General features: G+C 37.7%; 5 protein-coding genes across 15 annotated transcripts; 3 read left to right on the top strand and 2 right to left on the bottom strand.

The window, feature by feature from the left end:
* Positions 1 to 1263: 1263 nt before the first annotated feature.
* nab1b (NGFI-A binding protein 1b (EGR1 binding protein 1)) lies at positions 1264 to 29679 on the bottom strand. The gene is made up of 8 exons (XM_067444350.1): positions 29215 to 29679; positions 23516 to 24321; positions 23071 to 23204; positions 21442 to 21493; positions 15541 to 15660; positions 11298 to 11466; positions 5894 to 6034; positions 1264 to 4208 (listed from the first exon to the last, which is right to left on the bottom strand). Exons 2-8 carry the CDS (start codon positions 24317 to 24319, stop codon positions 4126 to 4128), a joined length of 1503 nt encoding a protein of 500 aa, XP_067300451.1. The 5' UTR covers positions 24320 to 24321; positions 29215 to 29679; the 3' UTR covers positions 1264 to 4125.
* A 41922-nt stretch (positions 29680 to 71601) lies between these two features.
* nemp2 (nuclear envelope integral membrane protein 2) lies at positions 71602 to 84523 on the top strand. Of its 2 annotated transcripts, none has more exons than XM_067444353.1 (9): positions 71602 to 71832; positions 73967 to 74076; positions 74223 to 74454; positions 74528 to 74600; positions 75866 to 75959; positions 76332 to 76446; positions 78976 to 79201; positions 82243 to 82431; positions 82647 to 84523. In XM_067444353.1, the coding sequence occupies exons 1-9, from the start codon at positions 71742 to 71744 to the stop codon at positions 82951 to 82953; spliced, it is 1437 nt and encodes a 478-aa protein (XP_067300454.1). In that variant the 5' UTR covers positions 71602 to 71741; the 3' UTR covers positions 82954 to 84523. The 2 variants fall into 2 exon arrangements, with proteins under 2 accessions (XP_067300454.1, XP_067300455.1); XM_067444354.1 differs by having other exon boundaries at positions 71605 to 71832; positions 82264 to 82431.
* Positions 84524 to 84672: 149 nt separating this feature from the next.
* mfsd6b (major facilitator superfamily domain containing 6b) lies at positions 84673 to 100983 on the bottom strand. Of its 2 annotated transcripts, none has more exons than XM_067444351.1 (7): positions 100720 to 100983; positions 98316 to 99864; positions 93412 to 93509; positions 92112 to 92273; positions 88397 to 88495; positions 88027 to 88298; positions 84673 to 85357 (listed from the first exon to the last, which is right to left on the bottom strand). In XM_067444351.1, the coding sequence occupies exons 2-7, from the start codon at positions 99860 to 99862 to the stop codon at positions 85097 to 85099; spliced, it is 2439 nt and encodes an 812-aa protein (XP_067300452.1). In that variant the 5' UTR covers positions 99863 to 99864; positions 100720 to 100983; the 3' UTR covers positions 84673 to 85096. The 2 variants fall into 2 exon arrangements, 1 of the variants encoding a protein (XP_067300452.1); XR_010905065.1 differs by having other exon boundaries at positions 85220 to 85357; positions 86293 to 88298.
* A 791-nt stretch (positions 100984 to 101774) lies between these two features.
* spegb (striated muscle enriched protein kinase b) lies at positions 101775 to 210549 on the top strand. Of its 8 annotated transcripts, XM_067444356.1 has the most exons (44): positions 139895 to 140311; positions 141476 to 141568; positions 147868 to 147910; positions 151082 to 151111; positions 151374 to 151475; positions 161730 to 161850; positions 165592 to 167156; positions 167274 to 167417; positions 167755 to 167937; positions 171601 to 171776; positions 173313 to 173401; positions 173820 to 173995; positions 175340 to 175600; positions 176420 to 176578; positions 176672 to 176861; positions 177241 to 177470; positions 177615 to 177734; positions 179120 to 179224; positions 180098 to 180304; positions 180399 to 180522; positions 184807 to 184979; positions 185060 to 185172; positions 186300 to 186468; positions 187712 to 187811; positions 189885 to 190085; positions 191016 to 191073; positions 191321 to 191398; positions 191505 to 191677; positions 191792 to 191818; positions 191944 to 192096; positions 192228 to 192270; positions 193274 to 193342; positions 193437 to 196062; positions 196160 to 196309; positions 196516 to 196632; positions 197254 to 197421; positions 198745 to 198867; positions 199231 to 199395; positions 200556 to 201318; positions 203739 to 203978; positions 205621 to 205844; positions 206143 to 206218; positions 206497 to 206646; positions 207955 to 210549. In XM_067444356.1, the coding sequence occupies exons 1-44, from the start codon at positions 140279 to 140281 to the stop codon at positions 208199 to 208201; spliced, it is 10557 nt and encodes a 3518-aa protein (XP_067300457.1). In that variant the 5' UTR covers positions 139895 to 140278; the 3' UTR covers positions 208202 to 210549. The 8 variants fall into 8 exon arrangements, with proteins under 8 accessions (XP_067300461.1, XP_067300460.1, XP_067300464.1 ...); XM_067444360.1 differs by lacking the exons at positions 139895 to 140311; positions 141476 to 141568; positions 147868 to 147910 and adding exons at positions 101775 to 101942; positions 103779 to 103875; XM_067444363.1 differs by lacking the exons at positions 139895 to 140311; positions 141476 to 141568 and adding an exon at positions 103815 to 103875.
* A 6788-nt stretch (positions 210550 to 217337) lies between these two features.
* Positions 217338 to 258346, top strand: ctdsp1 (CTD (carboxy-terminal domain, RNA polymerase II, polypeptide A) small phosphatase 1). Of its 2 annotated transcripts, XM_067444365.1 has the most exons (7): positions 217338 to 217718; positions 239613 to 239767; positions 245542 to 245643; positions 248794 to 248850; positions 253810 to 253902; positions 256047 to 256232; positions 256385 to 258346. In XM_067444365.1, exons 1-7 carry the CDS (start codon positions 217643 to 217645, stop codon positions 256511 to 256513), a joined length of 798 nt encoding a protein of 265 aa, XP_067300466.1. In that variant the 5' UTR covers positions 217338 to 217642; the 3' UTR covers positions 256514 to 258346. The 2 variants fall into 2 exon arrangements, with proteins under 2 accessions (XP_067300466.1, XP_067300465.1); XM_067444364.1 differs by lacking the exons at positions 217338 to 217718; positions 239613 to 239767 and adding an exon at positions 240367 to 243603.
* The last annotated feature ends 873 nt before the right edge of the window (positions 258347 to 259219 follow it).

Genomic DNA, 259219 nt, shown 5'->3' on the forward strand with positions numbered 1-259219 from the left:
TACAAAAGATCACTTCCGATGCTTGCATAAACTACGCCATATCGTGTACAGACCTCACTTACCGGAAGTGATAGCGCGTTGAAGGCTGTTGGACATATGGACGTTAAACGTAATAAGTGGTGTATTTGAGGTAAAAAATTATGTAAATACTGTTCGGTTTCTCACACAAACCGATCATTTCGTGTCTTAAGACATCAATGTGTCGTCACAAGGCGCAGGGTTTAATATGGAATGTCTGTGCATATTTTTTTTAAATGTTTTTTTACTATCATAGATGCATGTTGCCATTTACATGCATTATATGACTGACAGACTGCAATGGTTGGAGTTAAAAATCTTCATTTGTGCATACTGAAGAATGCCCTGGGGGTAAGCTGATGCAAATCTAATTTTCACTATCCTTTTAATTTGTTTTTCCTCATTTGAGGATTATTCTTAAATTATTTAAGTTTTGGAAATATAAACGTATAGAATGTTAAAATATATATATTTCTGTTTCAATGGATGCATTGGACTAGATAGTGAAAGAAAAGTTTTAAAGTTTTTACTAATTTAAATAAAATAGATAGAAATGGGGAAAAATATGTATAATAAAAATGGCAAAAGCACAAAACTAACCTTACTAAAAGTTATGAATTAAAATGAAAATCTGAAAAAAAAAAAAATATATATATATATATATATATATATATATATATATATATCAAAGAGCATTCTAGAAGTTAAAGTTAAGAAAATTCACTGAGTTGACAGTGAAGGCTTTGAAGAAGATACATTTAAAATGATTTTGATGTATTGTAAAAAATGTTTTTGGTCATACTTTCATTATTCTAAAATGTGGAGAAGAGTCATAAAGGCCAGGAATTCCTTGGTATGCATATCACAAATTCTTACTAACAAAGTTCAAAGCACAAGTGTATTCAGAACATCACAGCTGTGGTCAGTCGTGCAATGAATCCGACTGAAGCTAATAAAAAATAAGAAAGTCCATTAGCATCTGTTCAATGAGTCACAGGTCTCAGGAAATTACAATATATAATACAATAGATAATGAATGGATTAATACATTTCATTCATTACATTTACTTATATTTATTGAAATGAATCATTCTGTCTGATTTTAAAGATATTTTATGTTAAATTTACGTTAATCCACTTGATGCACAGTATAAAATCTGGGATCTAAAAATCATGAGAGACACTTCAAATGGACTTGAGAATAAAAAGTACTTCACAATCAGTTGTCAAAAAAATAGAGTTTAATGTTCATGTGCTGTATAACAAATTAAATATATTAGTGTTTACAAAACAATATGTGCAGGACTACCGTATGCATATCCTAATGTACTCTCTACTCAAAAGTGATGAGAACAAGTTCTACTGACAACACAGTTTCATCCCACAGTCCAAGATGCATAAGTCTATTATACAAAGCAAGTACAAAGATTAGAGAAAGACTGATCATTTCTGTGAGTGGTTAAAGACAGTAACAAGCAAGGAACAAAGGTAGGCGTCTAGATATGTCTTGCTATATAGGTCATTGGTAACGATGTAATCAGTGAGAGCCAATCAGATTTTTTCCAAAGCAAATTTTGTTCCAGTGCTCTTAGAGAGCATGATATTGCCAATGCTTTAAATCTCAGATTTTCATACAACTTCCCAAATCTCATTTTCAGTTCCACCTAAAACGAACATCCAAAATAAACTACCACCGGCAAAGAACTGTAACATGGAATGCTTTTAAACTAAGGCAAAAATGTCAATAAATATTCACATAACGCTTGTCTCGTAACCCACCGACTTGTCACATGCTCTCAAAAATATGTCTAAAATGGCACTTAAATTAAGATTTTGCATACTCGAGATCTCTTTAGTCTCTGAAAGTAATCTTAAAAAAATAAAAGCACACACAATATTCCCTCAAAATACTGAAGTGTATGATCAGGACGTTAAAAATCGGTCTCTTTGTACCGATATCGAGAGGTATTTGTCATCGACACAAATACAGATTATATAACAGCTTGACCGGTACGTTACAGACATGTAATTGTGGAAAACCTGATTATCTTGTGCCTACTTCACCTTACGTGATACTCTAAAACTACATAAAGAGTGCGACTCGAAGCCGAACCGATGATTTCACGGGTACAAGTCTTACAAAAAAACACGCATCACCATTGAGAAACACGAGAAATGTTGAGCAGTAGGATGCAGATTTGAGAATCAAACACTAGTGCATATCAGTTTCACATACATTTGCACGTTAGCTGAATCTAAGACTATTATGTCTACACTACGAAACAGAGTAGAAATACTGTACAGTGAATGTCCTCTGAGGTTGGGACACCTAGACACGTTCACTGAGTTAAGTGACAACAGCTACCCGGTATTGCTCTACGACTAAATATTCAGATATACAAATACGTTACGTGATTATGATAAAGACCAGAATGGTGCAGTAATGACGCCCTGTTTTCAAGTCCAGTCGGTTGTGAATGTTTTTAAACTATTTACATGACTATTTCGCTAACGTTCAGGACGGGAGACATGCTCGTCTTTATTAGCATTTTGTTGGTATGTGTAGAGTACGATGAAATATATTAATTGTGCTTAGTATCGGAACAAATCAGGCATTACTAATCGTTCAAGAAAGCTTGATTTCAGTGTTTAAATAGCAAGGTGTACTGCAGTTTTCCTCGGTTACGCAAGTAAATTCAACCATAGCACCATAGTAGAGACTTTTAAATTCTGATTCGCTAGCATTGTCGACTCCCCTAAAGACCCCATGAGATCAAAATTAGAGTATTCATATGTATCGGCTTTGAGGTTATCTGTATGCTAGTTTACTGCTAAACACTGACAAAATTCAATTCTACGCATTGAAAAAGCGCTCTAGGGTAAAAAAAACCTAAAATATTCATTAGGGCTGCACGGTCATTTTTCACCAGAGATGGGGGGAAAAAAGTGAGAAAATATTTTTTTTCTTGAGCTTTAGGGTTGGGCAATTTGGAAAAATAAAAAAAAGTTTGATGTTGGGTGATCTTTACAAAAATCAACTCAAACCTCATTCACATTCCTCCTGTTTTTGACTCAAATATGTCTATAAAATATGATTTTTTTGTGTGTGATTGTTATTAAATAAAAATATTAAAAAGAAATGTTGCAATAAGCGTATTAATTAAAATAATTAACATTTACAACTGTAAAAATACAGTATTTATATGCTAATATTTAAATATACATTTTTTTAAATGTTAAAAAGATCCAGCTTTTATTTTGGCAGTTTGCTGCCAAATAAATATATGCACGGTTAGAGTAAAATTGCTGAAACAGTGTGTCATGAGCTGCAATGCAGTATATCTATTGCATTCAAATTATGTTTCAATATAATTTTGATATATCGTGCAGCCCTAATATCGATGCATCAGATTTTTGTCCAATCAAAAGCTCTCCATGATATCATCACCCCTGCTAATAATACCACCTGCAGCAACCTGCAACTATCAAATCATGGTTAATGGTGTAAATATAGCCTACTGGACATTTAAAAAAGGAACAAACCCTTTGATTTGTCCTACCAACTTCCTGTTATAATAGGAAATAGTCAACACAGGAAATGAAAGTGACTGCATAGGGTCTTTAAAGAGAAACGCAATCCAAGAGGCTCACTTAAATAGGCGACAACAACAGCTGCGTACTGACAACTTTAAAAACACTGCGTCCCTCTGTTTCAGTGAAATTTTACATGCATTCATATATACATACAACACATACTGTATTTAAATAACATTTAACTGTTTTCAAACAGACATCTATGTATGTACAAATAGCGGACTTCGTGGTCCACACCGATAGAATAGCATGAAGAGATAAAAACAGATGATTAGAGCTAGTGAGAATTGAACGAGTACAGTCAGTGACAGCACAAACAGTGTGGATCTACTCAGGAGAATGGAAATAAGGACTCTAGGTGCTTTGGCAGAAACAAAAATGGCGAGAAAATAAAATAAATTCTATTTTGAGGCAACATTGGTTGTTAAGGCTCTACTGTAGTTGTGCTTGTTTAGTATTCACTGACAGACGACGTGTATTGTTGTAGGTTTGAAACGAAAGCATTCCGGGCTGCTATCTGGAATCCTCCGGCTCTGATTTGATGGTCTTCTTCTCAGAGAGGTTGAGGGCACGTGAAGATGCGTCTCCTCCGTTTTCTGGAAAAAAAGAAATGTTAAGAGAAATCCTCTGGATTACTGAAACATTTGTGAGTTACGAGTTGCTTTGGATTAAAGCGTCTGCTAATTGAATTAATGTATATGTTAGCAATGGCAAATATAATATGGATCATTCTTGTTATCATATGAGACAATATTGGATAAAATTACACAATTTTAAAGACCACATCATATTAGTTAGCTTTTCACAATTAACATGGGGCATAAAGAATGTCATTAAAATCATTTAAATATATATATTTTTTTTTCATTTTTGCAATGTGTGCTTCTATGGAAAAACTGGCAATTTATTAAAAAATAAAATAAATAAATAATAACAATAATAATAATAATAATAATTAATATTGTATTTTTGCCATGTCCCCATGTGCTTCTAGAATTTCTAGAAAAACTAAAATAAATTATAATAATTAGTAGTAGTAGTATTGCCATGTCTCCATGTGTTAAATTTATTATGAAAAAAAAAAACTAATCAAACTAACTACTAATAATGTTGTTATTTCTGTTATTATTACAGGTGTTTCTTATTAAATGACATTACAAAATTCAAAAGAATTTAAGTGAACTATGCTAAACTAAATTTATTTTAATTTAATGTTCAATTTAAATTTTTTGCCACTGTAAATATTCAAATTATAATTAACAGTTTAAGTGTCCCATCTTCATTCCTTATATTATAAAACTAGCAAATTCATATTTTTAAAATTACAGAGCTTAAAAGTTACGCAGGAATGACTCGGGTCTGAATAACATTTATCTAAGGGTGTGTTCACAAAAAAAAAAACATTTAGTCCTGGTCTGCTTAGTTTTCACATTGGCATTTTAACACCAAACCTAAAGATATCGAACCTAATGGCATAATGATACCTGATTGGTCGACTTACTACGTATATCTGGTGACTTACCGAACATCCAAAATAATGCTGAGCTGGCCTAAATGCGTTCGTTGTACTTGTGTAGCCCACATATGATGGTACACTGACCAGCTGAGAACTCATGAGTAGCTTACAAAATGTGTTAAGGAGTCAAAAAGCGGCAGGAATCCCTCCGTCACACACACAAATGATAATCTGCTGTGAGGAGACGCTGTTCTGATGCCTGAACCGTACTGTGATTGGCAACATCGCGACTATGATGGGAAAAAAAAGTATGCTTGAGCATCCTTTTCGCTTTGTTTACATGTCGTTGGTCCGTGTTGCGTTCATATTTTACTCGAACCGCACCAGAGTTCGTTTGGAAGCGGACCGAGACCCATTTTTTCAGCGTTTTCGGTCCGCTTGTTTGGTGCATACCAGGGTTCAGATGGCAGAGTTCACAATTATTCAAATTAACCGCACTAACAGAGCAATCGCACCAGGGTTCATTTTAATCGAACCAAAACATGCCAAGTGTGAACACACCCTAAGTCAGCCATGGAGCACAAATGTGTTTATGGTTCTAAGTGTGTAAGATAATGTGCAATAAAAGCATGTAGGCTACTGTAAGACACAGAGCGTGTGTGGCTCTGTTAAAAACTCTAATGTGCTGTTTTGCTGGGATTGCCTCCTCTCTATAAGATGCATATGATGCTGACTTGAAACTTTTTAGGTGTCTTAGCCTACATATAGCCTTAAGTCGCATTCTTATGATGCCTCAAATGTTTTCGCTTTTCATTGAGCACACACCTGTGGTTGCTGACGTCTTGCTCTCGACATTAGCGTGATGATGCCTCTTCAACTCATTTGCCAGCTGCTTTCCGAGAGGCGTGTCTCCGTCTGATGCGCTCGCCCGCTGGCTGGTCACCCTCAGATTCAGCGGTCTCTCACCTGCAGAGACACAATAAAACAAATCATTCATTTTAACTCATGTTCACGTCCCTTTTCACCTCGCAAGTGTATTCATGATCGGCGTTTAACAAAACGCAAGGCTGCATCATTTTGTCCATTACCAAGTCCAAGCTAATGCTATGAGACAAGCATTCCGCCTACTAGAAACACTCAGCACAATACTCTCTCTCATGCACGCAACTGAGCTTCATTTGATACAAATGCACCTTTTCTTCGACTACAGCCTGCCAACGCACACGCCGTAATAGCCTGAGGACAACGAATGCGGCTTGAAGCACGTTGATAGCGAGTTGCATTGAGCAAATACACCTCTGTGCTCGCTTGCCTCCTTCAACACGGCACATTAACCTCCTCTGTCCCTGGCTGGCTGATCTCATTTATGTCTATTGACAACATCAGTGCAGCATCATGACTAATGTCTGTCATTTTTAACTTAACACAATGCCCTTTAATTACCAGCAGCATTCATTTGAACATTGAGGGGACTCTTCCACCCACTCCTCACAATACCTCATTTTAAACCATAGAAGGTAATGACCACTGTGCACATCAAAGTTGTACAAAACTCTTGGATTGTATTTTAATTGACCACGTCCCACAGGAAGTTGCATTGGATGTTGAATTTGAATGACAGCATGAGGAATTTAATGATCTGCAAATTAAAGAAATTGAAGACAGGTAATAAGAGAAGACAGGTAATCTTTCACCCTTGTCGACAAATATCTATCTATATTGTGTATATACACAGATCAGGTATAACATTATGACCACTGACAGATGAAGTGAAAAACTGATTCTCTCTTTAACACAGCATATATTTAGCCTGGATGCCAGCCGAACTTAGCCCCGCCCACAACATTTTTAGGTCGGGCGGTTCGGTCTGGCCTTGATCCATAGAGGAGTAATTATCTCCGAACAGAAACTGTTCGGACCAATGAAATCATCAGGGCGGGCTTTAGATGATGACGGACAGATGAGCAACAGTAACATAATCATGCACGTCATCAAAGGGGCTTGGATTATATTTGTTCAATTAAACGGAGAGCTTGTTTGTGTATGCATTCACCTTCACTTTTTCTCTCAAAAATGATGATCATGTTGGGTAAGTACTCTGTGTATCATTAAATTCTTTAATTTTTTTACAACAATGGAAAAGATCGTTTATTCCAGCATGCGTGCAGACAGGGTTGCCAAGTTTTTACAACAAAAACTACTAGCCCAAAACAATAGCTTGTCATGGTTGCCTGCTAAAATTCGCACTCATGGGTCTATATATCACATAATAGTCGCTTCAACCCGCAGACATAGAAAAAACGCGGACTTGGCAACACAGTGCAGTTGAGCTCTGTTGACATTTAACAAATAGCGTAATCCGTCGCTTCGTTGCTCTGATTGGTTGTAGGTCTATCCAATTGATGTCTTTCCTGGTTCGGTTGAAACACGCCCCATAATCACAGCCCAATGGAGCAGTTTCAGACTCATATTCTGACTAGAATTGAGTATGACCATGTCAGGCTAGCATATATTAGGCAGCAAGTGAATATTTTGTGAAAAGTGAAAAGCGTAAGGATTTGAGCGAGTTTGAAAAGGGCCGAATTGTGGTGGCTAGACGACCTGGAGCATCTCCAAAATTGCAGCTCTTAAACAGTGTTCCTAGTCTGCAGTGGTCAGTATCTATCAAAAGTGCGCCAAGGAAGGAACAGTGGTGAATCGGCGACAGGGTCATGGACGGCCAAGGCTCTTTGATGGATGGGGAGCGAAGGCAAATTTTGTTAAGAAGTTAATGCTGGTTCTGATAGAAAGTCAGTGTCAGAATACACAGTACATCACAGTTTGTTGCGTATGGGGCTGCATAGCCGCAGACCAGCCAGGGAGCTCATGCTGACCCCCTGTCCACCGCTGAAAGTTTAAGGTGTTGGTGTGAGGCATTGACCTCCAAATTCCCCAGATCTCAATCCAATTGAGATGCTAACATCAAAAGGGGGACCAGAATAATATTAGGTCATAATGTTATGCCTGATCGGTGTATGTATATGTGTACAAACACCAGTCAAAATCAAGCATTAAATTCCTGCTAAGTGTTGAGATGGTATTACCATTGATACCCAACAGCACAGACTCGTTTCATTAAAGCCCTACCTGCAGAGGGAGAGTCAAGGCTAAAGAAGGACATATTTAGGTCTCATCTAATTCTCACTTTCTACCACTGATTCTACCTCTTTCTCTCTCACTCATTCTTTCTCTGCAGATCCCATACGCCCACTCTGGAGTTCTGAGAACACATGGGATATTAGGGAGCTGAGAGGGATCATGTACTCAGAGAGTTCATGAAGGAGTTATTCTCAGAGCTGGGAAGGGAGAGAGCTCTGTTGTGCTTAGCGCAGTGTAAAACAACAACAAATAATTATCCTGAATAATGAGAAGAGTGTCATATTAAAGCAAAGGAGAAATATGTGCTGCTGTTTTGCCCACTAGAACAATTGGTATGTCACTTCTATCAGCTTTGGATATGGGTAATATATTTAATACATACAAAAATAAATGTATGCAACATATGGGTTTCTTTATGTCTTATTTGCTATTATTACATTAAATAATTCCTATAAAGCAGGGTGACCAATATATATCCACACAAAACAAATCCATGATGGTGGTTGCAAACTACTTTGCAATGCAAAAGCCTTTGTAAACATGTTAACATTTGTACCTGTGCTATGATGCAGGTAATCAGTGCTTAGATTCGGCATATGTGCAGTAATTATCATCATGTACCAACACGAGGGTCAAAATGTACTCCAGAACGGGTGGCATTCTAAGGCACAAGATTAGCAGCAGAACGCAGAGCTGTGTTCATATTTCCACCCAGCACCCCCCCTCCCCTCTCTGACACCCACCACCCCGCCTCCGCCTGCAGCTGCCAGATGAGCCCCAGAAATGAGAGTGCCAACAAGAAACGAGAAATAAAGAGTCTGGAACAGGTGATGCAAGCTACTGAATTATATGAGAAACAAATGCTGAAACACATCACTGGTTTTCGATACAGTCTAATGTGTACAAAAATAACCTGGATGGTCAATCAAGAGTAAACGACAGTTTGTCTGCTTTTCTAATAACAAGAATAATAATAATAGCTGTTATGCGTGAAAATGAATTTTTTTGACTTCTACATAATGTGCAATGTGGTTCTCAACTGGTTTCACTTTAGGATGCAGACACTCAGGGGTTTTTCCAAACTTTTTGATGCAAAGTACCCCCAAATATGATGATACAATATAATATGAAACAAAGCAATACATTTTCATTCAAGACCCTATATAAAAACTAAATATTTTTAAAGAAACTGAAAAGACACCACGTCATTTTTTCCAAAATTAAATAACATTTAGTATCATATTTATTACAATTATTATTATTGAATTTTATTCACCCTCAAGTTGTTAAAAACCTATAATAATTAATTTATTCTGCTGAACACAAAAGGCAATATTTTGAAGAATGTCAAACAGCTAATGGGCCCTATTGACTTCCATAGTGTTTTCCCCCATATTATGGAAGTCAATGAGGTCCATCAACTGTTTGGTTAACCACATTCTTCAAAATATCTTAATTTGTGTTCAGCAGAAGAAATTAATTCATACAGATTTGGAACAACTAGAGGGTGAATAGATGATGGCAGAATTATCATTTTTGGGTGAACTATCCCTTTAAAATGTTTTTCTCTACTAATTTATGCACAATGTTTTTTTTTGTTACTATTAAAATCCAGTGCTTTCAAAGCAACAACAAAAAAAATATTACTGATGCCTTGGTATATGACTCTAGAAAATGATAATGAAGTAGTAATACTATCAAATTTGGCCAATGTCAAAAATAATTTACACTGTTAAAGACTTGGATTCCCATCCTAAACATAGAATGTTGGACGTTTGATAGAGTATTTCTGTGTCAAAAATACTCCTTCTGGTTTCTCACAAGTTTTGGAGAGTTTTTTTCGAGTATGGGTCAGCTTGGCGTTAATAAGAGCGGAAGGTCCTTGTATGGGCCGTACGGGCTCTTCTCCCGGTAGGGTGCGCGCGTGTGTGACTAGAGCGAGAGAGGAAATGCACGCCCATAAACACTCCACGCCGCGCTCCACTTTATTCCTATGGGTGATATCAAGCGACTTCAACGCTTCAGCACAGCCTTCCGGGAAGGCAGCGCTGCATTTGAACTGATTTGAACGCAGAAATGACGGGAAGCTTCACAACATCGCTTCAGTCGCGTCGCAAAGTGGATCTCCACAGTCACTGCTGTCACAGGACTTCACCAAATCATACCAAAGAAGTGTGTTTTTGACGGAGCGGTCCCAGCGATAAAGGTTCGGTCCTGCTATGGAAGCAGCCGGTGAGTAAAACTGCTTCAAATGTCTATGCTGTTGGTTATCGTCGCGTGAGTAAACATCAGTAAACGACACGATTGCGTGCTTCGTCATTCAAATGCGCTAACGGACTCCATTGTTGTTCTATGTATAACGTTACACTAGTCTGACGTGCAAAACCCTTTTTGCTTGCTACTGCTAAGGTTTAGTCGCATACAATAGTCCATAAACCGAATCATGTCCTCATAAGCTGCGAGTAAAGACACACAAATGTTGACAGGCCTCTAAATACAGTACATACCACAGAGACGGACGTCCTGCTGTTGCTGTTTCTCCTGTTCAATTTATTTCAGCCTCCGAATTTGATTCTGGATCATATCTGTATTAGCTGAGATTGTATGAGATTATATGAGTTTCTCCACGCTTGAGGACGTCACCGCTTTGTGCGCATTCGTCATTCTTTAGCTCCGCCCACACGATACGCCTCCAGGCGCTCGTTTTTTTCCGGAAAGAATCGGTACAGCCTATATTTCTTTTATAAATATAATAAAACTAAAGACTTTTCGGAGATATGAAGGATGCAATACTACTCTATAGGTACTCAAGATTGAAATGAGATTGACTGAAACTGAGTGTTTCCCCCCCCCCCCCCCCCCTTTAATAAAATAATAATGGAATAGTAATACTTTAAAGTTTTTATTTTATTTTTTATGTTTATGGGCCCCCTGGTTGAACCCCAGTTGAAAAACCCTGATTTTGCTGACAAAGTCAATAACTATATAATAATGCTCTAAAGATAAATGCACAGCAAGTTGCTTTAGATAAAAAGCATCCACTATATGACAAATAACCCATCATCTCTAATTTTATTAAGCACAAACTCACCCTGCTGGTCAGCGTTTTTGTCAGCTGAGAGCCCATTGCTGTTCTGCCTGTCTGAGTTGTGTTTGTAGGGCCCTGGTGGAACCCTCCACTCCAGAGCCTGCAGTCTGTCCTGCGCCGCGGCATCATGCAGTATCTCCATCTGCTTGGCTAACAGACGCTCCAGTTGAACCTATAATATGCACAGACAGCATGGAGTCAGACAGGCGGATGTGTATAGCATCATACATACAGTGTGACACAAATGATTTCCAATATTTATCATTCACATCAAACCGCAACTGTAGTGATACATAACAAAACTAACCACAAACAAACCCCTACAGTCCAAATATCCAATGATAATTTGAATGCTCCTCAAATCATATTTGCACATGAAACGGGTTTACAATTACTATAAATATTTAGTTGTGATCATATTAATGTTTTCTCCATGTACAGTATATCTCTGTAAATCTGTCTTGATTATTAATAAAAACCACACTACGTGTGGAGCTTGATTCATTCCAATAGCACCCCTCCCACATGTGCAATAGCATGCTACCTAAAAAGGCAAGCAAAAAACTTTTACTGCTTGTTTTTCTTTTACACAGGAAGATGCTATTCACAGTTACAAAAGGACATGTTTCTGCTTCTAAACACAAAAGCATCATAAGGTAAACTTAAATTAAACAAATTAGTTAAATTAAATGAACCTTAATGAGTAACTTTTTTATTTTGAATTGACAAAACTGATGCATTTTAAGTAATCTGAATTGTTTCATTGTTTTGCGTTTTATGAAATTGTTTCTTTTAATTGAGACAAACTTAAATTTAACTGAAACTGGGCTGACATTTTTATTTCCCAGCCTGCTTTGCCATGCCACACAAAAGCAAGAGTAAATGCTTACGTGTAAAGATTGCCCGATCAATATAAAGTTGTGCAAGATTAATGTTAAGTGGGATATTTAGTAGTGATAATGTAACCAACTGTTATGTTGGTATTTTTGGGGGGTTGTAGGGGTCATACCATCATGGTCACGAGTGGAGTATGAGCTTGGTTTGAGAACAGATATATTAAAAATGTTTTATATTGTGTTACCAAAAAGCACGTTTGCTTAAACGTTGAATTTCTTAACTAATTAGCTCCATCTTTTTTTGTTTTTTCAACTTATTCAGGTTTACAGTGTGATGTTTCCGAGACAATGCATTGTGTCAATTTATCATATTTGACAACAGAACAAATAAAGAGAAAAGACGGCCCAAAATATGTTATAAATGTTCAGAGGTTGCTCTTATAGCTCTAAAGAAAATGGAGAGTTGTATCAACTTTGTATGATGCAAAAGACAAAGAGAGGCAATTGTTGACAATAGGAAAATACATGAAAGTGAACAATTCTTACTATGTAAGCATCATTGGATTAGCCAAGAAATCTAGACGCACCCTAGCGGCAGCAAATTTAATCTGCCCGCAAGTGTCGTCTTGCAACTCTCAATACCCTTCTGAGCTGTATTCCCCTAACTCTTGCCGGGCCAATCACATCGTGTATAGAGTCGGTGGGCGGGGCCATAATGATGACGGCCGAGTTGCTTTTGCGTGCTTCTAGTAAACACAGAAACTGGCGAACGGCGGTCTTTCGAATCAGCTCTGACCGCGACTCTGGAAGACTTGGAGTTAAGCTTTTCTCTGAGAAAAGAACAAAGAACGGCACTGAAGTCATTCTTAAAAAGGGAAGATGTGTTCGGAGTTTTGCTGACCGGATACGGCGAATGTTTAATCTATCAACAAGCTCTGTTTTACCTTCGTTGCTCTGGTTGGTGCAGCGCTATCCTATCGCGTGCAGAGGGAGTTTGAAAGACAACCGTTTATCCCGCCCCTCGGATTGAGCCCTATCTATGGTGAGTTTCCAGACCAAACATCTTGATGTGGGTCTGGCTTGTCAGGCTATCATTGCATGCCAAAGTGTGTTAAAATTCAATAAATAATACACCACAAGTATGCAATGCATTCTGTGTTATCACTAGGGGTGCTATAGTAGATATTAGCCAGTGATGCGCGGGTCAATGTATAAATAACCTGCACCCGACTGACGTTTTCAACCCGCCCGCAACTTAGACCGCAAAAAAGAAAAAATTGTAACGTTACCGGACCCGCTTCCTGACCCGCATTTGTTAAAAGTAGTAAATGCTCCCTGGCCTAATATCCATTAAATCCAGCCTGTGAAGGAGAAATGTTTCAGGCCCTGACATGCGCTTAGAGGTGCGGGCGGCGAGAGCAGGCAGTTCTTGAGGCGGCCCATCATTGTCCATTTCAGCGGCCTAGATGCATATTATTGATGAATGCGATGTTAATGTTCATATTATTGATGAACGTAATGTTTATGTTCATATTATTGATGAACGCGATGTTTATGTTTCGACCCAGCTTGGAGAATTCATCAGCAGGTCAACTAAAAGAAAGCCCATTTTTGAAAAAGTGTCAAAGATCTCGAGAGCACAAAGTCGCAAACTGTTCTTTTTCTGAATGCTGTATGATATAGCCTAGTGTTAATAAAGGCTTGAATTATTAATTAATTTAGTTTCGTTTTCTTAACAATTAAGATGCTGCATGTGTTTATCCAGCTTATCAAAGTCTACGTCTCTTCCCCGACTTTCCCAACAAAAATCCGGCCGTGGAATGTATACGCCAAAATTAGTTTTATGCATGGTTTTTTGCGTGCATATGATACGCAATTTATGGCGTATTATATGCACAAACCACCCATCTCACCACCCCCCAACCTACCTAAGAGCATGTCATATAGCCTACACGCCAAAAAGTCTGTATCATATGCATGCGAAAAACTGAGTAGAATATGCATGCCAAAACTCCTTTTAGCGTATACTTTCCATGAGATTGCACACTAGTACTATTGATACGCATTACCATGTGATCGTGTTGGTTATCACTGAGTTTAAAAAAGGGTAGCCTATTAAAATGGTACAATAGCATTGCTCAGTTCAGCGTGTTAGGAAATTTTGTCCTGCATCATTTTTATTTCAAACGACCTGAACCACCGCAACCCAAATATCATTAAAAATATTTTTGGATGACTCGTAACCACGGATAGCCTACCCGCGGTTACGAGTCATCCAAAAATATTTGTAATGATATTCGGGTTGCGGTGGTTCGAAAATAATGACCGCAGGCACCCGCTCATTTTGGATCATCATTGATATTAGCATAAACTCTCTCCTTTTACAATCATTATTCTCACTAAAATCAAGTAGAGTCAAAAATATTAATAATAAATAGTATTAATAATAGTAATAATAAATAGATAAAAAATAATAAATAGTTTTTGGCCTTACAACTTTGGCTATACAATTAATAATAGACAGCAAAGCGAATAGGATTTTATCTTCAAATAACTAGCACATTTTAAGTTAACATTGAAATCTCAGATCTTTATTTGCAGACACCATACACAGATAGCTTAGCAGTTTGAGCACATTTTTAAAATGTCTTAAAGGGTTAGTTCTCTCAAAAATGAAAATTCTGTCATCACTTACCTACCCTTATCTTGTTCCAAAACTGTATAAGTTTCGTTCTTCTGTTGAACATAAAAAAAATATTTAAAAAATGTTGGTCAGCAGATAGTTGAAAGTAGCCATTGCCTTCCATAGTAGAAAAAAAAATATTAATGAACTCAATGGCTACTGTCAGCTGTCTGGTGACCAACATTCTATAAATATCTTCTTTTTGTTCAACAGAACAAGGAAGTCTCCATTTGTTATAGTTATACAGTTACTTATGTATAGTAAATACCAGATGTTACATATTTGCTTTCTAAGAAGGGCCTTCAAATATCTTGTTGAACAATAAGGGAACTTGGTGTAAAACATGTTAAGAACTTCTGGTCTATGAGAAACAACCAAGATATTCTGTCACTTTTCTTCCCTATTGAAAAACAATCAGCAAAAAGCACAGAAAATAACAGTACTTGCTAACAGAAGTCTTTTCATTAGTTTGGATATCTTATACACTTCCTTAAAAAAATCCAACCAATGATAGCTTATATTAGACCAATCGACCAAAAGTAGGTCATGGTCATGAGGACAGGTGAAGCTCTTGCAGTTACTGATCCGAAAACCTGCATGATAGGATACCAGAGCGAGACGTGTGGTGGTAGACACTAGACAGACATGAAGACGGAGTCAGTGAGGCGCCTGAGGACATTCCTCTCCCACACACAAATAAATACACTGTCATAATGCAGTCAGTCACCTGGATATTCCGCCCAACCGTCTCCTCTCCTTTAGATCTGGCGTGGGCTAGCTGCTCCTTAAGGGTCTCCTGCCGCATGTGAATAGCCTGCAGCGCCTCCTGGAGGTCAAAACAGCCCTCCTGCAGATCGATACACATTCCATTGATATTTCCTTTTGATCAAAGTTTTAGAGTCAGTCAAACAAAAAATGATGACCAGCAAACCATCAGTCCTACCCAAACCATTGTTGCTTAAAGGGATATTTCAGCCCAAAATACAAATCCTGTCATAAATTACTCACCCTCAAGTCATTCCAAACCCATAAGATTTTCGTCCATCTTCAGAACACAAATGAAGATATTGTTGATGAAATCTGAGAACTTTCTGTACTCTTCATTGACAGCTACACAATGTAGAGTTCATAAAGAGATTGTAAAACTAATCAACATTTTCTGAAGAGACTCAATCGCTTTATATGATGAATAGATTTAATTTAGGCTTTTTTCACATTTAAAAATTAAAACATTGAACCTGCTTGACACGTGAGAACAAACTTCATTGGCTCTTGCAGAAGCTCAAACCGTGTAACACGCGAGAACTAACCTCATTGGTTTAAAAGTGCTGCGTAACACGCGAGAACTAACCTCATTGGTTTAAAAGTGCTGCGTAACACGCGAGAATGAACCTCATTGGTTTAAAAGTGCTGCGTAACACGCGAGAACTAACCTCATTGGATTAAAAGTGCTGCGTCACACGCGAGAATTAACCTTATTGGTTTAAAAGCGCTGAGGAACACGCGAGAACTAACCTCATTGGATTAAAAGTGCTGCGTAACGCGAGAACTAACCTCATTGGTTTAAAAGTGCTGCGTAACGCGAGAACTAACCTCATTGGTTTAAAAGTGCTGCGTAACGCGAGAACTAACCTCATTGGATTAAAAGTGCTGCGTAACACGCGAGAACTAACCTCATTGGATTAAAAGTGCTGCGTAACACGCGAGAACTAACCTCATTGGTTTAAAAGTGCTGCGTAACGCGAGAACTAACCTCATTGGTTTAAAAGTGCTGCGTAACGCGAGAACTAACCTCATTGGTTTAAAAGTGCTGCGTAACGCGAGAACTAACCTCATTGGTTTAAAAGTGCTGCGTAACACGCGAGAACTAACCTCATTGGATTAAAAGTGCTGCGTAACACGCGAGAACTAACCTCATTGGTTTAAAAGTGCTGCGTAACACGCGAGAATGAACCTCATTGGTTCAAACGTGCTGCGTAACACACAAGAACAAACCTCATTGGTTCTTGCGGAAGCTCAAACGTGCTGCATAACACGAGAATGAACCTCGTTGGTTCAAACGTGCTGAGTAACACACGAGAATGAACCTCATTGGTTCAAACGTGCTGAGTAACACACAAGAATGAACCTTGTTGCTTCAAACATGCTGCGTAACACACGAGCATGAACCTCATTGGTTCAAACGTGCTGCATAACACACGAGAATGAACCTTGTTGCTGCTTCAAATGTACTGCGTAACACAATAATGAACCTCATTGGTTCAAATGTGTTGCGTAACATACGAGAATGAACCTCGTTGGTTCAAACGTGCTGCGTAACACACAATAATGAACCTCATTGGTTCAAATGTGCTGTGTAACACACAATAATGAACCTCATTAGTTCAAATGTGCTGTGTAACACACAAGAATGAACCTCATTGGTTCAAACGTGCTGCGTAACACAATAATGAACCTCATTGGTTCAAATGTGCTGTGTAACACACGAGAATGAACCTCATTGGTTCAAACGTGCTGCGTAAAACACGAGAATGAACCTTGTTGCTTCAAACAAGCTGCGTAACACACGAGAATGAACCTCATTGGTTCAAACGTGCTGCATAGCACACGAGAATGAACCTCGTTGGTTCAAAAGTGCTGCGTAACACACAATAATGAATCTCATTGGTTCAAACGCGCTGCATAACACACAATAATGAACCTCATTGGTTCAAACGTGCTGCGTAACACACAATAATGAACCTCGTTGGTTCAAACAAGCCGCGTAACACACAATGAACCTCATTGGTTCAAACGTGCTGCATAACACACAAGAATGAACCTCGTTGGTTCAAACATGCTGCGTAACACAATGGAGGGTCAGAAAGCTCTCAAATTTCATCAAAAATATCCTCATTCCGCAGATAAACGAAAGTCTTATGAGTTTGGAATGGCATGACGATAAGTAATTAATGACAGAATTTACCATTTTGGATGAACTATCCCTTTAATATGGCTCATAAACAGAATATGGTTATGACAGGGCCACAAAGACTTTTTTGAAAAATCAACTTAATTACTCATAGTTGTGTCTACATGATAACCAGAGAAACAAGTATTTTAACACCAAATATTCAACACATTAACTTAAAAGACAATATGTGTCATAGTTGAATTTGACCACCCCCAGTAAGTCCACAAACTACAAGAGCAATGGCCAAAGAACTGGACACCAAAGTGATAGCAATATGAATCAACCTCTTACTGGAGGTCCACGAGGTTAGTGTGACATTTGAAGAATATCTGAACATTTTGAGGACAAATTGTTCATCCCAACCACTTCACAGAGCGCAGCTAGTTTTTACCAAACCAGAGTGAAAAAAGCTTCAATCTTCTGAACCGAAAAGGTCAGATACTTAATAAAATGTCATCCCACTTAAAAATCCCCTCAGGATGAGTTTCAGGATGAAAAAAAACTGAACATTTAGAAAAAACAGACTGCTCCGTCTAAATTATTACATGAAGGATGAGCTTGAAAACTCCAAATGTTTACATAGGTTACCATGGCTGCAAACTACCAAAGACATTCCAGTTCTTTTCACTACTAGTTGGGTGTTTGAGGCAAAGAGGTATCTGTTAATAACAGCTCTGACGCAAATTTGCCAACACTCACGCAGCAATAATGAAGTCATCGAGCCACTCCTGTGAGTTAAGGCTTTTCTCTTTCTTGACACGGAGACTGGTCTTCTTGAGCGCACAGACAAAGGTGCATGCGTACGCCTGCATGTATACGCATGTGTCTTCAGACTCGGCCCCTTTTCACTTTGTGGTATCTGGGCAAATGCATGGGTGTGGGTGATTCCGAGTGCACCCACGTAATGATGTCACATCTACCTCAAGAATACGGGTGGGTGCACAACTGATCTCATTTGGACCTTGTCTGGGTGCACGTGGGTGTGCGGCTTATTCTCACTGGTGTGGATGGGAGTGTAATGTGGGCAGAGTTGAGGCCAGACAAGGACAGCGAAGGGGGGAGGGGGAGGGGAACTTTATGTTTTTATTCCTGCAGTTTAGACACAACACTATTAACTGTAAAACACTTTGAAATGGTTAAACGTGGAAAATCCATTCTAAAGTTGAGTACAGCTTGACTGCAACAAAAGATGCAAAAACTACTTACTGTAAGACACTACAAACTTAAAGTACCCCCTGTGGTGAAAATCATGTTTTAATGTTGTTTCTATGTATATGTGGTGTTTGAATATGCTTTAAGACACACCATTGAGTTTGTTCCTTAAAACTGCAGTTAAAAAAAGACAAGATTTTCAAAAATGCGGTTTGAAATCGCTGGTGTTTCTAACGTCACAAACTACCTTGTAACCGAGAAGGGGAGTCTCAAGAGAGGCCAAGTTCTCCCAGTATATGTTTCTGTTGATACGAAAAATCTGGTAGATTTAGCAATATAGCGGGTGAATTATAAATGATGCATATTATGATGTTATGATGAACTATATTAGCCTAGAAATCTAGACGCACCCTAGCGGCAGCAAATTTAATTTGTCCGCAAGTGTCGTCTAGGAACTCTCAATACCCTTCTGAGCTGTATTCAGCTCTGACCGCGACTCTGGAAGACTTGGAGTTAAGCTTTTCTCTGAGAAAAGAACTAAGAACGGCACTGAAGTCATTCTTAAAAAAGGAAGATGTGTTCGGAGTTTAGCCGACCGGATACGGCGAATGTTTAATCAGTCAGCGAGCTCTGCTTCACCTTTGTTGCTCTGGTTGTTTGTAGCTCTATCCTATCGCGTGCAGAGGGAGTTTGAAAGACAACCGTTTATCCCGCCCCTCGGATTGAGCCCTGTCTATGGTGAGTTTCCAGACCAAACATCTTGATGTGGGTCTGGCTTGTCAGGCTAGAACTATATGCCTTTTACCACTGATATTCTAAGTTGTTCAAAGTGTTTCTGAGGATGCTGATTTTCAGAAGACAGTTGTGTTGGCAAACGGGAACACGGTACATGTAACACAAGACATTATTAGCTGTTTGATAATGTAGCCAAAAGCTGATCATATTCATTACCATTATGTGTCCAATATTGTAAAGAGTGATGCATAAAAATGCATTACCATTCCGATCATGTATTCTAGAGCAGTGGTTCTCAACCCTGTGCAGGGGTTTTCAGCCCTTGCAGTCTCTACTAATGAGCTGATGAGTTGGATCAGGTGTGTCTGATGACAGAAAAATGTTAAATGTGCAGTGTTGGGGGGGTCCCCATGACAGGATTGAGAACCACTGTTCTAGAGGTCACATGTGTTTGTGGGCGGTTTTGACATGTGACCAATCTGCAGCTCTAAAAATTCTAATAATTATTTCATAAAGGTCAAAAATATAGTTATCATTAATTTGCCAATGAAAATAATTACAACTTGAATTAGCATGAAATCTAAATCTACGTTTATATGGAACAAAATTCCAAAGTGTAACAATAACCTGCTTAAATCATCTCGAGTCGCTGAAGAGAAAGTGCAGTTTGAGTGCCTGTCATTGCTTGTTGAACTTTTTTTTTCAGACAATGGGTGAGTAATTCACTCCACTGCTGTGTGTTGCGTCGCACAAAAGTCTACTGCAAAATATCTTTTATGTTGATAAATATGTTTATAGCACATTCTCAACATGATTTGTGAAGAGTTCAGTGTGCGCTTGTGCTGTACAATAGTAAATATGGCCACCAAATTAAATATACATTGACACTGTTGAAACTGTCGAAACTATAACTTGCTCGTAATTTAAAGTAGCTTCCCCAATGCTGCTGTTCATTCACATCACTAGTGTGGGAACATGACGTAAAAGTGAGGTAAATCTGATTATTAAGTGAGTAACAATGCAAATTAGGGGGAAAAGAAAGGCACTTGGTAATTTGCCACTGTCTGATAATGATACAGTACTCATTTCTCCTTGAGTTAGAGTGGGTAGAAACCACTGATTTTCCGAAGTGGTCACATGTCTTTGCCCGTATGAGGAGTGAAACCAGGTCAGAGGTGAAGTGGGCAAGCACCTGCTCTTCTTGAGACACCAGCCCAGCCCATAAGCATTGATGTGGGATGTTAGAAGTTTCCAGAAGATCTAACGACTGGACAATGATCAAATGTGTCACCAGAGAGCCATGAATGGACAGCTGCCATATAGCACAAAGGCCTCTTTAGCAGACCACATCAATAAGATCACTATGTGTGCAGCTAAGTATAGGGTAGACTGATCACAGATATGTAGGTTATGGAAAAATAATGACCGTGGGCTGGCTAAATAAGGATTTAAGGTGTGATCGAGGGAGTGGGTTTGCACACATTAGTCCTTTGTAACTTCTTCAGGCTGAACTTTGACCTTTCCCCTACACCATGACATGCAATCCTGATGGAGCTACCCCGCATGCTCCTGCAAAGCCCTCCCACACAGTTCAGTATGCTGCTGACAGGCAGCTATGCAAACAAAAAGCCACTGGACCCACCCAGTGTCAATCCTCCCTCCTACAACTGTTTCCTCGCATATTGGTGTTAGCGGCGCAGCGCACATTAATAACAAAATGACTTGAGAAATTGCGTTGGAAGAAAAGATGAAGCAAGGTCGAAGAAATCATGAAGCAATTTTACTCACCTCAGTTTTAATTCTCTTGGGCGAGGGCTCATCTCTGTCGCCACATCGAGATCTGTAGGAAAGAAAATGAAATGTTCAGCCCTGAACAAGCAATTCAATACTCTTTCACAATAATGCATCCTATACATCCTAAGTGTCCTGAAAATATAATATATAATAAAAAAAAGAATAAATCAGAATTTTTTTATTTATATACATTATTGTACCAAAGGTTGGGGAAAAATAACAGTGACAAGATATTTCAAATAAATGCTATTCTGTTGATCTTTCTATACATCAAAGAATCCAAAGAAAATATTCAACATAAGAAATGTTTCTTGAGCTCCAGATCAGCATATCAGAATGATTTCTGAAGGATAATTTCGCTAGGAGGGCATTATGTGTCATCATTAAGTTATTAGAATTAATTTACCCAAAACTATGGGATGTCTATTTTTATTTTATATAAATAAATAAATGAAAGCAAGGACTTTCAACCCTGAGAACCAGCCACACAATATACACATTAACTAGCATTGTTATATAATACAATTCTTCTCAGTTCATTAGTTAATGCTTATTAAAATAACATCTCTAAAATACCATTTCTATGTTTTATTTATCTTCTACATAGACCCCCTGCAGTAGTTTCATGGATCCCTCAGCCTTAAAGTACTAATACTGGATTTACGCTTCACCTGCAACCTAATTTAGGAGTGCTCTTGGCAAATTTCATTGTGACGCAAGAAGCATTGTAAGAAAACTTGGCCTAGATAACTTTCGCAATATCCAGTCTATGACTGTGATGCAATCTTTCAAGTTTTGAATGAGTGACTGCAATTATGTAACGCCAGAAGGAATGTTCCATCCATTGACACGCAAGCCTGGAAATCCAGGAAACACCTGCATGGTTTCTTTGGATGGCAGGTTTTGAGTGTCTGATAAGGGTTGAGTTCCTTTAGATGCAAAGGAGTGGGAGTGCTCTCATTTCTCCACAGACCTCAGTGCAGCACTTCACACCTCAACACAAAAGCCACGTACAAAGCCGACTTTTGATATCTTGGCTTGGCTCTAAGCAGACTACCAGAGAGCAGATCCTGAGCTGCTCGCAATGCATTAGCATTAGCTATCTCTCTCTTGGCTTAAAGGCTAAACATCACGAATGATTACTCCAGTCACTAACGGGGTGTAAAAGTGATGCATGCAGAGAATTTAAATCCATTAAAGCAAACACACATCTCCCCAAAATTGTGCTTTTTCATGGTAACCAGGTGAAATATTCAGGACTTTGGGGGGTACTTATACATTTTGATTTAAATATGGTAAAATGTTTTACACAAATTATGACACTCATATCTCAGCACAAACTCTGTTGGTTAGGCAAACTCTTCAAAAAGAGCAAAGTCGGACAAACAGGTTGTCCTGTCCCAAACTTGTGATGTTGCTTACCCGATCTACTCAAACAGAGCAATGTTTTAACAGTCCCACAAAACACTTCTTAAGGAAAATATTATACTGTTTGTACATAATAAGCTGGGATGGTAGAAACTATTTAAAAACTGAAAAGAACTGCACACTTCAGTTTTAACCAAAAGTTGAAAAATAGCCGACCAAGGTGTTTCGTGTTTGGGAAATGACTAAAGTTCTTACTTGCTAGTTCTGTAGGTGTATTTGTAGGTGACCTCTCGGGAGACCTGACGTGCCAGTCCGAAAAGCTCATCTCTGCGAGTCAGCAATGCCACCTCTTTCATACAAAGCTGTGCCGCAGCCTCATTCACCGTCAGCTATGTAAAAACGAAGGATATTTTTAATATTAAATATACAATAAATAATAGATATTACCATGCGCAAATAATTAAATCAGTCCCACATGCAAGCAACCCTCCTGCTAAAACCGACTAGAATGATATTTCTGTTGCAGCTAATTAATGAAGAAAGCACATCAGCATCCCAAATACTGATGCCCAGCTATGCTGACTTTATTTTAGCAGGGACACAACATCATTGCTTACTGAAAGTTCCGCCATGCTTTGAAGCGCATGATTTATTTAATCCCCAAAAGCACCAAAAGAGGCGAGAGCCCCGAAAAACATACCTCATGCAGAGTCAGATGCTTCCCATCCTTCCTTTTAGAGTCGAATCTGCCATATATGGCACTATACTTGCGGATTTCCTCTTCCCGGTGTGGATCCTCGTCGCTCATATCAAAGATGTGGCTGATCATTTTGCCAAGCTTCTTATTTCCCTTCAACTGTTCTTTAACCTCTCCATGGTCACTTTTGGGCAAAGTCTGAGAGATTCTTTCCACGCACTCTGCCACGGATTGAACGGCAGCCGCGTCAAGCGCCTCTAGGCCATCCCGAGGGGAAGACGGAGAGCCCAGTTCTGCCGGGGAAAGGCTGTGCTCGCTCTCTGTGCCATGACTGGCCCAAAAACGTGGCTCGCTACCACTCTGGAGGGGCGAAACGGTGGCCGAAGAGTTGCCGTTGCCCGATTCTCCTTTTCCAGGATCTACACAAGCAGCTGCCAAACACTTGGGCACTTTGACTTGGGTGTCTCCGCGGGCACCATTACCAGCCAACAATGTGGGTGACCCTTCGGGCAACTTGTAGACGGGAATGCTGCAGACGGGCAGGGACGTGAGGGGCTGATTGAACAGGGCAGGGTTTGTGACCCAATCGCGCAGAGCTTTCTGTAGTCGTCTGACGTGCAACGGCTTGCTGGCCATGCCCACGAGCGCCATGATCTCGAGAAACTCGTCCTCGCCGGCCTCGCAGAGCTGCTGAACATCGTCGCCACCCTGCTGGATGAAGGCATCGTAGTAGCACAGCAGGTTGGCCCTTTGAAGGATGCGGTAGAGCTGCAACTCCCCAAGGGTTCTGGGTAAAGTCGCTGCCATACCTGAACAAAGGAAGGAACAAAGTAAGCAATTAGAGGAAACAAAGCAAAACCGCTAGGAGAGGACACTCGCTGCCACAGCAGGGGGAGGAAGAGAAATGTGTGGCTGGATCCAAGAGTGGCGACTATAAGAGAGCGCCTGTCAGGCTCCTGGGCTGCTGGGAGAGTCACATACCACACTCCACCTCTGCAACACGCGTAGGTGGGCTCTCTCAGCACAGGCCTCATTTGTTTCTGCCGGGATCTTGCTTCTACAGCTGCCACTGTCAGGATCTGGATCCGCAGCAGCACCGATAAAAGCGAGATTGGCTGCAGGGAAGGGAGGTGGGGTAATGGAGTCGTGTGGGAGTGGGACGGTAGGTGTGCGTGCTAAGAAGATAGCTTTCTGCATTTCACTTTAATTCACCCACTTCTTCCTCAAAAGGATCCAGGGATTATGAATGTACGACAAACACACACACACACACACACACACACATAATGCTCTCTGCAAACTTTGTCAGAGACTGCAACGCATACTAATGTGGTAACCAAGCTCATTTGCTTATTTTTCTGTTGAGGGAGATACGTTTTAGAAACGACATGCAAACCACAACAATGGGAAAAAGATTGGGAGATATATTTTGTTGATATCTCATGGGGTCAGAATTGAATCAGAATAAACATATTCACAATAAATGGTTCACAGATGTGCAACAAACACATTCCCTAATTACAATTAATATGGATATAATCATCCCCATAAGCAAAGAACCCTGTGGAGAACCTCAAGGCAATTGTTGAACTTTCAAATGCATCCCATAAGTTCCTACACCTACTCTAGAGACAGTCAACAGTTTCTTGAGTCACCCTATCACAAGGGAATGGCATTGGGACACTTATATTTTATATTGAATTTTCTTGAGTACACAATAGAAATGAGGCACGTTCAAAAGATGGCTAGAGGTTCTCTGGAGGGTTCCTCCAGGGAAGCAGTCTGAGGGCTTCCAAATACCCTCTCTCAAGCCTTTTCTGTTTTATAGTGGTGAATCATATTTTGTGAATAAGAATTTAGGTTATGCATTTGTAAATCATATTTTGTGACTGCTCTGTTCTGACCCCTAGAGATATCTCAAGAGATTCTGAGTTTTTCCAGAAAATCAGCAACTACTGCTCATCAATGAAATATTTTCTTAATTTTAAAAACGAACTTGCACAGACATACACAAAAGTAAAATCTGGGAAGTAAAATCTTCAGACAGCCACTGCTTTTGGTAACTACTAGTAGTTACTAAATAGTAACTACTTTTAAAGACCAATAACATTGCCAATGTTTGGCCTTGATTATCGTTATTTCAGTGGTGGTAAAAGATGACAGATGCTGCCAAATCATCATGACTGTTAGTGTACTAGAGGTGAGTAAGAACAGTAACACAGCGAGGCTGATTGTGAGTACTGATGAGTGAGTGTATGGAGTCTAATGAGGACGCCCCACTGCACAGCAGAGTGATCCGCCACTCTAATGGATGACTGAGGCCTAGACCCAAGTGAAGGGTGCCTTGTTGAAACCAATTCAGTATCAGCATGGATGGCACTTAGGCAGCAATTTATCCAAAGCTCCCTCTCCCCACAGCATGCTGGGTTCCTAATGCTGGAGATCTAAGGCCAGGGCTTCACGCAACATGCTGAGAGCACTCACAGCACATACTCGTGTTGCCCAACAGCGGCCTCTTATCAATCTAAATGAATAATGGATTCACATCGAGACCTGTCCTAAATAGTTGCATGAAGCTTATGAAAAGAAGCTTCTTAGGAAAGGCGACCTATCAGTCCTGAGCATCAGACTCAATGTTTGTGGAACAGCTGCTCTCCATATGAAAGCTGTAAGGGTTTGTTTTTGTGAAAGGAGCATAAGGCATTATGAAGGAACACAATCGATTCACTTATAAGTGGAGGACCAAGAACAAGCTAAGGAAACATTTGTGCATACATAATCAATTGGGCATCTCCTAATGGGACAGTTCACTCAAAAATGTAAATTCTAGTCACTGCAAACCTGTATGACTTCTCCTTCTTCTGTGGAAAAACGAAGGGCTAGATTTACTAAATGAGGTAAAGGGGGTAAAAAGTGCAAGCGTAAACGTTTTCCTCAAAGGATACACTAAAGACACAGTAAAAAATAAATTTTTTATAAAATAAGTTTTTACTGTGTCTTTAGTATATCCTGACAGTCATTTTTGTTTGAAAATCTGGCTCTAAAGAGATGTTTAGGAGAATGTCCATTCTGCTTTTGTCCATAAAATGAAACTAAATAGTGAGAAGGGGCTGTCAAACTTCAGAAATGACAAAAAAAGTAAACATTTTTATCTGTTCCTCACACAAAGCCATTAAAGGATTAGTTCAAATTTCCTGATCATTTATTCACCCTTATCTCATCCATGATGTACATGTCTTTCTTTCTTCAGTCGAAAAGAAATTAAGTTTTTTTGAGGAAAATATTCCAGGATTTTTCTCCATATAAATGTAATTCAATGGCAACCAACTGGTTGAAGGTCCAAATCAATGCGGTTTCAATGGGCTTAAGAGGCTCTGCATGATCCCAGCTGAGGAATAAGGTCTAGCACAAAAAAAATTATATACTTTTTAAACTCAAATACGCAAGTTCGGTGTTGTACTTCTTTGCGACGTATGACGCCATCACGTTGGAAAGGTCACGGGTGTGACGTACGTGAAAGTACCGACCCAGTGCCGAAAAACTTCTCCTCCAAGTTTAACATTGTCAGACATCATTGTTTTACTTTATTTTGGTAAAGATTGGTCTGATTTAGTCTTTGCATGTTTTTTTTACACTGGGTCGGTACTTTTACTACGTAAAGAAGAAAAACAAAGAAGTCACACATTCGATGTTAAAAAGTATATAAATGTTTATTTTTTTAGAAAATGACAGATGGTTTCGCTAGATAAGACCCTATTCCTCAGCTGGGATCATTTAATGGCCTTTGAAACTGCTTCGATTTGTACCTTCAACCAGTTGGTTGCAATTGAATTTTTTCAACACTGGAATGTTTTCTCAGAAATCGTAATTTCTTTTCGACTGAAGAAAGCAAGACATGAACAACTTGGATGAGATGGGGGTGAGTAAATGATTGACAAATGTTCTTTTTGAAGTGAACTAATCCTTTAAACAACTTGATTTGGAATAGTATATTGGTCAGACTCTTGTTACCATTCACTTTCACTTGATGGAAAGCAGTAGTGACATTCTGCTACACTTCTCATTTTAGGTTCCAAGGCAGAGAGAACATGATGCTTAGAATGAAATGAGGATGAGCATTTCAATTTTCGAGTCAGGTGTTTCTTGTAGTTATGTAGTTAATAACAAATATCATAAGCTGTAAAATAATTTGCCAGTGTACCTTCACAATATACATCACAAATGTATCATCACCTTTCAACTGCAACTCACTGCACTTTGATACTCTTTACAGTTCAAAGCTGTTCAAAAGATGGATGCAAAACACTCATTTAGGTGGCAGTGCCTTTCACCCAAATACGAATCATCAAAGGTTTTTTTTTTTTTAAGATAACGGTGGAAAATATTGGTAAGGAGAGTAGGAAAATAGGCATGACAAAAGTTCACCTCTTTGCATTTAATATTAGTAACATCGAAGTTGTTTTTTGGGGGCCCCAGTGTGTACAATGAGGCGGTAAACAATGAGTCATATATTCACAGGACAGAAAACAATTCAAAACAAAAATTCCTGTCACCTCATTTCAATTATTACTCAAATAATAAACTCAACATGAGGCATCTGCTATTACTAATATTTATGGGGAAAATAATAAACCATTTCTGGCAAAGACAGCATCATGTTATTTTCCGGAGCCAAGCATCAAAGTTAGTTAAATTATAGGAACTTTTTGTAATAATATTATTATTTATTATTCTGACATTGCAGATTATGGAAATCTATTGAACCGCTAAGAGTAAAATTGTTTATTTTATAAATAAATGAAATAAATAAATTAATGAAAAAAAAAAAAAATTATATATATATATATATATATATATATATATATATATATATATATATATATATATATATATATATATAGGTCAGCCATACAATGAATCTGTAATTTTGAATTTAATTGGAAAATGCTTGCATGGTCAGCCATACTGTGTCATCCATTTAAAATGTAATAGAAAACTTTTTTTGTTTCTTTTTTAAATCTGCCTATACCATTTGTCACATTAAAATTAGATCATCTTTTTTGGTACATTAACAAATTTGGTGATAACGTGCCAAATAGACTTTTTCTTGGCAACATTTTGGCATATTAACGCAAAACATATATCATTGGCACAACCCCTTGACAAAACCCTATCAATTAGGCTATCTGGCAGCTATTGGTTAAAGATGCTAAGCAATTGCTTTACAAGTCATTCAGTGCGCTTGGCCTCGTAATATCTTCATGAAACTATATTTAGTGTTCTTATCCTAAATAAAATAGTATTTATATTTTCTAAATAAAAACATATCTATAAATATAAATGACTTCATGTTTTAAATGATAATCAATATTATACACTGTAGTATATAGCTAACTCTTGAAATTTCTCTGGGGAAAAACACATCAGCCTCTGAAATTCACACATTTAAAAGCTATTGCACACTGGAAAGCACTGGGAAAACTACCCTAGGAAGTGAAGAATCGCTAAGGATGCTGTACACACAGCTGCCGACGACCAGACGCCCACGGGGGCGCGTTCACACACGGTACCGAGAGCTGCCCGGTCTGCACGGCGCGCACATGGATCACAAAAACACGCAGGAAAGTTGCACATAATGCACGAATTCAGCGCTCAACTACATTTGCAAGCGGCATTGGGAAAAAGTATTGGCATAAACGTACCTTTTATTTTCTTTCTTTGTCTTTTCCCACAAAAACTCTTCCAAAGGCTGCGTCTGGTTGTATGATTATTAAAGTTCTGAATTATGACGGTCTGTTGTGTTACGCGACGCTTCACCTGACGTCCAGTTACGTGCCGCGCGTTCGGCGGATCAGCGACGCGTCCTTCGGCTCTCTGTTATTGAATTAACTCTCACACACTCTGTAGTTTGAACTACGGAGGGACTCTCAAACTAGTTGGTTTCCGCTCTCTCCCCTACTGCCAGAATTGGGATATTCCGCGCTTGCTACATTGCTCTCTCACTCCCACGCGCCCGCGTGACGCAGATCCTGGCGTGGGCGGTAGCGGCGCGTGGGAGGCTGCTGCATGGAATACCAAACCTCATATCAGCCGCATGCACCGCCTCACATATATATACATGGACATTTATCATGTTTGTTGACCTTACTGAAAATACGCCAGCATACAGCATAACGGTTCGGTGGCCGCCTGTACGCCCACACCGGTGCTATTCTTGCCCCCTCCTCCTCCAGTGCAAATTCACCTGCTGCCTACAGCCTGTCACATACTGAGTCCTTGTGCATTCCAGTGGGCCCAGTTTCACATCTTATTAGCTCTACCTGTTCCATTTATAGAGTTCTGCGCTGATGGCCAACAACAAGATATGCAGGCAATCTCATAAACAACATAATTACTTCTTACTTTTAAAAATACATTTTCTAAAGATGAGTTAATTAGCTAGTGCAAGTTTTCTTCAATGCTGGGTCTCCAGATTGTAATTTTAAACGCACACACACACACACACACACACACACACACACACACACACACACACACACACACACACACACACACACACACACACACACACACACACACACACACACAAACAATTAAAACATTTGGAAATACTGCAAAGGAGCAGTGTTCAGGTTTTAAAGTTTAGGTTTAAAGTTTTTTTTGGTTTTTGTCTCGTTTAAGAAAAAATTGTTAAACGTTAGCTAAAGAAAAAATCAGCTGAAGGATTTTTTTTTCAAACTATTTATAAAAAATATATGTATTTATATATAAGATTAATTATATATATACAGTATATACATGCAAATATTTCTTAAATATATACATGCAAATGTGTGTATTTATATATAGGCTACATAATAATACACAGTACACACGTAAGCACAAACTTTTATTTTCGATGATTAATCAAGATTCATTTTCCCCCAGCACTATAACTATTACACACACACACACACACACACACACACACACACACACACACACACACACACACACACACACACACACACACACACACACACACACACACACACACACACACACACACACACACACACACTATAAAACTATAAAAAACATAATTACACTAAATAAAATTTACACACTGAATAATGCATAATATGTGATAATATAATGTGTCCACGTTCTGATTCACTTTACTAACTGGATTTGAATTATATGACTTTGAACCAAATGGAAACGTCAAGGCATTTATATGACACATTGGGCTATATATCATATTCAGATATAATAAATTCATATGTTCTGATTCATGAACAAATTATTCGGTTACACTTTATTTTAATAATAGTTAACTACCTGTACTTACTTTAGAGTTAAGTTTTGATTTAGGCAAGTTGCATGCAATTAAGAGCAATTTATAGCAATAATAGTATATATAGTATATTAACTAGGAACTAAATGTAACGTGTGTAACAAAGATACTGTAAAATAAAGTGTTACCATTCTTTTGAGTCGATTTCGATTTATATGATTTTTACACAATTTCGAATGAATTGGACTGAACCAGTAAAAAAAACTGATTTGTTCTGAGAATATTTCCAAAATAGAGCACTGTAAAAAAATAAGTCCGTAAAATAACAGGAAAAGGCAGCTTATTACCCAGACATTATGGACATTTCTGTTGACCCTAACATGGACGCAATGAAGTGCAAAATTCAAAATAAAGGTATAACACCTGTAAAAAATCAATACAGAAAGTTATGTTAAATTATTACATATTTTTTTGGAGTGAGGGTTTATCTAAATAGACGCAGAAAAGGAAGAGAGTAATGCAAAATAGAGATAAGATGCAAATAGAGAGAAGTAAAAAGACCTGTCAGTATGGAAATACGATGACATTGCTGGTTGTCAAATTTTAAACTTTACATTTTATTAATGAAAAAGACATTTTTCAAATCATACATTTCTTTAAAAAGTTTTCAAAACCTCAAAAAAACTGATAAAACACCTAAGGCTGGAATTACAAGTAGTTTGTGCTAAATTGCTTGCTTTTTAAGGTAGAGGTTAGAGACCGAAGCAGAATGTTTAATCAATATCAATACAGTCATTCTTACTTTTGAATGTGCACAGATGTGCGTGCTTTCTTTGAGTGTGGTCCTTGTGTAGTGAATACCCACTGGGAACTATACCCGTCTAAGGGGTTTGTGACTGAGACTTTCTTTGTTACAGTGACTCAACCAAAACAAACCTCTCCCCTCAGCACATCTCTCTTATTGCTCCTAAGCGTCAGAAGCGGAGATTCATTGAGAGATGTGCTCACAGACATGTTTTGGGGGTCTGCAGCAGGAAGAGGAGTGAAAAGGGAGATGCTGGGAGGGGCTGTGGTCCTGTATGCAGCCACTACTCGCTCCTCTTTCAGGATATTTACACTCCCACACACAGTGATTCAGCTGGCTCTAATCCTTTCCTCCCTCCCTCTCTCTCTCTCTCTCTTTCACACACACACACACCACACGCACGCACACACGCACGCACATACGCACACACACTGGATTAGGCTGCAGACACCCATGGCCAAAAGACTACGGCTGAGATTCTTCTTCAGAAAATAAAAAAGCATGTGCTTTAGATAAACCGAGGAAGCAAGCTGGCTGACAAAACAATTTGTGATTTTGGAGTATTTTGTATTATGTGGGCAGCTAACATGATATGTAATTCTTCTGTTCTCAAAGCACAAGGTTGTTCATTTGTTCTTTTACATGTTTGTCATTTGACTGGACAGCAAAGGACACTGATTTTATCCATTAACATAAAGATATCCACTCAAAGTAAAATCATCTTTTTCATGAACTGTGAAATATAGAAATTATATCTTAATTTCCTGAGACTCACATTTCTTAAAAAAGCTAATCAGTAACAACAGGAAGTGCATTTGACTCAAAATACCATACAACTCTTATTTCTGGCATTCACAAAAATAGTCAGACTATGGTATTCTAAATTCAGCCATTTTGAAGATTTAGGTTAGGAAGAGGGTATATCACGTGGTAAACCCTACTTATACCAATAAGTTCCTCAAAGAAAAAGCAATGTCAGTTTTCTTAGTTGTTCTTCACAAGTGCTTTTTGCAACTGCTCGACCTTATAAACATGACTGTTTCAAGGCAGACTGATAAATAGTTCCCTTGCTGCAATTTGCTCGCCACGTTTCTCTGATTGGTGGAGATTTCTTTTTTCAGAATCATAGGTAACAGAGGCTTTTTACAAAGTATTGATTTTGTCTTTAGGGACTACAAGAATAGTGTTTTTTATCCTTGAATGTTTAAAAAAAACATTATCTTTCACATATTTCATGTTGTTGCGGGCTTGCAGCACCTCTCTTCCCAGTCTGCCAGTAACGCTCTGTTTAGTTCTTTAGCTGGTTGCATAAACTGCTTATACGATTTAGCCGTCTCAGTTTTTTTCTTCAATACTGCTCCTAACTTTTTTAATTCAGTATCATAAAAAAGGTAGCATGGTCAAATTTGAATAAAGTTACCTCTGATTACCTCTTGTCTATAACTGCTAGTTGGACAAACTAATTCTGAAGACACGGTGAGTTGATGCAAGCGGAGATTGGTCTCGATTGTGTTGGATTGGTCGGCTGGATCAGTGTTTTGTGATTGGTCAACTGCTTCGAGCACATTTTGTAAATGCTGTGCACCTTACCACAACGGTGGAACTCTATGGGTGGAACCCACTTAGGACATGGCGACAAAAAATGACTAACGCAACTCAACCAGGACTCGCCCTCTTTATTTGTGTGTATGCCTTGGGTGAAAATTATTTAAATGAGGGATTTAAGAAAACTTAAGACTACAATTGGGGCATTTCTGTGCGTTCAGAAACAGTGCTGATATAAAGAATAACTCCATTTGGAGTGGACTTTGTGCTTTGTAATTTTGCTGATATTTTTTATGCACAAACATTACACAGTAGAAAAGAAAATTGAAAATGTAAACAAAAAACATAGTACATTGAAATAATGCAGACTTCAACAAAAGCAAATATACTGAAATAATTTTCCATGTAGACCCAGAAATGGAAGCTCCAGCTTAAGTTCTGCCAGGAAGATAATGCTGCGTTCAAACCGCACGCGAAAGACGCGATTCGCGCGAGTGATTTACATGTTAAGTCAATGCAGAGACACGAATCGCGTCATTCGCGTGCGGTGTGAACGCAGCATAAATCACTTCGTCACTTATTAACCTAATCTCTATCAAATCACGTCTTCACATTTTTCTGTATAAAGGTCGTACTTACACATGTTTGAGTTCGCAGATGCCGATGCGACAATAACCTCCATCCTCCCCACCACCACCAGGATGGTTCCGTCCATACCTCCAAAGGGGGGTCGGCTGCGCCCCTGCCTTCACCTTCAGGCAGGAATATGCTGATCCGCTACCCTCGGATTATAAACTATGGACGGGGCCTATGCCAAAACTTTATTATGCTTGCTGGGCTGTCAATAAATGTATGCTTCATTCATTATTGTATCTTCTGAGTCTTTCTGGTAGAACTAGCATTAATAATCTATTGTTCAAAAATAATCTAGGTGTATTTTTTAATTCAGATTTGTCCTTCAATGCTCAGGTGACTAAAGTGGTGCTTGCTTTGCACAACTGAGACAGCTAAAGAAGATCAAATCATTCATTTCTTTTGCAGATTTAGAAAAGGTCATTCATGTTTTTATCTCCTCCAGGCTTGACTACTTTAATGCACTCTATTCTGGTATCAGCAGGCGAAACATCCAAAGACTGCAGCTGATTCAAAAAGCTGCTGCCAGGCTTTTAACACGCACTAAGAGAAGTGACTATTACACCGATCCTTGGTGCCCTTCACTGGTTACCGGTGAGTTTTAGAACTGATTTTACTGCTTGTTTTTAAAGCCTTAGTCAGGCTCCTGCCTAGATCTGTGATCTGGTAAGTCTCTATGAGCTCACTGGATCTCCCTGCCTGGGGATCTCAGGCAAGCAAGCACAGTATCCTCTTTTAAATCTCTTCTTAAGACTCACTTTGATTATATGGTTTTTCTTAAATCTGACGGTATTTGTATTATTATATGTTCTAATTGGAAAACACTTTGTAACTTTGTTTCGAAGGGTGCTATACAAAAACAACAACAACAAGAAAAAAGTACAAAATTGTACCTTTAAGGTAAGTGGCCATCACTGGGGTGATACCTTTTTGTACTTTAAAGGGTTAGTTCACCCAAACATGAAATTGATGTCATTAATGACTCACCCTAATGTCGTTCCTCACTCGTAAGACCTCCGTTCATCTTCAGAACACAGTTTAAGATATTTTAGATTTAGAGCATATATGCAGTCTATGCACACTATACTGTCCATGTCCAGAAAGGGAATAAAAACATCATCAAAGTAGTCCATATGTGACATTAGTTGGTTAATTAGAATCTCTTGAAGCATCGAAAATACATATTGGTCCAAAAATAACAAAAACTATGACTTTATTCAGCATTGTCTTCTCTTCTGCGTTTGTTTTCAATCCTCAAATAAAGATTAAAGCGGTTATGAATCCACGTGTCAAACTGCTGAAATCACGTGACATTGGCGATTACCTTTCTGGACATGTACAGTATAGTGTGCATACACTTTCATACGCTCTCGGACTAAATAAAATATCTTAAACTGTGTTCCGAAGATGAACGGAGGTCTTATGGGTGAGGAACGACACATTAGAGTGAGTCATTAATGACATCAATTTCATTTTTGGGTGAACTAACCCTTTAAGTGTAGAAAAAGAATGGTATAATTGTACCCCTGTTAATAAAGGTACCAATTGTGTACCTTTAAAGCTACAGTTCTATGTTTTGTTCCCTGAGTGTATAAATTAATACAAATAAATAATAGAGAAAAATGAATAGGATTTTCTACTTACGGAATGAGACTGCTGCACTCAGACTGTTGCAATCAGATAAGAACTTACTAGAACAAAAAAGTGCATTCCATTTTAATGTGCAATATGCATCAGAAGGTCACTGAACAGGCAGTGGGTGCTCAGTAAATACTGTCTGACCCTGAGACTATAGGGATAGGGAGAGTTTTACCTGCTGCTGCTGCTTCCATGTTCGTTTATTAGTCCTGCGGTTTGACGTCTCCACATAAGAAATAAAAATGAATGAGCATAAAATTCTGTAAGTGGAGGGTTTATTTATTTATGTGAAAGCAGCATATGCGAGTCAAACTGTAAACAATGTGTAAAAATAGCGTAATACCCTGAAATGGGCTTTAAACAGCATTTTTCACATTTAATTGTTTAATGATTGTACGCGTTTTGTGTCACTTGAAAAATCGCATTTCAATTCACACTTAAGTAATAAATATGTGAATACTCTACAGAATGTGTTTAATAAACCTACATGTCACAGTTAATGATATAAATAGCTAAACAACACTTTCAGTGTGCCCACTAATAAAGGAGGGAGGGAAGGAGGAGAGAGAGAAAGTGAAGGTTGGGTGGGGGTGGGGGGGGGGCAGAAAGGGTGAGAGAGAAAAAGAAAGTGAGGGAGAGCAGTACAGTAAAAGTCTTCGAATCTGCCTTGGTATTAGATGCTATTTTTAGGAAGTAGGCCAGCAACAGCTAGCAGCCCGGCGAAGGTGCCATGCGTGCTTGATTATTTTTTTCCTTCTTATTTTCTCTGACAGATAGAGACGAACTGATCTCGGGAACTGATAAATGTAACAATAGAGCGCCAAAATTCGAAAGAAAGATGCCAGGAAAAAATATTAGACATTTCTGTTTTGACAGCTGATTGACAGATGGCTACCACATTTATCCTAAAAATGACAACTGTGCAGTTGACAATGAGTTTAGAAAAGCTTGAAATCACACCAAAAGGAATACAACTGATTCACAGCAGGGCCGTAAACACTATAGAAATTGAGCAATGAGTTCACTGTACTAAAATGGCCCCCACACTCACCAAATCTCAACCCAATAGAGCATCTTTGGGATGTGGTGGAATGGGAGCTTTGTGCCCTGGATGTGCATCGCACAAATCTCCATCAACTGCAACGGGTGATATGGGCCAACATTTCTAAAGAATGCTTTCAGCACCTTGTTGAATCAATGCCACGCAGAATTAAGGCAGTTCAGAAGGTGAAAGGGGTCAAACACAGTATTAGTATGGTGTTCCATACATTAGGGGAAGTTTAAATAAAAAGACCCCCCCACCCACCCCAAAGAAAGAAAGAAAGAAAGAAAGAAAGAAAGAAAGAAAGAAAGAAAGAAAGAAAGAAAGAAAGAAAGAAAGAAAGTTAATTCTGAATGCTATGAAATATTTTAATATGTGATGGCTAAATTGAATTTTCAGCAGAAATTACTCCAGTCTTCAGTCACACAATCCTTTAGAAATCATTTTGATATGCACGCTTGGTCCTCAAAACATATATATTTTTATTATAATCAAAATATATGATTTCTTGTAACAATATAAATGTCTTTACTGTTACTATCTTTGCTGAATAAAAGTATAAAATCTCACTAACCCTATAAACATTTGAACAGTAGTGCACAAATAGGTAAATTCTGTTGTAATAAAAAAGTCCCATCTTTCATTATAGATGGATGACTTGATTATGATCAACGTGATTTCTCTGCTTTTTCATTTCGACTAGTGAAAATGAATTTGTGCACATGCAGTGCTTAAATTGTGGTTCTGGGTGTCAGCATTACATTAAAATGAAAGTGAATGACACTTGTTGAAACAGGGTATGTCAGAAAGGGCTCCAACATGGTAAATTACATTCAGAAGCAGGTGAGTGGGAACACCGTCAAGTGTTTCCCCTCAGCTGCCGTCTCAATTAATATAATTTACTCTCTGCACAAAGGGTCTTATAATTGTTTCACCTCATATATAGAAGCAATAGAAACATTTGATTTGATCCGGTTACACTTGTTTAGTTTCCAAGGAGCAGCTGTATAATCTATCAAAATCAGCAATGGGCAGATAGGGATCCCATCATCTGATTTGTGCATCATTCCTCCTAGCTTGTTTTTACTCTGTGAACAGAACATACAGGTCCTTTTCAAAAAAATTGCATATTGTGATAAAGATCATTATTTTCCATAATGTAATGATAAAATTAAACTTTCATATACTTTAGATTCATTGCACAAAAACTGAAATATTTCAGGTCTTTTATTGTTTTAATACTGATGATTTTGGCATACAGCTCATGAAAACCCAAAATTCCTATCTCAAAAAATTAGCATTTCATGAAAAGGTTCTCTAAACGAGCTATTAACCTAATCATCTAAATCAACTAATTAACTCTAAACACCTGCAAAAGATTCCTGAGGCTTTTAAAAACTCCCAGCCTGGTTTATTACTCAAAACCGCAATCATGGGTAAGACTGCTGACCCGACCCTGACTGCTGTCCAGAAGGCCATCATTGACACCCTCAAGTGAGAGGGTAAGACACAGAAAGAAATTTCTGAACGAATAGACTGTTCCCAGAGTGCTGTATCAAGGCCACTCAGTGGGAAGTCTGTGGGAAGGAAAAAGTGTGGCAAAAAACGCTGCACAACGAGAAGAGGTGACCGGACCCTGAGGAAGATTGTGGAGAAGGACCGATTCCAGACCTTGGGGGACCTGCGGAAGCAGTGGACTGAGTCTGGAGTAGAAACATCCAGAGCCACCGTGCACAGGCGTGTGCAGGAAATGGGCTACAGGTGCCGGGTCAAGCCACTTTTGGGCTACAGAGAAGCAGCACTGGACTGTTGCTCAGTGGTCCAAAGTACTTTTTTCAGATGAAAGCAAATTTTGCATGTCATTCGGAAATCACGGTGCCAGAGTCTGGAGGAAGACTGGGGAGAAGGAAATGCCAAAATGCCTGAAGTCCAGTGTCAAGTACCCACAGTCAGTGATGGTCTGGGGTGCCATGTCAGCTGCTGGTGTTGGTCCACTGTGTTTTATCAAGGGCAGGGTCAATGCAGCTAGCTATCAGGAGATTTTGGAGCACTTCATGCTTCCATCTGCTAAAAAAAGCTTTATGGAGATGAAGATTTCGTTCTTCAGCATGACCTGCTCACAGTGCCAAAACCACTGGTAAATGGTTTACTGACCATGGTATTACTGTGCTCAGTTGGCCTGCCAACTCTCCTGACCTGAACCCCATAGAGAATCTGTGGGATATTGTGAAGAGAAAGTTGAGAGACGCAAGACCCAACACTCTGGATGAGCTTAAGGCCGCTATCGAAGCATCCTGGGCCTCCATAACACCTCAGCAGTGCCACAGGCTGATCGCCTCCATGCCACGCCGCATTGAAGCAGTCATTTCTGCAACAGGATTCCCGACCAAGTATTGAGTGCATAACTGAACATAATTATTTGAAGGTTGACTTTTTTTGTATTAAAAACACTTTTCTTTTTTGAGCCTTGTTAGCTGGCGATTTAATTTCACTTACCCTTTGCCCCATAGACAAGATTATAAACTTATCTGTTTTTAGAGATAAAACTCTTTACATTCGATTTTCATGAAAACGCATCCTAGAGAACGATCTACTCGGTAACCATCTGTTAATTACCCCTAGGGTCATTTCTCACTGGAGTTGTCCTTTAATAGGTCATGGGTGTGTTTTGGGCACAATGTAAAATAAGTCAGAGTCAGAGTCTCATTCCCTTTTGCACTTGCACCATGGTTGATTCCCTATTTTTAATATTTAAAAATGTTTGTGTGCTGCTTGTGCGTCCTGTTTGTGTAATAAGCTGTTTGTGTAATTATCAATGTAATAATTGAGTGTGCGTACGCTGTGCAGCCACCTAACAGTGCTCTTTAAATAACAAAAATACTGTGCTATTGTGACTTTAGGCCCGGACCTAGGTTTTTCATTGGTCAGTGGCACAGTCGCTTTCAGTTGCCTCAAAAAAACAAAACAAAAACACGCCAACAATGAGCCTGAACACACCTTGTTCTCAGACCGGCATGCCCATTGGCGAACAGATGGGTGCTACTGCATTTGCTATTTAAACAGTGTGGTGCTGGAAGTGAAAATGATAACTGCGTCAGGCTGAAACTAGCAAAAAATACTTGCGTCCCATTGCACCGGGTGTATGATAGGGTCCTGTCTTACACCTGTTGCAATGCGACCCAAGTGTTTTTTTTAATGTGTCAGTCCTACGTTAAACAACTATACAGTATATAATGTTGAAAATAATGTATACAAATGAAATAAGGGAATGTTCGTGGGTCCTGATAATGCCAAATGTCTTATGTTAGTAAAAAGTGGCCTGAATTATTTGAAATATATCTAGTCAGTGACAGAGTACAAGCATATTCATCTAAAATAATTCCGTATTTTCAGCTTTAGATTCACAAATATTTTTATTCTGATGTCACCATTGTCTTGTGCTTTTGGTTACCACTATAGGTACAAGGATTCTCATTTACACACCCAATGTAATACCAAATTTAGCATTTTAATCAACAGTGCATTTTTTGTTAACCTTTTACTATATGTCTTGTAGCATCACAATAATATTGTATCGTGAGGTCAGTATGATGAGATGTATCGAATCGTGACATTACACTCCTAGCTGAAATTCATTGTTTAAGAAAAGCAATGGGAAAACCCAAGTCAGACAGGATGATAAACCGATTGGTTGTCCTCTAGTGAGAGCGAGAGCAAAAGGAGAGATGTGGCAAAGCACAATTCCCAACATACCCTGTTAAGTTCAGAAAAGGCGAAAGAGAGAACACAGGGAAATAAAGAGAGAGGTCAGATTGAGGGCAGTTCAAAGCCCAGGGGAAATGAGCCACAGGCCGTGGGCGTTGAGAGCGAGTGGCCTACCTGTTCTGGAGAAGCCGATGTCATTACGGTCTGGGCACACAGATCTGACAGCTGCTCCATTAGTTCTCCAGTCTGTGATCAGATAAAAGATCCTTTTGTCATGTGAGGCCAATATACACAAGAGCAATGGGTCTGGAGGAGATTTAGCCAATTAAACCACAAACTTTATCCTTAAAAAAATGAGTGTTTGCTGCATTCACAGAAGTAGCCTACATACTTATTTTCTTTATGTTTGCATTGAAATTTCGTTTATATTCTTTTATTGATTATGACGGCAGGGATGCGATGACCAATAATCATGATGTAGCCTATTGTTCATTATAAACTCATTTAGCATCGAGTAGCAGGCAAGCAGCAAGTGTAATCGAGTATTTAACTAATTAGATAAATGTTCCGAGACTCCCTCTTGTGGTTTGATTAATGTGACGTGATGTACATGCTGAATGGAATTTGCAATATGTAAATAGACAAGCTGTAGCAGGATTTTAGAAATCGAACTTGCTGAACATGTACATGTAAACACACTTGCTAATAAATGAGATAGTAGTCTAGTGGGTAGCCTATGTGAAAAAAATATTAAATATTTGGGACAAAAAAAATTATAATCATCATTTACTCACCCTTGTGTTGTGAACATAAAGCTACATTCTGATGACTGTTTGAGGACTGACGCTTTCATGCAGTAATAACGTAAAATTAAAAAACGAAAATATAAGAATTGTTGTCTATGACTTGGGCACTATATATTCCATGTCTTCTTAAGTCATAATATAGTTTTTATGAGAGGAAGATACCGAAATGTAATTCGATTTAATCTTTCAGTAAGCTGTCTTGTGGACGAATCCTTTAAACTGTTTTTATTAACGAATATTTGTTCCAGAATCATACCTGATTCCTGAGCATGGCAGAAAGCTAGGGCAGATGTCAGAATTAAATAAGTAAATAATGGATATCAGGTTGTTCCTCACACAAAGCCATCATACCATTTGTTTCATATGACTTGAAATATACACAGACCAAGCATAACATTATGACCACTGACAGGTGAAGTGAATTACACTGATTATCTCTTCATCAAGGCTCCTGTTAGTGGATGGGATATATTAGGCAGCAAGTGAACATTTTGTCCTCAAAGTTGATGTGTAAAAAATGTGGTTAGACAACTGGGTCCGAGCATCTCCAAAACTGCAGCTCTTGTGGGGCGTTCCCGGTCTGCAGTGGCCGTTTTCTATCAAAAGTGGTCCAAGGAAGGAACAGTGGTGAACTGGCGACAGGGTCATGGGCAGCCAATGCTCACTGATGCACATGGGGAGCGAAGGCTGGCCTGTGTGGTCCCATCAAATAGACGAGCTACTGTAACTCAAATTGCTCAAGAATTTAATGCTGGTCTGACAGAAATGTTTCAGAATACACAGTGCGTCGCAGTTTGTTGCATATGAGGCTGCATAGCTGCAGACCAGTGAGTATGCCAATTATGACCCCTGTCTACCACCAAAAGTACCTACAGTGGACACATGAGCATCAGAACTCGACCGTCGAGCAATGGAAGAAGGTGGCCTGGTCTGATGAATATTGTTGGGCAATGTTCTCCTGGGAAACATTGGGTCCTGTCATCCATGAGGATGTTACTTTGAAATGTACCAGCTAAGCATTATTGTTGCAGACCATGTACACCCTTTCATGAAAACAGTATTCCCTGGTGGGGAATGGGTCAGGCCTGTTTTGGCAGCAAAAGGGGGACCAACACAAGGAAGGTGGTCATAATGTTATACCTGATCGGTGTACAGCACACCTGTCATATGACTTTTGCTATACTTTTGTTTTTGTTGAAGCTTGAAAGCTTCAGCCTCATTAGCCTTCCCCTTTTACACAGATTTGCATTTTGCATTGGCTTTTGTTCTGGTTCATCCACATTGTACCGCCACCACCAAAAAAATGGTCTAAATTCTAAGTTGGTCTACAAAAATGCTAATTTATTGCATCATTCATTCATTAAGAAACTCTTATTGAAGGTGCTGTAGCAAAACCAGACAATAGACAGCAAACCAACTTAGGCTGGCTTAAGCTCTTAATTAACTACTTTGGCTTGTTTAAGAATTATTTATTCAAATGATCATCCATAAATGTTATATGTATTGAACTTTATATGTATTTTTCATATTTCTGTTCGATTTGCTTCACATCACACCTAACAGCATCCCTCACAGCCTCTCATTGCTTATTGTTTCATTCTCATTCAAATCTTTTTATCTATTTATGACTGCGACAGAGCTATGTTCTGATTCAATAATCGGAGAAATCTTTCTGTGGGACTAAAATATGCATCAAATCATTCCACTGAGAATTGTTGAAATCAAATTTCTTTGTACCTGTAAGGCCAAATTCACATCAAAATGCATTCTATAAAACTTTGAATCCCCTGTAACACTAGACTCTAAACGAGCGTTGTGGGTACTTCAGACTTTTACTGCCGGTGTATTTCAGGCTGTGGAGAGCATATACTTCAACTCTAACCAATTAGTGTGGTGGCTACAAGCCACAAGGCCCGGTCTGAGCCCGACAGTCTCTGCATGGCCGCCGCACTGAGGACGCCCACACAGCTCTGCACTCGGTCGCCCTAACACACAGCTGCCAAAGACACACTACTGTTATTCAGCATCTAAGACCTCCCTCTCCACACCATGACGCCCACACTCACACACACATATAAACACTGAATTCTGCACTCATTAGGGTGCATACGAGAAGAAAAGGAAGCGCGAGAGAGAATGTCCACAGAGGTGAACATGAACAAAGAAAACCAGAATTTCACATTTTTTTTAAAGTATGTATGTGAGGAAGGCAGAGAGTGTGTGAATTTGTGCATGTGTGAGAGGGCGAAGCGAGGATTAGATGCGTACATGCAGGGAAGTAGCTGAACGTGGAAATTCACTCGAACAAACTTTGTGTCTTCGCGTATCTTCGCAAACGCGAGCAAGTGTGGGCAGGTATTTATGTTTAGTGCATTTGAGTGTTTGGGAGTGTGTGTGGGTGGGTGAGCTGTGCACATCTGTGTTTTTGTGTGTGAATATATCTGTGAGAGAGCATGTGTGTGTGCGAGCGTGGGCTGATTTCTAGCGCTTGGGTGTGTTTTGGTGTGGGTGGGGGGTATCTGGCATCCAAAGATAGGGACTGGGACTTGGAAGCGTCTGTCTGTGTCTGTCTAAGCTTTCCCAGCAAACTTTCCCATGGCTCCAGTGTGGAGTCAGAGGTCATCGCTCACTTCGGTGAAAATTATTTTCTGTGATAGACTTCTGATGCTTGACTGAGCCCTCTGCTGCCATTAACTTTAAATGATTACAAATTAAAGATTCAAATCTGGTCATATAATTTGTGTTAGTTAGCCAGATTTTTGAATGTCAGCAGTCTGATTCACTAATGCTATAATAACTAAAAACCACTTAGACCTGTTTTGGGCCTGTTTGACTGAGAAGAAAAGAAGTGGCCAGTTACAGTTTGTTTTGTTTGTACATGCTTTCTGTTTATGGGTCGGTTTATCTGTTTTACAATAATGAATAGGCCAGTGTGGTGAATATCTGTAGCCTAAAAAATTCTGATTAAAATTATTTTATTCAGCAAAGATGATTAATTGATTAAAAGTGACAATAAAGATTTTGATTATTTTTATTTATTTTTCTATATTTATAAACTGTAATTACAAAGAATCTGAAAATTTTTTTAAAAAATAAAAATCGATCGCAGTTTCCACAAAGTGATAAGAAGCACAACTGTTTTCATGAATAATAATATGAAATTATTCGTGAGTGCCAAATCGGCATATGATTCTGAAGGATCATGTGACCCTGAAGACTTAAATGATGACGCTGATTAGCGTTGCCATCACAGGAATAAATCACAATTTAAAATATATTAAAATACAAAAAAGTTATTTTAAATTGAAATATTAATTATATTTTATGATCAAATCATTTTATGATTTATTTCTTCTGTACAACTAAATTTGAAAGAAAGAAAGAAAGAAAGAAAGAAAGAAAGAAAGAAAGAAAGAAAGAAAGAAAGAAAGAAAGAAAGAAAGAAAGAAAGAAAGAAAGAGACTTACAACGATCATGTGCTAACTGAAAGGGAATTTAGAAAACTACACTACACAGAGGATTTGAGATTTATGTTAAAGTTCTCTAAAGCATACTGGAAAGTTTCGTCGATTTTTTAAACATAACCAATGACAGTGTAAATAGAGCACAAACTTCCTGTGTAAGAGAGTAAATGTTTATTGTGTGTGTTTGTTCATGAATGGGCGTATCTTTATGTGAGAAGGGAACTGAAAGGAGAATTCTAAAAAAAAAAAAACAAGCTTGGCGTGGGACGTGGAGTGGAGTTCTGTGACCCCAGAGTGCCACACATTCATATACACAGTTGTATACACTGGAGAATCATTGACCTGCATGATGAGCAAAGAGGAAGAGGGACTGTGAACGGATGTCTGGTATCAACCCTTGAAGTGCCTCAACAAATAAAGTATTTGTTAAATCATTTTAAGAGTTGAGTCAGTTTTGCAATATCACTAGGGACATGTCAATTAAAGCAATAGACCACACAAACATGTTTGATAATGGGTGTTTTTTTTTGAACATGTATATGACATTTTAAACATGGGATTTCTTTGTCTTTGTTTTTTGTTTAACTTTACTGACATATATTAGGCTGTTGTCACTTTAAGACGCATATGGTGATATAGGCTACACATTCAATTTGTTTATGCTCACTTAAAGTGCGTAGTTTACTCTATAAAATGAAAATGAAGTCATAAATTACTCAATGTGACAATCTAGAGTTGTTCTAATGCCTTATGTCCTTCTTTCTTTTATGAACCTAAAGAAGAATTAAAAAAAAAAAAGAATGTGTTGTTTAACAAATACACTAGTCTGACGTGCAAAACCGTTTTGCTTGCTACTGCTAAGGTTTAGTCGCATACAATAGTCCATAAACCGAATCATGTCCTCATAAACTGCGAGTAAACACACACAAATGTTGAAAGGCCTCTAAATACAGTACATACCACAGAGATGGACGTCCTGCTGTTGCTGTTTCCCCTGTTCAATTTATTTCAGCCTCCGAATTTGATTCTGGATCATATCTGTATTAGCTGAGATAGCGATGGGTTTCTCCACGCTTGAGGACGTCACCGCTTTGCGCGCTTGTCATTCTTTAGCTCCGCCCTCACGATACGCCTCCAGGCGCTCGGTACAGCCCATATTTATTTTATAAATATAATAAAACTAAAGACTTTTCGGAGATCAAAGGATGCAATACTACTCTATAGGTACTCAAGATTGACATGAGATTGACTGAAACTGAGTGTTTCACCCCCCTTTAAGAAGCTACAGGACAACAAAGGACAACAGAGGACAACACAGGACAAAGATCTCGTAATCTGAGATTAGCTAGCGCTCTGTATAGCAGTATGTCCTTTTAGGGCTACTGTAGACTTCACTGTAACGGTGTATGTAGATAGAAATGGCTCATTCTAAGGTAATAAAATAAGGTCTTTATACACCACTGAAAACATTATGCATTTTATTGCATTTATGTCAATAGATCCTCAGAAATATTACACACATAAAGACATAAATGGCTGTGTAGCAGGAACAAGACAAACACTCACAAAGTTGTGTCAAAATGCCCGTGAGTGTATTAAAAGCTTAAAGTTAATAGTGCAATAGGTGATTCTCTACAGAATTGTTTTTGTTATGCTGGCTGAAAGTCTCCTCATATCCTGATAGCAATCACTATGTTAAGTGGTCTAAATGTATTTTTATAAATATATGTCGTCCGTGGAAGGCGTAAAACGTTCAAACATTGCATTCAGCATTCGGTCAGCATACCGCAGCGCAGCCTGTTCACGCAGACATCATACGCCATCAACGCGTTTATGCTGTGCACTGCAGACAGAGCAAGAATGGCTGGCAAGCAATTGTTTACGTTCATTCTGTAGTACTGTTACTAACTGTAAAGTTTTCTCATCACTGAATGACACATGATGTAATCTTGTATCTGGTCGTCTGGCTTCTGTGCGAGTTCATGTGTTTTGGAGGAGGCGTGGCTTTGGACGGCAATTTACGAAAAGGTAGGATTGTATACTTTAAATGCCAGCAGGGTAAAGTTAACATTTCCCAGATAACCTATTGCACCTTTAAGATGTTTATTCCGATCTGCAACTCTTGGTTGTCTCCAATAGCTCTCAAATTGGAAACTGAATCACTATTGAATGTCATCACGCACCAGCACATGGTCATTAAATTATGCATTGTCTATTTTTAATTTGATGATGACAATTATGTCTTACAGTATATTTGCAAAACCCAAGTGTTCCTGAAGTGGATGGGCTGGGCAAGTGCCAAATGATTTACTCAATATGACTTTGAGAATTAATTCTGAACATGATATAGCTTTTGCAATGACAAATAGACTATATGAAAAAATAACTGAAAGTATTCAAATGACTGGCCACACACTAAATGTAAGATCAATAACTTGCATCAAACCAGTTCCATAGCTCTCTTGTCTCTATACAAGACAGGGAATCACATGATGAAAGCATCCCAAGCATGAGAACCGTTACGCTGTCATATCTAGCCCGTTAATGAATAAACAAAGCATGTGACATCCTGACAGTCACAATGAAATGACTATAAACACTCAAGAATCTGAACGTGAAATGCTCACAGGGAAATCCAACAAAAATGAGAATACCAGGCAAGGGAGATACCATGATCACAAAATCAGGTTGAGGAATGAGATTAAGTCAATCAGTCTGAGCTGCATTCACACAGAGCTCATGGGGGGCTGTAATATCGTGTCAGTGACTATAATTTGGTATATGATTAAATTTCACCCTAATTCCCTTATTTGCTACGGGGATTGAGCAGTGTAATCCCTGCAGTTTGAACACAGATGGCTCCCAGAGTGCTTTGCCCCAGGGAACTCTTGTCACACATCAAGGTAGCTTTGCTTTTATGATGGCTATGTTCAGTGCATGGAGTAGATAAACCTACTTACACTGTCAGCTTAGAGGAAAAAAATCACCAAAGAACAAATTTCTATAACAATTTTATTATACATTTTTGCACTTAAAAAAGAAAACATACCTTTTTATGAAAATTCGTAAAATAAATCAAATGTACTTTTTTTCTGAAAACTTTTTTATTCTCAGTAATTCTCACTAAATAGCTATTACACATCCCATTCAGGTCTTAAAGGTAATATGTGTGATTTTAAGCGGCATCTAGCACTGAGGTTGTGAATTGTATCCCCCTCCCTTTCGGAGCATATGAGAAGCTATGGGGGCCGACAGGACAAAAATATTGTCATCGGAGGGAGCAGAGAGTGACTAGCGCTCTGTAGAGCAGTTTGTTTGTGTAGGGCTATTGTAGAAACATGGCAATGTAAAATGGCGATTTCACTGTAAGGGGACCTGTGGTATATGTTCATTCTAAGGTATATTGATTTATTATGTAAGGTCTTTATACTCCACTGAAAACATAATTATGTATATTATATTGCATTTCTGTCAATAGATTCTGATTTTAGATTTTATTTCTGGAAAAATTCCTCCCATCTTTGGAATGTTTGGCCAAAGGCTAAAGACTACAGCCAGCAGAGGGAGCCATTTCCACATGTTTTCAACTTGTGCATGGGGGATGGAGATCACACTCCTGCAGCTAGTGCTGTGAGACTCACGCGGCGACTCGATCATTATATTGAACAGACACGTTCAGTATTTAATTCTAGTGTCTGTTCTCTAACTCAGTCACAGTGATCCAGTAGCGGTGGCTTTGGGAATGGCGTCACAAGGCAGCGAAGCATTCTGGGAATTGTAGTCTTTCATCCCCATGAGACAAAAATAGATTTTTTTGTCTTTTCTCTGTCTAGAAGGCACCAAATTCAAAAATAACCCAAGTTTAATAGACCCAAGTCGCACAGTGTGATTTGGAATCTTATAGGATTGATAAAATCATGCAGTCTGTACCGGGCTTAAGAGAGCTTAAGGTTTAAGGTTTAAGTTTCGTAGCTTAAAACATCCGCCTCATTATAAACAAAGCATTATTAATCAAGCTCCAAAAACAGCTTTTATGATATTGGATGATTTGTGACGTCACACAAATAAATCTGCATATGCCTGCCTCCAGAGCAAGAAAACGACATTTATACATCACAAAATAGGCAGTATAACGTCTTAATACTTCTTCTTTTTTAAAACCCTGTGTTTCTCTTATATTTGACCTTTATTCCACACCGCTGTCTCCACTGTCCTTTGAACGTCTCGTTTGCTTCCTGCTTCTATGAAGCCCATCCCTCTGAGAAACGCAATGGTCTTAGATTGGTTAGATGGCCAAATGTAGTTTCATGTATTTTTATTGGCTGAAGTGCCAAGCACAGGTTGTCCGGAAACGCCACGGCCCTTCCCATTACGGGCAGAAGTCACATCTGCGGTGACTAGCAAAGGGTTATGATGTCACCAACCTGTGAAGAAGCTCATTGTAGTCCAAACCCGCCGTTTTTGTAGGCAATAAACTCAACTGCCATAAATTTAAAAGACAATAGGCGTTTCTCAATGTCAAGGAAGGATCCTTGGAAGCCAGAATTCTAAGGATGCTACGTCATCGACACCCGATGAAAGACTGTTCCAATGTCGAGGATCCTCGGAATTTCAACCAAGGACTGAGTCCTTCGTTCGAAAAATATGTCATATACAGGAAAGGATGCATATGAGTAGCCTTCGCGCTCTTCGCGTTCTCAAATCACCCACAATCCTATGCGCGCAGCTTTGCTATCTTCAGACGTTCGCGGAATCGGAGCGTGAACGGGGTAAATTTGCTTGAATCTGGGTTCCTAGATGGGAAAAAAGGAGGCGGAAACCGGCGAACGTTCAACAACTTTATAATAAATAATAAACAAAACGAAAGTAACGCGGGTAGCCCCTCACGGACGACTGCCCGCACACACAAAATAAAACATAAACAAACCATAGCATAAAATCCAGGTCTGGTCCTCTCTCGTCTTCCACACTTCTCCATTTATACCCCCGCCACTCTGCCGTGACCCGAGACCGGTGTGGCGATCAGCTGCCGCTCATTATCACTCCACCGGCCCGCTCTCACGGTCCCTCACCTCGCTGCTTTCCACAATGCTTTTATTTACGTTTGTTAAAACCGTAGTAAATATAAGTAAAGTTTACAAATTACTACTGTATTGATATAAAAAAATATACAAATAACGTTACACATAACGTTATTGATGGCCAATGGACCTTTTCACTGACGTAATGACGTGCACTTGCTAGCCTGTTCCATTTACGTGTTCTCCGAATGCTAAAGAGGAGCCTCGCCTAGCCTCTGAAGGAAGTGACTTGGAAGGATCAGTCCTTCCAAGGAAGCATCCTTGACATTGAGAAACACCTTACATCTCCTTTGCAGATACTGTTTATGCTCAAGTAGCAACATTTCACACTAGATAAAGTTAAAAAAGTGAAATCGCATGCAACCACCCCTTTAAAACCTGACATTTCCATACACTGGATGTTCGTGAAAAGCAAGCAGCAGCCTCCCGTGATTTCTCTTGAAGCCAATACGGAAGTAATGTAAACTGCAATTCCTCGACTGGCCACTAGGGACAGGCTCCAGAAGGGAGCAGAATCTCATTGAGCCCCATGTTAAAATAACCAACTTTACAGCAGAAAAAAAAACTTTTACAGCCTGGTACAAATTGTGGTTTTGGTCTATACGGCTAATTTTGACCTTCATGACAACTGAGGAGGGTGAATTTTTTTCTAACTCATTCATTTACGTTATATAAAGTTCTGCATAATTAAGGGCGTGGTTACTTTGAGTGACAGGTGGATAGCCATTTATCCGCCGTCTATAGTCATTGCATAACCTAAGCTTTGCCCACATCCCGCCTTTTTGCCCATTTTCTGTTATCTGGGAGTGACAGGCGATGACTCGCTCACAAGATGGCAAGGCTCAGCTCGCCCCTGTCACGGATACTACGTCCATATTTTTTTTACAGTCTATGGTCAAAAGTAAATAGAACCCATTATAATCTCAGACGCTGTCTACATTGGAAACAGTAACGTTATACATGTGCGCATCTAGTTTCTGACATACTCCTGAGTCTGTGACAACATGACAAATGGAAGAGTGAACGTATGTCTGATTCAAACAGCTCGCTTGCATCTCTACAGATTTTAAAGGATCCCAGCTTCAGGACCAAGAGGATGTTCTATTTAAATGGTGTCCGGATCGTGTCGGAGGATGATATGTTTGTTCTGAGCATATGTTTTGTGTGTGTGTGTGTGTGTGTGTATATGAGGCACATTGTAATGGAGAGTTGGCAAAGAAACATTTGTTAAAAGATGAATGGCTGCATTGTATCTGACAGCAGTTGCATCACAAACCAAACCACAAGTAAATGATTTCAAAATATCTGTAAAGAACGATTTTATATGGATAATGTTTTCAAAACATTTACTCGCGAGTGGGTGCTGATACTGTTGTCTATGCAATGACCTTAGCCAATCATAACAGACTTAAATTCATAGGAGCAGCCCTCAAACCAGATCATTTCAGACAGAGGGTCAGAATGAGGGTTGAGAATTAGACATAATACAAACAAATCCCATCATGCAGGAACTCAGTGCCTGGTGAATTACACCTGTGGTTAATTTGTAGGTGCTTAAATACTGCTGGCCAAATTTAGAATATGAGCTAGGCCTCCACATAGCCCCGTCAAATGCAAAGTGCCACTGCACCAAACACAAATTTCTGTTTGTGGGTCCAAGTAATTATGCACTGCCAACTCCCTAGAGTCAAACTCTGCATCCAATATTCCTCACAAAGGACTTAAGGGCTGCAGCACGGGTGTGTGTGCTGCCCACGTCTTCCTGTGTGTTTCAGGGCACCACCTACATTCGAACACAATAATGACCAGTGTCCTTCCCACCCCCTGTACACACACCACGTTAATGAACTGTAATCACATCTCCGGGCCCCTGGTGGACCTGGCTGTGTGGGTGGGGCTTCTACCACTAGCAGAGTCTGATTGCCGCCCACCCTTCCATCCATTTTCTGCACAGCATGGCTAATGAGGAATGATCCAACCAATCAATGTGCAACCTTAAATAGAGAAATGAAAATAAACAGATTAATTGAGGGTCATGCAGTCCTGACATCCTTCTGCATGATCCTGTTTGGATCGTTATGTGATGTGAGCCAAGAAGCAGTGTTTTTGACACGCATTATATATATGAGAAATGCTTACACGGGTCACAATCGCCATAACAGTAATGATAATGAAAAAGAGAGAAAAAAGGGATAATATTAAAGGTATATGCACATTACTGTCAAAAATATTTAAAAAAAGAAAGAAGGCAAGGGTGCATTACATTTAGTTTAAGCAGTTAGTATTTATTAAGTATTATAAATGGTACAAAAAAACAACAAATATAAGGTTCTTTCTATTTATTAAAGAATCAAAAAAAAATGTTCTTGAGCACCAAATCATCATATTAAACTGTAATATTTTCACAACATTAGCCTACTGTTTTCACTGTATTTTGATCAAATAAATCAAACATTTAAAACATTCATACCAATCCCAAATTTTTGTGCATTTTATCAAAAACTAAAATCTGCCATTGATGTCAACATTCAATGCACGTTAAAACATAAAATTCTAACTTCATCTGGACAAACTCTGTATCATCAGAAAGATTAAAGACTCCAGCTTCGATATTTGAACACTGTTTATAATAAAACTGGGTTGCAGTGACATTAATTTCATAATTTATGTCAGGAGGGCATTATAATCAGACCGTTATGAACGATATTTTGAATAGATTATCACATGCATGTTAATTCTGCAGCAGCTCATTTGTGTTCACAGAGATTGCAAAGAACAGCTTTCAGTTTAGCTCTTCAAAAGTTAAAAAGTTCTCATATTTGGAGAAATATTGACATATCATGTTTGCAAAATATTTCTTCATACAGAATACCACTTCTATTAATTTCTCACTGAATTATTCGATATAAAAGAGCTAAAGAATGCACAGATCTCTCTCTGGGTCTCTTCTTAAAGGGGGGGGGGGGTGTAAAACACTCAGTTTCAGTCAATCTCATGTCAATCTTGAGTACCTATAGAGTAGTATTAGATCCTTCATATCTCCGAAAAGTCTTTAGTTTTATTATATTTATAAAAGAAATATAGGCTGTAGCGATTCTTTCCGGAAAAAAACGAGCGCCTGGAGGCGTATCGTGTGGGCGGAGCTAAAGAATGACGAGTGCGCACGAAGCGGTCCTCAAGCGTGGAGAGACCCATGGCTATTGATCAGATTCAGCTAATACAGATATGATCCAGAATCAGATTCGGAGGCTGAAATAAATTGAACAGGAGAAACAGCAACAGCAGGACGTCCGTCTCTGTGGTGTGTACTGTATTTAGAGGCCTGTCAACATTTGTGTGTGTTTACTCGCAGTTTATGAGGACATGATTCGGTTTATGGACTATTGTATGCGACTAAACCTTAGCAGTAGCAAGCAAAACGGTTTTGCACATCAGACTAGTGTAACGTTATACATAGAACAACAATAAAGTCCATTAGCGCATTTGAATGACGAAGCACGCGATTGTGTCGTTTACTCATATTTACTCACGCGACGATAGCCAACAGCACAGACATTTGAAGCAGTTTTACTCACGGACCATGAACCTTTATCGCTGGGACCGCTCCGTCAAAAACACACTTCTTTGGTATGATTTAGTGAAGTCCTGTGACAGCAGTGACCGTGGAAATCCACTTTGCGACGCGACTGAAGCGATGTTGTGAAGCTTCCCGTCATTTCTGCGTTCAAATAGGTTCAAATGCAGCGCTGCCTTCCCGGAATGCTGTGCTGAAGCGTTGAAGTCGCTCGACGTCACCCATAGGAATAAAGTGGAGCGCGGCGCGGACTATAACGACATAAGTGTTCACGGATGAGTGGATCTGCAGCTGAGCGAGTGTTTATGGGCGTTCATTTCCTCTCTCGCTCTAGTCACGCGCGCGCAACCTACCGGGAGAAGAGCCCGTACGGCCCATACAAGGACCTTCCGCTCTATCGACGTCAAGCCGACCCATACTCGAAAAAACTCTCCGAAACTTGTGAGATACCGGAAGGAGTATTTTTGACACAGAAATACTCCATCAAACGTCCAACTTAGTTTTTGAAACGTTGTCTATGTTTAGGATGGGAATCCAAGTCTTTAACAGTGTAAAAAGAGTGAAACGGCATCCCCCCCCCCCCCCCCCTTAATGATATGCATCAGATATGACTAATCAGGCGTTGATTTGCCCTCTGAGCTGTCAGTCATCTTACTGCTCAACACCGCCCTAGCATGACCCGCTCCTCCTGTGTGGACACTTCCTTATTCTGGTTCTGTGAAGAACGAGCCTATTCTACATTTCTGCGCGTGAACTAAGAAGCTAATAACACACGATAACAATGGAATAAGGTTTTAGTGTGATTTTTCATGTGATTTCGGCTATTTTAGATCAATAATGGATGTTTACATTTTGACTGTTGTAGCGATTAGCTCCATATAAAATGATAAATATAACATGTTTTAACATCACAATATGAATGAAATCCCCATTATATCGCAACAGGAAACTAATACAAACACTCGATGGTGGTCTAAAGTAACATAAATAATGGTGTAATTTTAATATTTTAATTTGTGTTGTGTAGCTTGAGGCTATAACTGAAGTTCTAATGCACCTGTTGGACCAGGGACTTTGTCTATTTTGTTACAATAATTCACATAATGTGCTTTTACTTTATACTTTGTTTTTATTTTTATTTTTAAAGCTACACTGTGTAACTTTTTTAGTTTATTCTTAGCTAAAATCACTTAGTTCTTTCAAAAATATATGTGCTCATTAATGTATATTTACTTCTTTCAAGTAATAATGCATTCTCATAATTTTATAATATACCATTGAAAATACATAAGTGTTGAGGGTTCGGATGGCGGTCGCCATGTTGCTCCTCCATCTTGAAAGTACATTTGCCAAAGAGTGACATACCCGTAAATTCAAGCTTCGCTTTTCGCGTTTTTACACTCGATGGCACTGTGTCGAATGTGAAGAGAAGGATTGCTTGAGGCTGCTTTATGATGATGGAGGATCACTCTTAAGCCCCTTTCTAAATGCACGTCGGACCCGCAATATTCCCGGAGCATTGCCGGGTCGCCTTCTGTGTGAAAGCAACCACGTCCCGGAATTGATTACCGAATTCGACTCGGGTCGGGGACCTAGTAACATTGCGGGATATGTATCAGAGTCGCCAAGGAAGCGGAAAAGAGAATTAAGACGGCAACGCAACGGGCAAATCAACAAGACAAAAGTAAATATTGGAGTGGCCTTTCCAAGATGGAAAGAGCTCATGAGGAGCAACGATTTTAAAAAGAACGCTGGCGTTGCCTGCTTTCTTCTCGACAGGTAATATTAATTCAGCCTATATGTGTATATTGGAAGTTTTATTGTTGCTTGGCTAATTATATCATGGTGTGCTGTGCATAACACTAGAACGATGTCTAGGATAGTTTTCCTTGCGTCAATGATGAAAAAGTATTGTTTACCTTATAACATAAATCCGTGTTCTATGACGGATAACATGAGATTAATATTTTAATTGCATTATAATTTGTTTGCCTTACGCTAGTGATGTCGTACAATATACACAATAACGATAGCACTGATAAAATAACCTGATAGCTGATGTTAGCAATGGACTGGTTAAAAATAACGAAAACGTAAAACTATTATTCATTTTACATAGATTAATTTGATCATAGATCATTTGGTAAATTAAATAACTGCAAATTATAATCGTTTTCAAAAGTTACCTCATCACATCAAGCAACACTCACCGAAGAGGTCGAACTGGAAGCCATGACTAAATCGGCCACCGTAGGAGTTGAAACGAAATCGAAATTGAGAGGAGCAGAAACTATTATTCGCTGGATGTCATATACCTTTACACCACTAGATGGGGGAAAATATCACACAGTGTAGCTTTAAGACTAGATAATTTGGAGTACTAAATGAAATACTGCACTGTTAATGGGCCATTTAGGCAGGCATACAAGTTATCAAGGGCGTAGGTTTAGTCTCAGCTTTGGTGGGGACATCCCACCAGGTTTGCCCAGATTATATAGTCTATTATTTATAACTGCGTATGGAATTGCACCATAGTTTAGGAATGAATACGATTATTAATTTATGAGGCTTTTCAGCCCAATCCAGTACCATAATAATAATAAAATACAAAATACTCTTTAATTGTCAAGTTCATAAATGATTTTCAAAACTGATTTGGAAAAAAACCCAACATGCACACAAAATGACTTATTTTAAATATAAAAAATGATTGTGGACTGAATTTTTTTTTTTTTTTTTTTTTTACCTCATCACATTATTGAGCATGTCAAAGATTAGTAACAACTTTAGATTTGATGCATTGTTAGTTTTTGTACAGGATCAGTTTTTGTTTCTCCCTCATTTACTGTTCGTGGCTGTTTTTGCCCCTTTGACTTCCATTATAACCACATTTTTTGATTGTAAAGCCATCATGCTATATAATCATTAGGGCTGTACTAGAATAATCGAATATTCGAATATTCGTTCGATGAGGTGGCATTCGATTTTCAGTTTTGAGATTCGAATATTCGGTTGTTTTTTTTTCAACACGTGACTTCCGTCGCGGAGTCATTCTCACTCATGCTTGAAATAATAATAATAAATTTAAAAAAACACCGCAACATGCTTTCAATAAAAGCATCGCGCATTTTAAAGATTTAAATTAACAAAAAGTCAGAATAAGACAAAATAAATCCCTTATATAGAATAAAACTAATTGTAATAGATATTACATTGTGTCATTTTAAAAACAATTCATTTATTCTTATTCAACTGTTTATAAGCATGCTACCGTGTTCTTTATTTATTACAGTTCATTGAAATCACTGTGTGTTACTAATTTAATTTCTGTTTTGGGATTCATTTGTTTTAAAGAAAGGTTCGTTATTAATACCTTATTAAAGTTCTTGCTCTCAACAGACTTCGTGTTTTGTATCACTTGTGCACTGTCCGTTTTCGGAGCATAAACCTGCCCGTGTAATGAGTACCGGAAACTGTTCTATTTAAAAGATTATTAAATGTTTATTAATATTTAAAGAATGTGTGCCACCTGATCATATTGCACCAAATGCAACACTGCACTCCACTGGGTCTGCCACAACACATTTACGATGCCGAAGTGTGAAACGTGAAGTCGTGAAAGATGATACAAATGCAAACCGACACTATTATTATATATTTAGCCCCACCCACCGAAGCTTCGAATATTCGATATTGATTGCCACCTAAGCTTCGAAGCTCAAAAAATGGCATTCGAAACAGCCCTAATAATCATGCACAATCACGTTTTATATTGAAAATAAGTTATTTTGTGTGTAAGTTTTTTTTTCCAAATCAGTTTTGAATCGGTTTTTGAAAATCATTTATGAACTTGGCATTTAAAGAGTGATAAGAGTAAGAATTAAACAAGGACAACAGCTCAACAATAAACATGGAATCAAGTAGGCCTATGCAAGCTTGCAACAAAACACATTTTATATTATTTTACATTTGATTATTTTATTTATTTCTAAAGAACTCTTTAATAGCCTATATTGGTGCACTTTAAAGGGATGGCTCACTCAAGAATAAAAATTCTGTCATCATTTACTCTCCATCATGATGTTCCAAACCTGTATGAGTTTCTTTGTTCTGCTGAACACAAAAGAAGATATTTTGAAGAAAGTTTGTAACCAGGCTGCTTTGGGGGCACCATTGACTTCCATGGTAGGAATTCGACATAACAAAGAAATGTATACAGGTTTAAAAAGGAAATTGACAGATTTTTAATTTTTGGGTGCACTGTCTCTTTAAGCAGACATTTTGAACCAGTAACCACTTTACTGACAAAAATTTTCTGAAATTCAAAAATTAAATTAAATTTTCTATATTAATTTACTATTATGAGTATATTATTATGCAATTATTTGTCCCATTTTTATCTAAATATTTTTTAAATGTCAAACTTTATATGAAAGGATTATTTATTATTAATATAGCCTATAGCTAAATGATAAATTAATAACATTAATTAGGCTATAATCTATTAATTAACCGGTCTAATGTCTAGAAAAATAAGTCTGCCAAGCTTTGATAATGTATAGAATATTATTTTATCCATTAAAAAAACAATAGGCCTACCTAGAAGCACGGATGTGTCCTTCATCGCTGCTGCTTTAAGTCAGACAGTCTGAGACACTGAAATGCTTCTCTGCAAAGGCTGCAGTTTGTCTTAGGTTCATCTTAAGTTACTGGACAGACCCACTGATACCTTTTTTTCTATTCAGCCCTATATCTGGAAATCCTCTTGCGCTTAAACGGTGGACGCGAGATTGACATGTTTTTAAAAAAGCGCGCAAGTTTCCAGCACATGCTCTCTAGACTCCGTCGCTATGGCAGCAAAGCCGCTAAAACGCAATCTTGTGCATCGCATCCCGTATTGGTTTGATACGGCGGGACGCGTCATTTTGCTTGTAAATATGGAACGATAAGGAATCTATCTATATAGCAGCACGAATGAGTTTTCTAAAATATTGGTGGGGACAATTTTGCCATCTTAAAATATTGATTGGGACTAGTACCTAGCGTCCCCCTAAACCTACGCCCATGCATGTTATAATGGATTTGAATAATGGCTGTTAAAAAACTAAAGATTCATAACAAAAGAATAATGAGGATTACGTCTCATACATTCAAAAGTGTGAAACGATCGTCGAGTGAGCACATTGAAGCATTAATTGAGCTGTTCTCCTTGCCAGACATTAGACAAAAGACTGCAAATGTCTTCAACAAACTTATTTGATAAAAGCATCTAAAAAAATTCAGACATGGAATGTATAAAATATTTAAAAATATATATTTTTTATGTTTTAGCCTATATCTCTATATTAATAACTGTCTGAGTAATTCTGAGTATTCAGCTGTAAACTCTCAAGTGTTGGCTTTCTAAATATATATCGGTTTTCTGTATATTCAGAATAACGTATGAGCAGCTGTCTTTTTACTATGAGTATGTCTAAATGCTCCATTTGCCAAATCGGGGGGTGACAGGCAAGGGGTTAATAACGTAATTATTTTACAATTTTCTTCTGTGGAACAAGATATGCAAAATTATGATCATTATATAGTCTTCATGAGTGTTGGTGAACAAAGCTGCTAAGCTTCACAAATTACAAAAGGCACCTTAAATGTTGAGCCATATGATTTGTGCCTCAAGTCTTTTAAAGTCATACAATGGTGTTGTGTGAGGAATAGACCATGTATGACCAAAAGTATACTGGACTACATGGCAATTTTGTTATATAATTGTGGACTACAGTCACTTTGAACTCCATTGTATGCAAAAGAGATGCATGAACATTCTTCAGATAACCTACTTTTGTGCGGTAACAACACTGTCTTTGGAATGGCATGAGGATGAGTAAATAATGACAGAATTTTCATCTTTGACTGAACTTTAATTAAAAAAACAACATTTAGCACAAAGAATAGCATTAAAACATTCAAGCATTCCCTCAAGTAAAAACTCCTCCTCAGCATCTGCACTGCTTAGAGTTCTGACAACAAAGCAAACAAGAGTTGACGCTGAGTTTTTAATGACCCAAGACAGCGAGAATCTCAGGAATATAATAACTCTCAATATGTTGTTCAGCATAAAGCAATAGATAAAATCACACAGCGTAACATATTTTCCAAAACACCCTGTATCTTTAGATAGAATCGTCTGTTTTTTCAATGTTTGATGTTTACCAGACAGCAATTAAAAACAAGCTCTGTTGAGGATTGGTTCGCCCCACACATCCGCCTACCCAGAAAGACTCAGCCTCGACTGATTTTTTTTCAGCTCTCTGCTCATGTCAATCAACACATTTGCTCTCTGCAGCCTACCATCCTATCCTCCTTTAGGAAACGGAATGGAAAAAAGCATAAACAAGTGCAAGAAAAAAAGAAGACGAAACTGCCAATCTTTCAACTTGTAAAACAAAGATCACGAAAATGTTACGTATGCCGCTATTATAAAAAAACGTGACCCAAATGACTGCAGAACATGTGGCCTGCGCCTCTTGAATGATCAAAACAACAAAGGAACAGAGAGAGAGAGAGAGAGAGAGAGAGAGAGAGAGAGAGAGAGAGAGAGAGAGAGAGAGAGAGAGAGAGAGAGAGAGAGAGAGAACACCAACACTGAGCACTTTCATGGGATAGAAAGCCTTGTGAAAGCCTTTTTTGCCTTCAAAGTTCTCCAGCCATCCTGGGTGTAGGACGGGCTTAAGTGCACCAACATAAGGCCCAGCTCTGTGGGTGTCAGATTTTAGCCCACTAATCAAAAGCTCAGAAGTCCGTCTCTGTTTTGGAGAGTCATTTGTCCATGGAATCAGCTATGCCAAAACCTCTTTTTGAAGTAGACCAAGGTTTTTTTAATGAAACTAATGTCTCATTTTGAAACTTGCATTTTAAAAATGAGAATTAAAAAAGAAACACAAAATTAACTAGAAATTTAGAGCCGTACACTGCACAGCGACCATTAATGCATATTTTTAATTAATGAGTGTTACAATAGTCTATTTTCTTTCTAGGCAATACACAATTTTTAACCAGGCAAGTTACTTAAGGGGGGGGGGGGGGGGGGGGGGGGGGAAGAAATGCTGTTTCATGCATACTGAGCTTTTTACACTGTTAAAGACTTGGATTCCCATCCTATAGACAAAGTTTCAAAAACTAATGTTGGACGTTTGATGGAGTATTTCTGTGTCAAAAATACTCCTTCCAGTTTCTCACAAGTTTCGGAGAGTTTTTTTCGAGTATGGGTCGGCTTGACGTTAATAGAGCGGAAGGTCCTTGTATGGGCCATACAGGCTCTTCTCCCTGTAGGGTGCGCGTGCGCGACTAGAGCGAGAGAGGAAATGCACGCCCATAAACACTCGCTCAGCTGCAGATCCACTCATCCGTGAACACTTATGTCGCGCTCCACTTTATTCCTATGGGTGACGTCGAGCGACTTCAATGCTTCAGCACAGCATTCCGGGAAGGCAGCGCTGCATTTGAACCGATTTGAACGCAGAAATGACGGGAAGCTTCACAACATCGCTTCAGTCGCATCGCAAAGTGGATTTCCACCAGTGGCGGCTACTGGTCTGTCAGAGAGGGGAAGCTCATTTTCGGCCAATTGTCTTATTTATTTAAAAGTAAATTCTGCCCTACATTCCTTTTCAAGAAAATGGTCTGTTAACCTGTGAATGAATGAACGATCTAAAAAAAATATTAAACTCTGTAAAACTGAAACAGGGAATGTGGTGTATAATTGTGTTAAATGTATGATGAAAATCAAGCAATTTCGCCAAGCAAATATCAAAGAAATAGGTTGCAGCAGTTTTTATTTCGACTGAACTTGAGAAATTCGCAATGGGACTGAGCGCAAATAGCTTCAGTGATTCCTTATAGTACAGAATCGCTGTCAGTCAAAAGGAGATGCAGACCCTCCAATCATCACGCAGAAGCTCGGAGTCCGGGCCAGCCCACTCCCCATTCACTTCCAGAGACGCTGAGCGTCCGTGGGCGGGACGTTTATCCAATGACCGTCTAGTTTCTAGCGCTGAAAAAAACCGTTCAAAGCAGCCCCATTGAAGTCAATGGACGCTGGGCTTCAATAGGGAAATGCACTGTGACGCTGCGGGAATGTATGAGAAGGAAATCGAGTCAGCCGACCTGCTATATGTAACTGATTCTGAACGAACTCGTCTTTGAGATGAACGTTTTCTAACGCATTTTTAGTCAATACAATGTTAGTATAATAGTACATATTTGACCATTAATTTTGTGACATTATAAGGGAAGCCGAGCTTCCCTTGCAGTCTTAAAGAAATCGCCACTGATTTCCACGGTCACTGCTGTCACAGGACTTCACCAAATCATACCAAAGAAGTGTGTTTTTGACGGAGCGGTCCCAGCGATAAAGGTTCGGTCCTGCTTTGGAAGCAGCCGGTGAGTAAATCTGCTTCAAATGTCTGTGCTGTTGGCTATCGTCGTGTGAGTAAACATCAGTAAACGACACGATCGCGTGCTTCGTCATTCAAATGCGCTAACGGACTCCATTGTTGTTCTCTGTATAACGTTACACTAGTCTGACGTGCAAAACCGTTTTGCTTGCTACTGCTAAGGTTTAGTCGCATACAATAGTCCATAAACCGAATCATGTCCTCATAAACTGCGAGGTAAACACACACAAATGTTGACAGGCCTCTAAATACAGTACACACCACAGAGACGGACGTCCTGCTGTTGCTGTTTCTCCTGTTCAATTTATTTCAGCCTCCGAATTTGATTCTGGATCATATCTGTATTAGCTGAGATCGATAGCCATGAGTTTCTCCACGCTTGAGGACTTCACCGCTTTGCGCACTCGTCATTCTTTAGCTCCGCCCACACGATACGCCTCCAGGCACTCGTTTTTTTCCGGAAAGACTCGGTACAGTCTATATTTCTTTTATAAATATAATAAAACTAAAGACTTTTCAGAGATATGAAGGATGCAATACTACTCTATAGGTACTCAAGACTGACATGAGATTGACTGAAACTGAGTGCTTCACCCCCCTTTAAGAACAAGTTCTTATTTTCAACACATACAAGTACAGCTCCATGAATGAGGACGTTTCAATTTTCTGAGCTAAAAAATCTCAAAATTTCAATTATCTGAGTTAAAGCTACACTATGTAGAATTTTTGGAGTAAAATATCAACAACAATAAAAAAAACTAGGCAGTGTTATATATTTTATTCAGTTGAGTACTTACAATATCCAAATTTTTCCAACTATTTGTAAATTGTGAGAAAATTGCTATTTTAACTAAGGAGCCGGGACGTCTGAGGGAGTCGCCTGTCAATTGCGTCATATCTGCGTTACCCTCGGTTTTTGATTTTATTTGGCAGAAACACTTTACTCTTAGCAGTAGGCAAAAAGTGTCACAGCAGCTGCCGAGCGAACGCATAGAGTAACGTCATAACATCATTTTCAACACACTCAAATGTATCGAATATGATAAACAGAGCTGCGTTACCTCATACTCATGACCGGAAAAGTGCAAATAGCGCCGGCGACTGTCTCCCGTCATAATAAAAGTCCCGCTGCTCGCGAGGCGTGTGTTGTTAATCTCATTAACAATCTCTCCAGCGGCCTTGCTCATGTCCCAGAATGCTGTGCTCAAACTTGACGTCATCAAATTACCAGAGGTGAAAGAGTAACAAAATATTCTACTCAAGTAAAAGTACTGTTACTTCAATGAAATTTTACTTAAGTACAAGTAAAATTACTGGTCTAAAAATTTACTCAAGTAAAAGTAAAAAGTAGCTCATTTAAAATGTACTCAGAGTAAAAGTACTTAGTTACTTTTTTAACAGTGGGGGTGGGGGGACTCTCCCCTGTAGGGTGTGATAGGATGAGATTTTCACGATATGACAACTATCTCAGAAAACATCAATTAAACATTTACTGTACCTATTATTAAATGATGGTTATTATCACTTGTTAAAATGATGTTAAATGAATGAAGAAGATTGGCCTTTTTTTTTATTTGGTTGAACAAATGCTTTATTATAACAAACTTAAAAACCATTTGTTTATTTTGTTTATCAAAATTTCAATAAAACATGTCTAATAAACTAAATTCAATAAATTATTATGAATTAGATTAACAACTTATTTTTATCATTAATTCGTAAAAAATGTTTAAGAATAATAGAGTCCATATGTAGTAGACGGAGCAGCTCATTCAAAGAGAGAGAACAAGCAGATCATATATTCATATAGCATTCAATGTGTAACGAGTAGAAATATATGCTGCGTCCCAATTCGCCTACTTATACTACGTCCTAAAAGTATGTACTCTTTTTGTGAAGAAAAAGTATATACTTTTGAGTGTGTAGCAGAAAAGTATGCAAGCTTCGGGACATACTACTTCGCCATCTTTAACGGACTCTGTCGCTTAGTTACGTGCATCCCGTCACCGTTTATCTGCCCTGTCAATCATCGTCAGATTCGTCACAGTTCAAATCCTTCACATTCAGTTTAATCTCCTACCGTATCGGAGAGAAATGTAGCCGCTCGTTGATCTGCCATTTGTGGGTCTTTAATGCAGAGACTCTCATGTATTTACAGTTTAAATATAATGATGCATTTAAAAGTTAATGGCCAAACATGTCATTTCAAAAGTTCTCAATGCTGCTGCAGGTGAAATATAATGTGACAACACTGAATAAATATTTTTGTCAGGTTAAATATTGATAGTTGGTCACTCAAACCCCTTTATCTAAACTTCTCTACTTAACCGTCGAACTCGCACACCCGTCATATTTGTAGTTTTTTAACGCTTTTTATTTGCGTTTGTAGTTCTAATCGAATCCTCGTCCAACTCGCAATGGGTTGTGGGCAATATCAGCCGTTACTATCCATCCTAAATAGTACTCGAAAATAGAATTAGTATGTCCCAAATCGTAGTATGTTGAAAAGAGTATTCCAAAGATTCCCGGATGGTTTACTATTTCCGGTCCGAATTCACAGTATGGATCGATGGGCACTCTAACGGCTGATATTGCCCACAACCCATTGCGAGTTGGACGAGGATTCGATTAGAACTACAAACGCGGATAAAAAGCGTTAAAAACTACAAACATGGCGGATGTGCGAGTTCGACGGTTAAGTAGAGAAGTTTAGATAATGGGGTTTGAGTGACCACTATCAATATTTAACCTGACAAAAATATATTTATTCAGAGTTGTCACATTATATTTCACCCGCAGCAGCATTGAGAACTTTTGAAATGACACGTTTGGCCATTAACTTTTAAATGCATCATTATATTTAAACTGTAAATATATGAGGAGAGTCTCTGCATTAAAGACACACACATGGCAGATCAACGAGCGGCTACATTTCTCTCCGATGCGGTAGGAGATTAAACTGAATGTGAAGGATTTGAACTGTGACGAATCTGACGATGATTGACAGGGCAGATAAACGGTGACGGGATGCACGTAACTAAGCGACAGAGTCCGTTAAAGATGGCGAAGTAGTATGTCCCGAAGCTTGCATACTTTTCTGCTACACACTCGAAAGTATATACTTTTTCTTCACAAAAAGAGTACATACTTTTAGGACGTAGTATAAGTAGGCGAATTGGGACGCAGCAAGAGTGCCCATCATACTGTGAATTCGGACCGGAAATAGTAAACCATCCGGGAATCTTTGGAATACTCTTTTCAACATACTACGATTTGGGACATACTAATTCTATTTTCGAATACTATTTAGGATGGATAATATGCGAATTGGGACGCAGGGATAGTGTGGCCCCTTTAAGAGCTGCGCGCGCTCCCTGAAAACGAGTTCTGCATCTTGTGTGTGTGCGCACTGAGTTTTGAGCTCCCATGTGTGGGGATTATTCTCTGTTTTTCTGTTGCTAACAGTCAGTTATTTTGTTTTATTGAGTAATGCTGTGGACGGAAATGGAGTTTGTGATGAGAGTTCAGCGGGAAATAAAGCGCGATCTGTTTGACGTCAATCGCCTCCGTGTTTGCATCCACTCCAGATATATTAAGTGAGCTATCCGCATTTTTCACCCGGACACAAGCGTTACAAATGTTGTGCTTTAATGTTCACAGACCATGTCGCGATTTGATTTATTTCTAAGGCCTAACGTTACAGCTCTACATTCGAGTTTTTCGTTCATCCACCAGTTTGCGTGTATTACACCAAATCTACGTTATAATGTAAAGTTAATGTTCATGACTGGATTCCGGGATTCCCTCTGCCACAGAAATCAATCGGCCTTAAGTTATAAACATACCTTTATTTGCACAGAGGGATGTGTGCCCGAACATGTTCTATATGTTTCTTCATTTTTTGCATCCACATTTTGTGCAAATTAGAAAAAGGAGATATCCTCCAGGACAACACCACATTATTTTTTTCTATATCCAAAGTATTTCCACACTAGCCAGGGGTTCACGACGGCGTTTTGCTTTCACCTGAGTCTGCGTCACTGACGTCTGTCTTGTTCGTCTCCATCTGATTAGTGATGTCCGGTTCGCGAACGAATCGTTCTTTTTAACCGGATCTTTATAGTGAACCGGTCGAACCAGTTCACCAAATCGAACTGAATCGTTCTAAACGGTTCGCGTCTCAAATCAGGGCTGATCCCACAAATACTGTAGATATTAACTTTCTGCCATCAGTGACAGTCTCTCAAACTAGAAATAAAACGAATATCTTGAAGTAGATGCTGTAACTCCAATCGTTAGCTGAAGTGAGACATGTTTTGCTGAGAGATCTGATGAACTCACGAGCAGCTGATACTGAGCATGCGCGTGTAACCGAACGAAGCGGTTCGGTTGTCGGACCCTCGGATCAGCAGTACAGAATCAAAACCGTTTCTATCGGACACGTTCGATACTGAGAACCGATGAGCCGATGAGCTGCGCATGCGTGTTATTTGTTCAGAGGAACGAAATGCAGGTTAAGTGTATTTAAAACTAATCACGTTTGGAAACATTATAACAAAGCTGTCACTGTATTATTTTTAAAGTTTTGGAAACAATAGATTGTAAAACGGTCAAATTAAACATTTATTTGTTTTATCAATAATGCATGATATTTTCAGGAACAGCTTTTATCTTATTTAATTTCTAAGTCGATAAAGATTTTAAAATAGATGTAATCAAAAACAGTAGCCTATGATATAGACTATTCAGCTTGCAGCAGTTCGCAGCTCAGCACCCTGTGCTCAGCACACACACACACACACACACACTGATACAGCGGTTCTCGAGTCAGATCGACCGGTTGCAACGGATCACCGGTACAGAATCGAGAACCGTTTCTATCGGACACATTCGATCTTTCGGACATGTTCGATTCTGAGAACCGGTGAGCTGAGATACTGAGCATGCGTGAGAGCGGCGTAACCGAACTGTTTCTCTCGGACTGGGACAGCTGATGCTGATAATACATGAGCGCGGGTGAACTGAGGATTTGTGTAAGTATTATGTCAATGTAAATTTATTTAATCCGTGTAAAACATCAGTGTGTGCACGACAGTGACAGTGACAGTCTCTCTAGAAATAAAACTAATATCTTGAAGTAGATGTTGTAAATCGATTCAGTTCGATTTTGTGAACTGTATTGAGTGCTGTTGCTAAACATAAATGAAAAAATGTTTCCAAGATGATGATGATGTCAATTATAATTATTACTATACTAAGTTTTGATTACAAATACTTTATATGGATGTGTTTGAATGTATATTCATCCGCCGGGATGATAGAAATGACGTCATTACGTAAAGACGTAAAAGAACCGGTGATCCGGTTTTTTTAACCGGATCATTGAAACGAACTGTCCGAAAGAACCGGTTCGCGGAAAAGAACCGAACTTCCCATCACTACATCTGATATTTGCGCGCATGTTCTCTCCCGCGCCCTCTATTCAATAGTCATTTCCGGATCGCGGTCTTTTTCCTCCTCTCTTTGCATTAATGATTTATTTTTACTCAGTAACGGATGTGGTTTAAAATGTAGCGAAGTACAATACTTTAATCAAAATGTACTTAAGTAAAAGTAAAATTACAGATTTTTAAAACTACTTAAAAAAGTAGAAGTACACAGAAAAACTACTCAATTACAGTAACGCGAGTAAATGTAATTCGTTACTTTCCACCTCTGCAAATTACCCATTTGTTTTGAATAGGCACCCTCTACTGGATGGAAAAATTGCACAGTGCACCTTTAAAGAAGCTACATTTATGCCAGCTAATAAGGAATGTTATTCCAGTAATGTTAACAGAAAGTTTGTTTAAAGTTATCTAGTCTTAAACAATGTTCTTAAAGGTGGAGTTTGTATTATTTTGGAGGATCTATTATATAATATAATGTTTTCAGTGCTGAAAGAGCATATGTTTTTATTACCTTAGAATGAGCCATTTCTATTTACATATAGTAAAGTCGCCTTGTTGCGTCGCCATGTTTCTACAGCCAAAAATGGACAAACTGCTCTACAGAGCGCTAGCCACTCTCTGCTGTCTCAGATGACGACATCTTTGTCCTGTGTCAGCCACTGTAGCTTCACTACGTGCTTTGAAAGGGAGGGGTGAGCAATTGGCAGTTGCAATTTTCAACCTCACCGCTAGATGTAGCTAAAATGTACACAGTGCTGCATTATCATAAATGCAGCCTCTTTAGCTCAGATTATGCTGAAAATCTAAATATTTACACATGTAGTAGTCTGATGTAGTAGGCCTATGTGTAACATAGACTGTGCAATGTATTACCAGTATCACCAAATTTACATCTTACTATTATCACTTAAAGGGATAGTTCACCCAAAGATAAAAATGTTCTCAGCCTCAAGTTGTTCCAAACCTGTATGAATTTCTTTCTTTTGCTGAACACAAAAGAAGATATTTTGAAGATTGTGGGTAACCAAACAGTTGATGGGCCCCATTGACCTCCAGTATGGAGAAGAAGAAAAAAAAAGATGAAAATTAATGGGGCCCATCAACTGTTTGGTTATCCACATTCTGAAAAAAAAAAACATAAATATGCAATTGTATATTCTTCAAAAACTTCTTTTGTGTTCAGCAGAAGAAATACATTCATAAAGGTTTGGAACAACTTGAGGGTGAGTAACTGATGGCAGAATTTTTGGGTGAAGTATCCCTTTAATATTATGAACCGCAGTGTCATGCAATGGCCACAAAACCATATCGAGTTCTTTTGTTCTTTTTAAAAAAAAATGTGAGGAACAGACCCGTCATGACCAAAAGTATGGACTATAGGGCCATTTTGTATATATTTTTGGATCAAAGTCATAGTCAATTTGAACTGTCATTGGATGCAAAAGAAGTATAGGCTACTATGGTCCGCGGACAACCGCAAACCATGTCTGCAAAATTTTTGTGATTACGTGGATGGTGCACATACAAAAGCGCTTGTGTGAGGAGTGCTTGAAAACAAATTCGCTAGACAGTACATACACGCTGAAAATGTCTGGTCCACTCACAAAGTATAGCCTACTTTGAAAAGCTTGCTCCCACACTGAAGTCAAAATGAAGTATACATGGGCCTTAAGAGCTGCATGAACATTCTTCAAATAATCTCCTTTCATGCTCCACGGAACATATAAAAATGTACACTTTGAAATGACACAAGGATTAGTAAATAATTGGGCATTTGTGGCCTAATGGTTAGATAGTCAGACTTTTAAAGGTTTAAAGGTTAGATAGTCAGACTAAACTCTTGATCAATTGCTCCCTGGGCACCGCAGGAAAAATGGCTGCCCAGCAGGCATTATTGATTAATACAAAAGGAATTGTCACTTTTCATATATTGAAAAATATGATTTTCTAATAATTTAATTTCATATTCGGTAATACATTTCATAATATAAGCCTATGTAGGCCTATGTGATCCGATATGGTACAACAACATGTGTATAATATATTGCAGATATATTTACTCATGCATGAACACACTATAGAGAAATATATAATATGTTTCTTATATTTACTTACATTATAAATTTTGCATATTTTCAAGCAAGTTAGCAATAGCACAAGCAAAGAGACTATCCCTGCACTGAAGAGGCTACAGCTGTTACTTTTAAAATAAAGTAATTAGTGACCGTAAAATGCGACATAACAGAAAACCTTTTAAATTACAAAATAATTCAACTTAAATCCCTAACAGATCTCCCCCTATATTAATATTGCGCAAAACAGGACCCAAGGTTTCCCAGCAAATCATTGCCTCCATCTGCTTGCCTTCTTCCCATAGTGCATACTGGTGCCATGTGTTCCCCAGGTAAGAGGTGCAATGTCATTCATCAGACCAGGCATGCATGCAACAAACTCAGATGCACTGTGTATTCTGACACCTTTCTATCAGAACCAGCATTAACTTCTTGAGCAATACGAGCTACAGTAACTTGTCTGATTGTCTAGTCACAATTTGCCCTGCCAAACTCAATCAAATACTTATGCTTGCCCATTTTCCTGCTTTAAACACAGTCCAATCCTGCTCCCGGAGGGTCACTGTCCTGTAGAGTTTAGACTTGTAACAGTGGCCCTCTAGGACCAAGTTTAGACACCCCTGTTCTTCTAAAACATCAGATTTGAGTTTTTGTTTTTGTTTTTTTTTGTTTTTTTTTGCTGCCTAATATATCCCACACACTAACGGGTGCAGTGATGAAGAGATAATCAGTGTTATTCACTTCACCGGTCATAATGTTATGCCTGATCGATGTATGTACACAATAAAGCATAAAACTTTAAGTTGGCTGGTAAAGTGGATAATACTTTATGAATATTACATGTTAATGCTATTTTGTCTGTATTTCTAAATATTGTATATATATCAATGTATAGCCTCATGGTCAAAGCATATATTGCAGTATATTGAAAAAATATAAACACTAGTTTCCCATTAATGGAAATGTATTTTGTAATATATTGCATTATATTTTGTTGTATATTTTCATAAATGTGCCCATTTGATGAAACAGTGATGATGTGCACTTGGATGGATAAAACGCAGAGCACAAATTCCAAGTATGGGACACCATTCTTGGCTACACATCACTTAATGACTTTCATCAATTTATCAAAGTATTACCAAATTTGCACCTTATTCACAATTTTTTATTTTTACTCTGAACCAGTGTCGTGCAATGGTCATGAAACCAAACAAGTTCTTTTAAGGTCCTCAACTTAGTCTGCATCAAAAACGGGACTTTCTGTACCTTAACAAAAACCACAAAACCTTCCTCTAACCAACGTTTTTTTCTTAATACTTTCCCCTGTGGGACATAACCTTAACTGTCTGCTGAAGATAAGCCTCATTGGAGCTTTTTAAGTGCAAGGAGCAAACATTCAGCAAAACTATTTAGAGTTATTAAACATTTCTTTTTTTTTATGGAGAAAAGAAATGCACACTTTCATGGGGAATGAGGTTAGAATCCTTCCTAGAAAACAAAATGACAGCATCTGCATTAGTCAGATGCTTGCTGACTCCATGCAAGCGTAAGTGACAGTGGGTCTCAGCCTGGCGTGGGTGTGCCTGTCAGGAAAAGCCGCTGTTGTCTCTGCATCCTAGAGAAATGAGAAAGCAGCCGCCTGCTGTGTCTACACCCACCACAAAAATCCCCTTCCATTTCAAAGGGTAAAGACTGCACAGAGATGACATTTTCATCTGGTCTCCTCTAGATTTTGGTTTAACGTATTTCTTCCCACCACTTATCTTTGCGTTTGCAACAAGACTGCATTTGCAGGGCTAGACATCTTAAGACTGCTTTATTTTGCTGATAGACAATGAATTTTCCACATTCTCTACATTTAGCTTTATGTTGTAACGATATATATACATTTCCAAATTCCAACACATTTCTATCAATGATTTTAAAGTTATAACAAAAAATAAGATATAATAAATAACAGGCATTAGACCTGAGCATAACTAAAAAAAATACATACAGGCTAGGCCTATAGGCTGCTCTAAAAAAATACATACTCTAAAATATTTTCAATAATAACAGAGCAAATTGCAGTCCGTACTGTATCCCACAATGCAATGTGTGCAACCTTCTTTCAGTTCCAGTGTGGTGAATAAATGTTTACTACCATTTTTACACAAACAAGTTTTATAAAAAAGACTTTTAAATGTTTATTTCTTAACTGATAAAAAACACGACGTGCTGCATTTAATATGTAACGTGACATTTGAGTACCATTTGATACTTACATATATTTAAAAAATATTAAACTATAAATAGTTTTATACAATAAAATAGTAGGCCTACAACACAACACTGGTGTTTATTTTCAAACCTTTGACTGCGGATTAAGACCTGACTAATCGAGCACTGTATTCCCAAATAGACTTATTAAATAGACTCCGTTAAAAACATGAAATGTGTTATTTTGTGTATATAACGACGTGCTTATTTAATAAATAGAGTTTAAAGTGTCTATGCTTGATAAATGAGTAAATTAAATATCGGAACCTATAATCCACTCTGAAGCTGTTAGTCTGGTCTGGGTTACACGAAGCCCACCGAATTTGAAACCGAAAACATTAGCTTAGCTCATGTTAGCTTAGCGGGCCAATCATTTAGCTGCTGTGTCTGTCAAATCCATCCATTTAACAAAATATTCCTCAAAACATGGGGAAGTTAGCTGCTTTTATACCCGTTTTAACTCTATTGTACGTTTACTGGCAAAGTGCTGAGGGAAACAGAGGATATTCATACCCAGGTAAATTACTTTAGCCATATGCTAAACAGACAGCGGAATAAACAGATCACAAACATTACAAAACAATTATATATATATATATATGGGATTTTGAACCCATGTTAAACCACTCTTTACGAACTGTGTGAGTTGGACAAATGATGAGTGTCGAAATGGCGAGCTATGTAACAATAACGTTACGTTACTTAGAAAGTTTTAGTGAAGTAGAAGTTTATGTTTTGTATTTATGTTTGTTTTGAAGTAAAGTAGACTTTTCAGATAGAATTGAGTTACTGTATATAAGAACCGTATTAAAATGTGTAAAAAAGTGTGTATATATATATATATATATAGAGATAGATAGATAGATGTGACTTTATGGTGTGATAACTGAGATTGCATGGTCACTTTATGGTGTGATAAAATCTGTACTATAATACAGTTTTTATATGTATTAGTGTGCTAATTTAATAGCCTCCATTGTACAATAAACATGTGTCTGTAATCTTACCATGGTCCTTCATTTTTTTATCACACCATAACGCCGCCATGTAATCTAAATCAATAATTCTTGTTTTTCATGGAATATTACAGTATTTATTATTATAAATGATTTATCCATGCAAATTGCAGCTTTAGCAAACCACAACCATCTAATCAATTCCAGATGGACAACATCAAGATCCATAAATGTAGTCTTGTTTGAGAAGCCATATCACTCTGATATACTACATATCAGAGTGATAGAAAATAAAAACTGACTTTAAACAGGTCTGCACAGTCTCTCTGATACTTTTTTTCACTGCCTTATGTTCAGGAATCATTAATTCACTCTCTTCACTTTCCATATTTTTTTTTCATATTTTGTGTCAATGCAGCAAGCTTGTAAGACCACATTTTACGTAATACATAGTCCCCCTGGCCTATAGTGTCTATTTTCCTCCCCCTTACTTAGTGTGGCCAGTTTGTCTTCACAAGGAAAATAATTTTGGGAATGAATGTGTTCTTAACACATTCATTTCAATTTATATTTAATGTGTATTTGGAACAATGGAGAAAAAAGCTGTTGATGTATTCTCAATCTCATTACAGATTGAGCATCTTGTTTTGCCTACAAAGCTTGTCAAAATGTGGTTATATCACTTTAAATTCATTATTGTCTTTCTGATGCATTTATGTTGTGAGCATTATGACGTGTCATGCTAGTTACAGATACTCATGAAATCCACATGTTCAAATATACAATATTGCTTTTAAATACTAAGAAAAAATAATATATATATTTTACGTTATATATGTTAACATATTTATGTGTGGCCATATAGTCCATATATAATATATGTTTGGATAATCTAGACTAGTTGTAATCTTATAATCTCCAGGTTCTATAAAAAAAGTGTTTTTGCAGATTTTCCAAATATAAGGTTTGATATGACTTTTACAGTTGATTTTCAGACAGTTGCAATACATGATCATAAATATCTAAGGACTGAATATTTGTAAAACTCTAAATATGAAGTAAAATAGCAGTATAGAACAAGCCCATTCATTGTAAACCATTCATTGCATTCATTTCTTTTAACAATGCAAAATAAAAAAGTGGTTACTACTATAATGGTAAATGCCTAAATGGGTTTATTATGGTAATTTTTCTTAAATCAGGGATTTGATTTTGAAGCACCCCCTAAATTTTACCTTAATATTACAATCATTTTTACAAAACATTTGTATGTTCATGGTTCTCTGATGTTGATTAATGGTCACATAACATTTAAGTAAATGAAACTAGTAAATGAAGTGCTTTATTTATTTTTAATGAATTAAATGTTAGCTTTTCGCAACACAAAAATTCTCTCCAGTAACAGTTCCCTCATGAACCCCAGTTAGGGAAACCCTGCCTTGCATGTGATGCTTCAATTTATAAGTGATAAGTGAGTAACCCTGCTGGATAGAAGCAACCACACATGAACATGCCAGATTTTTGATTCTCCAGTTGAAATAGTGAAGTGATTAGGATGAATTTAGTCTGTGGGCAGAAGCTTGTAGTCTTTGTTCTTTTCTGGGATGCTTCTGTGCTGTTTAAGATAGATAAGAAAAAAATGGATCGTTAAATTAAAGCAGAGGAGTAATTCTGATCCTTTCCTCATTCTGACAGATTGCACCATTGTGAATGGAGACAGTGCCCATGAGTATTCTGGGAGTCGGTGCTTTTGTTACAGCTCTGGTACAGTAATCAAATGGAAGGACTTCTGGTCCACCTTCAAGGTAATACATTACATCCTGCTATTATTTACTTTTCAGTGTTTTTTATTTATTTATTGGAATGACATGAGGTTGAGTGAATAATGACAAAACATTTTTGGGTTAACTCACTGTAAATTGAATAGTGACAAAAGACATACTGCTCACAGGTAAACGTGACAGGTGATGAGGACGTCTTTGTCGTGTTCCCGATGGAGACCCGAAATTGCCACCATCCAGATGATCTTCTCACGGTTGTTAACTGCTTTGTTCAACACTATTGGCCGTCCACTATCCAAATGGAGAAATCTTTGAACATTCCTCTGGTTAATGAAGATGTCTGCTTCAGAACCAAATCGGCTAAAAGCAATACTGTGTACACACTACACGTCTCCAACAAAAGTAAGCATCACACGCCTTATTCTCATACAGAGTACTTAGGCACAGAATCATTATTGTTTCTTTTCTATTGCAGGGTTAAATATAATATGCTTTCTGCTTTTTGTGTGTGGGATGGTACTGTTTTTAAGAGCGGGAAACGTATGCAGGTAAGTGGCAATTCAGCTCTAGTTAGATGTTCTCATCTAGAGGAAATCTACAGTAGAATGTCAGATTTAATTTGGATCGTTGTGTGTGTGTGTGTGTGTGTGTGTGTGTGTGTGCAAACCTTGATTAAAAAAACTAAACTGTCTCCATACTTGTCTCTGTACCTTAAACATGAATAAGATGAGTAGTTTAACAAAAAAAATTACAGAAGAAATTAAAATTATATCACTCTTTTGTTGTTTTTTATTTAAAATGTGGAACTAAAAAAGTTTTGAAAAATCCATGTTCATAGTGGCCTCATCTATCATGTTTGTGTGGAACATTCTAGTCTTCTGAAGCCATACAGTAACTTTGGTGAAGAAAAGAGAGAAAACGAGCAGTTTTGTCATTACAGCAGAAGTATATTTGCCTACATTGAGGGGGCCTAAAGAATTTTTCAGAAGATGAGAGTATGGTACACAAGCAGCGCTTGACATAAACACCTTCCAAAAAGAGATATTTCGACAGGGAACGCACATTTCAAAGTAAAATAACTGGCTGTAGCAGTGTTTTTCAGAGAAACGAATATGTGAACGTGGCACGTTTCCTAAATATCTGCAAACATATTATGGTATTTTTTTTTGCTTTAGTACTGTCCAAAACGTACATACAGCACATTTAATGTTAAATTGAGTTCTTTTTTGCTCCTTTTTAAACGTAAACAGTCAAATACACACAAAATAATTTCTAAATGCTGGTCTTATATTCTGGTCGAATATTCACGTAAACACAGTCAGTTATGTTTTAGTGAACGGAAACAGTTAAAAAATTAAGTTAAGAAAATACATATGTATAATGAATCTGTATGTCAGGTCTTAAAGTGACAGCAGCCTCATATACAGTACCTGCTGTCAAATTATAATATTAAATAATAATAATTAAAAAAATATCAATATGGCAGATTTTCCCCATGGTATCAATTTCAAAATTGTGGCCAGTGAAAATGCAGAGTGGCTAAAAACTTTGGAAAACCACTAGCCATAGTGCCTGGTGAGCAAAAAATTTATATGGACTACTTTTAGGGTGCCTTTTTGGAGCTTGATAGCCGTGGTCACTATGAATTGTTGTGCAAAGATTCTTAATTGAATTGATTCTTAAATACTCTCCCTTTGTATTCCGGGGGAATAAAGGCATATAGTACTGAATTGATCAACATAAGGGTTGATCAAAATAACGAATCATTTTTGTTTGAAAATTATTAATCTGACCCAATCTTCATGGTTTCCAGGAGCTCACTGTTTTTCTACACAGCTGGAGTTTCGTTGGGAGTCATCGGCACATTTGTCTTCCTGACACTTCTCCTCCGAAACTTCATACCAAAGGTGTGCAAAGCTTCTGTCACAACCTTTATCATGATCATGGTACCCCTATGTCACCGGTGTCAAAGATACATTTCTGCTCTGAAACTCTCAACTCATCATGATACACACTATCGCATGTTTCCTCACTGATCAAACATGTTGGATGAGTTTAAGCCTGTCAGTGCTGGTATTGTCTCTGCTGATGAGATGAAAGATAAAGGGAGGTTGAGACTCACCCTTCAACACAAACAACCACAGGCATGAACATAATTGTAAGGTTTTGTGTGTAAATCTGGGGTGTGCAATCAATCACAGATTGATTGACAGCTTTCAGTTTTGGGGTAGGTCAGAGGGTCAAGCACATTCACTAAGGCTTTGCTTCACCCCCCCCAGCGAGGGCTGTTCCTGGTGTTTTTGGGCGCTGGCTCCAGTCTGTCCTACATGGGGATCCAGAGAGTGTTAAATGAATGGGATGACATCGTGACTGAGCACTGGATGGAATTACTGGGTAACTAGGCAACCTTTCTCTGTTACAACCCATCTTGCCCTGTTTTCCTTTGCAATCATCTCATCAGCCAATTAGATCAGACAGTAAGCCTTTACTAATGTTAATAAATGGTCTTTCAAATGTACCTTTTGTGCAGTTTTGCATGTCAGTCGAATGCCTCGTGTTGTCTGTTAATTTGCTTGCCGCGTTCTTTATACAATAGAATAATTACTGTACATGTCATTTAGACAGATTATCCTTCTACACTCTCGCTGCATATTTCATCAGCTGAATTGCACACGCCAGAATCGTAACAGTCTAGAGCAGATTGAGGTTCACCTTTTGTATTGTATATCTTGGCTCTGTTAGTGTTATAATATGAGGGCCAAGTATTTTGAATGCTGAAATGACTGCCTCTTGACTGCTCAATAGATTCTATTCTCTGCCAAATCAATTTCCCTCTTCAAGCACTCGCAGTATGTAAATGCATCAGTGTTTGAATGCGAGAACTACAGGCATATTAAGATTAAGGGAAAGAAGCGGCAGTGCCTCTGGAACATTGATTTCTATGCCTAAAACAAAAAGGCTCTGGGAGGATTACAGCCCCAGTTTGTGTCTGTTTTCTGGCCCTTTTATATCCTCTTCTTCTGTTTTGTTTTCACAGATATAGGCTACTGTGACATTAGAAGAATAGTTCACTCAAAAATTTGCATTTTTTCCTTCATATTATTCACCATTATGTTGTTCCAAACCCATGAATTTCTTATAGTCGTTCTTTTTTTCTTCTTCCTTTCTTTTCATACAATGAAAGTGAATGGAGACCGGGTTTGTCAAGCTCCAGAAAAATCATAAAAATTCCAAGTGACTCATGCGCTACAGTCCATGTCTTGAAACCATGCAAAGACTTTGTGAGGAACTAAATTTGTTATTTAGTGTTAAGTAACTATAAAAATGGCGCATTGTTTTGGGGTTTAATTGATACATTTTTGATTTTAGAGCTATAGTTGAGGGGATTGTTACAAAATAATGTCTTAAACTTCACGTAAAGCTTTCATATAGCATGCGAATCATGTGGACTATATTTTTATCATGCTCTTTTTTTAGGGTTCTTTTTGGAGATTGACAGATCCAGTCCACATCATTATCTAGAAAATATGGCCAGGATATTTTTCAGAACCTTTTGTTTTTAATAAAATAAAAAAATGAAGAAGAAGAAATTAATCATTTTATTCAGCAGGTATGCATCAAAAGTAACTGTAAAGAAATGTATAATGTTAGAAATGCTATTCTTTTGAACTCTATTCATCATAACCCCCCCCCCCCCACACACACACACACAAAAAAAAAAAACAGAGCAAAACGTAAGTGTAAGTAAGGTTAACCCAGTAAATGAATAGAACCAGTATTGTTACATTATACTTCACCGTTGTTCTTTTGTTTTTCATACTTGTGTATTCAGCAATTTGTTGCAGCAGTAGCACGTAATGTTTGCATTCAGTGAGCGTAGGCTCGGAAAATACACCACGTCATCCACTATTTGATATTTATGGCCCACAGTCACACAATGCATATTTTAGCAAGTGAAAGCTTGTCTTAAAGGAATAGTTTACCCAAAAGTGAATGACGTTGAGTTGTTTCAATGCATATAGATCTATTGTTGCTGTTGTAACTGAGAGTGCTTTGTATTATTACTGTTGGTGTATAGGCTGTTTATGAATGAAAGCCAAGCTCAGGCTGCCTGCTTCTGTCCAATTCAGATTGGGAATGCTTTTTAAATGTTACCTTGAGTGCCGGGACACACCAAGCTGACGGTCGACCCTCGGGCAATGTTGAGCCGTTTTTAAAGCGATGGCCGGCTTAGTTTTTACAGGTTTGTTCTGCACTGTTGGCTCTAGTTGGATGCCGCTAAGGTTTTTTGGGCTGATTCAGTGAATTAAATCGGCGTCAGGCCGTAGGTGAGAGAGCGAACTCTGATTGGCTATTCAGGTTAGCGAACGAGTCGGAGCACGAGAATAAAAGCGAAAGTGATGAAAGCTAGCAAATAAATCAAGACGGTAAAGAGAGAAGGCTGTCATGGCCTAATTTGACGCCATCTTACCCGAGCATTAGAATGCACAAATATTTTCATAACATGAGCTGAGTGGAATGAAGAAAGTGATCAGCATTTTTGATATTTAAAATGGTAAGCAAGCGTTGCTTTGTTTATGGTTTGTATATTTGCAGTCCTAGTGAAAATATACTATTGATACCTGCTGATATAGACAGATATTTACATGCATGCAGGCACAGAACATGAACTAGTTGACATTCGCCTTTAGTCCTTTTGGTGTGTTCAAGCGCAGCTTTTTGTCTGACTCGCAGCCAACGACAAGCGACAACACAATCAGCTTTCATAGCCGTTAGTCCTTTTTTTATGTCGACTTGGTGTGTCCCGGGTTGTGAATACATAAAGCACCCTACTCCTTTATGTAGCAGCTTAGTACTATATGCATGTACTAAATGTATATTATCATTTTAAAATGTATTTTCTTTTTTTCTCTTTGTCTGCAGTATATGTGCTCATATCAGGCTTATTTAGCTTTGCTGTGTGCTACAAACATGGCCCCATCACCAACAAACACACCCTCAACTTTATGACCTGGTGTATGCAAGGTGTAGGCATAGTGTTGCTTTACTATGGGATCACATTTCCCCGGGCATACTACATACTGATTGCTGTCCTGTTGTGCTTGAAGATTCTGCCCTTGGCCTGGAGCCTTCTGGTGTGGATTTGTAGGTAAAAAACCCCACCACAAACTGTATTTAGAACTTAATGTCCCTTAATCCTACCCAATACCTAAACTCAACAACTATTTTACAAACTGTTAATAAGTTAATAATTAGGATTTTATTGAGGGAAAAGTCTTTAATAGTGAGAATTGGACCCTAAACTAAAGTGTGGCCATATTCACCCTAACCCAAATAGGAAAGTTGTTTCAAATGCAAAGCCATTATTTGTTTACAGATATTCACATCTTTCTTTTTAATCAGTTATTGATTCTTTAATACTGGGTATATTTACTACCTTTGCATTTTTAATATATCTTTGAGATATATACACTGCTGTTCAAAAGTTTTTTTATGTTTTTAGAAGGCTCTTATACTCACCAAGGCTGCATTTATTTGATATATATATATATATATATATATATATATATATATATATATATATATATATATATATATATATATATATATATATATATACAGTCTTGTTCAAAATAATAGCAGTACAATGTGACTAACCAGAATAATCAAGGTTTTTAGTATATTTTTTATTGCTACGTGGCAAACAAGTTACCAGTAGGTTCAGTAGATTCTCAGAAAACAAATGAGACCCAGCATTCATGATACGCACGCTCTTAAGGCTGTGCAATTGGGCAATTAGTTGAATTAGTTGAAAGGGGTGTGTTCAAAAAAATAGCAGTGTGGCATTCAATCACTGAGGTCATCAATTTTGTGAAGAAACAGGTGTGAATCAGTAGGCCCCTATTTAAGGATGAAGCCAACACTTGTTGAACATGCATTTGAAAGCTGAGGAAAATGGGTCGTTCAAGACATTGTTCAGAAGAACAGCGTACTTTGATTAAAAAGTTGATTAAAGAGGGGAAAACCTATAAAGAGGTGCAAAAAATGATAGGCTGTTCAGCTAAAATGATCTCCAATGCCTTAAAATGGAGAGCAAAACCAGAGAGACGTGGAAGAAAACGGAAGACAACCATCAAAATGGATAGAAGAATAACCAGAATGGCAAAGGCTCAGCCAATGATCACCTCCAGGATGATCAAAGACAGTCTGGAGTTACCTGTAAGTACTGTGACAGTTAGAAGACGTCTGTGTGAAGCTAATCTATTTTCAAGAATCCCCCGCAAAGTCCCTCTGTTAAAAAAAAGGCATGTGCAGAAGAGGTTACAATTTGCCAAAGAACACATCAGCTGGCCTAAAGAGAAATAGAGGAACATTTTGTGGACTGATGAGAGTAAAATTGTTCTTTTTGGGTCCAAGGGCCACAGGCAGTTTGTGAGACGACCCCCAAACTCTGAATTCAAGCCACAGTACACAGTGAAGACAGTGAAGCATGGAGGTGCAAGCATCATGATATGGGCATGTTTCTCCTACTATGGTGTTGGGCCTATTTATCGCATACCAGGGATCATGGATCAGTTTGCATATGTTAAAATACTTGAAGAGGTCATGTTGCCCTATGCTGAAGAGGACATGCCCTTGAAACGGTTGTTTCAACAAGACAATGACCCAAAACACACTAGTAAACGGGCAAAGTCTTGGTTCCAAACCAACAAAATTAATGTTATGGAGTGGCCAGCCCAATCTCCAGACCTTAATCCAATTGAGAACTTGTGGGGTGATATCAAAAATGCTGTTTCTGAAGCAAAACCAAGAAATGTGAATGAATTGTGGAATGTTGTTAAAGAATCATGGAGTGGAATAACAGCTGAGAGGTGCCACAAGTTGGTTGACTCCATGCCACACAGATGTCAAGCAGTTTTAAAAAACTGTGGTCATACAACTAAATATTAGTTTAGTGATTCACAGGATTGCTAAATAATAAACATTTTTTTTGTACAAAATAGTTTTGAGTTTGTACAGTCAAAGGTAGACACTGCTATTTTTTTGAACACACCCCTTTCAACTAATTGCCCAATTGCACAGCCTTAAGAGCGTGCATATCATGAATGCTGGGTCTCATTTGTTTTCTGACAATCTACTGAACCTACTGGTAACTTGTTTGCCACGTAGCAATAAAAAATATACTAAAAACCTTGATTATTCTGGTTAGTCACATTGTACTGCTATTATTTTGAACAAGACTGTATATATATATATATATATATATATATATATATACTGTAATATTGTGAAATATTAAAATGTGCAATCACTGTTTTCTATTTGAATATATTTTAAAATGTAATTTTCACTGATGCTAAGCTGAATTTTCAGCATCATTACTCCAGTCTTCAGTGTCACATGATCCTTCAAAAATCATTCTAATATGATTAGTTTCTGCTCAAGAAAACTTTATGATTATTATCACTGTTGACATTTTTTTTAGGATTATTTGTTGAAAAGAAAGTTCAAAAGAATACTGAAATAGAAAGCTTTTGTAACCTTATTTTTGTGGGAAATAACTTAATGAAATGCATAAATTTTTTCAGCAAGGATGCATTAAACTGATCAAAAGTGAGAGTAAAGACATGTTACAAAATATTCTATTTAAAATAAATGGTGTTCTTTTGAACTTATTCATCAGAGACCCTAAAAATGTTTTACGTAACTGTTTTCAACATTGATAATTACCATAAATGTTTCTTAAGCAGCAAATCATCATGTTAGAATGATTTTTGAAGGATCATATGACACTGAAGACTGGAGTAATAATGAAAAAAATTCAGCTTTACATCAGATTTACATTTCACAATATTGCTCAATTTTTTTTTTAAATAAATAAATAAATGAATGCAGCACATAAGAGACTTCTTCTAAAAACATAAAAAAATCTTACCTATCAAATTTTTTTGAACGGCAGTCTGTATATTTATTATTATTTTGACTTTATTTAATTCTAAATGACTGTACTTTCTTCATGCATATTTACATTGTATGCACAATAAAACATAAAAGTATGGTAATTTTAAGGTCATGCTGACTTCAAGTGTAGGCTAGAAAGTGAAAGCTAATCGTATGATGAAATTAAACTTTGAACAAGTGAAATATGTGTAATCCTAAATATTTGTATGTATGAATTTCTGCCTTAAGACTCTTCTGCTCATTCCTAAGCTTGTTCTGGAGGAAGAAACGGCGCGCTGTCAGGCTACTGACCGAGGAGGAGTACCGAGAGCAGGGAGAGATCCACACCAAAGCCTCCCTGGAAGAACTACGGGAGCACTGTAACAAGCCTGGCTTTCCTGCGTGGGACACTGTATTGAGGCTCAGATCACCGCAAAAGTACTTAAACATTCATAGTCGTCAAAATAAGCATGTTGGGACAAAAAAAGTTTGACATTCACGATACAAAGTTTCTTACTCAGTTTAATTTGTATTTATTGATAAATTGGTGTAATTGCTTTAAAATGTGCAATTCTGTATGAATCTGGAGGAGAAAAATGCTATGAAATACAAAATGTTAAAAAGCCCTAACCGGTTGTCACCGTCTCTTTCAGGTTTGCAGAGTTTCTGCGCAATGGCAGCCACATCACTCAAGAGGAGCTTCAAAATCATGAGAATCAGTACGGGCTAGGTGGGGCGTACTATGAGAACGTGCTCTTTAACAGCAGCTCGAGTGACACCCAGTCGCAGCGAGGAGACGCAGAGGACAATAGCGAGGAAGAGCTTGTGAGAAACTGTCCTGCCACCCTAAATAACCTCCCTAGTACTGCTGTATACACCCCAGCTGTCTGCCCATATCCCCCCGTCACCTACACGCCTCAGCCACAACCCATGGATCCAGAAGACGAGGATTTCTTCTGAAATTGTGCTGCTATCCACAGGATGAGTGATTTTTATCAAATTTTTGTATTCATTTTAAAAATACTTTTTGAATTGCACAATATTTTTAGGAAGGAATGACTGTAAGGAACATTAGTAGGTCCACAAGGATTGTAAAAATAATCGTTCTCTCTCATTTGTTTGTTTAAATGATCTCTTTTAGGCAGCGTGGGCTGTTACTGTATTTTTTTTAGCAGTTTGTATTCTCATACCCAAGTGATGCAGAGCTGGGAATAACACTGTATTGTTAAATACATTATGTTGATAGCATGTGTAAATAGATGGTGACTGTGCTGCTCTCAGGTATATTATAAAATTATCAGGACGTTGCAGTCGTCTGCTCAAGGGAATGACTCAACACATACAGTACAACAGATTGTGTATTTAAGGAAATAGTGCCCTCTAGTGTTCGTAAAAGAAACGGGTCATCTAAAAATGCTAATTCCTCTGTGGCAAACAAAGGAGGGTGTTTAGCAGAATCTCCAAGTTGCTCTTGATCATGTAGTTTAATCAAACGGTGATGTGTGGCTCCTAAACCAACCTCGAAGCATCTACATTTCTTGTGCGCTCTAAGTCTTCTGACGTCAATATGGGAGAATACTGTAGTCATACTATAGCAAAATGGATTATTATTACACACAAAGCTTTTCCAGGTTCTGTTTAGCATTTCACTATGATTCATTTCTATCGTGCTTGACCATTGCGCTAGAGTCTCACATTTTTCAGCGTCGCATATGACATGGCATTCTTCAAACACTGCACTCAAGTTAAAATAAGAGCATAAACGTGTTCTGTGTCCGTTATGAAGCATTCACTCAGAACGTTTTCTGCTTATTTTCCATTGTTTGTCAATGTAAACATGTGCTAGACGGACGAGTTTGACCGCTGCGCTCTTGTCTTTTGATGGTCTTGGCATGGCATTCTAAAAAGGGCGTCGCTGAAGAAAAATACTTTTTTGCACATTTTTTTCATTACACGTTTTTTTCCTGCTGGTTTTCTATGTAATATGCGCTAGACCAGCAGGTTTTTAAATGTGAAATTATGCTCGGTGTAAATGCCAATAAAGTGCTTTATTTAGAGTAATTGTATGCTTCTATTTTTTTTTTTTTTCTCACAAAAATGGAAACACCTTACAGAACTAATACAGATATATTTTACTTTTCATGTTCTCTCAAAGTTTCTTTGCAAAAGGTTTGCATTCCCATTGAAAATCCATTTTCGAGTTCTTTGCCAGCAAATGCATTTTTTAGTGAGAACTAGTTTAGCAAGCAAATGCAGTTTACCTGGTTTCAGAGAAAGCACATTGAATTATGTGTATATTTTTTTAATCACCATTAGGGGCTTTGGTAGAATTTTTGGGTGACCCCTTCAACTCAAAGTGGATGGTCTGCATCTATCCGTTCCGTACAGGTTTATATTTCTACATCCTACCATTTTATATTTGTTCCTTTTTATGAAACTTTCATTGGAAGAGAGACTGTATGTGTTCCATATGAATGTACATTTTAATTTATATACTGAGTTAATAAAAAACAAATGGATAAATTCTCAACCAGAATGTTTTGTGTATTTTTCATAGTAGAGGTCACTTATACACAAATCAGATAGTAGATGGTTTCAGACTGGCAAATCAATAAAATGGTACATATCTATACTTGGTTTTACAGATTACTGTATATATTTAACAGAACAGAGTATGGCTTTAACATTTTATATAATTTATTTTTAAATTTGGTCACAAGTTAAATGGAAGCACGATTAGCAAAAAAAACATTATATACAGAGTGCAAAGCAACTATGCTTCACTATTGCAACATCAAGTCCCATGAATATTATGCTGAAGCACCTCAGCTGTTGGATTATAACCATTAAACACTCAGTAATGTGCAGATCTCATCACAGGCATTGACCTTCAAGCACTCTGTACAAATACTTGCAGGCCCTTTGCGGTTAAGGCAAGACATCAACTGTGGCAGTGCAAAGCATATCGATTCTTATTGCCTTGGCAAACAAACTATTTGATGATCTAGAATACTTTAACATTTTTGGTCCAAAGACAACTGTCCCCTTTTACTCCCCATACTACTGTATGTCTTAAAATCATAAGGCTATATCCTGAAGAAGTTCAGTTCATTGTTGATTTTGGTTGTGCTATTGGGGGCAGCTGTTTGGAGTGTCCTGGCAATGGAGTCGTATTTTCTACTGGTTCGTTTCTTCCAGTGGATGGAGGCGGTTCTTCCACAGGACGGACAGGATGTGCGTTTTGAGGAACAAATGCACTGGCAGCAGGTCCTTGGGAGGGATATTCTGCTGGACTTGATGTATTGGGTTGCGATGACGTGGAATCATCAGCAGGTGGCGTCGCTGAGGTCTGCTCACTTGTCTCCTACAGGAGGACATCATAACATGAATAACACAGCATGGAAAAGGTCAAACATTTATAATAGACTTAAGTGAGGTACAATTTTTTTTTTATGCAGGGTGTTTTTGGGTTAATTTGAAGTCATTTTACCCCAAAACTAAACATGTAAAAAAATGAAATAAGTATTTAAGTAAGTATAATTAAGTATTCTCCATTTAGGATGCCTTACATTGTGGTATTATTTTCTTAACATTTTTAATATTCAAAATATTCTGTGATTAAATTAATTTAATCAATCAATGATGAAAAAAATCCCTATTTCTATTTATTAAACTTGACTAAAACTTAATACTATGATGCATACATAGGAATACTTTTTTAAAAGTAAAAAAAAAAAAAAAAAAAAAATTGACATTAATTTTGGTGAAATATGACCTAGACACAATATTGACATGTTTTGTGAGAATCACCGACCAAGCATTTGTTTGACTTCAAATAGTCACGTACGAGTCACTGCTTATAAACATTGTGTACTTTACAGTCTTTACCATCTCTTGTTTCAATAGCCAGATGACAGTCAGTGACTTATCTACATTGTGCCAAATGTGACAAAAACATGCAGTAACAATTAAAAAGCATTTTCAGACATTTGCTCAAAAACAAAAATCCATTTAGCTTTAGTTAAAGCCTTGACATGTAATATTCTCATACAGCGAAGAGAAATTTGCACAGCAACACAGCAATTGAAGCAAAGCAGAATATTTTAATAACGGACAGACAAAACTGACAACAGAAAAACATTTATTTTAATAAGTGATTGGTACAATGGTGTTAGTAGGAAACAAATCATCCAATAATACATAGAGAATGAAAGAGGAAATGCAGTACCAGAATATGACAGGACAGCATGTTTTTTTGTGGAAAAAAAAAGAACAAAAGTCAAAGCTTTTTTTCCTCACCTTTCACCTGAGAAAATGACAGCATGAAGGCAAAGAGAAAGAGTAAATGATTAAGTTAAAGGTATAAAATATAATTTGCCATCAGTATGAAAATGTTTAAATTTCTCCATATTGATTTTTTTAAATGATTTCATGCCAAGACGACAAGTTAAAGGGACAGTTCACCCAAAAATGAAAATTACCCCAAGTCATCTTAAGTGTATATGACATTCTTCTTTCAGACGAATACAATTAGAGTTATATTAATACACGTCCTCCTGACTAATCCAAGCTTTATAATGGCAGCCCGAAATTTCAATCCCAATAAAGTTCCATCCATCATAAACGTACTTTACTCATTACTTAAAACCGCAATCATGGGTAAGACTGCCGACCCTGACTGCTGTCCAGAAGGCCATCATTGACACCCTCAAGCGAGAGGGTAAGACACAGAAAGAAATTTCTGAACGAATAGGCTGTTCCCAGAGTGCTGTATCAAGGCACCTCTGTGGGAAGGAAAAAGTGGCAAAAAATGCTGCACAATGAGAAGAGGTGACTGGACCCAGAGGAAGATTGTGGAGAAGGACCGATTCCAGACCTTAAGGGACCTGCGGAAGCAGTGGGGTTTCTTTGTGAGTGGGGTGTCATGTCAGCTGCTGGTGTTGGTCCACTGTGTTTTATCAAGGGCAGGGTCAATGCAGCTAGCTATCAGGAGATTTTGGAGCACTTCATGCTTCCATCTGCTGAAAAGCTTTATGGAGATGAAGATTTTGTTTTTCAGCACGACCTGGCACCTGCTCACAGTGCCAAAACCACTGGTAAATGGTTTACTGACCATGGTATTACTGTGCTCAATTGGCCTGCCAACTCTCCTGACCTGAACCCCATAGAGAATCTGTGGGATATTGTGAAGAGAAAGTTGAGAGACTCAAGACCCGACACTCTGGATGAGCTTAAGGCCGCTATCGAAGCATCCTGGGCCTCCATAACACCTCAGCAGTGCCACAGGCTGATCGCCTCCATGCCACGCCGCATTGAAGCAGTCATTTCTGCAAAAGGATTTCCGACCAAGTATTGAGTGCATAACTGAACATAATTAATCGAAGGTTGACTTTTTTTGTATTAAAAACACTTTTCTTTTATTGGTCGGATTAAATATGCTAATTTTTTGAGAATTTTGGGTTTTCATGAGCTGTATGCCAATATTCATCAGTATTAAAACAATAAAAGACCTGAAATATTTAAGTTGGAGTGCAATGAATCTAAGATATATGAAAGTTTAATTTTTATTATTACATTATGGAAAATAATGAACTTTTATCACATATGCTAATTTTTTGAGAAGGACCTGTAAAGTAATATATACGGCTTCCGCCAGACCGCCTTCCGTCTAAAACTTAGGCAAAAAAAAATATTAATCTCCCAAAGCCGTATTGATTACGTTTATGATGAATCGATGCACTTATTTTGGGCTTCAAATTTTCGACTGCCATTATAAAGATTGGAAGAGCCAGGATATTTTTTAACATCACACTGATTTTCATCTGAAAGAAGAATATCATATACACCTATGGATGGCTGAAGGGCGAGTAAATCATGGGCAAATTTGGGCGTGAACTAGCTATCCCTTTAATACAGATAAATAAAAAAAATTAGCAGGAAAAGGTCATAAAACAAATGTTAATAATCAGCAAGATTGAAACTGTCACCTCCTCTTTATGTCCACATCCCAAATCACAAAGGGTGCCATCCTACCTGCGGGGCTTGACTTTCACCACAGTTGTTGTTCTTTGTCAAAGCCACCATATCTCTGATCTGATAGAGGGCGAAAGCGATGGTGACCCAGGGGGAAGCAGACACCACCCAGGCAGGCTTGTTGGTATCTTCCTGCTCTTCCTGATGCCTGGTTTTCCTAAGAGGTGTCTTTGAATCGGGATTTGGCTGAGACTGGTTCTGCACCAAGTCAATAGTGGCGATAGGCACTGGGCTGGAGGGTACTGGGATGTTCTCAGCCAACATTGAGTCCTCTGTAAAGAGCACAAAGATGTAAATCAATGAGCTGTTGCAGGTTTTACTGCAGCAAAACACTTTTTTTTTTTTGTTAATCAGAAATTTATAAACATACTTTTATCCTCGTTCTGACCTAACAGCCACTGTATCAGAGAGAAGAAGAGTAATATGACTAGAGAGGCCATTCCGAGGCATCTGAAGGTTTCTGCAGCACCTAAACAGGACATTTGCAAGATGAAAAAGGAAGCTTGAGAGGAAACAGGGCTGATATCAGATGTTGTGAAGTTATTCACACAGGAAATTACAATCTAAATGTTCTCTTGTTGTGAATAAAATGCTTTATAAAATGAGGAAATTTATATTGGAACAAATCCCTTTGTAAAAACCCTAAGAATATAGATAGGAATAAAACAAAATGTGGTGTATGTGCAACGGATGAAATGTCTGGCTCAGTGCATGAGAAAAAAAAAAAAAAACTTTGTATTCTGTATTTTGGATGTTTACTTTCCACTAGTCTGAAACAACATTTTATGATAGGCTAAATAGCCCAAAATTGACCAGTGCATGATAAAATGCCTTAAAGGGATAGTTCACCCCAAAATAAAAATCATTAATTACTCACCTTCATGTCATTCCAAACCAGTAAGAGTTTCGTTCATCTTCGAAACACAAAAGAAGATCTTTCTGACAGCTACACAACTATCTTGATGCTTCAAAAAGTTCATAAAGAGATCGTAAATATGAATTGAGCAGTTCAGGTTGTGTCAATTTTCTGAAGAGACTTAACTGCTTTATATGATGAGCAGAAACAAATTAGGTTTTAAAGGAACATAGATCATCCTAGAAAAATCGCAACTTTTAATTTTTACACGATGTAACTACAGAAGAGTCAAGGTTTAAATATGAAAAATATCAAGTCTTTGGTCGTTTTTGAGCGAGATGCTAAGGGTCTGATCGGATTCAATGATCTGTGCTAAGCTAAGCTAAAAGTGCTACTGCCAGATCCAGAGAACAGCTGAATGGATTCAAAAATGGTAAAACTCAACCGTTTACCTCTAGGGGACTTGAAAATGAGCCTATTTACAAAAATAGTGGCGAGATCCTTTAACCTCTTCTTAACGGTCACCATCCCACAGGTGGGACGCTTGGCGCTCTTTTTATGATGGCCTTTTTTTTGGCATCCTAAATTTTAGTAATCATCATAAATTAGGTATCATTAGAAAGCTTACAAACTCAAAATACATTCTGTGAAAACTGTTACAACTGAAATTGGACATTGCATTACCATGGAAACGGTACTCGAATTTCTTCTAGCAGGCTCCTTCCCTAGTGGGCGATGTCATGTTTCATATTACAACATTTATTTTAACTACTTTGTAATATAATCAAAATATTTTCTAATCTTGACAAAACACATATCGTCGGAAAGGCCACAGTCTCATATTCCATATTTGGTGACCGTTTTGTGATGGAAGTGATATTAGGTGATATTTTACAGTTAACGAGTTAAATCACATTTTAACATTGATCGGTGAACAAAAAAAACAAGCTCAACCGAACCTGTTTGACAGGCAAGCAATTTTCTGCTTAAAGGGGGGGGGGTGAAATGCTGTTTCATGCATACTGAGCTTTTTACACTGTTAAAGACTTGGATTCCCATCCGAAACATAGACAAAGTTTCAAAAACTAATGTTGGACGTTTGATGGAGTATTTCTGTGTCAAAAATACTCCTTCCGATAAAAAAATACCCCAGTAGGGGTCGGCTTGACGTCGATAGAGCGGAAGGTCCTTGTATGGGCCGTACGGGCTCTTCTCCCGGTAGGGTGCGCGCGCGAGCGTGACTAGAGCGAGAGAGGAAATGCACGCCTCAACAACACTGATCTCAGCTGCAGATCCACTCGTCCGTGAACACTTATGTCGGTTATAGTCCGCGCTCCACTTTATTCCTATGGGTGACATCAAGCGACTTCAACGCTTCAGCACAGCATTCCGGGAAGGCAGCGCTGCATTTGAACCGATTTGAACGCAGAAATGACGGGAAGCTTCATAACATCGCTTCAGTCGCGTCGCAAAGTGGATTTCCACGGTCACTGCTGTCACAGGACTTCATCAAATCATACCAAAGAAGTGTGTTTTTGACGGAGCGGTCCCAGCGATAAAGGTTCGGTCCTGCTTTGGAAGCAGCCGGTGAGTAAAACTGCTTCAAATGTCTGTGCTGTTGGTTATCGTCGCGTGAGTAAACATCAGTAAATGACACGATCGCGTGCTTCGCCATTCAAATGTGCTAACGGTTACTCCATTGTTGTTCTATGTATAACCAGTGTTGGGCAAGCTACTTGGAAAATGTAGTGAGCTAAGCTACCAGTTACTCTACATTAAATTAAGCTTCACTACACTGAAGCTAACCCAATGGGAAATGTAGCAAGCTAAGCTACAGCAACTTGAAAAAAGTCGTTTACTACATCTAAGCTACTTTTTATTTATTTAATTTTATATTGAACCCACTTCATTCCAATCAATGCTATTTCAGTGATCAATAAAAGTCAAGCATATAGACACACATTTTTTTTTAGTTCTTCAAAAACTGTCCGAAATCAATTCGGCAACAAAAACATGTGATCCATAATCCATTAACAAAACCAGGGGCTTATTGCACAAAACTAGGATATGGGATTAAGCCGGGATATCTTGGTGATCTTGTTTTTGTGCAAAATTTAGTACACAGCTGTCATGTAAACATACCCTGAAGTCAAACTCATACCAAGAACGATAATGAAAGATAACTGTATATTAGCGGATAAATTGAGCCAGGATCACCAAAATATCCCGGCCTAATCCCTTATCCTAGTATTAAGCAATAGGCTCCTGGTGTCTAGGGGGAGGGAGGGAGAGGGAGAGTGTGTGGTTTAGTCACATACAATAGTCCATAAACCGAATCATGTCCTCATAAACTGCGAGTAAAGACACACAAATGTGGCCACTAAATATAGTACATACCACAGAGACGGACGTCCTGATGTTGCTGCTTCTCCTGTTCAAATTATTTCAGCCTCGGAACTGATTCTGGATTGATAGCCATGAGTTTCTCCACGCTTGAGGACGGCACCGCTTTGTGCGCATTCGTCATTCTTTAGCTCTGCCCACTCGATACGCCTCTGGGCGCTCGTTTTATTCCGGAACGACTCGGTACAGTCTATATTTCTTTTATAAATATAATAAAACTAAAGACTTTTCGGAGATATGAAGGATGCAATACTACTCTATAGGTACTCAAGATTGAGTGTTTCACTCCCCCTTTAACACACAAGAATGAACCTCATTGGTTCTTGCTGAAGCTCAAACGTGCCATGTAACAGAGAATGAACCTCATTGGTTCTCGCACAGCAAGCGAACATGCTTGAACTTCATCATGAAGATGAATAAGTTGAAGTGAGTTGATGAATGTTTATATATGAATAAAAGCCTAAAATAAATCTTTTCATCATATAGCGATATGATATTTATATTTAGAATAAACCGTTTAATTCATGTGAATTAGTTTTACAATCTTTAAGTGTCAAATTGGTAGTTGCGTAGCTGTCTTTAGAGGGACATAAAGCTCTCAGTTTTCATCAAAAAGATCTTCATTTGTGCTGCGGAGATGAACAAAAGTCATATGGGTTTTGGAACGATATGAGGGTAAATGAATAACATTTTTTTTGGGTGAACTAACGATTTTACAACAGTCTGATTCTTTGTAATGGTTTAAAAATATTATAGCATAAAGAGCATGCACGAGCAACATGTATGGAATATCTGAGACATCACTTGGTCTTTGCTGATTTCATACCAAAAAAGTTGACTAAAACTCCTCCAAGCATGGCTCCACAGCCTCTCCCTAGTCCCAGGTGCAGACCCTGCAGGATCCCCTGAGCAGAGGTGCGCAGGGCTGGAGGGACAGCGGCGCTCAAATATGAGATGCATGCCGCCCACACTGATGCATGTGTCAAACCTGCATGACAGATTAACATAAATAAACACTTGTGCATCCGCCTGATTAGACAACATACACTATTCATGAGTTCTTTGTAATACATATGACCACAACAATAAGACAATATTTACAGTTGCTGAACAAATACATTTGAATAACATAATAATGAAAAGCAATTCTATACCAGTTAATAATAACAATAATATGATTTTAATATGCTTTAAGTTATCATTACACAAAATATAGTTCTTTTTGTAACGGTTTATAAAATAAATAATAATTTTAATGCCCATTTTGGTATAATATAGTGCATTTACCTTACAAATAAAAGGTACTTTATCGATGTGTGTGATTATTTATATATAATGTGCATTTATATATGATAATCAAATAATGTGATTATTTGTTTACACATTACTTTATGAAGGCAAAAAAACACACAAAAAACAGCTATGATACAAAAAGCATTATACATTAATGTGGCAAATTGTTTGGCAACTGTAAACAACAAAACTTTGATTCATGTTGTGCTTATTAACATTCTACATTAAGTGTGTGATCAATACAAGATGAGAAAGAACTTACTTTCATATTGCTCTAATGTTACTTCATAACTTGCATATGTAAATATGCAGTCTTGCCTACTGCTGGCAAGCTAACTCTGATATAAAATGTCATACTGCCCAACCACAGTTCAAGCAAATGTCCGTCACACCCATGCGAGGTGGGAACAGGGCCGTCCTGTACAGTATGTCAATAGTCAACATGCTTGCAAGATAATAGTGGATAATGCGGCTAAACAGGCTTTAGGCCCTGACATTTCCCCTTCACCACTATGCTGAAAAAAGCACTTTACACAGAAAAGGAAACATTCAATATTCTAAGAACTGATGATTTTTTTAACCAAGTATCAGAGGCCCAATTTTTTCAGCTTTGAAACCAATGGCAGTCTGAACCCGTCTGTTTATTCAATAACTGTGGGATTGCAACAGGGTGTCTGATGTGAAATAAGGTGTCAGATGTATTGTAAAAACAGCTGAATCATGTCCTTAGATGAACTGAAAGTCAGCTGTGGTCTCTCAAGAGCACAGCCCTGCAATCTAAACTCCACTTCCTGTTTGATAAAGCCTCTGCAGCAACATCAGTTATTTCTCACCTTGAAGCACCTCCATGGGTAAAACTATCCATGCGTTCTCCAGGTAGGATATATACAGATATCGTGCGGTGTTGCAGGCCAGTCCGATATAGAGGACTCTAAAAAGAAAATGCAAAAAAGAGACAGAAACATGTTATGTAACACAGGTAATGTCACATTTCAATCAACTATTCAATCAAAAAACAACAACAAACAATGCTTTTCTGTATAATGAAAATGTCACTCTGGGTGTGTCTAACCCCTTTGCTTTATAAGGCCTATTGTAGTTATGGCTGGGTGGTGCATTTGCTGGTGATGTCAGTCTCTATTCTGACATCCGAATGAATGAGTCACTCTGTCCTAAGGACGGGCTGTCTGGGAGCGTGACCACACGAGAATTCACCAGTGTTAATCTACGAACACAGAGTCTCGCACAGGAAAAAAAAACAACGTTAATGTAATTAAAATCAGTTTAATTCAAATAACGTTTCCTGGAAAACAACTCTAATGGGACTATGAAGCATCTCATTTCAGCTCTACTAGAATCATCAAGTGTAAATTATAGTCACTGTGAACGATTCATCCATACATTTTATGTAGTTAGTTCACCCAAAAATGCCACCCTCAAGCTGTTCTAAACCTGTATGAATATCTTTATTCAGCTGAACACAAAACATATTTTGAAAAATGTTGATAACCAAACCAACCAACCGTTACTGACATTATCACAATATCTTCCTTTGTGTTCAGCAGAAATTATGATTATTTTTATATTTGGGTAAAATATCCCTTTAAACCCCACACTTTTAACGATCACCTGCAAACTCGCATTCATCCAATCAACAACCGATGGGTGGAACCAAGCACCCCCCCCCCCTTAATTTTTTTTTCTTCTGTAACACAATATGTAAGAAATTATCTGTTGCTACTTCCGTTTCTTCGTGACTTAAAAGCCACAATGACATTTTTCACCACTAGAGGTCGCTTATTCAAAACAAAGATGTAGTTTGATGACGCCTGGATTTCACGAAGCTTTTATTATGCCGCAGACAAGCGCTTCCTATAATGCTACTCTGGTTGTTCGCGCGGCGCCACTTGTTGCACACTACAATGATAGATCGATATTAGGCATGGTAAAACAGGGTACTTGCCGTAAATCATGAATACATGATTTAAACAATAAAAGACTGCTTTTCTACAAAATAAAACTGAAAACCAAAAGATGGTAACGCGGGTAGGTGTCCTTGTTTACATATCTTTTTTCTCTGGATTTAAACATTCTTGGAAACATTTGAGATAATGCAAGTACACAAGTCAACAACATATAGAACACTGTTCTAGTGGATTTTGGATATTTTAATCCAAAAGAATCGTACATATTGTGCCTTTAAAATAATGCTTGTTTCCAAACAAATTTCTCAAAGACTCTCCCAGTCTGTCATTGGTTTAACAAATACAAAGCCCCACCCCAAACTCACGCCAGTGATTGAGTCAGAGTTGCTGATGTCAGGCTGGTCAGGAAGCTCAAACACTGCAATGTTCTGTGCCACAGAGTTTACGCATTTAAATCAACCAACAAATGGCTTACTTACAGTCATGTGCATGTTAAGCATTACAACATAAATACACAAAAATCTTTAAACAGGAGATTTTAAACAATCTCCATGCAACTCCATGCAAAAGCAGCTCTGGAAGATATCCATGCAAATGTTAACCCTACTAACTACACAGAACATCACACTGTATACCGCGTTGGCCCTGCCACACCCTGTGTGCCTTTAGAAAGCTTTACAATTGATCCACAAAAGAAGCCAGCTCAGTGGATCAATGCTGGAAAGCCTAGACAATGCGCGATGAGACTAATGGCAAGATAAAGTTACACGCCTCTCCGCGGGCACGACTGAAAATAGGCCACTTAACAAAGGCTAAAGAGACAAAACTGGAGGCATCACATGGATGAACAAAACATAATCACCTCCATTTGAAAATGTGTTTGCATTTTTTTTAAACAGGATTTTATTAATCATTTACATGAATCATAAAAAAGTAAAAATGTAGCATATTTTGTATGACCATCTCAAATATATTTGATAAAATAATATATTGTAGAGTTGTATGAGAGCTATGAAAATGCATTGTAAAATATAAAAGGCACATTGTGGAGTTTTCAGAGTTAGTAGATTTCATGACATTTAACAATCAAGTTGAAATAATCATTTGAAAGAGTCAATGTGGTAAGCCAAAAAACATTTTATATTCTCTAGCTACAGTTCAGTTACACATCTAGTTACTACGACACTACAGCCCGGTTTCAGAGACAGGGCTTGGATGAATTAGGACATTTAAATAGCTTTTATAAACATGTCTTAGAAAGTAACATTACCGACAAGAATCTCGAGACAAAACAATGGCACAGACATATTTTAACATATGTCAGTGTAAGCTGCTTTCAGCTCAAACATGCACTTTAGTCTGGGACTAGCTTACTAGTGAACTATTTCTGTAAAGCCAGGGGAACGTGTCTGTAGTGCATCATATAAAAAAAAGGCTAGAAAGAACCAATAAACTTGTTCATTTAACACCAAATAATTCACTTTTCACAAAACAGCATCTTTTGACCAATATAACATCCCCATGAACTGGGAAGTGGTCACTGAAACTGGTTTTTCTGATGATTTGTGTATCACAAAATGTCTGGCAGATACTGTCAAATGCTACCAGTTAACATCATTAACAACACAAAGACTGGGCCACCAGTCCAGTACAACTTGGGCTATCGCTTGAGGTGATTCATCTTGTTCACTGAAGAGCCGGTGCTTTGGGAAATGCCACACACATGAGAAATACCACAAAGCAGACAGAGGATGTGAGCAGACCTTTCCATGTGTCTGTTTACCAGTGCCCACAAACGCATGGTAAACATCCTGGAAAAGAGTGGTCTGCATCTTGGATGTACATTGTGTAAGCTGGGCACTGCCTATTTTAGAGCTTAGCCAAAGTCAACAATAATTACTGAGACATATTTAAACATTTAAACAACCTTTGGACTTCTCCTGTGTGCCTAATATATATATATATATATATATATATATATATATATATATATATATATATATATATATATATATATATATATATATATATATATATATATATATATATTATAGTACAAAATACATCAGTCTATAAGGGTTAAAAACAAGGTATGGCAGAAGAAAGAAGTGCATTTAAAATAACTTCTGACCAGATGTGCTTGGATGTGTTCTCATAAAATATTGAATAACCAGGATATGGTAACCATTGCATGAAGGCGCAGGTGCTTTGGCACAGATTCAAAATACATAAACCAAACCTACCACACTAAAATAAAATCCTCTGCTCATACAAAGATTTGCTCAAAGCCAATCCCTGAGAATCTATGGGGTTTTAATTTTTGTGAACATCAAATTCAGAAGACATCCGTGTATGGCATATTAAATGCAAAATAGATTGTTCAAAGAAAGACTTTAGAAAGACTTTTTTGTTCAAAGAAAAGCCCTTTTAAAGCCTTTCTAACTATATCTATGCCCTGCGTTTGCCAGTAACTAAAACAATGGTGGCTTTTATTATTATAATTTTTTATTAACTAAAACTTTTCTTTTAGTTGAAATAAAATTAAATAAACATTAGAAGGGAATGATCATGAAACTTAAAATAATATTAACAAAAGTTTCACAAGACGATTTGCCTTCGACGTTTTTCCTTCGCACTATTCACGTACAGACGACAACATTGTAAAAATTATCTCCGTTCACACGGATCTGCAAAAATGATTGAAAACGCTTTATCATAAAAGCCAGGCCAGTAGTTGGCAGTAGTTTTTAAGAAGCAAAAGCAATGGAGGAGTTTTAATTTAACGAATTCAAATTATAGCTATAACTAAAATCAATTTAAATATTGAAATTGAGAATATACAATCATGAACAAATACTATAGTGGTATTAATGAAACTAAAATAACACGGCTTCTAAAGATATTACCTTTATGACTGTATCCACCTATAGAGTGTTACTGACAGTTCTGAATTAATACATTTTCCAATAAATATTTTTAATTTAAGAGTCTGGTTTTGCTTGGACACGGTTTGACAAAGCAACTGTAACCGTGCGTGCTGGGTGTTTACAATGACAGCCGTTTAATTGCTGGAGGTTTTAAAGGTGATGATTCACGGGGCAACTTTTTGAGTAATGTTGCTGGGGCATGTTGCAGAGTGATGCTGCTTGGCAACTTTCCCATTGAGAATGGGCAACAAATTTCTATCTGAGTACTTTAGATAGGTTGTAGGCCTGTGTCTCACCTAGATGCCCGTTGATGGTAACATTGCCCTTCAACATTGTTCAAAAAGTTGCCATCATCACCTTTAGGGGCCATTTAAACAGAAAGCATTCTTGCATTTTAAGAACACAATAAAGACTTCAATGTGGCTGAAAGTAGCAAGACACCACACCCACACACAATGCAAAAAATCCATTAGTTGCAGCAGCTCATTTGCATACAATTCGAAGTGTGCCCAATTCTTTGCTTAATTGCTTAAATGTCTACTCTCACTGAAACTGAATGACTCACGGTTTCAACAAATTGCTGTTAGTGTTAATGGCCCAAATAACAGGAGCAACCTCGGCCGACCGCTTGCACTGGCATTCGACTGAACAGATGTACAAGAGGTAAGTGGTAATCCTACTTTGGCTAGCACCCGCATACTCGCTTCTAAACAAATCAAACAGGACTTCTGAGCGCATGCTACATCATTCAATTAATATTCATGATCCAGGATATAGCCCCCACTTTCCCAAATGTAATAGCCTAGGTAAACTTACAATACAAATGGTGTTAAATTTAAAATGAATGCCATTTATTTTGCATAAGAAGATTCTCATGGTTCCCACCTGATGTGTCCAACAAGCTCAATGAATTTGTGGCTGATGAAATAGGCGGCCAGCTCAGACACGTGGCTGAGCACCGAGCAGATGCCGAAGAGCGTGGTGGTGCCCTTAAGGTCTTCCAGATGCCAGTAGAGGAAGGTGAACACGAAACCATAACCAAAGCCCATGAACCAGGCAACAAAGAGAACTGTACCATAGCGGACACCACAAATGATCCGGAAGAGATCTTTGAAGGGAAAAGTTTGTTGGTTGCTTTCAGGGCACACAGGTGCGTCATCTGAACTGGACTCTGGAGATGAGACCTCCTGAACGACTTGAGGTATTTCAGCATCCTCCCTTTTGTCCTCTTCCTCACCTGACCGATAAACCCTGCTGTCAAACTGGAACTGCGTGGCCACAATCAGCGCTGAGGTCATCAGCACCCCGAAAACTATGAACGCAATTTGGTAGTTCTTATAGTCGGGTAGGACACAACCCGAGCCCTGGATTAAGATTGTGATGTGCGTGTGGTCGATCCAAATGCCCACTGAGAGCATAGCGATACCCCATCCCAGAGATCCCCACATCCTCTGAAGTCCATAACGGTCTCTGTGTTGGCCCAAGTATTGAAGAGTCACAGTGTCCACGATGGTCACAGCTGGGGCGCTGAAGAACTCACCAATGATAATGACCAACAGGATCAGGAGAAATATAGTATCTACTTGTTCCTTATTGAAAACTATTAAATGCTCTTTGAGTTTGGCAGTGGTAGCTTGTGTTTCAGTTGTCGAGGTAGATTTTGAAGTGACTGTTGAGGTGCGGGGCGGCACCGTGGTCGAGTTAGATGCCATACTAACGCCGACGACATTCACAGTGGACGTTTCAGAGGCAATGCTTGTGGTATTTACATCTGCACTTCGAATGTATCTAGAGTCAGAACCGTATGCAGCTAATATTAGTGGAGAAAGTGGAGGAGTGGAGTATGTATCCTCAATCAAATATCTTCGCTGTCTAGTACGGTTACCAGGTTGTGTATAGTTTGTAAAATTGGTTGGGGTTTCAACAGTAGGGTCCTTACTGACACAGCTCATAGCTGCTGGCTTAACAAAGCCAATACCGCAGTTAAAGACCACCCAGCAGAGTACAGAAAACAGCAACACCGCCTTTCCTTTCTTGAAGCGGTCCGCCATTACTCCCCAGAATGGTGCACTGCAGAACTCTATAAAATAACGAATCCCAACTAGCAGGCCACTTTGGCTAGGTGTCATTCCCAGCTGCTTGTAGTACAATGCAAGAAGGGGGTGTAAAGAGCCATATGCGGCGTAAAAGAAGAAGTAGAAGACCTTGGAGATCAAAAGATTATGGTCTATTCGGGCACAGCACCTCTCCGTGCAGTCCATGTTTTGCGTAGTCTGAAGTGCCTCTGATGGGGCAGGAGGTGATGTTTGGCTAGATGGTGTAGTGTTTGCCACCTGCCCCAGGGACAAAGTGTTAAAAGGTTCAGACAGGACATATTTCCTCTTCTGGTCCTCCTCGTCATCCGTAAGGATAGCCACCCGATCACTCGCCATTTCTGTGTGATAAACATAAACATCTGTTAAGGACGTTGCGGAAGTGTCTTCATGTTGAAGCTTATCTACTTAGCAATATTATAGTAGATAATTTGCCAGGGATCCTTTTTTTGGAGGGCCTTTAAAAGCATGAAATTGATTTCCTATAGGATTATTTTTTCTTGTCCGCTGCCTTTCACATCATGGTTTACGATCATGAAGCGCTTGAGACGTTCTTGATATGCCATCAGCCATTCGGCATACCATGATGCCATTTTCCTGCAGCTCTACAGTTACACTGCATTTAATTCATGTGATTGGCTAAGATTTTTCTATATGCACATGCTAATAATTTACATGTTGTTTATAGTAACATAAATACATTTCAATGTTTACGATTAAGTGCAATATTGCTTACTTTTGTGCATTCAACCATTCTGATACTAGTGCCACCTTTTGTATAGTTTTCTATTTTCTCCACACATGATTAAGTTGGATAAAAACGCAACACACCTTAACGAGTTTGTCATATAGATTGACCTCAAACTGAATAAATTCAGTATTTGCCTTATCATCGATCATTCAAAACATTATATCATTACACACTTCTATCAAGTGAATATGTTTAATATCAAATAGAGTTAGTAAAACTACATTGTTAGTTATGAGTTAGAGATCATTTTGTTGTGAACTTAGGCGTAGACAACATCCTAAAACACAAATTATCATATCACAAAAAACTTCAAAGGGTGTAGTCCCAGAACACACAGCCTTATATTAACAATGTGCACAATGCGTAAATGTATTTCCAAACACAACTGATACAGTGTTTCAGGTATAAAACAAGCAACAATGAGGCTAAATTCAAGCTCACTTACCCAGTTGTTGTGAGGAAGTTTATGTTATTTCACCGTCTGGCGTTGAAGGAGGACGATCTCTTCATCAGACTGCTCTCCCCGGCCAACCATCATTTTATTACCATCCTGGATTTTTGCTGACTATCTATGAACAATCTTCAAACAGAGATGTATTCCCGTAGAGCAGAGGAGCGGGTTTATTCTACAGCCGTATTTCATCCGACTTGACGTCAATCTCTCACCTGCCTGCGATGTGCGCAGTGGCTGTGTGCTCGTTGTGGGACTGCCTTTATTTCTATGATGTCATTAGCAACAGTGACACCCTGTGTCGTTTTTTTAATTGCTGAAATTGTGTTGTAGAGATTTCCCGTATCTCTGCCCATGAGATGATATGTCTCAAGCGCAGATGTTCGGGGTTTTGAATTAATCAAAGTATATCTATTGTTTAATATAGTAGGCCTAATATTATAGCCTAGTGAACTTACTACTGGATTGACAATGCATTTTAATATGAAATTTTATTCCATTTTTTTAAACATTTTTTTTTTCTTTAGTAGGTACAAAAGCTACAAAAATAGTATTTTATTTTAACAGGCGAGATAATCCAAGATATTGTGAAAACAGTGACATCTACTGGCGAACAAGCCTACAGTTTATATCCATGAAAGATAAACCGATAAATAATTTTAAACTTTATATAACACAACTATCAACAAGTAGACTACCTCCCAAGTTACTTGACTATAAAGCATATAAATATAGGCTAACTTTAGCTAAAACTCTGACACAAAACAATGAGAGTTTTAGAGTCATCCAGGCGACTCCAAAAAGCAATAATGCATAATTAATATATAACCCAGTCGAAAACATTGATTAACAGCAGCAGAATTTGACTAAACATTCCGTCACAAAAAGCGAGTCGATGAGTGATTAAAAAAATTTTTTTTTATCTGTGCATTCACAATCCGAACGGTTCACATGAATGAATCGGACTTTTAATCGCTACCTTATGAAAAATCGGACCGAGTTGAGAACCGATTCACCAGGTCCAAGATGAATCAGGCTTTCCAACGTGACACGTAGAGCCAAGACTATCGATTCACCTGAATTACCTTGACTTCAAATCCGTGCGTTTAATTAAACAAACGTGATTTTGGTAACCTAGAAGAAGTTAAGGTCGACGCTAACATGGAAAGGGAATAGTCAATTCATCCTTGCAAACATTCAACAATCAACTTTACAAGGTAAAATAAAATCTAGCCTTCATTAAATGTGGTTTACTCACAGGATAATGTTTGATTTGCGCGTCACATGCTAGCTAATCTTAAATAATGCCAAAATGACACAATATGTAGGTTTCACCGAATAATACTTTAAAAACAAAAAAACAAACAAAACAAAAAACACGACCAAAATTAGGTATTTAAATACTTAGGCTACTAGCAACCGAATTTTTTAAAGTAAAGCGACGCATTATTTTTATGAGTTACTTTTTCAAATAATTAAGTTACTTAATTGCTTTCCCAATTATTGACTGACAGCTCTCTTGTCCAAATGTTGAGGAAAATCGGAAGTGCATAGGCCTATAGGCCGTGTGTGTAAACATGGTGGGTTGGGTATATGGCCTATTAGGCCTAGTTCTAGACAAAAATAATAATAATTTTACATAGGTGTTATATTTTAAAATGCCTAAAAGTGACTATAGTTATAGGCCTATCGGTATCTCCATGTCAGTAGGCTAACTATAATGCAAGTAGTTTTTAAGGGCAGCAACACTAATTGTAATGGCTTAAGTGACTTTACCTAACACTTCGAAACATGTAACATTGTACAATAGACGTTACTCAGGACTAACTTGTTAACTGTCTGCCTGTAACCATGTGGTATTTATAATGTTTACTGAAGAATCTGTGAATGACTTTTTATAAGCCAGGGTTTAGATGTGCATCTCATAACTACATACATTGGTGTATGCTTTGGTTACTGTAGTGTGTGTGCGTCTTTATGAAATAAGATGTTTCTCTAGTCATAAGGGCATTTTACATTCATCATATGCGCAACAGGAAGTTCTATTTTGCTTTGAGAACACTTTCAAGGTATAAACTCGCACTGTCCTAAAATGGCCTTGATGGTGATCTTGTATGCATACCATCTGATATGAGGAATGCAGTGCTACTAGACTGTGAAGAAGGCCAATGCGACCTAAAAAGAAAGCAGTCATAAGATATGCAAACAGATTATTTAGCATGTCATAAAACTAAATAAATCGCTGGCTTTGATAATGAATGCTGATTTTATGTTGCAGATAAGTGTATAGGCTAAATTGCACCAATAAACTGCACCAATGCTATTATTGTCCCTTCTCCAGTTTGATTATTAACTGATGCTACAGTTTTAGCTGATTTAGAATCACAATACGTTTTTACTGGAATTTGACTTAATTTTGCATGTGATCATGAAAACCACATTCTTTAGAAGAAGAAAAAAACATCTACTAAACCTACTTTCAGATCATTACCTAAACACGGTAGATTATGGGAATGTTTTTTTTTCTTCTTTTTTTTGTTTAAGTGTAGAACTACATGAAGGTGAGTAAAGAGAAATCATTTCTATATTTTGGGTTGTTCCATGACTTTTGGACCCCCGATATGTTAAAATGAATGATTAGCTTTTAAAAAACATTTAATAAATGGTGTGTGTGTGTGTGTGTGTGTGTGTGTGTGTGTGTGTGTGTGTGTGTGTGTGTGTGTGTGTGTTGTGTGTATATATATAAAGGACCTTGTGAAAGTATTCAAACCCCTTCATTTTTTTTATTTAATTACGTTATGCTACTTTAAATTACTTTTCACATTATTCTACACTCCATACACCATAATGAAACCGCAAAAACAGATATGTATAGGAAATGTGTGTGTATAAAATGTGCTTATATGACCTAACTGATCATAGAAATTAGAATTTATATGGGAGCACATCTCTGAAATGTGATTCATTTTAAAAACTAGGAAATTGTGCTTGCTTTTGTGATTTGTGACATCACTGAGGAAACACCCCAATGATCAGGGTAATGTTTCAACCAGCAGGGGGCGATGTTTTACACACACACAGACGCTCCACTCATCAACATCACAGCATCACAGCGCTCTGCTTCCAGCTTTAAGTGAGACTCGACCACACGTAAGTGGAACTCTATATTCATTGTTGTCCGTTAACGTCAATCATTCTCGTAGCCAGTGTCTCCATGCCTGCCATTCATCAATGCCTTTTCCAATCATCTTAGCCCCTAAAACAGTGTCCTGCTGGAACATCTGCTATCTCCCCTATTGTGTTAGAATAGTAAAGTGTTGTATCTGCCTCCCCTGTTCCCTCCCACTCACTCAGAGACCTGTGCACCATCCACACATTTGTTCTCAATTCAACAGTCTGGGGAGCGATGCTGTTTCTATGACAACTGGGTCCTGCAGGACAAACTGCAGAAAGGATTTTCCTTTCAAAGGGGGTTCCAAGGCGAAGGGAACACATGTTTAGCATGAAATTCAGCCCTCTGAAAGCCTTTTACTTGTTTGTGATCTCATTTTAAAGTAAGGAGAAATTAACCTCAGTCTGTTGAATGTACCAGAGGTAAAAGGCGTCCATGTAGCTTTGGAAGTAATTATTTATTTATTTTTAAACAGATTTACAATTAATTCAAGTCTGCATACATGTCCTTAATTTATTGATTATATTGTAGCATTGGACACTATCAAAATATTGAACTATGAACTTTTTGTTGACTGTTCACATTTAAATAATTAGTGATAGACTGATATATTAGCCACTTAATTAATTAACAGAATTTTTTTTAATTATCGAACACTCATTTCACATATTAAACAACACACACACACACACACACACACACACACACACACACACACACACACACACACACACACATTAGTGATATCAGTGATGGCAAATTAAATTAAAAAAAAATGTTTTATCTATTTTATAAGAGCAAATGAGATGTACACAACTTTTTATCTTAAACAAACTCTGTTTTATATTATATAAAAAATCAGCATCATACTATATAGCTCTCTAGATGTTACTACCAGCTTTGGACATTGACATAGTCGACCACTACAGCTACTGAATATTGTATGTGGATATTTTCACATTTGAGATTAGAACCATGAAATGGCTTTATAATTGCATGTATGCAAATCGTCCAGCAGATGGCAGTCTATGTTGTATTGCAGCTGTTGTTTTCAGGGTCTTTTGTTTGGTTCTCTTGTTTTTAGAACTGTGCAGAGTATTACAATGTTCATTACATTCATGAGAAATTCATTCGTTTAATCTAATGCTGACGATAGAATCAAATATCAATGTTTTGTTCTAAAGGTTGTTTGAAAAAATTATGGGAATTCTTTACAAGGCTTTAGGGAATGAAAAAAAAAATCCCACTACCAAGTCTGACGCTGTGACGGTGTTGATTCTTACTCAGCAGCTATCTTTGACACATGAATCAGAGCTTTATTCTGAACCCCCTCCCTCATTAGGCCCCCATGTCACAATTTCTGGAGCTTGTGATTGGCTGTGAGTGCCAAAGAAGAAGATGAGGGGCTGGGCCAAAGCATCCGGGCTGTCCAAAAAATTTGACCTATCAGGGTACAGCTGTTCCTTGATGACTTAGTGGGACTTGTCTGTCACCTCCCCGGGGGGACATGCGAGTGGAGGAGGGGGCTATCATGAGTGAGACAGCTTAACTTGGAGGGCAAGGGGACGAAAGTCTGGGCACTGCAGGCACAGAGTTGGAAACCACTACAGACTTGGAAATCCTGCAATTGAGTAATCACCTAAAGGATCAAACAGTCAGTTTTTCCCTTAGATGCCGAAGAACTATGGGATCTCAGTCTGAGGGTGAAAAGCTGAGGCCAAATCTTCCAAAAGGCAACAGGGGTAGCTGCTAATGCAATCTGATCCTCTGGGACTTGCTCTAAAAATACCAGCCAGCCAGGAGTACATGCACAAGCTCCATTCGCCTAATTGGACAAAGATTATACTTTTTGTTTTCTGTTTCTCTAATTGGAATCATTTCAAAGATGTGAGAAACATATTCCAAAACATTTATAATGCAGAAAACCTGTGGGAAATTTCTACACACTTTTTTGTTGATATTTCTGTGTTCCTGATGGCCTTTCAGAAGGTCTTCTGTTAATGCAGGTAGAGATTTCCACTCTTTTTTTAATGAAGTCATTGGATATGTAAGTATTGCATTAACTGGTGTTGATAATCTAAACCTGTAGTCTTGCATTTGATGATGTCTGCTTGAATGTTTGGAATATGTTTACCATATCAAAACACCAAATTACGAAAAGCTATTTTATTTATGGACATTTTATTATGCATTAGAGATACGTTTTGATGTCATTTGAAGCTTTAATCAGTTCAATAACGTGCAGCAGTCCGTAAAGAAGCTCTCCACTGCATCATGAGGAAGGCTGAGGTCCAGATGACCCTGAAGAAGGGTGCTGATGAAGAGGCAGGAGGAAAGGCACCTCCTAGCCCCAGGATACCATCGAAACGGGCAAAAGTTAGTTCTGATCAGCTCGTACCAGACCCCGCTGCTTCCGTCTACCCAACCCCAACTCCTCCAGTGTTCATCCGGAAGATGAGGAATGCTGCGGTAGGTACTGGCTGTGATATTCGTCTGAAAGTGGCAGTGGCTGGAGACCCACAGCCTACTCTCTACTGGTACCACAATGATGACCTGCTCAACATGGACAACCAGGAATACGGAGGCCTGTGGATCAGAGACTGCAAACCCAGTGATGCCGGCCTCTATACGTGCATCGCCACCAATCATCTTGGAGAAGCCAGAAGCAGTGCTGTCCTAGCCGTTTTGGATTTGGGTGAAGGTAACTACAAACGTAGCTACGTACATTTAGCATTAATGTTTTATTTTGAAAGGTCAATGGCTTATTTAGACTACCTACACCCTTGTAGAAATGAACGGAACATAAGAACCCCAACATAAGGACATTGTGTCCTATTATCAAGCTTGTGTGGCTAATTATCGAGTTTAGGCTTCAGAGGAAAAGGTGGAAGGCAAACATTCTCACTCACCAAAACGTGGTACGTGATAATTTGCTAAAGGAGTAACACCCCTCAGATGTGTCTCACAAAATGGTGGATAATCCAATTATGAAAAATAAAGTGAAGTAGTCACCCCTCCTTCTTCAGTCACTTTGTTTGGTTGAGGTTTCATGGTGGCAGTAAGCTCAAGGACCTGTTTGGTGGCCGAGAGTGGAATGATGGGGGCAGCTGATGGGCTGAGACAAACTGGTCACCCGTCTTAATGTAGAGCTGTGAAATTTCCAGCCCCAATGTTAGGGTGCTTCGTCTTCTCCTCTGAAGGTTTGAAGTAAGCACTTCGCCGCCTCAAATGGGAAAGACAAGGTTTCATGTGTTCTTTTGCTGTTACCTTTGGGCTGAAACGTAGCAGAGGTTGTTCGCTTTCAGTCTAAAATGCAATTGTCCATGTCTTTACAAGGAATGTGTGGAACTGGGAACATGTAAAACTCATAATATAAGAACAGTAAGGCTGGGCGATATCTCAAAAAAAGTCATTTCTAAGATTTTTGATATATATATTAACATAGACAATATTAAAATATTGTTCTTAACACCCCAGTCTCAAGCAGGGTTAGTGAAATCTTGACAGTCTTTAAAAAAACTGGCTCAATAATATAATCATAATATTCGTAACCCCAATATAAAAAGCAATTCAATATCAGCTGGAAAACAATGGGGATTTGTTCCTTCATCACTCAAAAAGGTGTCAAAATTTGACCTTATAAAGGAATTATGTATAGTATATATTTAGTGAATTATTTGTTGGTTATCTCTGAGGTGATGAGAGGTGATTTTCTAGCTTCAGGTGTTTGTATGGATTAGTTTTGTGTCCTTGTTACCCTTCACAGTGCAGAACTGGCCACACGAGCACAAAATATTATGACAGAGTTATGGTTTAACGATGCCGCTAACATTGAGCAACTGTCAGCTATTCAGGTGTCTTTTATGACTCTTTTGATTTTGGTTTCTCATTTGCACTTCATCAACAGAAATAATTTGTGTGTTTTACCTAGCCTGATGATCAAACTTTCACCCTTGCTGTATTTGCAATTGGGGTATATTTATTGCATTCCATATTAACGATCGGTGCCTTGGGCATTATGATTATTAGAGATTTTTGTTTAAGGGTGTGTTGCATCTCAGTGGACCTCAGTGGTTTGTGTAGTGCAAGGCTTTTCAGTCAAGGGTGTCTGGACCCCTGGAGGTCCTTGAAGGTACTCTAGGGGGTCTGTGAAAATGGTATTTTGTATAAGGCATATATAACTTTTTGCTATGATTATATTAACTAATGGTTTGTTTACTATATGTGTTAGATAATGTTACAGTGAAAATCTAGCTTTTTCCTGGCATGGCAGATAATCTGCTAGTGGTATAACAATATATCGTGTCACAATATATCACATTCGCAATACAAAAATACAACATAATGTATCGAATCGTGACATGATTGTTACATCCCTAGAATCTGGGTGTGTACATTTTGAAATATAAGGCAGTGGTTGTTCTCAATATCTGTTCTGATAGTCGCGTAAAAGATAATCATATAACTGCAAATAGCAAATTATATACATTTTTAATATTTTTCATTTATGCATTTATAATAAAATCTCAATTGTTTCCTAAAATGGATATGTCATGCTAATTTATATGATTGACTAAGCAATTCATATTAATTTTAGTGCATTTTTGTTAACAATCATATACTAAATGTTGAAAAAAGCAAAACCTGTTGATATACACTAATATAGTGTATGTGTCTGTGACGTCTGTAGTCCTGATACATGTGTCAATCCTCCGGACAACTTGTGAGGTTTACACCTGTCTTGTCACTCATCTAAAAGCCACATTTCTTTCACTTTTGCTTTTCCTTTACAATGTACTTTTTCCCCCACCACCTACTCACTGTTATCCTTCCCTTTATTTCCTTTCGATCTTTCTGAAGTCTGTTTTGTTTTACTTTACTTTTTTATAATTTTGGTCATCCCCATTCAATGTATATCTCATTTTCTCTCTCATTTTTATTTATGCCTTTCTTACACCTTATTCCATTTCCTTGTCTTTCAATGTCTCTACCGTCGTCTTGGCCTGAAGGACCATCTCTACCCCTCTGGCTATTTCTGACAGTGGAATGTGCCAGGCTTCAGATTTTTGCGATGTTAATAGGCCACTCATTCTCCGGTTACACAGGAAGACATCATGGCTATATATAGGCCTTCGGCCAGGAGTTTTGCCTAGACCTTATTCAATTAGAGTCAGTCTGAATGAAGGGGAGAGAAATGATTTTGCCTGGTTTACCATTTTAATATTCTGTCATTACAAGAATGGTAAAAATAGTGTTGTCTGAGAATCATTACTGATTTAGATTGTGAGACAAGAAACCAGGTTGACATTGGCTGGTCACCATCATGTTTATACATAGCAAACGTGTTTTAGGTGGTGTGCAAGGACTAAGATTTATGTTTAATTTATTGCTGCTTTGAATTTAAACCATTTTGATCGTGGTTTTAATTCAATTGCCAGTTTCCCAAATATCCTTTTTGTGATCCTTAAAAAAACCATTTTTAAAATGTATTTTTTTTTTTTTTTTTTAAATAAAGAAGCTTTTTTGTAATGGAAGAACGATATTTGAAAGAGCCAGCCTTTTATGCCTCAATAACTGTTAAAACAGTACAGATTACTTTTTATGTATTTTAAATCCTTTTACTACTTATTTCAAAGGCTGATTTTAGAGTGATTGAAAAATGAAGTGAACGAGTAACATTAATGCCATTTTTGGCAAATCTGTCATGGCAGACAATCAAACTTAACCACAGGAAGGTTTAATGACAGGTTTTAATCACTTATTTGTTTAGCCAATTTCAAAAATAGGTGGTGCAACACTGATTTAATTAAAGCCAGCCTGTATCAATAATTATATCCATTAAAACCCTCTTTGATCACCGAAATGACACATTTAAAGTTTAAAAAAAAGTTAATCCACACCCTTCCCTTATTTAATATACATGGTAGGGCAGGGTAAAAAAAATAGTTTCTCAATTTTAACGGATTCTCATTTTTATGAACCAATATTGATTCTTAAATCACAATAATCGATTAGTCATCCTGTTTTCATTTGATGAAGGAACAGAACTTTAAGGCCCTCCCATTCAAAACAAATCGCTATAATCTTTGTGCTTTGTTAGCCTACTTTTGATTTGAAACACAGTCTCAGATTTCAAATTGCGTTCATTTTATTACAAAATGTAAAAAAATCTGTTTTAGTGGTGTGACAGATCGCAGAAGGGCCTCAGTTCAAGAGAAGTAGCAGCGTGAAGCTCACATGAACTGATCATTCACCTGCTTTAATAACCGTTACAACACAAAATTAACATGAATATCTGAAGGTATGTTAAAAGATACATTACAACTTACCAAAATCCGTATCATGTAATCATTCAGTGTTTCAACTGAGGAAAGATGTCAATAAAACTGCTTGTAAACAATATACCGTATGTCATGTTACGCCACATTTACCACAGCAAAACCATATTCAGTGTCCATAAACTCGTTAGTCAGCTAGAAAACTGTAGAGATGAGCATTTTGATAAATATATGCACCACATTACATATTCGTTATAACTTTTTAAAAATTATTATTCAGTATTATTGCATGTTTGAATAAATCCATCAAGTTTTTATGACAGCCATTTAAATGTTTATATTTCAAAAATCTAATTGGGTACAAATATGATAATGCAATTGTAATGTTAAAGTTATTACAAAAGAAATCTTTGAGTGTAATTTGTTTCGTATTTAAATTATTTTATTTTAACTTTCAATATTAGAGTACTGTAACTGACTCCCTGTAGCCTATAGTTTACAGCATTAGAAACATTTGCCATGTACTGTATCTGAAATATATCCCCAATCCATGAATCAAAGTCGAATCGAATTGCGAGCTTGTTAATGGACATCGAATCAAGAAATGTGTGTGAATACCAGACTGTAAAATATATGGACGTAGTGTCCGTGACGTCACCCATAGGATTCCGATAAGCCGTTCTGAAGCTTAAAGTAGAGTCGAGCTGGGCGTCGCCATCTTGTGAGCGAGTCATCGCCTGTCACTCCCGGATAACAGAAAATGGGCAAAAAGGTGGGATGTGGGCGGAGCTTTGTTGACGCAATGACGAAAGACAGCAGATAAATGGCTATCCACTTGTAACCACGCCCTAAATTATGCAGAACTTTAAGGCTTTATATAACGTAAATGAATGAGTTATAAAAAAATTCACCCTCCTCACAGTTGTCATGAACTTCAAAATTAGCCTTATAGACCAAAACCACAATTTGTTACCAGGCTGTAAAAATGTTTTTTTCCGCTGTAAAGTTGGGCATTTTAACATGGGGCTCAATGAGATTCTGCTCACTTCTGGAGTCTGTCTCTAGTGGCCAGTTGAGGAATTGCAGTTTACATTACTTCCGTATTGGCTTCAAGAGAGATCGTGGGAGGTTGCCTCTTTGTAAATACCCAGCCCTAATATGTGGTTCTATGAATATGCAAATTAGCCACGCCTCCACTCACTCGCACCAGCTAAGAAATCCACCCCATCACGTTGATGTGATTGTTTACAAGGTAGTTTGTGAGGCGATTTTAATTTTGAGATTATCTTTGGTTCACTGCTGTTTTAAAGAGAAAATATTCAGCGTTGACTTATGAAGTTGCACATGGTTTGTCTGAAAGCATATTAAAAACACCACATGACATATAAACAGCATCATAACTTGATTTTCACCACAGGGGGACCTTAAAATAAAACCTAGATACACTTTTAAAGGATTTAATCCTTATTGGTGCTGCCCACACTTAGACTTTAAATTGGTAAACATGCAGCTGCAGTGTATATTTCTGGTCTGCTTTAGCCGACACTCAAACCATAAGGGGTTATATTCAACGTCAGCGAATAGTTCTCTCGTAAAGTGCCTGCTGTCTCTGTCTCTTCAGGGAACATTTCACCTGTAATTGCTCTATGCATTACACAGCGATGCTTCTAATATGGGGGTTTCAAACTGCTGGGTGGAAGAATGGTAATGATGGAAGTGATGAGAAATGATGTACATGCATCAAAATCTACAGGTTTATCAGCAAAAGGGGTCCCTAACACAGTCTAAGTTTTTTTCTTTACTGTTGGTTTTTATTTGAAAAAATAGCTTTCTTTTAAGTGCTGTTCTCAAGTAGTCATTAGCTTAAAAATGACGTGTAGAAATTCTTGTATTTTAACAAATGTACTGTGTATGAAATGGATTGCTGAAATTGCTTTTAAAATAATGTCTTTCACTGTGCAAAAGAAAAACAATTCTCTGTGTTTGAGTCTGTATTTGTGGGAAACGGTTAAGCAGTAAGATGTGGGTTTCGGCTTCATCCCACACACTTAGCAATAATTGTTCTGAAAGGAGATAGCACTCTGTTGGCTTGGCTATGCACAACTTTCCATTGGCTTCAGAGGTCAGACTGTCCGCACAAACAATCTGTGGAGTGTGTAACGAAAGGTCTCAAACATAATTTATATGTGTGACCAAAGGAAAATTATAATCCCTGATAAATTGCTTGGATTTTAGAGGATTTCTTGTATCTTTGATTTGCTAATAGACTCTCTCAGGGTGACGAAGTTATTAATTTGCATAAAATGCATAAATGTAATTTGTCATGACCTCATATGACTCATGGAAAAAGACTAGAGTGTTTGAATATTGTTTTGTTCTTTTGTGTTAGGTGAAATGCACTCTAACCATTTGCAAAGAGAATGATGCTAGTTGATCTTATATAAAGGCATCTACGCACACTCAAAAACATACATTTTGTCACATTCTCTAACAAAGCACACAGCTGTGTCTCCTTCAGTGATTAATTTTCCGCCTATCACCAGCTTTTCTTTGTCCAGCTGAGAGTTTGTGTTGTTGCATTGCTCGTAGGTGGAAATCAATCGATACCGAAATGCAAAAAGACTAATTCAGCGCATTAGAATAAATGAGTTGATATGCTTTTATTCTGTTTTGTGTAGTGATTCTGATAAGATGAAACATCCCTCTGGCTGCACTGAAACGTTATTGCTTTTCCAATCTGCTTTTGGCGACATTCTGCATCGCTGGAAAGCCCATTTCCTCTGCTCTTTGTGACAGTTTTCCTTTCTTTTTAATGGCACCTACATTAACACTTAATGATGATCCACTGATTTTAATTTTCTTAAAAGCATCTTGTTTACTTTGTGCTTAGCTTCTCATTGGGCTTTAGCGAGTGGGTGGTTTGAACAAACCACTGGTGTTGCACTTTTATATGCGCCCCAGCGGAAGCTTTTTGTTGGCGTAATCTCCAATTAAAGTTGAATACACACTCTTAAAGGAAGAGTTCATACAAAAAAAATGATATCTGACATTATTTACTCTTGGTCCATATGCTGTATGAAAAGACAAATGTATTTTGTATCTAACTCTAAATAATTAACAGATGTATACTATTGGGTGAATTATCTCTATAATATATTTTAATTGCAGAGTTCGGTGGTCAAATCCAACAGTTTAATCAACAGTTTATAAAATATATATTAATTCTCTCTCTCTCTCTCTCTCTCTCTCTCTCTCTCTCTCTCTCTCTCTCTCTCTCTCTCTCTCTCTCTCTCTCTCTCTCTCTCTCTCTCTCTCTCTCTCTCTCTCTCTCTCTCTCTCTCTCTCTCTCTCTCTCTCTCTCTCTCTCTCTCTCTCTCTCTCTCTCTCTCTCTATATATATATATATATATATATATATATATATATTAATTCAATATATATATATATATATATATATATATATATTAGGGCCGGGACTTGATTAAAAAAAATAATCTAATTAATTAGAGGCTTTGTAATTAATTAATCACATTTTAATTGCATATAAATATTTGACCTGAGAACAATGAGAAGTAATTTTTCACATGGATTTTTAGTATACCATTGAATAATGACTGAATACATACGCTTAATCAACAAAATATTGTTTATTTCAGTCCAGCAGACCGGTGTAGCAAAAGCATATTTGTGATATTTGAGGCTCGATGTGTGGCGGTGATACGCAAATTCCTTGTTGTATAGCTCGCACAGAACCATGCTCTTGTCGACGCTTCCATCCTTTCCTTTTTTTAAACAAAATTTCCCATCCACGGGGCTAAGCAAAGCGGTCTCATCAGCTTCTTCGGTAATGTTCACACTGGTTTGTTGTTGTCATGACTCGTGAACGCTAGTAGGTGTTTCAGTATAATCGGTCCGTCGAAACTCATTTATTGAAAAGCGTTCCGCGGTGCAAAAATAAGTGTGATTAAAATTGTTATTTATTTTTTTGCGTAATTAATTAACGCGTTAAAGTCCCGTAATTAATTAATCTTAATTAACGCGTTAAAGTCCCGCCCTAATATATATATATGTGTGTGTGTGTGTGTGTGTGTATATATATATATATATATATATATATATACACACACACACACACACACACACACACACACACACACATATATATTAGTCCCGCCCTAATATATATATGTGTGTGTGTGTATATATATATATATATATATATATATAGGGTGTAAAATATCACTTTAATGATATTATGATTACATTCTTATATATTAAGTTGACTTACAACTTATTACAGTGTTTGCTAAATCCAATTGTATCTTTCTGTGTATATGTCCAACAAGCTTTAAAAATATGAAATATATATATATATACATACACACACACACACACACACACACACACATATATATATATTAGTCCCGCCCTAATATATATATGTGTGTGTGTGTATATATATATATATATATATATATATATATATATATATATATATATATATATATATATATATAGGGTGTAAAATATCACTTTAATGATATTATGATTACATTCTTATATATTAAGTTGACTTACAACTTATTACAGTGTTTGCTAAATCCAATTGTATCTTTCTGTGTATATGTCCAACAAGCTTTAAAAATATGAAAAAAATATAGTAGTCTATAGTAGTGAAGTGTGCATACAATTGTTTTGTTGTGGTATTTATGCAAGTGGATGGAGTTCATTGACTGTTCTTGCACTGAAACGTCAAAATAATGCCACTGTAATTGAGCTTTTGTCCTTGATCTAATTAAAGCCATAATGATGGTCTGTTTAATCTCATTCCATCCTGGCTTGTAGCAGAGAGGTGGCATGACCTCAGAGCTTTGTTAATGATGTGATAAAAAACAACATGCTCATGCTGTTATGTGTATTGATTTTGAACTAAGTTTGAAAACTTACGGCATGACACAAATCCCTTCCCTATTCTTTTGGTACTGCTTTGAGGCAGTAGTTTTGCTAGGGTGTTGAGCATATAAGATGGCTCCAGAATAAAAGCATCTGACTCACCAGTGTTTTAAAGAGCAAGAAAGGGCTTTGGGTGCCAACAGAGAAATAAACACCCCACATTTCTTTGAGACCTCTTCATCTCGTGCCTGCATTTTTAAGACCTGTGGTATTTCACTCTAGACCTTTTCACAGTGGCATGTTTTCCTAGGTTTATGATGTAAGAAAGATTGAGAATTTTTAAGGGTGACCACACGTTTGGATTGAGTCATCTTTCTATTTTCTCTCTCCCTTTCTGGAACAAATCGCAATGCATAATACATTTTCATACTGTGCTCTCTGTGTTGAGAATCTTTTAACACAAAAGTGATTGGTGTTGATACAACTCTGCAGTTTGCTGAACATGACTAGTGGTAGATGATTTAACGAGTCAGGAAACATTTTTAATGACGCTTTACAAATTATATATTTTTAAACGGTATGCAGAAAATAGATATAACCCAAATTGCACCTGTCTTTGTGACAGCCCTAGGCTCTGTAAATGGCAAAAAGGAAAATACCATGAGCAATTTTTTTTAGTTAGCAGCTTTCAGACACATTTTTGTGCTTTTATAAACGTCTGCTGTAAGTTTCACAAATGCATGCGCTACTAAGTCCTTGTGATGAAATGATACGAAAGGAGGATGCAGACCAACAAATGCATCCTTAGAAACATATGTCACTGCTATACTAGGCTTCACCTGTTGCACAGAGATCTCGGTATAGGAGCATGGAATTCTTGAGGCCCAGGCTGTTTTCTTCAAATCAAACTGCAACCATCAAGCCTCTAATTACAAGGTATTTGAAAATTCACAATGGTCTAACTCTGAAGCTGCGTTAAATTGGATAATATTGCAGGAATGTTAACGTTTAATAATGGAGAATTGCAATTACATGCTGTTACTAAAGGTTTGCATCTTAGTTTGCCAATTCATATGTATAGCTATGGTATGAACAGCACAATTGTATAAAGGTTGATTCACATCGCACAAACGCCAACAAACAAGTTGGTTGGCTGTTGGATTTAGAATTTTATATATTAATGTCATGTTTACACTGCCCCAACAGACACAGACAAGCTTGAGCACCCACGGAAAACAATATTCTCCATTCCTTTAAAATAAAACAAATAAAAAAACTGCAACATCAGACACAACTTTCATCTCATTTTGTAGTTTATTTGAGACTTTCTATGGCGTTAAATGTCGAGAGTGCATCAATGCATCCATGTAATGAATCTCGCAGGTGGATTTTTTTTCACAGTAGCACAAAACGTACTGGATGCACGCTTTCAAACATGGCTCAGATTTTACGCTTGCACACCTTCAACTTTGTCCAGTGTGCCCCTGCAAATATCTCCTTGCTCTTTCTTTGGAATTGTCTTCTGATTTTTCCAGAAACCTGCCATTTTCCCTACAAGGATAATTTACTATGCACGGCCAGCACCTACATGCAGGGACTTGCCTCATCGTCATGGCAACGGTTCGTGTCCAGGTCATATTGCATCATAGTTTGTTGTCTTTTGTTGGAAAATCATACCACACTGCTCAATAAATGCCGAATTAACATGTTCAGTCAAGGGAAAACAAACTCCGACCAAAGGCAACTGATGCCGACAAGGGTAACAACACACTGATCCAACAAACTCTGACAGACATGTTTGTTGATGTTTGCCTTTGCGGTGTGAATTGGCCTTAAGACATCAAGAAATGCATTTCATTAGGCTAACTGAGGGCTGCTTACGATTTCCAAACAGCATAGCAATTTAATATATAATGTGTGCGGTGACGAGTGCATTTAACTGCCTTAACTTCAAATGTTACCCTGTTAGAATTCGGAGTCGGAGCTTTCTGTTTTTTAGACGAAAGATTGTTGGTTTTCCAATACATTTGTATTCCCACCAGTCCGATTCCACTAATGGCACTCCCTCTGTTTCCAATTAAACGCGGCTAATTAGCATAGCTTTAAAAAGAAATGCTTTCCCATGATGCCACACTCATTAGACTGGGGTAAACACAACATTTGCCCCAGACCCCTTGATTAACTGTGTAGGCGAAGTTTGCGCTAATTGAATAAACAGCTTCTGAGCTGAATAAATTCCGATTCTTTAAGTAGTTATGTATTGATATTCAAACCCCATGTGTGTATATATAATATTATTATGACTGAGCCTAAGGTTTTTTTCTCCATCCTGCCACCTGATGGAGGTTTGGTTCCTTGCCACGTCAACTCACCTCTGTCACCTTTTGACTTGCTTTAGTTGGGGACACTTGTTATTTAACTACTGATCTGCCTGCATTGACACTATATGAGAACTGAACTGAGCTGGATGACACCACTGTTTTCTCTAGAGTGGCTGTACAGCCGAAACAAATCCTGTTGCATTGTTTTCCCGTTACCACTGTAAAGCTGCTTTGAAACAATATTGCAAAAAGCGATATATAAATAAAGTTGACTTGACTTATAAAACAGATTGTTCCGACTGGTTGGATGACCTGCATTCGGAGCGAAGTGGTGTCGTGAGGTTTTTATTTTTTATGTGTAATGAGGATCTATGTTTGGCTTTATTGTTTTTGACTGAAAGATAATGAATCAATACATCAGTTCACCTCCATATGCTCTTGAAGAATTGAAAATGGAAAAGGAAGATAGTCAATGCTGGCTGTAATGAAATTATGCAGTAATATGCTTGTGTTCAAAAGTTTGTGGTCAGGATTTTTTTATTATTAAAGAAATTAATACTCTTATTCAGCAATGATGGGTTCATTTGAACAAAAGTAACAGTAGCGATGCTTTGAATGTTACAAAATGTTTCTTTTTTAAGTAAATAGAACAGCTTTTGTCTGCCCTGCTTGTCGCAGTAATATTTTATAATTACGTCACTGTTTTAATAAAACAGTCACTTGTGATTTTTATTTCACTTTTCAAATTTAAGGCATTTTTTTATAACTAAAGTATGCATTTATAAACCTTTTAATGGCAGATCTGGGGAGTCTCATCTGAAACACTAGTCTTATTTACTGTATCTCTCTCTTTCTGCTGTGACTGTGAACTACATGTTGATTGAGTGGATAGTGAGACACAGGGTCCATCCACCTCATCTTTTATTCATGACAACTTTAGCCTGCAGCACAGATTGATGAAGCTTGAGGTTATGCACTGTTTAAGGCATACGAATGTTGGAGATGTGCCGTGATATGAACGTATCGAACAGGTATCGGTCCGTTTCAGATATCTTGTATGATGGTTTGATTTATTATCATCACTGTGGTTTCATCAATCCTACAGAATGCCTGTCATTATCTCAGTTTGATCGTGCCTGTGGTTTGATGGCCACAGAAAGACAGGGACTTCCCCTGAGCGAGCTGCAGCTGTTGCTGTCCTTCAGAGTGTGGATAAACACCCATGCCGTGTGTGTGTGTGTGTGTGTGTGTAGATGTGTGCGTAGATGTGTGCAAATATGAGTGAGACTGACATGGAGCGAGTCTGACGTGCAGACTTCTAGTGAAGTCATGTGCTTGAGATAATTCCTAATTTAAGTCTGTTGTGATTAAAGCCTGCAAGCACCCACTCAACCATAATAACCCAGCCAGTCTAAGACAGATCATACAATACCGCTCTACTCCAGAGGTGACTCAATTCCTGAGGGATCACACACGCTTTTGTTCTTGGTAGGGGAGACTGGGGACAATTCTTTATTGTTTTCTTTCATTTTTTTTATGTTTTCCTTCATAACTCCAACTCATAGACTCCATAGACTGTCTGTCATATTTTGGATTTAAGAAATGTATGTGTCTAGCCTGACAAGCCAGACCCACATCAAGATGTTTGGTCTGGAAACTCACCATAGACAGGGCTCAATCCGAGGGGCGGATAAAAGGCTGTCTTTCAAACTCCCTCTGCCCGCGATAGGATAGCGCTACCAACAACCAGAGCAATGAAGGTGAAACAGAGCTTGTTGATAGATAAAACATTCGCCGTATCCGGTCAGCAAAACCCCAAACACATCTTCCCTTTTTAAGAATGACTTCAGTGCCGTTCTTTGTTCTTTTCTCAGAGAAAAGCTTAACTCCAAGTCTTCCAGAATCGCGGTCAAAGCTGATTCGAAAGACCGCCATTCGCCAGTTTCTGTGTTTACTAGAAGCACGCAAACACAACTCGGCCGTCGTCATTATGGCCCCGCCCACCGACTCAATACACGATGTGATTGGTCCGGCAAGAGTTAGGCGAATACAGCTCAGAAGGGTATTGAGAGTTCCTAGACGACACTCGTGGGCAGATTTGCTGCCACTAGGGTGCGTCTAGATTTCTAGGCTAGTATGTGTCCCAAGTACAGTTAAAATATTTACATTGTGGAAGGCTTTAGCAAAATATATATTTTAATTCATTCAAGACAAATTTTTACTCACTGTTACTTAAATAAGGGAAGAAAACTGTTGCTTTATTACTTGATTGTGCTTAATACTCTTAATGTTCCTTTTATTTGTCAGAAATCATGTTTTTATTTTTCAGAAAAACTAAGTGTTTTTTTTACATTATAATTTTAATGTTGTAAATCCATTTAGCTAAAACATCAGCTGATGATTAAAGAACATTTTCATTTTAATTAATTCTAATTATTATATTTAGTTGAATGCTTTTCACAACACACATTGTTCCAAAGCCCCACTGAGCTGTCTCATAATTATGATTACATTTTCAACATGCTTTAGTCTTTAAATACAGTTTGTTTACAATTGTACTTTTGCAGTGTTTTACAGAAATATTTAAACTCCCCCCCCCCTAATATTTAGTTTTTGTTCTTCACATACTTACCCCACTGACAAGTTGTATTTCCTTGTTTTAAATATATTTCTAACAGTTTAGTGAGGTTTATGCTAAAAATCTGCCATTGGGACAAGAAAAAAAGTTTTTATAAAAAGATTTATATGTTCTCTGAAAAAATATTTTTGTGCTTCTGAAGTAATGCTTTTTTATGGGTTTTATTTTATGTTAAGTACTTTTATCACTCATCCCTTTTACATTATTAAAAAGTATACAACGAGACAAAGAGCGAACTTCTTACAAGCATGCTCAACCGTTGTCATCATTTGTAATTGAAGAAATTCTGCATGTTACAATTGCCCTGGGGCCTTTGTAAACTTTGCGTCAGAAGTGGCATACGGATGAAACCGGACATGAGTACGCACAGAAATATTCGGATTTATAAAACTGCACACGCACATCCTACGCAGTTTTCCCTTAATAAATCACAATCAATTCTAAATGTAGCGCAGCTTTTGCTGCTTCATGTCAAGCCCATACTTGCCCATAAATTATCCGTGAAACGCCCACAAGTTAATATTCATTGATTGCAAAATCATGGCAAACACAGAGAGGAAATAAAAATAAAAAGCCTAACTTCACTCAATGTGAAGTGGAAGTTATTGTTGGTTATTGAGGTGGAAAAGAGGAGAAAAATAATTTGGAGGGCACAGTGTGGGCATTACTATTGCCGAAAAGGCACTTGAGTGGCAAAAGGTTGCAGACGCCGTAAGTGCTGTAGCCTCACAACTTCGGGCCGTGGCCGAAATAAAAAAGAAATGGTCGGAGTCGGACATCAAAGTCGAGGCAAAAAAGTGTCTAGCGCTTCATCGCGAGAGTGTCTGCCACGGGTGGGGGAAAGGGGACACTGGACCCTTCTTGAGGAGAATTTCTCATTTTCTTTCTGAATGGTTGAGACATGTCATATGTTATTTTATCAAAAATAAAACAAACTAAATTCATATGCATCAATACCATGATTCCGTAGCTGATGAAGAATTTTTTACTATGAAAACAACTTTCCCTAGTGGACAATTCATACGTCTGTCTGTCTGTCTGTCTGTCCGTCTGTCTGTCTGTCTGTGTCTAATTGCATCTATATCTGCTCTGACACATTGACGAGAATATCAGTTTTGTACATTATTTTGTTCTGTTTACCATATTATTTATGAGGATAAATTGCATAACATGCCAATATTATTGCAGAACACATTTCACTTTTCTTTTTGCAAATGTGTTAATTTGCATTTCTGTTGTAATTTTTGTAATGTCATTTTCACTTGATTGAGTTTGGTGTTTATGTAGGCTGTTAATTATAAGACCTGCTTTGTGAAGTCTTCATGTTATCATTTCACCCATTTTTGTGCATACGCCTGGGTCAGAGCTTGCGTGAAGGACCGCTTTTACCAATTATTGCGTAGAGAGCGGTGTACGCCACCTTTTGTGCATACACAACGTTTATAAATGAGGCCCCTGGTCTCTCTTACGTGATATTTTCACATAGTTATTATAGTCATGAACCTACAATTCTGTTGGTTGCATAGTTGCATCTGACCAGTGATCTCTGTTTCTGATGCGATTTTGTAGCATTTGCCACCTGATTAACCGTTGAGAATTGCTACTGTCCTTCTCTATTTGTTAAAGCACTCTGTAAAGCTGAAAGGACTCCTAAGAGAGCAAAAGGCCATTATCAGCAGCCACAGACACTTCCTATAATGCTCTTAAGAGCCTGACTCTGAGCTCAGTGTGTTGAGTGCATTTGATTCTGCAGTGTTGACTGCATTGTTGCTCAGTGGCTTTTTATTGCTGGCTTAGTGCGTCATACTCAGTAGGGTGTTTTTATTTTATTTACCTCTTTCCAAATTGGCTAGCATTGGTAAAAGCTTTACTTTGACTAGAAAATGTTACAAAACGTGCTCTTTGGAAAAAAGTGAACATTGTGTTTCTCTGTTTATAGTGCAACAAAACCCCATCATTCCATGTCATTTGAATTAAACACCAGATATAGTGCTTAAAAATACACTTTTCAGTTTCCGTTTTTTTTTAACCCCTCCTTAATGCTGATTGTTTTTGAGGATGATAAATTGAGTTCATTTTAACTATCCTCACAGCTCATATTCACCTACTTGCAGTTAATAATGGGACCAGTTTAATTGTATTGTGTATGTGGAGAAAAGATAAACAGATAAAATGTATGAAATATTAACCAACATATATAATCATTAATATATAAATATATAAAATATTAATATATAATCATTCCACAAACTGAAGATTAATCTCAATTTCCATTGAACCATTAGAAGATGCTTTTGTCCTAAGTTAATTAAGATGCAGAAACAAAATACAAACAACAATATTAGCAGTGTTACAATTCAAATCTCAGCAGTTGATTTTTCCTTTTAGAATGTTGTGTTTTTGTGTGTGTTCCGGTTTATATTGCATTGTGAGGACCAGCCAGTGGTCCCCATGAGGGAAATTATTTAATATACATACAAAATGATGTTTGTTTTTTTTAAATATAAAATGTATGGGTTAATGTATGTGAAAGAATATACAGTATGTACAGTATAAAAACCATTACGCAGAGAGAGAGAGAGAGAGAGAGAGAGAGAGAGAGCAACATACTAAATGATGTTTTTTTTTTTTTATGTAAAAATGCAGAATGTTTCCTGTGATGGGTTTAGGGGCAGGGGGAGTGTAGGGGGATAGAAAATTATTTTAGTAGTACTTTATTTTTCAGCTGAAAATTGATCTTTGGTCCCGCCACACAATCACAGTACAGTTAACAGTACACAACATCCAATAAAGACATCTAACAATACATTACATCCACCATGACAAAATTAAAATATTCAAATTTCTTACCTCTTATTCAAAAGACTTATTGCATTTGGTACGAAATTTTGTTTATATATTGCTTTTGCCACTCTATAACGACGACGTGATGGTAATAATTATAAAACATTATTCAAGGGGTTGTTATAATCAAAGCTTTTCTCTGAACAGCAGTTTGGTATAACTGAGCAACTGATTTTTGCTTTAATCCTATAATTTTTCATGCAACTCTTATAATTCTGTCTAATTTTACTTTATTTACCGAAGTAACTCGTCCATACCACACTGTAATATTATACCCTAAAGCACTCTCAATTAGACCTGTATAAACTCTGCAACTGTCAAGGATCAGGAAGTGGAGGACCCAGATGCAGAGTGAACAACAATGACGATTTATTAACAAGACAGATCAACAGACACAATGGGGTAGTGGATGAGTGACAGTCCAAACACCCGGGCAGGGGAAAGACACGACGATGACGGGCAGGGGAGGATGACCACTGAGACCAGTCCAGGCAGCCAATGAACTTCACGACAGCTTGGGAGGCAACACCAGGCAGGGCGATGGTGGACCAATCCAGGCAGGAACCTGAGGCTTGATGTTCTCATAGAAGCAGCTCCCGTCTTGGCTGACAGGCAGTGGAGACAGTGGCCAGGGAAAAACTTAGGACAGAAAACAACACAGGACACACACACACACAACAAGACTCTAGACAAGACAACAAGAAACAACAGACACGCTACGAACTATGACTAAATTAAACAAAAACTTAAATAACTGGAGCTAGAAAACAAGGAAACATAAAACAAAATCAATCTCTATAAAAAGACTGAACTAAAACATAAAAAACAGGAAAAATCAAATAAAAAGGTAAGCTATCAAAACCAAGAAAAGTAAACAATAAGGCTAGAGAGAAAAGACAAAATAAAACCTGGAGAAAACGAGCAAAATAAAGACAGAAACTACACTAGACTCAAAAACTCAGGAACAAAGAAAAAACTGAAAATAAATCCAAAGCTAGAAAAACAGGAGACACTAAAACTAGAAAAGGCTAGACTAGGCTAGACAAGGAGCTAGAGACATGTACGCACAAGCAAACGCTCACAAACATACACAACAAACCAGCAAAGACATGAAGGAAGGTAGCACAATATAAAGGGACCAGAGCACATGAGGAACAGGTGAGCACAATTAGTGAAACGAGGACTAGACCAGACTAAACAAGGGGGTGTGGTAACGGCAAACAAGGAGGGAGGACAGGAGGAACACATGACAAACACAGAGAGAGACAGATCCATGTACTAAGACACAACACAAACATAGAAACATTAAACAAAGACAAAACAGACAGAGCTGCCAGGGTAGAACCCTGACAGCAACACATCTTTGCTCACACAAAATTCTTTCAATTTCCTTAGCAAGAATAGCCTTGGATTTGTTTTCTTACAAATAAGAGCCACATTATCAGAGAAGCTCAATTTACAGTCAATCATGATTCATAAATACTTAAGTCTCCACAATTTCAACCGTTTGATCACATAGCATTAAGCAAAAAAACAAAATAAAACAAAGACAGTTTGTACAGTATAAAAACCATTACGTCTATGGAATGTCCCCCTATTTTGTGTGTGTGTGTGTGTAAGTAATGTATCTATGTGTTTTTCATGCGATTTAAAGAAGTACATTTGAATGTGCCTGTGGCTGGCATCGTTTCCTGATTTTGTTTCCATCATCATATTCTGTGTTTTTTTTCCTACTGTATCCTATCAATATGTACCAAAAAGGTCAGGTAGACTGGATTATTTCTGGTAAAGATCTAATGTGACTTGAGCCAAAACAAATGTCTTCTTTAATGGACAGAAGGAGAATAATGTCTGTGTGCTCAGGCAGACAGAGAGATGAAACACAGGCTAAAATTTGTCTGTGTAATTTTATTAGCACTTTTCCATTATGTGAATCTACGTCAGAGACAGGACTGCTCTTATTGGATGATCGATGCACAGGATGGATCAGCTAGTGTAAAGGAGCTTTAAACGAATGTTCCAGGTTCAGTAACCACAGAAAATAAGCCTTACAGGCAAAACATTTTTTACAGTAAGGCATTTACAATGGAATTTGGAAGGCCAGGCCAGGCAGTAGACATTAAAATATATGCTTTTTCTGAAGTATACATGTTGGTTAGTCTGATTTAAAATTGGATTCTGATCTTGTTTGTGTAACATTGCTTATCATGACAAGTCATCTTTTTTTAATGCAATATCATGGCTTCAAATGCATATACTAGAAAGGAACTGTTTATGTTCAGCAAACTTCACCCACAGGAACTAGATATTGGATTTGCACTGGCATGTACTGCTCTTTGAAACTGCAGAGGAAGAGAGATGGGATTTGTGGGGATAAGAAAACAGGGAAAGATGAGAAATAAGAGACATGATCAGCAAAGGAGCAAGTGAAATGGGCTTAGAGTCAGACAGAAAGAGAGGGAGAGGAAGGCAGAAAATGGAGGCTAAGTGTTTTCGAGGGCGTCAGCTGGAGGTGTCAGTCTCACATCATGGCTGCTTGACAAGTGCTTTTCACATTGAATGTGGAAAATAGTATCCATGCAGGAGAACACTGGAGGGGAGCTAGAACATTTTTGTACATAAAAAATGTAGGTCATAAAATGAAAAATTGCAATGTTAATATTATTAATTAATATTAATTTCAGCAAATAATTTGGTGTATAAAACAGTATGATCAGCACAAAGCATTTAGTTGGTGTTTTAAGACATGCCTCACATGCTTTCCTTGTTGTCATCTCTCTAATGAATGAATGTGCACCAAAATACTTTTTGGAGATAACTTGGGACACACGGATTGCTTTTATTGTAGATAAAGTTGGTCTTTTTTAATGTCCTATCTGTGCATGATTATATTGTTGGTCGCACTTATATATTAATTTTAAACCTAGTTAGATGCAGTAGTAGTTTGCACACAGTCATTTTATTTTTGATTTCTTGGTTAGTTTGGATGCCCTTGCTGTTTTCCTCTAGGGCACAAGTACATGAATATCACATATCAGTCTGTACTTGTGTCCAGAGTCCAAAATTAACCCTCGCCAAACACCAAATGTGAGTAAAAATTAGATATGGGCAGTAAATAGAACAGAGGTATTGGCCAGTTGGCTGGTAACTTATTTAGGATCTGCAGCATTTGATGTTTTGACTCAAATTGGAAGAACATCTGTCTCGCAGATATAAGCGACATGGACGATTTAAATCAAATCATGTACTGATGAAAACATCTGTTCCAATCGTTGTACTCTAACAACTTTATCTTCAGTGGACATTTTATAATCTAGGATGTTGTTTTTTTTCCTCTAGAACCCCACGTGGCGATACATAAATATTAATATTACTGGTAATTCTTTAGATTAAAGTTCCGTCATTAATGAATAACTACACCAGAAATAAATGAGTAATGCACTATTAACATTATAGTTACTACTATTACCTAACAAAAAACTCTGATTTAGTAAGTAATAGTGCTTACTGCTTAGTTGACAGTGGTAGTTCACTTTTACTTAATCAATAACTACTATTTTTTTCACACCTCCCAGAAGACAACTAAGAACAACAGTACAGATTCATAATAAATGTGAATAATGCAAAATATATAATTAATTCTACAGTGAATTTCATAGTAAACTATTAGTAATGACCCGAGTATGTATTACCAAATTACCAAACTATTTATTTGGATCAGTATTCTAAAATGAAACATAACTACTTAAGTCATTGTAAGCTATTATATGTGCAGTGTGTAGTATTTATAAGGATCTATTGACATAAATGCAATATACATAACTGTTTTCAGTGGTGTATAAAGACATTACATAATGAACTTGTTTTATTTTGTTTTCATTACCTTAGAATGAGCCATTCATCTTCATACACCAACAGGTCCCCTTACAGTGAAATTGCCATTTTGTGCCATCATGTCTCTCCAGAGAGCTAGTTACTCTCTGCTCTCTGCTGACGGCATTTTTGTCCTGTGTCAGCCACCGTAGCTTTTCTGTGTTTCGAAAGGGAGTAAGCAGTGGGTGATTGCTATTCACAACCTCACTGCTAAATGTGGCTAAAATTTACACACTGCACCTTTAAGGTTTTTGTAAAGTTTTGTATTGTAATGACTGAAGTGTTACTACATCATTTAAAAATAATTACTAATTATTTGGATCAGTATTCTAAAGTGAAGATCATGGTAACCCACAAGTAATTACTAAGCGGCAACCTCCCACAGTTTCTGTTGAAGCTGATATGGAAGTGACTTAAACTGTAATTCATCGACTGGCCATTAGGGACCGGCTCCAGAAGAAAGCGGAATCTCATTGAGCCCCATGTCAAAATGGCAATCTTTACAGCAGAAGAAAAATGTTTTTAGCCTGGTACAAATTGTGATTTTGGTCTATGTGGCTAATTTTGCTCATGACAACTGTGAGGAAGGTGAATTTTTTTATAACTCATTCGTTTGCATTATATAAAGCCTTAAAGTTCTGCATAATTAAGGGCGTGGCCACTTTGAGTGACAGGTGGATAGCCATTTATCCGCTGTGTGTAAGTAAACGCATCGTCACAGCTCCGCCCACGTCCCGCCTCTTTGCCCATTTTCTGTTATCTGGGTGTGACGCGCTGCCAAGATGGCAACGGCCAGCTCGTCTCTACTTATGTTTCAAAACTGCTCTTCAGAATCCTATGGGTAACGTAACGGACATTACGTCCATTTTTATTTTTATTTTTTTACAGTATATGGTAATTACTCAAGTGTTACCAAATCTGTCAGAAGCCATTACTATCCAACCACTTAAAAAACCTCAAAAGCTTATAAAGTAAAAACATAACTCTCTAGTAACTACAGAATACTGAAATAATTCCTTTGGTAGGATGTTGCAACAATTGAGTCTTTTCTATTTAGTCATACTACTTTAGTCATTACAACAGAGGTATCATGTTTTTCACACGACTCATTAATAGTGGGTTTCTATGACCTTCACTTTTGAATTTATTATATATAATGCATTATTAATGTTAATTATACGTCTGTATATAGTAGTTTGTAGTCTTCTGGGTGGTGTGAAAAAAAAGTAGTTATTGATTAACTAATAGTGTACTACCACAGTCAACCAAGCACTATTACTTACTAATTCATTAATTAAGAGTGATACCCTATTATTAATATTGTACTAAATCACCAAAATAGAAATTGGAGGAATAAAATCAAAATGTGCGTGAAATTTTGTGTCAAGGGCAATTGTTTGTTTATAAAAAAATTGTGTTAAAAAGATAGTTCACCCAATAAAATACATACAGTAAAGGTTTGAACACCATTGACTTTCATTGTATTGACTTTTTTGGGTGACCTTTCCTTTAAGTTTCATGGCCAGTAAATCTTACTTTTCCTATCAGCAGCTGTGTCATATACACTGTTTGTGGGTACTTTTTAGAGCAGCTGCCCTATCATCATTGCCATCCAAGATGACTGTGTACTCCGGCTTGCTTGTTGTAAAGGAAAACCATCCACAATCACCACACCATTTCCTTTGCACTCAGCACATTAACCTCCCAGCTTCAGTTACTGTAAGGGATGATTAAGCCAGATTTGCTTCGATCATTTTTTGTTATTGCAGAGTATCTGCGAGGCACAAGCAGGCTGTGAGAGAACCATCTGCTGTGGTTTGTGATTCTGCAGTGGAGAAGAGGATCTTTCTCTTCACGGTGCTCTGTTATGTTGTTCGTTTGAGAGATTTGACTGCGTAAGCGTCAACACCCTCTCGTTTTATTTTCCTCTTTTTTTCCTCCTCCCCAAATCTCACAGTCTTGAAAAAGCACCGTATCATTGTACTACAACTACACTGATAATGTGTAGCTGAGAGGGTGAAAAAAAAGGGGAAATTATTTTTCACCTTAATAAAGTCCTTTTGGGCATGGCATTATGGTAGTGTCAAGCTTGAAAATTTAAAGAAGTAAATGTTTTTGATATTGATGATGATGATGATGATGATGATGATGATGATGATGATGATGATGATGATGATGATGATGATGATGTTTCTCGAGCAACAAATCAAGCATCGTCATCACGGGAAATTGCATTTTAAAATATATTAAAATGGAAAACTAAAATTAAAGTGTAGTAATATTTTGCATTCTTACTGTATTTTTGATCAAATAACGATGAGGGAGTTCTTTAAAAGCAAAAAAATCTTGCCCTCTCATAATTTAGTATCATGGTACATATCAGAGTGCATTGTATATCCAGTATTATGGTACTGCAACAGTAGTTTTTTGTGAGATATCGCTCCATTTTCTTGGTTTCCTCTAATGCCTTTTTAGTGTTATCTCACCCCAGTTACATACACACTCTTCTTGCAGCCTGGCATTTTGCAAGTAAATTTGAGTTCAGAGAGGCAGAAGGATTTTTAACTGCAGATTGTGTGTGAATGGAATTAATAAATTATATTCTGCAGTATGCAGCACCATTGAAGACATGATGGAGTCTGGCTCCATCCTTCATTAGACATGTCTAGGCCAGGACAAGGTTAAATTAAAATCAACATAATTTACACACCCTCATGTTGTTCCAACCACAGTAATATTTTTCTTCTAGAATGTCTAAGCATTTGTTTTATAAATGTATGCCCTTTCAAACCAATGGATCGCATGCCCACTCAGATGCTTCGGAACAATTAATTTTGTTTCATAAAGCAAAGATAAGTAAATAACTTTTATAAATAACTTGATCTTCCTCCTTTAGCATGACTCCCATCACAAGCACACATGTAAATCCACTGCAGAAGTGCCCAGGCCCTGTTATTTATGTGACTTGTTCTTGTTAAATAGAGTCGTTTTGGTTATTACACTGTGCTTGTAGGGCTTCTGGAATTGCTCCACATTTCATTAGATGGTTCCCCGGGGAGAGGGAAATGGGAAGCCCTGCTGATCTAACTGTGGATGTGCAGTGGGGACTTGGTCCCTTATTGGAGGGTCTGACTCCTGGAGGACGACTCGCTACTTGCTTTAATCACTTTTACATAACTCTGACTTGGTATAGTGCACTATTCACATTAAGATAGGAAGCCATTATTTCACTGCCCGCTGGGCGATTGCAGCTATGAGTGAAGAGTTTGCAAGACAGCCTGTCTGGTACTCAAAGTGGCTGTTCTTTGAAAGTGCTAAAATGAGTCATCCTGGAAAACAAACTTGAACGAGATGCAATTACACTACCGTTCTTCCTTCCTTTGGGTCAATGTCACAGTGTTATTCAGGTTATCCTCATAAGAGCATGGATGTCAAGCTAATTATGTGAGGCTTTGTCTTATGATTTACTTTTACTATGGGGTACTATACCACTCAATTTTTTTTATGTTTTTGAAAATGTCTTACGCTCACGAAGGCTGAATTTATTTGACCAAGAATAGTAGGGATGCACGATATTATCGGCACAACATCGGAATCGGCCGATAAACGCTTAAAATATAAAAATCGGCATCGGCCGATATGAAAACATTATGCCGATATGCCTTGCCGATATGATATGGTGTTGATATGCGCCTGCAATAACTCACGTGTGCAAGGAGTGCTACAGCGATAAGACCATGTCAGCACTGCGGTCATTCTTCAAGTGATAACAAGAAAATACATTGCATGTACAGTGATTTATATTGACTGTATTTAAATGCTGCCTTGAATTTCTGAATGCACGTACAGAAGGACATGACCGTCAGCAGCAGATTTGCCACGTTTTCACAACAAAACGAACCCAAAACAAGCCCAATCGCGTCTCCCCACTCTCTAGCGCGTGCGGCAGCCTCCACAGCAGCAGAAGCTCCTCCAGGTCCTAGTGCCCTCCAGCTAGACCGCTATATATTTATACATGTAGTGGAGGCGCTGTTGTTACAGTAATACAATGAAAAGTAGAATACACAAATAAATTGAAGTTACTTCTTGTTCTGAATAAACAAATCAGTAATGATGTCATAAATCACAAGCATGACACTTGTAAATTAAATACTTTTATATACAGTGTATTAATCTGTAATACAATTTTACGAAATGGATGATGAAAAATAATCCAAGGAGCTCTACAATAATTGTAGAATTAAAAGACAGCATCAATGGATGTCATGCCACCCCCACTTCATGTGCACAAACGTTAAATCCAAAAATACAATATTTAGGTTACAGCTGCATCTGGGGTGAAAAATTACTGACTTTATTATTGTTATTTTCAGAGCTTTTAATATACTCTTATCATAAAAATAACTTTATTAACATTTATTTATCTTCAACAAGAATCCTTTTAGTAAGGATACCTCAGAAATCTGAAACCAGAATGAAAAAAAATAGTTTTTGTTCTAAATGGTGTTGTTTCCAAACAAAGGGAAAAAATAAACCTATATCGGCATCGGTATCGGCATCGGCCAAAATGAGCTGAAAAATATCGGCATATCGGATATCGGCAAAAATCCAATATCGTGCATCCCTAAAGAATAGAGTAAAATGTAATATAGTTAAAAATGTATATTTTGAAATATTATTACAATTAATTTTTAATTTTAACATATTTTAAATATAAAAGGAACCTCATTAGTTCTTACGGAAGCTCAGTGGTGTTGCGTAACACACGAGAATGAACCTCATTGGGTGCGTTTACAGACACACCAGCTGATAACGCAAAAATATCAGCTTATTAAAATAATCAGTTTTCCCCATTTACATGCAAACCAGTAAACTGACAATGCAAGTAAACCGCGTTTACATGACTTTATTAATAAACCGGGTTATTTCCTTGTATAGTGACGTCAAAAATAATAATGTCTGTATCTGACTCCGAGTATTCCAGTTGTGCTGTTAAATAAAGCGTGCACCATGTCAGCGGGAGATTTACGGCTCATATTATTCTTTCATGCAGTTAGAGATGCAGCGTTTTGACTGAACCTAGCGTTTCTACTTCTGCTGCATTAGAAAATGAGAAAAGCATCTTTATAATTTTCTGGGTCTTAAAATAGTCTATGTTTGTCATATATGTCCTTATTTCATGCAAAACACTAGCTCGCTCTGTCTGGATGCGTTTCAATCTGCTGTAAGTTTGTGTTTTTGTCAGCACATCCGCACTTCAATAAGCCGACAGAAAGCAGGTTAATGCGTTTATATTCAGCGCGAAATCGAGGTAAGAGGCAAAAAACTAACTGTCCTGACTGGGTTATGCTTACGCCGTTTATGACCTTACTCCGATAAAAGAAAACGGGTTACTGGCGTTTACATGACCATGATCATTGTCGGCTTATTAGGCATAATCGGCCGAAAAGTGAATGTGAAAAAAGAAAAGTGCGTGTAAACGCGGCCGTTTGTTCTCGCACATCAAGCGAACTTGCTTGAGATTTGGTTTTCCACAACTGATGTGTGAGTTTATGAATGTTTATATGTGAATGAAAGCCTAAATTCAATCTGTTTATCATATGAAGCGATCATGTCTCTTTAGAAAATTTGGACTAAACCATTCAATTCATACGGATTAGTTTTACGATCTCTTTATGAACTTTTTGAAGCGTATAGGTGGTAGTTGTGTAGCTGTTTATGGAGAAACAGAAAGCGCTTAAATTTCATCAAAAAGATCTTCATTTGTGTTCCGAAGATGAATGAAAGTCTTACGGGTTTGGAACAACATGAGGGTTGGTAATTCATGAGTTTGCCTGCCTATTCAAATTAGCCTTAAATGTTAATTGTAAACTATCTTGGCTTGCTTGAGCTCAGAATTAAACCACCTCCCATAAAAGTATACTGCACATTGGAAGAAAGAGCGAATTAGATGAAGAGATGGGGAGGAGGGGGGTAGTGATGATTCAGTATCTACTGCTTATATAGTACGCTCGTAATGATGATTGATGGGACTGAATGTTTAAGCTCTTCCCAAACCCTTGGACCTTCATTTATTAACATAATTAATTTTTTTAACACTTTAATTTCTTTAAAACATCAAATTTTGAATGGTAGTGTAGGGGGTGCTTGTATTGTTAAAAAAAAACAAAAAAAAAAAAAAAAACTTAAATTGGAACAATTGGCTTTCAGCTACATGACTCGCGTCTGTAGCACCAGTGAGGTATGTGGGAGTTTTACAGGTGAAAACAACACAAATGTGTGTGTCAGATATGTGACACACCAGTGGAACAGAGCTGAGCCTTGTAATTGTTCTTAAGACCGATCGATGAGATCCATGAAACAAGGAGAAGAGAGCTGTACTGGTCCCTCAGATATTGACCACAGTCTGTCAGAAAGAGAGCAAGGGCTGAAGAGATAGATAAAGGGAGAGACAGAAGAGAGAGACAGAAAATGTGTTTAGAATGAGACTATAGGTCAATTGACAGTCTAGTTTGTAACACTGCTGTTCACATCATTGAAACAAAACAAGCATCTCACATCTGAGGAAAAACAGTTTGAAAATCAACATGAAATGCCATTCTAATTAGGGATGCACCCAGGGCTGGACTGGGGCTAAAATTCGGCTCTGGCATACCAAGCACATCCAGCCCATGAGTTCCCCGTGAATGTTTTTTGCTGGGGTTGGGGCCTTAAATTGGAGTATATAAATAAAACTAGGACAAGGACAAATAATGATAGATATTATAGAATTTGATGCAAATGTAGATAAACTTAGTATTGCTTTTTTTGTCACACAGAAATGCCCTTGGCAGTAAAGCACTGATGATTTTGAGCTAGGATGCAGTAAAGTAAATTTACTTCTTTTAAATGCTATCATCATTTACTCAATCTCGTGTCTTTCCAAACCTGTTAAACACAAGACTTCTGTGAAACACAAAATAAGATGTTTTGAAGAATGTTGGCAACCAAGCCATCTTGGTTAGGCTATCATTTGAATATTGTATGAACAAAAAAACAGACTCTAATTATTTTATTTTATGCTGCACAGAAATAAATTCATTTAGGTTTGGAATGACATACAGGTCAAATGTATCACATTTTTTAATCACATTTTTGGGTTGAACAATCATATTTTTCAAGAGTTAACACATCATTTAAGTAAGACACTGATTTATCTTTCATGAGAATTTCATTAAATCTATTAAAAAAAGTTAAAAGCATTGCCCTTAATTCATGGGATCCAGACTTTAAAACTGTTTTATAGACTGTAGTTTAACTGTAGGCCAGTTTCATTTAAATGTAAGATCATGGTAGTCACAGGGTAAAAAACATAGACTTTAAAAACCTTGCTCCTCATTATATGGTTTCTAAAACTAAAACATATATAATAAACTATTATATTTGTAAGTAAATCAAATGTAAACACCTGTAGAAAATACGAAAACAGCCCTATAAAAGTGATTTATATTCTGCAATATTAATTTAAGTAATATATAACCATTTTTAATAAATGTTTCTTCCAAAACACCATATTTCTTGGCTGTTAGCTGCAATGTAAATCGTGGTTCTGCTTAAGTGAAGCGTTTGTGTGTATTGCCGTTTTCCACTTTACCTCGTCATGAATAGGCTACATGCTCGCGGCTGTTTTCAGCTGATTCACCACAGAACCTGTAATTTTTCCATATCATACGATTGTATAAAACAAAATTCGGAGTCAAAGTGCCGTATAGAGAAGCATTTAAACGCAGCATACGTTTGTCAGCGGCTGCGTTGTGCGGATATTCACCTTTGCAGTTCCATGCGCTCAAATACTAATAAATAAATAAATAGAAAAAAGCGCCTAATATGGAGGGGAGGTTTCTCGCTTTGGCTTGTCAATTCAGAAGACAAACCAATGGCCGCTGTCGCTGCATGTTGTCAGTGAAAAAACAAAAAAAAACACAAACACAACCGGCCCCAAAGTGCGTCGGCCCACCGGGCAAATGCCCGGTATGCCAGATTACCAGTCCAGCCTGGGATGCACCCATTTATCAGAACATTCTGGCAATTTTGATTTTGTTCAATTTGTTTCATCAGTTATCAACCAACTGTGAGCAACATGATTTTACAGTATTTATTAATCTAGGTTAATGTTGATTTATAAATGTACTATTGGGCATGGTTAATTATTATCTATTAATGTTGCATTAACGTTCATTTACACAACTTGAAATGTTGCAAATTAAGTAATATACTCTACCTAAATTTTAAAAAATTGGGTTTGTATACACATTTTTCCCCCCACCTGTAATGTTGAAATGCATCTCTTATGCTTACCAAGGCTGCATTTATTTGAAATCAGTGTTAAAAAAACATTGTGATACTTCATATTTTTGTGGGATTTCTTTGATGAATAGAAAGTTAAACAACAACATTTACTTGATACAACTTCATACATTATAAATGTCTTACACTCTTAAAAATAAAGCTTTTTGAATGGTTCTTTGCCAAGGTGTATGGTTCCATGAAGAACCTTTAATATCCAAAGAACCTTTCTATTGCACAAAACGTTCTTTGTAGTGCAAAAAGTTTCTTTAGACTATAAAATGGTTAGAAAAAAAATGGTTCTTTAAAGAACCCTTCACAAAACGGTTCTTTGGGGAACCAAAGTTCTTCCTGGCACCTTTATTTTTAAGGGTGTTCTTTTGATCAATTTAATGCATCCTCGCTGAATGAAGATATTATTTCACTTGAAAAAAAAAACATGCTGGCCCAAAACTTTTGAAAACAAATATATGTCTATCCTGTAAAACTTTGTTCCTTATAATGTTAACAATCTAAACCTAAGTTAGTGTTATTAATGATTGTATGAGCACTAAATGATGGTAGTTAATTTAAATATTACATTCACAATTTGATATGCAATATTGGCTAATACAGATAAAAAATACATCTAATATTGCATCCCAATTTTAACCCATTTTACTTTTGTTATCTCATGGAAAGTGAGTGGTTAAAATGGGAAGGAAAAATGAGAGGGATTTGTGATATCAGATGAAAATGAATGTTGTTTGAGGCAGTTTAATAAGGAATGTGTCTTGTGAATATATAAACAGGGCCAATTTTGGCTACAAAAGAATTGTTTTATTACTGATCAAAAAACTAATAAACATGGCTGTGAACAAGCTGTTTTTCAGTGATATGTAGCTTTTATATGTGGATAATGTGTTTTTGTGCACCCAATTCTGAGCTCAGTATAGTCTGTTGGTAATTATAATCATATTGGCATAACATGCAGTGCATTAGAACAAAAAGACCCAGGTGTGGACAATACTACAGGAATAAAAGAAAGTAACCATCCACCTGGGTCATTATAGACACAAGCAGTGACAGCTAATGAGAACGAATAAGGGAATGTCTGGGGTGTGTGGCTCTCTCACAACCCCCTTGATGTTCTCCCTCAGCAGGCGTTGGTCTGTATAATGAGAGCACTTTGGCTATGAAAAAGGGCAATCCATTTCAATGGCCACATAAACCACAATCTGTTTCACAATGTCTTTTTGAGCGTGTTTTTGTTGTACGACATGCACTTTCTGCAGTACTGGTAGTAGAGTTATGGATCGTGTGCTTTTGTGAAATTAAAGCGCTCAAAATCAATATGCCTCCCTGACCCCCTTTGCTATCGTCGCAGGTGCAAGACTAATTCATGATTTCATTATGCAAATCTAAAGCTGCACATGATTGCCTCAGTGTTCTCATTAAAGATATTTGATTTTTGTCCATGGGATGCAAATTCTAATAAACCATTTAATAAACTTAAATACACCAATTAATTAGATTTTGAACCGTTGGAGAGGGAAATGAGAGGAATGTTTAGACACATTCAGCTATAGGGCTCTGCTGCATGATGATATTCTATGCAACAATATGAGTACTGATATATCATTTATACCAAGATAGATGTCTTCCTGAAGCTATTAGTTGGAAGGACTGCTTTAGTCGATATTTATAGGTCAGAGGAATAAATGTGTAATAATGTCAAATACAGAGAATGACATGTCCAGACCAAGTCAAGATCAGGACTGATTTGCTGTGTATTTATTTATTTATGTATTTATTTATTGTAAATAGTGTAAGGTAAGTTTGCATAGATGCTTGCATAGAGGCAGGTATGCTGTGTTCTATGCCAGTGGTACACTCTAAAAAAACGGTGCTATATTGTACTAAAAGGTTTTTTTTTGGCTTGTAATCATAGGGGAACCACTTCAAGTGGTGTATAGCACCAAATCTGGGTGATTCAGTGGTTCTTCAGTGGTTCTTCACCAGTTCTTTGGGATGACTGAAGTGCTATATCACTGTTACCATATACAGAACCTGTTAAGCCCCTGTATGGTTCTTCAGTGGTGTCCAAAGAAAGTACAAAGTACACCACTGCTGTACAAATACATTTTCAAGCCCCTTTAAAGGTCCCATTCTTCGCGTGTTTTCGAAGCTTTGATTATGTTTACAGTGTGCAATATAACATGAGTTCATGTTTCGCGTGTAAAAAAAACAGTATTTTTCACACAATTGACTTATCTGTACAGCGCTGTTTTCTCTGTCCTAAAAACGGCCTGATGATTTCCTTGTTCTATGAAGTCCCTCCTTCAGAAATACGTAACGAGTTCTGATTGGGCCAGCGCTTCCCGTGTTGTGATTGGACAGCAGCTTAGCGCACTTTGCCCGGAAAGGTCCTGCCTCTTACCATAACGGGGAGATGCAAGCGCTGAATGCGCGCTCTTCTCCACGTGGGAGAGCAACAAGACCACGGCCCCTATATTGCATGTTCTTGTGGGCGGAGGGTTAGTCAACAAACGGTTCTAGTGACGTCATTACATCCCTACACTGCTGTTGTCCAAACCGGCCGTTCGCTGTAGGCTTTGAAAGGGAACTTCTGTTAAATAAAATATCTCGCTTGGCATTGAACTTTGAGCATTATAATTTTACAGGTATTATTTATGCTCTAACAGCAACATTACACACTAACTAAAGTTTGAAAGATGGAATCGCGAAGAACGGGACCTTTAAAGGTTCTTTACACACCAAATAACTACTTTTGGTGCCGTTTAGCACCATTATTGAGGAAGAAATAAAATGCGATATGGCACCTCTTATGGGTTCTACATAGCACCATTTGACAAAGGTGCTATAGAGCACCTTTATAGATATGGTGCTATTTGGCACCAAAAGTGGTTCCCTAGAGTTAGGGACCGGTGTGGTGGTGTGGGTCAGTTTAAAGGACAACTCCGGCGAATTTTTAAGTTTATCTTGATCGTTATATCTTTGTGAGTACAGTCTATAGAATTTTTTTTTGCCGGAGTTGTCCTTTAAGGCCACATAATATAAAGTGGGTCCACCTTTTTTTATGTCTTCAACATGAACCTATAATTTGATGTACAATTAGCACTGAGATGGGAATGAAAAGTGCATTTAATAAAATCTATTATTTATTATTACTGTGATAAGTCATGGAATGAGTCATTTTTAGGGCTGCACCAAAATTACGGCCTCCAAAAATTATCCCCCCAAAAATGGTATTTTTGTTTTTTTGCTGCCGTACCCTTAGTGTCAGTGTCCAACACTCAGGTTTCACTCTTGCTCCACTCAATATTCCGCTCTATGCACATGCACTTAGCTCAGTGGCTCAAATAACATGCCGACATATTTCTATGCAGCGTCTTATGCATGACGCAACGTTCAAATTAAAATCAGTTAACTTACATTTTTACCCCCATTCCACTACCTGCGCCTTACGTTTTTTAAAAGAAAAAGTTACTTTTCAATAAAAGAGTGCTGGTTTTATTTGATTGGTTTGTTTAAAATTCAGTATGATTAAAGTTATTGATTTTCATTAACAAGTTGAATATTAATACAATTATAGTACAAAAGCCTAGCCTGACAAGCCAGACCCACATCAAGATGTTTGGTCTGGAAACTCACCATAGACAGGGCTCAATCCGAGGGGCGGGATAAATGGTTGTCTTTCAAACTCCCTCTGCACGCGATAGGATAGAGCTACACCAACCAGAGCAACGAAGGTGAAACAGAGCTCGTTAAACTTTTGCCGTATCCGGTCGGCAAAACTCTGAACACATCTTCCCTTTTTAAGAATGACTTCAGTGCCGTTCTTTGTTCTTTTCTCAGAGAAAAGCTTAACTCCAAGTCTTCCAGAGTCGCGGTCAAAGCTGATTCGAATGACCGCCGTTCGCCAGATTCTGTGTTTACTAGAAGCACGCAAACGCAACTCAGCCGTCTTCATTATGGCCCCGCCCACCGACTCTATACACGACGTAATTGGCCTGACAAGAGTTTGGCGTTTACAGCTCAGAAGGGTATTGAGAGTTGCTAGACGACACTCGCGGGCAGATTAGATTTGCTGCCGCTAGGGTGCGTCTAGATTTCTAGGCTAACAAAAGCCCATTTCAAATAAGAAATAAATAATTTTTAAAAAGCATTTTCTGTCTCGGTTTTCAGCCAAGCACACCCAGATTTTTCATTTTATAAGATTTTGCTCATGCCACCCACCTGTACCTTGGGGGCAAAGAAGGCGAGGAGACAAAAATGTGTATTTTTAAAATGTGCCAATGGTGGGTTGCAAAAAAGGCACCATCGACTGGAGGCTGCTCTGACGTCACAGACATTGATCCTGAATACGAAACGAAGGCAGTGGGTGAGGAGACTCCCGACTGAAGCTGCTGCTGGGCAGGAGAGACACGTTCAGTGTCGGTGCATAACAGAATGGGAAAAGTGCGGGGGGGAAAAAGGGGGGAAAATCAAAACGGGACATGAAAATAGATTTGCCAACTGGCATCCCTCAGTGCAAGACTATAGGACTGAATCATTCGCTCTCTCTCTCACTCATTCTCTCTCTTTTTCCTTTCCTCTCTCTTTTTGTCTTCTCCCCTCCCTTCCCCCGAAACGGTGCAGGCTAGTGGTTTCTCTCCCTTTCTCTCTCCTGCTCGCTCGCTCTTTGCTTACCTCTCCACACACACACAATATTTTGCTCGCTGCTGCTGGCTGGGTTTATTATTCTGTGCTCTTATTGGTCAACTCGATGGTTTAGAGCCAGCTCTGATTATTTGCCTCTGGGAATTCTGAAGCACTGAGGGGGTGTCGACTACTGAGGTTCATTTTTTCTCGAATGTTTTTTTTTATTATAGTATTAGTTCGAGCTGCCGCCTAAGCTTAAAGAACAGCGGCGTAATATCTGCAGCGGAACAACTTCATTATACAAAAATGAGTTTTTAGGGAGAATGCACGGAAAAATCAAGTTTTTGAGAAAGAACTTTTGTTCTCCGAGAAATTACAGCAGGTGATTCACCAGTCAGTTGGGTACGTTTCCTTTCTTAAGTGGCTTTTTCAGCAGTCCAAGCTGGATTCGGATCATGCGACCGATACGATCAGGTCACCACCGGGTCTGACCGTGAATCCCCAGCTCCCAGAGAACGTCACTCCAACCTCGGTTAAGCGCAAAAGACCAGGATTACTCCAAGCCATGAAGAAAATCTGGTCCAAGAAACGCTTTCAGGTGAGTTGTTGCATGTCTTATTGCTCTTGCCTTGCATGTTGACTCATAACTGGCTGGGAGTTTGAGTTTGACCCATATGTGTGGGCTTTGTCATTCAGTGAGCTCCGTCTGAGGGAGGCTTGACCCAATTCCCTCCTTTAGGGCTGTTAGCGCTCATTCGCACTCCTGCGCCCCACCCTTTTCTTGTAAACAAACGGAACCCATCTGGCTAATTGCATGAGGATGATTGCAGCTGAATAGGTGACTGTCCACAGCTCATTAAACTCTATTGTATTCTGATGCATTCTGGTTCAGGCTAGGAACCGGACAAAGATGACAGCCCCCTTGGTACTTTGCTGTCTTTTAAAGGGGTTCTCAGTGGGTCGGAAATCCAAGATAATGTTTATTATAGAAAAGTTTTATATTGAAACCAGCACTGGATAATGCCATGACTCGTATTGTTACATCTTGCACCACTACAGAAGACATATGGCAAGTCAGCATGTAGGTTGTTTTCTTGTCCAAGTGCAATAAAACAGAAATGCTTGCAGCAGCACCTGATTTTTCCCTGATGCATATTTCTAGGGATCTGTAAGATCGTAAATTTGACTACCTCACACTTCACTGCATTAACAGAGTTGAAATATGATGTAAAAATCTCCCTTTTATTTAATACACGCAGTACTGCAGCTAAACAGCATCACATCAGCAGACCTTTATTGCACTCCAGAACTAGATGTCTGTTGAAATTCTTCTCCCAAGATATTGCTGTGCAGTTGCTAAGGTGCTTTTAGTGTGTTCCTAGGTGGTTGCTAGGGGCTACTCACTGGTCCAAGTTAAAAGAGCTCACCACTACAAATCTTACGATATTCAAATGATATTCTGTTTCGTTGTTGTCCGTCAGGTTATAAAATAAACCCTCATGTTGATCCAATAATGCATTCTTCTTTGGAACACAAAATATTATATATTTTTTTTTTTTTAAAAGTCAATGAAAGTCATTGGGGTCCAGTGTTCTTTGTATTCTTTACAAAAAGAAATGCATACAGTTTTGAACAACATTAGAGTGGGTACATGACAGTTTTCATTTTTAGGTGAACTATCCCTTTAAATAGCAAAATGTAATATTTAGGTTTGTTTGGCTTGGATATGATCAATCTTTTGTGGTGTTTTCTCTATATATAGACGGTCAGGTCAAAATGCGAACCATGTCCCCCTCCCTGGATGGCACATGAAGCGAAAATGAGCAATCTGCACACCATCACTTTGCCATTGGCTGTAAGTGCGCAAGAGCGTCCTTCTTTTGACAATAAGTCATTGTGACATTTTACAGGTGAGAGAAGGTGAGAGCAGGACGAGCTCTTACCTCTTCCTCTCAGGCTGATAGGAGTCCTTGTGAAGATGAAAGAAAAAGTGGGTGTGAAGGAGAGGAGAGGGGGATGGGTAAAAGAAAAGGATAATTGGATCTTAGTCGGCAGTCGGAGACAAGCGGGTGGATGGGGCAGAGATGTAGCTTAGAGACCAGACAGATACCGAACAGGTGGCTGAGTCATAGTTTCAGATGTAGGCTAAATGGTAGTTTTATTTTCTATCCTGTCATGTGAATAATATGTCATTTTATTTCATTCCCCCATTTAATGTGTTTTAGGGAGACAGGATATCCCATTGCTATTAGCAAAAGAACTAAAGATAACTAGATTCACATTTCCTGAAGGATATATCGGATATATATTCTAATGTGTTTTAATCTAGACCCTTAGACATGACATTAAGCCTGCCTCAGTTTTCTTAAAAGTCTGTCTGTCTGTAAATTGACTGACTGGATAGAGATGAAGCAAGGCAGTTGGATTTGGTTTCAGACAGTTATAGTCACTGGGCAGTGTAAAGGTGGCTATAAATTATTAAATGTGTGCATTCTTTATATCTTGAGTTTTTAGTCTTATTTGTGTAACTTACTTTACTTTACTTACTTTAGTCACACTTGAACAACCTAACCATACAAGTTCTACATTTAGTTAATTAATAATCAGTATTTATTTCTATAATTACACTGTAACAAGGACACCCTAAAATAGTGTAACCAGATGGTTTTGTTCACACTGAATGTGAAAATACTGCACGACAAGGCAAAATAAATCACATATTCTGTGCTCTCTTGCAACACACTGCAGCGTACAACTTACACTATCAAAAACTGCAATAATTCAATTCCGTTTATTTTTAAAGCACATTTACTAACAGCAACAAGGCTGACCAAAGTGTTATACAATACAAAATAAAAAGACCATAAGATAGATAGATAAAAGGATCAAAGGAGAAAAAAAACAAGGCAACAATCTATTAAAAGCAAATGAAAAGAGATGTTTTAAGACTAGATTTGAATGCAGATAGGGTAGAAGTTGCCCTAATGTGGTTTGGAAGGCTGTTCCATAAAGTGGGACAAGCCATAAAAAAACTATTACCCTAGTACTTTAAGCGAGTTCTTCGAATTTGGAGTAAGTTTTGGTCTTCAGACCTTAGGTTTCATGAGGGATTATAGGGTTGGAGTAAATTAGACAGATAGCTGGCAACCAATGTAGATCTTTCAGAAGGGGAGTGGCGTTTGTACATATTTTACATCCTTTCAGAAGTCGTGCTGCTGCATTTTGAACCACTTGTAAACGATAAATGTGAGACTTTGATATACCATAATAGATGGCGTTGCAATAATCCAGCCAAATCGTAATAAAAGCATGGATTGTAACTTCCAGAGACTTCTCGGATAGAAACGGCTTAATTTTAGCAAGCAAGCGGAGATGAAAGATTGAAGATAATGAAGATAAATCTTGTTACTTCCTGGAGAAACAAGTCCAAAAACAACCCAAAGGAAGCATATAAGGGCCCCTGTTTTAACGATCTAAGTGCAGATCAGCATGTCGCAGGTGCACTTATGCCGTGTCCGAATCCACTCTTGCTAGTTTAACGACGGAAAAACCGGAATGCGTGGCAGACACATAGTCCTTAAGGGTTGTACCTAGTCTCTTAATGAGTCATGGGTGTGCTTTGGGTGTAACGTGCAATAAACCAATCAGAGTCTCATCTCCCATTTCCCAGTTGCACTCACAACATGGCGGAATTTGCGACGGGAAAGATTGAACCCTCAAATATACCTTTGTGTCTTATCTACTCCTAAAGGGTGCATATTAGCCTGAAATATTACCTTAAAAAAAACCCTTAATGTTCTAATTGCACTTTTTATGGGTAAATAAGGCATAAATGTGTGCCAATGAAGGGTACTATTCCAGTGTCAAGCTAAAAAATAAAATAAATTCTGTCCATGTACTTTCAGAAACTGACCATCATAGACCACCATAGACCAAACATAGACCACCACTATGACCATCAATGTAAAACCTCTGATTAACATCGCTGACATCTTTTGCATAGTGACATGGTATTAGAGGTTTAGAATAATAAAGCTTTAACCAGAACGTTTGAGTAGTATCAATAGAGTGGCCAAGTCGGCAGTGTAGACGGGGTCATGAATCACGTGAGCTCCCAACGTTCTTTCTAAACCTGCCCTGCTGACTCACAAACATTAGGGAAAGCAATGGGTAGCTGAGAGAGCGGTGTTCCTTAAGGTGTGAAGTGATTCACTTGCTGCATTGGCAAGAGTAATGAAAAGTTAGACCGGGTGAGATTGAAATAGCCCACTCGCTCAGGGCTGAAAGAGTGGAGTTAGAGCAGAAAGCAGATACCGTAACCCAGATTAAATAGTGCCTGGCAGCATTCATCAGACTTCAATCTGTGCCTAACCTGGCAACATACAAATTACCTGGTGACCAAAAAGGTAAAAATGTTGCATCAAAACAGCCAGAGCTGTTGCCCAGAGGTGTTTGATTCATCCTGTATGAATGCTTATGTTGTGGGCTGACATGAAAAATAATTTGAGCTCTCCAAGGTGTTGACCAGCAGGGCTTAGAGGTTTTTGTCTGGACAAATAGAGTGGCTAGAAACGGACAACAAAAGCAGTTCTGTTTCATACAGCTTGTGTTGTTATGGTGCCAACTTATGAATGTGCCATATTTTTAAAAATGTTATAGCACTTTTCTGAAACCTAGTGAGCTGTCTACTCAAAGTTTTAATAGGGTTTGGTGTTCTCTACCGATCACTTAAGATTTAAATATTTATTATCATCAATATTTGTTAGTGTTAATTTAAGTATTTATGTGATCATTGATATTACTCCTTCATCATCCACCATCTTGGATTTTGGGAGTGTATTGTAATGCATTCTATTTTTAATTTATTTTTTCAATAATGTTCTGTTTTGAAAGAAAATAAGTCTTGTCATTTCTACCCTTATGCCCGCCATCTTGGAATAATTTTTTCATCGATCTTGCCATAATGCAATCTGCATTATGGCAATTGCAATCACTATGAAGAAAAGGTACCTATGAAGGCAACATTATAAAATATTTAGAACACCCTAGCAACCACGCAAAAGACCCTAGCAACCACTTAATGCACTTAAATATTTCAGAAGACCTTAGTAATCACATAGCAATGCATTTAAAACAAGCAAAACATTGCTTGTACAATCTCAATTTCTTTAGAAAATATAAAAAAGTAACTCTAAAAATATTATAGTGCTGAAGAAAATTGTTTATCAAGCTAAAAGTCAATAATTAATTGTGTTATATATATTTGTGTTATCATCCTGTTTTGGATATGGATATTCCATTTAATTATATCTTTGTTACCATATTAGCTGGAAACAAACATGACTTTACTTTTTGTAATGATTACACAATCAAAAAAAAAAAGGTTGCGGAGCCCGGTCTTTTATGTAGCCATTCTTGATGTTGTCATACAACATAGTAACTGAATGTCAACCGTTGAGAGCTTGAGTCCATGTTTACTTCCACCTCAGCTCTTCACAGCACAGATGGCTGGCTGAAGATCCTCCCTCAGTGGCCTGCTCAAAATCAAAGGAGTGAGTGTGCATTTGGCAGGTCATTTTGGATAAGTGTCAGTTTTGAAAATGTAATTGAAGCTTGAAGGGCCCTCTGTTCCTATCAGCTTTCTGAATATCATGGGACAGAGAACCAAAGCTAAAACATTCCATCATCCTCAGAGTCTCTACTCTGTACGTTTACTACGTTTACTTTAAAGTATAGATTAGGGAATTGGTTGTTATGTGGATTTATTGACTTTGCTGTAATTGATGGTGATTGCAAAAGCACGCATCCCTATTAATATTGATCATATGTAGGGTTAGCGATTTAGATCAGATCAGCTGGATTTGTGTGTAATTTTCATTGTATGTTCTACAACGACGACACCTCAAAAATTTAGCTTTTACAGTGAGCTTTACTAGAGGCCATTAAAATGGGATAAACAGAATAAATATTTTACAATTATAAAGTTTTTGTTCAGACAATATGTAACGGTTAGACTGATGTGGTCATACTTAATTCTAGTCAGAATATGAGTCTGATACTGCTCCATTGGACTGTAATTATGGGGCGTTTCAACCGAACCAGGAAAGACCTCAGTTGGATAGACCTACAAGCAATCAGAGCAACGGAGCGACGCATAATGCTAGTGGTCAAATGTCAACAGAGCTCAACTGCACTGTGTTGCCAAGTCTTTTTGGAAAGAAGACTTTTTTTTTGCAGAGTTTTTTTGCGGGTTGTTTTCTATGTCCGCAGGTTAAAGCGAGCTCAATTATGTGCTATATAGACATAGGAATGCAAATTTTAGCAGGCAACCTTGGCAAAATAACACATTTTACTCCCCAAACAACATTTTTTGCTGTTGTTTTGGCCTATTAGTTGGTGGGTTTTGTTGTACAAACTTGGCAACCCTGACTGCACGCACATTGGAATAAACAATCTTTTCCGTTGTAAAAAAAGAAAAAAAACTTTTAAGGATAGACAGTTACTTACCAACATGATCATCATTTCTGAGAGAAATAGTGATGATGAATGCATATACAAACAAGCTCTCCGTTTAGGATTTGAACAAATTCAATCCAAGTCCCTTTGATGATGTGCATGATTACGTTACTGTTTATCTGTCCGTCATCGTATAAAGCCCACCCTGACAATTTCATTGGTCTGAACAGTTTCTGTTCAGGCATAATCACTCCTCTATGGATCGAGTCCAGACCGTACTGCCCGAACTCAAATGTTGTGGGCGGGGCTGAGTTCGGCTGGCATCCAGGCTATATAACAGTATGTTCACACAACAACAATGTACTGAAAACAGAAACGTTTTTTTTTTGTACAGATGACAACATTACATCCAAACAATCCCTCCATTTTTGAAGTTTACATTTTGAAGCCTCTTTTTAAAAGTTTGTGTTTTCAGGCCCGCAAAACGCCATTGTGGTTTAAATGAACAGCCAAAACGCATAACACCGTTTTTAACTAAAAACCGGAATATGTACACTTTCTTTAAACATTTTAGCCAAGAAATACATGTAAATAAACGATAACAGTACTTGTATCAACTCCAGTGTTTGTAGGTTTTGTCAACGCAATAATCAAGGCAATAGAAGATTTCACATCCTTTGCATAATGCATGGCACTTGTGTGTGGTGGAGTGGAACCAGCCTTTTCGTCCATTAAGATGCCAAACATGGAGGCTAATGACAAACTAACCAACATCACGTGCACATGAATCCTCCTTCGCCAATGAATTATTCAGATGTTTTAATGCCTTGTACATTTTTTCTTTACAACAAGCAGAAAGCGTTGAGCTTAAGCAAATGGATTCAAACGGCCGGCTTGTAATTCCTATAAAAGTTCATCCACTTTTATTTGCCTTTCCCCTTCACCAACCCTGCAAAGCTCCAGGCTCCATTCTCTGAAACGGATGGCCGCCGTCCTTAGCTAATGCGGTTAGGGAACAGATTCACAGAAGAAGGGTTTAAAATTACTGGTGCAACGGCCATTAGGATTTCATTTCTCCCTGTAACTAATGGATTGGGAGTTACGGACAGCCGCTGCCCGATACGTCCTCGGTGTTGCTTCAGTTTACAGTCATCCATTGTGAACATAGTTGGATAGGAAGCTATACAGAGAAGCTGAGAATCACATTTCTCACTAAACAAGATGAATTTGTTTAGAAATGGATAAAGAAATGACATGCCTTACAGTATGTTGCTTGAAAGCTGGGAATAACAGTTTGTAACAGAATAAGATCAACCATTTCTGAGCCCATTTAAGCTGTACTGGATGCTTTCATACTTGTCATTTACCAGATGTGTTTAATGCAAGGTGACATGCAAGCACACCAACGCAGGGATTGGCATAAACTGGCTCCATTTTATTTAGCCTCTCAGTCCTCAAATGGCCTACATATGATTTAAAATCTAGGTTAGCAGAGCAAAGACGGACATGTTTTTTTGAAGACCGACAAGTGGCACAAGTGTCTAATTTCAAAAGCACTCCTGTTAGTCAGCTTTGGGAATATCTGCTGGTGTACTGTTTGAAATGCTTGTTTGTTTTGCTCACTTGAAGTGATAATCATACATTTTGAAGCATCCTGTGCAACCACTAAATAGCTCTTCTCTCTTCTTCTCTTTCCAGAAGACCGGACACTCTAACCGAACATTTGGGAGGTTCACTCATGGTGTGTTTGGCTTTATAGATAACAGGTTATTACAAGAGAGATTTTATGATAAGTCTTCAGAGTCTGTCAGTCATCTAATGTGTGGTCTTTGTTTATAATCGAGGACGCATACATTTTTTCCCCTCTACGATTTTAAAGAGAGTGCAGCTAATCTTGCAATATCCCTTTGTTCATAAATGTGAATTTGAATTGGTGATGCCACACAGAAAGTTAAATTGAAATTTTGATTGGAATGACATGAGTGTTTAACTCTGTTAACTCTAAACTTAAATTGCAATTTTTATAAATTTATTTCAAATGAATTAATTTCATTTTAGCTTTAAAAGTTTTAGTACTTTTGTTTTTCGCTAATCTAACATTTCTAAATTTTTTTATTTAAATTTTTTTTTTTTGTTTTAGTTAAAAGGTTAGTTTACCCAAAAATGAAAATTCTGTCGTCATTTACTTACCGTCATGTCGTTTCAAACCCGTAAGAATTTAATTAGTCTTCAAAACAGAAATGAAAATATTTTTTATGAAATCCGAAAGCTTTCTGCTCTCCATTCACAGTCTACGCAACTACCAAAAGAGGTCATAAAACGAATCCATATGAATTCAGCGACTAAGTCCAAATTGTTTGAAGAAACATGGTCACTTTTTATGACAAACATTTAATTTGGCCTTTTATAAATTCTTCAGCCAAGAATTTGCAACATTTGTTTATAACTTTAGAAGTATCATTCAAATGTTTGTCAAAACAAATTCTAAGTCTCTGAGGGTGCGTTCACACTTGTCATATTTGGTTCGATTAAAACGAACCCTGGTGCGGTTGCTCGGTTAGTGCGGTTCATTTGAACATATGTGAACGCTGCCATCCGAACCCTGGTGCGCACCAAACAAGCGGACCGAGACCGCTAAAAATATGGGTCTCGGTCCACTTCCAAACGAACTCTGGTGCGGTTCGATTGATATATGAACGCAACACGGACCAAAGACATGTAAACGGACCAAAAACCGAACGTATAATGTCACAAGATGCGACGCATAATGCAGCTGATTTGACGAAGCGGAAAGATCGGTGTATCCAAAATGAGTAACTTTAACGTTAGAGGGCAAACGTGGAGCAACGAGGAAGTGCCTAATCAATATTTGGTCAGACGAGCATGTTTCGAAAATGCTAGAAAAAACACACAAAAAGCATACCTGGCTCTTCTCATCAAAGTTCCTGTGTTGCCCATTATTAGCAGGTACAGACGACAGAACGGCCGTCTCTTTTCTGCACAACGGAGGAAATCCTGCTGCGGTTTTGAATGTTTTGAACATTTTATGAGCTCTTCATGAGTTCTCAGCGGGTAAAAATAATGCCACATGTACACGCATAAAATGATCGCGTTTAATCCAGCACACAGCGTTGTTTTGAATGTTTTGAACATTTCATGAGCTCTTCGTGAGTTCTCTGGTAAAAAAATAATGCCATATATACACGCATAAAATGCCTGCGCGTGTAATCCGCACACAGCATTGTTTTGAATGTTCGGTAAGCGAGCTCCTACGTCATATAAGCCGACCAATCAGGTTGTTACCGTCTCCCTATGCCTTTGGTTCGGTAACTTTAGGTTCGCTGTTAAAAATGCCCGTGTGAACGCTAAGCGGACCAGGACTATTATGTTTTGTTTTTGTTTTTTGGTCCGGACCAAATGAACCAAACTAACCGAACTACAAGTGTGAACGCACCCTGAGATTCCTATCACTTGATACTCAGAGGCAAGCTCAAAAAGTCATCTAGAATCCCTTTGAATATGTAATTTGTAATCAATCTCTGGATCAAGGCCTTCCAATGACCTCATCAGGACACCTAGAGGGCCGACATCAGAGGAAGTGCTCAGTTCAGACAAATATGATCTAAATTGTGTGCCCTAAATGAAGTACCTTCTCTGCTGCACTGCTCCCATTACCTCTCAGAGAAGTGTTTATTATAAATGACTGCTAATGGGGATATTATTCTTATTCATGTATGATAATTATAAAATAATTTAGTCAGTTTGCACACCCTGAAAACATCTCCCCAATGCAGCAGATAGCCTTTACATCATGATGCATCCTAAGTTTTAAGTACTGACTGTACATCTTTATGAATTGTCAGTGTTGTTAAAATTTGTGTTCCTGTTGTGATTTGTAATAAATCGTTGTGTTTTTATTATTATTGAAGATGCCAGTCAGTGTTGTGTTTGTGTGCTTGGATTTGAGAAGTTATGCTAGACAGATTTTCTGGAATTGTCTGTCTGCTCTCTCTGATAAAGAAGAGCCTGACAATGAATCCATTCACTTTATGTACAAAGACATTATAATCTCAGCATCAATAATTCAAAAAGCTTAGCAGTGCTTAGCATTGAAGCAATTTATACAAACTGCTGACACTTTTGCACTGACGTGATGAGATCTTAGACATTGCTCCCTATAAAAGCTCTTTAAATTGAAATTATGCTTTAAAAATTAATTAGACAGGCAGAATTAATTTGGATTACACTCTATTTCATTCAGGCTTTATTAAAAAATTTCCATTCATGGTAATTTTTTATTATTATATATGAACCATGTTGTTTCTGACAATCCGTTATGTTTAGAAATACATATATTTACCACAGTACCATTTGTGCAACTAAATGAGCTTTGATCTCATTTAAAATTGATAATTCAAAATTAACTGCCTTAATGTAGTATACATATGTTATTAAAAAATAGGCAATTGAAGGCTCAAAATCCTTCATCTTGTCTGAAATAAAATATTTGATTAACAATATTGGGAATTTGCTGCTCCTTTCACAAATGTGTACTGGCGGGATTGAGCATACAGGGTTTGATCAGCAAATAATCCAATCTAATTGAAAGTTCAATCATTTAATTTCATCCGCAGAGACTTTATTTTACTAACTAATTGTTTATGTAAGCAATTTTGATTTGGCCCATTTGACCATCCTTACAAGCTCAAGTGTTCTATACGCAGAAAACAAAGCAAAAGCAGATGGCAGAGATGTTGCGTAGCAAGTACAAGTCAGCCTTGACCAGTAAACGGTGCAAATGTGTCCATTCAGCAGTTTGTTGCTGTCTTATCTGTTTACTGGGATGGGATTCGTCTCCATGGTAACGGTGATGTCTTGTCTGCTTCTTTCCTCTGCCACTATGGAAGCGAAGTTTTCCGCTCCTGTCGGAAGCAAAGTTATGGTAATGTTTGTTTTCATCTTTGGGCTCAATGCAGTGGGTTATTCCCTCATTTCCCACAATGCTCCTAATTCAAACACATTTCTGTTTATTTTACACATCACGTTGTGGCGACTGCTTTTTATAATCAAGTGATACACTTTTCATTCAAAGAATGTAAAAAAAAATCACAAATGGTCTTAATATTATTTTATTTGCTAGGTTTGATATCCGTTATCATTTCAGTTGGTGGTATCTGACCTAAAGTCCTATTTCTTTATGGTAGACTCTGAGACTACAGAAGACGAAGCCGCTGAACCACAAATACCCCTGGAAGCTAAAGAAGGAGCCAGAGGTTTTCAGGATGAGGCCCAACGAGTGCCTGCAGGTAACTTACACTTTCAAAATGAACTGCTATGTCACCAGTAAACCTTTCAAATACATTTCTGTCCTAAAGGGATAGTTCACCCAAAAATTTATATTCTGTCATTATTTGCTCAGCCTCAAGTTGTTCCAAATTTGTATGAATTTCTTTCTTCTGCTGAATACAAAAGAAGATATTTTGAAGAATGTCAGTAACCAAACAGTTAATGAACCCCATTTTTTTCCCCATATTTTGGAAGTCGTTGTGGCCATTCAACTGTTACCCATATTCTTCAAAATATCTTTTCATAAGAAAAAATAGTAACAGTTTAGTATTGGGAACACATATTGACTATTGACAATGACTTTTGCCTCAATAAACACCTAATTACTGCTTATTAACAGTCAGTAAGGTAGTAGTAGGATTAACTCTTTCCCTGCCAGCATTCAAAAAAATAATCACATTATTTTGCATATGCATCTGCTTACATACAATTGTTTGTAGGGGGGTGCTTGCAATAGCCCTATAGCGTTTAACAGTGAAAATAGGGAAACCTTGAAAAATCTGTGTTTGGCGGGAAAGCTTTTTTTCACAAATAATGGACAAATTACCTGTTTGAGTTAAGGGATGTAGACTATGGTAATGCAGAATATGGCATTAATATGTGCTTTATAAGTAATTATAAACATCCAATATCCTAGTAATATGTATGCTAATAAGCAGCTACTTAATAGTGGGAATTGAACCCTAAAACAAAGTGTTACCGAAAATATTCATACAGGTTTTGAACAACTTCAGAGTTAGTAAACTATATGACAGAATTTTCATTTTTGTGTGAACTATCCCTTTAAGATGTATATTATAGCAGACCGTATTACCATTTATGACACTTTAGTTTATCTAACACATTCACTATTAACTACGACTTTTGCCTCAAGTTTAAGTTTAGGTATTGCTATTAAAAAATGTAGAATAATGCATTAATATGTGCTTCTGTAAGTACTAATAAGTAGCCATTATCCTAGAAATATGCATACTAATAAGCAACTAGTTAATAATGAGAATTGAACCCTAAAAAAAGTGTTACCACATTTCCATTATGACAGATACACAACCATTTGAATGTTTGGGGTCAGTAAGTTTTAAATACTATTACTTTTTCATTAGATACTGGTACTCATTCATTAGATAATAGTATTAAATAGATACTTGTACTTATTTATTCGATACTAGTACAATACTAGTACGTATCTTGGTAACACTTTAGTATGGGGAACACATATTTACCATTAACTACAGCTTTTGCCTCAATAAACTCCTAATTTACTACTTAATAATAGTAAGTAAGGTAGTTTTCTAGCATTTAGTTTAGGTAGTATGTAGGATATGTGGTGCAGGTCATGCAGAATAATGCATTAATATGTGCTTTATAAGTACTAATAAACCAATATCCTAGTACTATGCCTGCTAATAAGCAACTAGTAAATAGTTAATAACTGAAACTTAAAATAAAGGGTTACCACTATCTTAAGAATAATTAAATACTAGACACTATTAGAACAGAGACTAGTATCTAATGAATACGTATTAGTATTTTTAAAAAGGTACCTAATGGAATAGATACTAGTATCTAAAAATAATTACGGAAACATTAACAGTGTGCAGCGGGTTTCAACCATGTAAATATATATATAACATAATGTACATTTTTATTACATAATGCTTGATATAATATTGAACAGTAACAAGGAATAGAGCATACAACAGTGGTCATTAACTGTTATGGATGGAGATGGGAATTTCTTCTTCCTCAATGGTCAGATGCCCTGTGGTCTGTACCAAATGAACAAAGACAAAATGTACAAAGTAGTTTTCTTGCCCACACTGGAGGTGATGACATTCTGGAGGAAGGACAGGGGTGTTGTTCCAAACCCTTATTCTGTTATCTTCTTTTGTGACACACAAAAAGACAATCTTTTTCATACAATGCCAGTTTATATAGCAACCACAGCTGTCAAGATAAAACACACACACAAAAAACAGAAAAAAACAGAAATAGCATGAAAGCACAACAAAAGTAGTCTATATAACTTAATCAAATAGACTGTTTTTGTAGTTCTTTTATGGATTTTTATAAATGTTTGTTCTTTTGAATCTTAACACGCTTGGTCACAATTGGGCACACGCTTGGTCACTTAACAACGCTTGGTCACTGTGAATCAATGTTACAGGATATCAATGAAATTGCATATGAGTTTGGAAAGACATGAGACATGAATTTTCATGCTAAATAGAAAATATCGGTTGCACTTTATTTTACAGTATATTCACTTGCGTGTACTTACCTGAGAAAGTACTGGTTAATTTACCAGCCATATCACCCTGTAGCCCAAGTTTCCCACTGAAGCTAAGCAGGGCTGAACCTGGTCAGTACCTGGATGGGAGACCAACTGGGAAAACTAGGTTGCTGCTGGTAGAGGTGTTAGTGAGGCCTGCAGGGGGCGCTCACCCTGTGGTCTGTGTGGGTCCTAACACCCAAGTATAGTGATGGGGACACTATACTGTAACTAGCACCGTCCTTTGGATGAAACGTTAAACCGAGGTCCTGACTCTCTGTGGTCGTTAAAAATCCCAGGATGTCCTTCGATAAAGAGTAGGGGTGTAACCCCGGCATCCTGGCCAAATTTACCCATTGGCCCCTGTCCATCATGGGCTCCTAATCATCCCCATATCCTGATGGGCTTCATCGCTCTCTCCTCTCCACCAATCAACTGGTGTGTGGTGAGCGTACTGGCACAATATGGCTGCCGTGGCATCATCCATAGGGGTGCTGCACATTGGTGGTGGTTGAGGAGATTCCCCCTTCTATATGTAAAGCGCTTTGAGTGCCTAGAAAAGCGCTATATAAATGTAACAAATTATTATTATAATTATTAATTATTCATTTAACCTCCTGGGTGCCACTGTCCACATATGAGGATAGTATATTTTAGTAAATTTCTCCTGTGAAGAGCACATTCAGGGCTTTTCAGAGACACCATTTGTTGAAGTTTCACCAGGACAACAACTCCTTGGTCTTTAATAATGACTGAATTATCAAATTTAGCACTCTTATGTAAATATGATAATATTAATATATTGTAATTATTTAAATCTGACTAAATTTCAAATAGTTTGTTATAAATCAGCATCTCCGGAAAATGTTCTGGGGTTTCTAATCTAAATATGACTTTCGGTTTCAAAACCGGGCATTGATTTAATGCAGAGGACACCAGGACTCAAAGCATGTTTATCAGGTATTTTAGGAGACACAAGTGTATAGGGAAAAAAGTTACTTATCAATGTTTCTATAAAATATTAGCTTTTATTATAAAATGTTGCCATACTAACTATTACTCCCATTATTACACTTCTTTTTTCATTATGTGTTGCTCGAAGAACTCATCAATATGCAAATTTGATACATTGCATTAAATGGAAAAATGTGTGGCTGTTTTACCCACATATTGCATAAAACATCAATGGTACATCAATTAATTCCCTTATCTTTCATAACATAGTTGAAAATCATCTTTAATCAAAGTTTGGTGGTTTTTGTTGGTTTAACTTAAAAAAGTAAGTAACCTGGTTGCCTTAATTTTGAGTTTACTGAAATTAAAAATTTGAGTTGATACAATGAAGGAAATTAGTTTAATAAATAGAATATTCAAAATATTATTGTATCTGAACCACATAAAAAATGTGATAAATCATGAAAATAGCACAATTTGGCATGTTTCACTGCGTCATTAGAAATAACACACACATAATTACCCAAAATGCTTACAAAATCTTTTAATAATATTTTAATAAAGGCTGTCGAATCTCAAAAAATGTTCATTGTATTAACTCAAAATTTTAATTTCAATGAACTCAAAATTTTAAGGCAACCAGGTAACTTTTTTTCTAAATAATTTTTTACAGTGTGGGAAAATGTTTTAAACAACTGAGTCCCCGTGTCTACTTACAAGGACATGGCCTAACATGTTTCCATTTGTTTCTTATGCTCTAAATAATAGAAAAAATACTATATTCAAAAGATTTTGTTTTCCTGTGTTTTTAAGGTTATGGGTAGGTTCAGGGTTAGTACCTAGTTATTACGCAGTTATTGTAATAGGTTCATAGTATGTACAGGGGGGAACAGGATGAAAAATAAAGTGTTACCAAAATACTTGATATTTGATGTAAAAAGTTACTGCACTATTAGCCTTTGTTGACATTTAAGGTTACTTAATTCACACATTATGCTAATTTCAGATGTTTTTAGCACCGTCGGTTCACTCGGATATAAATAACACATTATGGTAATTCTCTAGGCATTTCTTATCACTGATAAGACAGGTGCTCGGAGAAGTGTAAATAGAGGTGTAACCGCAAACAGAAGCTTACATCAACGGCAGGCCATAAATCAAACAACAATTACAGTTGTATTTGCATTATATTAGCATATTCATTAATATTCAGATATTCATTCTTTGGTCCGATTATAATGTTAGCAATCGAAAATGGTCAATAATTTACCTTTACCATTTTCCTCAAATGTTTGAAGTAAATAAAGTAATGAACTAAAGCGATCTGGTTCATATTTGTAGGTTTTCAGGCTATAAAGTGCATGCATTCATTTTTTTAATGTTTTAGACACTGAAATGTACAATATCGACATGTTTAACTTTAAATGTACAATACAAGCTTATTGACAGCATTTGTATGTCTAGTGTCTATCCAAATGTACAAATTGTATGTATGCTAGAACCACACTTTAAGTACAGTCGTGCTCTAAAGTTTACACCCCCCATGCAGAATCTGCAAAATATGGAGCGTACAAAAATGCATGTTTTTTTTTAAATATTAAGTTCTATCCTGAATAAAAACAAACAAGGGACTCAAGAACCAACATCACAGAACAAAACAAAACAACATCATCCAGGGAACGACACACAGTATTAAAGGGATAGTTCACCCACAAATTTAAATTAGCCCATGATTTATTCATCCTCAAGTCATGCTAGGGGTATGACATTCTTCTTTCAGATGAGTAAAATCTGATTTATATTAAAAAAGTCCTATCTAATCCAAGCTTTATAATGGCAGTAACTTGTTGGTCCACTTTCCATAAAAGTGCATCTATCCATCATATAACTGAAGAATATCCATATTTAAAAATGTATAGACTACAATAACTAGCTTCCGGCGATCAGCAAGTTGACTTGCGCTAATAGAGTAACCCCATATTCGATGTATAGGAGCATAGCAAGCTTTGGCACCTCTCGCGGATGGGGCTGGACAACACACTCAAGCCCCTCTTCTCTTATATTGAAATTCTCTGCCATTACTCGTTAAAAATTCTCGTTTTAGACTCTTAATCATGACCAGTGTTTTGTTTTGCTCTATCCTCCTGTGCTTTTGCGTTCATCAATACGCATGCGTCAAGGGATACTCTTTCACCGTAAATTGATGTGTATGGGGTCCGCTGGAAGTTATTTAGTCTATAAAGTTTTAGATATGGATACTTTTCTTACACAAACGCATCACTTTGCTTCAGAAGGCCTTTATTAACCCCCCAGAGCTGTGTGAAGCAGTTATATGATGGATAGATGCACTGTTACGAACGAACCAACAAGTCACTGCCATTATAAAGTTTGGAAGCTTCTACTTTTTTAATATAACTCCGATTTTATTCGTCTGAAAGAATAATGTCATGTACACCTAGGATCTATTTAGGGTGGTTAAATCATGGGGTCATTTTCCTTTTTGGGTGAACTAACCCTTTCAGAATCAAGGGTGAGTAAACTTTTGAACAGCCTTTTTGTTGTCTTGTGGACTATGTAAACTGTAATCTGTAAAATGTCTTATTTAGGATAGTACTATAAAAAAGTAACATGCATTTTGTATGATCCCTCTTATTTTGTTAAAATTAACATTTTGCAGATTCTGCGAGGGTTGTGTTAAACTTCTGAGCATTAAAGCCTATGAATATTAATGAGATCTGATGTAAGGTATTACATAAAATAAAAAACAATCTAAGGATGCCGAACGTGGTTGATTTTAGCAAGTGAGCATGTGTATTCCTGCCTCATCACACCCTTTTTTTCCTATTTTTATCTAACAAAAAATCTTGATGGTATTCATGAATATAAATTGCCTTTAGATAGAGGAAAATCATGGATGTGTTTACAAAGACACAATTCTGAGGCCTGTTCTCTTGATTCTGTTTAGTCCCATCGCAGCAATTGAACTCTGTTGTCAGTATGTATTATGACAAAAGCCTTCCCGTTATCCCTAGGGGAAAGTGGTTGAGAGTGTATTTGAGACACTTACAGACTGGATGAACAATATTTCCATTTCTTTCATCATCATGAGAGGGGACTAAAAATTAAAAGAGAAGAATAGAGTGATATTTATTTGATTTCAGTTTAGAAATGAGAAGTGTGAGAACAGCATGCCCTGTATATAAATATCCATTTTAATCTCAGCGTCTAATATCGAAATTCATTTATCTTGTGTACAACGCAGCTTTCAGCAGAGATTTTAGAGAAGTGCACCAAAAGCAATGGAGCTTGAATTGCACTCTAAATTGTCTGTTTGTCATTAGCGCTGTTATGAATGATGCTCTTGTCTTCATAAGCATTCAGTTGTTAGATCTAAAACCTTTCTACAAAATGAAAGTCAACAATTTCACCAACAAAGAGATACAGGAGGAATAAATGTGTCAGGATTTGGTGAAGCGTATGATTTCCGTAGTGGTATAAGTGATTGATTTGATCTGTTATGGTAGGCGTAGAGAGGTGGGTGGAGGCCCATTGTCATTGATTTTGATGGATGCTTCCTGACTGCAGTCTAATCCATTCAGTCACTGTGCATCACACTGGCTCTGAAGGCATCAGCTGGAACTTTGCTTCAACACAGCTTGCAGCTGAAAGGATTCACCTGAGCTTTATTCTTCATACCTATGAATGCATGCTCATGTAATCAACCTACATTATAGGACTAGGACTCGGCGTGTCTTCCTGTCTGATCTCAGGGCTCGGCATTTAGCCTTTTCGTGTACGTGTAAATCTGTCACTCGCTTGTCAGAGTAAAAAAATAGCTTGTTCAGAATTTTTTCCAGAAGAGATATTTGATTTTTAAATGTTATTTTATTCTGAAGCATTATTCTCACCAGTGTTCAATCATCTTTGACATATTTTAAATCTGCATATTTGTTATATTTTTACTTTTTATAAAGATCATTTTTTTAAAGATCATAGGCTATGATTCAGCTTTAATTTTATTTATTTTTATTTAATCTAGAAATTAAAGTAGAATAAGGCACTATAGGGCTGTTACCAGTCAAATTAAGTCATTTACACACATGCACACAAAAAAATTACAACTACATAAAATAATGTTATGAGATTGCTTTAAATATGTTTGAATATACAAATAAGAAATGTTGGAAAGATGAAACTAAACCACCAGTAGGAGGCAGCAGGTGACCATCTTAATGAGTGAGTCATTTAGTCATTTTAATGATTCATTCAAGAACGAGGCAGTCGTTTATGAATAGGTCACTGAATCTTTGATTCAACCGATTACTGACTTGTTTTGGCAATATACCCACTCTATATTCATTTTTTTGTCCTCTTAACGGGTAACTTTATGTTGTTGTTTTTCTACCCTGGCAGCTTATCAGTGTCTGTGTATCTTTTTTGTCTCTTTTTTTTCTTTCTCCATGTCTGTCTGTATTGCTTTAATATTGTGATGTTTTATAATGTTGAATAAATTTTTTTCTTTTTTAAACGCTGAATCATTCAGTAACACACTAAGATGTGTTATGGTTCTTCTGTGATCTTTGTTTGGAACTATTCTCCTGCTGAAATAAAATAAAAACATTCAATATTGCATCTAAAATGTAAATGACTTAATGTTAATTAACGGCAATTGTTTATGGAACTGTCATATGAAATCAGTGCCATTTTCAGTCGTGATAGTATTCAGGAAAATGGCACTCTTGGTTCTGTCTGCATGTTACTTAACTGTAGGCTGTCATTTTATAAATATAAACAATTTAAACCGTGTATGCTAAAGGGATAGTTCACTTTAAAATGAAAATTCTGTTGTCACTTTAAAATGAAAAGTTGTTTCAAACCTGTATGAATTTATTTCTTACTTCTTCTAAAGGGAAGATATTTTGAAGAATGTCAGTAACTAATCAGATAACTGGAGCCATTGACTTTCATATTAGGAAAACAAATACTATGGAAGTTAAGGGCTTCAGTTAACTGTTTCACTACTGACATTCTTCAAAATATCTTCCCTTGTGTTTAGCTGAAGAAAGAAATACATACAGGTTAGAAACAACTTGAGGGTGAGTAAAGGATGACAGAATTTTCATTTTAAATTGAAAATGAAATCCCTTTAACTAAGTTTCTTTGTATGAGTAGCGCTCATTTGTTGTGATTTCTCCTCGAGAGATGGCACGAGTGTCAACAGTACAACCTTGTTACTGTCAGTTCATTATATATTATTATCCACTATCGATTGCCAATTACACTAAATTAATGCAGAATCATTCTTGCATTTTGGTGATTCCCTATTTAATTTTTGACATTTTTATCAGGATAGTTGTCTGGTCGGACAAGTAAAAAAATGTCACTTGCTTCTACAAAAAATCTACTTGTCCCAGACAAGCATTTATATATCCATCTATCCTTCTATCATTCTATCTATTGCTCGTTCTATCTATCGTTCTAGACATGAGGCCTTAAAAACCATAATTGTCATCATTTTTCTTTTTACAACCGTTCTTCAATCTTTCTTACTATTAGAATTAAAAAGACATGTTTTTTTTTGCTACTGTACCTTTAAAGGAACACTCCACTTTTTTGAAAATAGGTTTTTCTCATTTTCTCTAAGTCCCTTAGAGTTAAACAGTTGAGTTTTAGCGTTTTTAAATCCATTCAGCTGATCTCTGTATCTGGCGGTAGCACTTTTAGCATAGCTTAGCATACATCATTGAATCGGATTGGACCATTAGCATCATGCTCAGAAATGACCAAAGACTATTTTTTCAAAGATAATATTTTTCCTATTTAAAACTTGACTATTCTGTAGTTCCATCGTGTACTAAGTTGTTGTGCTATTTCTGTTTTTTTTTTTATGTTTTTTTTGTGTGTTTTTTATCTTTACAGCTGTGGTTGCTATATAAACTGGCATTGTTGTTGAAAAGTTGTTGTGATTTGTTTTTTTTAGACAGATATTGATAGGAACTATTTTCTCATTCCTGCATAATAATCACTGAACTTTGCTGGGGTCCCATGGGTGCAGCAGCGCAATGATATTACACATTGACTGAAAATAGTCCTCAGATAGGTAACTTCCAATGCAACTTGTCTTGCACTAAGTTTGTGTAGTTGCAGAGAATGCACTTTTACGGCAGTAAATCTATGATTATTTCGCAGGAATGTGAAAATAGTTCCTGGTCATGTTGGTCTAAAAAAAATCACAACTTTCCATTTTTTGTTGGTCTTAGTACACGGTGTAACTATAGAAGAGTCAAGTTTAAAATAGGAAAGATATTGAAAGTCTTAGGTCATTTTTTTTGAGCGCGATGCTAATGGTCTAATCCAATTAATGATGGATTATAAGCTATGCTAAAAACGCTACCGTCAGATACAAAGATCGGCTGAATGGATTAAAAAACTGTAAAACTCAACTGTTTAACTCTAAGGGACTTGGAAAATAAACCTATTTTCAAAAAAAGTGGAGTTTTCCTTTATTATTTTGTAATTACCACTTTGCATGTGAATGGGAAAAATTGTTCACACATAAGTTTGCTGTGTGTCGAAGCCAATATAGATTTAAATCGTTTTGAGTTTTTTGACATCAGAAATTGGAGAATTTTAAGGTGATCCTTTTTGCATCTTGATTTCTATAAATGGTCTTTTTTGTTTGCAAAACATGCTTTAGTATTTTTCTATTACAATGAACCTATACTTTTTCTAAAGATCAAGGAAGAAAAAAAATTATCATGATATTGACCAGTTTAATAAATATTTTTAAACTAATATTGCGTTTGATGTACTTTCAAAGAAAATGTTATAGTAAAAGGAAAAAAGTGTAATTCAATAAGTAATTTCTGTTGTTCGCCTTTTTTGGGTATGTGGATAATTTCGCCCATTAGTTGTGAGCGCTAGGACGTCATGTATCCTGCCTGAAAATTAATCTGCTCTGTTTGTTCCCATTTTGGCTCTTCCGCAGGTGAGAGAATGATGGATGTCGCCCCCGATGCGAGCGATCGCTGGGCCGCCGGTGAGACCACAGTGTCGGAGAAAGAAGCTCTATCCCTGGGATCAAGAGCTCCAGGGCCGCAATCAGCCAGGCAAGCCAACAGCCGGGAGCCGACGGGCACCCAGATCAGGCACCTAGGGGTCGAGCCTCTGATTCGAGCGTCACGCGCCAATCTATCCCGACCAGTGTGGGGGTCTGAGGAAAGTGTGTCTTTAGCTAGCGATTACTATGGTAGCACGTTCAGTCTTTATAGAGGAAGGACTTTTTCTGTACCCCTGTAAGCAAACCTTCCCAAGCTAAAATAAACCGCAATTAGCCACAGCCCACAATAAGCAGACCAAAACAGATGTAAAAAGATCCCTCATCAATAGATAAACAACCACATCCCCCGTCAAAGAGTCACACAAGACCCTTGCTCTAACATGGTGTCCCCTGTAAGTGCTAAAGATGGGAGGGAACTGAGAATAAGACCCAGGCTCTAATTCCTCCTCTGTCTCTCTTGGTATCCGAGCCGTGCGTTGTGGTGGCCCCACAAGGCAGCTTACATCACCACAGGAATGACAGAAGATACAGTGAGTGGGCTCTCTGTGTTTGGATGAGGTTCAGCTCAGCCCACAGAGTGTAAGGAGCTGTGTAAGCTGCCAAAAGCCTTACAGTTATACGTGACTCATTCGCAAGCTGCAGCACAGCAAAAGCGCTTGTTTTTTTAGATACATGTATGATTTCATTTTTGGAGAGCTTTATCAAAATGACACTAAACAACTTTAGTGGATGCTCATATTCATTTGACCTAGTCATAGATATAACTTTTAAATGTTGTCTCAGTGATTTGATTTCATGATCAAGTACTTTTATTGTTGCTTTGGTGACTTGACAAGGGTTCAAAATTCAACTAAAATATTCCTTAAAATATTCCAGTTATATTGCTGCAAAAAATGTATTTGTAATTATTTTTATTACAAATCTGTTGTTGAACTTTAACCGTTTTCACTGCATATTGGTGACAAACCACACAGATGATTTGTTGCTCCAGATGAGCCAGTCTCAGTCTCTCTGTACCTGCCACAACAACAAATCATAATTTTGTTGCTCATATTTTAATTTTGGTGGCTTAATGTAAGGAATATTTCACATTTATAGGATTTTTAAAAAATCTAGTAATTCTAGACAAACTTCTGATTTTAAAAGTTGAAGATGTGTGAGTCTTGACAGGTGTTTTCCTATGTAGTTGTTTGTATTCTCTTGGATTTCAACTTAAAGTGTGTTTTTGTTTTGTGGTGTTGGATATGGGACTCACATTTGATGTTTGAGTTTTGGGTGCTGGCTAGAATGTCAAAGTGTAGATATTAGAAAAGAAAAGAGGGCGACTTATTGTATCTTCTGTGTTATTTATCCCTCCATAGCACTTCTTCACCCATGTTTGAGCCAGGGTTGACTGTAACACTCTTAACACTAAATATATCTCAAACACTCCTTTTAAGTTTGTTTTCTTAGTCTATTATAAACCAAATTTTCAAATTTCATCCCACTGTTGAACAATACCAAGCTTTGCATATATATTTCAAACACGCTGTTATCCATTAGTTTCTGTTTTCCACCCAGTTGTTTGGTTCTGCTTTTGATTTGCTGCTCATTTGTATCATGAATGTGTTGAACGGAGATCTATTGGTAACGACGCGCTGTTCCTGTTCGTGCCTGACACTTGGATAACCTTAAAGAAAGGCATGGCTCTGTCTAAGAGAGGGCAGGCACAGGGCACTGTCAGGTAATGACCTGGCCTTTAAAGCAGCCGACTTCTAATCTGTCAGATCTGTGTCACATCATGTACAAACTGAGATGCTGAGAGCACAATGACCTTCTGTTCAGGTCAAGATTTTTCGGGAGCTGCTAAAGGAGTCTAAGAATAGATTGTTAGTAGAAGTGCTGCTGTAGGCCAAACCGTTAAATCTGAAGACAAAGCATTTTAACTTAAATAGTAATTGCTGAGTAAGCTTAAGGTGATGCATCTTCCAATGCCTGTACACTCATTCTGTTTTAATGTCACTGTTAAAACATTACCATTTTACTTTGTATCATAATAAAAGTAATGGTAAATTTGAAGGTTTATAAGCTGATAATATAGTTACACCTAGCTCTTTCAAAGAACTTTGAATTTCAGTCTACTAATAAACTAATAGTGAAGGGTAGCTCAAAATATTGAGAGGTTACAGGTTGAGACAAAAATAGTTTGAATTAAGTTGAGCATTATATTGAACCTCCCTGACGCACCGTTATTGCCTTTTCATTCTTCATCTAGATTTATTTTCATTTAGTTCATACTTTCCTTTGACCCCCATTGTCCATATGCAAATTATTTTCGTTTTCTACTCGCATAGCAGTCGATGCAAAATTGAAGCTGAACAAAGTTTGCATTAAAACATGCTTGCATCACTTTTTTGTGTTAGGTATCATCGACCCCTTCGGTTTCCCCCTGGTTTTTTGTGCATGCTGTTTTCGGTGAATGCTTAGCATGAATTCTTGCATGCATGCAGATGATGGCTTGACTCGCAAAGATAGGAGGGCATAGATCTTGTAAGAACTCTCAGATTGAGATGCTCTGTACACAAAAAAATGACATTTTTCGCCAACATTAAATATCAGTGTTCCAATGGTAATGATCTCAAATAAAGTGCAGTCTTTAAACACTGTGTTGTGTTGAGTATTATTCCCTCAAGTAAAGCCAAACGGATACTAAATACAACAGACTGTATATTCATGTGTAGCTAAATTTGGGAATTATTTATCTTGAATATTATATTGAACCATCTAGAACTGCTATTGCCAGTTGCTGGTTTTATCATATTTTACTAACATCACACATTTGTAAGGATCATCCCTCTGTTTTAACCAAATTTGTGCTTTGTTTTCGCATGATTTTGATGCTGCATGGGAGATGTTCACACATTATAGTGCACTGGATAAACAATACAAGAATAAGTTTGTCAAACTGCCGGATGGGAAGGAAGTGACACTGGTTGCATTTACAGTATATTTAGCTGTATCAGCTCTGCATGGTTAGTGCAGTTTGGTCTGTGCTGTGTAAACAAGAAAGATTTTTGTTTTACTTCTCTTCAGACATTTTTCTAGTGCACAGCCATTTTGAATTAGACCCCTTTTAGCAGTATTCTTGATGATTCAACATTTAATAGTTATATGCCTGCTTTAATTCTCATTTTACTCTTCCTTCCTAGCACTGGCAAGTTACTCTTGACTTATTCCTGTAAATATCCAGTGGTGTGTGGTGGTCTAGCCCAGTGATTTTGGAAGGTATAGGCTAGTAGGCACAATTTAATCTGCCATGTGCTAATATTACATTCTTTTTGCGCATTCAGTTATGTTGTAGAAAAAAAATACAATGTGTTTTAAGGTAGAAGTCATACAGGCTTAGTTTAATTTTAAATCTGGTCTTGACTGTCACTCGGAGATTAATGGAATATGTTTTATTCACGCTCTGAACATCCCCTCACATTATTTTTCTATTTCAATTTATCAATTAACAGAAGCTCATAATCATTGTTGATTTTGTTTATTTATCTCTCCTGAAATTTGAAAATTATGAATGTTCACATCACTCCTTCCTCATAAAAAAAAAAAAAATCAAATTAAGACATTAACAGAAGTAGACTCTAATTAACTTGCGCACAAACACATGCAGACAGTCCCTTTTAAGATCCCACATTAGAGAAATTAGCCTCTCTGGCCCCTCTTCCAAAGTCCTCATCCAAACAGTTGGGCTCACCCCTTGCATAACCCCATACTCTAACAGAACATTTCCCTCAAACACCTCTTTTAGGAGCCCATCTGAAGAAGTTTTGAGGGAATCTCCCCCTCAAGTCCTACCACCCCCTTCCCCCAAAATTGGCCGCTCTACTGCCTCTCCTTTGCTCAGCCGTTCTGGTTCAGCCCCTGCCACACCCCTAGCCCCACGCAAGAAAGTTGTCGTACCAACTGAATATCAAGACACAGTACCAGGAGAGTTTGAGGAGAAGATTAAGCAACCTAAATCCTCAGGCATGTCTCAGAGTAGTGCTCAAGACTCTCGACCCCAAACCCCCGTCAGTGAGTATTCCCGTAAGGAACTTACTCCTCGACCCTCACCAAAACTGATGAGAGCTAGCTCCAAGATCTTTGAGAAGGTGCGAGTCTTTGAAGAGCGCAGAAGAAGTATTGATAACCCAGAGGGATCTATATCTGGACGTTCTTGGGCTGGATTTAATAGAGCCTCGTCTATTGACTCTGATGAAGGAGGGAGTCGGTTGGGGATCTCGAGGGAGAGCTCCAAAGAAGACCTTCGTGAGGCTCTGAAAGCAGATGCAGCCCAGAGAAGGACTATGTTCAAACAGCGGGCTGCTTCCCTGGAGGACAGACCCCGTTACTCCCAGAAGGTGCAGGACATTGAGAACAAGTTCACAGAGGAGCTCCAGCGTATCAAAAAACTTGTCGGTAAACCACATATGAAGAAATCCTTCTCAACAGAGCAACTTTCTACTTATCACAGGAGCAGGCAGTCTGTAGGGAAGTTAGAACCCATCCCACCTCAGGTTCTTCAAAAGCTGCAGGATAGAGAGCGTGCTCAGCGAGAGCAAGAGATGAAAGAGAGAGAGCAAGCCAAAGAACGATCACCTCCAAAATCACCGTCTCGCAGACGAAAAGATCAGCTGGCACAACAACCACTGGAAAAAGTTGAAAGTGAACGGCTTGTCCCACCTACTAAGATGGTAAGCACATTTGGACATGAACCATCCCCTCCAGAGGCCATGCCACTTTCTGATTTACCTGGACAAAGATCTCCAAGACTTCGTGGCCCAAGTCCAAGCAGAGATAGTGCTCGAAGGTCTCCAACTGTAGACATAACTGCCATGGCTGAAGAGCGCTCTCGAGGAAGAGCTGAATCTCCATCCAGAAATGTCTTGGAGATGACATTACGCAAAGTGGAACCAAGACCTGCAAGTCCCCTGGTAAAACGTGTTGTTCGTGTTCAGGAAGTTCCTCAACCAGACGATGAGTCCATGCATAGAAAGACTCCAATGGAGGTTTCACTGAGAAAACTGGAAAAAAGGCCTGAAAGCCCTCTGGTGCAAAGAGAAACTGTAGCCATTCAAGAATACCCTGTCCAAGCTCCACCCAAACCTCCAAGAGTTTCCTCTTCTTCCTCATCTGAGGAAAAGATGGAGCTGGATGTGACTCCTCTTCCATCAGCACCAAAGCTCACCATACCAAGAATTATTGTTGAAGAGGAGCCAATGGAGACGGACACACTTCCAGAAAAGGCTGTGAAAAGTGCCACTAGTAAAGAGGAAAAACCCCAAAGAAGCAGAGGAAGAGGACGCAGACAAAGACCAATGTCTCCTGAATTAGGTCAGTTAAGGAATCCCAGTGGGATGGAAATCTTTGACTTTATAGTGTCCAAGTTGGATATTACATTTAAGGAATATCTCCTCTATCAGTTCTGACATCTCTTTTATTCTATTACAGAATCTTCAGATGACTCGTATGTGTCTGCAGGAGAGGATCCTTTAGAGGCGCCTGTGTTTGAGTTTCCACTTCAGGACACTGTGGCCTCCACTGGAACAGAGGTCCTATTAAAATGCATCATCAGTGGCACCCCTCTCCCTGAAGGTAAGTACTTTATTGCTTTTGTAATAACTTCAAACTGAACCTTTAGCATCTTGCATAGCTGACTTGAAACTGCAATAAATGAACATCACAAAGAGGCAGTCATAATGTAGTCCCTGTCGACTCTGAATCATTCGCTCAAAAGTGCAATCTGTGAAGGCTGCATCTTGCAAGTTGTCAGCTCAACACTACTATCAGTTCTATATGTTCAGACAGCAACCCTTGAACAGGCTTCTTTTTAGCTAATTCCAGGGTGTCTCAGGAATACGATTGTACTTTTTAGCCATTATGATTTTGCTTCTGGAGGGATATAAAAAAAAGAAATGTATTTTGTATACAGTTACATGGAAGAGAGACAACACTGAGATCAAGAACAGCCCAACCCATGTTGTAAAGGTAGAGGGAGAAAGGCACTCATTGCTCATCAAATGGACAAAGCCAAGTGATGCTGGAACATATACAGTTACTGCTACCAACGAGGTGGGCGAGATGTCCAGCAGCGCTACTCTTTTCATCAAATCAGGTGAGTGTTTAATGGTTGAAGCTGTTCCTTCACACTAGTAGCAAGTTCTTCTGCTGTTGGTTGCTAGTAGGCATCCCTACTCAACCGCTGTATCAGGCGACAGATCACTCCCATTGTTCATTGCATTGGTTTTTATTTGCAAGGAGCTGAATTCTGCTCAGGATTGTGGCAACCGCCAATGGTTGCCGTCACTGCAAATCTCAATGAAGACAAAGGATTTCTTCATCACAGCATATTGCTGTATGCATGAACCCCCATTCATCTTTTTTTAGATGAGAGCTATTGGGCTTTGTCAAGTATCACATCAGAAGTATCAGATCATTTTAAACATTACTTGCCATAAGCTAGATTTTTGGTTTAAAAAAAAAGCTGAGAAAGTTTCCAAGTAAATGTTTTAAGTCTATACTTTTGAGCAGCAAGGATGAGCATGTTGTGTTTTCAGTCTGAGTTAAGGATGTGGGAGTTTGAAGGGTAACGTATGGGATTTTAGAGGAGCGGATTTCAATACCTTCAGATATTCATGTAGGATCAAAGGCGGTGAGTCATTCCGTCAACATGCAGCCCTGCAGGGTAGGGGTTAGCATCTTTGTGTTGGTGTTTAAATCACCCTTAAAGCAGAATAGTCATTAAATTAACCATACAACTTCTTGTCTAACCAACAGCTCTCTCTTGTGATCTCTCTGTTTGGTTCACAGCGCCTCTGTTTTGCCTCCTCTGTCATTTTCATTGTGCTTCTTTGCTTTTCTCTTTCTCTCCTTGTTTTCCCACTATGGTTCTGCCCGGATAGTTACCATAGCAACCCAGAGGTTAAATTGAACATACGACTTGTTTAACTGCATGCAGACCTCGTAATGAGTGAAAAAAAAGATGGAAGCACATACATGGTTGAGACTGACAAATTAGAAATGTTAGTCAAAGCCACTAATCACTTTCTTCAGTTGCATTTTTCGACAAACAAATTTGAAAAGTTGAAGTAGCTTTCATTTGCTGGCATTATGAAGAAAGTATGGAATTGCATTATTATTATGTTTTTATAGTTATATGTACATTTTAGAATGCATTTGTTTGTGTATGAAGTAGTACACAGTAAGGTTAATGTTTACATTTGTTTTTGATTTCTTGTCACTGTTTTTTGTTGTTGTGCAATTTAAATTGCATGGTGAAGCCAAAGACAAATTTCTACTTTGTGGATGATAAAGTAACTTTATTCTATTTTTCATTCTATTTTAATCTTTATTCTATTTTTCTTTTTGGTAATGTTTAACATTAGGTTTTATTTAACACATTTTTACCCTGTTTAATTTCTTAAGTATTCTATGGATCATTGCAGATATTGATGGAGATGTCTGAGTGCATATTCTAATAATCTTCTAGCGCAGAAGCGCACCCTCGTTTGTTCTAATGGTTAGAAAGAGAAGCTTTACCTTATTAGGGCGGTGAATACCAGGGTTATTTTTAGCACTCCTTACTCCATGAAACGATCTCTTAATAATCTCATATATAGTGGATCCTTACTTCAATGACAGCGTGTTGTTAAACCTGCCATTAGTCAAGTAGGCCTTTATTGTCCACAATAACACGACAGCTAGACAGTTGTTCCTGAGAAATCAAGAACGCTTTTATCGACAGATGAAAGACCTGCATGAAAGTAATTTTCTTTACAGTTCGTGAAACCATAGGTTTGCTGAGCTACAGCAGAAGTGAGAGAGTTTGTAAGAGGCATATAAATAGGATGGTTGCTATGAGAAGTATTTTATGGCAGTTCCTTTGACTTGAATGGAAAAAGGGAGGACATCTGCATCTGTTTGTGCTGATGTAAATGTGAGAGGTAGTGTCTTATTGAAAGCGAGAGAGCCAGAGAGAAAGAGCAAGGGCGGGTACGGAAGACATAGTGTCTATACTAGATTACCAGTTGAAATCTGAGGGCATTCACTAAGGTGCAAATCTAAGGTGCTGACATATTAACACAAATAGTGTCAGAACTGACCATGCGCTGGTGCCCTCGTGTTGGCTTTGTACATGGCTGAGGTCTGGCTGAAGGATCAGGGCCAGGTAGGTTTGTGTTCAAGAATTTGGGTTGCACTTTATTTTACAGTATGTGCACTTGTGTACTTACCTAAGAAAGTACTGGTTAATATAAAGAAGCTACATGGGTTAAGGTAAGGTTTAGAAGTAGGTTAAGGATTAGTACTACCTAGTTATTGTAATAACTGTAATAAGTACATTGTATGTACAAGGGGAACAGGACTGTAAAATAAAGTGCCACCAGAATTTGTATGATGGATTTCCAGAGAATAGTACAACATTACAGAGTTTGACCAGCCTTTCCTTTTTATTTTTATTTTTGTTAAGTTACTTTTGGATACCTCTTTGTTGTAAAAGTTGTATTCTTTTTTTTCTTTAGAGTAAAGGGAAATTAATTGTTGTCTTTAAGCCGTTGGAGTTCTTGAAAATGTTCCCGCTTTGAAATTAGAATCATACCCGAGTTCACGGTAATGTATATGCGCTAAGATGTTGTAAGAAGAGACATGGTGTCTATTTTTTCTCCTGGTACATGCATTGCCGAGTCTCACTGCACAGCTTTGCTCCAGGCCTCTCACGGCAAATGGTTTTAAGTGTATACACGTGTATCTCACTTAAGGAATCACTGTCTGTTCTGTAGATTATTTCTGTATGTCCATTTGTATATCAACATCAGCAGTTTAGTTTTAGATTGAATGGATGCAACTTAAAGACACTATGAAATGGCTAGGCAAGCACTTTTTTTCTTTCCCATTTGTTGAAACAGGAACTTGAAATGGGACTGACAGCAGGATTACAGGGTAAAATTTGAGTTTGCATCATAGCCATGAGCCTGCATCGTAATTGGCAGGTGGTATTAGTACAAGACAAGTCATTAATAAATAAGTCTGAAAGAATGTGAATTCTGATAATCCACTGACAGTTTTGTCAACTTGTATGTGTATTTTTTTTTTCATGTGATATGTCAAGATTAAGTTAAACATTGGTGTACATTTTACAATCAAACTATTTTAAATGAAAATTAATCTTTAATTAAACAATACATTTCTTTAAACAATTTTTTGCAGGGTCACAGCAGTCACAAATTAGTTGTTGTCCAGAAGGTGTAATTTGTATTTTTTCTTTTGTAAGTTGTAGTGTAATGCACACAGCTACAAATTCATCTCTTCTGATCATCTGTATGGCACAGAAAATCCATTAGAAATAACCTTTAGCATAACAAATTGGTTGTTGCGCACTCTGAGTAAATATTCTTCAGCCTTTGTTTTTGTGGTGGTTTTTAAAAGCAATCTGTCTCTAGCACTGGCATTCCCATTGTCATTGGATTTTTATGAAATTGGATTTGGGATTACAGTATCCTTTCTCTTCAGGGATGCTGGTATGTATTCAGACCACATCTTTCACCCTTCACCTTTCTAATCCATTTCTCTCTGTCAGGACCAAAAGCAAAAAGTAACTCTGTCAATTTCATATCTGTGATGTTGTTTTTGAACAAAACAAACACACTGTTCAGCAGATTTTTTGTTATAGTGTTATTGAGATGAATGTTGACTATATTCATTGAAAATCTTCCCAAGTATGTGCAAATGCAAATCTGCTTTTGTGTAAAATCCATTCCGATCCCATTGGTGTTTCTCACAGAGCCCAGTCAGGACCAGCGTGGGAACCTTGGTGTACCCATGGACGTCAGCAGTCCCATCACATCTGATGAGGAATACCTCAGTCCTCTTGAGGAGGGGATGGATTTCTCCTCCTACAGGGGAACTGAGCCGAGGAAGATCGTGGATACTCGATTCAGGGAGCCTCCAGTCTTTCAGGTATCACAGAATGAGCCAGGATTTAACCACTTCAGCTCTGCAGCACATTTTGCATTTTTTTGAAAATTAGGAATATCTGAATTTAAAAGAGCGCCCAACCCACATACATTGGAGTAAATTGATAAAAATGGTCTCATTTTACAGAAAAAAACTCTAAATTTTAACACAGTGGTGGAATATTGCATATTCTATTGTATCTATTCACAATTTTATGATAAACATATATAAAAATAATAATATTTTGATTTATTTTTAATTTATTTATTTAAAAATCTCTATATATTTTTATCATTTTGGTCTCCAAGCTTTTTGGAAGTTTCTGTTGATTCTTTTGGCACTAAACCGGGGGGAAATAATTTTCTTGATATCTCCTTGCAAATAAAGGTTATTGAGATGTATCTGACCAAAGTGTCTAATAACTCCTACTCATCTGCATTGACATAAACTGGCCACTAGGAAATCGAAAAGAAGGCTCCGCCTCTTCAACGTTGTAAAGGGAGATCTCGGGCTCTGATTGGTCTAGAATCATGATCCATATGTCTATAAAGAGCTGAGATTCTCAGCTTTTCTTTCGCATGATGCAATATGTGATGACATCATCAAAAATCGTGGCTAACATCGACAATCAAAACTAGCAGTAATAAGAGTATTTGTCTGCATCACATGTTTTGTTCTGGACATCGGTGACATATTACAGTGTCATTTGGCCATGCGTGCTCACAGACATGTAATAATAGTCTCATTTTGAAGGAAACAACCTAAGGAACAAGCTGATATAGCGTTTGAGGCTAGTAGCTTTACAACGAGTGTGTGATCCGAACAGGAATATGGCTCGTGTTTGCTTGTTCAAAGGAGTCATTTCCATCTTTGTTATTCTTTTGATAATAAATTTACTGTAAATTATTGGATCAGTGAAATTAACTGCTCAGCGATATTTCTGAGGCCAATAGCTTTCATTTGATATATGACTTGTCTATTTTAGGTGTGTTTGTGTGATAAAAATATGACATTTTATATGATTTGCATGATTTTCTCAAGGGGGGGGGGGAATTCAAACTGTATTATTTTCTTCTATGTAATATAAATGCAGAAGTTATTGGGTTATTAAGAAAGCTGAGGTTCTAATCTTTCAAATTATACCATATATGTCTAGTTTTGTTGTGCGCGATTTTAAAAAAAGATTATGATAATGCAATTTTGGACCCACAGGTGAGTCCAAGGGGGGGGTGCAGAGCTGAAGTGGTTAAAATATTATATAAGAAAACATTATTGACCACTTTTATATGCACATCATGTTGTAGTTAAGCCTTTTTAAGACATTTAGATGCTCTGTAGCGATTGGAATATTCATGTGGACCTATTCCAAATAAACTAAAACAACCATTATTCTGCTATTCTCTTTTTTCTAGATATTTGTGCGCATGTAAAATTTGTCATCAACTGCACATTGCCATTTAATATTATTCTCTAATATAATACGTTTCTCTAATCTTTACAAAAGAAAAACGAGCTTCTGTGTGTTTACCAACATAACAGGTTGTTATTGGAGACCAAACGGTTATAGAGGGTCAAGAGGTGACCATGTCTGTTCGAGTGAGTGGACAGCCTAAACCCATGCTTTATTGGTAAGTTCCATGCTTCAAATAGTTACACTTTATTTAGTTAGTCCACTATAGACATTGTAATAACTATAAGTATATTTGCAACTACATGTCTAATAACTTTCATTAGAGTATTAGTAGACTGTTAGGTTATGGTTAGTAGAATAAGTTGATATGTACTTACAAAGTCATTAGAATGTATGTTGGGAAACCATTTAAATCAACGGATATTAAACAGACAGTCTACTAATACTCTAATGTCTGCTAGTTGACATGTAGTTGCAAAGTTATGTACAGTTAGTACAGTTAATGTCTAAAGTGGACAATCGAAATAAAGTCTTACCTTAACAATACGTAATATAGATTTAAAAAGCATGGACTGTTCGTTCATTCATTTCTTGATGGACTGCAATGCGACAACTTTTATTTTCCCTCGTATCAGGCTGAGAGACAGAGTGACCATTAAAACAGGTCCCCGGCATATCGTCCGTGAGACAGAGGAGGGCAACTTTGAGATGGTAATTAAATCAGCACAGAAGTCAGACACTGGAGTTTACACCTGCAAGATCATCAACGAGTATGGAACTAAACAGTGTGAGGGCAAACTGGAGGTGAAAGGTAAGGGCTTCAGCTATAGTAGTCATGCATGGTTTGTGTACGTTTGGAAATCATAAGCATGATAAACCATGGAGACCAAGTGCCGTATTTTAATGATCTAAGCACATGGTCTGAAGCACATAGCTGTAGGTGCATGGTCTAAAAGGATGGCGTCATGGGTGTGTTCTGAGCGTAACATGCAACCAACCAATCAGAGTCTCATCTCTCATTCCCTTTAAAAGCCATTTGCGCTCGCACCATGGCTGATTCACTATTAACATGGCAGAATTTGCGAGCGAAAAGACTGAACTCTTTTATTTCTAATATTTTAAAATATTTTTTGTGTGCTGCTTTTATAGGCGCATATTACTAACACACCCTTTAAATAACACAATACTGCACCATTGACTTTTGACCAGGTTTTTGTTGTTCAGTGGCACAGTTGTTTTCAATTGTCTCAAAATACTGTGCCTGGACACACCTCTTTTTCAAACCAGCATACCCACATTTGCCTGGCATCACACTACGGTGAGTGTATGAGAGGGCCCCAAGTGTTCATAACTTAAAGATGTGTGCAATGCTTTCTTTTTCCCCAGCTTAATATTCATTGACTGCTGCTGTATAAGGAAACCATTCACGGATTCATTACCCTGAAAATCACTGTAGTTGTGGTACTTTATTATATGAGCAGTTTGTAGCTGCTAATAATGTATGTGTGTGTGTGTGTGTGTGTATGTATGTATGTATGTATGTATGTATGTATGTATGTATATATATATATATATTAACACAGTCATGCTGTTTAATGCATCTTTTTCAACTTTGCATGAGTTACAGGATTTGCAGGTAATTTTCTAAACTACTGTTCAAAAGTTTAGGGTTAGTAATTTATTATTAATACTTTAATTTAAACAAAATCAGCATTTTAGAATGATTTCTGAAAGATCATGTGACAATCACAGAAAAAAAAATGTAGAAGATGGTTATTTTGAATTGAAATAACATTTTACAACATTACTATTTTTATTGTATTTTATGTGTCAGATAAGGGCAGCCTTGTTATAATATGCATTAGTATAGCCTTAAATGGCCAAAATACAGAGTCTCGGATCTGGCAGTTTAAAATTCTGGGTATAATTTTGAGCTGATCCGTACTGAGCCATGAACGGATTATGCTGACAGACAACGTATTAGCGTATTCATCTAATATTTCTGCTCTGCTGTACAACACAAGCTATTAACAGACTATGTCTGCAGCAGATTAGACACATTCAAAGACACTGTGCACTTTAAGCTTCTCGGGATTTCCTCAAAAGTTTTTTTTCCTCATTCTTCTATGGTTGATCTTTATCGTTTTTACTCCAGCTCGGCCAGTTGAGCCAGGCCTGGCCATCGTTCGGCCAGTGAGGGATGTAATGGTGAAGGCGGGACAGACTGCGCTGTTCGAGTGTCATGTGATTGGCCCGCAGGACACAGATGTTGATTGGCTGTCAGATGGGAAACTCATCCAGCCAGCTCTGTTGAACTGTAAGATGCACTTTGATGGGAAAAGGTGCAGGCTGCTGCTTAACTCAGTTCATGAAGATGACAGTGGAACGTACACCTGCAAACTGAGCACAGCTAAAGGTGAGCAGCTTGATATTGGACTGCAAAGGCTCTTTTAGAATTAATTTAGGTTCATTTTTGGAATTTACTGTACATCTTAGCATTTCGATCCAGTTTTTATGCGATATCCCAACATTTCACATGGTAGATGGAAACCTAGCAAATATGTTGATATCAAAATTTAATATATCAACATATTTGCTAGTTTCCCATCCACCTATTATGTTAAATGTTGGGATATCGCATAAACACTCGATGGAAATGCTAAGATACAGTAAATGCATATAAACATTAAAAAAAAAAAATTGTCCGTTATCAGAATGATTTGCTATAATGACCTCCTAAAACGGTCTTGTACGATTGCATCACCAAAAACTCTGAGGCGCAAATAATTTATGCTGTTCACAAAAAAGAGCCACAGTAGTTTCTCCAATTGCCCAAAATTTCACCCAAAATTATTAATTTACTTATATGAACACAAAGATGATATTTTGAAGAATGCTTTAATGGTTTTGGTACATATAGTGAAAGTCAATGTGGTCAAAAACAATATTGCATTGACAAAAACAAACACTGAGCCATTTTTACCATTTTTTATGTCCATAGAAGAAAGAAAGTCATTCATGTTTGGGATGACATGAGGGTGAAGAACAACAGATTGTTCATTTTTGAGTGAACTGTTCCTTTAAATGCACATTCGCAGAAAACACAAACAAAACAGCCAATAAATAAAAATGCTGTTAGCATTATAGTTATGACCCTTTTAGCAAGGTTTCATGATCTGTACTAATTTCATTACCCTTATTAAACTGTCTGTTTCATGTGTCATGTAATTTATAGAGGAGTTGACCTCTAGTGCCAAGCTAAAGGTCATAGCATCCATAGAGCCCCTCTTCACCCGTCAGCTGGATGTACTGGAAGTTATCGAGGGTCGTAATGCTCGTTTTGACTGCAAGGTCAGCGGGACGCCACCACCTCAGGTCAACTGGAGCCACTTTGGTATGTGTCTAATTCCCTTGAGTGCCTCCAAGTGTCAGTCCTGTAAAATAACATCATGATGGTTGGGTCATTTCTGTGTCATGTCTTCAACAGATCATCCTCTGGAGGAAAACGAAGACATTCGGATCTTGAAAGAAGGAGGGCGGCACTCATTAATCATCTCTCATGTTACTAATGAGGATGAGGGCCTCTATACGGTAGTGGCGCGTAACTCATATGGGGAGGCCGAATGTGCAGCGGAACTGTATGTGCAGGAGCCCAGACCGGCAATATCCTCTCAAATGTATGACCTTTTACTAGCATATATCTCTCAGAACTCGTTTTATAGGGTTAGTTCACCCAAAAATGAAAATTTGTTCATTATGTACTCAATTGTTGTTTCAAACCTGTAAGCTGTTATTTTGTCCATATAAGGACTGTCCATGGCGGCCACCAAGCTCCAAATAGGACAAAATACTCCATAAAAACACTATAATGTCATCCATAGCACTTGTGCACCTTGTTCCAAGTCTTCTAAAACCATACGATAGCTTTTTCAGAGGATAAAAATGTCAAGTTGACATTTTCATCTTTGTGTGAAGTGTTCCTTTAATCAAAATACCTCAACACATTTTTGCATTGCAATATAATATCTTATAATGATTTTGGTTTGTGTTTACTAGATCAAAGTTGGAAAAAATGCCCTCCATTCCTGAGGAGCCCGAGGTGCCTGAGAATGAGGTGGAACGGTTCACCATGCCCGACTTTGTCAAGCCACTCTATGATCTGGATGTAGTCGAGGGCAGAGAGGCTGTGCTCAGGTGCAAAGTGGCTGGCTTGCCGTACCCGACCATAATCTGGTTTCACAATGGCAAGAGGATTGACAGCACCGAGGACAGAAAAATGACACAGTGTAAGTTAGTTGATGCCATAATTCAATTCTCCTACAGTCTGCTGAGCCTTTCCAGAAAGCACTCCCTATGGAAATAATAGTGCGAGTGGTGGGAATAACAGGAATATAATAATGTTTTTGTTCTTTTTGTTGTCTTTTCTGCAGTCAGAGATGTTCACAGCCTGGTGGTCCGTTCTGTTTGTCACGCTCACGGAGGAGTTTACAAGTGTGTCATATCCAATAAGGTTGGCAAGGCCACATGCTATGCCCATCTTTATGTGACAGGTGAGTTTAATATGTACATGGCTTCTGCTAGCTATGCATGATAATCTAAATATTTTGCAAAAGAGCAAATTAAAAAGGACTGAAGCACAATATTTTTTTCACATGCCAATTTATGAACAATTTACACAATTCATTGGTCAAATGGTGTAAAAAAATGCCTTAAAGGCACATGGGATTGAATATTTAAATATCACTAGAACAGTGGTTTGTTCAATTTTATAGACATTATCCCAAATGTTTCCAAGAACTTTTTAGTCCAGAGAAATAAGCTATTGGACCTTATCCATGCATTACCTATCAATGACATCATACCAGCGTTACCCTCTTTTTCCGGTTGTTTTATTTTGTAGAAACCATGGCAACACCAAAGACGCTTTAATATATTATGCGTTTTATTAGACAGGTGAGCAACTGTTTGGATACATTAATCCTTAGAAAAATAATAATTGTTTTATAGCTCAACACAGTTAGTCTTATTGTTTAAATCTGGTTTTCTCAATTTACTGTGAGTACCATGTTTTACCATGCCTAATATCGGTCTCGCTTACTGCAGTGTTCAACCAGTGTCTCATAGTAGCCGCAGATTGAATGCACAGAGTAGCATTATAACATAATTTACAAAACACTCATTTAATGTATCTACTATGATAAAACAGCACTGTAAGTTCCACATACACATTAAGCGGAAGAAGCGAAAGCAGTCGTCTGCGGCATAATAAAAGCACTGCGAAAATCCAGGCATCATCAAGCTATGCCTTTGTTTTAAAAAACAAACAAACTCTAGTCGGAAAAAAATGACATATTGTGGCTTTAGGGTTATTTTTAAGCTGGTGTGCTCCAAAACAATGACAACATTTACATTTTGAAGATATAAGCTTTCAAAACTTAGTCTCTCACTTTCGCCAATATAGATTTTGATGAGGACATTCTGCACTTCTCTTTGAATTTTCTGTCCAATTAAATGCTCTCTTGAATCTGAAGTGTACAATGCATCTGCCCATGCTGTTATATAAATGAAAGGCTATTGGCTGTTTTAAAAAAGGCGAGGGACATTGTTTTAAAAATGTCTCGACACATTGAATAACGCTGTACATTTCAAGGTGCTTCTGTAGGATTTGCTGTGCCTACTGCTGATGTGAGTTACTCAGAGGATTAGTTAGACACTCCCGAGTTAGCAGCCAGATTGGCATCAGATAACCACAGCTTATTTATGATCTTTTCCATATCCCAGACTGTTCAAAATAACACTACGACCCACATCTCAGACTGTTAGAAATAATACCGCAATTTATTTTAAAGCTGAAGCATATGTGTACATGTGTGAGATGTGGCAAGAGACTCCTATGGCACAAAATAAATATTCTGACTGACGTTGGCCGTTTTAGACATCCTTCCTGACCCACCAGATGGGGCTCCAGTCATCGAGTCCATCACTGGCAAGACTATCACGCTAAGCTGGAAGAAACCCAGAAGACTGGATCCGTCTATTGGTATAATTATGCATGTTATTTATGTATATATTTAATTTAGAAACTGTTCTTGTACTGTAACTTGTCTCATTTAAAGGTTTGAAGTTCCCCAAAGGACAATTTTAATTGGTCAGTGGTTGTTCTCTTCTTTTATAACTGTAGGATAATGGAGTTAAGATTCATCTAAATATACACTGTTTTTCAGATGTTTCTAAAATACTTTAGTGGAAAATTGTTTGACATACAAGAAGAGTACAGAGCTATACTATGATTTGGAATCATTTCATTGGGAAATCAATTGGTGAGAAATGCTCACATGTTGCTATTGAAGTCTCTTCTGTCTTTTTTTAAAGTATTACAGACTTTGGTATCTTGGAAAAAGAGTTTGAGATCTCTTCTAAGATTGAGCAAAATTGGTGAAGCAAGGCTTATAATAATGAAATGTGGAGTTTCTTCAAGTCACTCTCTATTGGCATCTTCTCATTATACTAAATGTAGCATAAATATCGATAGAGCAACAGTGCAGTGACGGTGGTTGGATAGCAGCATGGATGGTTTACCTGACCTGCTCTTGTTTCCTTTACACATTTCCAAGTATGGGCACCTGTTAAATATAGTTTGGTAGCTCTGTTGTACAGTAACATTTTATTTATTGCTTTCTTACAGACGTTCTATGTCTTGGTGTTGATGTTGGAAACAATCGCAGATTTAATGCTGCATTGACTGTGCAAGTGCTAAAATTTTTGTCCTTTGTTCCATACTGTCAACCACTGTTTCCTGTCCTTGTAGTTTAATCGAAAAATGGATCGGAAACTTTGATCCTTAAATAATCAGATGTCCTTTTTTGGTTATAGCTTTCAAACTTAACACAAAATTATTGATTTATATATCCAGATCCTAGCTCCTTGATGTATGCTGTTCAGCAGCAGGCCCTGGGGTCGATCCAGTGGACCATCATTGCCTCTTGCCTGAAACAGACCACCTATACGATCACCAATCTGTCTAAAGGTGTCCGCTACGCCTTCAGGGTGCTATCAATCACCAGCAAGGCCTTTAGCAAGCCATCGCCTGCTACTGAGCCAGTGCAGCTGCTAGATAGAGGTATGCCTCAGCAGACAAGGACAGCCACAGTCAGACGGGTCAATGAGATGTATGAGTTACTGCAGGAGACTGGCTTTTATGTCTCTGTCTGCAGGTCCGTACATCCAGGAGGCTCCTGTAATCGTTGACAAGCCGGACATTGTGTATATGGTGGAAAAGCAGCCCTTAAGCATCACAGTCACTCTCAACCATGTTAATGCATCGGTCACATGGAAGAGGTATTTTACATTTAGATATGTTTTGAATCATTTTGTAACTGATTTTTTTATGCTATGCCTGATAATTATTCACAAATTGTGAATCAGAAACTGTTGATAAATACTACATCTAAAGGTATAAATCACTCAAAAAAAGTCTGTTATCGTTTACTTCACCTGCATGTTGTTTCTTATGTCAAACATAAAGGGGGATGTTTAGCAGAATGTCTAAGATGCTCTTTTACATAAAACAAAAGTTGATGGGATTATATACTTGCAAGATTTAAAATAGACATAATGTTAGAAAATTAGCCTTTCCACTCCAATCATGATACACAGGATAGCTGTAAATGTAAAATGTGTAAAAAAAAAATGTAAAAATGTAAAATGTGTACCTTAAAATGCAATGTAAGTCGCTTTGGATAAAAGCCAAATGCATAAATGTAAATGTAGCTACTTTTTTGCACACAGACATCCTAAGCAAGTTTTTCCTATGTTTATATTTATATATGAGTAAAGTTAGAAAACCATTGGTATTTCAGGAAATGCATTGATTGGACTGAATCAATTATATAATTTATACTTTTTGTTTTGCCAAATACTTATTAATAACTTATGAAACTGTTGATTAAATACAAAATGTAAATGGATGTATTTAATTTACTCTTTCACTCTTCCTTGCATTGTTTTTTCAATCTAATACAAACGGATATATTTAGAAGAATGCCCAAGCTACTCTTTAACATAAAACAAAAGTTGGGATTATATACTTGCAAGATTTAAAATAGACATAATGTTAGAAAAATAGATAGTTTTGCCTTTCCACTACACAGGATAGCTACTTTTTTTGCACACAGACATCCTAAGCAAGTTTTTCCTATGTTAATATTTCTTTGATGCTGTGATTAAAACAAAACCGTTTTTTTAATTTTATTAATGTTTATTTTTAACCCCCTAAATTTTTTAACATTTTTAAATTTATATTTTTAGTAAAGTTATTTACTAAAGTATTATACTTTGTTTTGCCTAATACTAATAACTTATGAAATTGTTGTTTAAATACAAAATGCAAATGCATGTACTTAATGTACTTACTTTACTCATTCACTCTTCCTTGCGTTGTTTCTTTAATCTAATACAAAAGGATATATTTCGAAGAATGCCCAAGCTACTCTTTTACATGCATAAAATCTAGAAATTTAAACTGATTCAAAATCTCTAAACTTTAGTATATCATAATTTTTGCATATTGAATATATGAATGTATGAATATCTTATTAGTCTTTAATCATACTTATATGCATACTGAATTCTGATTGGTCTATTATTTCTTGCATCTATTTAATTGCCATATAACTGGTGGAATAATTGCTATAAGGGAACTTGTGGAAATTGGGCTACTGTTAGTCAAAGAAGTAGAGGAGGAACGTGTGTTAGAGGAGGAAGGCGTGTACGTAGGCAGAGGGAGAAGAGGAAAAGGCAGGTGTTTAGGACTGAAAGTAGGGACTTTGAATGTTGGTACAATGACAGGTAAAGGCAGAGAACTGGTAGATATGATGCAGACGAGGAAAGTTGACATTCTGTCCAGGAGACCAGATGGAAAGGGAGCAAGGTTAGAAGCATTGGAGCAGGGTTTAAACTGTTTTATAATGGTGTGGACAGGAAGAAAAATGGAGTTTGAGTGATCCTGAAGGAGGAGTTTGTGAAGAATGTTCTGGAGGTAAAGATAGAGTCAGATAGGTTGATGAGTCTGAAGCTGGATATTGAAGGTGTGATGTTGAATGTTGTTAGTGCCTATGCTCCACAAGTAGGTTGTAAGCAAGATGAGAAAGACAGATTCTGGAGCAAGTTGGAGGAAGTGATGCAGACTGTTTGGTCTTCAGGTTTAGTCTTCAGGAAAGGAACCCAGAAGGACAGAGGTTGGTAGACTTTGCAAAAAGTATGGAGATGGCTGTGGTGAACACTTACTTTCAGAAGAGGCAGGAACACAGGGTGACATATAAGAGGGGTGGCAGGAGCACACAAGTGGACTATATTTTATGTAGACGCTGTAATCTGATGGAAATTAGCCATTGTAAAGTAGTGGTAGGTGAGAGTGTAGCTAGACAGCATATAATGGTGGTGTGTAAGATGACTGGTGGTGAGGAAGATGAAGAGAGTAAAGGCAGAGCAGAAGACAAAGTGATGGAAGTTGGAAAAGGAAGAGTGCTGTGTGTTTTTCAGGGAGGAGTTGAGACAAGCTTTAGGTTGTCAGGATGGGCTTCCAGATGACTGGACTACTACAATCAAAGTGATCAGGGAGACGGGTAGAAAGGTGGTAGGTGTGTCATCTGGAAGGAGGAAAGAAGACAAGGAGACTTGGTGGTGGAATGAGGAAGTCCAGGAGAGTATCCAGAGGAAGAGGTTAGCTAGGAAGAAGTGGGACAGTGAGAGGACGGAGGAAAGTAGACAGGAATATAGGGTGATGCAGCATGAGGTTAAGATAGAGGTGGCAAAGGCCAAACAGAAAGCGTTTGAGGACATGTATGCAAAGTTAGATAGTAAAGAAGATGAGAGGGATGTGTATCGGTAGGCAAGGCAGAGGGATAGAGATGGAAAGGATGTGCAGCAGGTTAGAGTGATTAAAGATAGAGATGGAAATGTGTTGACAGTTGACATGAGGTTGAGGGAAAGATGGAAGGAGTACTTTAAAGGAACTGATGAATGAGGAAAATTACAGGGAGAGAAGAGTTGTAGAGGCAAATATTGTTGACCAGGAAGTAGAAAGTATTAGCAAGGGTGAAGTTAGGAGAGCTTTGAAGAGGATGAAGAGAGGAAAGGCAGTTGGTCCTGATGACATACCAGTGGAGGTAAGGAAGTGTCTAGGAGAGATGGCAGTAGAGTTTTTAACTAGGTTGTTCAACAAGGTTTTAGAGAGTGAGAGGAAGCCTGAGGAATGAAGGAGAAGTGTTTTGGTGCTGTTTTTTAAGAACAAGGAAGATGTGCAGAGTTGTGGAAACTACAGAGGTATTAAGCTGATGAGCCATACAATGAAGTTGTGGGAAAGAGTAGTGGAAGCAAGGCTAAGGGAAGAAGTGGACATTTGTGAGCAGCAGTAGCCTATGGTTTCATGCCAAGAAAGAGCACTACAGATGCATTATTTGCCTTGAGATTGTTAACGGAGAAGTACAGAGAGGGTCAGAAAGAGCTGCATTGTGTCTCTGTAGATTTAGAGAAAGCATATGACAGAGTGCCAAGAGAGGAGCTGTGGTATTGTATGAGGAGGTCCGGGGGGCAGAGAAGTATGTTAGAGTGGTACAGGACACGTATGAGAGCAGTAGGACAGTGGTAAGGTGTGCCATAGGTGAGACAGAGGACTTCACGGTGAAGGTGGGACTGCATCAAGGATCGGCTCTGAGCCCCTTCTTGTTTGCGGTGGTGATGGACAGGCTGACAGATGAGGTCAGACAGGAATCTCCATAGACTATGATGTTTGCGGATGACATTGTGAGCTGTAGTAAGAGCAGGGAGCAGGTGGAGGAAAGTCTAGAGAGGTGGAGGTTTGCTCTGGAGAGAAATGGAATGAAGGTCACAGCAAGAGAGAACCAAGTGGAACAGTGAGGTTAAAGGGAGAAGAGGTAAAGAAGGTGCAGGATTTTAAATACTTAGGGTCAACAGTCCAGAGCAATGGGGAGTGTGGAAAAGAGGTGAAGAAGCGTGTGCAGGCAGGTTGGAATGGGTGGAGAAAAGTGTCTGGTCTGTTGTGTGATAATAGAGTACCAGCAAGAATAAAAGGAAAGGTGTACAGGACAGTAGTGAGACCGGCGAGGTTGTATGGTTTGGAGACAGTTGCACTGAGGAAAAGAGAGGAGGAAGAGCTAGAGGAAGCAGAGCTGAAGATGTTGAGGTTCTCTTTGGGAGTGACGAGGATGGATAGGATCAGGAATGTGAGATGTTTTGGAGACAAAGTTAGAGAGGCCAGGTTGAGATGGTTTGGACATGTTCAGAGGAGGGAGAGTGAATATATCGGTAAAAGGATGCTGAGGTTAGAGCTGCCAGGCAGGAGGTCAAGGAGGAAGACCAAAGAGGAGGTTTATGGATGTAGTGAAGGAGGACATGAAGGTAGTCGGACTGAGAGAAGAGGATACAGAGGATAGGACTGGATGGAGGCTGGCAGATGATTTCGCTGTGGCAACCCCTAAAGGGAAAAGCCGAAAGAAGAAGAAGATTTACCATATAACTCAAAAACACCATTGCACTTGCATGAACATGTAAACATAATTGACCTGAATAAAACAATTAGTTATTGTGCCATTATATTTTCAGAGCGGGAGTGACACTGTCTAACAGACCAGGTCTATTTGAGTTGAGCATGCCTGATGATGACCAGCATACACTGAAGCTGTGCAAGGTAAAGAGCAGTGATGCTGGTCAGCTAACTTGCGTCGCCAGCAACAAGTATGGCAGCGACTCCTGCATCCTAACCCTGGAAATGGCAGGTACGTTGGTTCAGAATACAAACTGTATGAGTATGTGTTATTGCACATATTTAGAGTCTCATTGATTTCTCTGTCTCTAGTGGCACCAACTTTTGAGTCTATAATGGAAGACCTGGATGTGAATATAGGCGAGACTCCTCGTTTTGCAGTTGTGGTTGAGGGAAAGCCTGTCCCAGACATCCTTTGGTACAAGGTGTGTGTTTTTGTTGTAGTGCATGCACCGTTTAATTAGGACATATTTGTTAAGGATTTATTGTCTATTAAAAATAATTTTCTTCTAATAAATCAAGATTTGAAGGCAGTGAAAATCTATAATACTCTGTTTTATGTATTATAATTTCCTATAATACAAAATCTGTTTGTGGACAAGACATTTAAATAGCACCAAAAAAACAGCCCAATTAAAGTTGACCTATTATGTCTGTTTTTAGATGTAATATATGTCTTGGGTGTCCTCAGAATGTGTCTGTGAAGTTTCAGCTCAAAACACCCCACAGATAATTTATTATACCATGCCCAAAATGTCTCTTTCAGAGAGACATTTTTGAGTGGATGCAAAAACTCGTTTTCATGTGTAACTATTGCTCATGAATTTGGAATAATAGTTGACCTTTAATTCTAGGGGTCATGGTTTTGAAAAACTAAATTATAACTGTTTTTGCTTGAAGTAATAAACATTATTCTTGTGGAGTGTTCCCAGCTGTGGTCAGTATCTATCAAAAGTGGTCCAAGAAAGGAACAGTGGTGAAACGGCAACAGGGTCGTGGGCGGCCAAGGCTCATTGAAGCACGTGGCGAGCGAAGGCTGGCCCTTGTGGTCTGATCCAACAGATGAGCTACTGTTGTTTAGATAGCTAAAGAAGTTAATGCTGGTTCTGATAAAAAGGTGTCAGAACATGCATGTTGTAAACCAAGAGTTCTTGTTGTTTCATGATGCTCATGCTGTGGTAGATGTTTGTTGTTCAGTTGCAGTGAGTTTAGCTGAGGGTTCAGACTTTCATTCAGATTTTGAACTCAAACCACATCATCCTCTTTTCCACCTGCTGATCTCTCACTACTGCTGCCTGTCTGATATTTCCTTTATTATCCCTTTACCCATATCACCTCCCTGGAAGCATCATGACGTCCTGTAAATCATGCTAATTTATGCTTTGAATGATACTGTTGGATATTCCATCTCCTGCCTCAGGGCTTTGCCTTCTGTTTAATTCCTCACTACCCTGTTCACCTCAAACCCACACAAATGCATTTCAAATTCAAATCACGACAGTGGGATGGCTGCATAGTCAATATTTTCCACTTGTTTTCCTCTGATTTTCAGGGAGACACCCTGCTGTCCGAAAGCAGCCATTTCACATTTGTGTACGATGACAATGAATGTTCTCTGGTGGTGCTTAACACTCAAGCAGATGACTCGGGAGTGTACACATGCACTGCTAAGAATCTGGCCGGTTCCGTGTCCTGCAAGGCTGAACTGACTGTCCACGCCGGTAAGCACTGTGCATTAATGAAAAAAGTTGTATTTCTAAGTTGATTCACCACCTTACTCTAACCTCATGTCCTAACTAGGTGAGATGCAACAAAGTGATAAATCTAGCACTGTTACAAGATTGACAGAGATCAAATTTGTATTGGTGTTTCCCGGCCCTCCTCCAGTCTCACTGAGCTTCTGAAAAGATGAGGATATTTACTTAGATTTCCATTCAGTATCTTATTCATTATGATACATTTTCCAGGACCCCAAAATATGATGTTCTTATTGCAAGTGACCCTCATCCTAAAACATAAAGTCCTAAAATGTTATTATTTGATACTAATGGAGAAATATTAAGTGTAATGTTATGATCACAACATGTTGCTTCCAAAATTAAACTTGTATTTATCATATTACTTAAAAATATTACCCAGTATTAAAGAGCCCTTTTCAGTTAATATTTTTGGCATTAACTTTAACTTTTTGGCATTTTTTCACAATAAATAGTTCCAAAACAACTTAAATATATATTTTTTTAAATTATGTAAACAAAGCACAATAAGAGATACTACTATGTTTTCAGACCATTTATGAACATACTGTATACACATTTGCAAGAAAATTTTAATACAAAATATATAATAATATATACACATACAAACATGTTTATTGTATTGATTCACATATATGTATTTTGCTTAACATTTTTGTTATGATTTGCATGTATATATGTATGTATGTATGTATGTATGTATGTATGTATGTATGTATGTATGTATGTGTGTATATATATAATTTGTGTTTGTGTTAAAATGTTGGGACCCACTTTAAATTAAGTGGCATTAACTACTATGTACTAACATTTAAATTATAATAATAATAATACACTCATTGTGTACATTTATGTTTGTACTTACATTTAAAAAATAATTACGTCTGTAATTAATTTCTGTAATTACATTCATAAAATACACTATTGACACTCCTCTTGCACCTAACCCTACCTTAAACCTACCCATACCTTTACGCCTGTCCCTGACTTTACCCGAATCCCACCTCAGTATCAGCAAAAATATTTTAAAATACAATATGTACATTGTACTTATTCGTGATTTAAGTACATAGTAGTTAAAAAAGCTAATATGAAATTGGGCCAAATGTGGAAATATTTGAGAATAAACAACAATTAAACTGTGCATGTACAGCCTGAACTTGGCAATTCATTTGACTGGCTGACCCCCTGGACTTTCTGTATGTAGTCAAAGAGGACAAAGACGACCCGATGGAAGATGAGGCGTCCATCCTAAGAAAGATGCGGAGACTCACTGATTATTATGACGTGCACAAGGAAATTGGGAGGTGAGTCATCTGCTCAGAGCCTCACTTGGACATGCACCATTTATCTCTAATGATTTCCTCTGTCGGCCTAGAAACTCAAAGAGTCGACTCCATCAGCTCTCGCTGATGACAGATTTCAGGTCTTCTGACTCATCACCCACGTCTAAGCTTCAATAAAGCTTCAGCCGCAAAAAGGGATGGCACATTATTAAAAATACACTCTTGGTCTGGAAGTATGCAATTTCATAATCCACATTCAAAGAATGATTCAGCCACCTCAGAAGAGGCCACAAGACCCTTGCAATTTCTCTGGTTATAAAAGTGCTCCCTACACTTCTTAATAAGGTTTGTACAGGTTCTGTTTTGAGCAGTTTTGTGTAGCCAGACCTTCAGACTGACGGCAGAAGTTCAGGAGTCCATAGCAGCTGACTGACATGTAAAGCAATCACAGATTGTTTTGTCCTTTGTCATGTTTAGGGTGTGAAAATATAGCTTTGATGTCCCTACAATAACAGACTGGTGTGTGAAACTCTTGGATTTATTTTTAAAAGTCTATGCTGCAAATTTTACATACAGTACTTCATATACTTTTGAAGCTCATTGTCAAAGATGTAAACATGATGACGTTCTTCTTCCATGAGGCAGACCATTAAAGAACACGACACGCTGTCATCGTGAATCAGATGATGACTTCAAAGCTCTTAAAGTGTTTCCAATTTTGTGTCATATGCATTAGACATTCAGCCAAAGGTCCATGGTCGTGTTGTCTAAGGCTCAGACTATGTATTGAGTAACTACCCAGAATCCCTTTTATTAGGGCTGTCAATTTAAAGTGATGGGTTCAATAAAATAACAATATATTAGCTTCTAAAGCCACTGTTGTTAGATCTATTCAGAAATGTACTCATCTTCCATAGCGTATTTGAATTGCCTCCATTTAGGGTTTTCAAAATGTTTATCATATGCTATTAATTAATCAATATATCATGCATTTAAATTGGCAGATCTAGTCATCAAGCCATGTCAGTTTTGATTCAGGTAAGATTTGCATCAATGCGACTTTGAAACTGTTCAGTATAATATGATCAAAGCCAAATTTTAAAGGGAGAGTTATTTGTTTGACATAATGGTAAACTGAACGCTCGACTGGGTGGAGGGGAGTGCAGCCTTTGTGGCGCTGTATCTCTGCTCTGCATGCTGTCGCTCTCTCTGGGCTTTAATTATAATCTTCATGGCCGACTGCCACCGTTCTATTAAGACCTGCACCCGCTACAAACAGACACATGCTACAGTGCTACACTCTTTTCCAAAACCTAGTGAGCTGTCTACTCTAAAAGGGTGTTAAGGCATCATAGGAGTGCTCTTTGTACATCTTTTGGAAACATTTTGATGGTTGTCAACAAAAAAGGTTGATAATAAATATAGATTTTATTTATTCACTGAAAAGTAGTGGGGAAAAAATGTTACGTCTAACAAAACTTGAGTATTTCCCATGATATTTGTGTGTACATACACTACCTTTCAATAGTTTGGGGTCATTTAAGATTTTTTAATGTTCTCTTTCAACCAAGACTGCATTCATTTGATCCAAAATGCACTAAAACAGTAATATTGTGAAATATTACTACAGTTTAAAATATCTATTTTCTGTGTTTTATTCATGTGATTTTTCAGCACCATTAGTCCAGTCTTTAGTGTCACATGATCCTTCAGAAATAATTCTAATATGCAGATTTGATACTTCAAAGTTAAGAACAGTTGTGCTGCTTGGCAACATGCTAATCGCAAACTCTTACAATTGTTTTTTATACTATTTGTGCTGACATTTTGTTTAGGTTAACTAAAGAAGCATTTGTTACATGTGGTAAATATAAACAAATATTATAATTCAGCAGCAGAAGGAAATAAAATAGTAGTAAAGATATATCAGGTTGATCTTTTTACTGGCTGAATCATGCTATTGGATCAGCTGATTATTGGTTAGTTTGCTGTCAACACCTGGTAAAACGATGATTAAACCATTATTCACTCTTTTTCTTGACAAATTTTCTTATTTTTTGTATGATTTAATAAGACATGTTCTTCTTTTCTTAGAGGGGCATTCTCATATGTGAAGCGGGTGATACAGAAGGCAGGAAAGATTGAATATGCAGCCAAGTTTATTTCCGCTCGTGCTAAAAGGAAGGCCTCCGCCCTAAGAGAGCTGAACATCCTGTCTCATCTAGACCATGAGAGGATCCTCTACTTTCACGACGCCTTCGAGAAGAAGAATGCCGTTATTATCATTACAGAGCAGTATCCTTGTTGCTACAGCAGTTTATGTAATCTGTACCTCTTATATTCTTCATATTCGCATCTGCCTTAGCAATATGACTATAATTGTTGGGGTGTGTGTGTGTGTGTTGCGGACCACCTGTGCTATGACTGTCACAAACAGAAAGGACATAACACACCTTGCATAACATATGCATTTACATATTTGTCAAATTGTCATATTTGTCATATTTTTGCATTTACATATTTGTCAAATTGTCAAATTTGAACAAAGTTTTGGTTAAAAAAAAATTTAAACACAAAAGCCAATACATTCGCACTTCCAAATCATTGCATATTGGTGTTCGGTCAGGAACACTTTTTTCCCCCCAGTTTTTAATGCACAGGGATACAATTGCCCATCGTGTCTGTGTGACAGCAAAGGTTTTTTATTGAAAGCAATGGAGTCGCCAACACGTCCAAAAAGTGACGCAGAGGGGTACTGACCAAGCATCAATATGTGACGAGTTGGGAGTGAGAATATGTTCCAAAAACAATTAAAACATATAAAACATATTTAAGATTCTGCACTATTTCTTGGTCGCAATAAAAGAACAAACCAAATACTAAGACATGTTAATTTTTCAGTACAATACTGAACTTAAATTATTATGAATTTAATATAATTTTAAATGTAAATATATAATTAATAATATAATTTAAAAAATGCTTATATAATTTATCATTAAAAACAATAAAATTATTATAATTAAATAATTATTATAATACAATTATTAAATGGTATGTCAAATGTAGTGTTTTCACTAGTGAATATTTGGACCCCACTTTATGTACTAATATACTTTATGTACACTTTATGTATCTCATATCCAGTCTTGCACAATCACACTTGTTGTACACTCACCAATGGTGTAGTCCACATCACTCAGTTGTCTTTAACAATGTGTAAAGATGCCATGAGGAGCTTCTCGAAAGGCTTACAAAGAAATCAACTATAGTGGAGTCAGAGGTGAGTGAATACGTTTGATCTTTCAAAGGGACCATAAAAGGTTCAAATGTGTGAACAGACCATTCTGTAAGTTTATCACATTTGATTTTTTCCTAGGGCATTTATCTTTGCATCCTGTAGTTATCTTGAGGATAAGGAATGTATTCGTATTGTTTTTGCAGATTAAAGCAGCTTTAGATTTACTCAGACAGTTTAGGCTCACACGTCACATTGGCCTAATGAATATTCTCTGAATTGTTTACTGCAGATCCGATCCAGCGTGAGGCAGCTGTTGGAGGGTCTTAGCTATCTTCATCAGCTTGACATACTTCATTTAGACATTAAGGTAAGCATTATGTAATTTGCTGTCAACACCATTTTCTTCTATAAGTAAGCAATAATCACAGTGAGGAACCAATGTGATGACTAGAATCCTCTTTTTTGCCGCTCAGCCTGATAACATCCTAATGGCAGACCCTACTGGTGATCAGATTCGCATATGTGATTTTGGAAATGCTGTAAAGTTCACGCCTGATGAGGCACAGTACTGCAAATATGGCACTCCAGAATTTGTCGCCCCAGAGATTGTTAACCAGACACCCGTCTCCAAGGCAACGGACATCTGGTAACGCACCTGATCCCTCCATCACAAAAAACCTCTTGAACAAATCTGTATACAGCCTCTAAAGTGTCATGAATACATGTTTTTTTTTCACAATTCTGCTTATTTTTCTTACAGGCCTATTGGAGTTCTAACATACTTGTGGTAAGGTTATGTCAGTTATCTCTATAATAAATTATTTAGATATTTTTTTATTTTAATAACCTAGAATATTTATCACTAATACCGGTATCTTCAGTTAGATCTCATCAAAGAACTTTGTTTTACAGTCTCACTGGAGTATCTCCTTTTGCTGGAGAAAATGACCGCAGCTCTGTTCTCAACATCAGAAACTATAACGTGGCTTTTGAAGAAAGCATGTTTACCGACCTCTGCCATGAAGCTAAGGGATTCGTCATCAAACTGCTGGTGGCTGATAGATTGTAAGTGGAATCTACAGGGCTTATCTGCTGCACCATGCTCCTGTTGATAATTTATTGTCAAGAAAATTGTTTCCACTGCTAAGAGTACTTTATGTTAACTGCCAATTTGTTTAATGTTGTCTTATCTGCAGGAGACCCGATGCTAATGAATGTCTTCGGCACCCCTGGTTCAAGGTAACAATTGAAACCCAAAGCTAACCAAAATTATTATAATTAGTACAACATATATGCTACTTGAAGTTAAAAGGGTTAATTCAGCGATTAGCATATGGCTTTGTATCAGGAATACATACCCTGGAGTATATTCGAATGATTGTGCTCCCTCCCCTCATATTTATGCATTTTATTTCTGGAAAAATTCCTCCGATGGCGCAAATATCATCTATTTGCATCATCGGAGGAATTTTTGGCCAGAGGCTAAAGACTACAGCCAACAGAGGGTTGTTACAGCCAGCAGAGGGAGCCATTTCCGCATGTTTTCAACCCGCGCTTGGGGGATGGGAGCTCGCACTCATAGCTCAGCTCGCAGCTGCGGGCATTCATGTAAACGCTGCGGCCGGCGGAGCAAAGTGAGTGTTTCAACTAATCAAATTAATTCCTATGAAAGTTAAGCTTCCAAAGGCCTGAACTGAAAACGCGCCTGACTGAACATGCGCTGTGAATCTATGCCAGGTTTACCTCAGCTTTCATCACAAGCTCATCCATGCCTGTCAATGTAATCTGACTCCTGGAGTGTTTGTGCTGTGACACTCCCTCAGTGGCTAAATCATATTATATTGAACAGACACGTTCAGTTTTTAATTGTAGTGCCTGTTCTCTAACTGAACTGATTTTAATGAAAATGAACACGGTCGTTGTGGGAAAGTGAAAGTGATCCAGTAATCCAGTAGGTGGCTTTGGGAGTGGTCTCGTAGGGCAGCGAAGCATTCTGGGAATTGTTGTCTTTCATCCCCATGAGACATAAATACATTTTCTGTCTTTTGTCAGTCTAGAAAAAAAAATTCACATTTCTACTACATTAATGACCCAGTTTAAATACAGATTCATATTCCCAGCGCTGAAGTACTTCTTTAATTTCAAGTTGCAAACATTTCAGAAGCAAGTATTTCCTCTCTATAAATCTTATGAAAACATTTATTTACTTTGTCATTTTTAAATGCATATTTCTTTCTTTTAGACCCTGAATAAGGGTAAGAGCATTAGCACAGAGTACCTAAAAAAGTTTTTGTCGAGAAGAAAATGGCAGGTAAGATAATATTAGTGAAATTTTTCATCACTAAGAACATTGTAGATTCTTTCCGTATGTCGTTGTAACAATATTCACATCTCTTTTTTTTTAGCGATCTCTTATCAGCTATAAATCTAAGATGGTGATGCGGTCTATACCTGAGTTACTGGATGACTCTTCTAGCCATATTTCCATTGCGGTTCCACGACATCTGAAACAAAGCTCACCACCGCCTTCATCATCTTCAGATTCAGATGAAGACATTGATGAGTTGCCTTTTATCCCAATGCCTCTCAACATGGAATTCTCAGGATCTAGAATGTCACTGACTGAAATTGGAGGGGATGATGAAATGGCGGGTAGACCGAATGGAAATGCAGAGAGGCCTGCTTCAATCCATCAGAAGTCAGAGCCGATGGAAGTAGAGACATCAGAGAGAGAGGGAGGAGATGCAGTTGCTAGGGGTAGAGCCAGGAAGAGGTCGACACAAGAAGAGGAAAAAGGATCATCTGATGAAGAACCAGCAGAACTAGCCAAAAGGACAGAACAGGCCAAGAGACCAATGCGCAGAGGTTCAAGTATGGAGTCAGATGAGCCAGAGGGAGCGCGTCGCAGAGGAGAGTTGCGGAGAGGGAGCTCGGCTGACAGTGCTCTACAGCTCCACATCAAACCAGAGGAGGGCACTGAAGAAAGCCCAGCTGATGGAAGTAGAATTCTACAAAAGTCAGTCTCTATGGAGATTCCAAGAAGGAGCCCGAGCCCAGGAGCTGCAAAGCTGAGTCAGGAAGACTACGCCCTGAAATTAGAACTGATGAGGCAGAGACTTCTTAGGGGTGGCTCTGTTGACAACAAGATGAGTGGATTAAGAGGCCCATTACTGGAGACATTAGGTATGGGGGATGAGAAGCGCTACGTGAGGGGGTCTCGTCTAGGTAACCCTCCGCTTGTTAGAGCAGCATCCAGCGAGTCACCTAGAGATGACACCCCAAAGACCAAGATACTCCGCAAAAGTGCTTCCTTCAGCCAGGGTGATTCCGAGCCCATGCCCTTGCACAGACGGATTGGAGCACCTCTAGAGATCCCACTGGCACAAATAGAGGAGAGACGGTTGCAGCAAGCTGTATCTATGTCTGCTCTTGCTGAGCCAGACAAGGATTCTCGCCCTGTTACCCCAAAAATTCATACACCAGAACCAGAGAGACAAGAGAAGGAGAAAATTGAGAAAAAAGAGTCAGCAGTCTACAAGGACAGTAAATCTGAGGAAGTCAAGGTTGGGTCAAAGACTAATGCAGATGATGTCATAAGTGTTGATCAAAAATCTTGGGAGACTGATGCACAAGAGAAGGGCCAGTGCAAGTTAGAGGAACCCAGTGAAGAATCTGAAAAAGTTGTTGAAATTAAGCAGAAGACCCCTATAGCAGAGGAAACAATTGAAGAAGAGGAAGAAAGAGAGGATAAAGAGCCAGAGAAAGAAACGGAGCAACCTGCTCCAGAGATTGAGGTTAAAGAAGTTGAGGATGATGTAAAGGCATCACCAAAGTCTCCAGAGATGATAATTTCCACCAGCTTAATAACTGTGACCCAAACTGCTGCCCCAGCTCCAAGCCCCCAGAGTGTCGTCTCAACCTATGTGACCCCATCTCTCCCTGCACGTACAGTGCTCCCAGATGGGAGAGTGTCTGCATATGCCAGTATCATGCAGACCATCATGGTACCATCGGTCCAGGCATCTAGCCAACCAGATCCTGTTCCAGTCCCCACATCTTCACCAATGTCCACCCCACCATCAGTTCCAGTATATGCTCCCATTTCCAGACACACCTCTGAACCAACCCTTCTATCAGCTTCTTCGTCCAAATCAGATCTTCACCAAACCACTGAACATCCTGCTGTCTTTTCACGGGTTGCCTCAACAGAACACCCTTCCAAAGAGCAAAGTCCTCCTAAGACTCCCACTCGTGCCTCCCCTAAGCGAGAGCCATCTCCTGGAAGCAACATCCAGGACCTTGCATCTGAGGAGGTCTTTGAAGCACGCTTCAAGAAGCGTGAATCCTCTCTCACTCGTAGTCTCAAACGTTTCTCATTTCAGAAGACTGAAGAGAAGCCCACCACTGTTGCTCCTGAAACTCCAGAAGAAATGTATCGTCCAGGGCCAACTGGGGCTCCTTTAGAGTTTGTGCCTAGGAGGTTGGAGGAGAAGTCTAAATCAGTTCAGGATCTTCGTGAGGCAGAGAAGGACCCTGGATTCATGAGGAGACTCTCAATGCGCTTGAAAAGGACCCCATCAGTGGAGAGGCAGGAGGAGAAGCTCAAAGAGGAGGAGGCTTCAGCACCCAGGCGACGTCTGTCCTGGGCACTGGGACGGAGGGGATCCCAAGAAAAGAAGGAGATTGAAATGGTGAGGTTGGATGGAGGTCCTGAGCCTCCCCCAGAGCCTGAGTCCAAAGCACCTTCGGAGTCACCTATCCTTGCCATGCGCAAGAAGATTGGCAGTACCATGGCAAGCTTATCCACAAGGATTAGGAGCCACTCTGAGGACAGGAAAGATGACAATGAAGGCAAGGGGGAGCTCAAGAGGACACCTATATTCACTAAAATGCGGCGTTCCACCTCCGAGGGGGGCAGTCTGAAGAGGATGGGTGTCCCACAGAACCAGCTGGCTGCCCAGTCAGGGAAAGGGACCTCATCGGAATCTCTCGATTCCATGTCAAGTATTCAATCAGAATCAGCTGTTAAAAGTATGCACATTTTTTCTGGATAACGTTCTTATTACATTAACTTTCTCATGTTGTTTTAAAATCTCCTGACTTTAAAGTCATAATTTTCCTTTCCCAGGTGCAGATATTGAGCGTAGATCACGGTGGGACCGCTGGGGTTTGACGAGGGGAAAACGGGAAAAGACAGTCTCACAACCAGACATCCCAGCTTCCATTGCTAGGGAAAATGGCTCTCTTCGTTCTCGCCAGTACACACGTCTAACATCTGGTACTGCACGTATTATTTGCGTATTTCACTGTAACGTCTGCGCAAAAAGAGACATCTGTTTGATGACTTCCTGCTTTGTCATAAACATTTACATATATCATCAATGGATCAATTATGGATACAGACTTGCTTTGGCACAGCTGTGGGAGATAAATTACAGTGCCTGTCTCACTGTTTTTTTTTTTACTGATTCTTTCAACAATTAGACTTCCCTCCTGTGTTCCATATCAAATTGAGGGACCATGTTCTCTTGGAGGGAGATCCTGTCACTCTCAGCTGCCTCCCTGCTGGCAGTCCTCACCCACACATTTCATGGATGAAAGGTCTGATTCAATTCATAATATTAGCTTCAGTGGGTCTAAAGATAATAGAAACTGACCCAAATCAAGTACAAAATGCTTAATAGCTGATTAGAAAATAACTTAGCAATATTGTAAGTGTATTATCTCACTTTTGTTAAGAGTTTGTACGCTATATTAGATTCATGTTATTGTATCTGTGTAGAAATGGGTTCTTTCAGTCTTTCAATTCATACTAAAAGATGATTAAATGCACACTGTATATTTCTTGGCATACTATATATATATATATATATATATATATATATATATATATATATATATATATATATATATATATATATATATATATATATATATATATGAAATATAGAGTATGCATTTAATCAGTATCTGTGTTGTGCAAAAAAAAACATGGATGCATTAATAGCCCCTGTGCTGATATAACCAAACTTGTTTATTTTTTGGCTAAACATAGAACGATCTCTTCACCTCAAAGTAAATGTCACCCCAAAGTAACACCACTGAAGTCAAATGTCAACATAAACATTAGAAAACACCAGGTTGTGGCCTTGAGATTGATTTTGGAAAAAGGTAATGTTCCCAGCTTACATTTTTTTGCTTTTCAACTTTGTGTATTCTCAGATAAGAAGCCACTTGAGATTGACCCAAGGATGAACTTGATATCCTGCCCCGATGGGAGACAGCTGCTGATGATAATGAAGACCACCAAGAAAGATGCAGGCCTTTACGAATGTGTGGCTTCAAACACAATGGCCTCTGTCACCAGCTCATGCGTTGTGTCCCTTGCTCGTAAGTTTAAGACCAAAGCTGAAGTTAAAGGAGAATGATGAGTAAATGAAAAATAGATTGAGAAAATCAAATGGAAAGAAAAGTGCAAAGTTAGGGACACACTCAGACTTATCTCACTATATAATTTTAATTTTTTACATTTATTAATTTATTCAAAGCAATTTAATACTCTGCTGGGGAAAGTATTAGTTTATAAATTACAGCAGTGCATAATACATCACAACGAGAATGATTATCAGTATATTAGGCAAACCTAATTGAACCTAGAATACTGACAATTTTTGACGGTTATACATATTACTTTTCTCAACTTTTACAAGTCACTGGACACGGTCACATCACATTGCCATAATTATCTCATATCTCTCATTGAATGTCAATGTGATTAGTCACTTTCACTGCAAGAAAGCTCTGTCAGTGTGAAAACCCCTTAAAGGGGAATAAGAAGAAATGTGCCACAACACAACATTCCAGGATTGCTCAGAAAAGTAAAGGCTAGAGATGAAAGAGGGATACAGTGAAAGAAATGTTTAATTTATTTTTTAAGAATTAGTGCATAGCTCACAGCTAGACTCAGGAAGGAGCTCTCTTAGCCTTGAGAACAGAAATGCCATTGGCTTTCTTCATGAGCAGGCTAATGCATTGCTTATCAATGTGCAAAGCTATTTTCTCCTAACAGCAGGCCATGAATTATTCCTTTTTGTGCTTTAGAGCTGATTAATATGGAAAGGTGACTTGCTAGCAGACGTGCAAATATCATGCAGTTGCCTTACGTGACATCATTTTGTGTGTGTGTGTTTAGTGTGTATTATAATAATATCCCATTTTCTGCATGGTTCCCACGAACAAGGAAAACTGTAGAAATTGTAAAATTTATAGAATTCTTTATCCTCTATAGAAAATATAGAATTTCTATAGCAAATATAAAGTTTTATAGTTATATGATTATTTGAGGTCAGTATATAAAACTTGCTTTAAAGGCAGTAAAAACTTACTGTTCTAAAGTTTGGGGTCTGTTATATATTGAAAAAAATTTTTTTTTCTCATGGTCACCAAGGCTGAAATTATTTGGAAATTATTTGTTGAAATTATTTGAAATTTTGTTGAAATTATTATACACAAACAGTTGTGTTTTGTGGGAACCATGATAGCAAGAACAGCATTTTTATAAATATATTTACTGACATTTTTGATCAACTTAATATGTGCTTGCAGAATAAAAGTATTACAAAAAGTAGTACTCACTGACCACAAACTTTTGAATGATAGTGTATGTGTCAAGATCAACCAAATAAGAATACATTCTTTAATATTATTCTATAGGTCTGCCTAATAGTCCTGGGACCCCTGAGGTTCCTCAGAAATATAAAAACACCGCTCTGGTTGTGTGGAGACCCTCAGACACCACGGCACCATGCACCTACTCTCTGGAGAGGAAGACAGAGGGTTAGTGGACATCTTTCATTTTTCATCTTGCTTTGATAATTTAGAGTGTACTTTACAGATTTGTAAAGTACAGTATACTGTTGAAAAGATTGTCAGCTGCATTCCATATTATTTTAAATGCAAAAATTGGTTTATTGTGCTAATACGGTTTTGCTCCACTCTTAAAATCCACCCTCCATCTTAGTTTTCCCAAATTAGTAAGATTTTCTTACTATTAGTTTAGTTCACAAATAAATAAATAAATAAATGGTGGAAAATGTAGAGGAAAGTTGTAGAGAAAAATGTAGAGGAAAGTTCTCATTTTCTTCTACTGCCATCTTTTGGAAAAGATGGGTATTGTAACCGAATCTTATTTTCCTAAAGGTGAGACCAACTGGCTGATAGTGGCCACAGGTGTGGCTGACTGTTACTACAACGTCATGGACCTTCCAACTGGTGCAGTATACAGGTTCAGAGTTGCCTGTGTGAACAAGGCTGGCCAGGGACCTTACAGCAACTTGTCTGAAAAAGTGGTCCTGGACTCAACAGGTACACAATGTTTTGTCTATATCAGTGATTTTCATGCTATCAGCATGTTATCATTCACTAAACACACACACACACACACACACACACACACACACACACACACACACACACACACACACACACACACACACACACACACACACACACACACACACACACACACACACACACACACAAACATACACACACACATAAATGTTTTATGTTAAATCTAAATATAACATATACAAAAAAAATTAGATTTTCAAATGAAGTTTATATTCATCAAAAAATTCTGAAACAAATATCAGGGTTTCCACAAAAACATTAAGTATTTCAACATTTATAATAGAAGGAAATGTTATTTGAGCATTTAATCATATGATTTCTGAAGGATTATGTGACACTGAAGAATTTAAGTGGGTAATGGCTGCAAAAAAATCAGCTTTATTGTAAAAAATATTCGTATATTAATTGCAACAATATTTTCACTGTATGATTTTTTTTTTAAATTGCCCACATCAAACTTTTGAACAGCTCAAAAGTTTTATTTAATATCATTTTTAATGGGTTAGTTCACCCAAAATTACGTAATTAATGACTCTAATGTCATTCCACACCCATAAGACCGCCGTTCATCTTCAGAACACAGTTTAAGATATTTTATATTTAGTCTGAGAGCTTTCTGTCTATCCATTGAAAGCGTATGTACGGCATACTGTCCCTTTCCAGAAGGACCAGAAAGGTAATAAAACCTTTTGGTCCCAAAATAACAAAAACTATGACTTTATTCAGCATTGGCTTCTTTTCCGTGCTTGTTTTCAATCCACGCTCACAACTGCGCAGTGACGCTGCTGACATGTTATCTGGTGCATACGAGCTTCATTTATTATCTGAGGGAGACTGCACAGTTGCGAACGCGGATTTGAAAACAAACTCTGGTCCTTCTGGAAAGGGACAGTATACCGTACATACGTTTTCAATGGATAGACAGAAAGCTCTCAGACTAAATATAAAATATCTTAAACTGTGTTCCGAAGATGAACGGAGGTCTTACGGGTGTGGAACAACATTAGAGTCATTAATGACATAATTTAAATTTTTGTTTGAACTAACACTTTAATAGAACTAATTAATTAAAATTAATTTTATGCATCTATGCATCGTTTTTTTTTCTACAGCACCTCAAAAGTCCAGTGGAACAGTTGTTGTCAAAACACTTTCGTCGGCTCCGGCTCCAGCACCAGCAGTAGTAACATCTACCATGTCTTTACCTGCAATGAAGCCTGCTGCAGTAAAACAGGCTGCTGCACCACCGACTACTTCAGCCCAGCCGGTAAAGCCTGCCTCTCCTCCTGCGTCAGCTACTACACCTTCCCCTGCTGCCCTTCCCCAGAGTCATCGTCCTGTGCCTGATATCCAAACTCCATCTCCTGGTATTCCTACTCCTGCCAAAGCTAAGACCACTCTCAACATCACTGTGGCCAAACCCTCCCCTGCGTCCCCTGCAGCTCAACCTCCTCCTGCCAAACCCTCACCGCCCGTCGTCCTGCCCAAACCTCAGACTCCCATCAATGTGGTGTCCCCCCTATCTCAAACTCCTCCAGTGTCCCCACCTCCACTACTGTCCCCTCCACCTGCTATCGGCAAACCTATCTCCTCAGTGCCTATGTATGTCCCGACCACCACCACGGCACACGTGACCCCAGTCACCCCAAACACGCCTTCTCCTGCCCTGTCACCACCAGTAGTGTTAGTTACAAGTCTGAGTCCCGTAGGGGAGGGTACTGGCACACCCAATCGTATGACCCCAAGTGGAAGAGCCACTCCATCAGGACGCATCACTCCTACAGGTCGCAGGACCCCTATAGGAAAACCTGGAGACTTGACCCTAAGACAGGGCGTCCCCCAGAAACCATACACATTCATGGATGAGAAAGCAAGGTAAAGTTCAACAACTGAACACTTTTATATTGCCTTAAGTGTCACAAAATAGCTTTTTATAGCTATTTATTAAATTAACATCAAATATTAGAAAATCAAAACAACAAAATATACAAATGTAGCTCCATATGATAAATAACATGATAAACTCTGCCTATATATATATATATATATATATATATATATATATATATATATATATATATATCTGAGTTCTCATTTAAGAAGTGTGTGTGTGTGTGTGTGTGTGTGTGTGTGTGTGTGTGTGTGTGTGTGTGTGTGTGTGTGTGTGTGTGTGTGTGTGTGTGTGTGTGTGTGTGTGTGTGTGTGTGTGTGTGTGTGTGTGTGTTAAAAAAAGACTGACAGACAGAATGTCAGATATATACAGTCATGTGAAATGTGAAATTGTTAGGACACCCTGTTGAATTCCACGATTTTTTGTATCAGGATATAATAATAAAAAATCTGGTCTCTAGCAGGCTTAATTAAAGCCTCAGATGAACAACAACACATGACATATCACACCTTTAGCAAAAAATAAAGCCAAAATGGAAAAGCCATGAGTGACAAAGTTAGGACACCCTTACTGTTAACATAGGGATTAAGAGGGTAAGTAATGATCAGGCACTGATATTTAAATGTCTTTGATTAACTGATCACCAGCAAGTGTAATCACCTCTATAAAAGTTTGGAAGTTTGGACAGTATCCTGGTCTGGAGCATCCAGGTGTGTGATCCCAAGGAGGAAAGACATCAGCAATGATCTTTGAGAAGCAATTGTTGCTGCCATCAATCTGTGAAAGGTTACAAGGCCATTTCCAAACCATTTGAACTCCATCATTCTACAGTGAGGAAGCTTATTCACAAGTGGAAACATTTAAGACAGATACACCTTCCCATGAGTGGACGTCCCAGCAAATTAACCCCAAGATCAGACTGTGTAATGCTCAGAAAAATTGCAGACAACCCAAGAACTACACTTCACACTCTACAAGCCTCAGTAAACATGTTAAATATAAAAAGTTCATTACAGTACAATTAGAAAAAGATGGGTCAAGCGTGGCATGTTTGGAAGGGTTGCCAGGAGAAAGCCTCTTCTCTCTAAAAAGAACATAGCAGCACGGCTTAGGTTTGCAAAGCTGCATCTGAAATAAAACACAAGACTTCTAGAACAATGTCCTTTTGGACAGACGAGACCAAAGTGGAGATGTTTGACCATAATGCACAGTGCCAAGTTTGGTGAAAACCAAAAGAGCATATCAGTACAAACACATCATATAAAAATTCAAGCATGCTGGTGGAGGGGTGATGATTTTGGGCTTGTTTTGGAGCCACAGGACCTGGGCACCTCACAGTCAATCACAATACCAAAGTATTCTAGAGTCAAATGTGAGACTATCTGTCTGAGAGCTGAAACCTTGCTAAAACTGGGTCATGCAACCGGACAATGATCTGAAGATCACCAGCAAATCTACAACAGAATGGCTGAAAAAGAAAAGTATCAGGTGTTACAATGGCCCAGACGAAGTCCAGACCTCATCCTGACTGAAAAGTGCATAAATAAATGCCAACAAACCTCAATAAACTGAAGCAATGTTGTAAAGAGTGGACCAAAATTCCTCCAGAATGACGTTAGAGACTGATAAATCATTCAGAAAATAATTTCTTTTAAGTTATTGCTGCTAAAAGTGGATCTACAGGCAACTGAATGATAGGGTGTCCAAACTATGTCACCCATGTTTTTTCCATCTTGGCTTTATTTTTTCTAAATAAATAATGACACCGTGTAATATATCATGTGTTGTTGCCATCTGAGGTTTTATTTTTCAAATTTTAAGACCTGCTAAGCAATAGATGATTTTTTATTATGTCCTGATATAGAAAACCATGGAATTCAATAGTGTCCTAACATTTTCACATGACTATATATCAGTTTGTTATCATTATTATTACTTTACAAATAAATCAATATACGGTTGTTAAGGCTGACGTCACGCGGCAGCGCTTCCGGGTCCAAACGTTCTATCTTATACCACAAGAAAAACTACAAACGATGCTAATATACACACACAATGTGGTGTAATACTACAAAAAAAGCTATAATCATAACCTTTTTCTCCATAGCAAAATTCCAGATGGCCAGACAGTGATTCATCTTTTTTAAATCGTTAAAATATGAATGTATGTGACGCTGTGAGCACAGAGACTGTTGTGTAGACTGTAAGTATTTAAAATGTTAAACTTTTTTAAACGTTTGATGTTTAATATGAATAAATAGCGCTCATAAACAGGCGTCAATGGCATTCTCAAGTGAAACAAGTTGAGGTTTGGACCCAGAAACGGTGTTCCTTACGTCACGACTTAACAAGCGGATAGCTGACCTTGACGGCCATTGCTAATCATGCATTTTCTTCACCACAGAGGTCGTTTTGGTGTGATCAGAGAGTGTCGGGAAAACGCCACCGGTAACCTGTACATGGCCAAGATTGTGCCGTATGAGCCTGAGAGCAAGCAGACCGTGTTACAGGAGTATGACATACTGAAGTCCCTCCACCACGAGAAGGTCATGGCTCTGCATGAGGCCTACGTCACCCCACGCTACCTGGTGCTCATCTCTGAGTGCTGCTCAGGGAAAGAACTGCTCTATAGTCTGATTGACAGGTCAGAGACCGCTGCATACTTCATGTCCTCATGTCAGCAACACTGTTTTACATTGTGTGCTCCTACACAAACACTTGACTTGATGGTGTACGTACGGGGTAGTTGTACAGGGATTGTGAACAGAGCTATAAAAATAATACTGAAAAAATATTTAGTCTAAATATATTTATTATTTCTAAGGATTACTTCAGTGATTTCACATTAAGCTTTGTATTTAAAGGAACTGTATGTAAGAAATGTATTTCAATTAATCATAAAATGGCCCTGATATGTCACTAGACATTAAGATATCATGTTAATTTCAGATATTTATATCACTGACAACAGTAGTCCAGCCAGGATATTGTCATTTAAAAGTTGTTGTTGCAGCCCTCAACTGATGTTGGTGTTGACATGTTTTGTTTTGGCCTGAAGCTCCGCCCTCCACCTATCGACCAATCACGAAGTCAGTAGTGTTTGGGAATCCGGGTTGCCAGCTCTGCTCTAGTTACCACAGCTGCAGCTACAAACGTTCCTGCTGGATCCTACAGCCTATCTGGCAACCTCCAGTCAGGGGGAGGGGGAGAGGGGATACACCGCTCTACAGTCATTTGAAAGTGATTGTAGTACCAGTTTTGGCCACATGCTCTTTTTGGGGGAGAGCACGATAATTCGAATATACTACCAGATTTCTACTGATATAAAGCCATATGCTAAATCGCTGAAGTAACCCTTTAAAGTATGGGAACTGTGTCATCATAATTTTAATCCAAAAATATACTTTGAAAATTTGTTTGTACTTTATTATTTAAAAACCAACATTAAAGGATTAGTTCACTTTAACCTCACCCCCATTAAATGCAAGATGTTCATATCTTTATTTCTTCAGTCGAACAGAAATGAAGTTTTTGAGGATAGTATTCCAGGATTTTTTTTCATATAGTGAACTTCAGCTGGTCAAAATTGCAATTTCAATGCAGCTTTAAAGAGCTCGATACGATGCCAGTCGAGGAATAAGGGTCTTATCTAGCAAAACAATCAGTCATTTTCTAAAAAAATATATAATTATATGCTTTTAACCACAAAGGCTCGTCTTACACTAGCGTCCACGACTTCACACTGCCCCAGTCTTTACATCGTGTATATGCAAAGACTAAGTCGAACAACGATAACGGACAATTAAAAAAAATAGGTTTTTTTGCCCTACCCTACCTTTTTCAGTACAGAGACAAACGTGATTACATAATGCGTGAAGTCGTGGACGCTAGTGCAAGAGAAGCATTTGTGGTTAAAAAGTATATACATTTTTAGAAAATTACTGATTGTTTCACTAGATAAGACCCTTATTCCTCGGCTGGGATCGTGTCGAGCACTTTGAGGCTGCATTGAAACCTTCAAACCATTGGACCTCATTCAAGTCCACTATATGGAGAAAAATCCTGGAATGTTTTCCTCAAAAAACTTCACTGAAGAAAGAAAGACACGAATATCTTGGATGACATGGGTGTGAGTAAATTATCAGGAAATTTGAACTAATTCTTTAACCAGAACAATTTATTGAATGAATAAATAATCAAATTTTTTTTATATTTAAGATTTTTTGACAGTATGAAGTTGTCGTATATTTCCGATTGTGAAGCTCTTTGTTTATCTCCCTTCCCAGGTTCCGATACTCAGAGGATGACGTGGTGGCATATATCGTACAGATACTTCAGGGTCTGGACTACCTGCACAGCCGGAGAATCCTGCATCTGGATATCAAACCAGAGAATATCATTGTAACGTACATGAACGTGGTTAAGATTATTGATTTTGGTAGTGCACAGAACTTCAATCCACTGTTCCTGAAGCAGTTCAGCCCACCTATTGGAACACTGGATTATATGTGTAAGGCAACATTTTTGCACATATTGTTTCATATATTTCAATGTTTTCTTATTAATATTAAAACACATCTAAGAGTCACTAGCTAACTACTACTCCTCTAGCAACTACTCTTTATACTTTTAACATTCAAAACCATGTTACAAACGTTTCTTTATTTATTTGCATCATATCTGTAATCCTTTTAAAATATTGTATGGTAGTTCTTTGTTAGGTATTCCTATGGCATCCCATTTCTTTAAGCAGTTGTGTATTTCTTTACACTTTCGAATGTGTTTTTATCTCTGCGTATTATTGAAAGCCCCTGAGATGTTGAAAGGAGATGTGGTGGGTCCACCAGCTGACATCTGGAGCATTGGCATATTGACTTATATCATGTGAGTGCTGTCCACTGCAACTCTGTCTTTGAAAGTAAACAAAGTCCATTTTGATTTTATGTTGACCTTAAATGTCCAGTTTTGCTGTGTAGTGCTTTCTGCGTTACCTGCAGTTTAGCATTTGAATCATTACAATTTGTGTTTTGTCTCATGCGAGTTGTCTTCACATTCCTCAAGCTCTCTGGAGCTTGTGAGCTGTCAGTGTCTGTGATTATGTTTGACATGAATGCTATTCTAGTGTGTAACTCAAAGCTTTTGTTATGCTGTACACCATTCAGGCTCAGTGGGAGACTGCCGTTTACAGAGAATGACCCTGTTGAGACAGAGGCCAGAATCCAGGCAGCCAAGTTTGACCTCAGTAAGCTCTACCAAAATGTGTCCCAAAGTGCCTCTCTGTTCCTCAAAAAGATCCTGTGCAGCTACCCTTGGTGAGTGAAATCATCCGGGCTGTGTGTGTTAATCTCAAGAAACGTGTCAAGACCATGACTGAGTCGTATTTCACCAAAAAATCAAAAGGAAAACATTTTGCTTATTGAAATGTGAGGCCTTTAAGATTTTTTTCCATTGTGACTTAAAATTTTTTGTCTTTGCAATTCTAATTACTGTAATTATATAGATTTGTATAAATATATATATTTGTAATATCTTGTGTTTTTAATCAATAAAGTAAAAAAAAATAACAGTGAGAATCTAATTATAATCACCAGTCAGAATCATTGAGACTTATACATTTCAAATGATTATAATATTAATATTTGAAAACATGTATATTAAATACATATATGTATATAACATACAATATGTATTTAAGATTAAGATTTTAATAAAAACTATCACTGCATAGCATACAAAGGTTAAGAATATTGAAGAAATCGTTTTAAATAAATAATTTTAATATTTTGTGTGTGTATGTGTGTATGTATGTGTATGTACATAAATGTAATTTAAAATTCGTTCTCTCTCTCTCTCTCTCTCTCTCTCTCTCTATATATATATATATATATATATATATATATATATATATATATATATATATATATATATAGAAAAAGAGAGAGGGTGAGCAAAATAAATATTTTTTTATTACATTTATTTACACACACACACACACGCACACGCACACGCACACACACACACACACACACACACACACACACACACACACACACACACACACACACACACACACACACACACATACAATAATTTAAAATATATAATATATGGTACTCATTGCTGTTGTAAAATGCCAAAACAATGACATTTTTAATGCACAAAAATATACATTATTTATTTTTAGTTTTTTTACATCATGGTCTCAATTAAATTTTTTTTTTTTTTTTAATTCAAATAATGCAACAATTTTGCAACAGCAATGAGGATCTAAATATAATCCCCATTGAGAATTATGGTCATTTCTAAATTATCTGAAGAATATTTTTTTTTAAATATATAAAAAAAGAAATTGCATTATAATTGTTTTGTTTGTGGCACGCAAACGACACCATACACCTAGTGCCAACCCAAAGTAAATTACCTTGCGTGATTTATTTAAATACTCTCTACCCATAAATTTAGCTTCTGAAAGGGAAACTCCTACAAATGCATATGCAATAAGGTCAGCCTCAAAAATAACCCTGTCCATGCCTTTTCAGCGCTAATTCCTGACTAGTTTTTTTAATGCTCTATGTGTCTTGATGTTGACCGATTCCTGTTTCTGTCTGCACTGCGTTTAGGGCCCGTCCTACCATTAAGGACTGCTTTAACAACTCCTGGCTGCAGGATGCTTATCTAATGAGACTGCGGAGACAGACTCTCACATTTACCACCACACGCCTCAAGGAGTTCCTGGAGCAGCAGCAGCAGGTCAGGGCAGAGGTGGCAACAAAGCACAAAGTCCTTCTGCGTTCCTACCAGAGCACTCCACAAACCCCATCCACCCCGTCAACGCCCGGCACCCCTGCAGCGCCCATCTCTCAGTGAGCTCCACCACTGGACGTCCTCCAGAGAGATGAGAAGACGGCTCCGGGGTTCTCCAGGATAAGGACAGAGAGAGACACATCCTCAGGACATCCCAGCCCTTGGGGGGCCGGCAAAAGCGCGGTTTGTGTGTGTGAGCAAATGAAGCACAGAATCTTCTGGCCTCGCCACAGAGTTTACGCCACCTGAAACGCGCGCAAAACCTGGCATCCGAAAGTGTAATGGATTTCAGTGCATTTACCTCCGTTAGCTGTGGCCAGCATGCACAGTGCAGTTGTGTTTATTGTCCAGGACATCATCCTTACTTTAAGCGTCCTATACTTCTTTCCTACGACTTTTTGACAAACCTAGTTATCCGCATTGCATCTCTAGCAAGTGGTCAAGAACTTGGACCCGTCCTGGTTGAGAAGAGTGACTATTTCAAACACACAACTCAATCAAGAAGACTAGTCCGTTACTCGACGCAAAAAAATGTCACGTCTGTGTAATTTTTGTGGTGTCTTCCAGTTGTGAACCAGGGCCTTGAGATTCGTGCAAAATGATGTATATCTTTTTTTGAACTAGTTTTTACGGCATAAGTAATACTTTTATTACTGCTAGTTGTTATACTGTAGTGATCATCAGTATACATATGAAAACTATCGACTGAAATCATGTTCTCAAACAAGATGATTTTTATCTTTTAGTAAAGTGTTTTGATCTAAACTGAAGTGGATTGACTTTATCGTAATATCGAAAGGCCTCACAGCTTTAGGGAGTGACATTTTTGCAAGAATTCCCAGTTCTTTAAAGCACACACACTTTGGTTTTCCATGACACTTAATGAATTAGACTTTTGATATGTTGAAGTCTTTGCGTTTAACACCAGGAATGTATTGTATATCGCAGATTTCAGGGCATACAGTAGCATACAGCATGCATCGGTACAAATTCCTCTTCATAGCGTATCGGCAGCACCATTGGTTTCCAGAGAAAACTCATGGTATAACGGCCAAAGTTGTGTTTATAAGATGTGCCTGAAAGCGACCTAGTGATCTCGTAATGGATGGACGGAATTGTCTCAGAGAAGTGCCATTTATTTTTCCTCAAGAGACTAGAATATGTTGTAAGACATACGTTAGCTGCTGCATTGAATGTTCATGAGATTGATTAGTATATTATTTTGAAAGCTTTTGCTGAAAGATTCATTTATACCCATGAATGAGAGTAACTTTATGGTTGAATGATTATGGAAAAGAATAATCATACAAAATATAAAAACTATATGAAGATATAAAATATATATTAACTGTATTGTCCACAAAAATCTGAGGTAATATTTTTTTTTTAGTGAATGATCAAAAACAGAACATGTATTCTTCGACGTGTTGTCATTTACACACGGAGATATGTCTAAAAATGATTTTCTTTTCTTTGAAGATTTATATGAATGGGTGTTGATCTTGATTTGATTATTATTTGGATTTATTTTTGAACAGTTTGCATCCTGTTTGGTTAACATAGGGTCAGAATCCGTGCTTGATTTCTTTTTTATTTGTTTGTTTTGTTTAGTTGTTAAATTATCTAATGGACAAATGAGTGATTCACATCCACGCGAAAATCATATTCACAATTACAGCAAAACAAACTAAACAAAGTGAAAGAAAACGGAATGTGGCCAGTTGTGCTCAAAACGGCTAGAAAATGCTCTTTGTAAGAAATTTACATAAACTTATTTATAAAACTCCTTATCCAGTGATCACGAACAACAGGAAAAGACCTGGTCGAAAGGTGTGGGAACGCTGCAGCAATGTCCTCGTGGTTTTTAGCACAATCCTGTTGTGACCTTCTCTGTCCGCACACAGCATTGGACACCTTTGACCTTCTATCACATACATGCATACTGGCTTGGATTATAAATAGCTGTTTGCTTAGTTTTTATTGCAGTACTTGCTATGAGATTCAGTGCAAACTCTTCTGTTTTCAATCAGTTTGCATAAACGCTAACACTGGGTTTGTTCTTCTATCCGATTTGTTTATTATTTGTTTTAACTCGGGTTATTCAAATTGTTCAGGCTTCTAGTTTCCAATATATTACGGTGCGAAAAAATTGATTCACAATAAAGAAGAAAGAATTCAGACTCTGTGTTGTTGTGAATAAGGTTTTATATTGTGTGTGTGTGTGTGTTTACTACTCTTTCAGTCATGCCGAGCAACCCTTTAATGTGAAACTAAATCAAGCTTTTCTGGAATGAATTATGTTGCACTAAAACAGTGACAATGTCGAGATAATATGAATGTTTTACAGTAGAATGAAGTGTGTATATGTCGAAACCATGACTTTTCATGAATAAAATCAGCTGTCAGCAATACTCACCAGACTACATTAATTTATTATTATTATTCCAGTCATTTCAGTCTCTATGTGCATCGAAGTACTATTATAAAGTGGAAATGGGCTAAATGTCATTACAAGACACAAATTCAACCAGATGTAGTTATATTGGACTCCATAAACTGGCCATTAACTCACTGCATTCATGTGTTCAAGTGAGGCCAAACCAAATGTTTTATTTTGGACTATTTATGTTTCATATTGGCTCAATGTGTTGCTGTTCTTAGCCTTAAGGTTCTTTTCATTATAGGTTTGCTATATACAGCAACTGCTCACTCAAGAACATCTTTTATCAACCTCAGAATGTCATCTCACTCTGAGATAAAGATCCACAGAGAGGAAATGCTTTGGTATTTAAAAACCTTCAGTCTAAAACTTGAGTACTGGACCTTCATTTCTAAAACTCAGACACAATATGTTGGCAACAGGTAATTTGTTGGATCTTATTTTCAGGTTGAATGATAGTTGATTTTGTTCATCAGTAGATTATTTAAAATGGACTAATATCCTAATCATTCACCACTGTATTTGAATAAAACACACATGGACATTTCACTCAAAAGCCAAGGAATGCAGCCAAGTCTTCAGGCGGGATTTAAAAACAGGAAGGGAAGGTGCAGATTTAATGTCCTGAGGTATGCTATTCCATAATCTAGGACTGGCTACAGAAAGATCACCCTTAAACTTCAGCCGCGATAGAGGTATATGCAGGAAAGATTTGTCAGAAGATCTGAGCGAGCTGGAGGATTGCTGATAACTGAGATGTTCGGATAAGTATGATGAGGCTAGAACATTTAACATTTTATACACAAATAATAAAACCTTAACAAGGATCCTAGGCTGCACCGGTAACTAATGAAGAGACGCTAGGACTGGAGTGATGCTTTCTCTCCTCTTAGTACCAGTCAGAACAGAAGACTAGCGTTCTGGACCAATTGCAAGCTATTCAGTGATGATTGTTTGAGACCCATATAACGTGCATTGCAATAATCAAGTCTGGAAGTGATGAAGACATGAGTAACTATCTCCAAAATCCTTGAAAGAGAGCATAGTTTGATTATTTGCCTTAGTTAAAAGAAGCTGCTCATCACCACAGCACATATCTATCAAAATTCAGATTTTGTAAGTTCTTAGTAAAAGGATGAATGTTTGATGACAGAATCAATATTATTGGCAAAAGACAATCTTTTTCTCATTTAGTTGGAGAAAGTTTATGCTAGTCCAGGATTTAATATATTCAAAGCACTTAAAAAGGTCAGAATAAGTGTTAAAAGAGCTAAGAGGATTAAAGAGCGAGGAATTAAAGAGAGGAATATATCATCTGCGTAACAATGGTAGGTGATATTATATTTTCTCGTGATCGAACCCAAGGGGAGCATATACAAACAAAATGAAATAGGCCCCAAGAGGGACCCCAGAGCTGAGGGGTGCATAAGGAGAGGATGAGTTTCCAATCATCACCTTAACTGATCTATCAGAGAGGTATGATGAGAACCACTCCAGTGCCGTGCCCTAATGCTAACTTCATCCCTTAGATGATTAAAAATGGTCTCAACTGAATCAAATGCTGAACTAAGATCAAGTAACATTAAAATAGCAGAGTCCAAAGCAAGAAGTAGAGCATTCGACACTGTGTGAATTTTTTAATCTATCTATCTCCAAAGTTTTTGCATTCCATTCGGCTTATAGAACCTTTTTGTTTTCTAAATTAAAAGTCCCAAAATATACACAACTTAAAACATCTCATAATGCAAATAGGTTGTCACAAAATAAAAATATATCAATAACACAATTTTGACAAAAATATCAGATAGAACCTTATTGGTGGCAAGGTGACACAATAATGAATTTAATACAGTAAAATAAGTAATATTGTGAAATATCATTAAAATTTTAACAAACTGTTTAGTATTTTAAGATATGTTAACATGCAATTTATTCCTGTAATGAAAAAGCTGAATTCTCAGCTTCATTACTCTAATCTTCAGTGTCAAATGATCCTTCAGAAATCATTCGAATATGCTGATTTTAAACATTTCATAGTATTATCAATGTTGAAACCAGTTGTGCTGCTTAATATTTTTTAGTTAACACTTTATTTTAAGGTGATGTGCACGTTACTATGTAGTAATAACATTAAAGGATGTCTAATACACGTAACTAACCATACACCAAACCCTTACCCTAACCATAACTCTATAGTAAGTGCATGTTAATTAATATCACTTATGTGATTAAGTAAAATGTAACATCACCCTGAAATAAGGTGGAACCTATTTTCAAGATTCTTTGAATTTTCAAAAGAACCGTATTTATTTGAAATATAAATATATTGTATTATAAATGTATTAATGTATTAACTCTCTCTTTTGATCAATTTAATGCGTGCTAGCTGAATAAAAAAAATCTTACTGACCCAAAACATTTGAATGCAACTAATTTAGAAACAGTTAACTTCTTTTTTAATCATTTAAAGCTAACTGACTGCTAGCAAACTTGTTGTGATAGTAAATAATCATTACAATCTCACACAAAATCAAAAACCCATGATCCCTTTCCAGTGTCATACACATTTTAAATTAGATGAAATAGTTTGAAGTTAAATTTTCAAGATTTCTCCAGTCGAATCTGTCTGTCTAAAAGCAGCAGCACTAGTAATTTCAGGATGCCCTTTTAACATGAATGACCCTCAAGTCTAAGAGGCAGAAATCCACATCCACGCTTCATAGCGAGAGCACTGGTGAGTCACAATCGGATATAGATGGAGCTCTATTTAATGCTGTGAGGCTCGGCTGAATGTAACAGCTGACCTTTGATTTGTCGTCTGCATGAATGCGCACCATTGTCTGTCTAAATCAAGGAAAGAGCTGCAACTAAAAGGGCCCTCCAATGTGTCTGCAGGAACTGAAATATGTGGTTCTGCTGGGGCCGTGCATGCAGTGTCTTCCCAGACCACTTCATCCTCATGTCAAATGATAGGAAACAACTGAAGGATGGACAAGAACCCACATGTTCTTGAGGAATCGGATGTTGTGGCCCTGCCTGGTAGCTACCTCGGATTACCTAAGCAGAGATATGGTCATCAATATGCGAAGTCGCCCTAAAAATCAAAATGGAAAAATCTTGTTTTTAGTGGAATATTATCATATTTATTATAAATGATTTATCTCATAACCTTTAAAGGGGAGGTTGATTATGATTTAACTTTTTTAACTTTAGTTAGTGTGTAATGTTGCTGTTTTACCTAAACCCTGCACCCAGGAACACTCACCAAAGGAGGTGAGGCCATGTTCGGCCGCTTTTGAGAAGTGAAAGAGTTGTTGTAGTAGAGCACATTTAAAGGGTTAGTTCACCCAAAAATGAAATTGATGTCATTAATGGCTCACCCTAATGTCGTTCCACACCCGTAAGACCTCCATTCATCTTCAGAACACAGTTTTTTTATATTTAAAGATATTTTATATTTAGTTCCAAGCATATGCAGTCAATGCCTTGTCAATGTCTTCTCTTCTGCGTTTGTTTTCAAACCTCAAATAAAGATTCAAATGGTCATGAATCAGTGTATTGATTCATGATTTGGATCGCCAATGTCACGTGATTGGCAATCCGAATCATTGATCGATTCACTGATTCATGACCTGGAGAAACAGGAGAATCAACAACAGCAGGACGTCCGTCTCTGTGTGGCCTGTCAACATTTGTGTGTGTTTACTCGCAGTTTATGAGGACATGATTCGGTTTATGGACTATTGTATGCGACTAAACCTTAGCAGTAGAAAGCAAAACGGTTTTGCACGTCAGACTAGTGTAACGTTATACATAGAACAACAATGGAGTAACCGTTAGCGCATTTGAATGACGAAGCACGCTTTGTGAGAATGAACATGGCCATGTAAACGCGGTAACCCGTTTTCTTTTATCGGAGTAATGTCATAAACGCCGTAAGAATAAACTGGTCGGAACAGGTAGTTTTTTGCCTCTTACCTCGATTTCGCGCTGCATGTAAACGCATTAACCTGCTTTCTGTCAGCTTATTGAAGTGCGCATGTGTGATAGGTGACAAAAACACAAACTTTCAGCAGATTGAAACGCATCCAGACAGAGCGAGCTAGCGTTCATTATATGAAATAAGGACATACATCACAAACGCAGACAATGCCACCATGCACAGGCGTGTGCAGGAAATGGGCTACAGGTGCCGCATTCCCCAGGTCAAGACACTTTTGAACCAGAAACAGCGGCAGAAGCGCCTGAAATTTTGCATGTCATTTGGAAATCAACGTGCCAGAATCTGGAGGAAGACTGGGGAGAAGGAAATGCCAAAATGCCTGAAGTACAGTGTCAAGTCCCCACAGTCAGTGATGGTCTGGGGTGCCATGTCAGCTGCTGTTTTATCAAGGGCATGGTCAATGCAGCTAGCTATCAGGAGATTTTGGAGCACTTCATGCTTCCATCTGCTGAAAAGCTTTACGGAGATGAAGATTTCGTTTTTCAGCACGATCTGGCACCTGCTCACAGTGCCAAAACCACTGGTAAATGGTTTACTGACCATGGTATTACTTTGCTCAATTGGCCTGCCAACTCTCCTGACCTGAACCCCATAGAGAATCTGTGTGATATTGTGAAGAGAAAGTTGAGAGACGCAAGACCCAACACTCTGGATGAGCTTAAGGCCGCTATCGAAGCATCCTGGGCCTCCATAACACCTCAGCAGTGCCACAGGCTGATCGCCTCCATGCCACGCCGCATTGAAGCAGTCATTACTGCAAAAGGATTCCCGAACAAGTACTGAGTGCATAACTGAACATAATTATTTGAAGGTTGACTTTTTTTAAAATATTAAAAACAGTTTTCTTTTATTGATCGGATGAAATATGCAATTTTTTTGAGATTTTCATGAGCTCTATGCCAAAATCATCAGTATTGAAAAAATTAAAAACCTGAAATATTTCAGTTGGTGTGCAATGAATCTAAAATATATGAAAGTTAAATTTGTATCATTACATTATGGAAAATAATTTACTTTATCACAATATGCTATTTTTTTGAGAAGGACCTGTATATATGTATATATATGTTTTCAAACCTCAAATAAAGATTCAAATGGTTTTGATTGATTCATGATTCGGATCGCCAATGTCACGTGATTTCAGCGGTTCGGATCACGTGTCAACCTGCCAAACTGCTGAAATCCCGTGACATTGGTGATCTGAATCACTGATCGATTCAAAATGTATTTTCAATGCTTCAAGAGATTCTAATTAACCAACTGATGTCACATATGGACTACTTTGATGATGTTTTTATTCCCTTTCTGGACATGGACAGGAAAGTCTGCATGCATATGCTCTGGGACTAAAATATAAAATAGCATAAACTGTGTTCCGAAGATGAACGACATTAGGGTGAGTCATTAATGACATCAGTTTCATTTTTGGGTGAACTAACCCTTTAAGAGTCTGCTCAAGCAGTCACATTCGTCTGTTCTCATTTATTGCAATACAGTACGTAACAAATTAAATAGCATGTCATAAAAGCAAGATGACAACGTAAGTTTAGTTCAACATGATGAACTAAACATCTTAAACTCCTATATCATATGATAATGCTGATGTGCATACAAGCCTGATCTATCTATTAATTTTAAATATATATAAGCTGAAAAATTAAACCAACTATTCCATTTTGAATAATCTGACTATTTTTTGTCAGGCTTTACAGGGTTAGAAAAGTGCACATTTAAAGCAGACTTAACATATCTAATAAAGTTTTTCAGAAATAGATATTTAATCAAGTTTTCAAACAAACAAAATAAATAAATGTCTGTACTCATTTTAATTGACTTTAAGCATCATGCCTTCTGAAACAATAACATTTGAGTCCATAAGAAACTGTATGCTTTAAATTGTATACTGTATTTGTAAAAAAAAAAAAAAAATACTTGAAAATCTTCAAACTTATAATCTGGAGGGTCTTACTAACGCTTTGAGTGAATGACTGCAGACTGTTAAGTGTAGTGTGTCATGAATACCAATGATGTAAACTTTGTAATCAACATGACAGAGTGCGCGAACTTTGAGGACTCTCCCTATCCTCCATTCTAAAGACGGTCTCAAGCCCCCCCGTGCTCGCAGCTCCTGCCAAAAAAAGTTCACAAGAAAGTTTTCTTGCTTGTTAAAAAACGTAAAATACACACGCATTAATTTGAAAACCCTTCACGCCTAACTGGTTATGATTACCTGTCGGACGTCAAAAACCCCGTTTGGTTTTAACTCAGAACTGAGCATTCTGTTACACCAAGACCGAGAGATCTTTCAAACTTTGTTTGCGTATTGGATTTTGTAGATTTTAAAGGGGCAACGCATATTAATCAACCCGTGTCCAAGCGATTAGGACACTTTGTTCCAAATTCAGATTTATTATCTAGTTTATGTGAAAGAAGAAGAAATCGTTTACGTTCTACACGCATTTACTGAGTGTGGGACAAAAATAAATACATTGCTGAACTGTAATTGTGTTAAGCTGTCTTGGTTTGTGGGGCCACCCTCCTTGAGTATTACGTGTTTCATTTAAACATATTAGTACATTTAGTAATTTTGGTACTAAAATATATGGTCACGTGTACTGGATTTCTTCTGATTCGTAACATATTTAACATTCATAAACTTTGAACCTTCATAGTGGCTTGCAAAATTCCGTCTTGCCTGAGTGTAGTTGCCCCTTTAAGGCGAAGGGTGCCTTGAAACCGCTGAGTTCCATGTTTGTATGTTGAAATTGAGAGCAGAGCCGAACTCCATGTTGTGAAAAGTTATCATCCAGGAACTTAACTTTTTATTATTATTTTTATTTAATTTTCTTTTTGTCGTATAATTTATAAAAACATAGATATCTTATTCAGCTTAATATGGTTTCGCATTATGAATGTTCTTAAGCGGTAAAAGTCTTTTGTAGCTTTGGGGGCATTTGCAGGGAGTCTTTTCCTTTTTTTTCTCAATTCAATCTTAACCAGCGGAAAGATTTTAATACGGAAACCCTTTTTAAGTTGCGATTTTACTTGCTTTACGGATCTCATGGACCACCCGTCCGCCTCGATCATCACGCAAGTGAGCAGGGATGAAGAAGCGAGTGCTCCTTTACGGGACAGAGGTGAGTTGAGAGAAAGTTTGGAGTCGGCACATGTCAAACTCATTTGATGAATGTGTGGCGCGCGGTGGCCGCTTGATACAAAGCTGCATTCCGTCAAAGTTAAGACTGTATTCAAAACTCAAGAGTTAAATAGCGCACGTTTCCGCACATCAGAACAATAACGTACAAAAACATATGATTTCCACTTTTCGAAAGGTGACAGTTGATGCGTCTTAATGAGGATCCATTTAGTTAATTTATTATAATGTTACCGTCCGTGGAAACCCACAACACACAGTTCGTTTCATAGCGCTTCATACACTTGAGTTATATTACAAAAAAACTTTTATTTTTTTTATTTATACTTAAGTGAAGGGTTTGAGGGGGCGTGTCCATTATGACAGTCCCTATTGACGTTTGAGGGAAGGCTTTGTAGTTCTTGTTTACTTCTAGTGTGTTGTAGTACATCAGCTAACCTGTCTGAGTCATATTATGTTTATGAATGCACTTATCCCATAATGAGTACCTCAGGTTGCAGGCTGTCATCTAATCTCTTATGTTTAGATTGTCTGTCTTTTTGCAATGGTGTCACTGTAAATGCAAAAATGTACAACGTCTGTTGTTTGTGTATTGTATGAAACTGGTGTAGTTTTGTAGTAAGGTGCAGTCAACCTTAGTAGTACACTTCCATTTTACAAGTTTGGAAATACCTCTGTATTCCTTATTGATATTTTTTTTTACGTTTTAGAAGGATCAAACGCATCTAAATTATGAAATGAAACTGGAAGTGGTGTAATATAACGGTTCAAGTTTGTAAGACTTAAGATTTTTAAGATCATTCAGTCAATCAATAAATAATCAGCAAAGTGTCCAAACTTCTTGGTAGAATTATTGAAAGGTCATAATGTCACAGTAAGCAAGATAGGCCACTATCTGCAGGTCAAAGGTTAGATGAAAAGTGACACTATAATCAATTTTTTGACTTCTCAGGCAAACATTGTGGCTACAATAACTTCATAGCTTCTCTTTTCTGATTGTTATTTATTACCGAATAGCCTTCCCTTTGTTTTCTTTAATTGTTTAAGCCGTGTGGTTACTTTTTGCAGACCGCTTTTTACAGAAAGAAGAGTCAGTGTTGATGACTTAAAGTTCAAACTGTCCAGGAGTAGTTGAAAAAAAGTAGTTGTCTCTTAGTTAGTTTTAGTTTAATGTGAGACCAAATATTCACTAGGGTTCTGGACTCTGACAGACCATAACATGGGCCTGATGGACTTGTTCTCAAGCCACTTCTTGGTGGTCTTTGCAGTTTAGGCGGTAGCATTGTATTGATGAAAAATAACATCTGATCATTTCTTTTCAATTGTGGGAAACAAACCATTCTGCAATATTTTTGTAAAAATTAAATTAGGGTTGGATATCGTTACTACCGAATATGTCTGGTATGTACTGGACCGAATCAGAATGCAGATTTTGGCCTTGTTTCAGTGACACTTAATCCTTTGATGCTTACGATCACACTGGTGTGATTAGAACGTTCAGTGCAACATGTGATCAACTGCTAAGTTAATATGTGCTTTTGTGCTTTGGCTGATGCTGAGCCAGAGACGGGTGAGCTAAGCATTTGTCATATTACATCACATTGATGACGTTTTATTCATATCAGATACACATAGTGTAAGTAACTAACTATAAAATGTACTGTTATTCTCCCACTTTACTGGCCACTGACTTTCAAGTGGATGAATTTATGTGTTGTAAATCTGACTGATCCGATTCTCTGAATTGCAATTTTGTTGCAGAATTGTTGGCGCCCATTGAGCATTATAGATCAGCTAAGGTTTTTAAATGACAACACGTTCCCTTCCACACGTGAGAATCTGGAATTCGGAATATCAGGTAGTTGATGACATAGCAAGGAAGTTCATGAATATTTTGAATAATGAAGGAAAAACTAAATAAGTGATACATCCGTCATACAGTGATATTGTGGCTGCGGTGTGCCACATGACAAGGAAATAATGTGACAAGTACAAGAGTAATAATTTATTTTGATGATATTAAGTGTATACTAGTGTGATAATTCACAATTGTTATAATTTAACTTGGTAAAGTATTAGTACTTTAACTGTTATTTACTGTCTGTTAAATTATTTTAGTCGTGTTAGGTGGCTTAGGTTTTATTTTAGATTTATGTGGATTGGTTGTGTTCTGTGTTTACTTGTATATTTAAGTATACTTTAAATGTTTAATATATTGTACAATTTAAATATTTTTTTTCCAATGAAAAAGCAGATATTTAATGTCTTCCACTGTTGTTTTGTGGTTCTTTATTTACAATTTATCTGTTCAGGCACTGTTTAGGCACCGGTACCATTTTAAATAGATTTTTCCACCTGAATCATAAAAAATCCAAACGATACCCAATCCTAGCATTAAATGATTTTGTCGGTTAAAGCTACACTATTCTCTCCGCTAGATGGCGCCTATTCAAAACAGAGGTGTAGTTTGATGCCACCAGGTTTAAGCTCAGAATCTTGGGACATGTGGTCTTCACGTCACAGCCGGTGGAAAAGAATCGGGATAGGACTCAGGCAGAAATCATGTTCATGTGATTTATTAATATTACTGTAGTATAAAGCAGAACAGGACCGAGTGTTGGTGACCTGAGCAAGGCCGCTGGAGCGATTGTTACGCGCAAACACGTATCGCGAGCAGTGGGACTTTTATTATGAAGGGACACAGACACCGACGCTATTTCAGCTTTTCCGGTCATGAGAATGAGGTAACACAGCTGTTTATCATATTAGATACATTTAAGTGTGTTTAAAATGATGTTATAACGTTACTCTGTGCGTTCATTCAGCGGCTGCTGTGATTCTTGTTCACACTGCTAAAAGTAAAGTGCGTCTGCCAAATGAAACTGAGAGTAACGCAGATATGACTCAATTGACAGGTGTTTCCCTCAGACGCCCCAGCTCCTTGGTTAAAATAACAATTTTATCACGATTTACAAATAGTTGGAAACATTTGGGATATTTTAAGTATTTTACAAAATACTGGCCTGGTGGTTTTTGGATATTTTACTGCAAAAATCCTACACAGTGCACCTTTAAGTAGCTCACCAAAACCAGCAGCTAAAAAGGCTCGCTACACAATGACACTCTTCACTTCACTGTGGTAGAGACGCATTTATTATTTTATTCATCAGCAGATTTTCGAAAACACCATCGGACTATTACCATGGAGCAACTTGTTTCATTGTGATTCATACACAACTTCCCATATTCTGCCAAAAACTTCACTCTGTCTTTGATGTTTGATGAGACAGCAATGGCTTTTTAAGCAGTGCATTTGGTTAAATTTGACTAATTTCCTGACAAATAATTTGTGGTTAGGACAATTATAAGCTTAGTGTTTAATGAACGTAATGAACACAACTGTGTTTTCGAAATGATGCCTGGGGAGGACCTGCTACGGGTAAAGCCATAGCAGTCAGCCTCACTGCTTGTTTTTCCGACCGCTGTGTTTTTCACCAGCACTCCTTTTTCCCCTCTTGCGCACACAGAGATGGAGATGGTTTACAGGCCTGTGTTTTTGTTAGAGATTTAAAGAAAACCACTCCCTGTAGCAGGTTCAGTACAGAGCAAAGATCCAGAGCACAAATCATTTACCTAGAAATGCCAATTCATTTTTATATATTTGAGCTCAAATCAAAACTATATCATGTAGAAGAAGGTGATGCACTGTATATGGGAAGGTTTTATTGAGTGCAACAAGCCTTTGTGATGTGCCTAGAGAATGTTGCTGAACTGGGAAGTTACATCTCCGGTTGCCTAATGAATGTAAAAAGAAACACATTGTTTTGTAAGGCAAGTATGACGTGGTTGAAAAGGAATCAGAGCATTTACTGACTGTACAGCCATATGTGATATTAAGTTTCAGAGTGACTCTTTATACTCTGAACATCCCTCAAAAAACAGAGCAGTTAGACATATTGGACTGAAATGACTTGTGGCAATAAACAGAAACAAAGAGAAATGACCTAATGCCAATGATTAAAAGGTAAGTTCACCCAAAAATACATTTTATATCACTAATCACTCACCCTCATGTCATTCCAAACCCGTAAGACCTTTTGTCATCTTTAGAACAAAAATTAAGATATTTTTGATGAAATCTGAGTTCTCTGACCCCTCCATAGCCAGCAATTTAATCAACACTTTCAAGGTCCTGAAAGGATGGAAAGACAAGTGGTTCAAGTGAAGTGGTTCAACCTTAATGTTATGAAGCGATGAGAATACATTTTGCGCGCAAAATACAAGCAAAAATAATGACTTTATTCAACAATTTCTTCTAGCCTGTGTCAGACTCTTACGCAAGCCTAGCGTCTGGAGCAAGAGATTTCCATGTTAAGTCAATATAATAACGCATTAACGTCTGTCTGGGTTCCTGTGGTGCGATAGATGGTTAAAACGTGGCGTGATGGATGCGATTTCACCTCATTCTTATGTCCAGTTTGCGTAAAAGAGGCAAATTGAGTGTCTTGCTCGCACGAGTGATTTTATTTGGTGCTTTTTGTGCATTCATGTAGTGTTGCACCGCGATATACCGGTACTAGAAAAGTATTGCGATACCCTGCTATTACAAACAGTATGATATGGACTTTTATTAGTACCGGTACTTTAAGGAGGACAGCGCTAATATGAGCTGTGTTTCTTAATTTGCGTGGATGTGTGACAGCAGGTGTCAGGATGTGTGTGCAGAGCTCTGCTTCCACCGTTCACTAAACATCAAAAGTAGAAGAGTTAAATATACGCGCAGTGCATGATAAAGAAAGCACCAGAAATATGCGCGCATGAGAAGAAAAAGCGCGGCGCGGGACGTGCTCGCGCTGCCGGACTCTGACCTGAAGCGCGCGCACACGCCTTTCAGACAACAAACATGCGATCGCCATTCAGGTCTTTCGTGGATTATTATTTGGGTTTGAATGGTCAAACATATGTAAAAATGCACGGTCTGGCGAGTATTGAGGTAAACACAGTCAGATATGTCTTTGTCTCAGATATGAAAGTAATTAGATCTGTGCAGGTCTTAAAACAGACATTCTGTGTGATTAATGTCAAACACCAAAGAAAAATAAAAAACCACAACATGGTTGGCTAAATAACTAAATATATATTTGTTAAGAATCAGTTTATTGTTAAATTATATAGTGAAGACTATGTAAGCAGTTTTATATTTGATTATTTCTTTCTTGACTTGCTACTGTTAAATAGACCTAATAGCTGAAAAATAAAGCACTGTTTTTGTCATATTGTTTGTAATTTGCGTGTTTTGATTATTTTTTTAAAACAAAGATACAATTAAAAATCTATATTATAATTATAAAATTACACTTAAAAATATTAAATTACTGGTATCATGAAATAGGATTTTGGTCATCCCAACCAGGGATGTAGTGGAGGCTAAACGCACGTAAACGCCGTTTACGCACCTCCCAAAATTCAGAAAAAGGGTTTACCCACCTCCAAAGTGCGTTTATCCACCTCTAAATAGAGTTTATCCACTTCTAAATAGCCTACAGTTCCTAAGCCATTTTAAATTAAGCTTGTGTCGTTTTAGTTTCATATTGTTCATTTTCATTGGTTGTCTTTCATATCGTGCTGCAACTGTCAGTGAGAGTAGTGGAAAGTTCGGATCATTTTACTGACTCGGATCTTTGAGTCTCGTTCAGCAAAATGAACCAATCTTTTCTCTTCCCGTCTCTATGGGACTGACAGGAAGAACAAAAGACTCAGATCTCACCTGTCGATTCAGAATCAGAACAATCGGAACCCATATGTTGCGTAATGCGCACGTGCAGTCAAAACAAAGTGAACGAATCACTCTCTGAGACAACTCTGTAGTCCCGAGTCATAATAAAGATTCGTTCAAAATGAACGACTCACTCTCTGAGACAACTCGGTAGTCCCGAGTCATATTAAAGATTTGTTCAAAATGAACGAATCATTCATGAACGACACGCAACAAAGATTCAAAAATGGATATCCAGAAATTTTCAAAATGACAATTATCCATTTGTAGTACATTTAATCAGCTTGTGACACTTTTCAATCACTTTTCAAGTGGACAAAGAGGCACTCTGGACATTGTTGTGATATTAATTAATCACAGGCAGCTGGTTTAATGTAGAGAGCATGTCGAAACCCTGTAATAAAGCTGTAATGATGCAGTGTATTTTGTGTTCAAATAGAACATTTTTGGTTTTATTGTTTTTATAGTTTAGCAAAATCGTCTGTTAATGTCGGCAGCCATTAGGCTACACTTGTGGAAACTACAGTCCAACTTATATTGTCTTTCTTCTGTTGATTACAGAAACTGAGTTTTCTTTAAATTCAAATATTTGGCACCAAATTCATCCTTCTGTCGTTAATCTGCACCTGCCTTATTAGCAATTGGCAAAAACTGAAATTGACAACTATTTTGATAATCGATTAGTCGGCTTAAGTAATTTTTTAAGACAACAGTCAAATTCTTTGATTCCAGCTTGTTTAATGTGAATATGTTCTAGTGTGTTCTCTCATATGTGCTCATATTAGCCACCTCGCATTAGTACGAATTGCCGTGAGATCGGGCTGCATACCGGTAGGCAGTGGCCCACCTTACCGTGACCACGATGCAGTCACCCAGAATTTATAGTTTACCCACCTCTTTTTTTACCACTACACCTCTGATCCCCACCTATTGAGAAGTGAAAGGTTAGTTAATGATAACATGATTGATAATGTGATCTCTGTAAGGATGTTCACACTGGCCGTTATTATAGCAATAAGAGGAGCAATGGTCAAAAACCAAAAAGTAAATTTTTATTTATTTATTTTTCGAGGTATCGAGGTATTTTGGTCTGGTATCATATCGAAGCCATAATATTGGTATCGTGACAACACTACATTTATGCGTTTGAAGCGGAATCACGTCTGACGGCCGAGTTGAAAAACAGTCTGTCCGCGCCATCTTAGATCAGGAGCCTGCTTGCTGCTGTCATGTGGTGAAGTGACGTGATGAAATGGGGACAGTAACATTCAACATGGAGTGATATTCGCAGTAAGCAGAGATACGGAGCTAAATGATTCGAACGCGCTTCTATTTCGCTTTAAACGAGGGTGGATTCAAAATGTTCAAGCATCCAACTAGACGCGATAGAAGCAAATTTTACCCGCAATTCTCGTTCGGTGTGAATGCAGCATAAGAGTGTAAACAGTGCAGCGCTTCTAGAACGCCGGCTTACCATTGGCTGATGCTGCTTATAATAATAATAATAATAGTAATAGATTTTATTTATAACTCAATTTTCATTCCGAAGAATCTCAAAGTGCAACAAAGGGAAAAAATAACAAAAAAATTAATAACAAGTAAAAATATAGACTAATACAAACAATCAACCAACACAGAAAACTGAACAGAAACAGAGCTGATGGTGAACAGAAAACAGAGCTGATGGTAAAGTCTCTGTAAGCTCCACAGTACACTGTGCTCCACTCCATGTATTACATTTCTCCCAGCACTAGAGGCTCTATTGCCACATATTCCCAATTCGGCAGTGTCCTGATGACGTCATCGAGGCATGACAGCTGAAGACCAGATGATGGGGATCGCCGCAGCACTATGATGAAGGAGGCAAACAAAGCTCTCTGGGCACTTCTGTGGACACACTGGGGTTGGCGCAGAAGTCCAAGCCGCTCCACGGCCACAACGCAAGACGGAGCAGCGGCGCAGCCGAGACTTAGCAGCCGTGAAGCGGAACATCTCAACATCATGCCGGACGCTGATGACGCTAGCCTGGTGCAAACTTCAGCCACCATGCAGTTCAAGCCCGAGGGAGACCACCAGTGAGCAGCCGCAGCGAGCAACATCAAATGTCCTTCAAACCAGAACCAACCGCAACAATTCAAACAAAAACAGCGGTCAGAGAGCTTCCCAATAAGTGTGAAGACACTAGTGCACACTATGTGCCCAAAATTGGAATATTGCATAAAATATTTGCGAATGAAGCAGAGTTTCCATCCCATGTGGTCAAAATAGCTATAGCCTAGAAATCTAGACGCACCCTAGCGGAAGCAAATTTAATCTGCCCGCAAGTGTCGTCTAGGAACTCTCAATACCCTTCTGAGCTGTATTCCCTCACTCTGGTCGGGCCAATCACATCGTGTATAGAGTCGGCGGACGGGGCTATAATGACGACGGCCAAGTTGCGTTTGCGTGCTTCTAGTAAACACAGAAACTGCCGAACGGCGGCGGTCTTTCGAATCCGCTTTGACTGCGATTCTGGAAGACTTGGAGTTAAGCTTCTCTCTGAGAAAAGAACAAAGAACGGCACTGAAGTCATTCTTAAAAAGGGAAGATGTGTTCGGAGTTTTGCTGACCGGATACGGCGAATGTTTAATCTATCAACAAGCTCTGTTTCACCTTCGTTGCTCTGGTTGGTGGTAGCGCTATCCTATCGCGTGCAGAGGGAGTTTGAAAGACAGCCGTTTATCCCGCCCCTTTTGGGGATTGAGCTCTGTCTATGGTGAGTTTCCAGACCAAACATCTTGATGTGGGTCTGGCTTGTCTGGCTACAAAATAGCTGTAATAAAAATACAAGCTGCTATAATTGCGGAAGGCTAGTCACTCTGGATCTTTTTCCATATATCATCAAGCGATTTTTGTCTCCGGTCGCACAGATTAAACGCTATAAACACCCTTGTGTTATCTTGCATTTGAATGCGGATGCCTGGTGTTTGAGAATGCAATCATGTGAGACAGTTCTGGGAGGTCATTATAGCAAATCATTATGATGACAAACTTTGGCTCAAGCATTTTCAGAATAAGTAAAAACATTTGAGATCCTGTGCGGTGTGCAGTGAATCTGACCTGCTGCTGGTTAGTCCAGTTATCCAATCACATGTTGAGGCAGTCGGTTGAAGTCAGTTTTTTTTTTGGCACGTTGAGGGATTTATTTGGTAAACGTGTTTCCATCCATCTTCTTGTCGGATTAAAACATTTCAGACTCAATTAAGCATGTGGGTTTTTTTATAGTTTTTTTTTTTTCTTGCCGTTTCCATCCAGCATTTTTTTTGTTATGCAATGTCCCAAAATGTGCATAAAAATAGGTGAATGAAATTGTGGCTGAAATCATGATCTGTCTCTTATGAAATAATATAGTTAATGGTAGTCAGAGTAGTCACAATTCATTTGTGCACATGAAAGGATATGGAAAATGTATTTTGCAACTGCTGCAATTCATATACAAAAGAAAACCTGCCCCTGCATAATAGGCTTGCTACGATAGTCTGTGTTACCGGTATTCAGACTCAATACCGGTAACATCTCTTGCCCACCATGGCAGTGCCTCCACCATCGTTTTTTTTCTAGTAATAAAATAATTTCTTTCAGTTAGAGAACAAACAGTACAAATAAAAACTGTACGTGTCTGCTTAAAGCATGATCCGAATGAGTACCGCAGCAGGAGTCAGATCTCATTCATCACGAGCGCGAAGAGCTGATTGAGATGATCGCGGAAGATTTGGTTTCAAAGTGAAATGTAAAGCGCCTATTTAAGGGAGTTTGTCATTGTACTGTGTTGTTGTCATGTTTTTCACTAAGAATAATAGGCTAATGAACCCACAATTCAAAACCGAACACTAAAATGAGCACAAATTCTTGAAGGAACTGTCATTCACTGGCGCGTGTTCAGTTTGAATGGTTGTTCTATCTGCTTTGTTACAAACATTCTTCAAAATATCTTCTTTTGTGTTCAGCAGAAAAAAGAAACTCATACAGGTTTGGAACAACATGAGGATGAGTAAATGGTGACAGATTTAAAATTTTTGGTGATTATTAGTCAAATGACGCTTTTGTGGTCTTCGAGGCAAAGGCTATCTGCAGATCTTTTTACACATTCATTTCTAAATGAATGATTTGAAATGCATATTTGTACTTGAAACACATCAAAGTAACTCAGTTAGTGCTCTGTCATGTACTGTAAACATGATGTGTGTGAGTTCAGCAGTATGGTTCAGCTTCATGTGTGGCTTGCTTCTACATGCCCTGATGCTTAAGAGGAATCCCTGGATTTTCTTGTCTTTAGTGTCTGTACTCTCAATTTAGCTGGCGCTATTACTGCTTTCAGGTCGTGTTGTAGTGGTTGTGGTCTGTTTATAAGTACAGCGCTCATGAACTCTAGTACAAAGTCATAATTACCAGTAGGAAACTTTGATCTTAGACTTCTGAGTTTGGGGTGTGTTGGTGTTGAATGATCATGGCGGAAATGGTCATTTGGCCTACCAACGTGGGGGAGAGGACGCTGGCGTTGTCTGTTCCCCGCTTCTCCACCCACAAATCATGTTAAAGGGTTAGTTCACCCAAAAATGAAATTTATGTCATTAATGACTCACCCTAATGTCGTTCCACACCTGTAAGACCTCCGTTCATCTTCGGAACACAGTTTAAGTTATTTATATTTTTCGGTCTCCTCTCCACCAATCAACCAGTGTGTGGTGGGCGTTCTGGCGCAATATGGCTGCCGTGGCATCATCCAGTTGGATGCTGCACATTGGTGGTGGTTGAGGAGAATCCCCCTACTATGTAAAGCACTTTGAGTCCCTAGAAAAGCGCTATATAAATGTAACGAATTATTATTATTATTATATTTTAGTCTATGCACACTTTACTGTCCATGTCCAGAAAGGGAATAAAAACATCATCAAAGTAGTCCATATGTGACATCAGTTGGTTAATTAGAATCTCTTGAAGCATCGAAAATACATTTTGATCCAAAAATAACAAAAACTACGACTTTATTCAGCATTGTCTTCTCTTCCTTGTTCCTTAAATAAATATTCAAACGGTCATGAATCATTGATCGATTCACTGATTCATGACCGTTTGAATCTTTATTAGAGTCATTAATGACATAAATTAAAATTTTGGGTGAACTAACCCTTTAACTGTACAGTTGGATTTAGATTTTATTTTATTTTCTAATGACTGTGACTAGTCTAACAGTTAGAGCGACAATTGGGACTGTTGCTGATTGCTGGGAGCCACTGAGAGGATGTTGTTCGCCGTTTTCCACCGCTTCTCCACTGTTTTTGTTTGAATTGTTGCGGTTGGTTCTGGTTTGAAGGACATTTGATGTTGCTCGCTGCGGCTGCTCTCTCTTCTGGGTGTCGGCTGCTCACTGGTGGACTCTCTCAGGCTTGAACTGCATGGTGGCTGAGGTTGCCGGTTGATTGGCAGCATTTGCACTGGCCCGGCGTCATCGGCGTCCGGCATGATGTTGAGATGTTCCGCGTCTCGGCTGTGCCCACCGACCCACCCACTTTTTATTTGCTTCCGACGCCGAGGATGATGTCACGTGTCGTTTAACCGATTTTAAAAATTCCTCACCATCACAATCCTAGGTCACCACATTCTTACAATAGTGCCACAAACCTTTCCTCCATTATATAAATTCCACCTAGCAGCACCAATACCATTGTCTCTCTTTCGTTTCGCCATGTTTGAAAGCTGTGTATGGAAGAGCTTCTGTGGTGCTATTGGTCATAATCACAGATGTGACGGGACCCATCATGGAAGACCGGAAAAAATGAAACATGCTAGTGTTTCCGTGGTGACATCATGAAGCATCACAGACACGGCATTGGTTAGCGTCCACTGCGGCACTATGAGATGATACAAACGATTCTTGCATCCTGACTCCCATTGCCATTTACAAATCACCGCGCTACCCAACATCAAACAGATCTGGCCATAATCAGGCTGATATTGTGCAGTCTGAACCTGGAAATAAGGAAAAGGATCCCTTTAAATCTGAGCATTCCTTTTTTCCTGGACACAGGAGTCAGACTAAACTCGTGACTTGTATCTGGCCACAAACATCTAGACTGCTTGCATAATTCAGTAATCATCATCTTAATGGCGTGGTCTTTGAGCTGAGGAAGATTTTAGTACCTGATTCATTTAGGGGTGCTAATTAATGCGCCAGCATAGGAGATGTATTACTGGATAATGTTGTTTACTGAGGCTTAGCTTTTAGTGGAACACGGTGAAAAGTGTGCCAAGACATTGTCCAGGACTATCGGATCCAGTTTTGGCACGGAGATGGAACACCTGTTCCCCACTTTGTTATACTATACTGTATTTTTAGAAAGGCAGAGCTTCAGAGCTGTGCCTTAGTCATTTCTCCATGTTTGGGATTGACAGTGCCCAAGGCTACGTTGGCAAGTGCCAAATATTCCTAATATTTTAAAAAAATCCCCTTTTTTGTTATTTCCTGTGTTGGAAGGTGTTACCGTCTTAGAGAAGTGGGTCAGTGGATGTGGTCAGTAATCGGAATCCCTCCCTGTCTGCGCGTTATTGTGGATTATCTCGGCGTGGTGTTCCCAGGCCTTTGCCATTCTGTACCTGTTTTGTTTGCACGTGAAACATGATCTGACTGAGGCGGGACACAATGAAGGCTCAGTGTGAGCCTTCCATTACCTTGTGGCGGATCTTACTTCACTTCCTCACACTTCCTGTTCCTATTTTGGTTTGGCTGGGTACAGTGCAGCAGAGTTATGGGCCAGACATATGGCTGCATTCCAGGGAGGTTGTGCGAGAGGGTGAAAGACAGGGAGGGAGAGAGAGTTCATTGGGGCCCCCGGAGGGATTCTCATGCGCTCTGAGTTTAATTCAAGCGGCAAGACTGTCATTTTACGATCTGCTCCATTTGTCTTGTGTTTCCTTTCTGGTACTGCCCGCTTTTTTCATTAGGTGGTGGGTCGCTCCTTTTAGCAGCCTTTGCATTTGTTAAAACTGAGATTTAACTAGTTTATGTAAATCAAAACAACATCTGTTGCAAGCGACCATATTTTATTACCAAATGCACAAGTGACATGAAAAAAATTAAATTGCTGATCGTGATTTTGATGATTTTCAATAAACATTTTGAATTACAGTTAAATAATACATGACACGCAGGAGTGAAGTTAGATATTTTTACAACTTGATAATACTATGATTACATGATAATACTATTGTTTTTGTTTTGTACTATTCTAAAATTAACATGAAAAATAGATATGGTAATCGCACACCATGGTACATACTATAATTCTTGGTTTTAGGAAATTCATTTTCTTCACTAAAATGTACTTTTAGTGCGAAATGTTCTTTTTGTTGGACAAAAATGCATTAATATTGGAAATTATAGGATTATTATTAGGATTTTCTTTGCTCAAAAATTATAATAATTTGAATGTACCTCAGGGCTGCAGCTACTGATTATTTTTATGGTCAATATTTTTTTCTGATTAATCAGTTGAAAAATCAAAAAAAAAAAAAAAACATTAATTTGAATCCATTATTTTGAACAATGTTATTCCACATCCTGCCTAATAATATCCTCAAAACAATGCATAATATAAAGCCTATGAAAACAATTATAGTGAATGTATTTTGTAGACTGAATGTATTTGTAGACTTTATAAACAAAAAAGGGGTAAAATACAAACATTACATTCTAAACCTAAAAACAACTGATTGCTTACTATTTTTAAAGCAGAAATTAACTAAATTAAAAAATGTTAATACACAAAAGGACAAAATGTTAACTTGTATGAAGTATTGAAGAACACCAAAATTCACTCATCTGAACAGTAATTAATATTACATGAATGGCCTATACCAACAAAAGGGCTTTTATGTTACTGCTTTCATAAATATGATTTTTTTTTTTATGTAGAATTTTAAACCTACATTTAGGGCTGCGTCATTTTGACAATCATATGATTTGACAAATCATAATTGTCAATTATACCCTTGAAATTGTAATCACGATTATCGCAATTTACATTGGATGATGCTTTGAATGGCTTATACCATTGTTTGAAGCAACTGTATGACATATTTTTATATGAAAATAAACAAGCTGAAAACAGTAGTCTCAAAGAGTGATTGGTTATTTTTGTGTTATGTCGTGCACCATCCCATGCTTTCTGTACAGGAAACCTTTGGGATTGGGATTAGTTTTGAGTCTGCGGGTCCGAGTGGATTGTTCATCTGTTTCAGCCCCGTAGGCTAACGCTACTGTAAAGCGATGTGGCTGACTGATGTTTTTCCAAGTACAGAATGCAGACCTGACAAATTGATATTCAAATTCATTGTCGACTATTTTCATTATCTATAATTTATTTAATCAATTAGTGGTCGCAGCCCTAATATATATGTGTATCACGTCTTCTTTACTAACAGCCTACACTTCACCTAACATGCTTGTAGGTGGCACATTGACTTAATTAAAAACACTATGATAGCTTCATCTAGCCTGAAAAGCCAGACCCACATCGAGATGTTTGGTCTGGAAACTCACCATTGACAGGGCTCAATCCAAAAGGCGGGATAAACGGTTGTCTTTTAAACTCTCTCTGCACGCGATAGGATAGCGCTACAACCAACCAGAGCAACGTAGGTGAAGCAGAGCACGTTAAACTTTCGCCGTATCCGGTCGGCAAAACTCCGAACACATCTTCCCTTCTGAAGAAAGACTTCAGTTAGGCATGTGCCGATATCAATTTTTCATGTTGCGATTAATTGATGAAGTTTTATCACGATATACGATATTATCACGATATTGAAATAAGTTGCAAAAAAAGTGTTGCCATAGCATAACAGCTTTAAGAACTATTTTTGTAAGAACAAAAATAACTGAATATTTAAATACAATAATGCACCAAAAATATATACAGCTCTGGAAAAAAAATTAAGAGACCCCTCTTGAGAAATCAATGTTATGTGGTCTCTTGATTTTTTTCAGAGCTGTAAAAGTAAAATTTTCAAACAGATTAAATTGCAAAAGAATTAGGCTAGAGAACAACAGGTAGGCTTACAAATTACAATAAGGTCTCATTAGTTAATGCATTAACTAAGATTGAGCAATAGCTACATTTGGTACAGAAAGTATAATGTTTTTGTTAATGTTAGTTAAGAAATACTGATCATTGTTAGTTTTATCTTAGGTCCATTAAAAAAGTTATTTTGATTTTGATTTTAATGTTATTAAAAAGTAACTAAGAAATTAACATAGAATGATTAATTCTTTATAAGTATTTTTCATTGTCAGTTTGGTAATAATGAATTAACATGTTAACTAATGAAGTCGTATCTCAAAGTTATACTGAACAATAACAAATAATTAGAACAGTTCTAATTATTAGGGTATGTTGTAGTCCAGATTAAAACATAAAAATGTTTAAATTTGAAAATAAATAGCCTATTAAGTCTTTAAGTATTAAGTATTTGGTGCTTTGATGAACAACATTGAGATTACAAAAACGAATGGCTGTGTTAAAAACTACAGGCGTTTTTTTTGTTTGTTTGCTGGTTTCCGGGGTAACCGGCTTCATTCTGCAGTTCATCAGCGCCCTCTGCTGTCACTGAGCGGCATTTCAGCAGCGCGTCTCCTTCAGTCATGTGCAAACGCACGTTGAACTTGTTTATATCTGAGCGCGTGTCCCTTTGACGCGGTGTTGAGCATTTATTCGGTTGATGGGCAAAGTATTCTTGAGTGCATTATAAAAAAATTATAAATTGTTAATAAATTATTATTTACGATATTTTAAAGTGCCCACGATAACAATATCGTGCATATTCATTATCGTGATAAATCGCATTATCGAAAATCGGCACATGTCTAACTTCAGTGCAGTTCTTTGTTCTTTTCTCAGAGAAAAGCTTAACTCAAAGTCTTTCAGAGTCGCGGTCAAAGCTGATTCGAAAGACCGCCGTTCGCCAGCTTCTGTGTTTACTAGAAGCACACAAGCGCAACTCGGCCGTCATCATTTTAAGCCCCGCCCACCGACTCTATACACGATGTGATTGGCCCGACCAGAGTTTGGCTTTTACAGCTCAGAAGTGTATTGAGAGTTGCTAGACGACACTCTCGGCAGATTAGATTTGCTGCCGCTAGGGTGCGTCTAGATTTCTAGGCTAAGCTTCATCAACACAAATAAAATTATTGAAGAGTAAATTGAACACTATTAATACGACTCCTGTTTATGCATGGTTTTCGTCTTTACTTTAGATATTTTAAGAGAAGCAATTCACTTGCAAATAAGACAGTCAGGAGACAATCCACAGATCCAGTTCGCTCGACAAATGCAAATTCATATGACAGTCCACAAAGAAAGAGATTACATGGACCGCATTTATTTACCAACCATGACAAACAATATGATTGAATCATGTTTGGATTTATTACAGTTTGTCAAAGAAAAGGTTCGCTTGCAGATTTAGTAGCAGCAAATCGCACGCGTGAGCTTGTGAAGAAACACAGACTGGCTGTATGACAAGTTAAGATAGGCTGCACCCCCACTTTAGAAAAAATCCTAAGAAATGCATACTCAGACTAAAACAGATACAGTTCATGAATCCTTTTATACTAAAAGCATAAGTATGGTCTCATCTGAAAGCAGACACTTGGCAGTTTCCTGTAAAATCAAAATTATAATCAAAAATAGCTATAATAAGCTTCAAAGTTTTGTAAAGTTATTAAAAATTTATTCGTATTAAATATCTTTATGAAAATAAAATTGAAATTAGCCTTGGAGCAATCTAGAAATGCAATACAGCTAAAGCCACAAGTATTTTAATAAACGTTTTACAAGGTCATGTGATTTTTATTTTCTCTAAAATGTTAACTGATGTTTATTGCCATATCTTTCGAGCTTTCATTGTTTAGAGGTACAAACCGCCCCATGCCCCATTTTTTTTGTCTCCCCAGCACACATTCACACCTCTGCGGACTTGTATGGCTTTAATTATTATTCCTTTGTCTGCATTGTAATTACTAACGACTCTCTTTTCAAACTGTTCTATTCAAACCTCCTTTCTGACTCAAACCTCTCACTTCACCTTCTCTGAGACTATCAAATGCATTTCTTGCAAATAAACATTTCAGTAGTTTAGCATTTCAAACATTTTCGTGAAAATAAAGTATTTGCTTAGTGACAGGTGCATCTTAGGGCAAGCTAGCATTAGCTTAGCACACCAGCAAAACAACAATTAATAATTTATATATAATTTATATCATGTTTTATTCAAAACTTGCTAATCACTTTATACTTCATAAGTGGAGTTTTTTATATAACCATCTGTGATCTCTTTTACACAATGATAAAAGCTATGTCGAATAGCATTGCATTGTAAATATAATCTATAATGAAAACATCCAACATGGCATAAAAAACATATTGATGTTTGACTATATTCTAGACAAGAACCAACCATATATTGTCGCGATTGTGTGTTTATTGTCTTCAAACGTGTCTATCGGCATGTTATAGTGATCTCTGGCAGCTTTATGTCAGATAGTTCCTGGAATGTCACATGGTTTCTGCCATATATGGACTGAATGTTCACAAGTACAGCTTGCCAGCGCCCTCCGGCTGCCAGTATGAACTGAAAACACAGCACATCACAGTCTACTGCGCTCATAATGATACATCCGTGGATTTTGGATAAAGATTGAATAAATAATACTTCTCTGTATAGAAAATTGACTCAAACATATGAGAATCTATCAATATTTCTCCACATCTGCACACATTTGAAGTAAAAGCCCTAAGGGAAGTTGTTTTGTCGAGAGTCTTCATGACGACCATAGAGGATTTTTTTATGAATGGGAGCAAATGACACGCATATTACAATCAAAAGGTACCGAGACAGATTATCATACTCATAATTCCTGGTACATATTAACACATTACGGTCACTATAAGACTTTGAGAATAAAACTTTAGTTTAAAAAAAAAGTTTGTCATGGTAATTACTTATCTGATAGTAATTCAGAGCTAATTTAAGCAAAGAGTGTTTCAGCATGTCCTAGCGAAAGGTAAGAGGTTAATTCGAGCAGAATTCGCATAGCTAAACTCCAATGTAAGTTTGTTGGCGTTATCAGATCATCAGTGCTTTTTTTGCAGCATGTGGACTATATTGCCAGATTGAGAAGATAATTAAAACACTGTGTAGAATATGTATCCTTTTAAGAGCAAAGCCCTTATTTGGGGGATTTATTCTTTTGACATCTTGCAACTCCAAGCAGGAAATATGAGATGGTCCTCACTGCAGAACACAAGATCAGGGGGGCGGGGTTGGATCCAGATCTAGGGGGGTGGAGTTGGGTAGGTTTAGAGTTTGGGGTAGGTGTAGTCTCAGCCTTGGACTGTTGAACTCTTCCCACTTTATATACTTTGCTATATTACTGCAACGATGGAGCCACAAACTTCACATAGCCTACTTTTGAAAAGTCTGACACGGCAGCTTTCTTCTTCCACGAGGGAGTTTATCACCGCTGCATTTGTTTCCAGACGTACCATTAAAGAATGTGACGCACACGTCTTGCAGACATCCTGTAGAATTTACACAGGTGACAACATAAATATTTCCATTTTAAGTGTGCCATATGCATCAGACGTTCAAAAGTCTGAGGCAGAGACTACACCTACACCTACCCCAACCCTAAACCTTCCCAGCTCCACCTCCTGGATCTTGTGTACTGCATTGAGGAGCTACTGGGAAATATAGTGGAGGCTTGTTACCTATGAAAGATAAACAAGCTTCATGATAAATAATCAGTGGGGCAAATATTGAGATGATTTAATTAATCGAGAAAAGCTGAAATTATCATGAATTTGGTGTCACCAATGTCACACTTTTATAATACTAATCATAAACTAGCTCCTCGTAATACTAAAGTTAAAGTATGTGCGATGTCACCCAAATCCACTACACATCCTACACATCCACTGAAGTGTGGTGTGCAACAAGTTGTGAGATTGTAACATGGGATCACATGTCATGGTCGTAAAGTCAGCCGGTGAGTGGCCTCTGTCCGCCGGGATTGGAATAACACGAAGACCCTCTTTAAAAGAGACTTAGATAAGCCACTCTTAAGTATGTGGGTAGAAACTGATCTGGGTGGAGTGAAAAAGCTGCAGCCCTATTATCAGCTCTTGAGATTTGAAATGTATTCAGCCCACTGGCTCATTACAGAATGCCAAGGAGTCGAGTTTTCCTAAGAATTGTCTCCACTAGCTAGTCCGTGTTTGATCTTTTTCTGTTTACAAGTTCAAGTTTGTTGCTCCAAGCTAATAGGTTACAGCTTTTTTGCCTTTCATCATGGTGTTCATCAAGGTATCATATGTATGGCATGAGATAAACATATGGTTGAGCCATTCCCTCCTGTCCCAGCGCAGGGAACACAACAAAGTTTTTTTTTTTTTTTGCGATTCCGTTTATGGCATGGTCTATATTTATGTAGAATGCCATCACTAACCACTGTCAACAGCTGCCCGTGGGTGCTATTTAAAGCCTTCTGATGTATAATATAAGAGGAGTCAACATGAAGAGATGTATGCGGTTTCTTCACAGTTCCCTTCACCTGCCCTTTTCCTCACATTTGTAGACCTGCCACCCTCGTGTCCTGTGCCGGCATGCAGGTGTGCTCACTTAGCGATGTTTCACTATTATGGCCTGTCAGATTCTCCGGATATCTCCAGAGGGTCATATGCACGGTTAGCGTGTGTGCTTCCTTTTGACAAGTCAATGTACATTTTATCTGTGAAGGTCAAGAGACATATGTTATATCCTGATGACTGGTTGGCAGCTCTTGGTATATATTCTTTGGGTTAAGTTTGGTTTTAAGGGCAACTTTTATGTTTAAGGACACGTCAGAATGGACATAAATCGAATAGACTAATCTAAATTTGACACAAAACCTTCAGCATCGGATTATCTTTTACCATTACTCTGAGAATCCTATTGTAACTGAAATGAAAGTACAATATGTTCTTACTAACTTATTTATAACAGCTTTGTTTGATACATGAGCTTTACGTTTTAATTTTGAACGACATGCTTATCCTCCTTGTTGACAGCTGCTTTGGCCATCTTGGCCGCAGCCTAATTTGTCATAGATTTTGTCTCGCAAAGTCCAGCTTTCGTCGCTGTTGTTCGCTCCTGCAAGTTGTTCAGGGATGTGCTGTTTCCCCGAGCCCAACATAGATCCATAATCACGTGGATTCCCTGTAATGTGTCACTATTCACGGATACTATGTCTCTGACTGCTGGATTTGGTGACAAATATCTTGCTTATTAGCAAACAGCCAACAGTAGAAATGGGTATTTAGAATAATTTAGTATTGGAGTACACTTATCAATGAATTTTGTAATTATTTGATGCCAGGGACCCCCAAAAATGATGATCCCCTATTTATCAAATATGTGTCTTTGTTTTGATTATAAATAAATTAATAAATAAATATGGTAGTTTACACACCAAGTAGTTTACAAAGCAAATATAATAAATATATAATATACAAAAAAAAAAAAAAAAAAAAAAAAAAAAAAAAAAAATATATATATATATATATATATATATATATATATATATATATATATATATATATATATATATATATATATATATATATTTGGTGTGTAAACTACCCCCCTCCCCCTTTTTTTTTATAAACTCTAAAAAATATTTCCATTGATCACTTAGAGACCCTGTTGAGACCCTCTGTGGAAAAAATTGGTCTGTTAAACATTTAACCTCTTAACCTGCGGCCTTATTTTTGTAGAATTTTCTGAAAACGACATACCCAAATAAAAAGATCTGCAGCATAAACCCTATGGTCTAAATTCATAAATCTGGACTTATTTTAAACTAGACACATGAAATATTGTTACACAAGAGTCATAATAACTCAAAATAGTATAGGAACAAAGTAAAAACAAGCTGAAATATGCATGAAAGTGAAAAAAAAAAAAGAGATGTTAATATAAATGGCCTGAAAATAACCTAAATATAAAGCTTAATGTCTGATCATACTTTGATTCAAACTTGAGGATGATTCTCTCAAAAGTGTAGCTTCTGTAAGCTTTTATGTAAAAAAAAGAAGCCTAGGCGTCCTTTCAAAAAGGCCATTTATATCAGAATATTTGTAATTGTAAAGACTAGTTTTTTATTCAAATAAATCTGCAATAAGCTGCTAATTATAATTATAATGAGGTGAAATATGAGATAATAGAGTAATTCTATTCTATATATATATATATATATATATATATATATATATATATATATATATATATATATATATATATATATATATATATATATATATATATATATATATATATATATATATATATATATATATATATATATATGAGATGTATAGTAATTCTAAACAAAGATTAAAATGCATTCTTTTTTTTTTTGTGGTGCTGGACAAGTGTGCAAAAAGCAGTTTGACATCCCTTTCCCTCCACTTTTTTTCCTCAAACCATGCCAAACTAAAAAAGAATTGTTGTTGTATGTCGTATGTTGAAGTTTAGAGTATGGAGTAAGTTTTTCAGAACTCATGGGTGTAACATGCATATGTTTCCTATTAATAAAACTTTCACTCCACCCTTTTAGAAATTCATAGACTAGTTCGGGTGAAAGATTTTACTACAGTGAAATATCCTGCTTGCCTTAATATTTCAACATGTGACTTAATTTAGAGGATAGTTTATTTTCTGTCTAATTACTAAGACGCTATCATTGGGAATTTCATTTCAAGGTTGAAAAAGTTTTTGTTAGAAGTTCTCCATTTTTTTTTTAAAATTCTGATTTATTCTATTTTACATCTAAACATCTGGCACTCAGATGTTTAGATGTGTAATTTAAGTCCGGTCATTACCACTTGTTTATTTGTGCATTTGAGTACAGTCATCTTATAACAAGCATAAGCTGTCGGAACTAACCGAGTGTATCGTGTATGCGAAGATATATGATGGTGAACAGCGGGGTAGCTGTTGGAATGATATGATGTGCTTCTCGTTTCCCAGGTACCCCTCAGCATGCTGCGTCCTCAACGAAGAAACCCCGCAGTCGTGGCATTTTCCACAGTCTCTTCTGCTGCCTTTGTCATGACGAGACGGATCACGTGCCCGTCAATAACAACTCTCCGCTGCTGGTGGAAGAGAATGGAACCATCTCAAAAGTAAGAGTTTATTTTAGTTTTGGTAACTTTTTATTTTGACGTCCCGTTGACTCCCTACCCTGTACTCTCTAGCATATTCTGAATACTGGCCAGCTCATGGTTAGCATAGATGGGAGCCACATGATCAGCTGTGATAGTGAGGAAACCAAAACCTCAAGCTAGCTTTTGCGCAATTCTTTTCCTGTTTACGAGCTCTCACAGTTGAATGTACCCTAATAAGTATTAATCTCATTTGCATTTATGTAAAGACCCTAAATTACTCTAAATAAATGCTGTTAACTTATTTAGCAAAAAGAAAAGCTATCTGCCCTCAAAATTCCCAACTAATTGAAAGGTGATATGAAGATATGTCAACTTTTTCCACTCATGATTCCATTAAAAAAATTATTCAAGAAAAAAAAAAACATGGCCGCGAACAACTACGAGCAGATCGGGTGTCAAGACGCTGTAGGTGTCGGGTTCAGATTTATGCCTTACTTCAGCTTTTTATAGTGATTTGATACACCAGGGGATATTTGTCACGTCTCTGAAGCACCAAAATAAATCGGTAGGTGTCCTGAAGGCGGGCTGAGTGCAGGGTTCATTGGAGTCTCAACCCCTTCATGTCAATGTGCACATTACTGCTGGTGTCTCAGGCAGGCTGTGGGCTCAACGAATCCCTTCAGCTTTATGAGCCCCCTCTGCAGATGCAGATCTCTGACAGTTCTTGCAGGCTTTCTGGAGAAGGCAAATCTATGGGAGAATGTCTGGAGTGTTTTCCTTCTTCTGACCTTTGCTAGTGTTTTGGAGAACGGATGCCTTTTGTCGAAAGCAACATTACTAAATACTTGGAATCCTCTTTGTTTTTTAAAAGCGAGCACACAGAAGTAAACATGCCCGCTGAACTGTGCTTTGGCCATTCTGAGGTCTCTGGACAAGGAGATCCAAAAAAGGAAAACCAGTCTTTGGAACGTGCTGCAGAATTGTGCACAGAACCAGAAACATCTTTTGGCCAAAATACCATCGAACTGAGTGAAGCTGATGGACTTTGCATTGAAAATGGTCAAATCAATGGTGAATTTTTAGATCAGTCTGGTTCATCTGGATATAGCTCTTTGTTGGACAGCTGCTCTGAGCACAGTGAGTGTTTTGAAACAAGCAGTTCTTCAGTTGACTTGGTTGAAATATGCCAAAATGATGAACTTTGTATTGCATTTGTGCCAAGTGATCAAAGAGAGATTTCTGATAACGATGCAGAACAGTTAACTTTGTCTGAGTTGAGCCTAGAAGATTGTGAGTCTTTTCAACAAGATGATGCAGAACAGATAATTTTAACTGAGATTAAATTGGATGATTGTGACTCTTTTGAACAGCATAATGCAGAACAATTAAACTCATCTGAGATTAGCCCAGATCTTGGTGAGTATTTTCAACAAGACGTTGCAGAAGAAATCATTTCACCCAAGATGAGCCTAGATGATTGTGAGCAAGATGATGTAGAACAGTTAACTGAGGCAGATCTTTGTGATTCTTTTCCACAAGTTGATGTTGACTCTTCACAATTTGATCTCTTAGATTATGAAATGCTTTCTGAATGTGCCGCAGAATATCGGGAAAAGTACAGCAAGTGTAAAAACAGCAGTTCGGAAGACAACTTATCTGATGAAAACGATGAAGTTGAACTAGATTCTGAAGACTGTGAGACATCCAAACAGTCCGAGCCTAACAATCAAAACAATCTTGATGAATTCCATGCCACACATTTTGAATCCCCTGACCTGTTACAGGACTCTAAAGAAAGTAAGCCATCTGACCACTCTGTGTCCCTTGAGCACACACAGCTTACTGGGCAAATGGACACCTCTGATGACAGAGTTCTGCTAAACAGCCTAGATGATTGCACTTGTATGTCGGAGACTTTTGATTGTAGCCGGACCTTTAACTCCTCGACTGAAGGACATCAAGACTGTAACCAACTCTTTGAGCACAGCGAATCTTCTGTATCTTTTAAGGCTTTAGAACAATGCACAAGCTGTGGAATGTACTTTGAAAAATGTGACGTCCTTGAACAATGCACTCCCTCTGTGCCCACTGACCATTCTGAGGGCCCACATCAAAGCAGACTTGCAGAAAAATGCCCAAAGTTGTCAGGAACACACGAGATTTTCTTTCACAACCCTGAAGTCAAAAACAAGGATAGTTTGCCTAATCATAGCAGCAGAACTAAGGGTAGAAAACCATATGAGTCCGAAGCCATGTTTTCTGGATCAATGGAAACCTTTGAGGCTCGCTGGCTTTCTCAATTTCTTACCGATCTTTTGAGGCATAATAAGGAGACTTCAAGTCTTGCTGCTGAAATAAGTGAGTCAAAAGAAGAGGTAGAAAACCCTAAAGTTGTAGATTCTATACCTGAAGTTCAAGCTTTGGATAACTGTAGGAAGCTCTGTAGAAAGTGTGAAGAGTTAGAAAAAGGAAAATGTTGTAATGATGAAACACTTCAACCTTTTCAACATGGTAATGATGATGAGGAGGCAACTTTTGAACTCCACTCAAATGTGGACATCTCCCTTGATGCAGTATCTACAGGAGCATGTACTTCAGATGAATCAAGTGAGGAGGAGTACAGTGACTGCATGGATGCAAAAAGTCAAAGTAGCTCTGAAACCGATGAATCATTCAAAAGTTTTGTTGATGAGTCTGAATCATTTGAAATGTTCTCAGATCAACCATGTGATAAGGAAAACCTTCTTGCAGAGGATACTGAGTCCTCTATTCATATATTACAGCCAGATGAGTGCCACGAAGAAGGTTATAAGAATTTTGACATGTATACGCAGGAAAATTTAGACGCTTGTGAAGAAGCATGTGAGATTGATTCTGAGCAACAAGTGACAGGAAAGGAAAGCAGTAAAACGTATGCTGAAGCTGTAGCTGTTGGACTTCCTATTGAACCAGTTCAAATCCATGAATGTGCCAATTCAGCCAAGGTCTGTGAAATTGAAGCTTATGTGCCTGATTTTATTGATGAGAGTCTCACATTTTATTCTGAGGGCAATGATCTTTGCGTCATAAATGAAGAGGACGTTGATATGCATGTGCAAGTGTCACATGCCTGTGTTGCAGCCATTGAAGGTTCTGGATTGAAAGAAGTGGTTGAAAATGCTTTCAACAATATATCTGGAGATTCCACAGGGTCCTGTGCTGTAAAGAACACATTTCAAGAAGTTGATTCATTGGAATCACCTGAAGAAGAATTGGTGGAAAATGAGGTCAGTCAGAATTTAACAGAATTGTACAGGTCTGAGAACAAGGAAATCATACAAGATCTCAGTTCTGTTGTTGAAAGTGATGAAAATGAGGAGACACACCCTGCCTTTGAAAATGAGGGGGCTCATAGACCTTGTTGTGGAGAGATTGAAACTACTGAAGATGAAGAAACAACCCAGTTTGATTTTGAGGATCTTGTGAGATGTTCTGAGGAAAGTGACAAATGTAAAGAGACGCCAACTGCCGCTCAACTGCTCCCTTGTGCCTTTGAGGAACAGTCAAACTCAGTGACTGGCTCCCTTTGTGTATCAGATGGTCAGCAAGAGGCCCATACCGAGCCAAACGACACCTCTGGGCTCCTTCTTCCTCCTGAAACAGATAGTCTGCCTGAGGAGAATAAGCAAAATAAAAAATTTGAGGAACTTATACATCAAGTTGCTAGAAGTGAGGCATCTGAACAGGATGCATTTAGGTCTGACCAAAAAAAGACAAGTGAACAGAATGATTCTTATGAGGACAGTGATATATCTGAAGATGAAGAGTACCCAGAGGACTGCGATTGTGAAATCTGTGTTCCTCCCACAGATCAGGTACCTTTTTCTTAGGAGAGGTGCTTGTTGATTGATTTTTAGGAGTTGAAGGCACGTTTTAAAAATCACACCTTGAATGCACGAATTTGACAGTACAATGTCAAAAGAGTTTGCTTGTAAAGGAATGTGTTTGAATTTTAATTAGTATGAAGTCAGTGGCAACAGAACTAAAATAAGACCGCATGCTGGGTTCTTATTCCATGTCATATGTTATGTTATTTAAATCAGAGTCATCTGTACACTCTCCCACTTGTAACGAATCCTGAAGGCTGTGTAGGTCTTGAGATATTCATTCTGTAAGCATGGGACAGAGACGGTTTCAGACTGTCTGTGCACTGTGAGCAGCTTTGCAATTCCACCCCAGCTGCAGTCAGTCACTTGATCTTCCTCTGCTTATGGCATGCTCGTGCTTAAAGAGCTACCTTATGCCCCCTTATGGATAGTCATGTCTATAACTAATACACCCAGTTTGGGATGGGCTGTAGGACCAAAATCTTATCATGGTGTATTTGCATTTTGTTAATTGTACTCTACCATTCAGATCTTTTGGGGTCAGTAGGAATTAGATTTCAGCAAGGACACATTAAACTGATTAAAAATGACAGTTAAGACTTAAGAAACTTCTGTTCATCAAAGATTCAGGTTTTCCACAAATATCAAAGGTACAGTTCAACCAAAAATGAAAATTAGCCCATGATTTACTCACCCTCAAAGGCCTTTATTAACCCCTGGAGCCGTGTGGGAGTATGCTTATTATGGATGGATGCACTTTTCTGGGCTTCACATTTTAGGCTACCATTATAATGCTTGGATTAGCCAGGACATTTTTTTTATATAACTCTGATTGTATTTGTCTGAAATGAAGAATGTCATAAACACCAAGGATGGCTTGAGGCTGAGTAAATCATGTGATAATTTACATTTTTGGATGAGCTATCCCTTTAAGCAGCACAACTGTTTTCAACATAATGATAATAAATAAGAAATGTTTCTCGGGCTCCAAATAAATAAACAGTAGAATATTTTCTGATGTGTCATGTGACCGTGAACACTGGATTAAACACAGGAAAAAAAACATGCTTCCAAAAATATAGGAATAAATTACATTTCAAAATATATTTTAGTAGGAATATTTTTTCAAAAAGCACAAGACTTTGGTGAGCATAAGACTTAAAAAATAGAAATCCCGTCCACCCGCCCCCCACCCCCCAATACACACACACAACCCCCTTAAATGTAATGGGGAACATTTCTTTAAATATATTAAATAATGGCTTTTTTATATAATACAATATTTTACTAATTATTATTTATTTTTTAACAACAAATTAAAGATAAGTTTGACAGTCTAAAACTTGGGTTTAAACGAAAGATTCTAATTGTTAAAACAGATAATTCATGTTTAAATTCTGAACACACGAACATACATTCTGAATATACATGTCTTACATATTTTCCATGTGACTATCCGCCAATAGCTTTCCTCATACACCAATGAATTTGAACTAAAATCTTTACCAGTTGACACACTTAACAGTTCAACATACAGTACATACCATCATACCGGCCAGTCCTATATATATTTCTCAGAAAACTAGAGTGTTTACTAACAGAGTAGAGAAGACTTAAAATGAATCATAATGTTAATGTAAAGCTGATATGTAATCTTGTGTCTTTATTTTTTTAAAATATAATTTTTAGTTTTCCTGTGATCATTAAGCCATGACCCAGTATAACATGAGCTCAATATAATGTCTGATTGGACAGTATAGTTTGTTTTTCTGAGGTGAGAAACTTTTCATTTACACACACTTTTGAGTTTCGACCCAACAGTTGAGAAACATATGACCTATGCTGGATTTTACTGTAAAATAGTTTCTTGTTGTAAATACCAACTTAGCTACTTATTTACCAGTGTCCTTGAAATGTGAATTACAGGTCCCAGCCAAGCCACTTCTTCCGCAGATAAAGTCTAAAGATGTAGGGAAGATCTGTGTAGTAATTGATCTGGATGAAACACTAGTCCACAGTTCATTCAAGGTAAGCCTATTTGTTGAGTCCTCTTTTTCCATCAGTTTATAGCTGACAGCGGGTGTGAAGAAACTATATGTCACATGTGCTGTTGGCAGTTCAACTAATCATATCATGGCTATGAGATATACTTGACTAAATGTTATAGATAGACATTTAACACCATTGCGTGTATTCACATCATCGCAGACCATAAAGCTGAAGTGTTAAAATGTTTTCTCCTGTCTGAGCTTTAAGTTCACCCAAAAAAGAAAATACTGTCATCATTTACTCACCCTCATGTCATTCAAAATGGTATGACTTATTTATTTAGTTTTGAAATGTTTCAGTGTTTTTGTGTGTTTGTCTATACAATGATAGTCATATTTTTATGTCGGGACTGATGGGAGGATAAACCTGTTTGTAGTTTATGTAGTGCATATTACTTTTGAAATACCAATTGTTGATAGTAGTGGTACAGAATGTTTTAATGCATTTTTTTGCATGTTGCTTTACATTCCTATTTTAAAGTGACCAATATCTGTCTCTACTGTAAACTGACAGTTGCCTCGTATGGAAGCAGGGTAAAAACTCCTCCAGTATTAGTTCAATCTGTTCTTGCATGTTAATGTAGACAAGTGTTTTGCAGGTCTAATGCAACGTAATGAAAATAATTTTTGTATTTGTGATTGTGATTGTATTTGTAAAATGTGATTGACAACTGAGAACACAACAGAAATTGCCTACTTTCTTTCTAGATACCAGTCACAAGTTATTTTCCAACCTTCAGAGTTAGTAGGAAGTGTACCAGTGTAAATACACATAAGATAATTTGAGCTGATGGAAAGCGAAGAATTTTCTTGAGAAAGTGCAGTTTTGCTTCATTTGGTTAAATGATTCTGTTGTACTGCATTTAGTGTTTGTTTTTACACGCATACATGCACTTGGAGAATTGGGGCCTCCCCTGATTTGACTCTTTATGGAAGTTTTTTTCTTGCTGGCTGCATGACATCATAGAGATGCTATGTGCACAATTTGGGGAAGCCAGGAGGAAAAGGAATGTTTTCCTCACAGGAGTCTCAGCTTTGACTGTTTTAACGACTGTATCTACTCATTGTACTCAGTGAACTTGTCTAAGGCCCTGTTTACACCTGGTATTAAGATGCGTTTTGTTCGATCGGATCACAAGTAGACAAGGAGGGAGATACATTCTTGTTTAAACCGGTGTTTTAATCTGTCTCTTTTGTTCACTTTTAACCGTTTCTGAATTGATCGAGGGAAGGGTCTATGGGCAGGTAAATGCATGGGCTTTTTTTCAGATCTAATGGGCAAAATTAGCTTGCACAATTTACAAATGAACGTGAAAGGATACGATAGAAAACATGGAGAGCAGCAGCTTTCGTTTCTGCTCTGACAGTCGCAAGACGATTCCGAATGTGGCGAGTGTGTGTTAGAAATCAGGAATGGTGAGAGGACATTTTGCCTGGTATGTTTTTCGTCTTCAAACCAAACTTGGGCTTTCAGTCAAAAATGTTTAAAACCCGTCTGGGTAGCGTGCTTCCCATAATGTTTACGCATTAAGCCAGTAGGTGGAGGAAGGGGCGTAGTTATGGGGTGGCCATGGGTTGCCAGTGCCACCCCTCAAACTTGGCCACCCCTGTTGCGCAAGGTTTTTTATGGCTTTAACAGCTGATTTTTCTCAGTTAAAAAGAATTGAAACTAAGGCCTTGTACACACTTCAGTTAAACTAAGTCACTTTACCTATTAGTTTGGGAAAAATAACAAGCCCAAAGATGCCTATAATAAGTGGACATGGGAACGCTGCAAATGCACGCTTGGTGAAGCAACTTTACAAGCATAAACAAAAACACAGAAGAGGGACGGTCTAAAATGTTCTTCAAATGCATGTTTACATAGAAAAATAATGAGAAAATAGCACAGTGGAATGTAAAAAAAATCCTTAAAGTTTAGCCTACAAAATTAACAAATATTATGCACGCTCACGCATTAGGTAATCACATATCCTGTGATAGCACAAAGAAGGCACATCCATTTGCATTGCAATTTGCAACACAACAAAAATATAAATGAACACGCCTTTTGCATTTTTAATTTAAAAAAATTGCGATAACAACTTTAAGCCATTTTATTGGTTCTAGGCTACTCAAAGAGCCCTACTGGTTACAGTATACAGAGACTCATATTAAAGAACTAATGCCAGGCAAAAATGCAATCATAGGAATGGTTATACAGTTTAACCAGTTTGTTGAAAATGTTTTAAGGTATTAGATGCAGGATATACAGTAATCTTCTCTAGATTTGAAGTGTTTTTTTGTTTTTTTGCCCGCCCCAATAAAATAACTGGGTCTTACCTGGCTACCCCTGAAAATAAGTTTTAGCTTAGTTTCAGGTCAGGCTTCTACGTAGGTGAATGCATTCGACCACATGTGCGTTTGCTCTATCCAGCTGAATGCGTTTTCGACTACATCTGGAAGTTGTCCAAAGTGGACAAGTTTAAAACTTTTTAGACACCATTCACATCTGTATTTAGTATCGTTCATTTGTTATCCGATTGATGACAACGCTTCTTAATACCAGGTAATTAATAAACAGGGACTAAGTGTATTGAGTGTATTCAATTTAAGCTGTTTGTTTAATTGCAAATGCAGTTTAAAAAAGCTCACTGTTAAGTAAGTAGGTCATTAAAAAGTAAAAGTCATACTGCAGGTTTTTTTTAGTTTTTTTTAACAGCAAAGAGTTGTGTTCCAATGAAAATGAACGGCATACTGGTTTGAAATGACCCGAGAGTCAATAATGACAATTTTTATGTTTGGAGTTAACTATTACTTTAAAGTCAGTCAGAAGTAAAATAAGTGTGATCTTCTAGCACAAGACATCACTAGTAATGTTACTTCATGCCACATCTGTGAATGTAGGTCACACTGTCCTGACATCTCTATAACACATAAACGAGATTATCTCAACATTTGAGATTGAGTTTCTAGACCTATCTAAAGACCACTCTCAGGGGCTGTGGCAATATTCTGAAAATGACTGGAGCCTGATGGGTGTTTACACATCCTGTCAGTCATTGACTCAGTCAACTGCAAATGTAATATAGGTTTATCTTATTTTTCTGCCGGCAACAATTATATCAATTTTAATGTGTTTTCTTCCCAGCCGGTAAACAACGCTGACTTCATCATTCCAGTGGAAATTGATGGGACAGTACATCAGGTGAGCATAACCTGTTCTCATGCAATGTTGTCCATGGATAACTGACGATTAGAAGGATATGCTATGACATTAGCTGTAGGGCAATCAATCAGAAAAAAGAGAAAAGATTATGAGTTATTTTTATTCAATCATGAAATGTGTTGATTACCATAATCCCAAGATCCTCAAAATACGATGATCCCCTTGTGAAGAATCTGCTTCCTAAAATATAAATATATGATATTGATATATATATATATATATATATATATATATATATATATATATATATATATATATATATATATATATATATATATATGTATGTGTGTGTATAAATAATGATGATGATAAAATCAATATAATTAAATAATCACTTTTTCTTATGCACTGAAGCCAAAGTAAATTATTATAGTATTATCTGGAAAATATTGAGTTGTATATCAAGTGTATCTTTTTTTCCCCTATCTAAACACTTATTATTAGATGTATAGAATTTTTTTTTTTTTTTTTTTTTACATCAGATTTATTTGTACAGTGCTTTTCATGATAAACATTGTTCAAGATTGAGAACAGCGTTTATAGTTATCTTTCAAATCGATACAGTTTAGATAAATACGTATGTTATAGATATATAGGGCCAGATTTACTATAAAGGACAAATTAGAGACAAATTAGAGCACAATTCCATAAAGTGCTAATGGGAGTGTAAAGTTCTGTGCGTGATATACTGATGCAAATTAAAGGGGGGATGAGTTCAGAAATCAACTTTCCCTTGAGCTTTTGATATACAAGGTCATTGTAATATAAGAATAGCCGTTCGGATCGCGCTAGCCAGCAGCAATAATCATGCCGAAGAAGATAGCAAGATATTGTGAGAAGAACACAGTCGCTGCATAAGCTTCCTTCTGATCCTTATATTAGGAATGTGTGATTGCACATGTCTTCCCATGTGGGCTGGAACTTCATTTAAAATAAATGAAGTTCCAGCTCACATGGGAAGACATGTATGCGTGTTCGCTTTATTTCACTGCGGAATCTTTTTTAAACAAGTCTCAGATTTGCAGACAATGCTATGTGCTTTCTATATTAGATCTGATAGGAATGGTGCAACACACTTAGAATTAGTGTTGGGTAAGTTACTCTAAAAAAGTAATTAATTACTAGTTACTAATTACATCTTCAGTAGTGTAATTAGATCACTGTACAAATTACTCTCTCCAAAAAGTATTTAATTACTTATTACTAATTACTTTCTAAATCTTATATCAACCTCAACTAGTTAAGTGATTCAAGGATATACATGAAACAGCTCTTTTAATTAATTAAAATAAATATAAAACTGCATAAATTATTCTTATTAACTAACCAAAGTATTACAAATGCTACAGTATGCAAATGATGAAAAAAACATGCATTTTACAGTTAGACATTAAAATCTGATGTTAATTCCATTATTGTATTAGATGTAATAGTTCTACAATCTAAACACAGTATTTAGTTAAATTACATCAGAAGTAACTGTAAATTACAGAAAAAAATAAGAGTAATCCCTTACTTTACTTTTTCAAGGGAAAAGTAATTAAATTACAGTAACTAATTACTTAGTAACTAGTTACACCCAACACTGCTTAGAATAAAGTAAAACACTTAGTAAAACATCTTTTTTTATATGTAATGGTAGTCCCGGGGCTAGGGCTGGGTATTGTTCAAAATCTTTTAATCTGGTGCCAATTACGATAATTAGTTCCGATACTGGTTCCTAACGATACTTTTTACGATACCATATGCAACCGACTAGCAGCACTAGCTACCATACATAAAGTGGTAGTCAACATTATGCATTCGGTTTAAGTAGAGAAATTACACTTATCTGTATTTCCCCAAGCACGGTTGTCCCCCCACCCTTCTCCCTCGCTGGCCTGCACTCACACTTGACGTACTGGGCCGCACACTTGCGTCATTCATGATGCAAATTTTTGTTTTGAAGAAGTACAGAAGAAAAGCACTTTCACTAATAGACTGCCTAATAGATTTATCATTGATGCTGCGCAGCGATTTTTACTTGACTGCACTGCACGTATCAGAAGATTACTACGGAGGCAGCTGACTTGATGGAGGAATATACCGCTTTACTCGCAAACTTCAATTCATGTTAATCAATAAGGTGATAACCAGGACTGTTATAAACCTAAATACTTGATTTAATCGAAAAGTGTATCCAAGTAGAAATAATTCGGTGTTTGCTATCGTAATGATGACAGTAGTGCACAGCTGTTTCCGTGCTCTGGCGCAGTTAATAATCACTACATGCGAACCGCGCTCTGGCTCACCTCTTCCAAGCGGGCCAAACAAACCGCGGCAGGGCACGGAACGGAGCGCTCACACTTGTCAAATGAACTGGGCTTTGGGGCTCAAACGCGCTCGAGCACAGTACAGATCGTCCAGTGTGAATACACCACCGCCATTGGTCACCTCTTATTGCATATGTTGCACTTTGCTGATTGATTTGGCATCCACTTTTTATAAAATGTAGACACACTTTAGACCTCTTTGGTATTGTAAAATGACGCGGTAGAACGCATGAGAAAAAACAACTACACTTGTGCTGTGTCTAGTGTGACTGCGAGTATCTTCAGAAATCCTCCTTGTCATGTGGTGGTGGACAGCCAATCTCCGGTGCTATAGGTCCTTACATGCAAGTATGCTGCAGGCTCGAACAGACAGCCGCTTGGCTTTTGGAACCGAAATTTGGCACCGAAAGATAAATAACTTTTCGATAATAATTTAGATACATCGTTTATCCTTTGATACCATAAAAGTATCGCCGTTCGGTGCCCAGTCCTACTCGGGGCTTTGTGTTTACCAAAATGGAAGCCTGTCGGCAGGCAGTGAATCTCAAATAGTGAAATAATATTCCTTTCTTGATCTGTGTGTGTGTGCACGGTTCACGCTTATATCCACCGATCGTGCTGGCCAAGTATTACAGAAATAATATTCCAATCAATTGCGGGTGGATGAGAAATAAATGATTGTGTTTGTTTGATAAAGACGTTTACGAGCCCTGTGATCGAGAGAATCATTACTGTTGCCGCTTTCAAAACAATCCCTCTCTCATGTGAACTGAAGTTTAAAAAGTGAAATCATAATCAACCACCCCTTTAAAGAACACAGATGCAGCCGGATCATTTCCAGAATGAGCAATCAACCTGTTAGCGTCTAGTTTAAGACATGCTTTTTTTGGGTGGTAAATAATGGCACAAACACCAGTACATTTGCTAGCACAACCCTTAATAAATCACCTTGCGTGATTCAATTAAATACTCTCCCCCAATAAATTTTGCGTCTGAAAGGGAAACTCCTGCAAATGCATATGCAATAATGTCAGCTCCAATAATAACCCTGTCCATGCCTTTTCAGTGCTAATTAATCACTGCATGTCTTTAGTAAATCTTGACAGTATTTTTTAATGCCAAAAGAGGGTTTGCATTGGCGCAAGCTGTTAGTAAATCTGACCCATAATAATTTCCCATTGACCCCCTAGAATCCTTTTGCTGCCCCTGGCGTTCCATGGATTACGGTGTTGTTGTATTTACATTTTTAATCTGGTTGAGAATTGTAGCCAGTCAGAGCCCATTATTCGCATGAATGCAGTGGTGAATCAAGGGTGTGTAAATAGCTCTAAAGGGCTGTCAGCATCAGTCCTAATTGGACGAATGTGTAATGTTTCACTTCTGTTCTCAAACAATGTGTGAAACTGTGAAAATATGCAGTGACATATGCAGCTTTGTTAATTTATATTGTGAGCATTGTCTTGTTTTTCTGTTGTTTGCTCCGTGCATACAAACATAAAGAATACTGCTGTTTCCCCACACAGAATTTATTTTAATGTATTAATTAAAATGAACAATTGTCTTTACAATATCAAGACAAATAATCATCAGTTATGCTTTTGTCATAATCATGCCTGTGACCACTATTTGTCTGTCTGCTGTCACACAGTGTTGAACAATGCACGCATTTTCTCCTCTGTTTACCTATTGCCGCTTAACACGGGTGTGCAACCTGACAGTTTCGTTGCCATCTCGGCTGATGGGTCAGAGCAGCAGGTGGCTATTTCTGTGTCCTGACGAAATGGAGAAACCCTGACTGGCTTCTGAGAAGTCATTGGCCATCAATCTCTCTTCAGAGCGATTCTCCTGCTCTCTCTCTCGCTCTCTCTCTCTCTCTCTCTCTCTCTCTCTCTCTCTCTCTCTCTCTCTCTCTCTCTCTCTCTCTCTCTCTCTCTCTCTCTCTCTCTCTCTCTCTCTCTCTCTCTCTCTCTCTCTCTCTCTCTCTCTCTCTCTCTCTCTCTCTCTCTCTCTCTCTCTCTCTCTCTCTCTCTCTCTCTCTCTCTCTCTCTCTCTCTCTCTCTCTCTCTCTCTCTCTCTCTCTCTCTCTCTCTCTCTCTCTCTCTCTCTCTCTCTCTCTCTCTCTCTCTCTCTCTCTCTCTATGACAGTATGATGCCTTGTTCCTTTAAAGGCCAACGGCCCCAGTTACACCAGGAGACCGAAGACGGCAGACATGACAGACATGGCTTAGGCCTGTTTCAAGTAATCCAGGATAGGCTTGTGATGTCAGGAAAGCCTATTCGGGATGACTTGGTTCAGGAGTGAGACCACCAGCTTCATAAACAAGCTTGGCTGACCTAGTTGTTAGAGTAAAACAGCCCGTTTTATTGCTTCTCTTAAAACGGGGTTTATCGTTCTACGGTCACATAAAGCTCATCGTTATATGGAGCTTCATATCAAGATGCAGGCTAATATAAATCTTATTTATTTAGTAATAAATCCTAGCTGTAACATTGCAAAGCACTTTATGAATGTGACCTGCTTTAGTTTAGTCTTCCTCGTATGCAGTTTTTTTTTCTAGCTGTGAGTTTGATACTTTGAAGTATTGACACATTTGAACTGTTTTTTCCTCTGTCCTTCTGAATGTAGGTGTATGTGTTGAAGAGACCTCATGTTGACGAGTTCCTTAAACGGATGGGGGAACTGTTTGAGTGTGTGTTATTCACTGCAAGCTTAGCCAAGGTAAGAAATGCAAAAGGAGTTTTACACTATGCAGTGTTCAGCATTAAATTGATTAAGAAATAGGATTTAACATCACCTACAGTCAGTTTTATAGATTAGATGGGTTTATAGATTCATGAATTTTCAAACTTGTAAAAAAAAATTATTTGGTGTGCTGACTTTGTTAGTCATGCCACTGCGCATATATATATATATATATATTACATGTATACATACATACATACTGTTGAGCCAAAACATTGACCAATCACAGGTGAAGTTGCTCATCTTCTAACAAGGCCACATATTAAAGGTTTAGTTCACCAAAAATGAAATTTCTTTCATTAATGACTTCTTTATTTCTTTACCCTAATGTCGTTCCACACCCGTAAGACCTCCGTTCATCCTCGGAACACAGTTTAATATATTTTAGATTTAGTCCGAGGCCTTTCTGTCCTTTGAATGTAAGTGTATGCCCACTTGCAGTAGTCCATATGTGACATCAGTTGGTTAGTTTTGAAGCGTTGACAATACATTTTGGTCCAAAAATAAAACAAAAAAAACCTGACTTTATTCAGCATTGTCTTCTCTCCCGTGTTCCTCAAATAAAGAATCAAGCGGTCATGATTCAAGATTCAGATCGCCTGTCGAATGGGCACACTGCTGAAATCTCATGACATTGGCGATATGAATCACGAATCAATCTGCTGATTCGCGGCCGTTTGAGTCTTAATTTGAGGTTTGAAAACAAATGCGGAAGAGAAAACAATGAACAGAGGTCTTACGGGTGAGGAACGACATTAGGGTGAGTCATTAATGAAAGAAATTTCATTTTTGGGTGAACTAACCCTTTAAGGTCTGGTTAGATTAGGTGGTAAGCAAACAAACAGTTCTCATAATCAACTTGTTGGATGCAAAAGAAATGGGTAGGTTTGAATGAATGGCTTAATTCTTATGACATGGTGACTTGGTCAGAGTGGTCAGATCTCTGAAACGGGAAGGCTTGTGGATTGTTCCTGGTCAGCAGTGGTGAGAATTTACCAACAGAGGTCCGGGAAAGGACAAATCACCTACCGGGTATTGCCTGAGGCTCATCAATGCACGAGGACGATGAAGGTCAACAATGGCACAAGTCACACAAAATTTTAATGATGTTGGGAGGAATGTGTCAAAACACATCTGCTGCATATGGGGCTGAGTAGCCTATGATGACCCCTGTCCTCCGTGAAAAGCACATACAATGGGCACGCGAGCGTCGTGAACTGGACCTTGAAGGTCCTCTGGTCTGATGAGTCCTGTTTACTTTTACATCGCTTGGACATCCGCGTACATGTGCAATGTTTACCCGGAGAAGTGATGAAGCGTGATGCTCTGGCTGGCTGGATGCTCTGGGTGTGGCCATTCATGTGAAGTTAAATTTGACACTTGCCACCCACCTAAACATTGTTGCAGATGAGGTACACTCCTTTATGACAATGGTGTTCACTGATGGAAGTGGCCTCTTTCAGCAGGATAATCCACACTGCAGTGCACACATTGTTCAGGAATGTGTTGTGGAACATGATGAAGTTCAAGATGTTGCCCTCAATCCAATTGAGCATCTGCGGCTCCACCTCGCAACCTATAGGACTTGCTAACGTCTTGGTGCCAAATACCACAGGACACCTTCAGGGGTCTTGTAGAGTGCCCGCCTATAAATCACAAAGACTCACACATACATGCATACAGCAGATACACATACACCATACACAAACACACATTACACATTTCAGTTGTAATTTGAAACTTTTGGATTACTTTTGACTTTTAGTCTTAAATAGTTCATCACATCGATTTATATTGGATTATCGTGTACTATAGTGATATAAAAAGAAAAATAAAGTGCTGTAAATGACATCAACAAAATAAAGAACATCAAACATTACATTATGTCAGGGTTTTCCAAACTGGGGTTTGTAAAGGAACTGCTGGGGTTTTGTAAATTGATGAAAAGGTAATAATTAACCCTTAAAATGTAGAATTTTCAAACAATCCAAGTAAAACAAACTAAAAAGATGAAATATTTTACTTGTTTTATGCTGTGTGAACTCTGACTTGTGCATTTCCACTGGGGAAAAATTGGAAGACTTTCTGAACATAAAATTCTGTGTTTTTTTTCTTTCTAGTATGCTGATCCCGTCTCGGATCTGCTGGACAAGTGGGGAGCTTTCCGAAGCCGTCTTTTCCGGGAATCTTGTGTGTTTCACCGTGGAAATTATGTCAAGGACCTAAGCCGTCTAGGCAGGGATCTCGACAAAGTAATCATTGTGGACAACTCGCCAGCCTCCTACATCTTCCACCCAGACAATGCTGTAAGTTACTGCCTTTCTTTGTTATTTTGTGCATATAACTGCTTTGGGTCTGATGATATAGTCAGTGCTTAGCCTGCTAAAGTAAAGTTTGTCAATGGTTTGTCCCAGCATTCATATTATTTTTAACAAACTCTCTTCTCTGTCATGTTTAGGTACCTGTAGCCTCCTGGTTTGATGACATGTCTGACACAGAGCTGCTGGATCTCATCCCTTTCTTCGAGAGACTGAGTAAAGTGGATAATGTCTACACTGTGCTCAAGCAGCAGAGGACTACTAGCTAGCTAGCACTAAGGCAGCTGTCACTATGGGGCCAGGGAGGCTGCTGGGCTCGGAGCACCACACTGCTTCCCCCTAACAGGACCAGCCACTAGCTCAGTCCTCGTCACCTACCCAGAATTCCATTCACATGATGTTTGATAGAGAAAAGAAGGCGAATGACAGAACTGTGAAGGACTGCTTTATCCATTACAAGCATAAAATAACAAGCTGATTGTTTTAACACACGAACGGGTGAATCTCAGGAAAGCGGACAACACCATATTTCACCCTGAAGTCAAATAATAGAAATAAGAAATGATATTTTGCTTAAAATAAAATTATTATAATTTATTATAATTTTTTTTGCATTTGTGACAATATTTTGACCCCCCCCCCCACCTGTTTCCATGCAAAAAATGCAAACTTATATTTACTGTAATGTGTAAAGAAATATGATAATATATTTACATTATATATATGTATTTATACATTATGGTTGTATTTTTTGTATTGCCTTTATGCTTAGTTTATGCTTAAAGTACTATATTACAGTTATGAAAATCACTATTGTGAATAATAATGGAAATCTCACACACACACACAAAAAAAAATATTAAAAAGTAAAATGTCCAGATTTAGAATGGTAATAATAAACTTGAATTATCATTAAAAATATTTCACAGTGCAAAGAAACTAAAATGTAATTGTCATAAAATATGCTCTTTATGCAAATATTATTTTGTATTTATTTTTCACTTGATTTCAGGGGTAAATGTGGCCTAGGCTTGTTTTCGGTGAGATTCACCAAAAGACATGCGTTTCCTTCTTTGCAACTCTTTCTTTTTCGTGGTTGAGGGAAGCCCTGTTAAAATGAAACCAGTTGATTGTCCTCTTCGGTGGGTGGAAAGATTTGTGTTTTAAGAAAATAACTTCCTCTTCTTGGGTTTATATCTTGAGTTAAGCTTCCCTCATTCCCTGTGTTAAATGAGTTTACCTCAAGATCTCAAGTGAGGACAAAACCATAAATGGCAATCACATGGAATATGCTGTCTTTTTTATCTAGACAAGTTTATTGGACTCCGAAACGAGCATCCCTTTTATTTTTCAAAAATCATGTTTTTTTTATTTCCATTTTAATTTCTAAATCAAACATGAAAAAGGAGTCATGATACAATCAGCAACACTTGAAATTCAAGTTTCACAAAGCAACAGTTGTAAGAAAGGGAAATCGGCCTAACACCTATTGTGTCACACGGCCCGTTTTCACTCCGAAGGTTAAGCTAATGCACCTTTTGAATTGTATACAGTATGCTTTATTGTGTCTAATGTGAGGTCCTTCAATGTGGCCTTAAAATTACTGTAGCAAATTTTTGTCAGACAATATCAAAGTGGTCTTATTTACAAAATCAGTTTGTCTGATACTGTATAGTTCTAAATTCATAACAGTATGCCATTTTGTGTGTTTGTATTAATCAAAACAAGTAAAGAATACTGGAATCAAACCTTTGATTTGTCAGTGGAAACAGATGTTCGACTTGTAATGCCTTAACACTCCATTAGATCACTAAAGCTGTTATGTGGTTTATTGAGAAAGTGATTCGGCCATTGGCGTAAGCATGCTGTAACGTGGCCTGGAGAGCCCCTGTTAACGTGCAGTTGACGTGCCTTGTTAGTTGTGCCATTTAATATGGATGGTTTTCCTCATGGGATCGTATACTTGCTCAGCACTATCTGAGTTGATTGTTCTGCAAGTGCCAATGTTGATGTTTCGACACATAATGGTGATGATGATGTTCATGTGTACGCGAGAGAGCGGAAAGATGATGTTATGGTTTTTAATACTGGTGTTTTGTCAATTTTTTCAGTGTTTGACTTTTTAAATAGATTTGGGGATGGCGAAACATGTGCCATCTTTCTATATTTGTGATATTAATGAAAATAGAGCTGTGCCATGATGAAAAAAAAAAAGATTTTGTTATTCATAAAAGCTTAGAGCCACTTGAGTGTTGAATATTTAATTCTTAAAAAGCACAATTTATCTCCCCTACCTTTTCTATGAATATAATTATACATAAAAAGCCATTAAAAGGTATTTTTTTACCTTTTAAAACGAATTTATAGAAAAATAAAAAATACTTAATGTCAGTATTATTATTTTTTATTATTATTTTTCTGATAACACTTTTCAATACTGGCTATGGAAAATACTTTATTTCATTTTCCCCCCTTATTTTTGCTAACAAGTAAACAAATTTCTCGGTCCAGGTGACGGAAAGATTAATTAGGGGTTGAAAATCTGTGAAGTTAAATTTATAGGAGCTTATTGTAAAAGTGTTACGTTCCACTTTTCTGTTTCTAATGTCAAGAAAACTAAAACACATCAAACTTCAACGAAGAACAACCTATATTTACTGGGTATGTAGGTACATGTCTTTAAACATTTGAAACTGATGATGCGATTTAAGACGTTACTGAATCGCAGGTCTGACACTACATTCTCCGAGGTCTGACTAATCGTCAATCTCAGCAAGACTTCTCACACTTGTCTACTTATGCAACAGGACCAGCCAGGCCCATGTTTTTCAGAAGTTATGTAACGGTCTTGGTAGTGCTTGTTTTGATCGATACACCTTTTTAATATTCTCACAGATGCTTAAGATAGGCCACGAATGTATTTATCTTAATGTGTAATTGTTGAATCAGAAGCGTGTAGGCTAATGCTAGTTTTG

This window comes from Pseudorasbora parva, chromosome 5 (genome assembly GCF_024679245.1).
Source record: "Pseudorasbora parva isolate DD20220531a chromosome 5, ASM2467924v1, whole genome shotgun sequence".
NCBI classification, from domain to species: Eukaryota; Metazoa; Chordata; class Actinopteri; order Cypriniformes; family Gobionidae; genus Pseudorasbora; species Pseudorasbora parva.

Bases quoted from the DNA above. Each gene is read 5' to 3' on its own strand.
- nab1b (XM_067444350.1), bottom strand. From the start codon at position 24,319: ATGGCAGCGACTTTACCCAGAACCCTTGGGGAGTTGCAGCTCTACCGC. The intron at 15,661-21,441 runs GTGAGTAAAATT...ATCGATCTGCAG, and splicing joins CCAAGAGAATTAAAACTGAG to GAGGGCTGTTTTGACCTCCA. The intron at 6,035-11,297 runs GTGAGTTTGTGC...GTGTCTCTGCAG, and splicing joins CAAAAACGCTGACCAGCAGG to GTGAGAGACCGCTGAATCTG.
- nemp2 (XM_067444353.1), top strand. From the start codon at position 71,742: ATGGGGAAGTTAGCTGCTTTTATACCCGTTTTAACTCTATTGTACGTT. The intron at 71,833-73,966 runs GTAAATTACTTT...TCATTCTGACAG, and splicing joins CAGAGGATATTCATACCCAG to ATTGCACCATTGTGAATGGA. The intron at 76,447-78,975 runs GTAACTAGGCAA...CTTTGTCTGCAG, and splicing joins GCACTGGATGGAATTACTGG to TATATGTGCTCATATCAGGC.
- mfsd6b (XM_067444351.1), bottom strand. From the start codon at position 99,862: ATGGCGAGTGATCGGGTGGCTATCCTTACGGATGACGAGGAGGACCAG. The intron at 92,274-93,411 runs GTGAGAAATAAC...TCTGTCATGCAG, and splicing joins ACCCATGGAGGTGCTTCAAG to GTTTGACACATGCATCAGTG. The intron at 88,299-88,396 runs GTATGTTTATAA...TGCTCTTTACAG, and splicing joins AGGTCAGAACGAGGATAAAA to AGGACTCAATGTTGGCTGAG.
- spegb (XM_067444355.1), top strand. From the start codon at position 106,172: ATGAGGAAGGCTGAGGTCCAGATGACCCTGAAGAAGGGTGCTGATGAA. The intron at 167,938-171,600 runs GTGAGTGTTTAA...TGTTTCTCACAG, and splicing joins TACTCTTTTCATCAAATCAG to AGCCCAGTCAGGACCAGCGT. The intron at 191,399-191,504 runs GTAAGCATTATG...TTTGCCGCTCAG, and splicing joins TACTTCATTTAGACATTAAG to CCTGATAACATCCTAATGGC.
- ctdsp1 (XM_067444364.1), top strand. From the start codon at position 240,562: ATGCCTTTTGTCGAAAGCAACATTACTAAATACTTGGAATCCTCTTTG. The intron at 245,644-248,793 runs GTAAGCCTATTT...TTTTCTTCCCAG, and splicing joins TAGTCCACAGTTCATTCAAG to CCGGTAAACAACGCTGACTT. The intron at 253,903-256,046 runs GTAAGAAATGCA...TTTTCTTTCTAG, and splicing joins TCACTGCAAGCTTAGCCAAG to TATGCTGATCCCGTCTCGGA.